The sequence below is a fragment of the Amblyomma maculatum genome, unplaced genomic scaffold (assembly GCF_055883805.1).
Source record: "Amblyomma maculatum isolate TAMU_Amacu unplaced genomic scaffold, ASM5588380v1 scaffold_20, whole genome shotgun sequence".
Taxonomy (NCBI): Eukaryota; Metazoa; Arthropoda; class Arachnida; order Ixodida; family Ixodidae; genus Amblyomma; species Amblyomma maculatum.
This window is the reverse complement of record NW_028146745.1, coordinates 4,305,672-4,594,029: the sequence shown is the minus strand read 5'-3', so window position 1 is coordinate 4,594,029 and position 288,358 is coordinate 4,305,672. Positions and strand designations below refer to the sequence as shown.

The 288,358-nt window shown below is 47.1% G+C and overlaps 1 protein-coding gene and 2 pseudogenes across 1 annotated transcript; 2 read left to right on the top strand and 1 right to left on the bottom strand.

Moving 5' to 3' along the window:
* Window positions 1–69,866: 69,866 nt before the first annotated feature.
* Window positions 69,867–216,688, bottom strand: LOC146171543 (uncharacterized). The gene is made up of 7 exons (XM_084586480.1): window positions 216,450–216,688; window positions 159,610–159,681; window positions 151,870–151,952; window positions 123,787–123,858; window positions 93,766–93,882; window positions 84,614–84,706; window positions 69,867–70,009 (listed from the first exon to the last, which is right to left on the bottom strand). Exons 2-7 carry the CDS (start codon window positions 159,677–159,679, stop codon window positions 69,911–69,913), a joined length of 534 nt encoding a protein of 177 aa, XP_084442606.1. The 5' UTR covers window positions 159,680–159,681; window positions 216,450–216,688; the 3' UTR covers window positions 69,867–69,910.
* Window positions 216,689–221,234: 4,546 nt separating this feature from the next.
* Window positions 221,235–221,866, top strand: LOC146171542 (uncharacterized; annotated as a pseudogene).
* A 23,113-nt stretch (window positions 221,867–244,979) lies between these two features.
* On the top strand, window positions 244,980–246,748 carry LOC146171541 (uncharacterized; annotated as a pseudogene).
* The last annotated feature ends 41,610 nt before the right edge of the window (window positions 246,749–288,358 follow it).

Here is a 288,358-nt window from a genome sequence, read left to right as displayed (position 1 = left end):
CACCAGTTTGACCGTCATCTACTTGGCAGGCAACACATCAACGTTGTGCACATAGCCTTTGTCGTGCATTTATGGCTGCGTCCAACTTTCAGAAACGAATGGTTGAAAGATAAGAAAATGATGCTATTAGATCTAGTTGAAGTATCTCGCTTTTGACATTGTTTTACAGTGAGCTCGATATGTCGAGTATTTGTTGCTCAGCATGCATGTTGTCATATAAAGATTTCTGCATAACGAAAGGAAGCAAGCACTTTCCTACTAATGTTGAAAATCTGCTTCAAGCCAAGACCAAAATTGTGAACTGTGAAAAAGTGTACCTGTCGCAAATAATCATGAACTAATCATTAGATGAAAGCTCTAACTTTGACCTCTTTCATATTGGAAGGGCCTACACAGTCTCAACGACTATTTTTTTAGAATGCAAGCATATACATGGCTACGTAGTTTGCATCTGTTCACGCACTGGCTCCATGTGCTTCTACAAGCTCGCACAAATACGTGACCAGCTCATCCTCATTCGATCTTGCACAGTGGCTTTGCGTGCTTCTGTGAGCTCGCTCATGGGCACATTCAATCTCACAAGAACTTGTACAATCTCATGCATTCCTGCACAGTGGCTCTACGTGCTCTCATAAATCCACGTTTAATCTCCCAAGAACTCACATATTCTTATACATTCTCATTCACTCTCACACTTTCTTGTACAGCTCACGTACAGTTTTTTCAGCAGGGAAGCACCTCATGTTGGCAGACATGTTGTCACAATCATCTCCACTTCAGCAAGGTGATCGTTTTGGTGGCCCGGATTACGTGAAGGAACACGCGATAGCGGTCTTGGGCTACATGGTCACGGACGTAACACTCCAAAAGCTGGCAGACGAAACTGCACGTGACGAGTACCCCTGGGAAGACATCAACAGGTTGTCAACCATTGAGAGGCTGCAATGGGAACTAAAGCCCTTTTCATCTGAGCTATCTGTGGCGAATGGTGTACTACTGAAAGGTACATAAGTATTCATACCAAAAACTATACACTGTGAATTTCCAGCAAGAATTCATGCGGAGCACCTGGGACTGGAAAATGCGAAGGGCACTCCGCATGTTTTTTTTTTTTTTTTTTGGCATGATCTCAGCAGTGATATAAATGTGGTTATGCAGCGGTGTCCCGCATATCGAACATTTTTTTACAAGCAACCGTAAGAACCTTTGCTTATGCGCCCTTGTCCCTGAGTAGGCATGGAATCGAGTTGGTGTGGATATTTGTTCTTTTGGTGGAACTTTGTACATCTTGGCAAATGATGCACTTTCAAACTTTCCAGAAGTAGAAATACTTCGGGACACCACAACAGAGAGCAGTACTTCGCCAGCGAAAGCTGCTGTTCCTTGGCCACATCGCAAGCAAGGACGGAGTTCGCCCAGACCCGCAGAAAACAGCTGCGATCGCGCAGTTTCCGCAGCCTGGTAAGAACACTGTGAGCCAATTTTTTGGGTTGTATGCCTAGTACCGGAGATTGGCGCTTTGAGCACAAATCGCCGGTTGGGCACAAGTACCTTCCTTAAGCAGCGGTGGCGTAGAGGTAAAAACATCCTCCTCGCTTGCCAAAGGAACGCGGTTCGAATTCCGGAAACACGCAATTCTCCAACGAATGAAAAAAAAAAATCCCGGGGGTTGATGGAGTTACGTAAATAGGTTCGGGTTGGGACCCCGTATGCTGAACACGTCCGGAAACGATTTACCTCACTAGAAGATGATTTGGGAACCCTGTTATACTAAATGGCCGTGGCCTCCTATGCATACTCGGATAAAACCCCTGTGCTCCTTCCAAAGCGGCTGCGGTCAGACCTGCGACACAGCGGAGGACACTATCTCTGGTTCCGGACAGGCGCCATTGGAAAGTGACCCAGGAAACGTTTAAAGTTAGAACGCTAGCTAGCGATACAAGTTTAGCAGTGCTCTATGAGGAACTATTGGATATGAAATGCCATTATCTTTCAATTTCCAAATGTCAGGTTTGAGGAAGCCTGATATGAAACTATTTCTCAATTTTTCCTTTAAAGGGGTCGTGTCAGCTAACATTTGAGCATTTAACTCATTATTGTATTTCTCTCTACGCACGTGAATATAAAATTGCCCTAAGTTTGAGCTCACTTGGTGCCATACATATTTTTAAATTGTTTTTTATTACCGCGAAAGCAGCTTGTTGGTCTGGCAACCATTGGCCGCTGGAATCAAAACGGCGTATCGTCATTACGTCGTTTGCTATTCGCGACGCCGGCTTCAATCGTGCATGCATGGCGTATGGACGGTGGTCGCTGAGAGTTTTTCCTTTAGCAAAAATATTTTATTGGCATATGCTCCTTTTTCTTTGAGAAGCCTTCACTAAAGCATGCGACCTTAGTGATCCTCGAAGAACTATGTTTCGGATGGAAAAACAGCGCAAAAGACAAGCACCAGAGCAAAGAAACACAAGACGAGGGCTGTGTTGTTTCTTTGCTCTGGTGCTTCCCTTTTGCGCTCTTTTTTCATCCAATATGCTCCACCAACTCGCCCGATTGGCTATTATGTTTCGGACTTCCCTCTATGGATTGTCAAGGAGGCCGAATTCAATGGGCTCGTGTTGTATTATTAACGCACACAATCAGAAGCATATTGTTGGTATGTTATGCGCGTTACATTGTTCTAGCAACAAGCCCCCCCCCCCCCCCCCCCCCGCATATAAAATGCGACATGTTCAATGTTTCCTTCCGCCATGTGCGCCGCGAGAAGAGGGTGAAGTTAGCGCTTGTGTCGCTGATTGAGGTTTTGTTCTGCTGCTTTTCGGTCTGAAAACTAAGAGGAGAACCCAAACAAGCATACGTTGACGCGAGAGCAGACCTTGCGACATTAAAGGAGCAGACCAAACATTTGAACACTGCGGCACCTGTTGAATACGGTTATATGAGCGTGTTAGTCAAACTCAATTCTTTTCGGCCGGTAAAACCTTCTTGCAATACAATGTTCAGTCTGCCGACAGCCAGAACAGCAAGCATGCGCCGCCGCTTAAATCGAATCATCGCAAAACCCAACGCGAGTCGAATTCGCTTTAATGCCCGCAACGAACAAGAGCTCCCGAGCCGTCGCTGTCTCCGTCTCGCTTCCCCTGCAGGCGCGCTCCCGACTGCGACCGACTCCGTAGCTTAACCTCGTGTTTTTCTAGTCCTTGTCCAGCAGATGACTCAGGAGTGCTTCAACCTAGAAACACCATTCAGTAATTAGTGTGTGAGCACTGAACAACCGCAGGAATATGCCAGTTCGTGGATTACTACTGCGCTCGCCGTGTGTTTTTCACATAGGTAGCTTTTGTATATAACTGGATGTATACTGCTTTTTCGTACGGCCTAAAATGCAAGCTGAGCTACCAATAGGTTCCCGCTGTTTCACATCATTTGCAAATTTATTTTTTACAAACTGTAACAGCCCTGTAAGAACGCCGAGGATGCTACGTCCGCTGCGCCTGTACCGGGTACTCACAAGCGACGATGACAGCTACCGTATGTCTTCGGTATTGCTCGGCTGACAGGTTCACACTGACGCTTCCTTCTCAATGTGTACAGGTTTTGGAATATCAGCAGTTGCTGATTGGGGGTTTATATTGCCAAAACTATACTTGATGGTCAAATACAACCGCTAAAGAGTCCGAAGGCGCTCTATGTAACCGCCGAAGTTGCAGCCCGGAACCCTGCGTACTCGCGCTAGGCGTACTAGCCGCGCAACGTGCCGTCCGTTCGGCGCCGACTGACATTTCTGGCCAAGTTCATTGCTGATGAGAAGTGGGAACGTATATAGTGTAGCTGCGTGGTTTCCTTTTTCTAACACAGTTAAGCTACAATCTATGCAGGCCGTTAACTCATGGCGTAAAGTTCTCGCTTGGCCATCGATCTGAACAAAGATCGGGCGACTGTCCGCTCTTTGTTGCGCTGATCAATTCCTTCGGCGTCGCGAGGCCGAAAATCTCGCACTACGATGTAGGCGACCGCTAGTCCTGCTAACATCGTCGCCGGTGTAATGCGACAAATCAGAGCGCCGATAATTAACTGTGACCATGCCTTAACTATGCCGAAGAAAACATACGTTACTCTAAGTCGTTTTTGTGCAGTAACATGTTCAACAAGTACTTCTGCATGAGTGGAGCATTGTGCCAATCGTCGACAAATGGACAAGAGACGTGTCCTTTGATACTGAAAAGTTTGCGCGCCGACACAAGGACAACCGACGGGTAACATGTGATGTTTCTCTTGTAAGCATTGTTTTGTTTTTGTTGATTCTTCCTATTTATTTGAGCTTGTGTCTTGAATAAACTTTAGTTGTGAGTTAGTAATCGTCCTTGTTTTCCTCACTTGTGCTTGTGTCTACACGCAAACTTCTCAATATACACGTCAACCGATACGCCCGTCTTCCTGCTCCCCTTTAAAACTGCATGCCGCCCTGCAGCCTGCATTGCAGACGCTCTGTCGTCTATTCTCTCGTGACATGACACAAGCATTTCAAACCGACCATCGCTCTTAAGGGGGAGTTTCCAAATTCCAATTTCTATCGCGCTTTGCAGTATGCGCATGCGCCGCACGCTAGGCGAGTACAATCATAAGCTTACATATTCACAGTTGTTAAACGACAATAGATCGAGCAACCGTCACCACCCCTTTAAGCATCAGAAGTTTGCTCACACTGCTTAACTATCATTAAACGTTTGTCGTAGTATTCTAGGAAACGTGGCGGTAAGTATATTAGATGCTTTTTATCTTGCAACTTGTACTAGTGTTTCTCGAAGAAATGAAGGCGGGAGATTAGGTAAACTGCCTCCACATATAAAAAGGGAAACGTTTACTACACATTGCCCAAATTTTGTGAAGCCAATGAGAATTCTGAGGTACTGATATTGTCCTGCAGTAATATTATAGTGACAGCCGTTTATAAAGCCGTCGGGCTCTGAATAGAGTTTTTGTATCTATCATGAATCGTATTCGACTTTGTTCAAATTAATAACATGGAAGCAGTAATAGTAGGTGACGTAAACAGTATCTCATCTCTAAACAACCTGCTACTAAACCCATCCTTGAGCTGTTGCTGTCATGGCCCGAAAACATGGTTGAATCGCTAGTCAGGATTACTGATGCTTCAGAAACATTCACTGGTGTATGTATGTGAAACTTTGGCAGTACGGTGCACTTTCTGGTGTTTTGACGGTTAGTCCCAGTACTGTAATGTTATGCCCATATATTGCCTGATCTCGCACCACAGTGAATAAAAGCATTAGAAACATCAAGAAAACACTTATCGAAGGATTGACGACGTCAACTTTGCAATATCGGCAGTCTAGATCTGAATGTTAATTGCAGTGTCGTCCTATAAGCTAATGATTCGTCCTATGCGTATGAAACAATTAAAAAAAATTGCTCAGTCGCTTTAATATGAGGCCTTTCCGTAGCGGGATACAAAGAAACATTAGACCAGCAGGGCGCCATGTATCTCAAAGGAACTTTATGACTGTCGTTAGGATCGTTGCTCCTAGCTGGGGTTCGCACGACTCCTTCAGCGGCCGACGACTGGAGTCGAGCGCCTGCAGGCTAGCGGCGGACGCACCTTTACAATCCCCGGTGCTGATTCGCATGGCACCGGTGCACTCAGGAGACGCCGTCGCATTGCGCGTGCCCGGATATGCCAGTCAGACACCCTGGCGCCTAAGCGACTGCCGGCGCCGTGGCGGTGCGCCCTCCTCTCCTCCCTCGGGCCGCGACAGATCCGCCCAAGGAGACCAGCGCGCTCGCTATTGGGGCTCTTGACCCACCGCCAGCAACTGCGCCCGGATTGGTCAGTTCAAATTACCAACGGCTTTCTGGCCCATAAAATAAGAACGTTGGTCGGTGGACGAGAGAGACTGTCGTGGAAGTCCACCGTGTGTTTTGCACCTCGGCCGGTGAGGACGTGGCGGCATCTCTTTGGACGGCGCTGTGCGAGGACAGTCGCTGTGGCCAGTAGGTTTCGGCCCCCGCGCCGATTTTGTTCTATCCAGTATCATGCCTGTAAATTAGTGAATAAAGACATTTCTTGCTCATCTCGTGTCGTGGACTCGGAGTCTTCACACACGAATTAGAATCGTGACCATGGCAGCCACAGTAACGGCGGTGTTTTCGCTCCGAAAAGGTCGGACGTCCTCTTGGCAGCGGATGGTCCAAGCGGCACCGGCTCCCCACATCAAACACTGGTGACAGCGGTAGTATTATAAAGCAGCTAGAGCACCCCCCCCCCCCATCTCCCTCCCTCCACTTCAAACAACTGGAGGCAGCGGTGGGATAGTTAGGTGTCGTGAATTCGGCCCCGTCGCCTAACACCGTATAGTACAAAAAATACCGATTTTTCTCAACATTCACCATAACAAAAAATGCAGATAAAATCAGAGGTTTTAAAATCATTAGAAGCAAGCTGAGGGCATTCGTAAAAAGTCTAGGCAACATCATCAGCCGGACTATAGCCACTACACGGCGGAGGGCTCTGTCATGTTTCTACAATTAAAACGGTTCTCTGCTAGGGGCCTAGGGGCATCCTCTAAACCCCTGCGACCTTCTTTACTTCATCCACTCACCTAATTTTCAGCCGCCCCCTGCAACGCTTTCCTTCCCTTGAAGTTCTATTCGATACTTTTAGACGCCATCGGTTACCCTCTCTTCGCAATACATGTCATGCCCATGGTCATTTATTCTTAATTTCTACTAGAATGTCAGAAACTTGAGTTACAATAATACAGTAAACCATTGAGATAGTTGTTCAGACATTCAATCCCACAAGATGGTTTCTTGTAGGAGCTAAGAGTGGCGACTGAAAATGAGGGTGGTATCACTTTCCAAAATACAGCCGGTGTGTCTGTCGATACTTTCAAGGAGTTGCTAGGAGCCTACGTAAAGTCAACCGTTACACCCAATCAAAGCATCAAGCAGGGTTTCGGTAACGGTACTCTACTATCGATTATATTCATACCATCAATCAGGTGATAGAAAAATGCTCGGAACATAACCAGCCCTTATACATAGCATTCATTGATTACGAAAAAGCATTTGACTCAGTTGAAACCTCGGCGGTGATGCAGGCATTGCGAAATCAGGCGGTAGACGAGCCGTATGTGAAAGTGCTGGAAGATATATATATAGTGGCTGTAGAGCAACCATAGTTCTGCTTAAAGAAAGTAACAAAATTCCCATAAAGAAAGGTGTTAGACAAGGAGACACAATCTCCCCAGTACTATTCACAGCTTGCTTAGAGGAAGTATTCAGAGACTTGGAATGGGAGCAGTTAGGGACAAGGGTAGATGGAGAATACCTCAGTAATCTGCGATTTGCTGATGACATTGCCTTGCTAAGCAACTCGGGAGATGAACTGCAAATAATTATTGATGACCTAGACAGGAAAAGTAGAAAGGTAGGCTTGAAAATCGATATGCAGAAGACTAAGGTAATGTTCAACATCCTCGGGAAGAAACAGCAGTTTACATTAGGTAGCGAAATACTGGAAGTAGTAGGCGAATATATCTATTTAGGACAGGTAAAAACCGCAGTTCCGGACCATGAAAAGGAAATAAGACGAATAAGATTGGGGTGGAGCCCATTTGGCAAGCACTCGCAGATTATGACTAGAAGCTTACCGGTATCCCTCAAGAGGAAAGTATACAAGAGTTGCATCTTACCTGTACTCACCTGTGGGGCCGAAACGTGGAGGCTAACCAAGAGAGTTCTACTTAATTTGAAAACAACCCAGAGGGCTATGAAACGAAAAATGGTGGGGGTAACATTAAGAGATAGGAAGCGTGCAGGATGGGTCAGAGAAATAACTCAAGTTACCAACATTCAAGTGGAAATTAAGAAGAAGAAATGGACATGGGCAGGACATGTAGTGCGAAGAGAGGATAACCGATGGTCGCTTAGGGTAACTAACTGGATTCCAAGGGAAGGCAAGCGTAGCAGGGGACGGCAGAAAGGTGGGCGGATGAGATTAAGAAGTTCGCACGGGTCAAGTGGATGGAGCTAGAACAGAACCGGGTTAAGTGGGGAAATATGGGAGAGGCCTTCGCCCTGCAGTGGGTATAGTCAGGCTGATGATGATGATGACTCCTAATGAAGGATTATTGTATGTCTTAAAGAATAGAGTTTGTATTGGTTCAGTTGTACGTCCCCTAGTGATGTGTTCCTCCCGTTCTGGAATATGATTAAGAAATAATTAACAGGCAAGCGTTTCGTAAAGGTACGTTACGTCGATTATTTTTGCTGCTGTGTGAAGGAAGTGAACAGACGAATTCAAAGACTTATCGCTGGAAGATTTTGAAAGAAGTTGTCCTGATCTCTGGTTTACTTGGGAACTGTCAGAGATAGTGATCTACGGTTCCTTGATTTGTGCCTCGAATTCTTGGCTAGAAATCTTTGTTGGAGTTATCAGCCCCGAGCTAAGAAGCAATTCCTGCCGTATATATCAAACTATTCAAAGACAGTGCAAAAAAGCACAGCGAATGCGGCTTTGGCTTCTGCTCTTATAAAATTGTGCCATCACTGTATGAAAGAGAGCTTCTTACACCAGAGTAAGATGCTTTTAGAAGCCAGATTTTTTATTGAACTTCTATGCAACCTAGCTGAAAGCTTGGTGGCGCAGAACAAGTGCAAAATGATAGGCAATGGGCATTTGATGCAGAGGAAGAAGAGATGTTTGGTGCCCTATGTCGATGGCTTTATTCACAAGTTGATGAACATTGGTAAAAGATGTGGCGTTCAGAATACTCCTACGGCTGCCAACAACACTAAATATGTGTGCGTGAGTGAATTGAAACGTCAATAAATTAGATTTATAACAGCGCACCGAACAAAATATTCTGAAGGCATCAAAGGGATAGCTTATCCGATTACCCTGTTCTGGAACTAACCTTGAAGTCAACGGCCTTGCGGAATACCGTATCGTCGGGATGATGCATAATGAAAGTATTAGACTCCGGCCAAAAAATGTATTCTATCGTCAATTTTTGTAAGGTGTCTTCTACTTTCATCATGGAACTAAATTTGCGTTACACTGTGAAGACTTACCTTGTGTAAGAAAGAAAGTTTCCATCAAACCTTGATAACATAGCAGTTTTGAGAAGGAATAAGACCTTCGTTCTAACAATCACCCTCCAAGCACATCGGCACAAACATGAAGCATTTGTACGACGCTTCTTGGCTCCTGCCCGAGAAGCCTACAAACGAGCCCCAATCCCCAAAATGTGTGACGTCTCAAGGACTATGAACAGCCGCCTACTATGCTTCCACTGAAGGGAGGCCGGCCACATTCTGCTCTAATGCCCATACAGACGCATCGGCCTGCGCAGCTTCGCCATCGACGCCCTACGACCCCGTCCCAGCGAACGAGCACAGAATGTCGGCGATTAACAGCGCTAGACAGAGTACGCGTTTTCAAGTCGTCTATCCCGATCTCCATCACCGTTCAGCGAACGGTTCCCGTCGCCGAGCTGCAGTTACGTGCGACGAAGGTCCCTTAGCCCCAGAAGGGAAACAAAAATCCTTTGAAGTGAGGTTGTTACATGGCGAAGCAACGGAGATCCTCAACCGCCGGCGACTACTGACGACACTGAAACATTTGCACGCTGTTACGTACGATAACGTCGACAACAACGTGACGAGGCGCTAAGCCAAAACTGCCACCCTCTGAAGCGACAATGGTGTATTCTAACTGCGACCGCAGTAGATTACGGACCCGAGAGCAGAAAAAAGGCCCACGCGCAATGCGAGGACATGAACAAGCGATCTTGATGCTGATGTGGATGGTCGCACAGTCACTGCCCGCAGCTGACTATTATATCAGCAGTGGAACGTTTGCCTGCCAGCTGAGGAAAGGGATGACCACTAGAGATAGCCCGCTTATTCGCACCGCCAGTGGTAAATTAATTCCTCCGTTGGGCGATGCACAGCAACAGTAAATATAAATGGACGTACTTAATCTGACGCTTACCCCAATTGCAACGAACGATTAATTACCTAGACAGGAGAAGAAGAAAGGTAGGCCTAAAGATTACTAGGAAACTAATGCCTGAGCAAGGAGCAGCAGCTTAAAATAGGTAGTGAAGCACTGGAAGTGGTAGTCGAATATCTCCACTTAGGACATACCCTGACCCGAAAGGAAAATAACCAGGAGAATGAGATTGCAGTATAACGCATTTAGAAAGTATTCGCATATTATGACTATCAACTTATCGGTATTGCTCATAAGGAATGTATAGGGCTTATGCACGTGACGTCATTGTAGCTTCACTGGCAACCATGGCACGCACAACGCAACGTCAGAGAGTGGCAAAGAAAGAGAGAGAGAGAGGGTCAACAGCGAATCATGACACGTCGTCGGTGAAATCCGAGCAGTGGTTTGACGGCGTTGCAAACGGCGTCTCAAGTCCGACAAATGAACGGCCCGCAGCAGGGAGGACACCGGTTGACCGGCACCGAAGCTTCGGAAACATCTTTTGTGTGCTTTTAGTTTCAAACCGCCCAACGTTATGGCGTCTCCACAATACAATGTTGCCATAATCTGCTGCCTGCTAAATATGATAGCTTATAGGGTCATATAAGATGCACATTACCGGTACACCCCTGTGCGGCTGGAACACGGAGGCTAACGAAACGCGCTCTACTTAGGTTTAGGACAAAGCAGACGGCTATGAAACGGAAAATGGTAGGCGTTACGTTCAGAGATAAGGAGCTGCAGAGTGGGTCTGGGAAATAATTGGAGTTACTGGCATTCCAGTGTAATCAAGAAGGCGGTATGGGCCGGATATGCGGTGCAAAGGGAGAATAATCGATGGTTTCTAACAGTCACCAACAAGATTCCAAGCAAAGGAAAGCTTAGCAGGGACGCGATAAAATTAGGTGGGTGGATGAGGTTAAGAAATTCGTAGCGGTCATGTGGACGCAGCTGTCTCAGCAGCGGGTTATTACGAGGAATATAGGACAGGCCTTCGCCTTCAGTGGTTATAATCCGGCTGAGCATGGTGAGGACCCTACGAGCTTCGTGATCCTGCAGCAGTGATGGTAGACGGGATTTTATGCATGGACGTTCTGAATGAACGTCGAGCGATTATGAATATAGCTGCTTTGTTTATTGCCCGTTTTGGGAAATTGAACTAGTTCTGCTATGTACTTGTCATATTGCCGCGTTCCTCTCGGGACCGAGGAAAACGAGGACGAAGCTGAGTTTAGTGTGTGCAACGGATTCGTTTAGCGTTCGCTCTATGCATCTTGGCCACAGGCGGGCAGGACAGAGGCCAGAACTCTGGCGACTGACCTCGGAGGCGGCGGCTGCAACTGCGGCGCACCGGTGGCAAATCCGTGGTGACTCTCGGTTGCCCTTGAGGGGTGGAACTCAGAAAAAAAGGGAAATCGCACTCCGCACCTCCACCAAAAAATATAACGAATACAAGGCAGCGAACATTGAACGGATCAGTTCCACACAAGAGGCTGTTACTGTCATTGAACAACACCTTAACGGCACAGGCCTAGTGGGCTCGCCCGCCAAATCCGACCGGTTCGTGCTCACACCATAACAACGGGAACGGAAACGCGCTCCCCCTCGGGAGTGCGATCACATAAAGATCGTGGCTGCATAGGGGCAGCGCATCCCCGAAGTTCCCAAGATCAGGGTTCTGGGCCTGCTACTAAACAAGAACGGCCGCAACGACGAGACCATCAACAAGATTACCACCAAGGCAATGGACGCTATCCGGCTCATACACAGAGCCTCGACACGACGGGCAGGCATGCGTGAAGACAGTCTTCTGCGCCTCGTCCAGTCGTTCGCGGTCAGTCACATCGCCTACGTTGTGGCCTACTCAACTGGTAGGCCCCTGACTGGACAAAGATAAACACGCTGATCAGACGGGTTTACAAGACGGCGCTCGAATTAATGGGGACCACGAGTACGGCTTTACTTCGGCAGCTCGCTGTCCATAACACCTTAGAAGCAATAGCCGAGGCGCCGCTTACTGCGCAAATGGAGCGCCTCTCTACCACCAAGACAGGCCGCAGTATACTGACGTCCCTGGGTTACAATCCCCGAGCTCCCAGTCGGCAATCGCGCGAGATCAGCGATGAGGCGTGGGCCCACATCCACGTGGACCCCATCCCAAAAAAATGCACCCCGAGTGCAACCAAGAACGGCGGCAGGCGCGGGCCAAAGCCTTCGTCGAGCAACACGCCCAGGACCCACACGAGCGGTTCGTGGACGCTGCGGAATACAAGCGAGAAGGATTCGTGGCAGTGGCCGCTGCGGCGGTTACCGGCATCAACACAACGGCAGCGAGCGTGCGGTGCACGGACGCCACAGAAGCCGAGGATGTTGCCATCGCTTTGGCGACCTCGGAGGCCGAGTGTCGCACCGTGCTCAGCGACTCGAGGAACGCTGTGCGCAACCTTGCCAAGGGGCGAGTGTACGCGCCGGTGGCCCCATTCATCAGTAAGCTCCAGCTCCAAGACCGCGGTAACACTATCCGCATCAAGTGTTTCCCAGCGCACGCGGGAGATTGTGCATCCTCACCGAATCACAACGAGACGGCCTATTCGGGGGCGCAAGCGCTCACCTTCCGCGCCCCCGAGAGGGAGCGTTCCGAATGGTGGTTCGAAACAAAAGACCGAATGACCAGTTACGAGGAAGTGACTAAATTTTACCGCCTAGCTCGACGGACAATGCCGCCGCCTCACCCGGCATTTAGTCGGAAGGAGGCGGTCATCCTAAGGCAAATGCAAACCGGGTCACTCCTAGCCCAGGCAGTGCTACACGTCCTCCACCCAGACATCTACACGAGTGGTATGTGCAGTGTATGTCAAGTGGGTCCGCCGGGCCAATGGCACATCATGTGCGACTGTGCCAGGTTCCCGACCGAAGCTGCATCCAGGACATACCCACCGGAACTTCAAAGTGCTGTTAAAGAACACAGACAAGGACATTCAACTATTGGGCGTCCAGCAGGTCTGGGGTGTGCTCGAAAAGCACAATCCTCACATCTCACCCCAAACGGGCCAAATGAGGTAGTGCGGAGTAGGGCTTAACCCCGGGTAGACGCTTGGCCAGCGTCACGACGCTTCAACCCGTCGTTTTCCGGCTCCCTAATAAAATTATACATACTACGATCAGCTGCTTCCTCTTTTTAAGAGAAAAGCTTCGCTAGGCTAGTCAACACCGGCTTTGGCGTGCGTGTGATCACTTTTAGCCACAGCTGCGCATGCGCGAACTCACCAAGTGACGTCATTAGGATAGGCGCAGGTGTTTGAAGAGAAAAGCTTCACTGCGAGGGTCAGTGGCAGGCTTCCCGTGTGCCGTATGCCGTGACGTCACAGCCAAGGCCAAATGGCAGCCCCCTCACCGAGCACTGCCGGCGTTGCCTAGCAACGCTTAAGAGGTGTGCGACTCCTCGTCATTAAAAAAATGAAAATCTGTACTATCCGGGAATCGAACAACCATCCCTTGAATCCCCAACCTAGGGCTTTACCGCTGTGCCACGTCGAGGTTTTTTTTTCTTTATTACATGGGTCGCGAAGCGCTGCTCATAATTCCGCTGGTGTACCGTGAGGGTAATAGCGGAATTCCGCGCGTGACAATACAGCGATTGGCGTGCAATTCGACAGTACCAAAGGATGAGACGTCACCCATCTGCTATCAGCTTTATAGCCAAGCGGGAACGAGTGCGTTCCAACGCCGCCGGGCGGCGCTTCTTACCTTCCGCGTGACAAATGCTGCGCCTTTTCTTTCTTTTAAACGAATTATAGAACGTCAGTGAGCTTAGACGCACTCGACATGGAAGCCAAGGAGAGTTTCTCGAAGAGAATCTTCTGCTGACGAATGGCGCAGAAGATTGGAGAAATTGACTTCTTCTCATCTCGAGGTAGTTACGGCGTTTCTCTACGCATATCAAGGCATAACAGCGCTAAGATATGTAATTTTTTTCCTTTACAATATACTGGGATTTTTGTTAGCTCATTGAACGTCGTCACGAATTGCCACTTTTAGAGGTGATCGAAGGATGGGGAGTGCTGCGAAATGTTTTGTTGGTTTAGTAGCTAAGGAGAAAGACAATATGTATTTGAAAACACTTCTTGCGGGGCTACAAGGTTGCAATTAAGGCATTCCTGAAGCTCGTTTGTTTGCAGTAAGACAATTAAATTGCTTTTGCCAAACTTGTTGCCTTCTCGGCTCTCATAGTTGCAAGAAAATGTAGTTGCGGAAATACAAAATTTCGGGATTTGTTTGCTGGTCACGTTTTCACAGGCTGTACACTGCCCTTAACCCATTGAAGCTCCGTTCTCTCACTCATCATGGACAAGACAGAGACCATAATTTGGCAGTGAAACTGCAGGGGCTTCTAAAAAGGCATTGGTGCAATAGCGCATTCTAAATCAAGGAGAGCCTCCGCTTGGTGTAGCGTTACAAGAAACCGGAAAACCCGAAGTCAAAATTTCAGGGTGCCGCACTTTCGACAGCGGAAGAGGAGACAAATCTAGAGTAGCCACCCTAGTCAAGAACAACATTGCGGCAATTGAGCATGACGCAAGTACACATGAAGTGGAGCCGTACTCGTGGAAATTCTCCCCGGCAAAAAGAATAGGGGAAGCATATTCGACCTGAACGCTTATAGCCCCCCTCGTCACAAAATGACACAGCTTGAGGCCACATTTGGGAAAGCGCTGAGGTCAGCAAAATCACTTCCTCTGCTCGTAGTTGGGTCATTAACGCAAATCATCACGAATGGGGCTACCCCAAAATCAATAGGAAAGGTAGAATGCTGTGGGAAGCAATTCAGAAGACAGGACTCTCGCTATTCACGGACTCGAATGAGCCAAGCACAACAGGCAACAGCATATGCTGTGACACATCACAGGTCCTAACACCAGGACACAGGACGAGCAAAACATCTTGGAATAACACGGGCGAAAACCTTGGCCGCTTTATAATAAAAATCCAAATGGATAGGAAACTAGGGGTGCCCATACATAATTCAAAACAAGCCACTGCAACTGACTGGGGCAAATTCAGGGATATCAGATCAACAGCAGACTTAGGCGAAATCGGAAACATAATAGAGTGGACATCACGCATTGTCTCACACGTCAAAGAGGCCACCGAAACAATAGAGGGAGATGACCTCCCATTTCGATTAGACAACAAACTTAGAAATACGTGGAACCGAAAAACAATTCTCGAGAATAAGCTAAAACATCAGAAATGGAACAGGAGCGTCTCTAAGAAAATAGCTAAACACAATACAAAAATAGAGAGCTACGCATTTAAACTAGCAGGGTAAATGTGCGTTTAAAAATGCGACGACCTAAACAAGAATATGAGCCATCCTAACACGTGACGGATGCTGCACCACCTCATAGACCCCACCAACAACAAAACCCCCGCCAAAATTGAGCAAATCAAGGCCTGATACAAATTTGATGGAACCGATGAAAAGCTTATCAACCGACTCATATATATATATATATATATATATATATATATATATATATATATAGGCCCCGCATTCCCGGCAGTGGATAAGAATAGCAGGGGGTGGAGAATCCGCTACTGGACGAACCCATTCTAGTAGCAGAGGTCAGAGCCGCGCTCTTTGACCTCAAACGAAACACAGCGCCTGGGCCAGAGATAACCTACGGAATGCTAAGGAACTTAGACGACAACTCTATAGTTCACATTGCAGCATATTTTAACAAAGTTTGGGAATCCGAGGACGTCCTTAAACACTAAAAACATGCCAACATAATTTTAATCCATAAAAAGGGCGAAATTCCGGGTATAGAAAACCTCAAGCCAATTTCACTGACCTCTTGTCTAGGCAGATTAATGGAGATACTAATTCAGACGCGACTAACTCGATCCGCGGAAAAAACAGCATCTGGCCCCGCAAGATGGTACGTTTCAGACCGCATCTTAGCGCTCAAGATACCATGCCAAGGCTCAAACACGATATAATAGACAAACAAAAGACCAAAGATAAAAAAGCAATATTGGGCATAGACTTAACCAAAGCTTTTGATAATGTCAGCCAGTCGGCCCTCCTTGACGGCCTGTCACATATTAGCTTTGGGAAGAGGACCCTTTGATTATGTCAAATCTTTTCTCAAACACAGAACAGCAATTCTACACATGCACAGCCTCAGCTCGGAAGAAATTAGATTAGGAAACCGGGCCACCCCACAATAGGCCATCTTATCCCCCTTCCTATTTAATCTAGTTATGAAAGACCTCCCGCACAAATTAGGAAGCATCGAAAGGCTACAAACGAGCGTTTACATAGACGACGTGAACGTTTGCCTCAATTAGGGTAGCGATGCGTCTATCGAGGAAAGGTTCTAGCGGGCAGCCGACATCATAAACCTCCATGCCAAAAGTAAGGGGCTGAGCTGCTCCCCGACGAAGTCGGAACTACTGATCATCAGGCCTCGGACGAGGACATCCAACGCATCTCCTCCCAGAATCTCGATAGCATTGGACAAGAAAGAAATTGCGCAAGTAGATGAGATCCGAATTCTGGGCATGCTCATAAGCAAAACAGGAAACAACCCCACGACTATAGCTAAGCTAGACGCGCATGAAAACCAAGTGAAAGGCATCATTAGGAGAATCTCGGCCAAAGGTAGAGGGCTAAAGGAGAACAAGTTGAGGCTGGTCCAGGCCTTCATCTTTAGTCGAGTCTGCTACTCAACCCCAATAATAAACATAAAAAAGCAGACAAAAACAAGTTAGACGCCATAATAAGAAAATCAATGAAACGACACTGTGAATCCCAATCTCGATCTCAACCGAGGCACTAGAGGGAATGGGGGTGCATAACATAACAGAACAGCAATTCTACACATGCACAGCCTCAGCTCAGAGTTAGCGAAAGCAAAGAGAACAGCGCAATTCCAACGCCTACGTCTAATTGAGACAGGTCAGCGGATTCTAAGCTGGGTAGGACTACAAAGGAACAGAGGCACTAAATACCAGAGGTTTCACATTGAGTCCAAAATTAAGAAAGCCCTCATTATCTCACCGGAACCTAAGAACAGGCATCCACAACACGACCAGGAAAGACGCCAGCACAGAGCCAAACACTTGGTACCAAAACTAAGCAGAATGCCACCTGAGACGGTAGCCTACACAGACACCGCTTTTGACGATGACGGGAACTCCGCCTCGGTATACTAGTCGACGGGTCCAGAATAGAGCAAGGCAAGATATGTACAAGCGTAGTAGACGCCAAGGCAGCGGAGGAAGCTGCGATCGCCCTAGCGTGCGTTAGTACGGACGCGAAGGTGATTATCAGTGGCAGCAAATCGGCAATAGGGAATTTCTGCAAAGGCAAAATATCATACCACGCGTTGAACATATTATCGAAAAGCAACATAGACCCAAGGATCACCCTAGCCTGGGCCAGCGGTCACACCATCATACCAGGAAACGAAGCGGCCAACGCCCTTGCCCGAATGCTCATTATTCGGGGGGGGGGGGGTGACGCCGCCTTCAACCTAACTTTAAGGTCGAGACGCTCACGACCTACAACGAAGTCATCGAGCACTACAAGTTAGGACGGCGGAAATATCCACCCCCAGATTGGTCCCTCACGTCCACAGAGGCAGTCACCTGGCGCCGCCTGCAAGCAAAAAACCACATGTCTCCCAGATGGGGATACCTCACGCAAACTAGAAATCCGGAGGCCCAATTCTGCAAATGCTGTAACGATATAGGAGCTCTAAAACATATCCTCTGCGAGTGCAGCCACTCTCCGGGCTACAATTTATTCAAGAACGCAGAAGCATGGGAAACTGCGCTTCATAGCGAAGACCCGGCGACGCAGGCCAACATTGTCCGTCTGGCAACCGAAGCGGCGAACCGCTTCGTTTACTAACCCCTGCCCCTTAGGGTGACATCGGGCTCCCTGGACGCCTTCGAGCGGCACCGGAACTCCGATGTCACCTCTTCTGGAGAATAAAAGATTTTACCACCAATGCCCATGCAAAGCCTAGTCATACGATTTCTACTACATTTTGCATACTTATTTACTAATGTAAATACCACTATTTGCAAAGTTTTGTAGCTTCACCTTTATTTTTCAGAAGTTGTGACACTGTACTTTAGGAAGTATGCTGGGCCCTTCCCATAGCAATGCGGAAGTTAGCGCGGTGCGTGAAATGTATTGAAGCAGCCATGCTTTATGCAAAGCGTAACATTGCACTTTCCGCAACACCATTTCGACCTTTTGTGACAGACTGTGCAGCGCAACTGATTTTCGACCTTCTTATGAATACGTCCATGCGGATCGAGAACAACAGCAGCCACAACTGAGGGTGGAGACCTCTTGATGAGTCGGTTAGGTACACCGGTGCGCAGGTAATGTCTCGCTATGATGCGGGTGAGACTAACTCAACCCGGGAATGTCCTACAAGTTGATAAATTATCCAGACGTTGACTACGGCCGTGACTATCATCTGGGTAAATAGGGGCCACCACCACTTTTTCCCTCCTATCCCAATCCTGTAGTTGTCCACAGTTAGATCGTGCAGATTCACACCTACCATGCCACTGATGTAGTTGCTGAAGAGGTTTGGTTGCGGCACCTTTACTCTTTTTTTCTCGGACGAGGACCATCGGTTTACAAAGCTTAGGGGTTCGATGGTGTCGTAGTTTGCTGCCATGGTCACTATACTGTTGTCTTTCCACTTCACGAAAAGAACCTCATTTTTGGGCATTATTCTCCCCGTTTCTTTCGCTGCATCTCCGTTTTCGATCTCAGATGGCATCCGTTCAGGCGATTCTCTCGAATAGTCCCAGTTGCTCGAAATCCTAGTTAGCATAAAGACACGAGAAGTTGTGATTGTAAACAAAATTGTCAATAAATGAAGAATTGTCACTGGGTGTTGCTACGACTTTGGGAAGAGAAAGGAGGACACGATATCCTAGTGTCATTGTGTGAGGTGTTGCAGACTTGCCACAGCATGTATGGAAAACATAACAGTACCCATCGGCACTACACAACATCCAGTTTTTGTAAACGAAGCCTATCGGCTTCCCTCTTATAAACTGTTTGCAGGAGTGATGCCCAAATTTTTTACGATTGATTCGTCTACAGGCAGGATTTGAAGGAAAATTCCCTGCTGTCTGTTCAGGAGCTCCATCAGCGGTCTCACCTTGAACATCCTGCCATTTGTGCCCTGAATCAAATAATTGTGTGCAAGGTAGAAAAAGTGCTTTATATCCATAAATCGCTGTCGGCTCATGCAGTTTGCAACACAGGAAGCCCCAGCATCCTCGTCGAGACACCAATATATACGCTGACTAGGGAGCTAGTGATAGCCACTAAGTAAGGGAATTCCAATGAATTTCTTGACGTCATATATGTTGATCAAAAAACCGTGTTCATTGTTTTCTTCGCATGTCTTCAGGTTTGCATCACAATGTGAGTGAGAATTTCTTTATCAAGTATTATGCTAAAAACTTACATTTGGAGATTTTACAAAAAACAATGGCTTTAGCTTCAACTTTCTCTCCTCAGCACCATTAGGTTTAGTAGCACAGGGGTACTCTGGCAGGCTCTTCTGCCAAGGTGGGCGCTGGACTTTTGCTTGTTTGGTTCCCGGCCTTGCATTGTCAGGAGATTCCCCACATCCATCATAATGTAACTCCAATGTGCCTACAAAGAAATATAAACAGTTACGTTCATGTAAAATTTAAATCAAGATAGGCACCAATGTCAGTAAGTATCTCTGTACTCAACCTAGACGTCGTTTACGACCGTATCTGTCGTACCGTTGTCGTCTCCCTCCTCCTCATCACTGCCCACGCTAGGGTCAGGGGGGGGGCGGGTTCAATAACGCCATCCACAGGCTCTTCCACATCCACAGCGACATCGGCCGCCGCCTCTAGAGCTTCAGACAACCGAAAAAACGGTCTTATTCCAAATAAAATACGTGGTTCCATCCCATGCAAAGTACAACACTATTTATCTACTCATTAAAACAAAACAAATCATTATAGCTGTTTCCCGCGCTTGGTAGCGATGCTTTCGTTCCTTATAAAGCTGAATCAGTATTATTTTCTTCAATATACAGTGCAAAACGGCAGACAAAAAGAAAGTGTAGTAATCACGATCGCCATCAGCTCGCGCGCCAACCCGAAGAGGTAGACGAAGTGGAGCCGGAGCCTTGTTGGCACTGCCCTGTTGATTAGAACGCTACCCCCGTCGCTTTGGTTTGCGGACGTTGCTTGCAGTCTTGGTACTCCTATAAACACCTTACACTTGGTGGAGGTTCGGTCGTCGCCCCAGTCCTCCTCGCAAATTTCACCCTGGAACTTCGGAACCGCACGCTACCGCCTTCGGTCACAACCATGCAGGACGCTCCCAGCCAACCATCGACGCCCATCCCTGCCACTCCTGCCACCATCTTCTGTCCCGGGGCACAACGCCCCCGTGACCCACCTTTCTTCAGTGGTACCGACGACCACGACGTTGACGACTGGCTGGCCTCTTTCGAGCGCGTCAGCACTTACAACCGCTGGGACGATTCCATCAAACTGAGCAACGTCCTCTTCTACCTCACGGACGTGGCGAATCTGTGGTTTCGAAACCACGAAGCCAATCTTCCGACGTGGCCTGTCTTCAAGAAGAACTTCGCGGATGTCTTCGGCCGTCCTGCGGTACGTAAACTCCGCGCCGAACAAAGCCTCCATGCACGGCTTCAACGTCCCGAAGAAACGTTTACTAGCTACATTGAGGACGTGGTTGACCTCTGCAAGCGGGTCAATCCGTCCATGCCCGAGCCCGAAAGAGTCACACATGTTCTAAAAGGTCTCACTGATGATGCGTACTATATGATGTCGGCCAGAGACCCTACTTCCGTATCCGACATTATAACACTGTGCCAGAGGTTTGACGAGCTACGAAAGCAACGCGCTTCTACGCGGCGGGCTGCCACACCTGCCGGCACTGCTGGCTTGGCACTGGCTACGCCGTCTGCGGAACAGTCTCAATTTATGCAGAATATCCAAGACTTCATCCGCGAAGAAGTTGCACGCCAGCTGTCCCTCCTCCACCCAGTTCAGCCGACCGTCTGCACTTCGCAATTAGCGCCGGCCAACGCGCCATCCATCACGCCGGCTATCCGCCAAGTTATCGAGGAGAAAGTCGCCGAAGCGCTGCCTTCTAGTGTTCCCATCGCTCCTGTGCAAGCACCACTCACTTACGCTCAAGTAACCGCTGGAACGCGCGGTCCGCTTCCAACATCGTCGTACCAGAACGGCCTTACATTTTATGCTCCACCTCGTTTCATGGTCCCTCAGTCTCAGATCCCTCGACCGCGACGCCGCATTACGAACCCATGGCGAACCGCCGACAATCGCCCAATTTGCTATGCTTGCGGGCTCCCGGGTCACGTTGCTCGCGTTTGCCGTCAGCGCCCGTTTCATCCTGAGAACACAGTCCGTCAGTACCACTACGATCCCGAGCCGCCCTTGAGCAACGTCTCTTCTGGATCGTCTCCACCTCGGGCTCAGTACTCGACATGCCGTTCGCCTTCGCCTCGCCGACGTTCCATTTCGCCAATGATCCGGCGACAGGGCCCTACGCAAGGGGAAAACTGAATGCCACAGTTCCGGAGGCAAGAACTGCGCGTTTGACGAACTCGTTAAGTCCTCCGCCTTCTCCCGCCAACGTCATTGAGGTGTTCGTAGAAGGTTTTCCGTTCTTGCGCTGGTGGATACAGGTGCTGCCGTTTCCGTAATTAATGATGCCCTTCGCCGCAAAATTCGCAAGGTCACGACGCCGCTTTCTGCCTTTTCGCTTCGTACGGCCAGTTCAGAGCGCATCACCCCTGTGGCAGCGTGCACGGTACGAGTTTGCATCAAAGACATTACGTATCTCATCCAGATGGTGGTGCTTTACGACTGCTGCCACGACATCATCCTCGGCTACGACTTTCTGTCAACTCACAGTGCTGTGATTGATTGTGCCCGTGCTGAAGTTGAGCTCTCCCCTGTGTGTAATGTTTCCCTGTGTGACCCGCCTGTGCGCCCTGCTAAACTCCTTGTAGCTGCAGACACCGACATTCCTCCCTTTTCTTCTGTTCTCGTTCCCCTTATTTCGACATCTGCCCTCCCTAGTCCTGTTCTCTTTACGCCCAAACACGCTTCCGCCCACCATAACCACCTCCTTCTTCCTTTCGCCGTTCTAACAATTTCTGATGGCAGCTGTGTCATCTATGCTTCCAACCCTTTTCCCTGCCCAACGGCTGTTCTTCGCGGGGAGTGCCTCGGCTACATTGAAGAGCTTGACCCTGATCGCACTTACATGTTCTCCGAACCTGAAGTTTTTCCTCACGTCGCTGCCCTGACGTCTTCTGCTGCTACGAGTGATGAGCTTCCTGTCGACGCCCTTCATCGAGCTATCGCGACCGACCTTACGTCCGCCCAACGGGACGAAATAGTCGCCCTCCTTCAGCGCTTCAGTGCATCTTTTGACGTGTCCCAGACTTCCTTGGGCCGCGCCTTGACCGTTTCTCATGCAATCGACACTGGTCCTCATGCTCCCCTGCGGCAGCGACCATATAGCGTGTCGCCCACTGAGCGCCGCGTCATTCGTGACAATGTCGCCGATATGCTTCAACGGGGCATCATACGACCATCTCATAGCCCTTGGGCCTCCCCCGTAGTGTTGGTGACGAAGAAAGATGGCACGATCCGCTTCTGTGTGGACTACCGGCGTCTGAATAAGATAACCCGCAAAGATGTTTACCCCCTACCACGAATTGACGACGCGCTAGATTGTTTGCAAGGAGCGGAGTTCTTTTCGTCGCTAGATTTGCGCTCTGGGTATTGGCAAGTACCGATGGCTTCCGCTGACCGCCCGAAAACAGCCTTCATCACTCCCGATGGATTGTATTAATTCAATGTGATGCCGTTCGGACTGTGCAACGCCCCCGCCACCTTCGAGAGAATGATGGATAACATTCTCAGTGGGCTCAAATGGGAAACGTGTCTTTGTTATCTAGATGACATTGTCGTTTTCTCGAAAGATTTCCCTTCCCACCTTTTGCGCCTTCAGCGTGTTCTTACGTACCTTACTGAAGCCGGCCTACAGCTAAACTTGAAGAAATGTCACTTTGCCGCTACCAAGCTCACAATACTTGGTCATGTCATATCAAAGGATGGCGTTCTGCCGGACACTACCAAACTTCGTGCCGTCGCAGACTTCCCCAAGCCCACAACCTTGAAAGAACTTCGAAGTTTTATCGGTCTATGTTCGTATTTCCGCCGTTTTATCCGCAACTTCGCCAGTATCATCGCCCCTTTAAGGCAACTTCTCGCCGCAGGCCCGAACCTCTCCTCTTGGTCACCAGCCTGTGATGCTGCGTTCAGTACACTACGCCGTCTACTGGTCTCTCCCCCTATACTCCGCCATTTTGACCCTTCCTGCTCGACCGAAATACACACTGATGCAAGCGGCGTAGGTCTGGGCGCTGTTCTTGCTCAACGGAAACCTGGATATTCCGAGTATGTCGTCGCGTACGCTAGTCGTACCCTCACGAAAGCGGAATCGAACTATTCTGTGACCGAAAAGGAGCGTCTGGCCATCATATGGGCCATTACCAAGTTTCGTCCTTATATTTACGGTCGCCCATTCTACGTTGTTACCGACCACCACGCGCTCTGTTGGCTATCCTCCCTCAGAGACCCCTCCGGCCGCCTCGCCCGCTGGGCGTTACGTCTTCAGGAGTACGATATCAATGTCATCTATCGATTTGGACGCAAGCACACCGACGCTGATGCCCTTTCCCGTTCACCGCTTCCTAACGACTCGACGGCTGGCTTCGTTTGTGCCTACGATATGTCGCCGCTCAACATTACCAACATGAAATCTGAGCAGCAGAAGGACCCATGGATATCCTCCCTCTTAACATTCCTGTCTACGCCCGCAGAGCTGTCTCCGTCACGTGCACTTCGTCGTCAGGCCCACCACTTCGCCACTCGTGAGGGACTTTTATACTGCCACAATTACCATCCTACAGGGCGAAAGTGGCTTCTCGTGATTCCGCGACATCTCCGTGCCGAAATCTGCGCCTCTTTCCACGCCGATCCCCAATGCGGCCATGCAGGTATCATGAAAACCTATTCTCGACTGCGTATTAGATATTACTGGCGCGGCACGTACCGCTTCATTCGTCAGTATATCCGATCCTGTACCGCCTGCCAACGTCGCAAGAATCCATCCCCTCAGCCAGCCGCTCCGTTGCAGCCATTGCCTTGCCCCAGCCGCCCTTTTGACCGTGTCGGTATCGATCTGTATGGCCCGCTTCCGACCACGTCGGCTAACAACCGTTGGGTCATCGTAGCCGTTGACCACCTAACCCGTTACGTGGAAACATCGGCCTTGCAGTCTGCCACCGCACGGGATGTTGCTTCGTTCATTCTGCATCGCCTCGTTCTTCGTCACGGCGCACCGAAAGAATTGATCAGTGACCGCGGACGTGCGTTTCTTTCCGACACTGTCGAAGCCCTCCTCAAACAGTGCCAGATAATTCACCGGAGCACCACAGCGTATCACCCCCAAACGAACGGCATGACTGAGCGATTTAATCGCACTCTTAGTGACATGCTAGCCATGTACGTTGATAGCGCTCACTCTAATTGGGACCAAGTGCTGCCTTTCGTAACGTACGCCTACAATACGGCTACGCAGACTACGACTGGGTTCTCTCCCTTCTTTCTTTTATATGGTCGTGAACCCACGTCCACCATGGATACTATCCTGCCCTACCAACCCGACGCTTCAGAGACCACTCTACTGTCTGAAGCGCACACATTTGCCGAAGAATGCCGACAATTGGCGCGCTCCTTCACAACGGAGAACCAGGCTCAACAAAAGCATAACCGGGACCCTACAAATCCAGCGCCTTCATGTCCCTCAGGTGCCCTCGTTTGGCTCTGGGTGCCTTCCTCTACACCCGGCCTCTCATCCAAACTCCTATCGCGCTATCATGAACCTTACCGCATTCTCGAACAATCTTCTCCCGTCAATTACGTAGTAGAGCCCTTGAACCCATCTCCAGATCATCGTCGCCGCGGCCGAGAAACTGTACATGTCGACCGCCTCAAGCCGTATTATGATCCTCCTACCCTTTCCTCACCATGAGTCGCCAGGATGGCTCCTTTTCCGCCGGGGGGTATTGTAGTAATCCCGATCGCCATCAGCTCGCGCGCCAACCCGAAGAGGTAGACGAAGTGGAGCCGGAGCCTTGTTGGCACTGCCCTGTTGATTAGAACGCTACCCCCGTCGCTTTGGTTTGCGGACGTTGCTTGCGCTCTTGGTGCTCCTATAAACACCTTACAAAAGAAACAGGTACTTACAACGAGCATTCCACGAGCGCGCGTTTTCTGAGATTATGACGACTAACAGAAATAAAGAATGTGTTCCTAGTCGATATAGCAGATTATGGGAATCTTGCTGCAACACCTGGCGTCAAAAGTGCGAACTCTCAAGATTAGAATAGTGGTACGGGAATTTTTGTGGTTGTGGTTTGTGGGTTTAATGTCCCAAAGCAACTCCGGCTATGAGAGATGCCGTAGTTGAGGACTCCGGAAATTTCGACCACCTGGGGTTCTTTAACCTGCACTGACATCGCACAGCACACGGGCGCCTTACTTTTCGCCTCCATCGAAAAGCAGCCGCCGAGGCCGGGATTCGATCCCGCGTTTTGTGGAACAGTAGTCGAGCGCCGTAACCACTGCGCCACTCCGGCGGGGCCGCTCAAAAAGCAAGTGTACTTTGTTGAAGACGCTGGACGCTAATGGGTGAAAGAGGTCCAGAGATATAGGCACATTACATTATAAAGTGATCGGTAACAGCAACTTCAAGGAGCGACAAATCAAATACCAAGAACCAACAAAATTTTGCACCCAACACACTCTTTTCGTTTTCTCATTTTATATGAGAGTCTGAGTTTTGGGACGCTAAAATCTTGTATGCTCGGCGGTGAGGGGACGTTACGCGCTCAAACGGTCAAGATATGGTGGTAACAACTTTTATTGCCACAAAATGAAATGAATTATTTCGAGCTGGGGCGAGTCTAGGGTGGCCTCCACTCGGGAGCGACCTTTTGAGCTCGCGTGACGAGGGCCAGTTGAGTGTTTGGGCTGGCCGACAGCTTGTCCCATTCCTCCGCTGAGGGAGCTGGCATAAGTGTCTTTGGAGGAGGAGGAAAAACATTTATTATATAAACTTCCTACCGTTTCTTCCTGAGTGAAGCCCTCAGTCCAGGGCTCCATGTGCCGCCTCAATCCTGCAGGCCCGTCAGAACAGCTGTCGCTGGTCTTGCGGGTTGTTGCGAAAAAAACGGTCTCAGAAAGAATACAAGTCAGTCCATAAGCCCATGGGCCACGGCAATCCTTTCGGCCCGCTCGATTAGCAGGCGTTGTTCGGCCAGCTCCGTGCGGGACAAGGCATCTTCCCAAGATGAGAGGGTGGGGTGAGATACAGGTGGAATGCCGCCGGGTGGCTTTGGGCAGGCCCAAACAGAATGGTATAGTGTAGGTCGGTGTTGTTGGCAGGTGGGACATTTATCTGGGTAGCGGGTGGGGAAGAACAAATGTTTGTGGTATAAATTTGTATACGTGTGAGTCTGCAGTTGTCGCCATGCCACAGCTTCGGCCTTGGTGAGTGTTGGGTGCGGCGGTGGCAGAGTTCTTCTTTGTGTACGGTAATATAGTGTAATGTGGGTGTAAGACTGTGGAACTGTGCTGGCGTCCTCTGTGTCTACTTCCCCCTCCTCTTCCGTCGACAGCGCCCGGAAGGTTGCTGCTCGGGCGAGCGCGTGCGCACTCTCGTTGCCAGGAAGGGAGGAGTGACTAGGAGTCCAAACAATTTTAACAATCGGAAAGGTATCATAGTTTATGGGTACCTTTCCGATTGTTAAAATTGTTAAAATTTGGAGGGGGATCGCTGGCGCATTCTAACAGTATGTGGTCTTGAGTGGCCTGCGTACCGTCACCGCAGTGCCGGCATGCAGGGTTGAATTCTCCGTTCGTAATTAACGATAATCGGTAGGGGCTAAGAATGGCCTTTGTTTGTAGGCGTCTGAGTGTCGTGGCTTGCGCCCGGTCGAGGTCGGGGTGAGGGGCGGGGTACGTGCATCTTAGCTCGCGACAAAAGTTTGTTATCTCCGCGTATGTGCGCGGCGCCTCGACAGGCGTGTCCGTTCGCGATAGATCTCCCGTCTGCCGGTTGGTTAAGCCTCGGGCTAGACGGTCGACGCCTTCGTTTCCGGAGTTACCCGCGTGAGCCGGAACCCATACGAGATTGATGTTGTGATTGAGAGATCGGTTGCGCAGAATTCGCGCGGCGAGTGCGCTTACAGAATTTTTGGCGAAATTTTGAACGGCGCTTTTTGAGTCGCTTAGAATAGTTTTGGTGCGGGGATCCGCGAGGGCCAGTGCGGTAGCTACTTCCTCTGCCTCGCATATGGAGCTAGCATGAAATGTTATGGCGTTAATGAAGGTTGATTTTGGAGTGGCCGTGCATGCCACGTTTGCTCCGTTTTTGACGTGTTGAGCTGCATCCACGTACACTGCTTGTGAAGCGTCCTCATACTGTTTCTCAAGGGCCTGTGCCCTTGTCTTCCTGCGGGTATCATGTCTGCTTGGTAGCAAGTTTTTGGCTATCGGTTTACCAACTAGTCTACTAGTAATGTCAGTCGATAAATGGGATGTTGGGCACACCTCCTCAGTGATGTGTATGTGGAGGTTGTCGAGAATTACGCGTCCCGCACGGCTGCGTGACAAGCGGGTCGCTTGTGCTGTCTTATGGGCTTCAATTCAGGTAGCGTGTTCAAAAATTCCCAACTGCAGTAGTCGATCTGAGTTAGCGTCTACTGGCAAGCCAAGTGCCTCTTTGTATGGTGTTCTAATTATGACAATAAGTGCATCTTCATCCCTACGACGCAGATGATTGTACGGGCAAGCGTATATGATTCTGCTTATCATGAAGGCTTGAATGATCATGCACAGGTCGGCTTCTCTCGTACTCCTGCGACGTGTGGCAATGCATCTTACCAGCCCACGTGTCTGGTGCGCCGTGACGCGTAGCCGGCGTATAGCATCTATGTTCTGCGTATTATTATGAATCCACATTCTGAGAACTGTGATCGTGGCTACCGGGGCTATCGGAGGGTGGTCAAGGTGTAACTGGATAGGTTCTTTAGAATTTAGTTCTGCCTGTGAAGCTTGTTTGTTCCTTATAACTAATAGTTCTGATTTAGCCGGTGAATAGGTAAGTTCGTTTTCCTGCACGTAAGACTGTGCCGTGTCGATAGCTCGTTGTAATGACTCTGTAATCTCTCCATCGGAGCCAGAATTGGTCCATATGGTGATGTCGTCGGCGTATATGGAATGATGTATGTGTGGGATATAATCTAACAGACGCGGGAGGCCGCTCATAGCGACGCTGAAGAGAAAAGGTGAAAGTACGGTGCCTTGCGGTGTTCCTTTCATCCCTAGTGTAATTTTGTCGCTAGTTTTGTCAACGAAATGGAGCGTAGCTGTACGCGCATTCAGAAAGGCAGCGATGTAGTCGTGTGTCCGTTTGCCTACGTTTAACTGTGAGAGGTGAGTGAGGATGGAAGCCTGTGACACATTGTCGAAGGCCTTACTCACATCGAGTTCCAGGATGGTTCGCGTGGCTCTTGTGCGATTTGTATCTAGAATGTCTTGTTGAATTTGCCACATGATGTCCTGAGTCGAAAGACCTGCTCGAAATCCAATCATGGACGGGGAAACGTGTCTTCGGCATCGGTGTGCATAAGAAGCCGTGTTCCATTACCTTTCCGAGACATGATGTTAGCGAGATTGGGCGGAGATTCCCCATCTCGAGTCTTTTGCCCGGTTTAGGTATGAAAATAATTTTAGCGTGCTTCCATTCCTCAGGGACGCTGCCCTCTGTCCAGTACCTGTTGAAGAGGTCCGTAAGAGCCTCTACTGACTGCTCCTCTAAATTGCGCAACATCGTATTGGTGATGCAATCTTCCCCCGGTGCCAAGGTGGTGTTAATTTGTTTAGGAGCAGCTATGATCTCTGCTACGGTAAAGACGCTATCCATGCGCGGATTATCCAATCCTGAATACCTATCTGGCATTGGTATATCCTGGGAGGTGTTAACGTATTTAACTTTTAATGTGGTCATGAGCTATTCGTCGGTGCCTTGGAAAGATTGTGAGATCCTATGTAGATTCTTGTGGGATTCGGCCTTAGTTCTCGTAGGATCCAGTAAATGTCTAAGCAAAAACCACGTGTTCTTGTTGCCCAGTTGCCCATTAAGGCGGTCGCAAGTGTGATACCACTGTTCTCAGCTAAGTTCCCACGAGTAAGCCTCGATTTCCTTTTCAAGCCGGGTGAGCCGAATGTTTAAACGTCGGTTTTGCTTATTTTTATGCAATCGAAGAAGGATACTTCCTTGTGCTTCAATTATGTGCACTAGCTTAGCGTCCGGGCTGGCACTGCTGCCCTCTTGGGTAACAGTTTTGGAAGTGTCTGCGGCGTCTTGCAACAGACGCTCCGTCCATTGTCTTAAATCTACTGTACCTTCCGCTGGCCTTTGCGAGCCGACATATCTATCACTTCATATCTATCACATATCTATCTAGCCGACATATCTATATATCACTTCCTGGCGACGCAAGGAAGTGAAGCCCACGATTTTCATTTTAGTGCTGCAGCACTACTACCCGAATTCCCGAAAGAACCCGATGTATAAAGCCAATTTGACATACGATCTTTCCGAAGGACTTCATGTGTCCACAGAAACAAGTGTAACAGACTCTACGCCTTTCTTTCCTGCGAACCATTCTAAAACGCCAGTGAACATTGATGCAAGCAACTGTACGCTGGTTGTGTTCGACAAGGGGCATGCGATCTAACGTGTGCAGCAGCAACGCCCAGGGTTTCATACAATGTAGATCCGTGTCTAATGCCATCGCTAATTGAAGTGTAGATTTCTTTCCGGCTCCACTGTTTATTTCGCAGCGAACAGATGTTAGCCGCGCCATCCTCCTTGGCACGCGCAGCGGGCTCTTCCAAATTAAATATCTGTTCTAAGGCTGCCCTGCTGCGCGGTGTTTTCATTCCTTTCCTCATACACACAATGCCTATAGTGTACGCACCCCTCGCATTCCTATAGGTTGGTGACCCGGACGTGGAACAGCTATGGAGAACGAAGCAAACGGTGCAATGATCTCTAATTGAGCGCTATTGTTGTAGCCTCACAAGACGAACGCATCCGACTTTCCGGGCTTCAACGTGACTAAGGACGCTATAAACATTCCAGTGCTCATGCTGCCATTTTGTTCGAAGAACCCAGCCGCGTGGTTTGCGCAAGTCGAAGCCTTTTTCGATCTCCGGCGCATAACATCGTAGCGGGTAATGTACCTACACGCCATCTCAGCAATTTCGCCGAAGGTAGCTGATGAACTGGACGAAGTGATGAGAGCTCCGCACCCGACCACACCCTACACAAGGCCACTGTGCTGACGCGCAAAATAGGGGTGGAGCGAAACCGCTTGCAACACCTTCTAAACGCAGAGAAACTGGCGATCGTCGCCCGTCCCACCTTTTACATCGGCGACAGTACTCGGACGCCGAGAGCCTACTGCTACATGAATTTTTCCTACAGCGTTTACCTCAGATGATAGTCGTAGTTTTGGCTGCTGCGGACGATATGCCTCTCGAAAAACTGGCAGAAATCGCAGACCATGTCAAAGACTATTCTGGCTTATTTTGTTATGGCCCTACTAAATTGCGAAGAGCTTATATGTATACTTGCATGTGCCGTTTCGTGCTTTCTTGTGGTTGTCCTGTAGAGGGGGGAGGCTTTGTAAACTGCTGTTTACGAGCAGCGTTTACCCACAACCTCCTCCATCAGCCCAACAGAAATCAAAAATATTATTAAGATCCGTGGTGTGTTCGACCACTGTGACAATGGAGCCAGAGACACGGCAGTCTCAGCTGGAGGAGAAAATTGGCCGCTTTGTGGACTTCTGGCAGGATTGCATAATTTCACACCTCGTCACTGTCGATTCGCTCGTGCTCTTCCACGCTCACGTTCCCAATCAGATTTAAGACAAATCTCCAAAGGCTATTGCTGGTACTCCACCAAGTTCGGTGCTGGTGGTAAATAATTTTTAATAAAAACGTTTAGAAGATTGTTGCGGTGGTTAGAGTCCTCAGCCCGGAACCCCATTGGTTTAGGCTGCTGTCCGCGCTCTTTCGGCAAGTTCTTTTTTTCTCCTCGCGTCCGAGCTAGTCAGAGCTGCCTCTCGCACCTCCTGCGTTGGCTGGTTACTAATAGTGAAAGCCTGATTTCTTTCGCAGGCCCACACTATATGGTACACGTGCGCCTTCTCCCCTCAGAGCGTGCAATGTTAATGAAATGACTCTAGATCTATTGCGTGTAATCTTCGCGGGTTGTTGAGAGAGTTGGTCTGTAGCCTGTGGAGGTGTACCTCCTCCCCTCCGTCCAGTGTCTTAGCCAGTGGAGGTATATACCCGGATGATAATGTTACGTGCTGAAGTATTTCAGTTTAGTTAGTAATCGGGTAGGAGGTTCCACGAGATCCGCACTGGGTGTCCGGTGGAGGAATGCTCGGACTGAGGCGTGTGTGCTCTCGTTCTCTGGGATGCTCTGATGACCTGGTACCAATATCAGTGTTTTTGTGTGGGTTGGTAGCAATGAGTGTGACTATCTTGCAGGATGTTAGCTACTAGCGGTGAAATTCTTCCCCTGAGGTAATTGCGATATGAGGTAGTGTGTGTCGCAGCTAGGGCAATCGCCACTTCTCGTGCAGCCAGTGTGTCTTGGCTAGGCAATACTAGTCCGTACACTGTTTGATTTTGGTGTACTGCCATGACGGCCGTGATTCCCTGCTCGGGACCCGCTGCATCGACATAGAACACACCCTAACATCTGTCGTAGTGCCTTTTTATAGCTTCCGCTCGTGTTGTCGCCTTGACTGGGAAAACAGGGGTTCATATTCATTGGCAATGGAGTTGCCTTGAATTGTCCTCTCCATGATGCTAGAAAGTCACTTTTGAGATCTTGCTGTCGGGGGCAATTGACGTTCAAATCGTTCAAGACTTCCCGGCTAATCTGTGTCGTGGAGAGCCGCACCACCTGTGCTGTGACACGTTCCTCTATCCGCTCGACTACCATGTTGTGGACACCCAGTCATAAAAGCCACTCCGTCGATCTCCTAAAAGGGAGGCCCAGAGCCTTCTTGCAGGCTGTTCAGATTATGACGTCGAGACTCTTGATGTCAAGCTTCTTGAGCCGGAGGTGGGGTGCTGCTAGACGATGCGGCTTATGACGAAAGCCTGTACCAGTAGGGAAACACCGTCTTCTCGCATCCCTGATTTCCGCGTCGTTATCCTGGGGGGTCATCCTGAGATAGCAGGTTAGTCCACACGCTAGTGCATAATTTCGAACTGTTGTTGCCTGTTTGTAGTTCTTCAATTATTCCCATATTTCCTGTGGTTATATCCAGATGGTTATCTCGTCAGCGTACAGGGCGTGTCGTATATCCTACATTTGATTTAGAAGGGTTGGGAGATATTGAAGTGCAGTGTGTAATCGAAGTGGAGATAATACCGCCCTTGCGGAGTGCCCTTCGTGGTCATCTTCCTTTGCGTGGTTCGCTTTGTATCGATGCATATGTTGGGGTTCTGTCTTTAAGGAATTGCAGATATACGAGTAGAATCGCTGGCCACAGTTCATGCTCTGGAGGTTGTTGAGGATATTGGAGGGCATGACGTGAACCTTCGTGTGCGGAAGTAGCTCGTTATTCTCTAGTTTGGTGGAGAGGCGTGCGTGGACTGCCTTTTTAACATGAGTTTGTCTGCGCAGGACGTGAGGGATATGGGATGCAGGTTTTCAGGGCTGACTTTTTTGCCGGGTTTGGGTGTTCACTTGTTGTTTTCTATTCTTGTGGAAATCTGCCGGTGCGCTAGCATTCGCCTATATAATCTATAAATTCCGACCGCGCCGCTGTGCCCAGGTTGGATAGAAGTCCGACCTCAATTTTGTCTTGTCCCGGGGCTGTACCTAGCCGCATATCTGCTAGTGCTGGTATGATTTCTTCTAAAGTGAAGTCTCTATATATAGATCTTTGTTCGGGTCCCCCATTAATTCTGATTGGAGTATTCTGCTTCTTTCGAAGTGCAGATATAGTGACGTTTGAGTTCATCCACGAGTTTGTTATCTATGCCTTGAAAGATGTGTAAGGCTAGATGTAAATTTCTATGTTGTTCACGCATTGTTTTCGAAGAATCAATTAAGCATTGGGAAGGTTCCACGTAGACATGGTATCTAGGTGACCTTTGAGGGATTTGCACCTTGTTAACCAATTGGTCTGAGCGAGGTGCTATGCGTATTAGAATTATGTTTTGCAATGTGCCTTTCTTTCACCGTTTTGAGACTACGTCTAGCTTCGCAAAGGTGTAGGATACGGTTATTAAAAGCTGGTGGTCTTCCGTTGCGGGATTATTTTTGTGAGCTTTTCTTCAATGTCGAGAACGAAGGCCGTCCACTTGATTTCTTCTGATGTAACTAGTTTGGTGCCCTTCCTCAATTTACCCCAGTCTGTCACTCTGGCTTGCCCTCGTGGTTTGCTGTGCTTGTTGCTTTAAAAGATGGTCTGCACACGTAGTGATCGTTTCCTAAGGTTTTTCCTGTATTAAGCCGCTCATAATTGGAGGCGTTGTGGACAAGCGTGAGGTCGGGGGAGATATTCCGCGTCATGTTCGTACCGACTCGCGTCGGTTGCAGCGGGTCTGTGAGTAAGGTAAGTGACATGTCAGCGATTGCGGGTGCTAGTTTCATTCCTTTCGCTTATTCCCTTGGATATCGCCATAAGGTGCTAGAAGAAGTAATGTTGCCGACTATAGTTAGGGGAGCTGTTCGAGCTTGTCTTAGTTGCTTGAGAAATATTGCGTTAAAAGCTACTCGGCCCTGTTTGGGGAACTATATTGAGTAAATAGGACCCCTTGCTTGTTTCTGTGCTGTGGTAACAACATTACAAATTTATATTCAACGTCGCTGTCTAGATCACAGTCTGCGGTGCTTGTTGTGCATGATGTATGGACCAGGACGCATTCCGAGGGATTTCTTCGATGTGTTGAGTATCCTCTGATCGTTGCCTACATATTCACTGCTTGCAAGGCTATTTGCAGCGTATGAGGGTAAAAGTCTATCTGTTGTTGTAAAGTTTCCCGGTCACGCTTATCTCCCCTGGAGTTCCATTGTAGGATTGTGAGTTAGGTGTACGGTTGTGGCACCATGTGAGGTTTAGAAAGTGTGTGTGATCATGTGGTGCACCTTTAGGTTATTGATGAAGTTGATCGCTTACTAGGCGCTTAATGCCCATTTTGCCCTGTAGGTTTGGGCCCTTGTGAGAAATATCCGAAAATTCCTGAATCTTGCGGTCAACCCTATTGCAAAAACCAGTGCCACTGGGTCACAGCGCCCCAGCGCCATACCTGATTATGGTCCCAGTATGATGCTGGAAACTGGGCGTACTGGGCCGCGGCATACTGGGACGGTCCACATTGTCGGCACTGTTCGCCCGGAGAAACAAAGGCGTGGGATAAAATTAAAAAGTAAAAAATAACGAAACAAGTTAGGTACGTAAAAAAACCTAAAAAATTAATAAAAAAGAAAAAAAGATGAGTGCACCAACCGCGCTTCGAACTCAGTCCCTAGGCACGTATCAATCACTAGCTCACCACGCTAACCAGAACTGGAGTTTTTTCAAATATTTCTGCATTTTATGTCATGACTCGCATTTATAAGGTTGGGACTTCATGTTTCGCCATCTACAGGCCATTGCTACCGCTCTAGCAATTACAACTTCTTGATCATTGGAGCTTGTTGTCTGCTCTCACGACTTGCAACTAATGTTCTGGGTGCCTATGCGCGCTATTTTGTGCACTGGAATCATTTTAACATGTGGAGTTTGACATCGCTGGCAAATTTACCAACGCCGGCTCTTCGGTGGTGCTCTGCTACCGTGGGCGTAATTTTTGCTCAACACGGAGCTTTGGTAGAGAACTTCAAGGAAAAAAGTGCGACCAAGCTTCAATACCGGCAAGCGCCGCAGCGATGACCCTTTATTTCGTATCTAAACCTTAATTGTATGTAAACATTTCGGCAAGCGTTGCGATGACCGAGGGCTCGGCTGCTTCATACACAGAGTAAGAAGGAGCAGAAAAGCTTGAGAAATACGCCAAATATTATGCATTACAAGCGGTGCATGTTGTTTCCTTCTCTCATGGGCCCATCGCTCGGTAAACTACTCTCTTCCTCGTTTTAGTTTTTCTTTCTGCTGTTTATACTGGGTCGTCGTGCAGGCTGCGCTCGCCTGCGATTGAGCCCGCATTGAACATTTTGGCAGTGATCATTGTGTTAGAGTGCCCTTACGATCAGCTCTGAAGTTGGTTATGCATGGTAGCCCACATTATTCAATCCAGCTTTAGTTGTGCGTCAATCGTCAGTGTGTCATAAGATAGAGGAGCGGCGGTCGAGGCCTCTCTGGAAACGCTCCGAAACGACCTATCGATACATAGAAACTCTAGAAAAAAAGATACTGTTTTTGTTTTCTTGCAAATGCGCAATGACTTCGCAGCAAAAAGCGCTTGCTTGAGCCATATTTTTCATATGCGCCCCGATGGTCGATTGCGAGTATGCTGTTGCCCTGTTGGCCCCTGAGGGATGCTACACCGGCTGACGCCGCAGGCCGCACCGGCTATACTGGGGCACTGGGACCAGTGCGGCTCCAGCGCACATACAGCATTCTCCCAGTGCATCGCGGATGCCAGCGACCCACCCGGAGTTAAAAGGCTAATCCCAGCGTTTTACTCCCATCGCACCAGTGCAACTAGTGTCTTCCCGTTACTGCTCCTGTGAATATCGCAGACCTCCAGCGTGCCCAGCAGATCCAGTGCAAAACCAGCGCGAAAATCTTACTGGTTTCGCATTGGAGATGCTTGGTTTTGCAATAGGGAATTCTTATCTCCTACGCTTGTATCCTGATTAGAATTGGTTCAAGTTTTTTGTATCATGGGCTTGATAACTGATTCTAGCATGCTTTTGATTGCCGTGTCGGTAATAATTTGTAATTTATTCTGCATGAGCTCTAGGACTGTGCTTTCCAACCGGGTGATGCGGTTCTGGGTTTGGGTGTTCTCTGTATACTGCGGCATGGCTGCCTGCGCTGGTGGTGCCTGCAGTGTTGGTGGCTGCTGGGGTGTACTTAACTGCTGGTCGTAGTATTTAGCTGCTGTGAGCACGGAGGGTGTACCTCTACTTTTTGCTCCCCCATTGGACATGACTGTTGCGTCGATGGAGGTAGAGGGATGTACAGTTCGGATTGGATGCGATGCGTAATCGCTCTTTTAGTTTGTTATTTTCGGAATGGAGTTTCTCAATTTCTGCTTTAAGTTGCTAAGCCAACGCTTCGGGGTGGGAGAGAGCTACATCTGCCCAGCTCACCCTGCCGTCGTTGCGCTGCTCCTTGTAATGCGACGCTGTTGTCTACTCGGCTGGACGATTGCCGGTGAGGTGTCACGCCTTTTCGGTAGTGCAAACTACTTTGCTTGATGACGTGAGCCGGGTAGTGCGGAGTTTCTGCGGTGGGACTGGGCTTATGGATCAGTCGGTACCCGCTGCAGATGGGCCCCTGCGGCTTAGTCGGTTGCGAAACGTTGTCCTGAACTGGTGGCTGACTAGCCCTGCTTTGGCCTTGCTTGGTTGTGATGTTCTGTACTTGCATTGATTCGATCCTATGGGATGTGGGCCTTCGCAGACAGTGCACTTGCATTGGCAGTCATGGGTTTCTTGAATATTTGCCTGACCACGCTACGGACATCGTGACTGCGCAGGGCAAGCGCAGACATCGGCCCAATATCCAAGTTTCCTGCTCAGTATACACGCTACGTTGTTTCCTTGTACAGGCGTACGGGAGGCGCCTCACTATAGTAAAAGACTTGCAACGGGACCTTCTTGGCTTCGAATGTGGCGGCCGCCATGTCGGAAGCCTAGTTTTCTCATGCTCACTACTGGTGCGTCTGGGGAGCGAAGCGCTTGCGTAATGTCTTCGTTGAATTACATCTTTGCAGGTGTCTGCAAATGGGCGGGGTTAGGAGTACACTGCATGTGCTGTGTCCCCTAGTTTATTTCTTGAACTGCGATAATCTTTCTCATTGTTTGGGCCTCTCAGACCCTGACGACGATGATGTTTTGTTCCCAAATGGGGCAAACGTTGAGCTCTGCTGAGATGTTGTTCATGCCTGCTGCCATGTGCAAAGCTCTTACAGCGTGTTGCTCCCCTTTTTTTCTGAGATTCAGCCTTACTTTAAGCTCAATTACGATGACTACATCTTGCTTGTCAAGAACCAGCTGCTGAGGAGTCTTCCAACGCTTGACTTGCGTGCGTCGCGTCTGCTGCAGCGGCGTGTGAGCTGCGGTGTTAAGTGACCATCTAGAGCTTCAATCTATGCCGTGCAGAGCAGTTTTTACGGTCTGATGCGCGTTCCCTCTCTTCTATCTTGCGTTGGATATTCGTTTCTGTAACCTTGTCGAAAACTGGCGTTTTTGCTTGCAGTATGGAGACGACACGCATCCACTCCGGGTCGTACCTAGTCAGGGTCATCATGATTCGTAGCAGTTTCCGTCCACGGAGCCGAGGCGGTCAGTGAAGTCGAGGCCTAACGGTTAGGCTTGGCTACTTGCGCGATCCGCTGGGACTTGAAATCCTAGTAGAATTTCAGAAAATGGACCCTCCTGAGTAACGGTGGTCTCGTTGTTCTTGAAGTGACTTGGAACGAGTCCTGATGGTTTTGAAGCACTTCGAAAATCCTTCAGGAAAGGATTGTAAATTAGGTGGAGCCGACGTGACGCATCCGATCTCCCGACTGCTCACAGCGCCCTTCGCTAGATTCTGCGCTACCGCTGCAAAAATGTCGTTGGCAGGAAAACGCGGCAACGAGTCACGAACGGCAGCACGTGACTCAACTGCTACGCCAGGCCGCCTCTTCTACGTCACAGACAAAATCGCAGGAGAGTAAACAGCAAGGACTGCCACCACTTAACAGCCAAAGAGCGAGACTTCCCAATGCTGGAGGAAGGAGTCACCGCCAACTCTACGCTACGCCGCTCGAGCTCCGGTACCAGGGACCGATCCAGCTCTGGAGGAAGGCGCTCCAGTTCGAGGACCTTGGCCGACTCCTCCACGGCTAGCAGCTCCGGGTGCTTTACACAGGACCCCAAGACGTCGTGGGGACCACCTGCACGAAGAAGCAGTCCGAGCGGAGATCAAAAAACGGTAAGCTTCACGGTTAGCAGTTCCCAGGTAAATAGGGAGGCAGACGAGAGAACTAAAAAACTAGAAAAAGAGAATCGAGAGCTCAAGAGCATGCTCAGCACGCGCACTGCAGAGATTCAAAATTTAAGAATGGAAAACAGTACCCCCCTCCTCCACCGAGGAACCAACAGGTACACCAAAAACAGTTACAAAAACAGATGCCCTCTCCCTTGCCTACAAAGGTCGTAGCCGCGCCCTGAGACGAGGGATAATGCAGAGAAGAAAATGATTACTGAAACAATCAGACCACCCCAGCAAAAAAGTAAAGGTGAAGAGACGGACCCGCTGTTGGCATTAGAAAAGAGACTGGACGCTAAATACGAAGCAAGATTTGAAAGAATCCAGACCCTCCCCACCCAATTAATGGATGCGGTAAATCAAATGCAGACGCAATTCACCGTGATGCAGAACGCCTTCACCGAGAGGCTAACTACATTAGAAAAGACGGTGACCCAAATGCAACAAAATGGACAGGCGCTGTAAAAATTAAGGCTCTCTGGTGTGGCAGTGGAACTTCCGCGGCTTCCAACGAAAGCGAGCGCTCTTCCAACAGCACTTAGAGCAGAGCGAAGAAAAATATTTAGCTATACCCAGCTGAAAAAGTTCATTGGTTCCAGTTGGAATTTCAGCTGGTTTTAACTGGAACCAAATAGAATTTGTGGGTTCCAATTGGCAACAGCTTGCCCAATTAGTTTTGCTAGCTGGCAAAATGTTCTCCTATTGGAATTCTTAATGGTAACAGAATATGGCAATGGATGTAGTTGGCATGCTTATCAATAGTTAGAAACTTAATTGGTTCCAATTAGAGGTCTAATGGGTTCCAGTAGGAAACTAGGCTGATTCCAACTGGGCATCCAACTGTATTAATTTACCGGTCCCTTTTTAATATTCCACTGGTTCCGAATGAAAATGAGGTGGTTTCTTATTGAAAACAAGGAAATAAGTTTAAAATGTCACACTTTCTTTCCTTTGGTCATCCAGCATGGATTTAAGCAGTTATAGAAAATTTAATTTATGTGCATGACCATGTTGCAGTGTACATAAAATGAATGCTATTTTTGGCATAGTTTAATCTGGGTGGCTCATAAAATAATGGCATTGCCACGAAAGTCAAAATTACTGATGTTATGTATAGTTACAGACATTTGCTTCTTTAAATATTCCTTTGAATACATGAAATATTTTTAACAAATTTTAAGTTCTAGTTTAGAAGAAAGTAAAATATTTTCAAGATTTCCATAGAACACAATTCATGCAACTATTGTGAACTGATGTTTCTTAATTAACTGCAGAATTGAAACCCTGCTAATAATAGAGTGAAAAACCTAACACACTTTATGGCAAAAGTACTGGTGAAAGATAAACAAACTCAGTGCTTTGGATGAGACCAGAACATGTGCACATATATAGGTGCATATCTACAGGCATATATACGATATATCCCACGGGCATGTATATTTTATATGTACGACATTCTGTCAGCTGCTGTCTGCTAGAGTAGCAGACGACGCGAGTTCCGATGATCGCCTACATCACTCAAAGCAAAGTGCAGCGAAAACAATTATTTGCAAAAAACTTAAAAATGATTTTAATAGCAGTAATTTTAAATATGTCACTTATCACTTGCTATATAATTTGGCTAATGCATGTTTTCCCCGCACAGTGAGCGACATCGCTGTCGTGCCTACGGCTTTAGCCTTCAGAAGCTAAAAATAGCCGTTCCGAAGTCTAGACTAGACGACTAGCGAGGGACAACATGGCGGTGACAATGGCAAGCAAGACGGCATGTTCGTGCAAACGCGCGTTTGCAAATGCTCTGTGCGGCTAGAATCCTGCGCTAATTATCTGTTACCATAATTTAAACGCAGCCGTCATTATGAATGATTTTTCGGCATTTCATATGACGCACTAAGTGGTATCACAACTTATGGCAAGACTCAAAAATGTGAAGCGACTTCTACAAGGCCTACGACATGCTACTCTTCGGTAAGTAAAAAGTTTCTTTTCTTGTGGTAATCCCGCCCTGTGTAAGTGTTCTAAGGTTGCATTGGAGTTCAGCTAAATTTTTAGAGCTTATTTAAGGCACTGACAAAGACCAACATTGACTGAAACGGGCCCGATGGCTACGATGACCGCTGCTGATCTCATTCTAGCGAACTGTCCAAGTGATGTGATAACATTTGTTCTCCGTGATTGATTTCCGTAGATTTGTATTAGCCTGTCGAACTACGTTTGGATTTACCTGCGGCCAGCAAAAAACTAACTTCATTATCCGATTGTTGCCGCCTCAGAACCGCCACTGCATATCCCGGTGACTTCACTGTGATGACGTGAAGCGCTGGTAGTTAGGTTTAAAACTAGAAAACTAGGCCAAAAATGTGTGAACAGGCAAAGACTGATGGCTGAATGATTCAGTCTATACCTATTGCGACTAGTTTTATCCATGATGCGATTGTGTGAGATGCCGAAGTCGGACGCAGTTTTTTTTTTAAACTTCCGTTAAGCTTGCCTTTACAAAGGGTGGCTATAGTTCGAGAGATTACTTAGCAGTGTAGTCGTTGGAGAAAAAAAAATATCTGCTTTCTAATAGGAAGGTTACTTTCGCCAGCAGTTTAGCTGGAAGTAGATTGTGCAGTACTGATACCTGACCTTTAATGCAAAACATTTTTTCATCACTTAGTTTGGCCTGATGCTGCATGGCAGAATCATTTTTGTGAATACTACTGTGTTAGCACATTGTAGCACATTTGAAAAGAATCCAAAAATTCTTGCGCATTTTTTTCATGCGTTGCAGTTAATTGCAGTAAGGGCAACTTGGGTTGGTGAGAGCTTTGCTGTTTTTGTTTTGTCGTCATCTTAAACTGCGCGCACTCTAACTTTGTGAAAGCTCTTAATCAGATATTTTTTTGCCAACTGGGTGATATGGCAGATTTGGGGACAAATCATGGTAACAGCCGTTCAAGGTATAAGAATGTGCTTTCAATTCGCTTAGCGCTGCCAGCTTTGGTCTGATCTGTGTAAGCTATGTCTTGGACTCTATCATGGCTCCTGTGACAACACTCGTAAAACCCTTGAAGGAAGAGGTCATTATCAACTTGCTTGTGGTGACTGCATGCTCTCATGCTATCCTTCCAGTAATCTGCATCATAATTTTGAAGGTATGCACTGTGCAGCAGTGGCATTTGGTTAGTTCATTCCATGCCCTTCAGTCTGTGTGGGACTTTTCTCAGAACCAACAAATGTAATCCTTGTGACTGTGCTGCAGTATCATCAAGATGCCTACTTTATTGTATGGTTACTGACTGCACTACCTTTTCACTGCCAAAACTACCATGAGTAGGCTGGCTTTCAGGACTCATTCATTTTTTTTTTTTTTTTGGGGGGGGGGGTGGTTACTATAACTACTGCAGGTGGGTGTGTGTCAGAAAGCAGCCAAGCCTCGTTCGCACATTTTACGTGCAACTTCACTGGTTACACCAGTAGTTACGAGGCATTGATCTAAGACCATGCACTCACACTGTAGGAATGGCTTTTTCGTTTTTGAATGGATGAAACATAGTGGGTGTATGTGGTCTTTGGTGCAATGTTCATATGCTCACTCAGCATGTACTTCACTCATCGTTCACTTGTTCTATTTGAAAGCACCATTCAAGGAAAATATTTAGAGACCACATGCTTGTACAACACTTCACTTGTCCCTGGGAGGATTCTCGCCACATGTTTTGTTTTTGCATTTGTATGTGGTCTTGCATTTTACTCGTTCGAGAGCAAAAACTTGCAGTCGATGACTTGTGCTTTCCAACTAAACTAAGCTTTGCTAAATGCAATTTTTTTTTCTACACGGCTACAGGAAGCGGCTATAGGACATGGGCATGCCACTGCAAATAGCCCGGGAGGCTGCCATGAAAGACGTGACGGGCCTCATCAACGAAAAGATTGCATATCTCAGAAGGCAAGCGAAAATGTAATTGAATAATTTTATGCCATTTTGTGTGTGACATTCAAAAAGCATCTAAGCTTGTTAGCTCTGTGATTACTTATGCTTGTCTTTATCACTTTAGGGAACAAGCTGCCAATGGAGCACCGCAGGGAGCAACCACACAAGCAGCTACGGCAGATGGCTATTGCTGAAGAATGCACAAAGGCACATTCAAGAATTTTTTTGAATTTGGAACTTTCACCATTCAGCTGCACTGTTTTATGGGTACCTAGTTTAAAAGGATCTTATTTGTTTCAAGTAGAGAAGCACTTTGCATTGCAAGTACATTAAAGTAATAAATGTGAAAGTGTGTTATTAAATAGAGCTTTGTTGTCTTCATTTCAAGTTATTCATGCAGATCTTGTTCTGGCCCACTCCAAACACAGAAATTAGTCCTGCAAGCATCAACATGCACCAAATGATGAGAGTATGGGTCTAGTATTAGTTCCCTAGTTAATACTCATTGGAGCAGGAACTTCCCAGTTATAGTGGGGCAGCATTGATTCCATTATGTTATAATGGGTACTAGCTGGAATCGCCCAGTTAAAACCTATTGGAGTTGTCCAGTTAGAACCAGCTGGAATCGCCCAATTATAACCAGCTGGAATCGTCCAATTGGAACCAGCTGGAATCGCCCAATTGGAACCAGCTGGAATTTACCAATGGGTGTCCGAAAACCTAACTGGTACCAATTGGAAAAATTCCAATAGGAACCAATGAACTTTTTCGGCTGGGTAGCCCTTCAGGAAACAGGAAAAGGTCTACCAAAATTATCGGGATATCAGGCGTTCCACGGTGACCGGGGAGAAAAATCCCGCGTCTCCACGCTAGTTAAAAGACAGCGGTAGTCGAGCATGAGGTCAACTCGAGAGACATCGAAGCTGTAAAAATAGAAACTATCACTGGTCGCAAGGAAGAGCCCAGTCTCTTCATCTTAAACGTGTACAGCACCCCCCAGCAGAAGAAGGCACGTTTATTGCGCTCTCTTCCGCAAAGCGATCAAAACAGCAGGAAAGGATCCTCTTATAATTCTATGAGACTTCAATGCCGCCCACCAAGAATGGGGCTAAAATAGACGCGACCTCAAGGGTAGGCAACTGTGGAAGGACATACATGAGCTCGGCCTCACCCTCCTGACGGACCCCAGCTGTCCGTCCAGGATGGGGAAACAGCGTCTGTGCAGACACCACCCTGGACCTTACCCTAGGAAAAAACACGGGAGACGCAGTCTCGAAAAACACAGCTCAAAATTTAGGCAGTGACCACTTTGTTCTGGCTCTCACCCTCAGCAAGGGCGTCAAAACGCGTCGCCTTAAAAAGCCCAAAATCACCGATTGGGACAGGTTTAGGCAAATCAGAGAAAACTGCGAATCGGGAGATGAAATCCAAAACAGAGCAATGGGCAGAGACGCTTATGAAACAAGTAGAGAAAGCAACAACGACCCTACGGGAGGACGATGCGCCGGTGACGGTTGACAGTAAACTCCTTTATATGTGGGAAGCGAAATGCGGCATGGAGAGGCGTCTCCGGTCGCAAAGATGGAACAGGAACCTTAGGCGAAGGATAGCAAGATATAACAAAGAGATGGAAGATTACGCCGTAAAATTTGCGAACAAAACTGGTGTAGTAGGTGTGACGAGATGGAAGGGAACATGAGCCTTGCTAATACGTGGAGCCTACTCAGACACCTACTTGATCCTGACAATTGGACAACTCAATCGGGCATAAGACTGACAAAGGCCAGACATGCGTTCGAGGGCACGGACGGGGAACTCAAGGCGAAACTAATTGACATGTACGTAGACGACACACAAACCTTACCTCTCCCGGATTACGAAGGACGCTTAAACGAGGCCATAGACGCGCAGATCACGGAGGCGGAGGCTCGCGTCACAGTATTAGGCCTAAAAACAAAATCGGCTCCCGGCCTAGACGGAATCACAAACAAGGTTCTCCGAAATTTGGACGATAATTACATCCGCACGCCCACCAAATACATGAGAATCGTATGGGACAGAGGCCGCCTCCCACAACAGTGGAAGACGGCAAACGTAATTTTGATACCGAAGCCAGGCAAACCACCTAAACTAGAGAACTTACGACCAATCTCTCTAACATCCTGTAAGTGAAATTGATGGAGAGTGTAGTCCAAATGTGACTAACGCGTTTCATGGAGCTTAACGACCTGTGGCCGCACGAAATGGTTGGATTCCGGCCCGGCCTGTGCGCACAGTACGTAATGCTCCGCTTGAGACACGGCATCATAAAAAGCAAAACCGGGAACGCGAGGGTGCTACTAGGTCTAGACCTGACAAAGGCGTTCGATAAAGTAAAACACGTGGCAATTCTTTCTGGCCTCCAAGAATTAGGGGTCGGAAAGAAAATGTACGACTACGCAAAAGACTTCCTGTCGGGTAGAACGATAACGATAAAGGTTCAGGACATTGAATCCTTCAACGTCAAACTAGGAAGCAGGGGTACGCCACAGGGTTCGGTGCTGTCCCCGTTCCTCTTTAATGTTGCCATGCAAAACCTCCCGGCAGAACTGTGGAAAGTGGAAAACTTGAAATTCAGCATGTACGTGGACGACGTCAACCTGTGGGCCACCCAGGGGAGTGACGCCAGCATCGAGGAGCGCTTGCAAGCGGCGGCGGACACCGTGTTTTCTTACGCGGCCGAAAGGGGCCTCACGTGCTCCTCTCATTAATCGGAAGTGTTTATCTACAACCCGAAGGCGCTCAGGTGCAAACGCCAGATAAACATCAGCGTAACAGTAGACGGCTAAACAGTGCCATAAGCCGACCAAATTAGGATCCTAGGGCTGTTTCTACAAGCAGATGGGTACAACGATACAACGGTAAAGACACTGAACGCGTACGCTACGCAAGTCACAGGTCTGTTCAGGAGAATCGCACTCAAGGGTCGGGGCGTTAAGGAACGGAGCCTCCTGAAACTAATGCAGGCTTGCATCGCTAGCCGCATATGTTACGCTACACCATTCCTAAACATCAGGTCAGACGAAAAGCAGAGAATAGACGCACTCATCAGACGATGCGCAAAGAGGGCTCTGGGACTACCCATCTCGACCTCGACTGAACGCCTCCTCGAAATGGGGGTGCACAACAATTGGACGGAACTAGCGGAGGCTGTGCGCATATTGAGCAGAACCACCACATGTCTCTTTCTAGTTGAGTGCATGTACCAAGTCTGGTCTGCCAGGTGCGCCGCTGCATTTTCGCGCAGTGTTCCGGGCCTTCATGAGGTTCTCGCACGAGTCCGCAGGGAGGTCTGGTTTCATCTAAGCCGTGAGCAGCGTCACCTCAGTGAGCAAGATTTCATAGACACGTGGAGCAGGCCACCGATTATTTGCGAGGTTTCTGGGCGTACCATAACAGTGTCAATATGAAGCCATTTAAAGTTACAGTTGTCCTTCAGGACATCCGAGGTCCAAAGAAGATCCAGTCTCCCTGTGTTCGGCCTGCTGTCACAGCGGGGACCTTAAACACAGTTGACAGAGTGTTCGGTGACTGCTGTGGGCGTGTCACCACACGACTGCCACCTTGCCAGGGTACGGCTGTCATCCCGAAACAAAAACCTCCGCCCCCCGGACATCCGGGAGGGGGGACGTGCCGAGGATGATGTATGAATGATGACGGCCAGATAGGTTATGTGAGACCTTGAGGTGCGGCGCCTTCTGGTGCCAAACTTCCTCCCATCTGGCAACGGCACGAGCGTGGGCGAAACAAAGATGTGTCATTGTAATCAAGTTAATATACGCATTGTACCTTTTCGTATGTTATTTGTATTTCCAGTCTTTTCTTTCACATTTTTTTTCGTGCTAATACGAGACAAGTCAATTTACATGTGGGTATCTTCCCTCCATGCACAATATTTGTAAAAAAAAACAAAAATACCTTCCCCCGCACGCCTGTAACTTTTCCACCACGGAGGTATTTAGAGAATAAATAAGCTTTGATACCGAATTAAGCTTAATTGTAAAACAACGACTGCTTTATTTAGTTTTTGAACTCTACAGTTATTCCTTCTTGCCATATGTAGCGCAAGCATTGTTTGCATTGAACGACGACGGAATCACGAAATTGGGGTTGTGAACAAAAACGGAGAAACGTTACAGACTTTTTCGCACTTGTGCAAAAAAAAAAAAAAATAATCCACAAATTCAAAAATTATGCTATCAATGCACTTGCATGGCGTCGAATCAAATGTTCTGCTGAGCTGCCGTTCTTGTATACTGACTGCTACACGAAGCTATTTTGATTTGCTATGAAATTCAGCGTGACAAAGCCCCACGCGGATATATTTCGCGTTTCAAGTTCTTGTGAAATATGGAAGCCGGCCCGCCGCCGTGCCGCGGGCGACTCTAGCTGGCTCTGCGATCATTTTTGCGACTGCAGTGATTTGAATATTCGCGGCTTGTTTAGCAAATAACTGGCGTACTCGTTTGCCGAATGAGTGTTGTAAGATAATCATAGAGCATTTACCAGTACCGCATGTGTGCGATATTCCATCAGTGATTAATGCGCCATGTTCATTGCAGTCCTACTTTTGATTATACACGTATGGAATCGTCTACTCTTGCAAAGCCCAAGACGTGTGTTGCGCTAGCTCTACGTATGTCAAATGGGTATATGAAAGAAATAGAGCCTTAAAGTATAGCCGCCGACGCATTGCGTCGTGAATTCCCGCCCGGGCGGCGGGCGTGTGCGCATTGAACCACACGTGGCGCGTCAGGGCCGGCGTCTTGGATTGCATCGCGCAGCGTGTAACCCGACAACCCCACCTGCAGAGCGCATCCACTCGGGCAAGTCGGCGCCGCTGTTGCTGGCGCCGTGCCTCCATGTTTTTCTTCCTTTGTTTGTGATGTTTTCAGTGCACCTAGCAAGCAGCGAACAGAGCGTCCATATTTCGCCGCGAGTGAGTGCCATCAGTGGACTGGAACAGAAATGCGCGGTGTGTCGTCAACGAGGGCGGACGCTTGAGAAAAAACAAATGTGCGAACGAGTGCGACGAAGAAAAGTGAAGCTGTAACCCAGTTATTTGTTTGAGCGTAACCTTAATATTATTCATACTGAGATTGTACGTGCAGTGTTTTCTCTCCATTTTTTTTTTCTAATACTTCACTTCTTAGAGCGACAACGAAGCAGGAAGCGTCGATACGATTTGCCATATGTGGGAACGTCCATGCATGTGCGGACCGACGTTTAATTTGCCGCTCAATAACCCAGCTTTAATTTAGATCACCATTGTTAAATCGTTTAAGCGAAAGTATGTGCGGCGATGCTCGCATTCGTACAGCTTAAACGACCTAGTGTATTTTTAAAGTGTATTTCGATGGAAGCGCGCTCGCCATAGTCGATGCAAGTCACGTACGAGCCTTAATAGGCCGATGTTTATCGCTCATTTTTTGCATCGCACTGCATGCGTGTCCTGCGGTAATCGTCTGTTTGAAGCCACTGTTGTTAAAACTATTACACTCGGGGGCAAAGAAATTTGTTAAAACTTTTGGAATTTTCTTCACCCAGAGCAGCAGGAATCGCCACGGGAGCAGCCATCAAAGAACCTAAACCATTGCCGAATAGAATACAAAAAATAGCGACCATTGCCTATGCACGATATATGACATGTTGTTTTGATTCTTTCTAATCTCCCAGTCGGCGTGGAGCTATTTATCGCCGCCGCCGCCCGGACGGACCAGCAAATGGTGCGGAACTTATTGATATTTGACGCCGTTGACCGATTGTCGATCTCATCCAAATTCGTCACAGTATACATTTGGATTGATTACAGTGCCAGCTTAAGTCAATGAAGATCGAGTGTAAAAGAACATGGTGTAATCCCAAGCAACTTCAACAATAGCTAGGTGGGATTAAAGCAATCACGACGGAAACCAGCACCGCGGAACTATACCTATTTAGACACAAGATTTCCGAAGTATTTAGAATTGTAAAGGTAACTTGAAAACATCGATTATAACAGCACAGTTAACGACTCCAAGTATTTAATGAGCCTGCCAACCGCAAAAGTACGCTAATGCGGTTTCCTACGGAATATTTTCATCCACATGCTAATTTGCATCTAATATTGACCAGTAGGTGAAATAGACTTGACAATGTTGACTAAAGTGTATGCCAATGCATCTGGCGGGACATGGTAACAGAACTGACAGTAGTGTCCAGCATATGCCATATATTAGCCAACGTCAGTGGAGGAAAGGCTAACGCTGTTCGATATAGCCATCCTTATGAAAGGGCAATGCCAATACCGTTGATATGTAAGGTATGCCAGTGTATATCTGACATTGGCGGCCCATTGTAACAGAGTTCACATTGCTGTCCAGCATATGTTGAATATTGGCCAACACCAGTGGACTGACGGCTAATGCTGTCCGTTATAGCCATCCTTATCTCATGGCAGCGCCAACACCGGTGATACGCCGGATATCCAGGCCCATCATTGCCATCCTCGTATAATGGTACCACCGATATTGTGAGGGCGTCGGATATGACGGGCCAATGTTGTTATCATTATAAATAGGTACGAACAATACTGGTTACCAATGAAATCCTCAGGGCCAGTGTTGGATGTGTTATAGAATGGCACAACCAATACCAGGCATAAGATGGCAGCGCTGGGCCTACGTAGGGCTGATCTCTGCCAACTCACTGACAATATTGACCCGGGCTCTTGTGCTGCCTGGGGTAAGGGGCCTCCTACATTAATGGAAAAATAAAGTTCATAACAACAATAACGTGGACAGTGCTTTTTGGTGGTCACAGGTGCCGATGGGAGCGTCATTCCTGCCTCGCGCTTTGATCGACAACGCTGTCCGAGGACTGTGTCTTTGTGGGCTAATAACACATCCATAATCGCGACTTACGACCAGAGTTCGCTCATCATCGAATATGGCCTGCGCAGAACATTTCGATAGAATTTCAACGCCAATCTCCGCTTCCGTCGACTTGTAGACCTATGACCAGCTTGTCCTTACAAACTATCCTCGCATGTGTGTCCTCCACTGTGCAAGCCACTTTGCTGACATCAGAGTTTGCCTCGATCCTCAAAGAATTTCCCGAACATACCAAACCCTGCAACCTGGAACTACCAGTGCAACACACTGTGACACAACACATTACTACCACGGGCACTCCGGTGTCCCGCAAGTCAAGAAGCTTTGTTGGAGAGGACCTCGCCACAGCTCGCAGGTTGTTTGACCAGACACTGCAGTTAGGTATCATTCGCCCTTCCTCAAGCAGCTGGTCATCCGCCCTACATATCGTGCTGAAGTGTGACTATGGAGACTGGCACCCGTGTGGAGACTATCGTGCGTTGAACGTCCGCACCATCCCCGACCGCGCTACCCGCTTCCTCACATTCACGACTTCGCCGCCACTCTTGCTGGAAGTACCAATATCAACCTCCTGAAGGCTGAAGACTTACCACCAAATTTTGGTTGTTCCTGCGGACATACTGAAGACAGACATCACCACACCTTTCGACCTTTTTTGAGTTTGTTCGCATTCCTTTCCTGTTACGGAATGCCGGCTAGGCTTTCCAATGCGTCACAAATGAAGTCAGCCGTGATCTATATTTCGTCGCTGCATATCTTGGTGACCTGCTAGTGGCTGTTTCGTCCCCGAGCTGCGCGCTGATCATATGCGGTTGCTGTTTTGACACTCAAGGAGCAAGGAGTGATCCTAAAAGCAGCATAATGGGTATTTAAAGTTGATTTTGTTGACAAAGAGAGAGCGACCCTTTAATGAAAAAGTGAGAATTTTGCAGGCATGCTACTCTGTGTAGCAGGAGGAGGAGAAATAAACTTTTATTGTGCCCGAAATAATTCGGTGGTGCATGCTTGCACCTGATGTGGTGGTTTCCTAGTTGCGGGACCCATATGTTTCATTAGCTTCTGGCCCCTGTACGTCGGTGCGAGCTGAATGGATAGGGCGGGGCTGGATAACAAGGTCTCCCATCGCTCAAGGGGTTGTGGATTAGGGGTGTTGGTGGTAAGGGGAGGAGGGAGGGGTCTTGAGTTTTTTGCATTCTGCCAAAACGTGGGGCAGGGTGCCTTTTTCTTTTTTGCAAAAAGGACAGCGCATATCGTGTAAGAAATATGGAACAATAATCGTGAGGAAGATAAAAGAAATGAAGGGGGAGATAAAATTCGGCTTTAAATACGTTGTAAGGTGGTTTGTGGAGTAATGGTATAAAATGAAATGATGAAATGCATACTCCGACAAATGTGCTTCTAGACAGCTTGTAAAATGCCTGAGGGTATCCTGCAAGGGGAATTTAGAGTTTGTCAAGGAGTCCAATGTCGTTCAAATACGTAAATAAAAAGTTCATAGCGAGTTAGTTGCCTAGGGTAGGCTAAGGGACCGAAACAGCGTTCGTTGTTAAATGCTCTGGGGAGAGCTTCTCCATTCTATGTTTATAGTACGAATGCTCCTCAGCATACGCATGACAATAAAGTAGGATATGTTTCACAGTTTCAATCGAGCCACAGTTGTCACAATGCGGACTGTTCATTTCACCGAAATGGAAGCGCAAGCCATTTGTATATGCACAGTTGAAGGAGAAGACGGTGGTGAAGAGTTTCTTGTTGACGAGTGAATTTCAGAGTGATCTTGGTCTTAAATGTGGGTCAATTGAATAAAGAAATCGGTAGTGATGTGTCGGCAAGCTCCTAAATCGATACTCTGTTTTTGGAGCAAAGTTTTTATCCAGCTGGGATGCATCAAATCTAGCAACGGCCCGAATGTATCGTTGATGTTGGTGGCCTCAACGAGCCGCTTCATCTGCGTTTCCATTGGCTTTAATGCCACAGTGAACTGGTATCCCTTGAAATGTTATTCAGTGGCCAAGAGAGGTTACTCTCAATTATAACACATAGTGTGATCGTACATGTGACAGTGACCGTCCACCCAGAAGAAGCGGGACTAATTTTTTCCTTTTAAAAGCCATAGCAACACTGTTTTCTGATGAAAGGCGAATACCGCGGGGAGTTAGGTACATTGAGATGTGCAGTAATGCTATCTGAGTTCGTTGTTGCGTTGTATAACCCGAATGTGATGCACTACAGATGAAGATATCTGCAAAATTTGTTATGCGTACTCCTCGTGGAAGGTTTCTTGTTATATGTATAAGAGCGATATTGAACAGGAGAGGGCTGAGCACAGCTTCCTGAGGTACGCCCCTCTTTACTGCATGAAAGAAAGTTGGACCAGGTGGGTGCTCATAAAGTTTTGCCGCTCTTTTAAATAGAGTCCAATCTAGTTGTAAAGCTTTCCACCGAGGCCAAGGCTGGCCAAGGCTGTGAGAATTGCATGCTGAAATAGAGTCAAAAGCAGCCTTGATGTCAAGGAAAACGACTGTCAGGATGTACCCAGTGTAAAGGCATTCTTCAAGTGATGAGACGAGTGCGATGACATTATCAGTCGCAGACCTATTCTGGAGAAACCCATTCATTGTTTAGCGATACTCAGTTCGGCTCTCGAGTAACCAGGTGACGCATTTGAAGATCATTCGCTCCATAAGCTTACCTTCGCCGCTCCGTAGGGCTATGGGTCGGAAGAATGCATAACTTGTTGGCTGTTTAGAAGGTTTAAAACGGGCACAGTTTTCGCCACCTTCCAATGCGTGAAGACCTCAGCAGACATCCAGGAAGAATTCTAATATTCCTGGCGTCGAAGGCGGGATTTGCGAGGCAGCTTTACGAATGATTCATAGGTCACCTCGTTATGACCCGGAGATGCCTCTCTATTTAATTCTACGATAGCTTTGAATTGCTCTTCAATTCTAAAGAGTTGGTCCATCACTGGCACTGCCGCCTGGGGGATGCCTGACAGACCATCTGTGGAGTCTGCGGAAGGCCTTGAAGCCGCGGACAGTAGTCTGCAGTTTTTTTCTGAGACTTCTTTAAAAGATTTTCGTTCATGCAGAGATAATACTGTGAATGGGTGAAGCTGTTGGAGGGGTGTGCACATACCGCGAACTATCCTCTAAATTTAGCTCCTAATTTGCGCAAACACAGCGTAGAACAAATGTCACGCCTTCTTTACCGGCTAAGCATATCCAGGTAGCATCGAGTTGTGACATAAGGCAGAGGAAAACATTTGCGGTTTAGAATGGTAGGCGATGGGGTGAAAAGTACATCGGTACTGCGGGAAAAAGCACCAGCGATGGGCACAAGACCGAAAGATCACGCAGCGAGATCAGGATCTTCGGCAACGACGATTTGGGAAAAGGAACGTCCGGCGAGGATTCGTCTAGCGCAAAAAAGCTCCTGTTCGGCACGAGCACAGTTGATCAACGCATTATGGCGCGACAAAAGATCCCAACCCAAGATAAGACCATGAGAGCAGGACGGCAAAAAGACGAACTCTATTGCGTATAAAACGTCTTGAATAATGACGCTAGCTGTGCACATCGCTATAGGCTCTACAGACTGGGCACTTGCTGTGCATAATGAGAATCCTGAAATATTCGCGCAATGAACGCCAAAGACTTACAGCCATGGTAGAAACAGCAGCGCCGGTGTCGACCAGAGCCAGTACTACAACGCCCTGAGCGGAAATTTCAGAAAGATTTGCGGGAGATTCGTGAGGCCTGTAACAGTTCGCTTAATGCTCAGTTCTCGCCTCAGGAACTGAGGCATTCAGTTTTCCTCTTGCGCAACATTGGGACGCCGTCGCAGAGGAGATAGGAAGTGGCGATGCGGAGAATTTGAGCAGTGAGCAGAATTGGTGGAGCCGTCATTTGCGACAGAACTTGCATATGATATTCGGCGGCTGCGTACTGATTTCGGGGCGGCAGAAAATCGTCGGGAGCGCGATTTCGGTAATACCTGGCAATATGGCCAGCAAATACACGGGAGAGAGAGAGAGAGCAGAACTTTTTATTTATTCCAGCGGATGAAGAGGCTCCGGCCCTCCGTCGCTTGGGATGAATGGCGAGTGCCCCGCCTTAGACGCAGGCCGGCAGACGTTGTTGGCCGGCGGCGTCCCAGGCGAGCTGGATGGCGGCTAGCTGGAGCCCAGGGTCCGAGCAGCGCAGCATGGTCTCCCAGAGTTGCGGCGTCAGATTTAGACCCTTCCCGGAAGAAAAGGGGCAGTCCCAGGGGATGTGTTCGAGGGTCCCTCTCGAGTCACAGTTTGCACAGAATTCAGATCTTTCTGCTGGGAGCATATGGCTCACCAGGAGCGGGTGTGGGAATGTCCCAGTCTGAACGCGACGCCAGGCGACGGCCTGCCTGAAATTTAGGGTAGGGGCTGGCGCAGCAGCCACCCGTCTACTGAGTCTATAATTCTGCAGAATTTCTGTGTAAGATTTGGCACACTCTATGCTCCCCGCTCCAAGCCCGCCCTCTCTGCCGCCGGCTCGGTGCTAGAGCCCTTGAGCCATGGCATGGGCGGATTCGTTGCCGGGAACGGCAGTGTGTGCTGGAGTCCAAATCAGCTGTAGAGTTCGCGAGATTGGTGATTGCTGTAATATTCGAATTGCCTGGGGAGCAATCAACCCACGACTGTAATTTCGTATGGCAGTTTTGCTATCGCAGATCACGAAACGCACCTTTGTCTTGGCGCAGGCTAGAGCTACAGCCACTTCCTCAGCTGTGTCAGGAGATCTAGTTTTCAGGGTGACCGTGGTGACCGGTCTACGTGACCCATTCGTTACCGCTGCAACCATAAAGAGGCTTGCCCCTCCGGCAGCATCTACGAAGGCTACTTCCTCCGGCGGCAAGCGGCTAAAATTCTTACTGAACACTTGAGCTCTTTTTTCCCGACGCTCCGTATGGTGTTCAGGATGCATGTTTTTTGGCGGCGGAGGTATCCATAGCCTGTCCCGTACAGCCATGTCTATTTCAGATTTTGTCTGAGCGCCTCCCCAAGTGTCGATTCCCAGTGTTTCTAGAATGGATCTGCCTGTGGCGGTTAGGCGGAGCCGTTCTACCTGTGAAATGCGCACCGCTTCCGCGATCTCATCCCATGTGTTATGGATGCCCAGTTGCAGGAGGCTAGCGGTGGAAGTACAGCGCGGAAGTCCAAGGGCTCTTTCAACACTTGTGTGGATGAGGCTCTCTAATTTCTGTTGTTCTGCTGCCTTAAGGGGTAAGTATGGCGTAGAATAGCTGCTTCGACTAATGATAAATGCCTGGATTATGCGCAGAAGGTTCTTTGCTTTAGTTCTCTGCCTTTACTCGAAACTCGGCGGATGAGGCTAACTGTTTGAGATGCATGCCGCTCAATCCTCTTAATAGTTTCTCCGTTGTAGCCATTATCTTGGAGAAGGAGACCTAGTATACGGATCTGCAATACCTGGGGAACTTGATGTCCTTGTACCGAAATCTGTATATCTACTTTACGCTCGTTCCGCAGGCACCGTGGATTGTAAATGAAGAGTTCTGATTTTTCCGGCGAGCATGTAAGTCCTCGTTCTGCTACAAACCGCACGATCGTGTCCACCGCCTCTTGTAGCGTGTGTTCAATTACGGCATCGCTACCCCGGCTGATCCATAGTGTAATGTCGTCAGCATAAATACTAAAATTTAAATGAGGGTAACGTCGTAGTTGTTCTGGTAATTTTGCCATTGCTACGTTGAAGAGAAAAGGCGTGAGTACCGAGCCCTGAGGAGTACCCCTACTGCCCAGATGGAAAAGTGATGCCACTGCGCCACCCCGCAGGAGTGGCGCAGTGGTTACGGCGCTCGACTACTGTTCCCAAGGACGCGGGATCGAATCCCGGCCTCGGCGGCCGCTTTTCGATGGAGGCGAAAAGCAAGGCGCCCGTGTGCTGTGCGATGTCAGTGCACGTTAAAGAACAACAGGTGGTCGAAATTTCCGTAGTCCTCCACTACAGCGTCTCTGCTAGCCTGAGTCGCTTTGGGACGTTAAACCCCAAAAACCAACCAACCAAAAGTGATGATGTGCTATCGCGGAGTTTACAGAAGTAACAGATGGTACGGTTATCACTCGTTCTCCAAGGAGTGCAGATATGCGGACGAGGTGGAACCAATGGCTGTGGATCATGGAAAAATTCCTGAGCAGGCCCTGGAGGCGTAGCGTACACCAAAGGGTAGCTAGGTGGCCTTGGTCGGGCAGCTACGGCAGCGTACGTATGTGGTGCGACAGGAGCTGTCGCGCCTGTCATTGGTGTATCGACAGAGACGTCGGCGTATGCGAGGGGCTCCACGGCCGGCGCGGTCTGAAGCATGGGATCTGCCAGAGGGACAGATGGAAGTGCCTCCGACTCCAGCGATGAGTTGTCGAAGGGGGGCCAGATTGCGGGACAGCTCGTAATTTGTGGGCAGGAGAGATATTTGGCGAGCAACTTCCTCCCGGATGAAGCCTTTGAGCTGCTGCAGCAGCGAGGAGGTCTTAGACGTAGCAGTGAGGCCAGAAAGTTACTCCCCAGGCGCCAATGACTGTCGAGTAAGGATGCGCTGTTTGCGCAACTCATATTAGCTCTGACAAAGGTTGACAACTTGAGCAACTGTAGTCAAATACTGGGTGCTTAACATTTGAAAGGCGTCAATATTCGATGCCCTTCAGGATGTGCTGTATCTTTTGTAGCTCGGACATCTGAGTGTTTACGCGACTGCACAGGTGGAGCACGTCTTCAATGTAACTGCTAAGTGTCTCGCCGAGCCGCTGTGATCGATCCTGCGGGCGTCGTTCATCGCGGAGCTTGCGTACAGCAGGACGACCAAACACGGTGGTAAGGTTCTCCTTGAACAAGTCTGAACTTGTGATATCGGCTTCGTGGTTACAATACCACAGGTTGGCAACTACGGTCAAATAAGAGATAACGTTCGTTAACTTTTTCGCGTCGTCCCGCTTATTGTACCAACTCATTCGCTCGTATGAAGCAACACAGTCGGCACAGTCGCTGTCGTCAGTCCCACTGAAGAGCGCAGGGTCTGGCTGGCGTAAGGACCCAGAGCAGACAACCGGCGGGGCATTGGGGCGGTTGGTGGGCGTTCGTCCTCGGCCATGCGAATTGCGGGTACCGTGTGGTTGCGAAGCTCCAGCGTGAGGCAAGGGTAACAAGCTGCACCTCCACTAAATGTAGGAGAAGGTTTATTTTACACGTCGAGGACGGCGTTGAGTTAAGCGAGGAAGCGGGGTGATTCAGACCGGCATGATGGTCTGCGCGACAGCAATTCCAGAGACTGCTTCCTCTTCGTCAACGTCCAGCTTAGCAGTCCATCTTCTTCACATGCATATTAGTTTTTAAGCCTACCTTTTTGCTTTTCCTATCTAGATCATCAATCACTCTTTGCAGTTCCTCCCTTGAGTTACTTAGCATGGCAATGCCATCAGCGAATCGCCGTTTATTAAGGTATTCTTCATGTATCCTTATCTCTAACAACCGCCGCTCTGTCGTGGCCGAAGAAAGACACTAACGCAAGCAGCCAGGAACGGCAGTGAAACTTTATTCACAGACGCCTCGGCTTACATAGCCCTTATATTAACTTGTCGTGTTTTGTCTTGTGATATATCACATTCTTCCGTTCTTAGCAAAAACAAATGTCATTTAATTTTTACTGTGCTTCTTCCTGTAATCTCCTGTAGTGTATCTGTCGGGTGGTTTTCGCACACGAGTGCTACGTCGGAGTAATGATGCTGGTGACTGGTTGCCTGTAGAATTAGTTACCTCTTTTGCTCATGATACCTATTTCGCTCATGAAACCTCCAATGTCCTCCGAATTGAATTGTGGGCATGGTCGGTAACAATTTCTTTGGGGAAGCCGTAGGCTGTGAACAATGTGTCTCGGCCGTTTTCATTGATCTCATGGCGAACACTTCAATCCACTGAGAGTTCGCGTCCATCAAGACTAGCAGATTTAGGCTGTCTTTTACAGCACAGTCAACGTGTATCTTATCCCAAACTTTTGTTGGATAGCACCAAGGTTGCAGATGCCCTGTCGACTTTTCTGGACGGGTACCTTGACAAACTTGACAATTTCGAACAGTGTCTTCTATATTTTTGTCGAGGGAAGGCCACCAGACGTATGCCCTCGCCGGCATCTTCATGCGAGTCATCCGGGGGTAGGATTCATGTAGCAACGAGACTATATGCGCCTGAAAGGTTTCTGGCATGATCACCCGATTGTTCCAAGTCAAGCATCCCTGTTCTAGAGACAGTTCATCTCTGCGTAAGAAAAACGGTCGCAGTTCTTCAGAGCAATGCTCTGGCCATGCCGAGAGAATGTAGCTTAAAACGCGTGTTAGTAGCTGGCCTCGCTTCTTTTCTCGAGCAACTTCTTTAGCTGTCAGCGGGGTTGCATCAAAAGCAGCCAAGCTCTCCGGCTCGTCGTTGCTTGAAGCATCCCACAGGCCTTTTTCAGTGGGCGTTCCAAGCTGGCTCCTTTGTGTTGGCCACTTATTTGTCCTTGCTCTAAGCATCCCACAGTCTATTTTCAGTGGCGTTCCAAGCTGGTTCCTTTGTTTTGCCCACTTGTATGTCGTTGCTAATATCTAGAATGCCTTGACTTGCCAACTTTCGAAGTTCCTCGGCGACTGCATCTTACGTAGCGAAAGGCATAGATCTCGCTTCGCAGAAAATAGGCTTGTAGTTGGGATCTATGGCTATTTTGGCTTCGAAAGTGCGGATCATTCCCGGTGTAGCATAAAAACTTCCGGAAAGTTCTCCCGGGACTTCACATCAGCGTTTTCTGCGACGCTGCTGACGGTTTTCCAGCCAAACTGCAACCTGTCAAGCCAATCCCGGCCTAGAAAGGTAGGCATCTCTTTGCCTTGGTCCTCTACTATATGGAGTGGAAGCTCAGTTGCGTATCCGTTATGCTCCACCTTTACCATTGCCTTTCCTCTCACCTTTACAGGCTCTCCTGTATAAGTTTTCAAAGCTGGTTTTGTTGGGTTAGTCTGCGAAAAGCATTACTTAAAAATACTTTCCGGCATCAATGTGACAGCTGCGCCTGTATCCAAAAGCATGGAGATGGGCTTTCCTTCAGACTGCACGAAAACTTTGTAACCGCGCGTTCTGTCCCCCATGGAGGTATGCGAATCCTCATATTCTTCGCCTGTCGCTTCCGTGTAGTTCACCGGACGGGTTTTCTTTCCTTGACACATCGATTGTAAATTCTCAATCTTCGCACATGCTCGGCATTTCACATTGCAATACAAAACATGTCAGAATAATGGCCTTTTCCGCCACGATAGCAAGTGGTTTTCCGGGCCTTTCCTTCATTGGTCCCTGACGGTCTGTCTTTTGTGGCCAGCGTTCCCCGAACCACATTTACGTCAGGCAAGCGTTCTGCTTGGAAATGTAGCTCCTTTGTTTTGAAGCAAGTTCTTTCTAGAACGCTATTTTTCACGCTTTTTCAAAGGTTAAGCCTTCCGTTGTGAGCAATTGCGCAATCCTGCCACAAGCCGATCCCTCAAGGCATCATTAAGGAACGCTTTATGCTCGCAGTTACACGCTAATGTTTAAGTTCTGTCACGAAGTCCGTAACACTTTCACCTTCTTGCTGCGTTCACTTGTTAAACTTGCAACGCTCGGCGATTACGGAATACTAAGAACTGTAGTGCTGTTCTAGTACCTTCTGTATTTCTGCGAAGGTCTTGTTAGTAGTACTGTCAGGAACTAAACTTTTCTTGATCTCCTCATATACCGCACTGCCTACTACGTTCAAGAACAACCTCAACCTCCCAGGTGATCAAAATTTTCACAGTCCTCCACTACGGAGTCTCTCATAGCCTCAGTCGCTTTGGGACGTTAAACCCCACAAACCAAACCAAACCAAACCAATATTTGTATCCGGTATGTCGTTAAGTGCCACAAAATTTTCAAAACTCTCAAAGTACGACTTGATATTGTAACTTCTTGGGTTTAACTCTGCCAGTCTTCCCAAACTTTGCGAAGCCCCTGGCATTGCCATAATGAAATGCTTGCCTTCTGTTCGAGGTTCGTTTGTACAGTCGTGAGCAGAAGTGGTATACAACACTCAGCCGGCGTCGGAGCTCTAGAAAACTGCATGCCAACTTTATCTAGCAACAGCTATCTATGATCAAGACGATATTGGTAGTGCCCCATTTTATCCACGTGCATGTGTCACTGCCGCTGTCCTTTACGCAGCCGCTAGATGGCATTTTGATGAAGTTTTTCCCAGCTCGGTCATTGGCTGAGTGTTGTATGCCGCTTCTGCTCACGACTGTATGTTCAGCTTCCGCCGCTCTGCGTTCCGCTTCAGCCGCGGTGTTGATGGTTACTTCGGAATCGTGGCATCCAATCCCGTCTTTGTCGCCAGTTGTTATGTCGTGGCTGAAAAAATACAAGAACGTAAGCAGACAGGAAGGGAAGTGAAACTTCATTCACGGACGCCTTGGTTTATATAGCCTTTCCGAAAAACTGCTTGATGTTTTGCTTGATTAAAGTTTAAGGTTGCCATGATTCTACTAGCGACTAACGTAATAAATAACTTATACGCAACCGACATGAAACTGATTGGTTTAATTTTGAAGTCTTTAGCGCCCCTTTTCTAATAAATTAGGGTAATTTTTCCGTTCTTCAATGGTTTTGGTACCAGCGATGACACCAGGCATTGCGTATATAGGATAAGCAGTTTTTCTAACACTATTTCACCCCGTCTTTCAACAAATCTGCAGTTACATGATATTCTTCAGCTGATGTCACCCTTTTTATGGTTTCTAAAGATTTTTTAAACTTGCCTGCGCCCATTTCATTGTCCTCTAGACTACTTCGACTACTATACAGATTAGTATAGATCCTCGGCTACTTTGCCTATCTTGTCCATATTCGTGATGACATTGCCCGCATTGTCCTTTAGCGTATACACCTGATTTTGTAGTGAGAATTACTTTGGCCACAGCTTCACCGTTAAGCCGGCTTACAAAAAGTGCTCTTACTGCGCATGCGCGAGAAGTCGATTGACGTCACTACGCGCGCCACCATTTCGCCAGCTTTGCACATGCGCGGCGCGAGCTACGATGCATGCGCAAGGAGGCAGCGTCGGCGTATAAGTGAACGGTGATACAACTGCGGAGTATCGTCGCTTGCCATGGCGAAGGAGAGTCGGACCGCTGCCGAGCGGCGCTGAAGACTGAGGATTCTCAACTCGTTCGATCCTGAGGTTGCGGCTTGGTGGCTGGCCGCCTAGAAAAGGAAGAACGAATGGCGCAAGGAAAAGCGAGGCGAAGACGCCCGAAAAGATAGATGAGCTCATGGCCAAGAGATAGCGTCGGGACGCCGAGCGGCGTGCCCTGACCACACTGGAAGACGATGCGGGGATGGAGGACGACATGAATTCTCGCCGTGTAACCGATCACGTGATTCAACGGAGTGAAACTGCGAGTGCGACTCAGACGTTAAAAGCGGACTTTACGAACAATGCGACTGCTCATTCTATTCGTGTTCCCGAAAGTGTATCAGCGACCCTGACATTTGAAGCGGATTTTGTGAACAATCCGTTTGGATACATGTGTAGTGTGTTTGAGAGACTGTGGCCCCAAATGAACTTGACACCGGTGAGTAATCCAATATATGAGACTGCGTTTGGAGACTCTGCCGATCGAAATACTGTACAGACAAAATTGAGACCAGTGCTTCAAAGATCATCAGACAGTCTTCGTCTGTGTCAAACAAAATGAATAAAAATGTGTATGCTCAATATGCCTCACTGCTAAACATGCATGACAACAACAAGCACAGCCGGGGAAACGTACCCCTCGTTACGTATATATTGGCATACTGAGCTAGGCCATCATTATTTTTTGTTATTGCTCAATTTTGCTTTCACTGCAGTAAGGCTACCCCCGCTCTTTACAGCCTGCTACATTTTCTCTGTTATACTTCCTGATATCGGCCACTTTGAGCTTATTGATTAGATTTTATATTTCTACAAGTTCTATCTGGTCTGTTTTTGGAAGTTTTCGTACTTTAGCGTTTCTTAATCAAATATTTCGTCTCCTGAGATACGTTGCTGGTATCATATCTAATTATCCTACCGCCGACTTCTACCGCCGACTTCGACATAAGGTTGCTCTATATTACCAGCTATATCCTTATTCACAAGGAAACCTACTCGATAGCACAGTACTCGCCCGTCCTTCAGTTCACAATATGCCTCATTCGGCCTCTCAATCTCAATAAGCCGTATGATATTTATTTCTACATTCGAGCTTTTCTTTCTAATGGTGAGGCCCGTTTCCGAGCATTGAACTTCACTTCTACACCCCACCGTCTCACCCGCGGAACCAACCCCGCAGGGTGCCATTCTTTCCCCCACCCTTTTTAATATCGCCATGGCTCCTCTCGCGGTTCAGTTATCGTCTATTCCCGATCTTCAGCACTTTTGTTTTAAGCCGACGACATCACACTGTGGTGCTCTCGCGGATCTACTGGTAACGTCCAAGACACCATTTAGCAGAGATTGGATATCATTTCGTGCTTTCTTGACCATGCAGGCCTTTTTCCCGCGCCCGAAAAGTCAGAACTCCTACGTTTGACTCACTCTGCTTATCAGCGAGATCATAACTCACTGATCTCCCTTACCTTTGGCGGCTCCCCAATCCCCAGCGTTTGTCAATGTCGCGTTCTTGGCATGCCTCTGCATTCATTAATAATTTAAACAGCGCGAACACGAAGACAAAGGACAAGAGTAAAGTGCTTAGGCATGGTTGTTAGTCGGCGCTTGTACTGTGGCTTTCTTTTTTTCTTGTCTTTTGTCTTCGTGTTCGCGCTTTTTAAATCAATAATGAATAATTACCAACTCGCCCAACAAAGTATCTTGGTATGCCTCTGCATGCGGCCAAAAATGTCCGGGCTCTCCATGCGGCTGTTGCAACCTGTTAGTCGGTCACACATTTACTTCACCGAGGTGTGAGACGGTCCTCCGGCCTGCGGGAAGCTCACGCCTGTCGACTGGATCACACGCTGGCTCTTAACAAATTTATTTACTATATACCATATCTTTCATTCACCCAGAGCCAGCTAGACACACTTGCAACGGCTCTCCATGGCCTTTCCTCTGTTTTGGAGGGCTGTTAGAACCTGTTAGAGAACCTGTTAGAGAATCTGAGCAGTGACCACTACATACTCAAAAAGCAAGTAACCTCAGACAGACTAAAGCGCTAGCTGGGATCGGCAAAAATCACGAATTGGAGCGCTTTTCGAGAGGCATCGACGGGAATCTCGCCGAGAACGGGATCCAATCGATAGAAGTGTGGGAAAACATGCTTATGAAAAAACAGCGCAAGTACACCAAAGAAATCGCGCGAACGACGCAGACACCCGAGGTAGACGCCAGGCTGCTCAAGCTGTGGGAAGCTAGACGCGGGCTCACTAAGAGATGGAAGAAACAAAAGTACAACAGAAAGCTAAAACTTAACATCGCAGAAGTCACAGCGAAGGCAGAGGAGTACACGGCGCAATTGGCAAGGAAAAATTGGCAACAATTCAGCGACTCCCTCAACGGAACTTTGAGCACAGAGAGGATGTGGCATACCCTCAAGTCTCTCATAGATCCAACCAAGACCAAGGCAGAAAACAACAAGGCCACCTACCGGGTAATCCACAAGATCGAGGGACCAGACTCAGAATTCCTGGAGAAAGCACGCGTTAAGTGCTTCGGGGACACAAATCCAGCGGCTTACGTAGAGCACTACCGGGGAAGAGAAAACGATACCCTGGACAGGCCCATCACGTGAGGAGAGGTCTACGCAGCGATTTGAAACACAACCAGAAGCACGGCCGCAGGTGCGGACAAGATCAATAACGCACTCACCCGCAACCAAAGTGATGACCGAGTCGCTGATATAACCGACTTTCTCAACAAACACTGCAAAGCGGAGACCGTCCCCGAGGAGTGGAAGCATGCGGAAGTAGTCATGATTTCTAAACCGGGCAAGAAACTACAAATTGAGAACCTCAGACCGATCTCGCTCACATCGTGCCTAGGGAAACTGTACGAACTAGTAATGACGCTAAGACTACAACAGTACATGGAGGACAACGAACTGTATCCCCACAGGATGTTCGGTTTCAGAGCAAAACTATCGACAGAGGATGTACTACTTCAAATCAAAGAAGAAGTACTCGGGAATCTCCCCAAGAGCGGAGAGAACATAATAATGGCATTGGACATCAAGGGGTTTTTTGACAATGTCAGTCACGAGGCTATCCTTAAGGGCATGAATGACCTGAACTGCGCGAGGAGAGTCTACGGCTACGTCAAAGCCTTCCTGTCAACCAGAACGGCAACAATTGGCCTGGGGGACCTCAGATCAGACAAATTCCTTACGCCAAACAAAGGAACACCTCAAGGATCGGTCATCTCTCCTATGCTCTTCAACATAGCCATGATTGACTTGGCAAAACAGTTGAAAGAAATCGACGGCATACACCATGCCATGTATGTCGACGACATCACCATCTGGATCAACACAGGCTCGCTCGGAGAGAAAGAAGAGAAATTACAAAAGGCAGCCACCTGCGTAGAGACCTAGGTGAGAGCAAGAGGGCTAGCATGCTCCACCGAGAAATCCGAGCTCTTAAGAGTTTGGTGATTAAGACACAACCGCACAGTCCCCACTAGCGACGACCTAAAGCTAAACGTCTACCTCGAGAGGACGTCGATACCAGAAAAAAACCCTCATCAGAATTTTGGGGATGTGGATACCGTCAAACCAACGCTGTACCCACACCCTCGCCCTACTCAAGGCATCCACTCTACAAGTGACCCGCATGATGACGCGCATCTTACGCAGATGTCATGGCATGCGAGAGGAGGACACACTCAAGCTGGTTAGAAGCCTGGTAGTCAGCCGAGTGACATACAGCCTCCCCTACTAAGACCCCATCAAGAGTGAGGTACAACAGGTGGACGGGATTCTACGCAAAGCCTACAAAACCGCACTTCACCTTCCTCACAGCCCTTCAACCGAAAAGCTCCTAGCCCTAGGACTACACAACACTTTCGATGAATTGAGAGAGGCACAACTAGAACCCCAAGTGCGCAGACAACAGCAGACCCCACCTGGCAGGGAGCTGCTTAAGAAACTGGGCCGCGCCGATAAAATTCAAGAGATACAGAGGACACAAACAATCCCGGACGAATACCCAGGAACATGGATCTCAACCTACACAAAGCACGCAGAGAGGCAAGGGCTGAATACCTACAAAAGACATTAGCACCCAGAGAAACGATGGTATACGTGGACGCAGCCACATACACCAGAAAAGCGGGGCAGCACAACAGCAATGTGGTAACAACAGTGATTGACTCGACGCTACGCGAGATCCCCAGCGCATCACTACAAGACTGTACAATAGTCGAGGTTGAAGAAGCGGCCGTTGCTATAGCGGCAGCGGAGGGCTATCGATCTAAACGGTCTCTAACAAACCCTACAGACTTACAAACAGCATGCCGCAACTATCTTCGCGGCTGAATCTGGCACAGAGCGCTCAGCATACTTCGCTCTAGGGGCCACATAACAAGACAACCAAACAAAAAACCAATCAAGCATACGCTAGTATGGACGCCGGCACACGCGGGAGTAACAGGGAACCAAGAGGCGGACAGGATAGCTCGAGAGTACACTTATTACCGAGCATCCAACGTAGGCGACCTCAAGGGGAACGAACCTGTACCCCAAGATTATTCGGCGATACTAAACCATTACAAGGGCTGCAGAAAGCGGTACCCACCACCACACAACTCCCTTAGCAGAGAGGACTCAGTCGCGTGGAGGCAGATACAATCGGGCTCGTATCCGAACCTACACGTACTCAACAAAATGTATCCCACACAGTACACTGACAAATGCCCTTGTGGCAAGAACCACCCACGCTGTACCATATAACGTGGGCATGCCAGAGGATAAGTATGGTACCCGTTATAAGAAACCCGAGTGCGGAGCAATGAGAGGGAGTGCTCTCCAGCGATCGCCGAGTCGACCAAGAAAGTCTGATTTGGCGAGCACAACTGGCAGCAGCATTCAGCGGAGCCCTGGACTAAGGGCACCCGACCTTTGTGTTAGAAGATGGACGACGTCATCTGAAAACCGTAGAAGACAAGCCAATCTAGAGCTAAATAAAGTTTTTCACTCACTCACACTCCATGGCCTTTATAAAGCTGCTCTTTGTCTTCCCATACCCACTTCCACCGATAACCTTTATGACACCGGGCTTTTTCAGTCTCCTTTCTCTTAACCGTGACCGACAGATAGCTCGCCTCTCCGGCACAGTTCATCGACGCTGGCTTCTCATCCATGCAAAGATTTCTCCCATCCAGTAAGCCCCTCTGCCAATTCCTTCCCCTCCGGAGGCCACTAACCTCTGTATACTTCTCTTCCAGCCGGTTCTGCATGCTGGCCGCCGACATGCTGCTGCCTCTCATCATAGTCCGCCCTTAAATACCCATAGAGGCGCTTCCATGGATGCCTCTTATGTGGTTCCTCGCGGGTGCGGAAGCCAGGTCCTCTTTCATCGTCGTCTATCTACCCCTGTCACACACACTAGTGGCCCCTTTCTCCACCCTCCGGATATTATCTCGCTTGAGGTCCTCTCCAACACTCATGCCATTAAAAGTTCCCATTCTCTCTCACCTGTGCCTCAGTATATTATATACATTGACGCCCAGGCTGCTATTAGTGCCATTCAATCTAAAACTCTAACACATCACCTGTTCAAGGAGCTCGAGGGTGCACTTGTTGCGCTACAGCCCTGCCCCTTCTTCCTCCTATGGATCCCTGAACACTCGGGGATTGGCGGCACTGAGCTGGCGAACCAGCTTGCCCGTGAACCTCGTAACCGGGCACCATTCATCCCCTGCCCAAGATCCGTGGAGGGCTTGTCGAGACTGTCCCTTCGCGCCATCATCAGCGAATATTTCAATACTGCTCGTATAGACCGCAAGCTCTACCCCGACCCTCATCCTAATCTTTCCGTTCGGGAGGCTCATGTCCTTCGGCAAACACAGTTGAATGCACTCATAACCCGTGCACGGCTATATCTCTACAAATTACGTCGTGATCCATCATACGCCAATTGCCCTTCCCCTTATGCCAATCTTTCACACTGCCTATTTTCATGTCCGGTTACATTGAAATCGGGATGCTTTCCCACCTTCTACCATACTATCTAAACCTTGGTTGACTAGCTTGGTGCTGAGGGTGAAAAGGTAGAGCGCCTGCTCGTCCAGCAGGCCATCGATCTATTAGGCGCCTAAGTGTAGCACCTCAATAAAGCTTTTTACTTTACTACAACTACTGCTATCTCTTTTGATACCTTCTAGTTCGTCTCAGCTCCGCACTGCCAAACTAGACTCACTAGCTACGGTTCTAGTGTTGAACGTTGCCAGGGCCAGTTTTCAATGGCGGCCTGACCGAAACCAGAAATTCTTAGCGCCCCCACTGCGTTACAGGTCTTAGCACCACCGTGGTGAGTTACTCCGCAGCCGCTGACGACTGGGGGCCAGGGTGGTATAGGACTAATCATGGGAGGTTGGCCAATTTCTGCTCCAGGTTGGCCAACCCCTGTTCTTGTGAGGGAGTGCGTTGTCGGAGGTGTTTACCGGCAACAGGTTGCACCCCAAACTTATTGATCTAATTCCACAGACACGTGGATTTTTTCTAATGTGTTGTAGAATTGCGCGGCACCGGGATTTGAACCACGGCCGTCTTGCATGCGACCCTGATCTTCTCCCTCTAACCCAACACTGCCTCTTTTGTGCGACTCTACTGCTTCGCAAGGATAGAGGACACGGAAGCTCAGAAGGTATCCGCTTTGTACGCAACGACCAGATACCGAGGAACGCGTTCCAGCTCTTGGTTTATTATGTTCAATATCACCTGAATGACGAGTAACAGATGACTCCGTAGCTGCTTCCTTCAAAATTAGTGAGTAATGGTGGCGGTAAAAGTTATTTGCATGTTTCAGTGATCTAGGACACATTTAAAACTTTGTTTATACGATTTTATTTTGGTCACACAGTCAATAACAATACCCACCAAAGCACGCAGGTGCGCAGCAGGGTAAGAACATCATACGCGCCCGTACAAGTCTTGTCTTGATTTTTGTAAATCGTCCTTGTGCCAAAGTATAGCGCAACTACCCGAAGATGAATAAAGTTATATGTACCGTTGTCGAAAGCAGACGGCGTAAAAGGCCAGTTTAGCAATAGGTACAAAGAAACACAGTGCATGGTAAAGTGAAGCTGCAGTAAATATCATCGCGTTAGTCACGTCTATACCAGTCTACTATGGCCGAAAATTAAGCTCAGCTCCAGATCATCACAAACGCACCGGATCACAACACAGTGTAATTCTTCATTCCTATTTAACAGAACGAGTTGCTTTTGAAGCCATAGTTAATTTATGCAACTGCACCTGCGTTATGATTTGTGTAAAATATCTGACTTTCGTTCACCAATCCAAAGTTTGTCACATATTGTGCCTTTAAATTAACTTTATTCTTAGATCTCCTGACTTCTGCGTGAAATAGTGTTTTCAGCAGTTGTTCTTATAATTATGTAAATTATAGTATGGACTGCAGGAAGCTGAGATTACGTATCAGAAAGACTTGCGCGAAGTACGACGACACCTATTTAAGCAGAGAAAGTGCAGATTACCGGAGATAGCGGAACATCTGAAAAGCTTTCAAGAGATTAGTCTGAGAGAGACTGCAATCCCCCAGACCCTAATGAACAATTCGAAAGTTCGTTTCAGCTTTCAAGAGAACTTTCCATATAGTAGATATGGATACTCGTGGCTTAGAATATGTGATGAAAGTGAACAGTGGAGATGCTAAAATGCATGAATAACCCTGACAGTTACTTCACGCAGGTGTTTGCGTTTCAACGTGCAGCAGGAAAGCTTTGTAGAACACTTTGGTACTTTCTTTTTCTGACATATGAGGTTTAAAAAGCATTGACTTTGTTATTCACAACAAAAACGCATTTCTCCGTTGCGAGCGTTCTCGGTGAAAGCGGGTAAATTGTGGGATCTTTCGTTATGAAAGCCACTTACCTAATCACACTATGATTGATATGGCGTTTGTCCAGACTCCGAAATTTATTTCCATCGCTTCTTGATTATTGGGATACGTGCTCAGGCGTGCAGGTCGAAATTTCCCTTTACGTACTGGAATACATGTACACCCTCCCACTTTCTTAACCTGAACGCACGAGCGCCCACCACCGAGTCGATAAGCGCCGTACGACGGAGCACGGCGGCGAAATGAGCGAGAATACGCGTGTGCGCGCAATGAGCACTCCGGTGCAGCTGTCCTCTGCCAGGCTGTTACGGGAACTGGATCCAACCCCACCTGCTTTTTTGTGCGTTACCTCATTTCCTTCTGTTTTCTGCATGCCGCTGGGAAAAGATTAGAAGAGGCCTCGTGGTACCGCCTGCTTTCCTGTATGAGAGATAGGTGTGAATTGATAATCACAGTAATTGATAAGCGGAGTAAGCGAAGTGAATTGATAAGCGAAAAACCTTCAATGTGCCGGAGGAAACTGCTTTGTGACCCATAGCAAAAAGAAACAAAATACTGATACGCATGTCAGCGGCCGTATATCGCATTGCATCCAGAGCTAGTGCTACCACCTGGCCGCTTATTTAAAACTTGATAAAAGCGTTCACAAAAGAAACAAGATGACGACGATAACGGTGCTCAAAACAAGCAGGGGTGCGGCCCGTTCCCACAACAGCCTGGCAGAGGATAGCTGCATCGGAGTGCTCATTGCGCGCACGCGCGTATTCTCACTCATTTCGCCGATGTGTTCCGTCTTACGGCACTTATCGACTTGGCGGTCGACGCGCGTGCGTTCAGGTTAAAAAAAACTGAGATGATATACTGTGAGAACATGCACTTGCGACTTAGTCCTTCACACAAATACCCATGTCAGCTCATGACACACCGAAATGAAGGGCAGAATAGGTTTATTAAAGTCTACTCTTCTCATTTCTGTTCTGCCTCATACATTTTACGTTCACTCTCTATTGATTTGATAACTTGCCATGATCCCCAAACGTGCTCGGTATAATGAGCGATCGACTACTATTCTTTACACAATGGCAGTTTTTGTCTTAGTTTTACTTCCTCCTTAACTGCGGTTCCTGAGTTTCCTTTTTGTGATAACCTGACCAAGCACGTGAGGTTATTGATACCTAAAAAGCAAAAACTGAAAGTACATCTGACGCAGAACAGCACTGATGGAATGAAAAGCCCTTCGGAATTGATGTAGAGTGCTAAATAAGGGGCGTCGTTTTGAGAACATGGGATATATTTTAACAAAGAGTAAGTGGAATACATAGTTCGTCCCGCCGAAATGAATTTGACGGCCATGTGCTGGCTTGGACTCGAATAGCGAAAGATGATTCTCAAAAGCAAAAAAAGGAAGAATGTTTATTTCAAATATATCCATCGGACTTTCTTCCTCTTGAGCTTCAGCATGCTGGTGGAGTCGTTACATCTTCAGTGCAGATTCTTTTTTCATTTTGCTCCTTGCACGTTCCTTCGACATAGTGCGTTCTATTTATTCTATGCTGAAATTTTAAAAGAATAAACGGAATGTAGATACATTTCGAACGGAATAAAGTGTCTCGGTTTGTTATGTGCACACGCACACTGAGGCCTAAAAGAAGCGCGTTTGAATATCTGCTTCTGCACCGTGGCAAGATGAGGCAGGTACAAAGGGGGTATGTCGTATAAAGCTCGGTCATGGCGTCGTTAATATCCTCCTGAAAACAGCATATGGTGTAACGTAATACATCGCTTAAGCTTTGGCCCATTTCAGCTTGCGAAAGCACAACGACCAATAATGGCGTTATAATTCCAATGATAGAAAACGGCTAGAATAACCAAACATTCTAGAAATAGAAAACATTGTTGGAGAATGATCCCATAAACATTCGTGTTTTATGCATAAACGATTATTGTCAAAACATCCTGCAATAACTTTAGAATTTAAGGCTGTAAGTGACATTTCGCTGATAGGTCGTAGTTGCCTGCCAAATACACCCCTTCATTGTTGCCATCTAACCAATTTTTTTATATAGCGATTGGAAAGAAGCCCGCGTGATGACGCCTTTAGAACACTTATTAGCTTCTTAGGCTCTTCACTTTGGGTATTTTGTTTTGTTCACATCCCTTCCATTCCAAGGGATTTACAAGGTTCAGTACATTATGCAGATTTGGAGAATGTTTGCCTATACTGAATCAGATTTTAAAAAAAATACTGTTTTAGAATTTGAAATTTAGACAAAAAGCTCTCTGGTGACACATCTAAATAAACTAAATTTGTTTTAACTTCCTTACCCCGATTTGATACGAATGAGTTCCGATTCAGACCAGGTATATTTTCTAGCGAATTTTCTACTGTACTGTAACCTACAGTGCAGTCAACGCATCAAAGGGCCTAAAAGGATGAAGAATGAAGAAACGGGCACATCGCGGTCCTTGCGCCTCTTGTTTTTGTCGTGCCGAACTTTCGGGGCTGTTCATTAAGCTATATCATGACTAACTCTCCCGCTCCAAGGTCTCTGTTCCACTTATCACCAGAAAGCATGTCACCCTTAAGAAATATACTGGTGTCGTATCTTCTTTATGCTGACAGCTAACAGCTAAGAGCTTACAGCCTTATATAATGTGATCACCTTGCCGCATACCTATCCACCAGGGCAATCATAAACGTTCGGTATTTATGGGCTAAAACTGTTTTGCCACAGAAGCAGCGTAGTTTTTAGACATAGTTTTCAGCAATGATAGGACTGCTGGAAATTTGGCATGCTAGAGCTACTGAAGTGGACACCCGTGTGTAGCTTTATGCGTTTGGCACTGGCTATTTTAGAGCATTGCACGCGGAAAGCAGCAACAAATCCACTTCTTCGTTCAATTTTCATATTATTGAACGTCTTCACACAATAACTGACTACCTGCGTAATTTAAGCTCTCACATAGTCCCTTTTACCTGTCGACCCTGTCATCAATGTAGCCACAGCAACATCACTATTTACGCAGATTACGGCTAGTGCCGCGCATGGCCAGGAAGAGCTCAGTGGAGTCTGAGTAATATTATATTAGACGAAAAACGAATTGTCATTTATACGAGAAAAAATTTATTGTTATATTTGCAGGAGTCAGGATTTCAAATCGAATGCAATGCCGCGCGGCAACGTGCGAAATGTATTGCCGAAATAAATATATCACCACGGTATTCTTGGCCAACCTTAATTAGCAGCATCATACTGATGTGCTTTTCTTTATACCACTACAACGGCATAAAACCGTTATTAAGCGGGATAAGTCAGCTGAACAAAACACTGATAATAAAGAATCGAGATTTACATCTTGTATCAGGGGATGTCTCACCACAGACTCCTCAAAAGAGGACACGCTTGAAAGAAATACAGCTTTATCTCAATTAATATTGTATTCGTAGATATCCAGCCTTATTTCACTTTCATTCACTATCTGAGGATACTTTGTCACATCGATGAATGCGTTATTTTGAAGTTATGCGGCACACAATCTGATATTGCTCGAGAAGCATTCAAGCGCCTATCTCACTCATCACTCATAGCGCGCGAATTTCTCAAGCAATGACTCTTTTAACATAATAATATCTTTTCAGGGAAGAGGTCTATTAGGTTGATTACGCAAAAATCCTTGTGGTGCTGCTGCTGCAGTCGGGATTGTCATGGCTCCATGGCACCCATAAACACGGCAGTGATTGGGACGGCCGGTAAATAGAATTCAATAAAATAAATCTTTTAGCACTGCAGTTTTCCCCTAGATCCTCACTTTGCCAGGTAGGACCCCAATACATATGCTATTAAATGTAGTTTTGTAAGCATATTAGATGAAACCTATTGAGCAAGTTGTATGTGCAACTTACTAGCGTCGATTTAAGATTCGTACAGATGCTACAATAACAATATTGAACAAAAAGAACTAGGGAGTGATCTGGCTGCGCTTACGCAGTGATTTGTGGTGATGGGCCTGTACGCGGTAAAGATGTGCGTTAAATAGAAATAGATGAAACCTTAGATGGACTGGGATTATGTCTCTATAGCATGCGTTCAGATTCAAGAGCTCTTGTCATTTAGTAAAGACAAGGTTAGAATACCGCAGGTCTTCTATGAACCAAACAACCAACACATAACAAGAAGTTATGGTAATAATTTTAGAAACATTTGCATCAACATTGCGACAAAAAAAAATGCTTTCGCATTTTCACAACTAAGCTATATAAGACGTCTACAGAATTTTTGTATACTTTTTTCTAAAGAATGTTGAATGAAAGAATAATTGAATGGTTGCGTGAACTTTTGTTTGGCAGCTGTGCCGATCTGATTCGATCACCGCCTGGACGTGCTCTGAATACTCGCAGTCGGTGCCTACAGCCTGGTGAAACGGCTGCCAGGACGCTGAATCCGAAATATTAGTCAACGCTTCCTGCCTCTGCACATCATACGCTTCGCTTCAGATCTACACTTTTTGATGCTGCTATAATGACTGCCACAGCAGCCCTGCATATATTTGGGTTGTTACGGCAGCTTGGTTCAGCGAACAATTTGACCTAATCCATAAATGGCAAAATTACTTTCAGAAAGGAAGTAAATACATTACTAATTATGCGGCAGGAAATATAAAAAACAACGTAAATCGAGATATTATTGCTCCAAAAAGTAATGAGAGTGAATTACAATTACTTCTGCAGAGTAATGCAATTACTTTCAAGTTACTTCATAGTTTTCATGCATGAAAGAACTAAGTAACCCTAGCAAACAAAACAGAAAACTTTGGGGAGCATTTTGCCAGCCTAAAGTGGACTAAAGGCAAAAGCCTTTAACACGCCACTTCGACTGCTAATGACTGCCAATTAGTCGGCGTTGCCCCTTTTTTTCTTCCTCCCTTGCTTTCATCCCAGGCGAAGCATTGCGGTGTCGTGTACAGTTTCGTCCGCACCTCTCGCCTTAGTCCCAGAATAAGCCTCGAGCCGTTCCTGAAGCAGTCGCAAATTGACCTTCCGCCGTTTGGTGTTGGGGGAATCCGTCTTCTTGCGTTTACCTGAACCACTTGGTGCAGAATCACTGGACCACTTTAGAGCTATCCAACTCACTCACTCGATTGCAACGACACATCTGACAAAGTAGCGCCGCCGCAGTGTGTGCTCGCTCTGCCTGCCTGTGCATGACAAGTCACTGTTGCTTTGCGCAACTAGACAAGCGCTTCGGCACCGCCACCTGACGCTGAGGAGCGAAGAGGGAGTGCGTAGTTTGCCTAGCAACTCGCTGTTGTCGTTCCTCTCCACTAGGATGGAGACTACTGTGTTGTTATTATGACGAGCGGTTCTTCTTCTTCCAGCCTTTTGATGTAAAGGACGGACGGTCACCGCGAGTACGAGATCTCAAAGGCTTTCGCCTTAAAAACTTGTTTCCAAAAGCGATGCACGTATTCTTACCTATTCGCACAAAATTAGGGCCCCGATAACTATTTCGTTCCTCTTTCCTACAGCGCGCTCACTGTCAGAAAGTCTACGACAACAAAACAAGAAAATCAAGAATGGACGAAAAGTTCCAACTTTCATTGCAATACTGCAGCGCGAAGGATGGGCCGTCATTGAACCTGGCATCGCTTCGGTGGTGGGCGACGGCTGTTGCGACGCGCCTCTTTCTCTATCCTTCTTCTTCTTTTTCTTTCTTCTCTATTTTGTCCGCGCGAGCCAGCGGAGGTGGCTCAGCTAGAGAGCCAGTAGCAGGCCCGTGCATTTTCTTTTCCTTCTTCCTACAGTCGCAACAACAGCGCTAATGACAGAAATTACCGGCGAATGCAGCGTCCTCTTGCCCAGCACTGTCTCTACGGTTTGAAGCCCCCGAGCAGGTTATTGATATCATCCATGGTCCCAGAAATTAACCTTGGCATCTTGCACTCAGTGATATTCACGCCGCAGACCTTCCGTCTGTCGCCGTGTCGCACTGTGCGACGATTGTAACCAATTGTCACTGTGCTCTTGTCGACGCAACAGAGAGTGCCACAGTGCGCTCCCGAATAATTTTCTACTCTGGATCTTCTGCACCATCTTCCCCTTCGGTGCCCTTTCATGCCCTGAATCTCTGTTCTTGGGGAATGACTGCTGCTATTCAAATGACACTCGAAGCAAATGATCCGGCTACGAAGGACACCGCAAGTCTACTCAGTTTTGCTTCTTTTTGTCGATCCGTTACAATGGCCCAGTCTTGCGGCGTGTCGTTCCTGCTTTCGCGGCCCCCGGCACGCCGTCTGTCGGACGAGCAGTAGTTGACTTTACCCAGGCAGCACAATGTGGGCTATCAAGTGGGAACCCCGGTGGCTCCGGTGTAGGCAATGCAGGATAGCCCTGGTGGGCTCGATCTGGGTGCTGTAATTGGGGCTGAAGTAGTCTTGTAGTGGGCTGCCGACAAAAGCCCACTTTGAACGGATGCAATCAGCCTTTGTGGGCCTGCCCACATTTTTCCCGCATTGCCAAATGTATACACAACGCCACCTCCCTCGGATGGTCCTACTGCAAAAAATTCGTGCAGCCGCGCTAGATGAACGTTTATTTTTTGTTTCAGTCACCTCTTCAGATATCATCATAGGACCAATGCGGATTAACAGCGATAAGCCGCACTTGGGCTTGCGCACACGATTCTCATAGTAATCCGACGCAGACAATTAGTCGGAAGCCCTAATCCAAGTTCTCCCGCTGAATATTTACGGACATAAATAAGCATTTATTTTATACATGTGCGCCCTCTCTAAACAGCTACAACATTAAATTTCACAATTCATATTATTAATATAGTCTAACTTACTTGTCGTTGCATCCTGTTCATGCGGTGAAGATGTATGTTTTGAACAGTAATATTGTACTGACAGTTATAGGATGTCCACGGCAACCACATAAGGAGCAACAATTAGCAATGAGTGTGTTTCAGTCTTTTAGACACAATTTGTATGACACAGCGATAACTAATGCAATGTATATTTCTTGGCGACTAAAAATGCTAACAACTGTTGTACAAATTACCTATAAAAATATTTAGGGCAGAGAATGCGTGTATAATTGTGTGCAGGCACTTCGGTGTGTTAAACCCCGCTACGGCCAATATAGGCCCCACAGCAGCAGTTATTCGGCAACCCCATTTGGGCTAGCGCTATTCCTCGCTACAAAAGCCCGCATTTACGTTGCGTCAGTAATTAACCTTAAGACATGTAACGTACATCTCTAGTTTCTACCCCCGCCAAGGCAAATGTTGAATCTGCAGCGCCTTTGCGTAGGCAGCCCCAACTGGCCTGGATATTGTTTTTGAACCTGGAGCCCACTTGCTATTGCACGTCCTTCAAATTCCTCACAAGGAACCGATATTTGGTATCATGTGTGCCGCCTGTCTTCCAGCCCCATTACGGCCGATGTGGGACTAAAGCGGTTTAGCTAAGGCTGCCTCACTCGGGCTCCATGATGGCTTGCCCAAACTGAGCTCCCATTCATATTCCACCTGCCCTCAAGTAATCTAAAGGAGCCGAGTGGTGCGGCACGTTGGCATGCCCGCTTTTTTGCCCCATTACGGCCGATGCAGGTCCCACAAAGGGTTAATGTGGGCGGCTTCAATTCGGATAAATAAGGGCTTTCCTGAAAAGAGCCCACATTTCGGTTCGATTTGCCCTCAAATATCCTAGAAGGGACCCTTGTGATCTGGATGCTGGAATGTGTTCTGCATTACCCCGAGCAACGCCGTTGTAGGACCCATGTAATAAGAGCAGGGGCAAACCCAAATAGGGCTTGCCCACTTTTGTCCCATTGAGGACCAATGCCAGTTTTATAATGGTTGCCCCAGCCCTACTTGCCTACATTAAACCTACTGGGGCTGCAGTCTGTGCTACTTGGATAGTAAGACCTATCTAGAAAAGAATTAATTCTCATGCGAAATTACTGCTGCAATGTAATTTAGAAAGTTATTAAATTATTAGACCTAAATGTAATACATTACACTGCAATTACCTTAAAAGTAAATAAATTACAGTAATTGTAATACGCAATTCAATTACTATAATGTATCACTTGGTCTGGGTGATTCAGGCAGTTGATATCGTTATAAGTCTGGAAATGTCTCTCAAAAATACGCTGCTGCATATCCCGGCGGATGAGTGACAATTTGTCAATGATGTTATTTCGATTATGGGTTACCTCTTGCTCCTGACAGCAACAGCATTGAAATGAATGCGTTGAAATAATGCAATATCAGTAGAAAATCGCCTCGAAAGCACCCGCGCAGCATAACGAACAGTTGAGCAACACAGCATGTAACAATGTTTTTCATTGTTGGAGTCGCTGATGAGATTGATGTCAGTGCACGCTAATGAGCCCCCCGTGGTCGCAATTTCCGGAGCCCTTCATTGCTGTGTCTCTCACTGGCTTAGTTGCTTTCGGACATTAAGTCGCATAAACAAAAGTAAGCTAAAATGAAATATTTCACTCGAAAAATTACTCTTGTCGAGAGCAACGTCCATTTGTTATCCCATAAAACCGACATGGTGCTGAGAGTCGTTGAGCGGCAAGGAAAAGAGATCACTAGCGTAAAAAAAGGCGCCGATCAAGTGACGGTAAGAAAAATCAAAGCCCTCTAATCACACAGTATAAGTTAAATTTTGGATGGGCACTGAATCAGACTGATCTCAAAGTTATACCAGCCAAAACTAAAACGAATTTGCTCGGCCAGCCAGCGCCCGTGCCCCAAGAGGTTAGTTCGGTTCTTCGCTTGTCAGTGCATCATCGCAGCGGACATAGAGCCTGGTATCACTCTGTGCTTTGCAAGGTGATCGTGCGGAGATGCTTGCCTGCATATCCGAAAGAAGCACAAGGACGCAAATTTGAATTCAGTTATCCGAAAAAGCTTGACCCTGCCGTTGGGCACACGTCTATAAAAAATTACGAAGTGGACATGCTAAAAAGATATTAGTCTTGTAGCACACTGGTGTCACTAATATTACTTATCAGACGCGACGAAGAAGGAGTCGTTTTCAAATCATTTAGGGAGAAATTAACGTATTTCCAATCCTATCCTAAATCATTCAAGAACTTCCCTGCAATCTCATAGAGAAGTCCTGAGTCTTGACCACCAGGACTCAATATCTGCTCTTGTCATTGTACGATGCATCATACATCCTAAAGGAGGAAATTGATAGAAATTTCATACAAAGCCTTAAAGTGTTTAATTTGAATGTTCGATCAGCTTGAAAGAGGTACACATATCTAGATATGTCCTTCCTTCCGGAGTATAAAAAAGAAGAACCGAACAGGGTACGCCTCAGGTCGCAGATGAGCCAATGTTTCGACAAGTGGACTTTTCTTCGTCTGGGTATAGCGATCATCACTGGCAGCGGTTTAAATACGCTTTTGCTTCCGAAGAAGAAAATCTGGGGAGGGGGAAAGTGGGTGAGAAAGAGTGGGGAGGAGAGGATGGGTGAGAAGGAAGTGGGTCATGAAGTAGAAAAAAAAATCTTGAGTATGTACTTCTCAGCCATGGAACCAGGGATTCTGTAGCCTGCAAAAGAAGTAAAAACGGCAGCACCAGGAAGAAACAAAAAAAAGGGACTACTATGCCGGTTAGGTGATTGGTCACCACTAAAGACGGTTTGGTGAAGATACACCTTACAAAGGGAGGCTATGGAAAGGGCCCTGATAAGGCATATATCTAGGGGGACAATTCTTAAAAGGAGGGGGTAGGGCGGGGAGTACATGGTCCCAGGATAATAACCGCATAGTAAAAAATAATAATAACCTTAAGTGTGTATCTCAACCTGGAACCGGAGATCCCGTGGCCTACAAAAGAAGTAAAAGCGGCAGTACCAGGAAAAAAAAAATTATAGTGCCGGGTAGATGATTAGTCACCACTTAGGAGGGTTTGGTGCAGATACACCTTACAAAGGAAGGGTTTGCGAAGGGCCCTGATAAGGCATATATCTAAGGAGGACAATTCTTAAAACTTTCTGCAAAGGGGGGGGGGATACAGTCACAGGATGTTCTTCCTTCCGAAGAACATATCAAGGACGAGGTCAAGAAAGCATTAGAAACTATGAAAAAGGGGGAAATCAGCTGGAGAAGATCAGATAACTACAGATTTGTTAAAGGACGGGGGGATATCGTCCTAGAAAAACTGGCCACCCTGTATACGCAGTACCTGGTGTCAACGACGGTAACGGAAGCATGGAAGATTGCAAACATTATCCTCATTCATAAGAAAGGGGACTCTAAGGACCTTAAACATTACAGACCGATCAGCTTACTGTCTGTTACGTGTAAGGTATTTACTAAGGTAATCGCTAATAGAACCAGGACAACCTTAGATTGCAATCAAGCAAAGGATCGAGCAGGTTTTCGGAAAAGGTACTCTACTATCGATCATACCATTAACCAAGCAATAGAAAAATGCTCGGAATATAACCAGCCCTTATACATAGAATTCATTGATTACGAAAAGGCATTTAACTCAGTTGAAACTTCGGCGGTGATGCAGGCATTGCGAAATCAGGCGGTAGACGAGCCGTATGTGAAAGTGCTGGAAGATATATATATAGTGGCTGTAGAGCAACCATAGTTCTGCTTAAAGAAAGTAACAAAATTCCCATAAAGAAAGGTGTTAGGCAAGGAGACACAATCTCCCCAGTACTATTCACAGCTTGCTTAGAGGAAGTATTCAGAGACTTGGAATGGGAGCAGTTAGGGACAAGGGTAGATGGAGAATACCTCAGTAATCTGCGATTTGCTGATGACATTGCCTTGCTAAGCAACTCGGGAGATGAACTGCAAATAATTATTGATGACCTAGACAGGAAAAGTAGAAAGGTAGGCTTGAAAATCGATATGCAGAAGACTAAGGTAATGTTCAACAGCCTCGGGAAGGAACAGCAGTTTACATTAGGTAGCGAAGCACTGGAAGTAGTAGGCGAATATGTCTACTTAGGACAGGTAGTAACAGCAGATCCGGACCATGAAAAAGAAATAACAAGAAGAATAAACTTGGGATGGAGCCCATTTGGCAAGCACTCGCAGATTATGACTAGCAGCTTACCAGTATCGCTTAAGAGGAAAGTATACAACAGTTGCATCTTACCTGTACTCACCTATGGGGCTGAAACGTGGAGGCTAACCAAGAGGGTTCTAATTAAGTTGAGGACAACTCAGAGTGCTATGGAAGAAAAAATGGTAGGGGTAACATTAAGAGATAGGAAGCGTCCAGAGCGGGTCACAGAAAAAACTCAAGTTACCGACATTCTAGTGGAAATAAAAAATAAAAAATTGGCATGGGCAGGGCATGTAGTGCGAAGAGAGGATAACCGATGGTCGCTTAGGGTAACAAACTGGATTCCACGGGAAGGAAAGCGTAGCAGGGGGCGGCAGAAAGTTAGGCCGGTGGATGAGGTTAAGAAGTTCGCAGGGGTTAAGTGGATGCAGTTAGCACAGAACCGGGTCAATTGGAGAAATATGGGAGAGGCCTTCGCCCTGCAGTGGGTATAATCAGGCTGATGTTGATGAGGATGATGATCTAGATATGTTCTTGTCCCTCCTTGATTTTAATTTTGACTTCATTTTGCTATACACGTGCATGTTGACAAAAAAAGTTTAACCTCCCCTCAATGTTTGTTACTAAAACTGCGTCATACGCTGTGATGGTGGCGAGTTTATGCCAGCCAAAAATTGCAACGTGCTGCTTAAGGAATTCCCCTCAAAAAGCAAAGTTGTTGAAGCAGCGAACATAAAACGAATACCCATATAATTTCAGTTGTATGTTGTCCAAAAAACAATAACCATACTTCCTTTTTTTTGGCCGTTTGGAGACGTGTTTTTACTACTGCTTTGCAAACAAGCTGAGTGCTGTATGGGGCATCGATTTGATCATTTACATCTCTTTTGACACCCATTTGCCAAGAGAAAGGGCTTTGTTTCATAAAAACTGTCTGGTTGAAAATGTTAATAAATCAACTACCCGAATGATGGCTATGCCATGTACTTGAAAGATTTTATTTATTTTTGCCCCAATATAAAATATGTTAAAGTTGGCACAATTGTGCGGGATGGGGGGGGGGGGGGGGGTTATCAGTGAACATTTCGGTATTGATATATCTGGCCCCTTTACGACATTTCAGAGCCATAGCTTGGATTTTCGAGAAATGTTACGTCATAATTTACATAACTTTCAGCGATGTTTTACAACACACCTTTGATAAATGATTTTTTGTATATTACGTCAGTTTAGCTTTTGAATACTCATATATTGTAAGAAGGATGTTTATTACAGGTTCTAGGACTCCCGAAGCAGGGCAGAAGCAGTCCGCATACAGGCAGGTCAAGAGCACACGCCAATAGCTTCTTCTATTTTTTTTGAAGTACGTCTTCAACTTTACAAGGGCCCCCGAGGAGACGCGGAGCCACACTGCCGACGTACGGCGTAATCAAGATAGTGGTAGTATTTCTTAAGGCGCTGGACGTGGACAGTCTCGCGGCCGTGTCGGTGGAGATCAAGTGAGTGCATCAGGGGTTCCACAGTGTAACTGACAGGAGAGAGGCGCTCCCGGACATGATACGGACCGTGATACTCGGACATAAATTTAAAGGATAGTCCGAGAGGGCGTGATGGAAATCAAAATCAGACAAGATTGCCAGTAAAGAATTGCGGTGTCGTATTAGAGTCACCGCGACAGGATTTCTTGTGGGGCTGGGTTTCAGTCGTAAGAGACCGGGCAATTTGGCGACACTCTCCTGCGCGTCAGGCAGCTTCAGAAGCATGTGTACACACAGATGCGTCTGGTTTGTACGGAATAATGGTATCTAGTGGAGCAGAAGGGTGACAGCCGTAAAGAAGATAGAATGGAGAGAAACCGGTATTTGACTGTGTAGCAGTATTGCACACGTGCGTCACAAGGAGGAGATCCCAACCAGAGTAGTCGGAAGGGACGTACCTAGAAAGCATGTTGCCAAGGGTATGGTTAAAGCGTTCGGCGAGTATGTTATTCTGCAGATGACCGGCGGTGGAGGTTCGATGAGTTATGTGGCACTTTCTGAGCAGAGCATTAACAGCGTCAAATAAAAAGACGCTTCCTCTGTCGTCACTGAGTAGTTCACAAGTTACGCCGTGGCGAACGACAAATTGTTGCAAATTGAATGAGGCTACGTCTAACGCTGTGGCATATGGAAGGGCTACGGCTTCCGCATATCACGTCACGTGTTCAACCGCGACCATGGCACAACGATGCCCAGCGGCAAAGTACAGGAGCGGTTCTACAAATCAATACCGACGCGTCAAAGGAAGGTGGTGGGCAACGGCTGCAACTCGCCAGCAGGGTACTAAGGAGGACACTGGCGACGTTAACAGGCGAAGCATGAGCGAGGATGAAGTTGTACGTAATTCTCCAACAGTATCGTAGGCGTAGCCGATGATACTTCTTGAACACTTCCGCAATGACAGTATTGTAGGCCAGAGTGGAAAGGGTCACATTGTTGCGGGAGTAGGTCTCGGGGAATGACTAGCAACCATATGCTGCCATCGGCGCTGTAGTTGCGGCGGTAAAAGAGGTTGTTACGAATGGCGAAGTTTGATGCTTGAGGCGAAGCGCACACGATGGATAAGCAGCCGATGGATCCGAGATGAGATCAATAAGAGAAGAGAACCAGGAGTCTCTCCGCTGCGCAGAAGGCATGCCACTGATGTGAAGTGACGTCGTGGAGTACCGCAAGTCGGCCATGCCGGTGAGTTAAAATATTATATTGTTCAGTTTTGTTTCATCGTCCCATTTATTGTAGAGGCTCCCCCGTTCGAAAGAACTGGGCGAATCTTTGACATCGTCGTCATCGGTCCCGCCGAACGTAGCCGGGTGCAGCTGGCGAAGAGAGCCGGCGCAGATGACAGCTGGACACGGTTGCAAGCCTTGATGTTGGGCTTCGTCTGGCATTGAACATATAGGGAGAGTGCGGCTACGGAACTCCAGGATAAACATTTCTACCCCCCCGCGATAAGACGAAGTGTAGGATGGAGGTTTATTACAGGTGCCGGCACTGGAAAAGCATGGTAGGCATACAGACTGTCAAGCACACGTACCGATAGCGATCTTCTTTTTTTCAAGTACATCTTCACCGTTCCAATCTTTCGACCAATTTCTGATGCCGATCTTCCTACGAACTTTTATTCACCCAAGACATTTAAGTGCTTGTGAATTACCCGTGTTTTATTTGGTAAAATAGGTAAAAAAAAGGTTGACGCTCAATCTTTGCTTTAAGAATAGACGCGAACAGTCTCTAACACTAACTTTCATCCCGGGTATACATTTATATTTTAAAGGAGAAATGCATTTAACGGCTGAGTTTTCCTCTCACTTTTGTCGTCACGGTTCCGTCCACCAAGGCAGATGGACATCTCGAAAACGAACGGTTACTATCAGGTGATTTTCAGAAATTCTAGTGTGTTGCCGTAATATTGTTACTTCAAAATAATGTCGCCTGAAGAAGTACTCACGGAGAATAGTCTTTTCAACTGACTACCCCCAATAATGACATTGAGAAGGTACAATTGTGTTAACCTCTAGCCTGGGATCTAGGATTGCCGCTACTGCGTATTGCCGGCCCCTTATTTGAGCAGTGGGGCAACCTGGCGCAGGTACCGCGCGCTCCACAAGCTTGTTTGTATCGCGTTTAGAACACCAGATGGCACCACATGCCGTTAACTCGCTGTCCTCCACAACAGAACACAAGCACACGCGTGACTGACACTAAGTTTCCTCGCAATCTGCACTTATTTTATGCTATCATAACATGAACCAGCACGTATGCATTCCTGTAGTGGAATAATGTATGCTCAGCATACATTAAACCGCCAATGTTTTGTTTTGGTCCTAGGGGAAATGATGGCTAAGCACCTAACTTCTTTCTGAACAACTGGCCTTTTTAAATGTGCACATGCTATTGGTTTGAGCCCCTATCACAAACTAGCCACCAGATTGATTCGAAGATTGGTGCTCAACGGAAAGGGAATTGGTATGGCTGAGAAGTATTTGTAGCTCTGCGTGTCGGTGTATGCTCAAGAAGTCACAGGAGCCCGTAAAAGGTACAAAGATGTAGAAATGAAACATGACGGACGTGGAAAGGGAACAGGATGAGTGTTCGTACTGTTCCATATCTACGTCCTTGCACATTTTATGCGCTCCGGTGACTTCCTGGTATAGCGCCACCTTGAACGCTGTACAAAGTACAGTTGCTTAACGATTTTACCACAAATTCACGTCAGTATTTTTTGCCACTTTGTCCTTTTCAATTTCGGTTGCGGCGAGGGCAATGACTTTTTTGGCCGCAAGAGCTTATACGCTTCGCGTAGTGGGTTCTGTATTATATTGTCCTTCTAAACAAAGTCCTCAATCTTCTATGCAATTCATAAGCTTTGTAACCATTAAAACAAAACAAGAAAAGATTCGAAGTAATAAGTATCGGGCTAATATTCTGTTATGAACCAAGCCAGTACTTAATACTTACAAGCCTTTTTTCTCATAAAGACAATTAACAAATTTCACAATTCTCAAAGCCCCATTGAAAATGATAACTTAATTTTTTAATTAATATTAGAGTTCCACAGAAATTTCGGGCACGGACAGAAAAAAAGACGAGACACGCTAAAAGGCGCTGAATTCGGCGCGTACCGATGATTGTAGTCTTTTTTTATTTGCTTTGCGTGTCCGCTATTGAATACTAATATGAATCAAGAACAACTGGGCCAAACTTCCGTCCCTTTTTAATTTCCTAACACAGAGACGCGCGTCTACTTGAGCAGCGGTGCAATGCTCAATCGGGAGGCCTGCTTCGTCTGACAAAGAAGTTGCAAGGAGCATCGTAATTCGCTCGCAAGGATGCCATCCTAATATGAGGCATTCGAGAAGTACGTGTCGGTTTAACACTTTAGCAGTATCAGCAGAAGTGGCTGAAAATCAGCCTTAAACGTGGTAATAAATGTGTGACATTGGTACGCAAGCATTTAAATCTGCGCGGGTCGCAAAGCCTAACATAGTTGTTGGTTTCTGCCAGATAAGACTTACTGAGCAATCAAGTAATTTTTAGTACCCCGTGCAAAGGCACTGTGTCTTACCTCACATTTTGTGCCAGGAGGAAAGAAGCCATATAAACCACCAGTTGTATTACAGAAGAAAACACATCCGAATGGAGGCTTATCTCCAGGTTTCTGAAAGCGACAATTACGAAAAAAAAAAATTGCTTAAATGGAATAACGAAGAGATTTGACATGTTTTTGTCGTGCAATAAACGAGTATATTTTGAAACTGTTTACGCGCAATTAGATTTGAATCCGCTCCGTGGTGTTTGTCTTTTCTGTCGTTCAATGTGTTAGCGGGGTGAAACCAATACCAATAGATTTGAATTCTGGAATTTATGAGCAACATAGAAGGTTAGAATGTGCCGCCGAAATTATCAAGTTGCATTACTCTATAGAGGCTGTAGAATGTAAGCGGCTATGTGTTCATTGTAGAGAGAGTACGAAAAACTGATGTGTTAAGGAAGCTATAAGTAACCTATTTTATTACATAACATTTCTGTTGAACTTAGTATTTATTCCGAACGTGAAAGAAGAGTGTTGTTTTATTGCGATAAGAATCTATATTTAGATATTCTTAGCATCTGTTGCGAATTTTCTCTCCTTCATTGATGTATAACTTTTTCGGCATATTTCATTATTTTATTTGTTCTTCAGTAGCCTAGCAAAAAATGAGTAAGTGCTCTCATAATGTTTACCTTTTATAAGGTTGCCGAAGAGAAACGATCTCTGGACAGCAAGGGTTCAGTATCCAATGAAGCCGATCGCCCAACACCCAGAACCCTTTTTGTCTTCGTATAAATTACTAAGACGCACGATTAAGTCTGTGCGATAGGATATAATTTTTATGGCGCGTTGATAAGTGGAATTATTATTTATGAAGTACTCTGGAACTTTTATGTCCACAATCACTGTTAATACATACTTTCTATAGCATGCAATATTCTGATGACAATCACGTAGTTGGTTTCTTATGTTGTCCCGCCTAAAAGAATATTTGTAATTCGTCAGTATCAAAGACCGAGATCGTGACACCCGAATGTTATCGTGACACCCGGCGTATTTACGTTAGGCAAAATAACTATGGACTCATTGTCAGAAATTTGGCGTCGACTAGCTGATTGCGTGAATGGCTAGGCGACAGAAAAATGGCGGTTCTATTCCTCGCGTTCACATGATTTTTCCTAATAATGATAGACAGTTTGTTACTCCTGTTTGTTACTCATGAGGTAAGAAATTCTGAGGTATTAAACTCCAGCGAGAAAAAGAGTGGTTTTGAATCCAGGTGTTTCTCGTGAGGAACGAGCACGGAAAATCGCAGCTGTCAACACAGCCAAGACACGGCTGGTTTTAATGGCACTATCTGGCGGTGTGCATTGCACGTTGTTGTCTTGATGATCTACCATCCCTATGCAATGAATAAAAACCAATGTTAGTGCATAGAAGATTACAATAAGAGTGGTCCTGCGTTCAAAATGGTCTTAAACCATCCTCCATTAGGCTTATAAATGTTTGTTGGTTCATACCCAAGATTTGGTCTAGAAGCCCTAATATGTGGATGGAAAAGACGGATTGACAGGCTTTCGCGCGGTACAACGTTGAATTGCGGAGCAAAATCGGCCGTAAATTTTTTTCAGCAGGGCATTATCGCCCTTTTTACATAGGTACCGTTAAAACTCTCTTGAAATACAGGACGTTTCTGGAACTGCGGCCATTGACCCTTACTTATCTGTATTTCAGAAGGTTTGTAGGTGCTATAGGTTTAATCTCTTACAAGTAACAGTTGCGTTTCGTATTTTAGTCAAATGCCGTCGTTTTTAGCGATGGAGTAAAAAGTACTAATGGTGATTGATGAAATGAAAATCCAAAATCAATGTTTCTTACGTACCGGGGCTGTTGCAAAAGCAATGAAGCTAGAATCATATTTGGAAAGAATAGGGGTACAGCAAAAAGAAACGACACTGCCGATCGAAGTGCAGTGAACAGAGTGAGTATTTCCTGGAATCCACGAGTAGAACTCGGCGTCTGGTAGAAATTGTATCTTCTTTTCTATCTCCCAGTTTCCCTTTATTGTTACAATATGCAATAGACATCCATTTACCAATTCGACCGCTTAATTATCGTCAACTGCATTTACGAAATAATGATGTAAAGATGACGCAGCTGTGTGCCAAGTGTGGTCTGGCTCCATGAAGCGTTTTTCGGAAAGGGTGCATTATTTAGGAAGAAAGGCGTTATATTTCTGTCTATTTAATATTATAATACCATCCCACTGGGGTGTTTGAACTTATTAGATCCGCTTGTTTTGGGAGTTCAAGAATGCAAGCCCTGGTTTAGCAGACAAGAAAAAAAATGCTTTTTGCAGTAGTGTGTTTGATATGATTTCAGCCCTTGTTTCTTTGCTCTGGAACACATATTGCAACCGCGCGTAGCGAGGGGCACAAAAAATGTGAAAGCAAAGGATAAAATGCTAAGCTCATTAAGAGCCAGTTGACGAATTTCATGTTGCCAACAAATAAATTTATTGCACAGCAGAACTTTAGGAACGGCAGGTAAAATTTGCCCGCTGACCATATCCTTCGGAAAATAGCCGTCTTCATTTAACATAGCACACGCATAATATTCAAGCATATAGGAGATTTTTATAACTGGTTCAATGTAAGGCTTGCATAGACCGATTTTCTTTTCAAAGGCGTATTGTAGGAAAGTGGTCATTCCACACCTTAAATACGTTTAAACGTAGTAAACTCTGTACTAATTTTCTTGACCCGGGTCTGGTGATTTGCACAACGTTAGCTGCAGATCTCAGCTGATGTGCGAAAGCACAGAAAATGCCTTTCATACCAAGTAGTGGACGAATAGCGTATTTTTGTGTTTTTGGTATAGTAGAGATTATGAATATAAAATGACAAGGTTAAATGTAACTTATCACAATGTTTCCTCAGTTCTTAAGCTCTCATAATCGCACAGATATTCCAACACCTATATGCCTTCTTCATAGGTGCTGTTCTGGGCTAATCGGCTGGAAGACGTTTCAGTAGCAGCAACCTACGAAGCCCTCTACTGCAGACAGCAGCGTACGTTTTTAAATAGCACTGCTTGCCGGTAAGGCACAAGTCATCTGCGGTACGCTCTTATGAGATCGTTTGGCGGACACAGAAAGTGCCTTTGTCCTCAATTTAAAGCCACAACCGTTTCTCCCCGCCAACACAATTGGAGGCTTGATAGCGATCAGGTGTTCGTCTTGAGCGATTACTTCGAAAAGAGGCTTCTTCAGGCGGGGCTGAAGTTGGTGCCATAGTCATATTCGAAGGCTGTGGTGCTGAGCGTTCGGCCTAAGGATACGATGATGGTTTTTCTGTAGAACTAGCATTCTATAAGGCGTTACACCCTCAAGGTATTCTAACCACTAACAATGCAGTGAGCAGAGGGATTTTTCTGAGGATGTTGATAGAGTTTCCTGCTGACTACCAGCAGTTGGAGCAAACTCGGCTTTTTTTGCGACTTCCTGGAGGATGGATTCCTCTGGGGCTGAAATCTACCTGTGTATCATGTGCTCGAAATGCGCAAAACAAAAATAATCACCGAATCGGACTACGGATCTAGAGTCGCTTACATTCTTGCCAGGACAGCTTCCTCCCGCGACAGTGTTTCCCCTCGCGTAGTGTTAAAAAAAATCACGAACATCAATTTGCAGGTCTGCTTCTAGGCCCTGGTTGAGATAAGCAGCGTTTCGGTCTTCGCGACTCCTCATGCCCTGCACAAAACTCAATTCCAAGAGTGAAAGCTTCACGCAGGGTTGCCGCGTCGGAAGCCCCTCAGCCGCTGTTATTCCCGTTATGGAGTTAGGGGCTTTCCTGTAACCAAGCAAGGTTTCATTAATACGCGAATGCAATTTATATATTGGTCTGTTAAGTCATGATGAAGCACGTGTTCGAGTAAAGAAATTTTTTCGTCTAAACTAGTTGTTATACTGTCCCATTTGACTAAGCATGGTATGATAGGATACGCGTGCGTCGAATTTCGTGAGAAGGGGTGATATCGGTGAACTCCTGCGCAGTGAATTCAGGTTCATTATCGCTGACCAGTTGTTAAGGGAAGTCATAACTCCAAATACCTCTTTCAGACAGTCGAATTGTTTTTAACGCCGTTGTGGTGCGGATGCATTTTGGTTCTATCCACTTTGAGTAAGTATAGTAGAAGGAATAAGCTAGAGCGATCCTTTACGGCATAGTCGACATGAACTTCTGTCAGATAAGACTTGAACTTGTCTAATCAAATAGATACAGTGCTCCTGCTGCCTTCGCGCGCATTGTCGTTTGACATACTTTATGACTTAGAGTGACTTCGACGTCTTTGTCGATAAACGGCCACCAAACAAAAGACCTAGCGAACATTTTCCTTTTCGCATTCCTGGGTGGTCTTGATGCAGCAGGGATAACACTACTTTCAGAGGATGGATCAAAATGATGACTCTCGCGTCATGTGGCACGGCCTTGCTGATATAATATTTCGTTTCGACGAATGAAAACTGACTGATTGTAATCATCGTAGGGCGCGGGCCAGGGAGACAAGATAACTGTACGACTTAGGGAAGAACATGGTCATTTTTAGTCGTACGAGTGGTCTGAATGGTAGTGAGAGACGTTGTATCAAAAATACAAGGCATATTTTAGTGTCTTTTTTATGCTAAATTGTACTGATACGCTGCTAAGGTGATAGCGCAACGCTGAATTCAGAGAAGGAACAGTTTTACCTGATGTTGAGATGCCCAAATTCTATTCGAGGTCAGCATGGAGCGTGAGTTTGTATCCGTGAAGTTCTGTAATGAACCTGCTTCGGCCAAAACTTATAGCCATAGCTTCCTTCTCGAGCGTAGTTGCGCTCCTTTGCGCTCAGTGTTCTGCAAGGAGCGACGATGGGTCTACGTATCTGAACGACCGGGTGTAACATGAAAAATTACGGCCATGAAATCGCAGGCCGAAGAGTCGCAGCTTAAAGCAATCGGCTTTCTCATGTCCTGAAAGTCAAAACGTTTACTGTCGATGAGGCACTGCTTGGATTCCACAAATTTTCTTTAGCTTGCGTCCTTTCACGCCAAACCCTTGCCTTCTTTGTGTAGGTCGTACGTTGAGGCAGCAATTCTACGCAAGTCTGTGAAAACATTTCCTTAGAAACTCAGCAGACGCAAGAACTCTCGCCATTCAGTCACGTTGGTTGACTGAGATGCTTAACGATGACGTTTATCTCTGTAGTTGTAAAAGTGCCATCTGCTGACACATTGCGTCGAATTAAATTACCGAACAACTAAATAAGTTCCCATTTCTGTTCATTTACGGTGATATGGTGTTCTTCCATGCACTGAAACCCCATTTCAACAATTCAACCTTCAGGCAATGACATAAGGTAATGGCTTGTTTTCAGAACAGGAATAATCGGGCCCTTTTAGTCGTCGCATGTTCTTTAACCATGCGCCGCCTTTTTAAGATCACCACTAGCGGCGCTAGCTAGTCGACTTTCGTGCCCGTTTTCAGTATCCTGGCTTGCTTCAACTTTTCAAACTCTTTTGATACTTTCTCGTTGATGTCAAACGTTACTGGCAGCGCTTTTGAGAACACTGGATTAGTCGTTTCCTCCAAAAATATTGAGCTTCGAAGCGTTTGATTAGGTACAGGCCGCTCTTTTAGAACCCAGGGATACTTATTATATAGAGATTATACCTCCCCGCTCCAATGGTCTATTCACGCAAAACAGTATATTGCTGTCCAGATTATCTTAAATTATTTTTGTTCAACCGGTCCCTGCCAATGAGAGCGGTCATCGATATTCAGTTTTCGTGCCCGTGAGTTACAGTCATTTCGAGGGAGAGCGCGCGCTCTATCCTACGGCCTTCTGAACCGCTAGCAAAGAGAGCGTTTCTTTGAGATACGCTCTGCGCCGCAGCAAGGGGCGCGACCATTTCACCATTCGCTCCGCGCCCACTGCTGGGCGGCGGGTGGTTTTCGCCTGGTTGCGCGCTGTCATCCGCTGATTTTGTTGCATGCGCAGCATCGAAATGAAAGAAACCTAATCAAATTGCTTCAGCTGCATGTCGCCAGTCTATTTCTCATGTGATTCAAGCCTTTATAACAAAATCTGCCCGTTAGAAGCATCAAAAAATAAATCCTTCAATAATTTCGATCACCTATAGTTTTCTTAATTGTGCCGTGCATTGCGCAGCGCACGGGCTCCTCGCCGCTATCGCTTCCACCGAGATATAGCCTCTGCATCCATAATCAAACCCGCGAGAAATCAAAAACGAAACTTTTCCACTTCGCGCTCTTAGATATCGCCCTGCAGAAGCGTCTAATGCGACTACTGCTACTAAATTCCCGTTTTATTTGACATTGATGAAAGTCATAATTTTTTATATCTAGTAATATGCATGCTGGCAATTGCTATTGGAACTGGCCTGATTTTCGTGGACACAAACTTTTTGCGTATTTTGTGAGTTACATAGCTCATCTGAAAACAGCTCGTGAGAATAGCACTAAGAAATAGCAATTAATAATTCAGGGAACAAAGTTCCGCTGCTATTGGCACACTTGTCCAGTTTAGAACTACAAATGAAACATAAGACGGTCATCCCTGTCGCGGATGTGTTTCTTTAGAAATTTTAGCTACAATAAAAGTCGTTATGCCCACTTCCAGACACTATCGGTAGGTGAAAAGCTCTCTAGCGCGGTCATGTACCCTGCGCCGCGATATTTGCCGCAGGCGAGCTGCTTTAGAAACTACATATCATTATAGTGACAGTTTCGATTCCACCAGATGCAATCCCCCCCCCCCCCCCCGCACTACGCCATCACAGAGGTTCTTAGTTGTAATAGCAGGCAAATCTCTAAAGCAACGGAATTATGATTTTCTCCTTCCTTAAATTTGCTTAAAAAAGCTCGCTTTTGGAGCAGAATGATTTTTGTTTAGCGCTCTCCTTGCTTCTGTAGAATATATATACATGTCCGATGTCCAGATCAATGGTTGCTGCGACAGTCGCGAGACTACACACTCTTTCAGCCGATTAAGATGCTCTGAACGTGACGCATATGCAATAATGAGAAATTTTCCCTCCATTGGACAGCCACATTTTCAACTGTGAGTGCATCTGCGCTCTTCATTTGGAGTTCCTAGAGCGCCAGGAATTATTTTAATGCCTTTTTTTACCTGGTTCATGAGAATGGCAGCGACTGAGATTTCGGGATATTATTCAAAATTTAGATTTTCTACGTCTCATGCTCGCCAAGCGCGTGCATTAGACCGAGTATATTTCTACCGGCACTTTGGTACCTTCAAAATGAACACTTCATGGTGTAAAAATATTGTGCTTTCTGAAAATTTAGGGGCAGAAACCTTTGATGCTAGCACATCCGGAGGCTTGTGCGAACATGAAGTCCTACTGATGGGAGCGCCAGGCGCGAAATTTATCTTCAGTTTATCCCTCATATATTGCAAAAAAATTAGACGCTGATTGCGCGGTCACTGTATAAATCATACAGATTGAAATGTGAGGATTTGCAGTTTGCAAGTTATGCGGGTGAGGCGGGAAGAGAGTGCGCGCTGTCCATGCGCGTGAACGGGGGTGGCAGACGCTGAGCGGTGCGGCTGGCGACCTTGTCGAGGTGCGGCGGGAGGTGGAAACAGACCCCATTGCGAAGGCCACAAGAAGAAGCGCGCTCTCCTACGGGAGCGGCAGCGGTTGAGGACATGCAATTTAGGGCCGAGAAGAATGCGTCTGTACGTAACAGGCGATGAGGGGCACGTTCTTCTCTTCCCAGTACGATTGCAAAAAGGTGGAGGTTATACATTCGGCCGGCCTCATGGTGCCGACTTAATCCATTTGCGTACTAGGAAATGCTGCACAGACACAAACCTGACTGGTAGGAATACTATCACACAGCAGGATTTCCTAAAACGCTGAGTCTTGAGGGTTTTGCATATACAGCATCCACCATCTCGCCGTCTTATGCCTCTCACGGGAAGAATCCGTTTTATGCTGTTCTGACGTTTGATTTATTTCGCAGCTCTCACTGTAATTTGCTAATCCTTTCGAGTCGAAAAATATAAAGGGTGAAGTTAAAACATCTGCTTTATAACACTATACTCGTATTAACTTACTGATCTCACTCAACATAGAAAATAAACCTAAAAAACAAGCTTGATTTGAAAACCCATCTGCTTTCCAAAATATATTTTTCTACCATACCCTATTAAACTGCTACGAACCGGAGCAGAATTAGTGCAGCTGCCGAAGCGGAGCTGGAAGTCAAAGGACGCGAACAGTAACCGGAACCAAGCCGCAAAAGGTGTGACACCCATTGTTCTACATAACGTGCATCGCTTGAAGATAAAAAAAGAAATTTTATGATTTCGTTCACGGAGGGAGGAAAGCGTGATCACAGACGTAAAAAATCGGGAATACCATGTCATAAAAGTTGTAAATGAGAGTTGCGCGTGAAAATAAGGAAATAGAAAACAGACAAGTTATTAGCAGCTGACACATATCTACAGTACACGTGTTTTAGGCGTTAAGGAATTGTGTGAATCTTAACAACAAGCCATTTAGGACTTTAGGTGAACCGCAGTCTTGTTCTTTTCACAAAAAAGCAAGACCCGCGATGATAACAAAAGGAATAGAAACCGTAAAGATCCCCTTTTGTGACTTTCTTTATTCGATATTATTTTTTTTCAAATATTTTGGCCAGACAGCTATTTCTGTATCGACGCAACCGAGCAGAAAAACCAAATACTTTAACTCTAAAACACGTGAAGTGTTCGCGAAAAATAAAAAAAGACTGGTAAACAATTCAAGCGACATGAACCAATAATAAGCAAATGTTACATCTACACATGCAAGCAGTTTTGTTCACTGACACAAACAATACGTAAACTGACATGATGTAGCCTAAGTTTTTGTTTATGTGACTCCGGTCACAAAACATGTTTGCAGAACAGAATTTTCTGATTGAGTTTACGCCCATCAGCTCTCCTTGTATTTCTTTTTACGGGAACAGAATTTAAAGGAATCAGCGGATAGAACCTCTTGGCGGTGAAAAATATTGCCAGTCCTGAGGAGGAGGCTGGAGCATAAACGCCTTTTGTATCGATGTTGGATGTGCTGACTGTAAAGGGCGAAAAAAAAAAAGAAACAGGCTTACAATGTTTGGAGCTTGTTCATCTGTGCAACCTTTGGTAATCACATTCAGTACGCACATACCATTTTTACATTTGCCAGACCGTGCACTTTCTTCGTTGTCTTCCCGTATTTCAGTCTTCTGCAAAATACGAGCAGTGATTCTACATTTGCTGGTAACCGTCAGCACAAATATGTTGCGGAAAGTAAAACTTCTCGTTCTCTTAAAAATTGTTTTTAAACATTAAGTCATCATCATCACAATCATTAGCCGGGTTATGCCCATTGCAAGAGGAAGGCCATTTCCGCATTACATTAATTAGCAGGTCCTGTGCCAGCTGCATCTACTTGACCCTTGCGAACTTAACGTAATCTGCCCACCATTCTGCCGTCCCTTGCTACACTTTCCTTCTTTTGGAATATAGTTTGTTACCATAAGAGACATCGGTTATCTTCTTGCACTACATGCCCTGGCCATGCCCATTTATTGTTGTTTATTTCAATTAGAGAATGTATTAACCAGAGTTATTTCCCTAACCCACTATACACGCTTCCTATGTCTCAAAAGCTACACCTACTATTTTCCGGCCCGTTGCTCTATGCGTTGTTCTCAACTTAAGTAGAGATCTTTTCGTTAGCCTCCACGTTTCAGCCCCATATGCTTGTAGATTTAAGATGCAACTGTTACCTGCTTTTATCTTGAGTAATACCGGTTCTAAGCTGCTAGTCATATTCTGCAGTACTTGTTAACTGCGCTTCATTTTAATCCTATTCTCCTAGTTATAGTCATTTCATGGTCCGTATTTAGGGTTACTACTTGCCCTAAGTAGACATATTCGCCTACCAATTCCAGGGCTTTGATACCTATATTGCAAACTGCGGTTCATTCTCGAGGCTTCTGCATGTTATTTCTTAGTTTTACCTTTCTGCTTTTCCTGTCTAGGCCATCTATAATTGTTTGCAATTCATCATTTGAGTTCCTTATCAAAGTAATGTCACCATAACATGAAGTAAAACATCCATTTCTTGTGCAGGAGAAAGGAAGGAGAAAATGAAAAACACTGGCAAGGAGCAATATATTCTGCATTTAACAAGGCTTTCTGAAACATTTGTAAGGCGATACTACACTGTAGCAGGCTAGCTGTATTGGCCTGTCTACGAATGCTAAAAAGTGCATCTCAATAAATGACCTTGTGTTTATCAGTCTTCCATATATACAACACGTGTGTGATATCTAAAACATGACAGTAAAATGTTGATGCGTTATAATCTTTGTTTGGAGCTTTTTTCGACTTGCAAGCGTCGAATAAAAAGCAATGAAAATTCTTGGAAGATGCATATTCATAAAAAGGATGATGGCATGAGCCCTCGCTAGGTGTCTGTTATTATTTCAGAATTTATGGCTCGATCAACATAGCTCTTAAGTGTCTGATGAATTGTTCGGGGCCAGAGACTGCACATTTCTCTAAATAGTGTACAGCGTCCATGAATAGAATTTTCTTCCTATCCTTATGTGAGGCCGCACTATAACAAGGAAAATATCATCGGTGAAAGTAAGACAAAGTTGACGACTGGGCAAGTTGGTATGGGTTCATTTTTAACCAGAAAAAGGGTGAGGCACAGGCAAGAAGAGGATATGACAAGGCTTGACTAACAACTGAATGTTTATTGAACGAAAGAAGACAACGAAGACTCGTTCTGAAAAGCAATCAGTTGTTAGTCAAGCCTTGTTGTTAAGTTGCTGGGCAGTTGTGGAGGAGGGGAGCACTCCAAAACAGCCGGCTCGCTTCTTCTGTTTGTCTTTTCTTTCTGGTTGTTAACTTTGTTGTCAGGGGTTTTTTATGAGTCCGCGTCCGGGCGCCCGTTGAACTTGAAATACGCGAGGAAAGGTTATTTGACCGGGAGTTCGGGGCTGAGACCTTGGAAGGTTTTGGTCGGACCGTGAGACAGAATAGGCATCTCGGCGCCAGACGCGAGGATTATGACTGTCGAGGAAAACAACCTGCGCCGCATCTGTCGCTCGTACCGCTTAAGGGGCCTGCAAATGTGCACGCTGCAGTGACCTTTGGCCTGTGCGACCGGAAGAGCATGCTGGTTGCTGTTGCAGCCGCGTGGGAAACCCAGGGTCGTCTTACGGGTAGCACACGTTGTTTCAGTTTCAAAGACAGATCCGTGCAAGTCAGGCGTGCCGGCGACGCGGAGACTGCGGAGAGCGAACCGCATCGTCGTTTAACCTGTCAGCTCAGACCAATAACGGGCGAAGGTTTATGACTTCCCTGCTCAGCGCATTACCGTTGGGACGGCACCGACGCAACCGTAAGCTGTGAAAACAAAACACGAAAACGGACGGTCGCTCGAGAGGCAAGCGCGCCGTTTACACACAAGCGGTGTCGTGTTTCTGGCTGCGCGGCGCGGGCCGGGGGTGCCGTTTCTAATGCGATGACTTCGTAGAATTCGAGCGGAAAGGCGCGCACCGCGCCGTCGAACTGTCAACTCTCGCGTGAACATAAATATCCCCGCGGCGCTCACGCCCAGCCGGCCAAGACGCGGGAGAACAGGAGGGCACATCCTGTGCTGTCGGTTGACGAAACATCGCCCCAGCAAACGGCGCCGGTGTTGATGAGGTGGTAGCAATAAATTCTCTTCTTTTTCCCGCTCTTCTTACGTCCAGCGGGGTCCGGACACTACCCTCGTATTTCTTGCTGCCCTGTGTGCCCTTGCACGTGTATGCATGGCTGTTGAAAGCGTAAGGGGCGTTCACGTGTCTTTACTAATTTGTTTTGCCTCGCCCTTGATTTTGAGAATCAGTGTGTCGTCTCCACAGGGGGAAAGGGCGAAGCCCTGGGTGCCCTCTCACGTGTATGCATTGCTGGTGAAAGTGAAAGTGGCGTTTACGTGTCTTTGCTAATTTGTTTGGTCCCGCCCCTGATTTTGAGAGTATCTGTGCGTCGTCTCCACAGGGGGAAATGGCGAACGATTGGTGGGAGGCACGCGGGGCTCGCGAAGGACCAATCTCGGAGATGCCGATGTTGCATTGGCTATTTAAAATGTGGCTTTGTCATTCTGATTGGCTCGAAGAAGCTCTTTTCCTCCGATTGGCCACGAAGTCGGTAACCAGGATGTTGAAAATGTATATTTAATACGGGTGTTTGGGGACAGACGGAGACAGACGGGTAGACAGACTGACTGCCGACTTACAACTGGCGGCAGGAAGTCGCGAACTGTGTTCGCAAAAGCGAAATGTGTTTTTGACCCGTTTAATAAAGTGCCCGTAGCGCTCGAAAAGTTGTCCCGTCCGTTTCCTGCAACGTGTCCCCGGATCAACGGACCATCTGGAACACCACATCATCTATACATATACAAGAGAAAGTTAACTCTTGTCCTGTCCACTTCTTCCCTGTGTCTCGACCTTTGCTGGTTAAAAGTGAAAGTAAGAGAAGAAATACTGTGTATTATAGGTGAAATCAGTTTTACTTGTGTATTCAATATAAAAATTGAAAGCACGCCTTGTATTTTGGTTCAAATACATAGCGGAAGTGACAACGCACCGATCACAGGAATTAATAGGATAAAAGGAGAACGCAGTGGCAGTAATTACTGCCCTGCTATAGGCCTTTACTGTTTGTCATCATATCGTCTCATTCGTTTCAGCATACAAATCTCAGTGATTTTCGGCACCTATTGCAGTCTTGATGTCATTTGTTTTATTTTTAGACATGAAATGAAGGGCCTAATGTGTCGTCTAAGTATAGGAATGTATTTCTAATGTTGAATAACAGGCCTCTTGATGGCGTCTAAGATATAACGATAGAAATTGGGTTTGCTTCCCACACAGCTGCTGGCATAAACAACCGATGCTACTGCTAATATCTCGTTGCGAAGGGCGTTATCCCAAACAGTAACAAATTGCGGGGAGTGGCATCGCCGCGAGCTTCAGCCGGACAGTTCCGGGGCACATGCAGAAGGTCGGTGCAGCGAATAAGTGTGGTGTGCGAAGGATCACAGTGAGGCTAGGGGCGTGGAATTAGAGCGCGGAGGCGGCAACTGATGGACTCAGTGTCGTGCTGCGCTGCTTTTCCCTCGGATTGCCTGTGCTTCACCTCTGGCGTCTTCCGCCCCCTTCTGGTCTTAACGCGACGCTTTGTAGATCGAGTGATCTTTGGCTTACGACTTCATAATGCCCTTTCTTGCTGTTTCTCCTACAGTCTGAGCCCTTCAACGACGTGCCATCAATGGTTCCGAGTCAACACGTACAAAGCTTCACCTGTGTTGCAGCCATCGCCGAAGGAACTCTCATTGTGTACAGACACTAATGTTATGGTGACAGCTCGGTTTTGTGCAGTGTTTGTTGTGTCGGATGACCAAATTTATCATTATTTTATGTGTATTGAACCATGCGTTCACTGACAATTCCTTAAAACAAGGTTTTGGTTTATTATGAAACAAAGTCTGGTGGTTGCTTATTTTAAATCTGTAGCCAATAGCCGGCCGCCTGCCTGCTAAAAATCGCGACACTCGTTCATAATGTTGCCCTTAAATGTTCACGTCTTTACGAAGCCCGAACCAAAGAGGCTGTATTTAATCAAATATTGCATTGGAAAATGGTCGCTTGCTTCATTATCATGCGACCCGCTACTGCGGTAGTGTGGGTAGGTCGCTCAAGGATGTAGGGTACAATCACGGCCGAGACACCGGCTTTTCGATAGGGGCGAAGAGCAAGGCACCCGGGTGCTGTGCAATGCCAAGTGGGCGTGAAGTAAACCTAGGGGGTCGACATTTCTGGAGTCCTCTATCACGGCGTCCCTTATACCCTGTGTCGCTTGGGGCACGGTCGGCCTCGAGGGAAAGAGCGTAATGGGAGCTTTTCTCATTGAGTTAAGCTCTCGGCCGCCGTAAGGGGCGCTACCTGCTCACTGTTCGCTCCATATCTGCCTCAGCGGCGGCTAGTGGCTTTTGCCTGGTTTCGCACTGTCGCACGAGGGTTCTGTTGTGAGTGCAGCCTCGAAATGAAAGAACACAGAAGGTAGATGCTGCAGCGGCATTTCGTCAGCGTACTACACACGTGACCGGACTTTTTAAGCAAAAAATATCATTGCTCAAAAAACGATCGACAAGCATATTACGTACATTGCGGCATGCTGGCTGCTTTTGATCATTTGAATCTGAATTTTTTCCAAGCCTGTATAAGAACACCAATAAAATTTGTATCAGTAATGACATCGTCGAAGCTTCTTGAAGGCTAACATGACAGCAACTCGCCTGCAAAGGCAAAGCCGTCTTTCAGCGCTAGATGCGAAACCAGCCATGTAGCACCGATGATGTGATGGAAGTTGCAGTTGCATAAGGCTTGCATGGCATAAAGTATTGATATAACAGTCAAAGTAAAGACTCTAAAGTTGACTTTTCAATTTTAGTATGATTTACAAATTAGCAACTGAGTTGTTGTATTCTAAAAATATTTTAATTTTGCAAAAAAATGTTTGAATGAAATCTTTACCTGATATTATGCTTATTATGAGAACCATCGAACAATACTTCTATATTCATGACATCACTTGTGCTGGAAGCGGTAAAGAGAGGCCAATAAAGGACGCAGGCGACGCTCAATTCCAGTGGCTAACAAATGAGTTAACCTGCTATATCGAAATCATCCAGTAAACTTTTAAAGCGTTAAAGGACACTTTCACGGAAGAAACATATCAAGCACTGCTATTCACCGCGATGTCTACTGTAAAAGTGGTAGAATATCGCCTATGGAAAGGCTCCGCCCTCATCAGGGAACTCAATAGTGGACTTATTGAGGCTCTTTTGGGGAAATTAAGACTAATGCGCAGAGGGAGCGACATGCTAGATGCGAGGGTCATAAGAGCGGCTCTTCACCACATTGTCAAGACGGCCGTTGCATTTGGTAGCAAAATCAGGGCATCTTGCGTCAATGCCGAAGAAATCATTCCTGCTCTGCCGTAATCAGTAATAGTATCTCTGTCATCCCATTACACACCGACCATATTTCGGTTTACCTTACGCCGCTGGATACATTGTTCAGTTGATCAGTGACTTCGGGTGTCACGCTGGCTCTATCGCTCTTGGAACTAGTGAAAGGAGCAGCCCCATCTACACTCTTCTACGAGGACAATATTCCAGTTGGACCGAATCATCCAAACCCAGAGTTTGTTGGCCTATTGAACAACGATTTTTTTAAGAACCTGTAGTGCACCTTTGCCACACAAATGTTCTCGAAGTACTTCAAATCCTGTTCAACAAACACTTCAGAATCAACCATGGCTGAGTTGTCCGGAATTGACGAAAGCCATGGTATAAGGTTCGCTTCTTTAATATTTGAAACATTTCTCAGAATCCTTCTTGTCAATTATGCCAAGAAAGTAGTAGAATGGAACGAGAGGCCAGCTCTTTATGTGCACGAGCCGTGTAGGAAGATTATGAGACACAATTTGCTAGCCGCAAATCGCGTTTTGTGGAATTGATGAATATGCAGTGCAATGTGTAATTTTGGAGGACAACTGTTTTATTGTTTGCCGCTCTTTTTAGTTATGCATAACTGTTTATGGTCATTTCGGTAATTAAAAATTGTTGTTTATCTATGTATTAAACAGACTACGTATATTATGCATGCGCGCTAGTCGTGAGACTAGATTGACATCTGCTGTCGTTCCACCGACTGTTTTATTTTGAACGAAGCTAGAACAGCACATTTACCAGTTTATTTGTTCTCTCGAACAACTGAAAAAAAAAGCAGAGGGAGACCATACCAGCAAATGCTTAAATATAAATAAAAAGGAGCAAAAGTTGAAAAAACAAAACAAAAAACAACAATGGCATGAAAATTATCAAAAGAACAACAAAAAACAAAGAGGGAAAATGGGAACCGAAATCCACTCCACTAGACAACTGATATTTTACCTATATGCGTAAATGTCTGTTCCTTACTCCTAATATGAAACACGCCACGAATTTTCGCCGGTGCCTGTTTTGCTCTAAACGAACACGGCAGCGGTTGACAGAATCTCCATCCATCAGTTTGCCACGCATAGCGTCAGGTCACGCTACATCTGCTTGCATCTTTGAAAGGCACACTTCATAGCATGGTACATTTATTTTTGTACAAAATATAGGAGTAAAAAGTGTTTAGGTAAGCGGACCTGAAACTTCATTAGACCGTGCTCGGTCGTACTGACGAAGACGCACGCGGGCGCGAGGATTATTGACTATTTATTCCTCATACACGATAAATATTAGACGCTGATTACAGTGTCTTCTCATAAGTCATGAGAGATGAAATGTAAGGACCTCAGAATAACAGCTTGAGGGGCAAGTTGGTGCTGCATAGTACCCAGAACTGCGGCGCAACAAATACAAACACGTGAATAGTAACACAACACAAGACCTGCCGGTTACAACTGAATCTGGCGGAGTGAACAGCGAGCGCTCGATCGTTTCCTTTGCTCGTGAACGGCGGACGCAGAGGCGCCGCAGTGGTCCGGTGGCTACAAAGCCGGGGCGCGGCGGGAGGTGGAAACACACCCCATTGATGAGGCCGTTAGAGGAGAGAAGCCCGCTGTCCTTTGAGACCGGCCGTGCTTTTAGACTTTAAGGCAAAAAAAACCCAAACCAATCCAAACATTCGCCTGCATTTACTTAATCGGTTCTTACGAGTGTAAGGCAAGAATATTCATCACAATTTTCAGGGACTACACTATGCGTCAGGAAGGTCACCATTGTGCCATTGTGTATTTTCCAGGAACATCTAGTACTTGAACTTTGCCGAATCACTCTCACACCCACAAGTAAAGCCACATTACCCGTTTGTCTGTTACATATTTCCCCAGAACGCGAAACGGCGAACTGGGGATAATATAGAGGGCGTGTGTTATTAAAGTCTACTGTTTGATTTCGTGAACTGTGAAGAATACGTAGGTGCGGTTTTAGGCAGCCGTGGCCTAGTGGTTAGAGCGCCCGTCTCGGCTGCAGGAGGTGGTTAGTTCGAAACCCACCGCCGGACACCCACCGGTAAAAATGGGTACAAGCGTCCCCCGGCCTGGCGCTCGGCTTTTCCAGGGGTATGCATTTGGGAGAAGCTCTGTAAACCCCGCTGCGCGCCCCTACTCCGCAGTGGGCCCAAACCCAGTTCAGTTTAGAACCTCGCAGCCTGCAAAGGTGGTTCTGTTTGTCTTGCAAAGGTACTTCCTTTGAGCCTCACCTGAAGTGCTCCCTTAGAGCCTCAGCTGCAGCAGTCCTAAAAACAACTAAACTAAACTAAACTAACTAACTAAAAACTAACAAGAGCTCGAATAGACATTTTGGGTGTTCTGTAACATCTGCTAATAACAAGTTAATAATTTTATCCTCTTGATTACTGGTAATTCCCATTTCGCAGGGTAGCATGGCCTTAAAGTGAAAATCGCAAATGATATACGGTTTTTTTTGGGGGGACTGCTGCAACTGAGGCTCTAAGGGAGCACTTCAGGTGAGGCTCAAAGGAAGTACCTTTGCAAGACAAACAGAACCACCTTTGCAGGCTGCGGGGTTCGAAACTGGGTTTGGGCCCACTGCGGAGGACGGGCGCACAGCGGGGTTTACGGAGCTTCTCCCAAACGCACACCCCTGGAAAAGCCGAGCGCCAGGCCGGGGATCGCTTGTACCCACTTTTACCGGTGGGTGTCCGGCGGCCGGTTTCGAACTAACCACCTCCCGCAGCTGAGACGGGCGCTCTAACCACTGTTGGAAAGGCACTGCTTTACTTCTCGCTAAGATTCACTAATCAACTGGGTTATTATTGATCAAATGAGATATTATAGCGTGCAATGAAAGCAAAAAATAGCAAAGTTTGGCCTAGTTTCTAAGTTTTCATAATAGGCAGCGTAGTTCGAAATACCCAACCTTGATAGTGCGCATTCAAAACCATCCTTTGTTAGGCTTTCCGAATTGGACAATCGCAAACTGGCGTCGCTCAAATCACGTTTGCACCAAACACAGGCGACTTATGTGCATTTAATGCTGCAGAAGTCAAAAAGATTTTCGTTGTGACGCAATGCTGCCCAGGTAAGCACCTTTGCAGACACCTAATGCCATAAATAAGACTACCAAGCGCTCTAATAGACATTTTGGGTGTTCTGTAACATCTGCAAATAACAAGTTAATAATTTTATCCTCTTGATTACTGGTAATCCCCATTTCGCAGGGGAGCATAGCCTTAAAGTGAAAATCGCAAATGATATACGGTTTCTTCTTTGCAAAATAGACCTTCGCGTATCACAGGGTTGCAAAGGGTTGTTCAATAAAAACTGAGACCGAGCCTACGGCGTTTTACCGTGTGATCGCTGCGCCATATCTCGGCATTTTCCTAAACATAGCGACTTCATTAATATCACACCATATGCCTCATCCCTTTGGCTCTAAAAAGTCGGCAGAAATATTTATTCACATAGGAGAGAGCAATCCATCACCTTTAAGTTTGCCTATTTTGTGAGCCATGTGGCCTTGCGTGAACGACGCTATGCTATCTTGTTTTATTTACGGCTTAACCAAATTACCATAGAAAAATATTGACGAGAAATGTGCACTTGTTGAGGATGTCGTATCTCGTGAAACTTGTCTTCGGTTGTGCATACTGAAATACGGCAGGGAACGCCCTCAATTGCACAGAAGTGATAACTTATCTGTCACGGGGGTTGCTGAGGAAACTATAAATACTACACATAATATAATAAAAACTGATGAACGCCGCACTATCATACAACATGCCAATAGCAGGCGATTCCTCTTATTGGCATGTTGTACCGAGGGAATTTTGCATGGATATCTTCAGATGTCAAGAATCTACGCACAGCGGTTATCTAAACCCCTTACGCGAATCCAGAAGCGAAATTGTGTAGACGTTTCTCCCGTTAGAAGTGGTGGGTAGGAGAGGAATGTGAACGGCGGCGGAAGAGCGGCTGCAGACGGGACCGGGTATACTGGTATGGTACAGAGAGGAAGTGTCGAAGCACTCAGTGGGTTGAAATGGAGACCCTCGATCATTGACGCTAAAGTGCAAATGTTGGTATACAAGCCAATGGTCATCACACTGTTTCGAACACAAAGGAACAGCTATGCAGTTCTTATGGGACCGATGGTAAAAGCAGATACTGCTGCATTGGTGTTTTGGAAATGCTGATGGTGCAACCAAATACCGGTAGTGCAAATTGCATCACCGCAATTCAAGTGTCCACGATGCGAATACTCTGGTCCAATTTTTTACTCGGTAAATAATTGCTACATTCCCTCACATAATTACAGTCCTGAAATGACCTCCTACGATTTGATGTGGTTCGTCAAAGAAAAAAGTAACAAAAGGGATGACCCTTTGACATGGCGCAGATCATAGTGAATGCTTTGGAGAAACAAGTGGAGAAAACAAGTGGAGAAGTGGAGAAAAAGGGGAGAAAACAAGTGGAGAAAAAGGGCTTCGCCCGTGTTTTCCAAGCATGGTAGAAATGGAGCGAAAAGTGCATTTCGATCAGCGAAGAGAAAATTAAAAATGATAAAAGTTCTGATGAGTGTTTGTCTGAAATTATTGGTATAGAGAATCAATCTCAGTGCTTATTGAGCAATCCATTTATAGAAGACTTTGCAGTAAAGAACTAAAAATTCCTCTATACGTCTCATTTTTTTGTGCCACTAATTATCTTACAAGTAGAGGCTAATAGAGTTTTGTGAAGAAAGCAGCCTGACCATAGCGAATACTCATTTTCAACAGCACAAGAGGCGCCTGTACACATGGACTTCACCGGACGGTCTGTACAGGAATCAGATTTATTATATTCTTTGCAGGCAGAGATGGGAGAAGCGCTACACAAGCAGTAAAACAAGGCTTGGCGTCGTTTGTGGCGCTGGTCATGAGCTTCTTTTTTGCCAAATTTAAGCTTCGATTGAGGAAAACGCAGAAAACTAGAAGGCGTTTTCAGGTATAATCTCGCTCAAATTTCATCCGAATACGCTGTGGAAGTGAGGAATCGATTTCAAGAATTAGATCTAGAAGACAGAGAGCCTGAAGAGATGTGGACTGATGTTCGTGATATAAGACAAGAAGTTGCTACTAAGGTAGTTCCAAAGCGAAAGAATTGCAAAAAAGCAAACTGGTTATCTGAAGAGGCTTTGCAAATAGCTGAGGAAAGCATGATGGCAAACGTTATGAGGGAAAGAGAAAGATACCAGGTTCTCAATGCGGATCTTCAGAAAGTAACTAGGAGAGATAAGAATGACTTCCTGAACATACAGTGCCCAGCAGTTGAGGACAACAGCCAATTGAGGAACACAACAGCTCTGTGTAAGACAATCAAAGATATCAAAGGAAGATTCTGTGCAAAGCTGCGTGTGATAAAGGACAAACGAGGCAGGGACCTCGCTGAAGCCTCAGAGATAAACAACGGGTGGCGGAATACACAAAAGAACTGTACAAGAAGGACCCGGATGTGCAAACGCAACATAAGAAGGTTGTGATTACTGATCTCGAGCCGGGCATCCGGAAGAGTGAAGCTGAATGGGCCTTAGCCACCCTTGCTAAGAACCAAGTTAGCGGAATAGATGGCATTTGAGCTGAGTTGCTTCAAAATCTCAACCATGAAGCTGTTCACATTCTGTATACATTATGACAGAATTTGGACAATCCTGCAGTGGCCACAGGATAGGAGGAGGTCAGTTTACAGCTTCATTCCAAAGAAAGGCAGTGTCAAATATTGTTCCAACTACCGCACGATCGCGCTTATGCTAGCTAGGTTATGTTGTAAATCTTCCAAGGTAGGCTGCAGCGGTATGTGGATCGGCAGCTTCCGGACGTGCAAGCTGGATTTCGCAAGGGCAGAGGAACTAGAGATCAAATTGTCAACCTTCGCTGGATCGTGGAAAACGTAAGAGTTCCAGAAACCTATCTACTTCTGCTTTATTGATTAAGCGAAAGCGTTTGACTGCGTAGATCACAGCAGATTGTGACAAGCTCTCCAAGAGATGGGAGTTCCAATTCACCACATCTGTCTCCTCAGGAACCTGTATGAAGGGTAAGAGGCCACAGTCAGAAATAAGCATGGTCTTACTGATTCGATTCCGATTGAGAAAGGAGTGAGACAAGGCTGCATACTGTCTCCCTGCCTATTTAACCTATATGCTGAGTGCATCATGAGGAAGGCCGATATGGACGATTCTTCAGCTGGAGTGAAGATTGTTGGAAAACGTATCAACAACCTCAGATATGCGGTTGGTACCACTTTAATAGCAGAAAGTGATGTGGAACTCAAGAGACTTCTGATGCGCGTTCAAGATGAGAGTGAGAAGTATGGGCTTAAACTGAACATTAAAAAGACAAAGATCCTGGCGTCCTGCCCTATCAAATCCTGGCCCATCAAGGGACAAGAAGAGGAAGCTGTGACATATTTCTCTTCTTGGGCTCCAAGATTACCCCGGAAGGGGACTGCAGCCATGAAATTAAGAGATGCCTGCTTCTGTGAAAGGTTAGCCTTGACCACCTAGTAAAGAGCAGAGACATTAGGCTCAACCAGGATCCGTATAACTCGTGCTATGGCCTTTCCAGTTGCGATGTATGGATGCGAGAGTTGTACTGTGAAGAAGGCTGACCGCCGAAGAATTGACACGTTTGAATTGTGGTGCTGGCGAAGACACTTAAGAGTTCCTTTGACGGCCAGAAGATCAAATCAGTCGATATTGTCGACCATAAACGCTGACTGCTCATTGGAGGGTCAAAGTCTAAAGTTAAAGCTCAGCTACTTTGGTCATCGGATGATAAAAGAGGAGCCGCTGGAGAAAGATTTGATGTTGGGAAAGGTTGAGGGTCACCGGGGAAGGGGTAGGCAGCGAACGCGGTGTTTAGATGGCATCCTCGAGGCGCTGCAGATGAAGTTATGTGATGTTAGGAAGATAGATGTTAGGAAGATAGTGAGCGTGGCGCCAGAAAGCGTGGCGTGGTGTGGTCCATAGGGTCACGAAGATTCGGACACGACTGAAGAACTGAACTGAACTGAATGATCTTGTGTATATGTTGGTCTTCATGGTACCTTTTTAGTTTTGCAGGTGTCCGATGTCATATTACAATATTGGCCATTGATCCCCAAAAATCAGACTCTAGTCATGAATCCTTTGTTAGCAGAAACTCAGTTCTACACCGTCGGATCACTGAGGATCTACTTAACCCTCAGTCTTTTCTGTTCGGTGAGTGTATTTTCCGCTTTTGTACAGGGGACAGTAGCTACATTCCTGAGTGATGGCGATTGACACCGGTGGCAGGTCACCTACTTAAAAAGAGAGTGGAATCCGGTACGTCTAAATAATACATCCCCATTCTTATTCCAAGACAGTTGTGAGCGCCGTATGTGTGTGCTTAAGCAGTGTTCAATGCCTGCATCGGTGCCGAACTTCGCACTACACTCCAAGCGTGTTAATATGTTACGTGGTGACAAGCGAGTAGACAGCAGAACATGGTGATAGGGTGAAGTATGATTTAATGGCTGGCCTAGCGCGAGGGCTTCGCTCGCGCCACTGCCGTTCTTCTTCTTCGTAACAATATGATTATAGTAGCGTGAGCACCTTTATCAGTCATTAAGTTCAGTAGTGTTGTCTCCACAGGAGGCAAAGGATGAGTTGGAACAAATTGCACAAGGTCTAGCATTACGTTTCCAGGAGCAGTGCACAGTTCCCTTGCACGCTTCCATTTCCTGCTTAGACTATGTTGAGATTGAAAGGTCAGAACTCCTATCTGTGATTTCTTCCATGTAAAATTCGGCTCCAGGTTGGGACGGGGTTATGGTAGGTGTGCTCAAAATTTTAGCAAATGATTTCACTCAGGATCTCCTTGATCTGGTTGATGAACTATTAGAATCTGTATGGCTGCCGCACGTCTGGAAAGTGGTGAAAATTATATTGCTCTTGAAAGACCCTGTTAAAGGATTTCATGTTGAAAACATTCGGCCGATAGCTTTGACTTCGAATCTAGTAATATTAAAAGAAAGAATTGTGCATGGCCGCCTCTCAAAGCATATCTCGGAGGTTAATGCTTTGAGTTCTTCCCAGATTGGTTTCCGCAATGGATGCTCAATATGGTCTGCACATGTAGATTTAAAAAGCAGGATTCGCCTTGCAATGTGCAACAAGGAAGTATCAGCGTTAGTGACGCTCAATATTGCTAAGGCCTATGACAGCATTGAACATTCCATTCTACTTAACAATTTGTCATTATTACGTCCTCCGTTCTACATTTATGCGCGGATCAGGGAATTTTTGAAAGGACGTGAATTCTTTAGCACTGATGGCTCATTAATCTCAGACACCTATGCACAGACAAGAGGGGTGCCTCAGGGCTCTGTGCTCTCCCCACTCCTTTTTTATATATTAATGTGCGATATTCCGGTTCATTCTGATGTCACTGTATATGTATATGCTGATGACATGGCATTCTTTGCCTCTGCAAAATATATTCATGGCCTATATCGTTCACTGCAGGCTTCCCTAAATGCATTTGAGGTCTGGTTGGATATTATTAAATTAGTTTTAAATGTTTCCAAAAGTAGTGTGCTAGTTTTTAAAGCCCTAAGCCCCTTATATGTTTCGTTAAACTACCGCTCGGATGTCATACCTCAAGTGGAATCTGTGCGGTATTTAGGCATTACGTATGATGCTAGTATGGATTGGAGGCTTCACATCAAGTCTAATGCTCAGAAAAGGGAGCGTACCCTTGGTAGGCTGATACGGATAAGTAACAGGAAATTTGGTATGCGTCGAGATACTATTCTACTTTTGTACCAAGCCTATGGTGTCCAAAATATAAGCTGCATCCTTTGCTGCTTTTAGAAAGACGGGCGCTGCGCCTCTTCCTAGGGCTTCCTCAGTCAGTCTCTACCACTGTTCTGTACTTGGAGGCCCTCATTCCGGACCTTAACTCCCGTTTCCCCCTTCTAACTGCCAGATCATTCTTGCGATCATTTGAGGCTACTCCCGGTGTGGCTATACCTATTTTTGTGTCAAAACCCGCCCTCGTTCTCACTCACCAGTGGCCAAGAGTCTGCAAACCCCAGGTTGTTTTCACGCAGAGCATTTTAGCGAACATTGGTGTGGACCTTGCTTCTATATGTCCTATTAGTTGCTCAACGTCCTTTGCGGATATAAATTATGATTCTATATTTCCATCTAACGTGAAGCACTTACCCTCAAGTCTAATATCAAGTCCCCTATGTAAACACCTTGCAAAGTTCCCTGATCACACTGTAATTGCCACTGATGCGTCTGTGATTGCGCACAAAGCAGCGATTGGAATATTTTCAGAGTCTCTTTCCTGGAGTTTTTCGGTGCGTGTCCCGGATTACACACCGATATTTCAAGCAGAGTTTATGACAATTGGGCTAGCACTACTAAGAGTTCCCTGCAATCATAAAAAATAATTTTTCTATCAGACTCTCTTTTTGTTTTGTTGTCACTAGAGTCAGCACGGGATGCTCTGTTCAGCCGCTCATTTCATACCGGGGTGGGTGAAAGAAATACGCTTCATCTGGATTCCCGGTCACAGCGGTATTTTCCAGAACGAAGAGGCAGATTTCCTGGCTAAATCAGCTCTTGATGCATCTGTTTCATGTACCATCCCTAATACCACCATTTTTGGAATGTCCCGTTTCCAGCGATATCAATACCTAGCCGCTTCATGCGATAATTCTTTGCTATCTACAGCCGAATACCAGCATCTGATATACTCATGGAAAGTGCGTTCATGTAAATCACGGCAGTGTGAGGTAACGATGACTCTCCTGAGATGCAGGATTCCTTGTCTAAATCTTTATTTATGTAGATGCGGGATCAGCACACAAACTTTGCGGACGCTTACGATGAAATTGAATATATTGATCACTTCCTTCTCGCTTGCCGAAGGTTTTCACAGCAGAGGAGGGTGCATTTAGGAACTCCAATTGCACGCTTGGGATTTACGTTGTCGGTCCCGCTTCTACTCTCCTTCGGTGCGAGTGCGAAATAATTTACGTTGCCTCAAATTTGTCAGTACTTACATAACTACATCACAGCTACGGACAGATTCCCTTGCTAATTGTATTCCAAATTTACAAAATTCAAAATTTTTTCTGTATATTTTTTCTTTCAAAAAATCTCGTGATCTTAAATCTTATGTTTTTGTTTAGTTGTCAATTATTTCAATACACTAATTCACTTTATGTAGGTCATTTCGCAGTCCACACTGAACCCTGGCCAATCCCCCTTCGTGGGTATGTGCCAAATATCAAAGAAGAAGAAGAAGTAGCGTGAGCAGCGCTTCGTATATTGTGACTCGAAGAGCGAGGAGCTAAGAACTCATGGAGAAGTGACGAGGGCAGCGGGGACGACGACGACGGGGATGGTGACCGCAACGCCGAGGGTAATGAGCACAATGACAGCACTGCCGCTAAAAAGAGTGCAGCCAACATATTGTGCCCGCTAAATCCTGCCGAGAGGAAAGACGGTGCGGTCTCGCGCCGTGCGTCTGTGTTCCTTGACGCGGTCGGAACATTCTGCGTATCCAAGGCAAGTGCACCATTGGGTGATGAGGCACCTTGCAAGACAGCGCTCGTTGTGTCGTCCTCTAATCTTGTGCTCCCGTCCTGTGTTCCGCGCTGTTATCCTCAAGAGAAGCCACCCCTCACAGGGATGCCTGCGTTATGCGCATTACTATTTCACTGCTTTCCTTAACTCGGGAAATAGTGTTGGCTGAGTTTTAAATACATCTTACGCTATCTACACCAGTGTAGAAAGGTGCAATACCTACAACGGTGTTTTTCTACGTTAGTGTAACTGGTGTAGGTTAAAATGACCATTGTATGTGCTTTGAGAGAATAAATGTACTATATGGGCCATGAAGAAAAAGTAGGATATGGTTAACCTATAGTTGAGGGCTATGAGAATGTTGACCACCTGCGATTCATTAAATAGCAAGGACATATTCTAGTACACCATCATATTGCAATTGGCCTCCATCAAACCGTGGCCATCGTGGTTGTGATTCAGCTCATCTCTACACTGTGATCTTTTTGTAGGTTGCTCCCTACGCTTATGTTTAGAGACCTTCGTTTTTGCAAATGAAAGAGGTGATGGAGGGGGCGCTGCAGTGATCTGCGCTCCCACTGTAGACAAAACGCACCGGAGCGAAACTGTGGCCAATCTTGTAGAGAGGGTGGTTTGCAAGCCTCAGTGGCAAAGACAAAAAGGGTACACTGAAAAACCTTCACGAGCATGGCATGTAGCGTCCGGACCCGCATGCCGTACCAGACTGAGAGTAGGTTCAAGGAGCACAAGTAAGCGGCTGCTTGCCTCCAGGGAAAATGAGTAACATTCATATCTATTTGCAGTTTGTCCCTAGCAAATTAATTGCTCGCGAAACGCGCCATGAATTACAAAGCTTCGAATGCTTGCAATTACTTTCACTCAGGTGAATAGACGGCTGTTTCTCCCTCGTAAACACCGCTCAAATCCCTTACGAAGCATTGCACTCTCATTGCAACATCATTGCACTCGGGGGATTCTTCACAACGAGAGGCAAACGAGCGTTGTTGCTAAGGCCGAAGCCCTCACTGGTGTCGAGAGGCTGTATGGTAAAGGGAGTTTAGCTAAGCCTTAAAACAGTATTATTGGCATTGCACCTTGGCACCGTACAGATTTTTTATCCTTGATTTATTGGTCTATACCACCATGCTGTGCGCGAAGGTTGTTTTGCTCTGTTGTGGGCAGCTGCGAGTGCTATTTACCGCAATTTCATTACGGGTATTCACTCCTTTAGCTTGCATTACAATGACAGGCTGCAGCAGCTGCAGTGTTTTCTTAGTTAGGGCGACTCAATTCGTCCTAGCCAGTCTGGCCGTGTTTCAGTAGAGGATAAACTCAGATTGCAACAGTGTGTTAATGTAAAGATCCTGTGAATCATGATCACATATGTCTATCGACGATGCCCAACCTCGAATTGACAATTAGCCACTATGAATAAAACCAAAACCACTCAGTGTAAAAAATGCAACTGCAATCGAGCAATTCAGTGGCTGTCAACGCACAGTGGCAACCTTGGTCACAAAATATAAATTAAATTCTTTTAAGTGAACACGGTGAAGCTTAACCACGCGACGAGTCTGCCCCGGAAAGGCGTTGGTCGCGAGTTTGATCCGCAGACAAAAGCAAATTTTTTTCTAAATACATAGCGTCTGGGAAAGCTGTATAGATTTCCTTTGTAGCCGTACACCGTATAGCTTTCCTTTGTAGCCGGATGCCTCCGCTTGGGTGGACATCAATGAGCAATTATTCCCCTGTTAGAAATCTACTCGCCTAGGGGGATTCCCTTATGTATTCGACCAACATCGTTCCTACTTCGAGTTAATAATCAATTCGCTCTCGCCCTACTGTCAGATCTCCTGACCGTTTTGATTACGTCAGTCGGTAGAGCGACTGCTCCGGAAATGTGGTGGTGCCGGGTACGATCCGCAGACCAGACCGAATTGTTTTGTAAGAACTTCTAAAAAAACTTTACAGCTTTCCTTTGTAGCTGTGCGCTGCGCTTGGGTAGATTACTCCCTTATTACTTAGGCACGCAATATTTTCGCTTAAACGAGGTCTCTCACAGTTGCGCCAGGGAGAGCTCAGAGTTCAGAAACAGCGTTAGATCTCCAGTCTTTGAACTAGCACACTTCTTCGTTCTCTCAGACCTCTGCGCATGTTCGCCATAGCCCCCCCTCCCCCCCCGTTCGAGAATCACCGGCCCGATGCTAAATTGAAGTGGGGGCAGAATATTACAGTCACTGTTGTCTGGCATGAAAAGGCTTCAGCCGGGCCACGTGGACCACTTCTGAACGCTTGGGATGTCGGGGTTCTGGTTCCCGATGAGGAGCAACTTCATAGTCCACATCACCAACGCCTCGAAAACCGCGGTGGAGACCGAAATAACGGCGCAAGAGTTTTCCACTTAGTCCGTGTCGTCGAATAGGGTACCAAACCCAGACAAGGTCACATGGAAGATAATCATCAGTGCGCCGCCGCAACTTGTAGCGTTCTGCATCTCGGCCTTGCTGCTGCTGAAGTCTCACTCGGGCAAGTTGGCGGGCCTCTTCGGCACGCAGTAGAAAAGCGACATCGTCACTTCGAATTACGTCTATATGAGGCAACATGGCGTCGAGCGCGGTCGTCACTTCTCGTCCATAAATTAGGCTGAATGGAGTCACTGTGGTCATTTCTTGAACGGCTGTATTATATGCAAATGTTACGTAAGGTGGTTGCACAAACTTCAATGGCGGTAACACAAGGAATAACAGCGGTTTCCGCGTAGCGGGTCAGGTAGTCAGTAGCTACTATAATGTACCTGTTCCCACTGGTAGAAGTAGGGAAAGGTCCAAGCAAGTCCATCCCCTATTAGCTGGAATGGTCTGAACGGTGGTGTATTGGGCTTTAAAAGACCGGCTGGCTTCAGAAGACGAGCCCTTCGACGCTGACAATCACGGCAAGTTTGAACATAATGTGTGACATGGTTTGAGAAACGAGGCCAATAATACCGTGTTCTAATTCTGGATAGCATCCGAGTGACTCCAAGGAGGCCGGATGGGGGTTCATCGTGACAGGCTTGAAAAATTTCGTCCCGTAACCTTGCTGGTACAACAAGTAGGTATTGGCGACTTGGCGATTTGATTTATTTGACGAGGAACGCCGTCAGATAAACACGGAGTGGACATAGTGCGACGAAACGATTTAGGAATCATGCTACCGGCATCTTGAACAAAGTCGGTTACCTGGCGAAGCTCGGGATGGTTGCGCTGACTATCGGCAAAGTTGGCTGTACTAATTGCCTTCAGAAATTCGTCGTCATCACCACTTGCGTCCGAAGCTGGTTGCAAAGGAGCACGAGATAATACGCGTCAAAATGCTTATGACCTGACTTGTAGATTACACTGATGTCATACTCTTAAAGTTGTAGGCTCCATCTTGCGAGACGTGCAGAAGGGTCTATGAGGGTTGTCAGCCAACAAAGCGCGTAATGGTCGGTCACCACTTTAAAGGGTCTGCCGTATAGGCATGGTCGGAACTGCGAAATAGACCACACTATGACGAGGCATTCCTTCTCAGTGGCAGAGTAGTTTGCCTCGGCCTTAGGCTAAGCCCAACAAGCGTAGGCGATAACACGCTGTTGACTGTGCTGCATCTGTGCTAGGACAGCGTCCAAACCGACAATGCTTGCCTCGGTGTGCAGTTCGATGTCTGCCGTTTCATCGAAATGTGCTGGAACTGGAAGAACTGCAGACGACGTTGAAGCTTTTGAAATGCTTGCATTTGCTGTTCTCCCCACGTGAACGGTGTGTCACTTGTTGCGCTGCAGCCCTGCTCCGTCTTCCTTCAATGGATCCCTGGACACTCGGGGATTGACGGCAATCAGCTGACGAACCAGCTCGCCCGTGAACTTCGTAACCGGGCACCGTTCATCCCTTGGCCAAGATCCTTGGAGGGCGGGTGGAGGTTGTGTCTTCGCGCCACCATCAGCGAATATTACAATGCTGCTCGCTTAGACCGCAAGCTCTACCCCGACCCTCATCCTAATATTTCCATTCGGGAGGCTCATATCCTTCGGCAAATACAGTTGAACACACTCATAACCACTGCACGGATTTATCTCTACACATTCCGTCGTGATCCATCATGCCCCAACTACCATTTCCCTTATGCCAACCTTTCACACTGCTTATTTTCATGTCCGGTTCCATTGCAATCGGGATTCTTTCCCACCTCCTCCCATGCTATCTGGACCTGGGTGGACTGGCTTGGTGCTGAGGGTGAAGAAGAACAGCGCCTGCTCGTCCAGAAGGCCATGGATGTATTAGGCGCCTAAGTGTTGCGCCCCAATAAAGTCTTTCACTACTACTACTACTCAGCCTTAGTAAGAAGTGTAATGAGGCGGCTATTTTGGAGAAGTTTTTCACGAAACGCCGGTAATATGCACATAATCCAAGAAAGCGTCGAACTTCTTTCTGGTCACGCGGTGTCGAAAAATTGGTTCTCGCAACAGTTTATTCCGAATCTGGCAGAACTCCCGCCTAGTTCACGACGTGGCCTAAAAACTTGAGCTCTTCGTAATTGAAATGACATTTTTCGGCTTTCAGAGTGAGGCCCGACGATTGGATGGCTTCTAGTACTGCGCCTAGGCGACGAAGGTGCTCCCCTAAATTCGGTGCAAATACAATTACGTCGTCCAAGTATTCAAAAAAAGTCGTCCGTTTCGGATCTGCAAGAACGCTGTCCATGAGTCGCTGAAAGGTTGCGGACGCGGAGCAAAGGCCGAAGGGCATAACTTGGAATTCATATAGACCGTCAGATGTAATAAAAGCCGTCTTTTTGCGGTCCCTCTCATCGACCTCTATCTGCCAGTATCCAGACTTGAGATATATGGAGGAAAAGTATTGTTACGATGAAATAGCAAAAGGGGTGTTTATTTACAGTGATATGGCAGTGGGATAAGGTGAAGCCTACTAGCCCCAGGCACCAACGCTTCGTCTTCTTCTTCTGCCTCACCATCACCATCCCTCATCGTCGTCATTAGCGTGACATTTCCCCCCTACTCAGACGAAGCCCTCTGGGCGTGTTCGTGAGTCGTGCGAGGCTGACACGGCTTCAAGCGGGCAACATGACACAGTTCGGTTTTGGCAGACCGGCGACCCGATGCTGTCAGGCGGGCTATCCCATAAGTTAAATCACTAAGGCGTTTGATAACCACATATGGGCCGTCATAATGGGCCAAGAGTTTTTGATGTAGGCCACGGCGCCGAATTGGACGCCATAGCCAGACTAAATCACCTACAGAGTACGTGACCCGCCGGTGACTGGAATCGTATCGCACTTTGGAACGTTCTTGTGAAGCACCAGACCGTAATCGGGCGATTCTCCGAGCTTCTTCGGCGAGACAGAGGGTCTCAGCCAGGCAGGGGTCTTCACGGCTTGTGAAGGGCAGGATAGTATCCAGAGAGTAGCGTGGCGGTCTGGCGTAAAGCAGAAAAAATGGACTGTACCCAGTCGTCTCATGCGTGGCGGTATTAAACGCATACGTGATGAAGGGCAGTATGGTGTCCCAGTTCTTATGCCCTGCGTCCACATACATGGCTAGCATGTTGATAAGCGTTCTGTTGACGCGCTCAGTCAAGCCATTTGTCTGGGGATGGTATGGCGTCGAGTGTCGGAAAGTTACGGCGCATAAACGCATGAGCTCTTCAACAACATCAGCAGTGAATTGTCGGCCCCGGTCAGTGATGACAATTCGTGGCGGCCCGTGTCGTAAGATGACTGAGTGCAGCAAGAAAAGCGACACCTGATGCGCCGTAGCAGATGGAAGAGCGGCGGTTTCACAGTAACGTGCGAGATAGTCCACGCAGATTACAATCCAGCGATTTCCATCCACGGACTTCGGAAACGGTCCTACGAGGTCAATGCCTACTTGATCAAACGGTGCTGTCGGGGTCTTCACAGGGTGCAGCAAGCCAGACGGAGTTGCAGTTGGACGTTTGTGGCGTTGACATTGCTTGCAACTGGCAACGTATTGTTCAACCGTCGAGCGCATTCTGGGCCAGTAAAATCTTTCTTGAGCACGGTGGAGTGTTCTAACCGATCCCAAATGCCCAGAAGTTGGATTATCATGCATAACACGCAATACGTCCGTGCACAACGTCTTGGGAACTACGAGTAGGTATCGCTGGCCGACAGGCGAATAACTCTTTTTCCATAGGAGGCCATCATGCACACAAAAACGGCTTGTAGGTACGTTGGCTTGGGCAAAGAGAGGCTGCAGACTGGTATCATTTTGCTGTTCCGTTTTGAAAACATTCGTGTCGGGGAACGCTGGCTCGAGGGTCGATATATAATTGTCGAAATCGTCGCTTTCAGGTCCAGTCGTGGCCATTGGCATCCTAGAAAGACAATCTGCGTCTGCATGACGCCTCCCGCTTTTGTAAACCACGGCAAAGTCATATTCCTGTAACCGGAGGGCCCAGCGTGCGAGGCGACCACATGGGTCTCGAAGGTTCCGCAACCAACAGAGTGAATGATGGTCAGTTACGATAGTAAACGAACGTCCGTACAAATATGAACGGAAACGCTGCACAGCGAAAACTACAGCTAGGCATTCCTGTTCGGTGACTGTGTAGTTTCGCTCCGGCTTGCTCAGGGTACGACTTGCGTACGCGATAACATGCTCTCGTTCATTGTGCCGTTGGACAAGGACTGCACCAAGACCGATTCCACTAGCGTCCGTGTGTACTTCTGTCATTGCAGTAGGATCGAAGTGACGTAAGATGGGTTTCGATATTAAAAGAAACTTCAGTTGACGGAATGACGCGTCGCAGTCTGGTGTCCAGTTAAAAGTAGAGTTTTTGTGGAGAAGGCACGTCAATGGGTAAGCAACGTCAGCAAAGCGATGTATAAAGCGTCTAAAATACGAGCACAACCCTAGAAAACTGCGCAACTCCTTCACTGTCTGCGGGGGTTTAAAAGACTCAACAGCGGCAGTTTTCTGGGGATCCGGCATTACACCATCCCCATTGACAAGGTGTCCTAGCACCAGCGCTTGGCGCTCTCCAAAGCGGCACTTTTTGGAGTTCAGAATTAGGGCGGCGTTGTGCAGGCAATTCAAGACACGTACTAGACGGTCATTGTGTTCTTGGAAGGATTTCCCAAATATCACGACATCGTCCAGATAGCAAAGACAAATGTCCCATTTTAAGCCGCGCAAAACTGTGTCCATAAAGCGTTCGAATGTAGCTGGCGCATTACACAGCCCGAATGGCATAACATTAAACTCATAAAGGCCATCTGGCGTTACGAAGGCTGTTTTTTTCTTATCTGCAGGGTCCATTGGAATTTGCCAGTAGCCAGATCTGAGATCAAGACAAGAAAAATAGGACGCACCAGAGAGGCAGTCGAGGGCATCGTCTATGCGAGGAAGAGGATAGACGTCCTTTTTCGTAACAGAATTTAAACGCCGATAATCGACGCAGAATCGCCACGAACCGTCTTTCTTGCGTACAAGAATAACAGGGGCAGCCCAGGGGCTAGATGACTCCTGTATCACCTTTTTCTGTAGCATGTCCTCCACTTGCTCATGAATGACTTTGCGCTCAGATGGGGACACGCGATATGGCTTTTGACGAATGGGACGAGCCGAACCAGTGTCGATGCTATGATGGGTCCGATGTGCAGGGCGAGAGGTTGGTCCATCTGTTTCAGAAAAGTCAAACATATGCGAAAAAGGTAGAAGAATATCCACAAGAGTACGGCGTTGAGGTGAGCTGAGATCGGCGCTGATCATGCGAGAGATTGAAGTTTCATCAGCAGGCAAAGGTACGGTGGCCCTCGTAGCATCTGTGACCAAAGCAACGACGTGGGGCGCATCGGGTCCACAAGAGGCAAGCTTCAATCCCGGTGGTAAAACTGCGGGCTCGGACGATGGGTTGATGGTCCATAACGAGGCACTACCATGATGCACGGATATCATACAGTGAGGGATAATTACATTTTTCTTCAGGCATGCTGAGTGAACTGGGTGCACCATGGCCTGGAATGAAACCTTCTCAAGAAGTGGAACGGACACGGGGACGAACATGGCAGACAAGGGTGGAACTACTGTGTCTTCGGTAATACTAAAAACTGTTTCTTCATCACGGCCACTTTCAAAAAGTGTCGGCAGATGCGAGCCATCAAAATGAACCTCTTGACTTCGGCAGTCCACGGTAGCGCCACAAAACTTCAAGAAGTCCATTCCTAAAATGATGTCATGCGTAGAGTGGGCTAAGACTACGAATTCGGCTTGAAAAATTGCACCACCCACAGACACTTGCGCACTACACACACCCAGTGGCCGCAACGCCTCTCCACTCACACCACAAAACGTTGAAGCACGGTCATATTCAAACATCACTTTGCGTCCCAACAAGCGCCTAAACTGATTACTCATCACAGACACAGTCGCACCCGTATCCACCAAAGCTAATGTATACACACCATCAATAAACACACGAATTTTGTTTTTGAGCATTATAGTTGGAGGGATGTTGGCACACAGCACATTTCCAGCGGCCTCACCCCCATTGGTCGCGCTGGTTAGTTTTCCTGCTGAGGATGCTGAGGCGACATGGGGCGCCGTCGTGGTGATGGAGAACGACGCGCACGGAAGGCGGGTGGTGGAGTAACACTTCTATCAGATGCAGGGGAGTGGTCGCGGATATTCTGGTTATGGATGTTGCGGTAATACCCACGCTGAGTATTTGATTGTTGAAAAACGGGATTGTATTGCCGATTGTTGGGTACTGTTGGAAGCGCCGGACGGTTATAGCGAGGTGGGAACCTACTGCGGCAGTATCTGGCGATGTGACCTTCGACGCCGCAGCGGTAGCATATCGGCGGAGAAGGTAGAAAATGCTGTTGCGAATAAGAGCAGGGAACAGCTGGGTGCGTCGTAGGTCTGTCTGAATGCTCATACTGCTCAGGAATCCTGGTAGATCGAATGGAAGATCTATGGGCACTTGAGGCGACGTCATACCTTGGGGCGTCAGGCACCGACGCATTCCGGTTGGCGAAATGCATAGGAGGATAGTCAATGGAAGCTGCAACTTCAGGAGCTTGTGGGAAAGGCTGAACGGTAATCGCTTGTGGTGGTGAAGCCGGCCGTCTAGATACCCTCTGGACAGAGACCTCAGCAGATTCGTGCAGGGGAAGTGGGTTGAGCCGCAGGAGTTCTTCCCGCACGATTTGCCGGATCGTCGACGGAAGATCTAGTTGGGCGTGGTCATCAAGGCTGGCCACGGTAGGCACGTTGGCCAGCCGCCCAAATTTTGGCACAATACGACGCGTTCTCAGAGCTTGAAAAGCGCGGATGTGTTTAATGACATCGGAGACGGTTTCAAGGCTGTCTTTGGCGATTAAAAAGTTGTATACGTCAGCCGCGATACCCTTCAAAATGTGGCCGACTCTATCTTCTTCGGGCATGTTGGAATTGACACATCTGCACAATCGGAGGATCTCTTCTGTATAAGTGGTACAAGTTTCATCCGGCAACTGAGCTCTTTGGGCAAGGGTCTGCTCAGCCCGTTTTTTGCTCGGTACAGAGTCACCAAAACGCTGTTTGATCTCGGTGGCAAACCGTTCCCAAGTTGTCAAATTGTCCTCGTTATTCTCGAACCATGTCATCGCCGTGTGAGTTAGAAAGAAGACGACATTTGTGAGCATGGTGATAGGGTCCCACCGGTTGTACCGACTAACTCGTTCATAATGAAGTAGCCACTTCTCAACGTCCTCACCTTCCTCTCCTGCAAACGGTCGTGGTTCCCGGTAAGGCTGGCAGGGAATAGAGCTGGAGGGGGCAGGCCTGTCACCAGCCTGGCTTGCAGCGTCGCGGCCGGCGCGGTTAGAATCGCTGTGGTCCATGATGTTTGGAAGCGGTGGCAGTCCAGCAAGGCGGCGACTACGTCGAAACTCCAGTGGTTCTTGCTGCGCCGTACTTGGGGATCGAACGGAGCACCTTCCACCAAGTTGTTACGATGAAATAGCAAAAGGGGTGTTTATTTACAGTGATATGGCAGTGGGATAAGGTGAAGCCTACTAGCCCCAGGCACCAACGCTTCGTCTTCTTCTTCTGCCTCACCATCACCATCCCTCATCGTCGTCATTAGCGTGACAGTATCTTGTGTTGCACATACGATCTTAGGCGTCATCTATTCCGGGCAAGGGATAAACATCTTTCTTCGTAACGTTGTTCAATCGAGGATAGTCTATGCAGGAACGGAGTGTGTCATCTTTTTTCTTTACAAGTACCATAGGTGCAGCCCAAGGGCTGCGGGAAGGTTGAATGACATAATTATCGAGCATTTCTTTGCATTGGACTCTGATGCAGTACGTTGTTTTGCGGAAACCCGATAAGGTGACTGGCGGAGTGGTCGAACAGCTTCGTCTTTAATGACGCGATGTTTTGCAAGGTGCGTTGGGCCAACGCGTGACGATCTGGCAAATGCATCAGAATAGCGACTGAGATGGTTGCGTAGTTTTTCTTGATACTTCGGAGGTAATGCCGGGTTTACGTCGTACTGCGGTTTAGTGTCATTGGATTCTATTGCTGAAGCGCTGGTTAAACTACGCGCAAAACTAGCGTCAGTTATGGCATCGAGATAGGCTACAGTTGACTCTGTTCAGATGTTGATTCATTGCTGCAGTTCATGAGAAGAACATCAACTTTGCCATTAAAAAAAAAACAGTTTCTGTTTATTGTCGACGATACATTCTGCATTTTGCATTGGGAGGGAACCCAAGGACACGATAATGTTAGAACGTGGGGGCACACTCACATTGTCATCAATAATCTGAAGCGCAGTAGAGAACATGCTCTTGGTTTCGATAGCATTCTCAATTGAAAATGTTACCGACTGATTCCTCAAATCGATAATTGCCCCGTTTTTTGTTAGAAAGTCGATGCCAAGGATGACATCACGGGAGCATTGGGCCAACACGATGAACGTCGCCAGAAAGGTTTGCCCTTGTACAGTGATCCTCGAGGTGAACACTTCCGTGGGCATATATAAATGTCCTTCAGCAGTGCGTATTAGTGGGCCATCCCATGCTGTTGTGACCTTTCTGAGAGCTGCTGCGAACTGTCCACTCAGAACTGAATAATCGGCACCAGTGTCGACGAGAGCAGTGACGTCTGTGCCATCGATGGAGATCTGTAGGTCAGCATTCTGGGGTGTCGTGCGGCAGCAGCTTCGAGGCGTCCCGTCTCGCCTTGGGTGCTCTGAAGGAGTGGTGATTCGGAGGTCGGCATCGTAGTTACTGACCTCGTCTGCCGACATATTTTCAAGCAGGAGCGTGTGGATCTTTTTGAACAACAGAAGGGCGGCAGCTCGCCTTTAACAGTACCTTTATGACCTACACCAGTAATCATTATCGTCATCATCAGCCTGTCAAACACCACTACAGAACGAAGGCCTCTCAGTCTTCCAATTAATCCGGTCCTGTGCTAGTTGCATCCACTTCACCCTTGCGAACCTCTTAACTTATTATACCCACCTAACTTTCTGCCGCTCCCTGCTACGCTTTCCTTCCCTTGGAATCCAGTTTGTTTGGCGTTTTGATGGAAGGTGTTTTGATAAAAGGTCTGAACTTTAAATGCTAAGATAAACAGTTTTATATGGCGGACACCAGCCTGAACAAAGTAGTTCGCTAATTGAGAAATGCGTTATTGTTCGCTAATTAGTTAAATCCGTTTTTTTTCTTTTTTAATGTTCATTTTGGGACCCGTTGGGACCCGTTCCCTCAGAGAGTAACTTCCGAGAGAAACATTTCTTTAAAAATGTAGTGCGAGTTAGAAGGCTCAGAATTGGCATCCTAATATGCGGATTCACTTATTAACATAGTAAACGACGTAGGTCGCTCCCCCTAGAGTCTGCATTCCTCTGCTAGCATCATCTCACCAGACGCAAACGCGGCGGTTCGTTGTCAATTTCCCAGCGCCTTGTTGATTGCGGCCGCGGTGACACCCATATGCCTCATGTTGCTAGTAGCTAACTCTATTTCTAATTCCTCACAATAAAGTTTTGGCTATGAAAGACTTTTAACCAGGGTTCGCAATCAGCTATCTCACTGTGACCTCTTTATGTCCTCTATTATTCTGTGTATATGCTGGCCGACTTGATTATGTCGCCGCGCGTCGCGGCTATACATCTGACCAGGCATGCTCGATGGTAAGCCAACTTCTCTTGCTCTTCATCGCCAGATCCTGATTGACATATTTCAGAAAGTTCCGCATTTTGAAATATTTCCGCAAAGATGACCATCCCAGCCGCTTTAGGCTGCGGGTAGAATCTTCGAGCGTTACCACCGGCTTCCGGCTCCCTCACCGAGCCATCGTCATCCCCTTCTGCAACACCCCTTCTGCAACGCCCGAAGAGGCGGCCTTATCCCTCTAAGTCTCTGTGAGCGCTCACAGACAGAAAAATAAGCCCCGCATATCTGGAGGAGATGCGGCAATAATGACCTGGTCCTATATTACTCATTTGGTATATAGTGCCCTACTAATTTGGTGAAGCCGTTCACGTGAATATTTTGCCTCACCTTGCGCAGATTGATGCGTTAGCGCAAGTCTCTATCAAGAGTTTTGCCCAAATTGTCTGTGAAAGTATTGTTCTGTCACGTGCCCATACACCATTCCGGTTGTGGCTGATGCAGCAACCTCTATGCCGGTTGGCCTTTGCGCTGAACGTGTGACAAATTACGACTACCGTACCATCGATATGCTTTTATTTTTCTGACACAGTGCTCTCAAAGTAATATCCTTTGCTCTGACTCTAGCTGACCACTGCTCTCATAAAGATTTCGCAAGAACTGCGCATCGCCTTCAATTGGGCTCACACTTTGTAGCGTACAGTTCGTCCGTCTCCCACTTGAAGCCCAAATCTCTTACACTGTTGCCAGTCCAATCAGTCGCTGATGCTGTTACTCCTGTTGCGTAACGGATAAAGAGGTCTGCAACTGCCTTCAGTAGACCATCAGTGAACAGTTTATACAGTGCAGGATGATTTTCAGTGGAACGTTGGCTTTTTGTACCCAGTTCCATGTCACATAAGACGTGAGCTCAACGCCCCTTATCGTTTTCCGTAAAAATGCCATGTAGGTCGCCTATTTGTTTAAGATAACTGGACATAGCTTGTATGTTCCACATACACGGTGTCTCGCCTTGTACATGAAAGTATCAACATGTGCGTGAACGAAGAGCACCTGCTGTTAAATAGTGAAGCGCATGTCACAATGTAGAGTTCATCTGTAAAACGTGATTTAATGCTTATTTACATTGTCCGGATATGCAGCACAATGACGGAAGTCAGATATAGATTATTGTCATTAGAGATTACAACGCAGGTAATGAAATATTTAAGTTCTTTCGGGATTTCATGATGTGTTCGTATAAAAGCTATACATATGAACTGTTATGCACAGAAATCAAAAAGCCAATACGTACCATGCATCTCGTGCCATCTTTTAGCTTCATGCCGGTCCTTCGTGGGCATAAGCAGCTCCTGTCCAATTTAACCTAGATTACAAACCGAGATGTAAATACACTGTGACTCATCGGTACCAACATCTTGTCCTCGCGAGAGAAGATTGTAAGATAAAAATTCGATAAAACTAAGGTTATTATTCCTTTCAGGATGATAAAATATCGACAGTAAGCAAAGCACATCCAGTTGTATTTAAAAATATCGGTTAAAATATTTCACAAATATGCAGCTCTGTTATATCTTCCCTTCAGATGTTGGAAGAAAGGCGGCAAAGTGAGAAAATTTTGACACCCAATAACGACAGATTGAAAGGAAAAAAAGTTTAAAGACATGATCAATGCGCTCCTCTAAAACTACATATGCGAGGTTTATTCTAAAATTCTGATATTTGTTGAATTGTCTTCTCTCTTTCAGCTTGCTATAATAACTGAAGATTAGATTGCCTTAGCGCTAAATGTTTTACGACAGAAGAAGTTTCTTCCATTTTATTTCACGGATTAAGAAAATAATAGAACGCCTGCTAGAGAATTGAACGAACAAATTGCTGAATGGACTGACACGCTTGTTACATAATTGCCTTAAATGCCCCGTTTTAGCGAGCAACTGGCATTAACGAGACTGAGTGAGAAAAACTATGTAGGTATGGCTATAGAAAGTCCAAGTAGACATATGACAGTACCGAGCATTGACTAGTCGAGGGGTTTATGTGATGTCACAACACCCCATGATATATAAAGCGCTCTCAACTCGGCCATCTCATGGGAAGTGTGAACTGAACCTTCGAAGGCTGTGATGTGAGGAGTAAGACATTTTATTCTTAGACTACGAAGGCAACTCCATACGATTCAGTTAAGGGGAACCTGAAGCGGGTTTTGGCATTTCGGCAAGAATCAATTGTTCTGATGAAAGGGATTCATAGGGAAAACGTGTGAAGGTGTTTCGCGCGAGCATATAAATGATGCCTAATCACCAATTAATCACCACTGCAGGAGTAAAAATGCTAATGATGATGTTACTGTTAAAAAATATAGAAGAAGCAGGGTGGACACCAAGGTCGCCTCTGACACTGCGTTTAATACCCGACTGTTCCCTCGCTGTCAGTGTGCCACATGCCGATCAATCTCTATCTCGCGCTAGTCGCAAACCTCGCCTTCGTCCTCTTCGTTCTGTTTGCAGGTTCCCGCCGAATCTACAACACGCTCCGCGCCCTGAGCTTAGATGGCTCGAAGCTGGAACAGTGTCACATCAATGATCTCTGATGACCACCATGATGAAGTCAACATTGACATGATATACTGCACGAAGGCCTGTTTCCAGCTTCCACCACAGGAGTACCAACAGTGCAGAGCAACGGGGGGCATGGTAGCACATTGTAGCCTACACTCGAGTTCAAGTTCTTCCGCACCTTTTGCTATACGCGCCGCAATAAAATACTTTGATTCGTCGTGTTCAGTGACCACGATACATCAATTACTTGCTTCCTGGAAGAGCCCACTATGTTGTGCGGCACCTCGCTGGCACCTGTGGCACCACTGTGGTGCCACAGCCTGTGGTACCACTTATGATGACTATCTGCGGTTGGTGGAAGGCGCCCAAGATGTCGTAAGAGCTGCAGACCCGAAATTCATGTTTCGCGCCGTGCTCCCCTTCACGCGTTTCCTCCCTTGGCAGGTTCACGCGTGCTCTGTCGTTCTCTTGGTGACTCCCTGTGTAGAGCTGTCTGTGCGAAGATGGAAACGCTGGCAAACCAGCAACAGTGCGCAGTGCTAGAAATGCACAGTTGTAGCTCGACGTTTTGACGGACATCTTCAACGGCAGCACTGCCACTCTCACGCACACAATCTGGCAGAACACAAAACTCTGACAAACACAAACTTCCATCGTGTTCTTTTTCTGCACGTTGGCCATGGTTTCTTTCTTTTTGCTTATGGTACTGTGGTCGGCACATTTTTATGCTGTTCGATAGTTCGTTTTTTTTCTATTGTTTGCTTCTGAATTGTTTTGTATTCATCTGATTCCTGGGCGTCTTTGTCCTGCATGTCCTCGAGGTCAGACCCGCGGTCTTTTTCTTTGTTCGGGAAGTCAGCTTCATAATCGTTTCCGAGGTCTTCCGCAAAGGTACAGTCTTGATATTTGAAGTGCACTGCTTCATCCGATTGCCGGACGTCTTTATCATAGATATTCTCGAAATCAGACTCGCGGTCTTTTCCTTTGTTCGGGAAGTCGTCTCACCGTCTCTTTCAAAGTTTTCTAGCATGAACGCAGTCAGTCACGTTCCACTGACTGAGCTCCCCGTCGGAAGCAGTGGCATCCTCATCACCTTCTTCACAGAGCAGAATATCGTCGCTTCTTTCTTCATCCTCAGGGCCTGCACTGCCTTGTGCCTCACATTTTCAACGGCGCCAACAAACCTTTTGGGTCGAAAATAGCGGTCAAGGCTTCTGATACAGCAAACACACAAAACACGAAGACTGCGAAGTATAAGTGTTATGAGTGTGCAGATCACCGGCTTGAGCTGGAAGTTATGCGAGAGAAGTGTAACTAGCTCACTCACAAGGTCGCTGAATTAATGAAAATTTTAAAGGTAAGAGAGCTATTGCAGTATGTGACGAAATGATGGACACCGGGAATGGAAAGGTCACATGAAGGGTACATCTTCACCACTGCCAAACGTCGTGGGGGTCGAGCAGCAACTGGCCGACATTATGAAGAAGGTCATCATTTGGAGAAACTCAAGGAAAGGGCGTACAACGGCCTTCGCTCAAGGTATACGACAGAAAATTGACCCAAGGTAGTCAGGTCCAAGCATAATGGTTAGAAACGCTATTGGAGATATAGAAACACTAGAAATATGGCAACAGAGCTGCCGCTGCTTCCGTAGGAAGCAGTGCGATCTAAAATGTCACACGCAAACGGTTCTCGTCAAGCCAAATATTATAGCCCTGATGAAAACTGGCTGCTCTCCTAGCCTTTCGGTGTATGTTGCCTATTCTAGTCAGGCAAGAGAAAGGGGGAACCCTGGCAGCCAATACGGTGGCGGCGATTCTACACCCGGCGTTAAACACTGATATCGAGAATGTGTTAACCGCGATCATACCGCACAAAGGAGGTAAGGAGAACGTATTCGTCCTGATGTGTACAGCCCGCCCAGGCAAAGGAATGCTGACTTTGAGCTACTAATCAAAGATGTACGAAGAGTAGCCAAGAATAACGATCTTGTCACGTTAGAAGACTTCAACGCTCCACACAAGAGCTGGGGGCACGTAGGAAAACCCACAAAGGGCAAGAACCTGGTACAAGCTGCTGCGCAACGGACATGGACCTCGTAACAAATTTTACGAAACTGACCAGACTGGGCAGCAGTGTCAGCAGGGATACGTCCCCAGACCTCTTTTTTGTAAAGAACACTGATGGCGTTTCATGGGAAAACATGAACGAGAGCCTTGGAAGTGATCCCTTCATCATTTTGATAACGTTGGCTTTATGCGAGGGTCAGATGAAAGTTAGAAAAATAATAACTAACTCGAATGCATTTAGAGAACATTGCGACAAGGAACCAATTAAAGCTATAAAGGCGCGGGACAAGGGATTCCACGCGGTGTATGAAAGAGCCGGAAAGGTTGTGAAAAAGATGAACACAGCCCCTAATGTGTTGAACATCTACTGCGGTTATGGGAAGCTTGAGGTATATGACTAAGAGGCGGAGGAGACAGGTGGGCAACAGGGAGCTCAAACTGAAGATTGTGGAGGTCACCGCTGAGGCAGAGCGGTATGCGCGAGAGCTCTGTAAACAAAACAGGGGACAGTTGTGCGACTCACTCAAACGAACCCTAGGGACGGCCAAGACTCAGACACTGCTGAGGAATCTCATCGAGTCGGCCAAGTCTAAGGCGAAAACAAGCATGACGCTTCACCGAATTGCCCACAAGTACCTCGGAGACGCTGAGTAGTTGCTGGACAAGATCCGAAAGCGGCACATGGGCGAGGTGGACATCCTCGGCTGCGCAGAAGTGTATTGAGGAATTGAAAATGAGAAACTCGACCATCCCATCACGAAGGACGAGGCGTACGCGGCGGCAAGAATGGCTGTCAAAAACACGGCGGCGAGTGCAGACAAGATTGGCGATGCCGAGTTAAGAAATCTAGCGGTGCATCCCGTAATGTTTGAATGAACACTGGGAGGCGGCGACAGTGCCAGAGGAGTGGCGGCATGCAGAAATCATCACCATTCCGAAGCCATGCAAACATCCATCTACGGCCTATTTCACTGACCTCATGCATAGGGAAACTGTATGAAATGATCCTTATGAGCAGGCTTCAGATCTATTTGGAAGATAAAGATCTCATGCCACACACAATGTTCATTTTCCGGCCATAGCTATCGACGCAAGACGTCCCTCTGCTCCTCAAAGAACAGTTAAATGCAATAAAAAGTTGCGCTAATAAGACACGGACGAAGGAAAGGTAGGACGCACAAACTGCGTTTGTGTGCATCCTACCTTTCCTTCGTCCGTGTCTTATTTGCGCAGCTTTTTATTGCATTGAACTATGAACCAACTAGCCCGAAAAATTTTACTCAAAGAAGAGGTTCTTAGAAATATGCCAAATCATGGACAGCACTTGATCATGGCTCTCGATCTCAAGGGGCATTCCACAATGTTAGGTATGAAGCCATACTATCGGGTCGGAGCAACCTACAGCGGGCGAAAGATTCATGTTTAAGTCAAGGCTTTCCTTACGAATAGGACCGTGACTATAGGGATCGGAGAATTGCAATTTGAAAAGATCCGAATGCCTAACAAGGGTACGCCTCACGGATCTGCAATCTCGCCTCTTCTCTTCAAAATCGCTATGGTTAGTTTGGTGGAGAAGTTGAATGCCATAGACAGCGTTCTGCACACAATGTACTACGATGACAACGATTTGGAAGACGGAGGGCTCGCTAGGTCTCATGAAGGAGGCTACAAGCAGCTGCCGACTGTGGCAATTGCTATGCAAGGGCTAGGGGACGTTCGTGTTCTCCCGAAAAATCTGTAATTCTCACAGTATAAAGGCCCCGACACGACAGTGAAGTTGAGCTCTCCGTTATGCTAGCAAGGCTTGCATACCAGAAGTGCACGTGCTGAGAGTGCTGGAAATGCGGATTCAGTCCAATCAGAGGTCGAACCACACTGTCAGATTGCTATCTGGATCTGCAGCCCAGCTAACGAGAGTGATTGAATGAATGACCTATAGAAGAAAGGGAATCAAAGGTGATGACACGCTCAAGTTATTGCGGGCGCTTGTGGTAAAATATCAACACCTGAGCCAGACGGAGAAAGACCAGATGGAAGCGATCCTCAGGAAGGCGTACAAGACAACTCTGGGGCTGCCAATAAGCACGGCAAACGCGAATTTAATGAACTTTGGCTTAACAAACACATACGAAGAGCACAGGAAAGCGCAGCTTGTGTCTCGAAAGATGAGGCCACAACTGCTACGGCGGTGGAGCTCTCTTCACTTTTGATGCTATCTGAAGAAAGGCCTTCTCGATGTCGGCAGTAAATGCAATTTCGTGGCGTCGAAAATTCAGAATAAGCTACAGCAGGTCGGAGTTTAGGTTCTTGCCGGTGGAGAGGGCACTGTTAACTGACATGCAGTCTTGTGCTTTCGAAGGTGCATCGAAATCTATGCAAACTTTGGTGGTAGAGCTCTCTGAACCAAAAACAGCACGATGAGGCATATAATACGCTCGAGACGAGGCGCTGTCGATTTCATCAGCTGGAACCCTTTCAGCAAAGCCTTTATCCAAGTAGTCGCGGATAGCTGCATCATGAACCACTATGTAGTCTACCCTTGCTAGGTCCCAGACGCCGCATCAACCTGGCCAGATGTTCTCTTGCTACAGCTTAGTTGCTGGCTAGCCCTTGATCAAGTGCTTTCCACTGGAGGTTTGCCTCCTATTGCCCATCGGTCAAAGTCAGAGAACGAGTGAAGTCTTCTCTCACGTGCTGCTCCTCGCTACCATGAAGACAGCTGATTGAGCAGATAGGATCTCCAGCTCCCAGAACGCTCGAAGTTCGTCTGTCAGGTTGGTGTCCATATCACAGACGTTGGTGCGCTGAATGGCTACGGTGGAATACGATACACCTGAAGCAGACAGTGGTATCGGCCCTTGCAAGGTCCAGTTGAAATCAGTCCTAAGGATGACCAAGGCCCCTTGCACTTTCCTTACTTTTTGCAAGCAGAATATTTCAATAATAATAAGCGCCTATACGAATTTCGATGCTTTGTGATAATTGGCGAGCTGGGGAGGCGGTGACATCCGCTAGTTTCTAATCAGCCACCTGACACATCTCAACAGCGTTTTCTGGAAGCAGCAGTTGGTCGGAGCAGATTTCTTTAATTTCGAGGGTTTCGATGCTGTGCTCATTCCGGTCGTATCGGCTTTGTAGCCGGAGGAGCTTGACTCGGCGTCGTTTTTTATTCATAGCGTCGGCCGAGCCTCCAAAAGTGTTATTGGCCACTCCTTCTTTGCTGATTACCTCAAGGTCAATATTTGCGAGAGCTTCTCGGTTACAAACGACCATTGACTGCCTCCGTTAAACAGGCAGCGAGCTAGGCATTTTCTTTCCGGCCCGTCGACCCACACCTGCGCCAGCTGCTGCATCACGGCGTTTTTGTTAGTAGCGGGTTCGCCCTCGGCGTTCGGTGCCAGTCGATCACATAGCAAAGTGATGTATCGTCGTCCGTACTTTGCGCAGCGTAGTGTCCAGTTTTTACATCCTTTCGTCATGTGCCCTCTTTCGAGCATCGGTAACACCTTTCTTCGTTTCGCAGATTTCTTTTCTTCTCATCTATTGATATCGAAGCATTGTAATCTGCCGATTCATGCCTCTCTGAAGCGCAAAAAGGGCATCTCTCTTTGCTCAAATTGGCACCCATTCGAAGGCTGACCACTGAGCCCTCGCCGTTGACGCTGTTGGGAAACCGTTCTCTGGCGCGGTCAGGTCGTGTTTCCTGAGAAGCATGCGTGCTTCCTCCCTGTACATTTTCCCTCCTCTCCACTTCCAGGTGAACTGATTGCAGAATGGCTTGGAGACTCGAGCTGTCGAGCACATCTTTGTCTGCATTGTGGACATTATATATAGTTCTGAACAGCCCATTCGGCCGGCAATACACGAAGCAAAACCGAGCACAGCATCGCACCATCATCATCATTATCAGCCTGACTATACCCACTGCACGGCGAAGGCCTCTCAAATATTTCTCCAATTAATCCGGTTCTGTGCTAGCTGCATTTACTTGACCCCTACGAACTTCTTAACCTCATCCGCACACCTAACTTTCTGCCGCCCCCTGCTACACTTTCCTTACCTTGGAATCCAGTTTGTTACCCTAAGCAAGCATCGGTTATCCTCTCTTCGCACTACATGTCCTGCCCATGCCCATTTCTTCTTCTTAATTTCCACTAGAATGTCAGTAACTTGAGTTGTTTCTCTGACCCACTCTGGACATTTCCTATATCTTAATGTTACCCCTACTAGTTTTCGTTCCATAGCCCTCTGAGTTGTCCTCAACTAAAGTAGAACCCTCTTGGTTAGCCTCCACCTTTCAGCCCCATACGTGAGTACAGGTTAGATTCAACTCTTGTATACTTTCTGCTTGAGCAATACCGGTAAGCTGCTAGTCATAATCTGTGAGTGCTTGCCAAATGCGCTCCATCCGAATCTTGTTCTTCTTATTTCTTTTTCATGGTCCGGATCTGCGGTTACTACCTGTTCTAAGTAGACATTTTAGCCCACTACTTCCACTGCCTTGCTACCTAACGTAAACTGATGTTCCTTCCTGAGACTGTTGAACATTGCCTTAGTCTTCTGCATATTGATTTTTAAGCCGGCCTTTCTACTTTTCCTGTCTAGGTCATCAATAATTATTTGCAGTTCATCCCCCGAGTTACTTAGCAAGGCAATGTCATCAGCAAATCGCAGTTTACTGAGGTATTCTCCATCTACCCTTATCTCTAACTGTTGCCATTCCCGACCTCTGAATACATCCTTTAAACTAGCTGTGAATAGTATTGGGGAGATCGTGTGTCCTTGCCTAAAACCTTTCTTTATGGGAATTTTGTTACTTTTTTTATGCAGAACTATGGTTGCTGTGCAGCCACTATATACATCTTCCAGCACTTTCACGTACGGCTCGTCTACCCCCTGAATTCGCAATGCCTGCATCTCCGCCGAGGTTTCAACTTAGTCAAATGCTTTTTAGTAATCAATGACTGCTATGTATCACGGCTGGTTATATTCCGAGCATTTTTCTATCACCTGGTTGATGGTACGGATATGATCGATAGTAGAGGACCGTTTCCGAAAACCTGCTTGATCCGTTGCTTGATTGCAGTCTAAGGTTGTCCTGGTTCTATTAGCGATCACCTTAGTAAATACCTTATACGTAACAGACAGTAAGCTGATTGGTCTGGAATTTTTAAGGTCCTTAGAGATCCCTTTCTTATGAATGAGGATAATATTTACATTCTTCCATGGTTCCGGTACCGTCGATGACACCAGGCCCTGCGTATACAGGGTGGCCAGCTTTTCTAGCACGATATCCCCCCCCGTCCTTTAACAAACCTGTAGTTTTCTGATCCTCACCTGCTGATTTCCCCTTTTCATAGTTTTTAATGCTTTCATCTTCATCTCGTGATTCGTCATTGGTGGAACGTCTGACTGTTTTTCCCTACCGCCAATCTCATTACGGTCCTGACTGCTTTGGCTACTGTAGAGATCTGTATCGAACTCCTCGGCTACTTCGACTATCTTGTTATATTCTTGATGACGTTGCCCGCCTTGTCCCTTATCTCAGACATCTGGTTTTTTGCCTATTCCCAATTCTTTTATTACCGCTTTAAGGCTTCCTCCGTTCTTTACAGCATGCTTAATGTTCTCCATGTTAAACTTGCTTATATCGGCCACCTTGCGCTTATTGATTAGCTTTGATATCTCGGCCAATTCTATCTGGTCTTTTGGACTGGAAGCTTACATACTGTGGCGTTTCTTAATCAAATCTTTCAACTCCTTGGACAGCTTACCGGCATCCTCTCTAACTATCCTACCGCCTAATCCTACAGCGCACTCAGTAATGATATCTCTTAAATTATTGTTCATTGATTCTAGGGTAATGTCGCCATCCTCGGTTAGAGCTGAATATCTCTTCTGTAGCGAGATCCTGAACTTTTCTGCCTTCCACCTCACCGCTAATTCGTTTATGGGTTCCTTTCTTACTAATCTGTTGCGTTCCTTCTTCAGATTTAGGCTAATTCGGGACCTCACCGTGCTGTGGGCACTGCATCGCACTTCCCCGATTATTTATACATCTTGCATAAAGGCGGGGGTTGAACACATTATGAAGTCAATTTTATTTTTAGTCTCCCCGTTAGGACTTTTCCATGTCCATTTCCGGTTCTTCTGTTTGATGAAGAAGGTATACATGATTCTTAAGTTAGTGCGCTCTGCAATATCAACTAGTAACTCCCCCCTGCTATTCCTGGAACCACGTCCATAGTCACCTACTGCCTGGTCACCTGTCGGCTTTCTCCCTAACTTTGCATTGAAGTCGCTCATTAATACAGTATACTGCGTCTTTACTTTTCGCATTGCCGATTCTACATCTTCGTAGAAGCTTTAAACTGCCTGGTCATCATAACTACATGTGGGTGCATAGTCCTGTACAACCTTCAGTTTATACCGCTTATTAAGTGTAATACGATGCCTGACACCCTCTCATTAATACTATAGAATTCATCTATATTGTCCGCTATATATTTAGTGACAAGGAAACCTACTCCTAGTTCTCGCCTCTCCGGCAAACCTCGAAGCACAGTACATGCCCATCCTTCAGCACAGTATATGCCTCATTCGGCCTCCTTACCTCACTAAGCCCTATGGCATTCCATTTCATACCCTCTAGTTCCTCTAACAGCACTGCTAAACTAGCTTCACTAGCTAGGGTTGTAGCGTTAAACGTTGCCAGGGAGAGTTTTCAATGGCGGCCTGTCCAGCGGAGCCAGAAATTCTTAGTACCCCCTACTGCGTCACAGGTCTGACCAACGCCATGATCAGTTGTTCCGCAGCCGCTGGTGACTGAGGGCCGGGGTTTTACGGAGCAATCATGAGAGGTTGCGGCCAATTACTGCACCTGCGTGAGAGGTTGCGGCCAACTCCTGTTCTTGTGAGGGAGTGCGTTGCCGGAGGTATCAGGTCGCGCCCCAAACCTGTTTATGCAGTTCCATCGACACGCAGAATTTTTTTTTATCCGATGGAGAATTGCTCGGCATCGGGATTTGAACCCCGGTCCCCTTGCATGCGAGGCAGATGTTCTACTGCTACGTCATCGCTGCATCGCATCGCACCATAGGTGTCAAATGTGACATCTAAAAGTTCAAGTTCTGCAATGTTTCGCTGCAAATGATTATGGAGGCGTCCCAGCGCGTTCACGTCGCTGAGAGCTCTCACCTGAGGGAGGTTTAACAGCTGCGTAAGGTGTTCATGCACGAGCACGTCCTGATGCCCGAAGCGCTCTTGGAGTGCCTTTACAGCGTAGTCGTATTCATCCGTCGCCTGGATTCCGGTAAAAGCTGCCGCCGCTTTCTCTGTCAATACTGTTTGCAGGTACGAGACCTGTTCTATGCTGGTCAAGCCGTTATTCTCGTGGATTGCTTGCCGGAATGGTTACCAGAACGGTTGCCAGTTGAGCTTGTTGGCGCTGAATTTCTGATGCTCCAATTTTTGATGCTCTAGCTTGAGCAACCTCAGTTGTCCCGAACGGGCCACAGCTGATCCGGTCGCAGTTTCTACTGTATTCAGTGTATTCAGTGCAGTTCAGCTGTTTCATGTCTTTCGAAACAATATCCAACTCATCTGATATTTCCGCGACGAGGTTTCGTTGCTGAGGGCCGAGGTCGTCAGCCGTCGTTAGTTCCGCACACTACCCGTTGAGTCGGTCGAATTCGCCGCACGTCACTTCTCTCTTTGGGGACGCTCTATTGCCGTCCTTCGTTGCAGTTGGAATCGCTAGCCTCTGATTGTCGTGGTTCTTCGCTTACTCCCGGGTTTCGGCGCCAAACAATGTTTCCTTTGCATTGGAGTTAGAGAGAACGTTTTAGGACAACAACATTAGTTTTATTGTCAAAACTGCGCTCACAGAGGCACTTGCCGAAGAGCGTCTCAAAGAATCACCGCACAGCTCTGGAGACGCTGAGTGTTTCTCTTCCTTGAAGCGCACGCGAAACAGAAACAGATTCACCAGTCTCACTGTTCCGGTAAAACAGCTCACTCAAACTCACCTTTAACTAAAGCTGAACTAAAATCATGGTTGTAAAGTTATAAGTTACTATAACAGAGAGGCTAGAAAGATAATCGAACGGTTTGAGACCAAGCTGGTAGAACGCTTAGAAGCTGTCTTATTCCAACGCATGGAGGGCATGCTAACACATGTAGTCAATGAATTCAGCAAAGGCCTCGACTCAACAGAAGAACAAACAACGCGACGCTTTCAGAATCTAGAGGAGCGTATTACTACCTCCGACAGACACCAGTACAGACGTGGAAAGACAAAAGCTCCGGATCATCACAGCCCACCTCTACTCCTGCTGCACAAGAACACCCCAATCCCACTCAAGATATACTCCATATTCCAACTGTACAGGATCATCCTCCTCCTATAGCAGGTTCCTTTATGCCTATAATCCATGATGGCGAAACCTAGCTCAATGATCTTCAAGTGTTTTCCTGCTAAGGTGGCTCCATCACTCCTCTGAAAATTATTTCCGTCCTTGTAAGCACCTGTCCTGTCTCCAGAGAAGTAGGTCTACTTACGAGGAAGCTCGAGACGTCCTTTCGGCGTCAGGTTGCGACACCTCCGGCGCATGCTACCTATGTATGATTGCAGCTCAGGTCGGCACGGAGGCTAGGCCTAGTGCTGCCGCTGCCACGCTGGCAGAGGTAGCTTCGCCGGAGTTGCTTGCTGCAACTCCTGCCCTGCGTCGACAGCTCAACCTGACCATCGGCCTCAGGTCCAGCTTGGTGCTCCAGGTTCTTCAGCACCAGCGCCCATTCAGCCTTCCCAAAATGCACAACAGCCCGTAAGTGAACTCTTCTCTGGGCGGAGCATGGCTGTGGCCACCCAGCTAACACGCCGAGATGGTCATCCAACAGTGCGACCTGAGGAGACGTGCTCTCCAATGAACTTATCGGCTCGACCATCCGTGTCAACGAGCACTTGTGCCCCTCAGAAGCGTCCTTCTGAAGATAATCAACCGAATTCGTCCTCAGCAGGTGGTGGCTATTAAGAAAAGCGCTCCTGTTTAACTACTGTCGAAAACCAGGTTGCACCTACACCGGGATCGTCATCTTACAAAGTGGCGATTAAATCTCTAGCCAACAAAAGCCTCACCGATATACCAAACAGGATCATCCAGGCCAATTTGGACGCGTGTCTCGGAACCAGAGGCTTTCGAGGCTTCACGACAAGGAAGAAGTCAAACACTATAGCTGTGTGGCTCCCGACACATACTGCGCTGGAACTTATCCAAACGCTTAGTTATATTTGAGTCACAAGTGAGATCTCAGTGCCTGTGCAAGTGTATCTAGTTGAAGGCTCCGACTTGCAGCGTTGCGTCGTTTACAACGTCGACATAAACGAATATCAAACCACCCTTCAACGTGAGCTGTACTGCCCAACGTACCGAGTCATACCGGCCCGACACATAGGAAAGGGGCGTTCCTGCATGATCACCTTGCAAGGCCCACCTACAGTTCTGGTGTCATCGATGGAATCGGAGGAACCATAGAAGGATAGAAATATGGTCTTAATTCGTACGGAAATCATTGATAAGAATTCATGAAAAACACGGTTCTAATTCATAGGCAAGGAGACATGATCTGCCCAGTACTATTTGCAGCTCGATTAGAGGAAGTATTTGAGAGATTTCGAATGAGAGAAATTAGGGATAAGGGTAAATGGAGGATTCTTCAGTAATCTGCGATTCGCTGATGACATTGCATTGCTAAGTACCTGACGGGATGAAGTGAAAAGAATGATTGAGGGCATAAAAAGCAGAAGAAAGAAAGGCTTGAAAATCTATATTCAGAAGACTAAGGTAAGGTTCAACAGCCTCAGAAAGGAAAAGCAGATTAGATTCGCCAGCAAAGCACTGGAAGGGGTAGGAGAATATATCTACTGAGGATCATTAAAAGGGAAATAACAAGGATATTGTGATTGGGCTGGAGCGCATTTGTTAAGCACTCGATGATTATGACTAGCAGCTTACCACTATCGCTTAAGAAGAAAGCATACAACAGTTGCATGTTACCTGTACTCGTCTATGGGAATGAAACATGGGGGTTAACAACAAGGGTTCTACGTAAGTTGAGGACAATGCACAGGGCTATGGAACGCAGAATGATAGCTGTAACATTACAAGATAGGAAGCGTGCAGAGTGGTTCAAAGAAATAGCTCAAGTTACTGACTTCCTAGTGAAACCAAGAAAACGGAACGGGCATGGGCAGGACTTGTAATGTGAAGAGAGGATAGGCGATGGTCGCTCAGTGTAATAAATTGGATTTTAAGTGTAGGAATGCGTAGCGGAGGGCGGCAGAACGTTAGGTGGGCGGATAAGGTTAAGAAGTTTGACAGAGACAAATGAGTACAGGTGGCCCAGGGCCGCGTTAGCTGGAGGAATATGGGAGAGTCCTTAGCGCTGCAGTGGGTATAGTTCTACTGATGCCGACGATAATGATGTACCCCTTTGTGGACCAGTATGTGCGCGCTTTCCCAGCCTGACAGTGCCGGAAGACACCACCTCGCTTTACGACCCCACCTCTGCAACCACTCCGGAGCCCTTTTCGCCCATTTGACCGTGTTGGGATCGATATTTAGGCTCCCCTTGCGATGACTCTAGCGGGGCATCGTAACGTAATCGTCGCCACGACACTCGCTATGCGGAAAGCTTGGCTCTACTGTCCGCCTCTACGACTGATGTTCCGGCTTTCGTCCTCCGGCCTCTCATACTTCGACACGGGGCTACCAAAGAACACCTGAGTGACTGCGGGCGAGACTGTTTCTGACATCGTCGAGGCAGTGCTTAATGAGTGCCGCGTTAGTCATCTTGCAGCCTCGGCTTATCACCTTCAGACCAATGGCCTTGATGAACGTTTTAATCGGGCCGTGGCTAATATGCTATGTATATTGATCGCCACCATTCTAGGTGGGACAAAATGCTCCCATTTTTTACTTATACCTGAGAATACTGCTACTCAAGCAAACAAGGCGTTCTTCCCCTTATTCGTATCAACAGACAATACCCTTCCTGTGCCATGGAAACATTTCCTGCCTACAACTCGGACGATTGCGAATTGACGCCCCATTCCTAGATTGTTAAGTACGCCGAAGAAAGTCGCCAGTTGTCACATGCATTGACTACAGAGAGACAATACCGACAGCAAGTCAACCGCGAATAATCCATCAGAGCTCCCTCCTGCCCACCAGACTTTCCAGTTTGACTCTGTGCACATACTGCAATCCTGTTCTAGCAACGAAACAATTGTGACTTTGGTGTTCCATGCATGAAAGTACTGAGCGATTTCGTAGATGGATTTGACTATTCTCAAACGTCGAAGCCATGCGAAGCTTTCCTAGCGCCCTTCCTTGCAACAATTACCCAGTTTCCTTAGTTTGGCGATCTACCGCAGGTGTTTCATCCCTTACTGAGCTCTTTTCATCAACCACCAACATTCGTTTATCTCCAGTATTGTGTCTAGAGCCGATACAGGAATATTTCAGGGAAAATAAGGGTCATCTGACAAATGCAGCCTTTTTTATGCATCCAGTACCCGAGGTTCCTTCTGCCATTATGCTAGGTGTTCTCGCGATCGCCGTCGACATAGTACTCCAGGGGTTCATCACAGGCGGCTTGCAGCTCTTCGTCATTTTCTCAGATGCTTATCAGATACAGAAAGAACGTTCAGTGCTTTAAGTATGAGGCACTTGCGTTTTTTCTTCAAAGGCTGGAATTTCAACCTTCCAATCTTTTATTCAATGTCATTGGTTTTCCAAGAAAGACTTGTGTCAGTCGTGAGATAGAGGCTCTACGTGGAGGCACAATACGTCAGACGAGCAAAGTATTCGAACGGACGCTTCTAGTCGCATAGAATCTAATGCAAAGTCAGGATTTTGGAATGGAGGTCGAACTTAGAAAAATTTTATGGTGGACATAGCTAAGTTAACCTATAAACAAGGCTATTGCACAAAACATTTTCTTTCTTAGAAAAGATGTTAATGATAAAGAGAGCATTCTATGTAAACCTCTGATTAAACCTGCTAATACACCATCTCTTGAAAGCAATTGTTTTTTCTTGAATGCAAAATATTCTGATCACAAGAAATAGACTATACACTAAAAGAGCTCCGGAATTTTTCTATGACTATATTATTGCAGCATCGTGCCACTCCGCGCCGATTTTAAAATCGCTGAATTCATTAGGTTAAAAATGTCATTTGAAGCTCGTATGTTTTATTTTTGCCGAGTGTACGAATTGTAGCTTTTAATCAGGTCCTTGCCCAGTGCCTTCACAAGTGCCCCGACTTTGTCCTTGTCTAAGGGCATTCTTTGACACATTTTTTTTTTGGAACCGAAGCCGATAGGGCTCACAAACATTTTCTTATCGTTTCGTTTGCTAATGTGCTTGACTTGGGGGTTCGCTACGTATTACCTAATAAATTATGCGGACGCTTAAGCCCCGTGTTTAAGAGTGGGCGCGATAGCGTAGGCTACAACACGACATAAGAAAGCCCCATTTCACCAAGACGTATGGGCGTGACTGCGTTGAACAGGAGTGTAGCGTGTCTATCTCGGCATTAATAGGAACTTTAAAGTTCACTCTTATTCCACCGTCCCACCTGAAGTGAGGAACACAGGTTGGCAGATCCTCCAAACTTTCTGACATTTGGTCATGTTAAATCGTACAAAACATCCAAGATTCAACGGTCAGCCGTTACAGATGGTGGCAACTTCCCGCGAAAGCAATGTTAGTGATTTTTCGGACGTAGGGAAGAAACCAACATCATCAGTGACGGCGACGCAAGATTTTCAGCGTAACGCCAATTAAGTCTATCGCGTGAACAAATTCCTTATTCCGGCATGGCTGGATGCCGCTTACGAAGGAAGAAATTCGAGAAAATTTCGTGATGAAAGAAAGCACCGAGCATTTTTTTTTCACAGAGAATTGCTTTCTACCAATTTTAGGTCATCGTTAAGACAACTGTTGACGTTTAACCAGCAGCCTAATGCTGTAATTTACCTGTATATAATAAAATATTTATATCCCCCCCACCTACAAAAATAATTCAGTTGCAACACTAAGGGTCGCCTAGGGGTATGGATACGAAACTGGGCTGGCGAGAAACGCTGCCGTGAAAGCCGCACCCCACACTCTCTCTTTTGGAGTGTGCCTCCACGAGTTATTGTTGGGGCTATGAGGTATTTTATAAGGTAGGTGGATAGCTGGTCACAATGTACTTTTTCCAATGGGTTGGCAGCACCTTTGGCGACCATGAGGAAGGGAATAGATGGGGATATTACGGGAGAGAATCTGAAGAAGGAACGCAACAGATTAGTAAGAAATAAAGCCATCAACGAATTAGCGATGAGAGGGAGGGCAGAAGAGTTCATGATCTCGCTACAAAATAGGTATTCAGCTCTAACTGCGGATGGTGACATTACCCTAGAGGCAAGGAACAATAATTTCAGAGATATCATTACTGAGTGCGCGATAGAAGTAGGTGGTAGGATAGTTAGAGAGGATACCGATAAGCTGTCTAAGGAAACGAAAGATTTGATTAAGAAACGCCAGAGTATGAAAGCTTCCAATCCAACAGACCAGATCGAATTGGCCGAGATATCAAAGCTAATCAATAAGCGCAAGGTGGCCGATAAAAGGAAGTATACCATGGAGAAAATTGAGCATGCTGTAAAGAACGGGGGAAGCCTTAAAGCGGTAAATAAGAAATTGGGCATAGGGAAAAACCAGATGTATGCGATAAGGGACAAGGAGGGCAACGTCATCACTAATATGGACAGGATAGTCAAAGTAGCCGAAGAGTTCTATACAGATCTCTACAATAGCCAAAGTAGTCAGGACCGTAATGAGATTGGCGGTAGGGAAAAACAGTCAGACGTTCCACCAGTGACGAAGGACGAGGTCAATAAAGCACTACAAACTATGAAAAGGGGGAAATCAGCTGGAGAGGATCAGATAACTACAGATTTGCTGAAGGACGGGGGGGATATCGTGCTAGAAATACTGGCCACCCTGTATACGCAGTGCCTGGTGTCATCGACGGTACCGGAACCATGGAAGAATGCAAACATTATCCTCATTCACAAGAAAGGGGACTCTAAGGACCTTAAAAGTTACAGACCAATCGGCTTACTGTCTGTTACGAATAAGGTATTTACTGAGGTAATTGCTAATAGAATCAGGACAACCTTAGACTGCAATCAAGCAAAGGATCAAGCAGGGTTTCGGAAACGGTACTCTACTATCGATCATATCCATACCATCAATCAGGTGATAGATAAATGCTCGGAATATAACCAGTCCTTATACATAGCATTCATTGATTACGAAAAAGCATTTCACTCAGTTGAAACCTCGGCGTTGATGCAGGCATTGCGAAATCAGGGGGTAGACGAGCCGTACGTGAAAGTGCTGGAAGATATATATAGTGGCAGGCATAAAGAAAGTAACAAAATTGCCATAAAGAAAGGTGTTAGGCAAGGAGACACAATTTCCCCAGTACTATTCACAGCTTGTCTAGAGGAAGTATTTAGAGATTTGGAATGGGAGCAGTTAGGGATAAGGGTAGATGGAGAATACCGCAGTAATCTGCGATTTGCTGATGACATTGCCTTGCTAAGCAACTCGGGGGATGAACTGCAAATAATGATTGATGACCTAGACAGAAAAAAGTAGAAAGGTGGGCTTGAAAATCAATATGCAGAAGACTAAGGTAATGTTCAACAGCCTCGGGAAGGAACAGCAGTTTACATTAGGTAGCGAAATACTGGAAGTAGTAGGCGAGTATGTCTACTTATTACAGGTAGTAACCGCTGATCCGGACCATGAAAAGGAAATAACAAGAAGAATAAGGTTGGGATGGAGCGCATTTGGCAAGCACTCGCAAATTATGACTAGCAGCTTACCGGTATCGCTCAAGAGGAAAGCATACAACAGTTGCATCTTGCCTGTACTCACCTATGGGGCTGAAACGTGGAGGCTAAACAAGAGAGTTCTACTTAAGTTGAGGACAACCCAGAGGGCTATGGAACGAAAAATGGTAGGGGTAACATTAAGAGATAGAAAGCGTGCAGAGTAGATCAGAGAAATAACTCAAGTTACTGACATTCTAGTGGAAATTAAGAAGAAGAAATGGACATGGGCATTACATGTAGTGCGAAGAGAGGATAACCGATGGTCGCTGAGGGTAACAAACTGGATTCCAAGGGAAGGAAAGCGTAGCAGGGGGCGACAGAAAGTTAGGTGGGCGGATGAGATTAAGAAGTTCGCAGGGGTCAAGTGGATGCAGTTAGCTCTGGACCGGGTTAAGTGGAGAAATATGGGAGAGGCCTTCGCCCTGCAGTGGGTATAATCAGGCTGCTGCTGCTGCTGCTGCTGCTGCTGCTGCTGCTGCTGCTGATGATGATGATGATGATGATTAGGAGAGAGACACCCAGTCTTCTTCCGACAGGAGTACCATGCCTTCTGTACATTTCGCATGATAAGCTGATCAAGGAATACAAATATTGTTGATTGTCACGTAGTCAGGGAAATGCCCAAGGCAGTAAATTAACCGACTGGTGCTGTACTTAAATAAACTGTTTGTTGGGCTGACGTGAACCCACAAAATAACTAAGCAACTCGATGGCGGCGACAACAACAGTGTGTGCGTTTGTCTTCGAATTATACATGCCGGTTTCATCCGGTAGTCCTCAATTTAAGATCGGCAAAGAAGCATCTAGATAAACGCGCAAAGGATAGTCATAACAATCTGGAATATTGTGGAAACGGACGCGAGTGGCGGGAATCATTCGATGCTTATCTCGGCACAACTTGCCTGACAAAGAAAATGATAAAGACGCGTCTCGCTCGCACTGAGCACGAACAAGGTCATTCCGTGTGTTGCAATTGCTGATAAGGGCACGCTTTGGAGGTAGTTGAAATAACAAATGAAGCTTTCAATAGAACTTATCAAACTTCTATCTGGGCTAGGTGTTTGCTTTGGAACAGGAAAACTACATTCAAAATCACACACGGAACAAAGAAAACAGCAGATAAGCGCTGCCTTTTTCTTCATGCCGTGTATATTTTTAATTCGATTGTTTTCTCTTTCCAAAGCTTTCAATGGTTCTCGGCAAAAAATCGTTAGATCGAATCCTTTACGCAAACTATCCTCCAGCTGGCCTAGCATACACATTATAAACGGGAAGAGGAATATACTCTCGGTGTTCACCGGCATCAGTTCGCACACCAAACTTGTTTATGTAATTCTATCCGCGGGCAGATTTTTTTTTTCATCAGTGAAGAACTGCGTGGAATTGCAATTCAAACCACAGTCCTTTTGCACGTGAGCAGGACCTGCTACCTCTACACCGCCGCTGCCTTATATCGTGATCGAAGTACTGAGACCTCGAAACTCAGACTTTCACGGATCCATCCAAAAACAATTCCCTTAGGCGTGGTCCGACAGCGAAATTGGGCGAGGCAGAGCATGACCAAATGATAGGGAACCGGTTCTGCAATCACTGCCTTCAGCAATTTATCCTAAACCTTCGAAACAACGTGCTCTCGGGAACTTCACAAATTTTAGAGGAACTGAGACGCAATTTTGTTACTGCTATTCACAACAAAGCCCTGAAAACAACCCCAATTTAATGCTGTCCTAGGCTGTCAAAAGGATGTCTTTCATAATAAATGCAAAAAAACTGACAAGCATCCGTCGATATGATCAATGAACATATTCATACGTGGCAAAATTAGTCCATAAAGGTATTCCAGGAATACACAGCACACATAACTCAAGCACAGCAGCATCGACCTTCTTCTAGCATCAACCGTTGCTACAACTTTTTCTTTTTCTGTGTCACTGTTGCTGATCGTTGTCTTCGTCAGTGTCCAGCGAAGCAGGGCACATATGTCACGTTACCTCCCCACCTCCTCTCACGAAAAGTACAGTCGCGGTGCGCATTAGGACGAACTACTGCAGGGGTAGAACGGCTTCATTCAGGCGACATGAACAGTCTCTGTGCGTGGCATAGAGGACTGTCGCGCGTAATTCCGTCTCCTCAACGGTTGGGTCCCGCAAATTTTTTCTCCTCACTGGTTACCTGTCAGCGGGTTAAACGGCGATAGTTACCGAAAGGTGTCTCTGAACGCAACCTAAAGGTAACATACACCCACTGAAGGCAGGAAATGATTATGGTGCAGGTAATTGATTAGTGTTACCATCGTCAAGCCATCACCTCGTGGCTCTGTTGGCTGGTTTTGCGCCTATTAAGAAATAAAAACACTACATTTTTACCTAAAGGGGAACACTCTCAGGAATGAGCTTTGTAGTTTAATGTAATGTTGCTTTAAAACAAAATAAATGAAAAAATAAAAAAGTTGCCATTACAGGATTCGAACAGATGATTTAGTCGCTTATTGCTGAGGTAAGTAGTGTCAATCCATTGCGCCATGGAAGCAACGGCTGCAGCGCGCTTTAAACCCGCAATTATTTCTTTTTACAATATTTCCGCTATCTGCCGCCAGGTGACCCTGCTCAGAGGACCTTACCGTTGAGGGAACGGAATCACGCCCCTCTGACCTGCGGTTGCTGTTGTCCTGTACTTAGGATCGGACGTGACAATGTTGTGACATATATGCTCTTCATCGCTGGGCATTGAAGAAGACAACGATCAGCAACAGTGACACAGAAGTTGAAAATGTGGTAGCAACGGTTGATGCTTGAAGAAGGTCGACACTGCTGTGCTTCTATGTTTTGTGTGCTGTGTCATCCTGGACTAACCCTCGTGGACTAACCTTGCCACGCATCATCTTGGTGGAGGTGACTAAAGATCTCCGTGTGCACACATAAATCTATTTAAGCAGCTGAAAGCTGGATTGGCACAGTGACCGCCACCTGCTTGGGATCAGAACGTGAACAACGGCCACTATGACCTTTGAGGCAGCTCCTACCACCGCAACAACATCGGCGCAGCCACTCATGCTCACAAAAATCCGCCACTCTCCCATCTTCCCGCGCCATCTTCAATGGCGAAGACAAGACAGATGTTGACGACTGGCTGGATGAATACGAGCGATGCAGCAGGAACAATCACTGGGACGTGGCCACCATGCTGGCCAATCTCATTTTCTATTTGGCGAGAACCGCTCGCGCGTGGTTCGAAAATCACGAGCACGAGCTGGTGATCTAGGAAATTTGCAAGCAAAGGCTTCACGACTTGTTCGGGAAGCCGATTGCACGAGCTGTCGCAGCCAAAACCAAACTTTCGTCTCGCGCCCAATCCACCACGGAGTCCTACCGTGCCTACATTCAAGAAGTGCTCGCGTTGTGTCGCACGGCGAACAGCTCCATGCTGGAAAGTGAAAAGGTAGGGCACCTCCTCAAGGGCATCGCAGATGACGCGTTCAATATCCTCTTCTGCGTGGATTTCTCTACCGTCGAGTCGGTGTTTCAAGTCTGCCAAAAATTCGAGCAGGCTAAACAACGACGCCTGGTACATCGCTTTGAGCGTCTTCCGAACAAAGAAGCTACATCTTCTTGTGATGATCTGACTCCTCTGCAATAGCCTTCTCAGTCCACAACCATGACTCGGATCGTCAAGCGAGAACTCGAGGCCTTAGCTCCTGCACCACTCCCATCTCCACTGCCCAACACGTGGCCACGATATTGGCTGTCGTCCGCCAGGAACTTGCCAACGTCGGTCTTTCCTCCAACACCGCACCGCCCTCGTCACCATCGCATCCTGTTCCTGTAGTGGCTGCTGCAACCACTAGCCAAACTCCTCCACGTCACTACGTTAATCGCAATCCTGCAGAGTGGGGCACCTCCGACGACAGGCCAATTTGTTTTATTTGCTGTTGAGCCGGCCACACTTCATGTTATAGCCGCAATCGTGCCTTCCGCACCCCTCGTTCTTATTACAACACTGACCGCCGGTACTACTACAGACCTCGACGCTTCCCTGCCCAACCTGAACAGCTCCGCCCCGCATATGATGGACCTCGACACTTCCCTCCTCACTCAGATGAACCTCACACCGAAACCGTCTCAAGTGTCCGTCACTCCAGCCGAACTCCATCTCACCGGCCTCATCGATCCCGTTCACCGGGGCTTCATCGTAGCTCCTCCCCATCATACGCCGGCACCTACTCAGGAAACTACCGAGTGCAGCGCCCCGGAGTGACGCTGCATTGTCGACCCGGACTGTCAACTCGGAACTGACCCTCGCACCCAGACGTAACCTCATTGACATTCTTGTGACAGAGTCTCAGTTTGTGTCCTTATTGACACTGGCGTCCACATTTCCGTCCTGAGTACCTCGCTCCGTCAACGCGTCAACAATGTCCTCACACCCGCTTCCTCATCTGCCGTTCATGTTGCTGATGACAACACAGCTAGTGTGATTGGTATGTGTATTGCGAGAATTAGCACTGCCGACCGCCATATCCCTGTGCAATTTACAGTCCTCACCAGTTGCCCTCACGACGTTATATTAGGAATCGACATTTTAACTGCACATTCCGCGCTCATTGACTGTTTTTCTGGACTTCTTCTTCTGGGCCTGCCACTCTGTCCTGACAAACAGACCTCTGATACTTCAACGCTCCGTCTCCACCCGTCTACATTTACTCGCCTGCCACCAGAGGCTGCAGTGTATCTGCTCACGTCGCCTTTCCCCTTCGTTCCTGATGGCGACTACGTTGTTTGCCGCATAACCGACATGACACTGCAGCGTAGAATCGCTCTACCTCATAACATCGTGCAGGTAGAAAATAACGCAGATATCCCTGTTTTTAACGTCGGCCGTTTTGTGCACGTTCTTCCTGATTGCATTACTCTCACCGAACTGACCCCACTCTCTGACGTCACAGTGGCCGCTCTTCTTCCTGACCCTATTGCTAAAGTATCGACACGACCTGCACCGTCCCCACCTCCGGAGGCCCGCATATCAGGAATGGTCGCACCTAACTTGCGCCCTGACCGTGCTACAGCACTTACGAGCCTTATGACTTCGTACAGCGATATTTTGGATTTTGGTTACCGCCCCTTAGGACAAACGTCCCTTGTTACACATCGCATCGATACCGGAGACGCCAGCCCAATTCACAGATCTTATCGAGTCACCATTTCTGAACGTCGCGCCATGCAAGATGAAGTGGACAAGATGTTAGCAAAAAAATTGGCAGAGGCTTAGCTTGGTTAAGCCCGGTATGTTGCGAAATGATCCTTAGCAGTAGGCGGCATCGTAGTCATGCGCACCGCCGTCTCTCATGGACGGCGCGGGTCGGTCGCCGCTTTATACAGTTGTATAACGTCACAACACCTGTGGCGCTACTTGCGGAGAGAGCTGGCGTTAGGCCGCCGTTCATGCACACCGCCGTCTCTCACGGACGGCGCGAGGTGGTCGCCCAGCTTTGAGGTGTGACGTCATAACACCTGTGGCGCTCCTGGCGGAGAGAGTAGGAGTTAGGCCGCCGTTCATGCGCCCCCGCCGTCTCTCAGGGACGGCGCGAATTGGTCGCCTAGCTTTGAGGCGTGACGTCACACAGAGGTCATGCAAAAGGTCATTTCATGTGCACCGCCGTCGCACCGCAAAGGCTTGAAAGTGAAAGTAGTATTGCTTTCGCAATAAAACATTATAGAGCCTTCGAGCAGTCCCTGGGCGTCGCCTGTCGTGCTTGTTAAAAAGAACAATACCTGGAGGTTCTGCGTTGATTACCGACCCCTGAACAAAATTACAAAGAAGGACATTTACCCACTCCCAAGGATAGATGATTCCTTCGACTGCTTGCACGGTGCCGGCTATTTCTCTTCCATTTATCTTCGTTCCGGTTATTGGCAGATCGCAGTCGACGAACGGGATCAAGTGAAGACCGCCTTCGTCACTCCCGGTGGCATGTATCAATTCAAGGTGATGCCTTTCGGCTTGTGTAATGCGCCCGCAACATTCGAGCGCACGATGCAATCTCTTGCGCGGCTTGAACTGAACGGCGTGCTTGTGTTACCTAGATGACGTCATTGTATTTTCCGCTACATTCGAGAGCCATCTTCATCGGCTTGATGCCATTCTTGGCGTCTTCCGAAGAGTTGGCCTTCAGCTGAACTCGAAGAAATGTAGCTTCGACCAACGCAGATTCAACGTGCTCAGTCACATGGTCGACGCCCGTGGCGTTCAACATGATCCGTACCAAAGACGTGCTGTAAGTGCATTTCCTACACCCCGTTGTACCAGTAACTTGCATAGTTTTCTTGGGCTTTGCTCCTATTTTCGGCGGTTTGTACCCAACTTTGCGTAGACGGCTCGTCCACTCACCAATCTTTTGAAGAACGACGCTCCATTTTGCTGGGACCAAGAAAAATTCCAAGCCTTTCCTGTGCTCATTGCAGCCCTCACCAATCCGCCTGTCCAGGCACACTTCAATCCCTCGGCACAAACGGAGGTACGCATCGACGCCAGTGGTCACAGCATTGGTGTCATACCCGCCCAGCAGCAGATGGGTCGCACTCGCGTCATTGCTTATGCCAGTCGCCACCTTTCTGCGGCTGAACGAAATTACTCTATTACAGAACGTGAGTGCTTAGCCCCCGTGTGGGCCATTACAAAGGTTCGCCCTTAGGTGTTTGGCCGCCCGTCCTCCAACATCCCCGACCACCATGCCTTATGCTGGGTTTCTACACTGAAGGACCCTACTGGTCGCCTAGGCCGTTGCGCCCTCCGGCTTCAGGAATACATTTTTTCTCTCGTCCACAAGTCTGGCCGGCTGCACGCTGACGACGACTGCCTGTCCCGCAACCCGGTAGATCCGCCACCTGCAAGCGAGTGTGACGATGACACATATGTGTTGTCCATCTCAGACCTTTCAAATATTCGCCATGAGCAGAGCTTAGATCCCAAGCTTTGCAGAATTATCAATCGCCTCAGCACTGATCACCTTGATACTTGCTCTGTTTGTGCTCCACAACGGCACCTTATGCCGACGGAACCTTATACCGACCAGATGGCGTCGAGCCTTTGCTCCTAGTCCCCGAACACCTGCGTACCACCGTTCTTCAACAGCTGCACGATGCACCCAAAGCGGGTCAACTTGGCGTATCTCGTACATGCGACAGCGTCCGCCGCTTCCTTTGGCCAGGCCTCTATCGCTCTGTTCGTCGTTACGTGGCTTCTTGTGACCGGTGTCAGCGACAGAAGAAGTCCTCGGTTATGCCTGCTGGATCCCTGCAGCCGATCGACATCCCAGTAGACCCGTTTTTTCGAGTCGGCCTTGATCTCCTCGGGCCTTTCCCACTTTCTGCGTCAGGGAATAAATGGATTGTGGTGGCCACGGATTGGTGGCTACGCGCTAAGCTGTCACCCGAGCGATACCCACCACCTGTGCAACTGACGTGGCTGCATTTCTTCTCCACGACGTCATCCTGCTCCATGCCGATCCACGCCAGCTGCTCACTGACCGTGGCCGTTGCTTTCTTGCTCGAGTAGTCGACGAAATTTTTCGATACTGCTCCATTAGGCACTATTTTACCCCCGTTTATAATCCACAAACGAACGGCCGCACTGAGCACCTCAACTGCACGTTCGCGGACATGCTGTTAATGTATGTCTCGGATGATCACCGTCACTGAGATATTACTTCGCCGTTTGTAACGTTTGCGTACAATTCCTCTCGTCACGACACAATAGGCTACTACCCTTTTATCTTCTATACGGCCGCGACCTTCCCCTTCCGTTTGACAGCGTACTGCCTCCCACCGCTAACGCCAGTTCCTACGTTCGCGACGCCATTACCCGAGCTGACGCCGCCTGTGTTATTGCTCGCCGCCGACTGGCTTCCTCCCAAAATTCTCAAAAACGGCGCCATGATCCTCGCCACCGGTTTGTCCACTACTCTCCAGGCTCCCTCGTATTCCTCTGGGCTCCCGCTCGTAATGTTAGGCTGTGTGAGAAGCTCTTGCCACGCTACGCAGGACCCTACCGTGTTTTACGGCCAGTCACTCCTGTGACACCCGAGATCGCCCCTTTACATCCGCCGCAACAGTCGCGTGATTCCGTTCCCTCAACGGTATGAATGGATGGATGGAATATAGGAGCACCCCCTTTGAAACGGGGTGGTAGCAGTAGCTATCATGCTAATTTTTCTCCCTATATTCTAATTATTGATTTAGAATGGTTAACTAAACCATCATTCTATTAATTAAATTTTTGTTCCTACATTACTAACCTTATGTCACTTCTCTGCTTTTAAGCCACCAATCTTCCAGTCGTTTTTTGCTAGTTTCCACCGCCGGTGTATTCACCCGGCCACTGGTATCTCTAAAGCCCAGAGCTTCAGGAACAGTGATTGCGCCTCCACCAACTTCCGGATGGATACCATTACATTCGAGTATAATATGGTCAATTGTTTCACTGGAATTACCACATACAGCACATGCGTCATCTACATTGGTAAATTTATTTTGTAGCTGCGTGTTCTAAGGCACCCTGATCTAGCTTCAAAAAGTAGGGCACTGCCTCTTGAGTTATCAAAGAAATCTTCCTTCCTAATCTGCATTTTCCACTTCGGTATAATTCCACACTCTGTTTCTTTTCCATCGAATTTATCCAATATTTACCTTCTGTGTTTTCCACCTGTTGCTTAATGCTCTTTATTTCTCCGTCCTTGTTACTAGCATACTTACAGTTAGTTTCCTAGTTCTTTTCCTCCATTGCGAGTCGATGCTTTTTAGGTACAGGTATTTAAATACTTTAGCTGCCCATCTGTTACAGTCCTATTTACTCAGGGTAGAGTCCTCTTAGCAGCGTCACCTGGCGGCGGATAGCGGAAATATTGTAAAAAGAAATAATTGCGGGTTTAAAGCGCGCTGCAGCTGTCGATTCCATGGCGCAATGGATTGACACTACTTACCTCAGCAAAAAACGATTAAATCATCTTTTCGAATCTTGTAATAGCAACTTTTTATTTTTTCGTTTATTTTGTTTGAAAGCAACAATACATTAAACTACCAATTACGCGTCAGAGGGGCAGAAGCAGCAACCAGCGCTACAGCGGGGAGCCCCAGAAACGCTACAAACACAGCCTTCACCAGCGTCTTCCTTTTTTTCTGAAAACGCTCGCACTTCCTTTTCTTCGGTTACAATATTGAAGGTATTGTTCAGACGTACAAGATTCGAAATAATTGCGTTCGTTTACAACTGCTTTGATAGAAAAACGCTCTTGTCGATTATTTGTGGAGATGTACTGGAAAACGTTTCACGAGATGAGGACATGACGTGTCAAATATTGTTTTGCAGCTCGTTAAGAGGCGTTTTGATTAGCAGTATTGTCGTTTTCTCCGCATAAATAAAAATTGAAATGCCGCTTGCGGTAATTCAGGTGGGCCGGAATTGTAGGCGACATTTTAGCGGCTACATGTAAGAATTATTAACGCATTTTACATGGTTTCGCGCGCCTATTTATGTTCAACAGCCGACAGGATGCAGTCAGATGCAAAATTCCCAGGGTATTTGAGAGCTGCTATAGAGAAAGCAAGGAGCTGAGCCCTTATTCTTCGGAGTAGTGAAGAGCACTGTCGCTATGTGTTTTTATTTTCTTCCAAATATTCTCTATGTAGTAAACCTAAACATTTTCTGTGAGGCAGAAAAATGCACATTTTAAAGGTCATCTATAGTGGTCCTTACAAATTGTAACTCATCAAGGGCTATTCAGTGGGACGTCATACTTACATTTTCTTTTGTTGCTTCGAGTTTTTCACAGTTCGACGACCGAGGCTCGATATAGTCCCTTGGAGCTATTTGCATGCCAAAACCTACATATAGGAGAAAAAAATTGTGTCACTTAAGCTTCACATAAGAAATGATGCGAGAGAACCTTCACACCACATTTTCGTTTCACTTTTTATTTATTTGCGTTGAAGAACAGGCATATATCTTGCCAAAGAGTTGAAGAGTTTCAACATACAAGAGTTCGCATGTAGTGCGAAGAGAGGACAACCCACGGCTCTGAGAGTAAAACATTGTTACAATTTACAGGGTGCTACAATTTACTAAAATTTACAACTTGTTTAGGGGTGTGATACCATAATCGTTCGCATAAATCACCCACAGGGCAGACCGGTGGCGGCTCTTGGCCACTACATTGGCGACGCGCTTTTTCCTATTCGAGAGGTACGAATTTCAATCCCCGATGCCACTGGGTACCCACCGCTTTTCACTGGGTACAAGATTCCTATCGGTCTGATGTTTAGCTCTTCTGGGGTGAAATGGTTGAGAATAGGGCCACTGACAAAAACCGCAAGAACCATATTATGGGACTTATGGTTGTCCGATGGCGAATCGAATCACTGGCCCCTCGGTGCAAATTCATCAATAATAAAAACGCAATAATAGTTGCACTGATAGGCTAGTGCTTCCTTCCGCCATCCGAAAAACTACACTTCGCCTACAACCTACAACCGCCTTGTGCGACAAGAGCCCATGTGTGACTATTTTTTTGTAGGTGATCCCTTTTCCAAGCATTTCACTCCAGAAGAGCCAAGCCCCAGGCCGAGGGAATCTTGTACCCATTGAAAAGTGATGGGTCCTCGGCTCACCACAGATCGTACTTAGTATCTCCTGAAAGCAAGGCTCAAACGTGTCTTGCATAGCCAGGTGTACGTCTGCCGCTAGCACTAAGTCCGGGCAGCGGGGCAGCTGGAACGAATAGCAGCACGGGTGAGCCCGCACCCGTGAGCCCCTGTGCACAAGTAGAGGAGACGTAAGGCGAGTAGGCTGAAAGGGGGCCGGTCCACCTGGTGACATTAATTTATCTCGACAAAATGACACCAGTTTTTCCGATGATAAATGTTTTGAATTTTGGTTGGTCTCTGGGAGGGGTTGCGTCCTTCTGTAACCGAACGGAGTGCAGCCTTTGACGATGACGTTTTGAAGATTAATGCTGGGAGCACTTGCGGGCTCCTGTAATCCAGTCAATTGTAGGCACCGCTGGTGGATGCTCAAGTGGGAGACTAAGATCTCGGAGATTGGCCCCCTCTGAAGAAGTCTAACTCGCTAGAGCTGGTTACACTCCTGGGCTTGCAGACACCTTCGGTGGGGCCCACCGATGACTGCAGCTTTTACCGATGATTTTCCTGTCAAGAAACAGGACTAGGAATAACATTGGGATCCCCTGATTCTCTGTCGAACAAGGAAGGAAGCTGCTTCACTTGGAGATGATTGCTCTAATTTTTTGAAAAATTAGAAGGGGTTCACCCGCCGGTGCAGACCAGGGATGGGCTGAATCTGCTGTCTCTATTCATGGGCGCTGCAGGGCAATCCCCGCTGACTTATGTTATCAGGGGTAGGGGCAGCCCTTTGTAACCCCGCCTGCGAGGATGCGTGGGGAGACTGTCTTCTTTCGTCCTCCGGCAAACCAGGGCCATCGTGGAAAACGTTGAGTCCTACGGGCGTCTCCGTACTGGTGTAAGCACCCGCTGTACCCCTGTTAATAGTACCGCCGTGTGACCATAGGGGTGGGCGATGACGCTTCCACTCGCGCTCCCTGTACGTAGGTGGCAAGTCCAGGATCTAGCAACTGGGCCAGCATCAAATCCAATACCCTTAAGAAAAACGAGTAAAATCAGACTCTCGATTCGAGCGTGGCATGATGAGAGTAACCGAAATCGGGGACGCTATGGCATCTGGCAGGTCGTGGAAGTGCACTACGGGTGTTGTGACCCCGCCGGCCCGAGCGTGTAGTTAAACAAACACACGACCATCCCGGTGACTGCAGTAAACAGGTACGCCACGCGCAGGTGGGAGAGCTGTCAGAATTATTAAACGGCTCGACGATGTCCCCAAGTAAATGAGTACATCAGTTGTCCCCGGCATGGGTTCCCGTCATTTGTAGGAATTAACGCCTAGGAAAGGGCTTGACCACTAGATTTCATGAAAGCCCGGCAAATGCAGTTTGACCAGTTGTAATCCTTAAAAGCTGTGATCCATGAAGGGATCACTGCCTTGTCGTGGCGGAGGGGCTTGCGAAACTAGATGAAGTCGTCAACTCTGCTGTATTGGGCCACCCGAGATAGACAGGTCACGGCAGAGAGTTCTGAAAAAAGTGATTCACTGGAGAAGGTAATGGCAACCCACTCCAGTATTTCCTGCCAAGAAAACCCTATGGCCAGTCACAATACCATTAATGATATGGCGCCGAAAGATTAGCCCCCCCTGTTGGAAGGCGTCCCACATGTTACTGGGGATGAACAAAGGGCGATTCCTAGTAGCTCCAGGACGAATGAAGCGGCTGGGCTAAAGCCAAAAGGACGCTCAGTTGTGGATGTGTCGGGAAGCGACCGGAAAGTCCGATGTTGCAAGGAGATATATCAAATAGCAACATGGAATGTAAGATCTATGACGCAAGGTAAACTAGATATCGTCAAGCGAGAAATGGACAGATTGAACATTGATATCTTGGGTATCAGCGAGCTCAAGTGGACCGGAATAGGCGAATTTAACTCCGGCGACCATTATGTCTTTTATTGTGGGCACGAATCCAAGAGAAGGAATGGGGTCGCTCTCATAGTAAACAGAAGAATGGGCAAAGCAGTGCTAGGGTAGAACCCCAAAAACGACCGAATGATTTCACTTCGGATCCAAGGTCACCCTTTCAACATAACAGTTATCCAAGTCTATGCACCGACCACTACTGCTGAAGAAGCTGATGTTGAGAGACTTTATGCGGACCTACAATGCCTTTTAGACCGCACCCCATCATCAGAAGTCGTTATTCTCATAGGAGACTGGAATGCTAAGGTCGGGAGTGAAGAAATATCCGTAATTATAGGCAAGTTCGGTCTTGGCGAGCCAAATGAAGCTGGGCAGCGGCTAGTAGAGTTTTGTTGTCAAGAAAACAACATCACCATAGCGAATACTCATTTTCAACAGCACAAGAGGCGCCTGTACACATGGACTTCACCGGACGGTCTGTACAGGAATCAGGTCGATTATATTCTTCGCCGGCAGAGATGGAGAAGCGCTATACAAGCAGTAAAAACAAGGCCTGGGGCCGATTGTGGCACCGATCATCAGCTTCTTGTTGCCAAAATTACGCTTCCATTGAGGAAAACGCAGAAAATTAGAAGGCCTTTCAGGTATGATCTGGATCAAATTCCATTAGAATGTGCTGTGGAAGTGAGGAGTCGATTTCAAGAATTAGACCTAGAAGACAGAGAGCCCGAAGACATGTGGACTGATGTTCGTAAAATAATACACGAAGTTGCTACTAAGGTAGTTCGAAAGCAAAAGAAATGCAAGAAAGCAAACTGGTTATCTGGAGAGAATTTGCAAATAGCTGAGGAAACGAGGATGGCAAAAGTTATGGGGGAAAGAGAAAGATACAAGGTTCTCAATGCGGATTTTCAGAAAATAGCAAGGAGAGATAAGAATGCTTTCCTGACCATACAGTGCCAAGCAGTTGAGGACAACAGCCAATTAAGGAACACAAGAGCTCCGTATAAGACAATCAAAGATATCAAAAGAAGCTTCTGTGCTAAGCTGGGCGTGATAAAGGACGAACGAGGCAAGGACCTCACTGAAGCCTCAGAGATAAAAAAGAGGTTGCAGGAATACCCAGAAGAACTGTACAAGAAGGACCCGAATGTGCAAACATAACATAACAAGGTTGTGATTACTGATCTCGAGCCGGGCACTCTGAAGAGTGAAGTTGAATGGGCCTTAGCCAGCCTTGCTGAGAACAAAGCTAGCGGAATTGATGGCATTCCAGCTGAGTTTCTTCAAAACCTCAACCATGACGCTGTTAACATTCTGCATACATCATGTCAGAAGATTTGAACAACCCTGCAGTGGCCACAGGATTAGAGGAGGTCAGTTTACATCCCCATTCCAAAGAAATGCAGTGCCAAAGATTGTTCCAACTACCGCACGATCGCGCTTATTTCGCGTCCTAGCAAGGTGATGTTGAAAATCCTCCAAGGTAAGCTACAGGAGTATGTGGATCGGGAGCTTCCGGACGTGCAAGCTGGGTTTCGCATGGGTAGAGGAACTAGAGACCAAATTACCAACCTTCGCTGGATCATGGAAAAAGCAAGAGAGTTCCAGAAACCCATCTACTTCTGCTTTATTGATTAAGCGAAAGCTTTTGACTGCGTAGATAACAGCAGATTGTGGCAAGCTCTCCAAGAGATGGGAGTTTCAATTCACGTCATCTATCTCCTCGGGAACCTGTTGAAGGGCAAGAGGCCACAGTCAGAACTGGGCATGGTCTTACTGACTGGTTCCCGATCGAGAAAGGAGTGAGGCAAGGCTGCATACTGTCGCCCTGCCTATTTAACCTATATGCAGAGTGCATCATGAGGAAGGCCGATATGGACGAGTCTTCAGCTGGAGTGAAGATTGCTGGAAAACGTATCAACAACCTTAGATATGCGGATGATACCACTTTAATGGCAGAAAGTGAAGTGGAACTCAAGAGATTTCTGATGCGCGTACAAGAAAAGAGTGAGAAGTTTGGGCTTAAACTGAACATTAAAAAGACAAAGATCATGGCGTCTTGCCCTATCAAGTCCTGGACCATCAATGGATAAGAAGTGGAAGCTGTGACAGATTTTCTGTTTTTGGGCTCCAAGATTACCTCGTAATGAGACTGTAGCCATGAAATTAGGAGACGCCTGCTTCTGGGAAAGAGAGCAATGGTTAGCCTTGACCGCCTCGAAAAGAGCAGAGACATTAGTCTGCTGACCAAAATCCGTATAACTCGTGCTATGGTCTTTCCAGTTGTGATGTATGGATGCGAGAGTTGGACTGTGAAAAAGGCCGACCGCCGACGAATTGACGCAACGCATTTGAATTGTGGTGCTGGCGAAGACTCTTGAGAATTCCTTGGACTGCCAGAAGATCAAATCAGTCGATATTGTCGACCATAAACCCTGACTGCTCATTGGAGGGTCCAATTCTAAAGTTATCGCTCAGCTACTTTGGTCATCTGATGAGAAGAGAGGAATCGCTGGAGAAAGATTTGATGTTGGGAAAGGTTGAGGGTCGCCGGAGAAGGGATAGGCAGCGAACGCGATGGTTAGATGGCATCCTCTAGACACTGCAGATGAAGCTATGTGATGTTAGGAAGATAGCGAGAGACCGGAAAGCGTGGCGGGACATGGTCGAAAGGGTCACGAAGAGTCGGACACGACTGAACGACTGAACTGAACTGAATCCTTGAATTGCGCCGATGGGCAGTGATTCGTTCTGCCATCTGACAACCACAAGTCCGCCTTGTGGGAAAGAACCCCATTATGTGGCCCGTTTGGCCCATGGCAACTTTGTCAAGTTTTTCCCGAAAGAAAAGCCGAGCCCCAGTCCAGATGAAATTTTGTACCCATTATAATCCAGGCCGTACCCGGTAGCATCGGGAATCGAACCTGGTGCCATTTTTCCCATTCGCAGTGATTTCAGTCTCATCTGTCTCCACCATACCCTCCTTTTCCGCTTTCCTCATCACGCTATCGCTTAGCCTCCTCTTCCTTCCCTTTTAGTTTCATGCTGCCACTGTACCTACTGTACCCTTTACCCTTTAGTCCTCCTCACGTTATCGCAATCGCCATACTTTCATTCTCCGCTATGTTCCTCGTTTCAACTGCCGGTTACACGTATTGGCACAGCCAATGCAGCTCGAGCCATGAACGGAAATTTAAGATCAGGGCTCTAAAATAGACAGGGCGGTCCTCCATGGAGCTCCTTATATGTCTGGATTGTAAATAGAACTGAGAGTTGAAGGATTAGGCGATGCCTGTCGTAGACAACGTAAATCGCGATACAGGCGCTTTTAGTTGGGCGTGCGTAGCAAATGCGCGTACCTATAACTCGCTGCGGCGCGTGGGCTGCAAACAACGCGAACACGACACCTTCAGTTGACCGTGCCGCACCCTCCGCCATAAGCGGTAGTGCAGCGGGGCGCCACCTAGTGAGAATAAGTCAAAGCACGTGCGCACTGGTTTGAAAAAAAAAAAAAGACACTTTCAGCTGTACTTGCTGATGAGAAGAATAGTTGCACTAGCAATAATTTTATTACGATGATAAAAACTAGACAAAGTGAAGAAAATGAAAGCCACAAGCCAAAGCGACAAGAAGGGTAAGAAGAAATGTCATTGCTATGACGACTATATAAACAGCTTAGAGATAGACATAGCAGCCTCAAATTCGCTAAGTTATCTAGAACACCAGGAATATTTGTAGCTAATACCTTGTCGTGTGGGCGAGATGGGTGTAACAGAAGACAACTGCACCATTTAGTGCGAGCTATCGCGTCAGAGAAAAGAGCGACGAGATGCATACGTTCCGAAGCAGGTGGACAGCGCGCCGCTATGTTGTCAACGCGTCCCGGAACGCACACAGCAATGGGCGTACGCCGCGATTTGATGCGTACGTGCGCCCGCAAGACAGACCGCGTTGCGTACGAATCTGCGCATGCGCATTCGTTACCCGAATCGTCGCTGCGTACGCATCGCCACTGCGTGACGCTACTAAAAGTGTCTAATTTTTCCGCCGTTTCCTTAAAAGGAAGCAGCACTCTGGAAATATGCATGGCTAGTATGAAAGTAAGTGGGCAAGCCCAATGTATTCTGAAAGTAGTTTAGCGAGGAAAGCATCTATATACAGCCTGTGTAGCTTTTGTACATAAATATAAATATAAAACATTACCAATGGTCATCCTATACCTTAGTAACTGAAGATATGCAGTAAAGCGAGGATGTCCATATCCCCGTATTGCCGTTAAAGGACCAGTTGCACTCTACTCTTTGTGTAGAACTGCAAAACCGCTTACTAATTCCTGAAGCAGACACCGTACTGAATTCGTGGCAACGAAGTTTTACTTCTAAATTACGCATATTTGAGTTGAACGTATTACACACCTTCCCAAGCATGATGTGTGCGATATACTAGAATTTTGGTGTTTCGACTAGTTAGGAGTACAATAAACTAAACAAAATAAACGGAATTTCTTAGGATCTCTGCGCTAGGCCAATAATTGAATATGTGTGATAATCAATATTGTTTGGTTGATGCTTAAATTACTGTTGAGGTTTATATGTCACCTCCCAGCATCTGTTACGTATGTTTCTACTTTATATATAGCACGTACAGTCGTGAGCAAAAATAGTATCCAACACTCAGGCAGTGACAGAGCTCGGGAAAACGGCGTCGAAATGCCGTCTAGCTAGAGCGTAAGGGACAGCGACACCGACACATGCACAGCCACTATTGTCTCGATCTTAGATAGCTGTTGCTAGATAAAGTTGGGATGCTGTTTTCTCTGCCTCTGGCTGAGTGTTGTATACCACATTTCCTCACGACTGTACCTGGCGGTAATATCTCAGGGCAAAATAATAATTGCGTGTGGTATCGTTTCTGATATCATATTATAAAACAGCTTTATAAGGTTGCTGGAAAACAAACTGTGATTGCTAGCCTCACCCAGTGCGAGGAACATCAATAGCAGTGCAGGAGCTTTACCCAAAGTTATTGACGTTGAGTAGGTAGGCATGTCTGAAAAAAAAAAAGTTGGCAACATAAATAAACTATACAGTTATATCTGAGCACTGACATGAGTTGGCATTTAAAAGCATCCCTTTGTTCCGTATAGTATATCTTTGGTTCGTTGCTGTGCGGGATAGTTGATGGGCATATATTGTTTTAAAGAAAACTTAACAAAAAGTGACAGATACCTTCAGGGAGGAGGAGGGGGCATATCTTTATTTGATCTCCGACCGAGTTTAAGGCGACGGGGCCTAGTCATCAACATGGGAACGTCGAGATCTTGTCGCTTTGCCGCCATTAGGAACTGCTGGGCGACCTAGAGTTAGTCGTTGAGGCTGGAGCTGCGCAGAGCGGCATACCACCTCGACTAGAGGGTTTCAGCATTAACGCCTTTCAGTTGTGCTTTGCACTTCCAGAGAATGTGGTTAAGTGTTGCTATGTTTGGTTTGCAGCCCTTGCATGTGTTGGTGTCGTATATTTAGGGGTAAATCCTGTTGTACTGCAGCTGGCTCGGGTATGTGTGTAATTGCCTCCACGCGACTGCCTGAGCTCTGCATAGTTTGCTGCTAGGCGGAGGGAATGTCCGGCGGGCCAGGTATAAGGCTTTGGTTAAGTCTAAAGTTCATCATCCTCTCTCTCCCCCTTCTTTGCTTTCCCTTTCTCCGGCACCGTAAGCGAGACCCCGTTCTACGGAGTGAGAGACTTCGTTGAGATTGGTGATATGCGGAGATACGTTGTCCATATATGCTGGGAACCAAACTAGTTCGACCTTGTTGTCCGGTGAGAGTTTGAAGTCCTTGATTATTCGGCAGGCTTCCACAGATATTCTCCCCTGGGCGTAATTCTTTATTGCCGTGCGCGAGTTGCTGACAACGATCCCGCAATCGGGATCAGATATGGCTAATGTAAAAGTAAATTCTTCGGTCACTTCAGCGTGTCAGGACTCTATGCTGGCGGAGTGGACAGGCGTTCCGGCAGTATCGACAACCAAGACAGCCTGTAGTCGATCGTCTTGATACTCGGCGTCCACGAAGTGCGCTTCCTCTGTTTGTTCGTAGTTCGGCACCAGGGCCGCTGCTCTGGCCTGCCTTCTGCCTTGATTATACGCCGGGTGTACGTTTCTGAGAACTTGTGCGACTCGCATGCCGTCCCTAACGTTTCGCGGGATTACTTCTTTCTCCCCGTATTGAGGTTGGTAGCCAATGCGAGGCCGCTCGAGTATGTGTCGTCCAGCTGCGGTGGTCGTCAGTCTTACTAGCTGCGCTTCTGCGAGTTTTGTGCAAAGTGTTGTGGATTCCTAATTGTAGCAGAAGCTTGGTGCTAGTCGAATCTGGCATTCCAAGCGCGGTCCTATATATACTCCCTATAATTACGTCTATTTTGTTCTTCTCCGCCTTTCACCAATTGTGAAAGGCAGTCACGTAGGTTATATGGCATATGTAAAAGAATTGCTTGAGTCGTATCAGGCTTTCCTCCGTCATGCCACTTCTCCTATTGGTGATTCTCTTTAGTACCCTCATTGAATTTTCAGTCTTGTATATAAGCTTACTGACTGGATTTTATAATCATGCCTACAACTTTCATTTTTTTCACGATGGGGATGGTTCCGCCGTCACTCGTGTTTAACCTGATTTCTTCATAATCTGTCTTCTTTGATCCGCTAGGTGGTCGTCCCTTCTGCGTGGGACGGTACAGCAGGAGCTCTGACTTCTGGGCAAACAGAGGAGCCTCGTATTACTCAGGTATTTTTCTACGACGTCTATCGGTTCCTTCAGCGAAGATTCGAAATGGCCGTCGCTTCCACGGTTGCCCCAGATCGTGATACATCGTACTTCAATAATAAGTCTTGGTAATTTACACACTATCGGCATTTAGAAATCAAAATATCTGAAAGGAACAAAGTAAATCGACTGCAGTGCGTCTAAGTATATGTTGTTTACTTTTTGGCTCTGTGATATATGTGCTAAAAGGTAGCTCAGTCCCACTAATACTGTAGAGCATTTGTTCAGTTAACATTTAATGGTATATATATATATATATATATATATATATATAATGGTATATATATATAATGGTATATATATATATATATATATATATATATATATATATATATATATATATATATATATATATATATATATATATATATATATATATATATATATAAAATTTGTTTAAGTTTGCACTCCTGATGAAGGCCAGCTTCTGGTCGAAACGTCGAGTCCAATAAAATGTTTCTTTAAATAAAGCCTACAATTCGCTCTATAATTTTATAAAGGGCCAAGTACGTTAAATGTTCTCGCATCCATAAATATTCCTACCTGGTGTTCGCGAGATTCTTAGGTGGCGTCTGAAATAAAAAGATGCCGAAGTCTGCTCGCGCGCTCTGTGCAAAGCGCTGACTGCTGGTACAGCTTCTACCTGTCTTTTTAAGCACGTCTAGCCCTATTGTCCGCGACATATTTTGGTATCGGTCCTGCTTATCGATCCCAGTACATGTCCCGCACACCTCCGCCACCCTGGACTGAACTCCTGTGCCAGTCGACATACCTGTGCACCGTGCTACCTGGAGGAATCAAGGCCTGCCCCCTGAGCACGGGCCGTTGAAGTTCAGCACAGCAACCGCCCCTCGACCTGCCACTTTACTACACTTTGCAGAAGCCATACAGCCTCAGCCCTTCCACAGCAGTAAAACCGAAGACGTTCAAGCCTGGCTCGTCCAGTTTGCACAGGTCGCGTCATTCAATGAATGGGACGATGGCGCCAAGCTTAGGCACTTCTTCTTCAGCCTGGAAGGTGGCTCTCGCACGTGGTACGAGTACCGAAAAGCCGCCATAGCGCGAGTTCTGCCGACGAGTCCTTGAGACCTATACCAACGCGGATCGGCGAGAACGCGCAGAAAGGGCCTTACAGTCTCGTATGCAGATGCTGAATGAGATTGTAAGCTCATATGTGGAGGACATGACCCGGCTTTTCCGATGATCAAACACGCCCATGCCCGAAGACAAAAAGGTGCGCCACCTCAGGCGCGGAGTTAAAGAACAACTATTTGCTGGTCTCGTGCGTAATCCACCGAGCACGGTTACCGGGTTTCTTGGGGAAGCTGGCAAAATGGAGCGGATGCTCCAGCTCGGTCTACCACCTACGATAGACCGGTACTCACCGCTTCGGTTGAGGAGCCGCTATCGGCCTTCGGGTCCACCCAGAATCTTTGGGACATCATCCGCTCTGTTTTACGCAAAGAGATTCAGATGGTTTTCGTTGCTCCCCAGTCGATCGTCGGCTCTATTGCTGCCATTTGCCGCGAAAAGCTTCAAGCATTGAGGCCTTCGGTACCATCTTATGATCCGCCACAATTTCCCGCGGAGTACCATCGTCCAATGTATGCAGATATGTTGTGACGCCCTGCGCCTACTACGACGCCATACAGCCGCCCGATCAAGGCCCACTCTATTCTGCACAAACTGAGCCGTACATCGACAACCAACGACCACCCCAGCGGAAGGCTGACCAGTGGCGCGCCTAAATCACCAGCGCCTTTGCTTCCATTGCGGGAAACCATTTCATCTGTATCGCCAGTGCCCCTATCGGGACCTGGGACTGCACGGATTTTCCATCAACATGCGTCGCCCTCCACTCGACCAACGACCTCGTGAGATTGAGGACTACTTATCTCACCAGCGCATGGCGAAACTTCCCAACGACAGTCACGCTCTCCGTCTCCACGTCGATCATCGTCGCAGCCCAGCTCCTCTTGGATGTCGCAGCGACGGTCACCTAGTCAGCGTCGGGAAAACTAAAGACAGCGACGTTTGGGGGCGAGGCCGCTTGCAATCGACGCGACGAAGACCCCCCAACAACCCGACCTGTGAGCGACCACGACTTGATGGCCCCGACGACAGTTCGTACACATGAAGATAGATTCTCGTTGGATATACCTGTGGTCCTTGACGGCTATATGGTTAGCGCACTGGTAGACACTGGCGCTGAGTTTTCGATTTTAGGTGGGAGTCCAGCAGCGCATCTTAAAAAAAAGTAATGACGCCATGAGCTGGTACGCAGATTCGCACCGCTGGCGGACATGTCGTGAGTCCGAGCGGTCAGAGCACGGCGAGAGTCCAAATTCGCAACTCTACGTTTGTTGTCAGCGCCTCGTAATACCTGACTGCTCCCGCGACTGTATCCTTGGTGTACATTTTCTCCGGGGGGTGGATCCATTATCGATCTCTGGGAGTGTACCGTGACATTTTCGACGGAGAAAGCTGCTGATGCTTACACCGAGAATCACCAGCACCCCCGCGCCGCCCTTCAAATTGCCGCTGAAAGCGTTTCTATTCCGACACGTTCCACTGTTTTTGTGACTGTTACCTGCGACGAATTACGTGAAGGGACGGTGGTAGCTGAGGGAAATCCGCCCCTTTTACTCACCCACGGCATCACCTCGGCGCGGAGTCTCATCCACCTCCGTAACGGCCGATCTGAGCTCCTGGTGACTAACTTCACGAATGAACCCCGTCATCTTTTCCGCGCTACTGCAATCGCATGCGCCGACTGCTTAGCGGACGTCTCTCAATGTTCTATGTTCGGTGCAGTTGAAAATGTGTACCCATCCCTAGACCGTCTTGATATTCGTACAGATCTCTCGAAAACACCGCAACGCGAACTCCGTTCTCTCCTCCTAGAATACAGCGCATGTTTCGCGATCTCATCGAAAATTCGACAGACGTCTCTTGTGAAGCACCGCATAATTACGCCCTATACGCCAGCAGCCGTACCGCATCTCAACGACGTAACGTGAAGCGATTCAGACACAGGTTCAGGAGATGCTTTGTGATGGTGTCATCCAACCCTCCAACAGCCCATGGTCGTCCCCTGTAGTGCTGGTAACGAAAAAGGATGGCACCCTTCGCTTCTGTGTTGATTATAGAAAATTGAACGACATCACTAAAAAAGACGTTTATCCGCTGCCCCGTATCGACTACTCGCTCGACAGACTACGTTGCCCCAGTACTTCTCCTCAATCGACCTGAAGACCGGGTACTAGCAGATTGAGGTCGATGAGCGGGACCGCGAAAAAACGGCTTTTGTCACCCCAGATGGTCTGTATGAGTTTAAAGTGCTGCCGTTTGGCCTGTGTTCAGCGCGGGCTACTTTTCAGCGCATGATGGACACGGTCCTCGCTGGCCTCAAATGGCAAATTAGTTTACTTTACCTCGATGATGTCGTCGTGTTCACTGAAACATTTGCCGAACAACTTCAAAGCCTGCGCAATGTTAGACGCCCTTCGATCAGCTGACTTAACACTCAAGCCAGGGAAATGTAACTTTGGCTACAAAGAGTTGAAGTTTTTCGGTAATCTCGTGAGCGCCGTTGGCGTGAGGCCAGACCCAGAGAAGACTTCTGCTGTTGCCTGAGTCTCTGGGTGTACTACCGCCACTTCATCGCCAATTTTTCTAAGGTTGCCGCCCCCCTGACTCGTCTTGCGCGATGATACACAGTTCGTGTGGGGCGCCGAGCAACAAGAGGTTTTTGCGGAGCTGCGCAGACGACTGGAAACCAACTCTGTTCTTGCCCACTTTCATGAAGACGCTGACACTCCACATTGACGCCAGCAATATCGGCCTCGGCGCTGTACTCGTTCAACACCAATCAGGCATTGAAAAGGTCATCGCGTATGCCAGCCGCACGCTCTCCCGCGACGAGACAAATTATTCCACTACGGTAAAGGAATGCCTTGCGGTTGTGTGGGCAACCATGAAATTCAGGCCTTACCTATACGGCCGCCATTTTAAAGTGGTCACCGACCATCATTCTTTGTGCTGGCTGGCCAACCTCGGCGACCCATCGGGGCGCCTAGCACGATGGAACCTTCGCCACCAAGAATTTTACTACACCATTGTGTATAAATCTGGCCAGAAGCACGAAGATGCTGACGAGCTGTCGTGCACACCCGTCAGTTTAGTCGATGAGAGCACGGACGACGAGAGCGGTTTTCTTGGCCTGGTGAGTGCTTGAGACCTAATGACCGGACAGCGAGCTGACCCGGACCTTGAACTTGTCGTTGATCACCTGGAGGGTCGAGCTGCAGATATCCTTCGCCAAGTTGCTCGGAACCTGTCTTCGTTCTGTCTCCGGTATGGCGTTCTATTCAAGGAAAACTCCAGCACTGTTGACCGAGCGTACCTCCTCGTTGTGCCGACCGACCTGCATGCCGATATCCTTTCTTGCTAGTCAGGATGAGCCCACCTCTGGCCACTTGGGCTTTACACGTACATTCGCCCAAGTTCGTCAAGCCTATTATTGGCTTAAACTTGCTGACGCCGTTCACCGATACGTCAGAGGCAGTCGTGGGTGCCAACGTCGAAAGGCGCCGCCTCTCAAGCCAGCAGGTTTGCTCCAACCTATTGCGCCTCCCCGGGCGCTGTTTGATCAAATCGACAAAGACCTTCTCGGCCCATTTCCGCTGACATCGGTTGGTAACAAATGGATTATAGCCGCGAGCGACTATCTCACACGGCATGCGGAAACCAGGCAGGGGAAGCGCGGCACGTCATCTCAGAGCTCCCAGTTTTTTACGCAGCAAATCGTGTTGCGCCACGGCGTACCGTCCCGTCATCAGCGATCGAGGCACGGCGTTTAAGGCACAACTTATGCACGACGTATTTGAGCTCAGTCGCACGAGCCATCGCTAAACTACAACTACTGCCTATCATCCACAGATGAATGGCCTCACGGAAAGGCTCAATAAAACTATCGCCGACATGATTGCAATGTACACAGACTCCCAGCGCGAGACCTGGAACAAGATTCTACCGTACGTCACATATGCCTACAACACTGCCATCCAAAGAGGCGACGCGTTTTGCGCCATTTCGCCTGCTCTACGGACGTGACGTTCAGACGATAAATGCCGTGCTTCCATGCTGCGCTGATGATTATCTTCTCACGCCAGACGCCGAACGGTTTGCTCAGCGCGTCGAGGAAGTACGACAACTTGCCCGCATTCACATTCAGCAACAGAGGGGGCAAGAATACGCGTCGCTGCAACCGCCGTCATCGACACGTTACATACTAACCTAGAGAGCACGTTGGGGGGGGGGGGGGGGGGGACACCAATGCGCCTGCCCGGCTTGTCTGAAAAAATAGCGTCGCGTGATTTTCGACCTTACGAAGTTCTGTGTCGTGTCACGGAAGTGACATACAAAGTTCCTCCAGCGGGTACTGTGCAGCACTCGCATCGGCAACCACATTCCGAAGTGGTGCACGTTGTCCACATGAAGCTGTATTTCACGCGGTAATGCGCAGTGTACTATGCACTTGTTTCGTTGTCGTGTAGAACACCTTACCCCACTTCCTTTTTCTATTTGGTTTCTTTGCTGATCCTTTTGTTTTCTCTAGCAACCCCCATCGCACGCGCTCAGCCTCTGCTTTTGTTTTTTTAGGAGGGGGAGTAATGCCACCTGGTGTTGCCGAGATTCTTTGGTGGCGTCTGTGCGAAAAAGACGCTGAAGCCTGCTTGCGCGCTCTGCGCGTAACGCTGACGGCTGGTACAGCTGCTCCAGGTCTCTTTAGGCACGTCTAGCCCTATTGTTCGTGACAATATATATATATATATATATATATATATATATATATATATATATATATATATATATATATATATATATATATATATATATATATATATATATATATATATATATATATATATATATATATTGTGTGTGTCTTAGGACATTGCTTGCTCGCATTATGACGGACCGATCTTATCTTCCCATGTGAGAGTGAGTGCAGCTTAGCCGCTCATCGTGCATTCCAGAGTGCTCTCTTGGAAGTTCTAGTCCAAATTCTGTTTTTTATGCGTATATATGTCTAGCTAAAATTGATACAGACGCAAGCCGCATACATCATGAGCGAAAGTGTTGAAAAAATGTTATACATGAACAAACCATTCTACCTGTGCCAAAAACGGAGAAGTTTGATCATTACGGTCAATGATATGTTAGTGGGAAGTACTATCGTCATCACCTACTGTGCCTACTATGCATCGCTAGCCTTAGTCTGAAATCTATATATAAAAACATACCTTCCCATGGCGACCTGTGGGTATTATATGACGTTTGAAAACCTTCGGTGGTTGCAAACTGAATGACACAGCGACGGCCATTTACCTGGTATCCTCAGAGAGCCGCGTAGTACTCATCCTGTTCCTTCGCTTTGAGGACTAAGCTTTGTTCCTTGTGTGCTAATTCTGTCATCAATACAAGCCCAGTGGCGTGTTCCTACTCCCGCTCCATAAGTCACTCTTGGCGTGATGAATCTATTTGCTTTTGCCTTACAGAGAGATGTCACTTCCTTTATTCTATCCTAGCTCTGACAAACCGGAGAGGCAACAATCCTTTCTGAGGAAGCTTGCGAAACTCGTCTGCTTAGCTATTGTTGCGCCCAACCCCTCCCGTACATACCATCAGATTCTGCAACACTCCCAAAGAGGTTTTAATTCTCAGTGCTCGCTACCACGCTCTGATAAATACCAGATGTGCTTTTTCAATTCATTATCATCAGCAACAAGACAAAGATTAGCTTCTCTGTGCAATGCAGTACAAAGGCCACTCAGACTGATCATATATCCACCCTATCTTCTCCACGCCAAGCTATCTTAGAAAAGTTCTCGATCTCATCTAGTGTTTCAGTAGACTCGAGTGTACACCTACGATATTCTCCTCGACATAAAATGTGCCTATTTTCACTACTTTATTAGCGACTACCTTTTCTTCTTAGCGAATGCACTAGTTCTTTGTTGGATCCTATGGTTTAATTAGGAAATTGTTGTCTTTGTTTACGGACCAACCCTTCAACGTTCCCTGGCGTTTTCATATATAGCCCGTTAGATCTTGCTCCATATTTTCTTAGGCCTCTGCTGAATTGAAGGTTTTGCCATAAATGTAGAAAATAAATGATTCACCCTACTGTCTGGGGAATATTGAACGTTAACATTTATGATGGGAGTACGTCTGAGATATATCATCCGCCTCATTTTTTGTGCCCTGATATTTGATATGCGAGGTTAGATATCCCTTATGATTGGCATCATTTTCCGCCTGTAATTCTTAGCTCCTTACAGCGTACTACTTTTCTATTCCGAAACTCTTAAGGTGTACATGACTTTTAAGATTATAAGTCATTATTTCATCTGAATGTTTACATTATGAACCATGCATTGCATGTCATTTCTTCTTTTTGTTAGCAACAGAATATCACGAACACATCGGCAGCTATAAGTTTGTCTCTATTGTCTCTTTTCCCCAATTATTTACAATCCAGCAAGTAATAAGAAATATGCAAACTAAACTAGGTAACAAATAGCTGATGAGTGCCGTTGGAAATCTTTTGTCAGGTTATCCTGCCATGTTTCTTCATCGCTATCGCTTTCCGCTCAATTATGGTGGTCAATGTTTTTCTGTGTCAAACAGCTCTGAATATGGCGTTTTTATATATCCCTTTTGCGCAGTTCAGGAACGGCTACAAATGTTGCTATTATAATATTTGCTTTCTGTGGGCAAGGAGGCCGGAATTGAAAAAGCTTACTATTCCTTACCTATTTCTTCAAAACTATCGCGGTAATGGCATTGAAGTGAAAGACATGCCTGCTATGAATCAGGCCCGCGGACTCTTTGGACTGACCGCTGCTGCTTTGGTCCTCTGTTAATTATGAATGCGGTGGCACATGATTACCCTCGCATGTTCAGATGAGAAATATAGGTAAACAGAACATAGGACTTGTAAGTCTATTTACTTACAGTGCACCCACTAGTGAACGACAAAAATAAAACCTTTGCGTATTCATGAATATCCCACCATGGTGCTGAAACTGTACATGACTTGGAATACCAAAACTTGAATGGCATTTTACCCTCCTCAAGATCCGGCTGCCGACTGGCATACTAAGGTGGTGGTCTGAAATGAGTTAGGGAGTACGATGCTAATGCTGAGAAGTTTTGTCACAGATGACGAGGAACCAATAAACTTTGAGCTTGGCTGTTTTTATAACAGAGACAGCCCTCAAAAGAGCTAGCTTAGTTCACCGAAGAGCTATAAGGAATCAAGAGGTATAAGTCTGAGTACACAAATATACAGATAGGTGAGACGCATTCTCTTGTGTAGTGGATACACATTCCAAGTTTTGAGGGTTCACCAATAATGCGAAATCAAACTGAATGGCTCTGACAAACACGGCAAAGTTCAACAAACATTAAATAAATATTTAGCCGTAATCCGCGATTTCTTTTTCTTTAATATAGATCTTTTTTTAAGGTAACGAGAATGTTTCGCATCGTAGTAATCACAACGGTTGAGAACGTCAAACACATGCCAATCATGCTAAATGGAAATATAGCAACCTGATTGCATTGCAGCATTAGTTGTCAGCTGCTAGCAATAGTCATATTATTTTGATAATTCGGAATACTAGTGCGACTTTAACGCTATGACTGCAAGAAACTGACAATGTTTTTCACGTAATTCTATATTTCCGTGAAATCGCGTAACTCTGCTGCCTGGCTTGCACTGTCCCACCCAGATTAGAACACCATGGAAAAGCTCGCGTCTGCTTGTGTCAAGCCGATGAAAACAGGTGGGGCGCTCTAGCGGCATTACTGGTGAAAATCTATTTTGCTAATTCATGGCGAGGCTGATAATCTAGAACCACCGACAACACATGCAGCGTAGCGCACAGCTGCGCGCTCTATTATAGTAATAAACAAGACTAAAAGCAGCGCGGACAAATTAGGAAACGTCTTGGAGTGGGTGCTTGGTAACCAGACTGTCTTCGCGTTATCGAAGCACTTACAGACCGATGAAATGGCTGATGCTACCATGTGCGTGAGAGTACAAAATAGCCCAGTGGACGGCACGGTTGGACGAAGATCGACATATACGAAGATAGACATATATTGGTCGCCATCTTCCCGCTCACTGCACGTTCATAGGTGTCCGCAAAGGTTTTGTGAGCACAAGGTCGGTGCAATTTGCAACGCCAAAGACGTAGATGAAAGAGGTTTGACCGAGGAGTTCGATACTTTCGTCGCGTTTCATGAGCGCATCAACCCAAATTCCAGCCTGAGAGAAGTTGCCTGTTTATAAGGAGTGAGTGTATAATAAAGCAAGCACGACATGTATCCTCAAAAGTAATGCTTTGCACGAATCGCCGGGGAAGGGGTCTGTTCATTTTTTTCTAGGGTAATGTCGCCATCCTCGGTAAGAGCTGAATATCTATATTGCAGTGAGATCCTGAATTATTCTGCCCTCCCCCTCACCTCTAATTCGTTGATGGGTTTCTTCCTTACAACTCTGTTGCGTTCCTTCTTCAGATTTAGGCTGATTCGGGACCTCACCATACTGTGGTCACTGCATCGCACTTTCCCGATTACCTCTACATCTGGCGCAATGGCGGGTGTTGAACACATTATGAAGTCAATTTCATTTTTACGCCTGTATTCAGAAATGCGCCTCGACTCGACGCTCCACCTCCACTCCTTGGAGCGGAAAATATAGCCGCTCCTCCACTCCAGGGCCGATTAAGATTCATGAACGCCCCTCGGCGTTTCCTCCGACAAGTTCTCTTCGAGAATACCTCCTCCACTCGAAGCCGTGCAAGTGGCGTATGGGAACTAGATTAAGGTGAACTGTTGGCCTAAATACTGCGTGCTGAAGTGTGTAACATGCACAGTTTTTCCTGCCAAGTCTTTCAAACAACATTCGCAAGCGACCTCGACGTTAACAGCGCAGTGGACTTGTTTTATGAGCTGAATGAAAATGGCGGTTGTTAACATTGGCCGGAAATGCTTTTGCATCTGACAACAGTCGCTGTTGGTGACGTAAAGGTTACGCAGAACATGACGTAGGCTTCGAGAAATGGTGTGAATACTTCGGTTTATTTTTCTGTGTGTGTGAGATCTACTCTCGGCCTTTGCCGCATTGCCATTTTTGTTATTGCCAGGCTTTGACAGACTTTTTTTTATTGCCGGGCTGTGACAGACATCAAAATATATTGCAGGAAAAAAAAGTAAAATCCGCAAACTCCTACGAGTATGGCTCCTTCATAGGGCTCAGACGGCTCGGGGGCGAGCGGTGAAAACACGCGTACTGCTTCGCAGTGCGTTGCAGCTCATGTACACTGAATTCGACTCTCCCGAAGCAAATGCCGCGTTCGGTTTTCAAACCAGTTGCGAGCCCTAATTGAAAACATTCTTGAAAAGCCATGCCCTTCGTCGGCCGCGAATATTCCTCCGTAGGACGGGCACACCAACGAGCTCCCTCGACAGCCCCGCGCGTCCGAAGACGTACTACGTAGTACGTATCCTCGGGTGACGGCCAGGCCATGCGCCGGGTACAGCACAGATGTTCGCACACTCCCACCGCGCCTACGGTGCCTCCCAGCTAACTGCATGCAATATGCTTTTCCCCTCACAAATTCGCCGCTGTCTGCGGAAGCGCGCAGGGCGAACCACGGAGAGTTGCGCCGCTGCTGTTCGACTCTCGAGTCCGGCCGCGGGCGAGCTCACCATTTACGTTCAAATTGCGCCTCAACTCTGCACTGGGTGGGCTCCGAAAAGTTGTCCATTTATCCGGTGACGACTTGAGATGTGCCCGCGCTACACAAGCGTAATGCGATGATGCGACGATTAAGACAGCACAGACGTTGGTGGCGGATCACGGTTATCCACGGCGCTTATCTATGTTAGGCTTGAGTGGCAGGGACGGACGGAGGCTAGCCATGGCTGCATTCGTAAAACGATAGCGTGCCAGAAGTCTCGGATCACTGTCACTCTCAGCTGATGCTTTCGAGAAAGGTTCGGTACATCCTCGTCGCATCTTCATTCGTGAAAAGTTTGGTATACCGGTAGAACGAATTCCACACTGCGGGCGAGCGATGCAATGTCGGCCATGTTCACAAGCGGAGTGGCGGTCGAGGAGCGGCCAAGGTAGCGTCGTCGCAGACTCGAAATTCTCGAGAACACTCAAGTTTTTTCTGCCGCTAGAGGAGAGATTCGAGGGGAGATTGCTTTTTGAAACGAAAAACAGGCCTCGAGGGCCGCTTGGAGTAGCAGTTCGAGTGAAGGCGTGCTTGTGAATACGGCGGTTAGTCCCCCCGTTAGGACTTTTCCATGTCCATTTCCGGTTCTTCCGTTTGCTGAAGAAGGTATTCATGATTCTTAAGTAATTGCGCTCTGCAAACTCAACTAGGAACTCCCCCTGCTATTCCTAGAACCTACTGCCTGGTCTCCTGCCTGCTTTATCCCTACCTTGGCATTGAAGTCGCCCATTAGTACAGTATACTGCATCTTTACTTTTCGCGTTGCCGATTCTACATCTTCGTAGAAGCTTCGAACTGCCTGGTCATCATAACTATATGTAGGTGCATAGGACTGTACAATTGCAGCGGTGGTGTAGGGTTAGAACATCCATCTCGCATGCAAGGGGATCGGGGTTCAAATCCCGGTGCCGCGCACTTCTCCACCGGATTTAAAAAAAAAATCCGCTTGTCGATGGAATTGCATAAGCAGGTTTGGGGTGCGACCTGATGCTGGTGACACCTCCGGCAACGCACTCCCTCACCAGAACAGGAGTTGGCCACCCTGGTGCAGTAATTGACCGCAACCTCTTATGATAAGCTCTATAAAACCCCGGCCCTCAGTCACCAGCGGCTGCGGAACAACTGACCACGGCGGCGGTCAGACCTGTGGCGCAGCAGAGGGCTCTAAGAACTTCTGGCTCCGCTGGACAGGCCGCCATTGGAAACTCACCCTGGCAACTTTTAACGTTAGAACCCTATCTAGTGAAGCTAGTTTAGCAGTGCTGTTAGAGGAACTAGAGGGTATGAAATGGGATGTCATAAGGCTTAGTGAGGTTAGGAGGCCGAATGAGGCATATACTCTATTGAAGGATGGGCTATTGAGGCCTATGTTCTGTGTTATCGAGGCTTACCAGAGAGGCAACAACTAGGAGTGGGTTTCCTTTTCAATAAGTATATAGCGGGTAATATAGATGAATTAAATAGTATTATTGAGAGGGTGGCAGTCATCGTAATTAGGCTTAATAAGCGGTATAAACTGAAGGTTGTACAGGCCTATGCACCTACATGTCTTGTGTTTTTGCTATCTTAAATCTGCAAGGATGCCTTTAACAGTCTATGAACTCTATTAGGCTGCAATGTAAAGCGACGGCAGTGACACGTATGAATGCGTTATAGTGCAAATAGACAGAACAAACGGATTGTTACATGGAGCAGCCATGACCTCGAGGAAGATTGAGCAACTTTCTATATGCACTAGCAGCGCCCGTGTCCTGCTGTTGTGATCAAACAGACTTATTATCTACAGATACCGCCACAGTCATCTTACTCATGTCATTGTGAGATAGAATGACCAACTCGCGAAAATTATAATCGAATGTCTAGTGTGTCTCAGCACCTTTAACCAGCCTCGCCGGGGTGGCGCAGTGGTTACGGCGGTCGACTACTGTGCCCAAGGAAGCGGGATCGAATCCTGGCCCCGGCGGCTGCGTTTCGATGGCGGCTAAGCGGAGTTGCGTCCGTGTGCTGTGCGATGTCAATGCACATTAAAGAACACCAGGTGGTCGAAATTTCTGGAGACCTCCATTACGGCGTCTCTCAAAGCCTGAGTCGCTGTGAGAGACGCCCACAAATCAAACCAAGCAGCGTCTTTAAACATGATAAAGCCATGAACACATAACTATTTCGGGACACATTTAGCCCCTTACGTCGTTATTTGCTTGCGGCAGCTGTTTTGGCCCCAAAAATTTGTCTACGTTTTGAAAGAAACATTTTAAAAAAGTAAACAAACTGAGGCTGAAGCTTCAAACGTTTTGCTTTGGCATTTTAAGACCGCGTAGGGCGGAAACGGTATCGTTTATGCCACTAGTGTAGCCAGCAGCCGTCAGCATCGACGCAGGCGCGTTATTTTTTCTTGTCAAGAGTTGGTAGGCTGATTGTTGTCAGTATTTCTGATGCATTGCTTCTACAGAGTTTTGTTATGTCATTTCAATATGATTAATTTACCGAGGATTACCACGAACCGCATTGCTATTCTTGGTCGTTGAAAGGCATACACAGCGTTGCGTACACGAGTGTTTCACCTTATCCTTCGAATTGCGAAGAAAAAGTGAAACCTTTTTGGCGTATAGCATTTTGCCACTCTACTTGATTTAGTGAGGGCAAATGTCTGCCTTATGGTTACAGATACCGATTGATCATCGATTCATTATCTTGGCAAAACTGAAAGTTGAAAATGATTTCTCTTTAACAAATCATTCACACTAATCTTGGGAAATTTGCACAATATTGCTAGTCATTCAATCACGTCTTTGAGGTTTGTCCACAATAACGGCGTAATAAGAAAGGTCTCGTTTTCATTGCAGTACCACATTAAAACCACTAATCTGATGCCATTCAACGAATGGCTTTACTGCACGCGACAGGCGGTTGAAGACTAAAACATGAGTGACATCAATAAATATCAGTATATGCTATAAAAATTAGGCAGTCTTGATTGAAATGTAGTACTCTGCTGAGGAAACATATTAAATTCACCTTCCTTTACGAATATTGTGGCCGTGAGAGATTGCAAAGGTTGCAAGAGCGGCTCTAAATATAAAGCATGGTAACAACGCAAAGCTCTACTCTGGGTACTAACACTGTACTGCAGGGAATCAGTGTATGCAGACTCCGTCTGCTGCCCAGAAGATATGATGCACCGTTCTCCGATAGCAACATTCACTGGAAATTGAGTGCTAAAGAAACCGGCATGACATGCGAGTTCCCAAGTTGCCTCACATTGCGACACCTCACTCTTTCCTTGCCTCACTTTCGTACTTAACAATCCCTTCTGGCTAGGCTGAGTTCTCTGCCTGGAGTAGAAGCTTTACTCTGTGTTATTGTTTCCTCCCAGTAGGAATTTAATATATGTTTTATTGCAAGCTGGTTGCCAGGTTATTAGCAGGTTATCGCAAATTACGTAGCCCTTGGTGTGTCTGTGTGTATATGCGTAGACGCCAGCATGTTTACCGGCAGGCTATTATGATGCGTGACAGGTCGGACTGCTGGACCACCTATAGGAGGACGATTTCCTATTCATCCAAAGACGAGATAAAAGCTACCATTATCTTCTAATAGCACCTTGCAATTATGAATAATAACGTAACCCCATCGGATTTTTATGGAAGTGTGAGTACTCTGGATGGGCAGAGACAAAATTTGAAAATCAAGGTGTTGCCGCGCAAAGGAAGGTCAGACCAGTAATATCGACATGGTGCCAACAGTAACCACAAGTAATATGAAGTTGCCTCACAAAGGAAGGCCTTGTAAATAAAGCTGTACGGGCGATGTCTTGGCTATGGGAGGCATCAGCGTAATGATGTTTTGCCAAATGTCAGTGATCCCGAACTCTAGGACCTGATCATAATGTTTTCTCAAAGTGGCTAGTTAATATACGCCAGCTACACAAGCTATGAACTATACACTTGAAAACTTCAACACGTTTTCTTGTGATTATTCATGCAGTCTCAAAAGTGCACTTCTGACTTTTATGTAGGACATTTTTTAAGTTGCGTTGGTTTTGACTAAGTTACGGAGACAGTTTGCCTAGCATACCTGAGCGAGACTAAACGCTTTGCTCAGAATCATTGCAGTCCCGTTAATGTTGATGTGAGCGACGATCAATTCCGCATGGTTTGAGTGACGACGAAATCTCTTTGCGAATAGTTTGGTTTTTTGGCGACAAATGCAGGTTAGCTACCGCCGATCGTTACATGTTTGTTTTCCTCAATGATCGCTCCTCTTTTTCTCAATAAACGTTTAGAAGTGTTTTATGTGATCATGCATTTAGGTGCATATTTTATATTCGTGCATATGTTCGTGCTGTCGGCGGTTATCAGAGTACTTTGAGAGCAGGAACTTTAATTTTTTGACTGCTCAAAAATTGATACGGCTGTGGAAACTGTAAGTGCAAACGGCTGAAGTACTTTTAACGACAGTGGGCTGCTGCAGTGACTCAGTGGTTAGAGCGCTCGACTGCTGAACCAAAGAAAACAGGTTCAGTTTACAACGCTCTATATCCATTTCGATGGATGTGGAAAGCAAGGCACGCGTGTACTGTGCCATTTCAGGGTAAGGTAAAAAGCCTCAGATGGTCGTAGGTTGTACAGCTTCGCTTTACAGCATCCCTCGTACTCCGAGTTGTTCTAGATGTTAAACCCTATGACGTAAGCTTGAATGTTTTTTGTATGGCAGGGAAGAAAGAGCGTAAGATCTGTAGATTTCGTTGATTTTGATTTGAAGTGCATGTGGTGTATGGTGGACATCTGGCAGTGGGCTACACAAGAGCCCACTGCCAGAGGTCCGAGCAGCAGCACTTGCACAGAGAGCCCATTTGTCTCTTCAGTAAACATGCCCAGTGTGTCCCCAATAAGGTACCGTACTAAAATAAGCTACTGTGATTGCATGCTGATAGCAAAGTTGACGGAGTGCGAAAAAGCTATGAAGAAACAGATGTGGTCAAGTGGTGTTGGCGTCAAGTCGGGTAATTCTTAGTTCTTCTTCCAGGAAAGTCCTAGGCATCATAAACTGTATGCTTTCGGCTCTAGATAGTCGCAAATTTAGTAACAGCGGCCACGAAAAATGAACCCTGCTTCTGACTGTGCGATCTGGTTAGGTTCGAAACCATTCGCAAATGTCATACGGTGAGAGGCATAAGGTGGCAGACGGTACTTGTTCAAGCGTAACTGCAAATTGCAAGGAGGCGGCCAATAACTAAGCACGCCTGTTGCTGCTTCCGTTGCTGCTTCACGGAAAGCAACCACTTCAGCAACTTCCGCATCATGGGGTCACACGTGGTCAAGGCCACGTAAAGGACGCTCCATCTGGATGTCACGATACTTTTTCAAGAGCATCATGGGATGGGAACTACATGGGATGCGTACGACTTTCTAAGAATGTGAAATTGAAATGTTTTTGTTCGTTCTTTTCATGAGTAGGAACCACGCCATTATCGCGCAGCACTACCTGCATCAGCCGCCGATGACGACAAGGATGTGCAACAGAATTACCATCTCGAATCTTTTCAACATACTACTCAGCTCAATATCAGTTAATCACGACGTTCGCACTTACATATAAGCAGATGATATTGAATTTTTTTGCAACTGCATCGGATACTCAATCCCTTTATTTCTGCTTGCAAACGTACATAAACTCTAAGAATTGGTTGTGTGGCTTTCATCTCACATTTAATGGGAACAAAAGCGTGGTCCTTGTATTCAATATAAAAGATCCTGTAAGTCTGTCTGTAATGTATCAGCAACAAGTAGTACCTCAGGTTAAATCATTAAAGTGTTTAGAGGCCACTTATGATAATAAGCTTTCATGGCAGCTTCATATTACCCAATATTGCTACGAAAAGGGCTCAGGCCGTAGGCATGTTGCGCGGAATTAGTCGTCCCCGGTCTGGAAGGCGGAGAGATGTGCTTTTAATGGTCTATGTTATGTATAAGGGGCCGATTTTAGAGTTCGGTTCAGTCTTGTTTTCTGGTTCAGCAGCTAATAACATTCGGCCGCTTGTTCTCTTGGAGCGAAAAGCGCTTCGGTTGTGTCTTGGACTTCCAAAACTGGTTGCCAACAATGTGCTCTACCTTGAAGCCCGGACTCCTCCTTTCATATGTAGATTACAAATTCTAACTGTTCAGACGTACCTGAGGATATATGAATCAGAGTGTCACCGATCTATGTCTATTTTGTGCTGTCAACCGACCTCCTTCTTTTGTGTTAATTGGCCTAAATTTCACATCCCGCAGGTAGTTATGGTCAAAAATTTGTTGACCCTTTAAATGTTTCCCTTTCTAGTATTCTATTGAAATTATCTTTGACGACATATTCCTGAATAATGCAAAACATTTATCCTCAGTTATTCTAAACGGATTATTAGAAGATCATTTGAGAAGTCTTTCTGCTAGTTTAGTAATAGCTACTGAGGTATCTCAATGTAATGAAAAGGCAGGTGTGGGTATATATTGTCAGAATTTAGACTAGTCTTTTTCTGTCCGGCTTCCGGACTTCAGCCCAATTTTTGAAGCGGAGTTTCTGGCGGTGGTAATCACTTTACGGAAATAAGACTCCTCTTTTCTTCAGGTGGCTGTAATTTCCGACTCTCTGTCCTTGTGTTCATCCCACTTTTCAACATATTGTCACGGTCAAACAGCCAGAAGGTTAGAAGGTGGGTTTATTCACAGTGACGCGGCACTGGAACGCGGTAAGCCTGGAGGGAGAGAAGACGAAGAAGGCCGGGGGCACAAGCGTGGCTAAGGACAGCTAAAACGTCGGTAATCCGGTCTGGCCGCATGACGGCGCCACAAGAGTGATTAGTAACGCGGAATTAATTCCCCTATTTGAAAGGCGCCGTCCTCGGCGCTAATCGTTGGCGATCCGAGCAACAAGGAACATGGGTAGTATCGGATAGCTGGAGCGAACAAGCAGCTAACGAACATTGGAGGGCTTCATTCGTGCAACGTGAACCACTTCGGACGTTGGCCGTCGAGTGGAACGGACAGTTCGCTGGGGAAGAACTTCATAGTTCACTTTGCTGAGTTGGCGGACTACCTCATACGGGCCAAAGTATCGCCGAAGCAGCTTTTCAGACCGCCCTCTTACACGGAAACGCGTTCTCCGAGCTTGCAACTCGCATTTCTGTGCGTAAGTTATACCCGTGAGCGTCTTTTTTTTTGCTGGCGCCGAATACGCTGTCGAACAAGTTGTCGGGCGGCCTCGACATGCTGACGAAATCATCTCCACCCATGACTGCAGAATTAACACTATCAGGAAGCAGCATTGCGTCCAGCATAGTTATTGCTTCGCGGCCGTGGACTAAATGAAACGGAGGGAAGTGCATCGTTTCTTGCGGCGCAGTATTACACGCGAAGGTGACATAGGGAAGTATGGCGCCCCAGTTTCGATGGTCCTCGTCGATATACATTGAAATCATATCGGCGATTGTCTTATTAAGCCGTTCAGTGAGTCCATTTGTTTGCGGGTGATAAGCGGCTGTTCTTCGATGGCTTGTGCCACTGAGTCGCATAACTTCCTGTGTAAGCGCCAAGGTGAAAGCCGTTCCCCTGTCAGTTATTATGACTGCGGGGGCACAGTGACGAAGTACAATGCTCTGCATAAAAAAGGTCGCAATTTCCGCAGCGGTTCTGCGGGAAATAGCTTTCGTTTTACAGTATCCGCTAAGATAGTCGATGGCGACCACAATGTACCGATTACCGAGCGAAAACTCCGGAAACGGGCCAAGTAAATCATGCCGACTTGTTGGAATGAGACTTGGGGCTGATCAATAGGTTGTAGCAGTCCGGCCGGCTTAGTCGGCGGCGTCTTTCGACGTTTGCACTCCCGGCACGTTTTGACGTACAATACTTCTGGCGTATGCGTGCCAACGTTCGGAAAAACCCAGGGGACCAGAAGAAGAGTGATCGTGGGACGCCTGCAGAACTTCGTCGCGAATAGCCTTAGGTATGACGAGAAGGTAAATAGCTTTCGTCGGCCCGTAGCTCTTCTTGTACAGGATCCCGTCTCGTTAACAGCAAGAAGATTCGCGGCGGAGTCGGATTGTTTCCTTCTAGATGCTCAATGAAATGCCGTAGTCCAAGGTCGTCTCTTTGTTGCTGAGCCAAAGTGTCCGCGGAGATAGCTCCTAGGAAAAGAGAATCGTCGTCGAACTCAGTGCTGTTATGCTGAAGAGGCGCGTGGGACAAACAGTCTGCATCACTGTGCTTCTTGCCCGATTTATAGACGATCGTAACATCGAATTCCTGAAGTCGAAGGCTCCAACGCGCTAGCCGCCCTGGAGGCTCTTTGAGGCTCGCCAACCAACAGAGTGAGTGGTGATCGCTCACTACTCGGAAAGGCCGGCCATACAAGTAGGGGCGAAATTCACTTTCGGTAGTGGAGTAGTTCATCTCAGACCGGGACAAGGTGCGGCTTGCATATGTGATTACGCCTTCCACACCATCCTGCCATTGTACAAGGACTGCTCCAAGGCCGGCGTTACTTGCGTCTGTGTGCAGTTCTGTATCGGCTTGTTCGTCGAAGTGACCAAGTATAGGTGCCCTTAGTAGATGAGTTCGTAGTTTCTCAAAAGACCGTTGTTGCTCTTAACCCCTGCAGAACGGTTCGTTCTCTTTTGTGAGGTGAGTTAGGGGCTCAGCTATCCGCGAGAAGTTCTTCACAAAACCCCGATTGTAGGCACAAAGACCCAGAAAACGACGCACGCTTCGCTTGTTGATTGGAATGCGGATAGCAGCTACGGCGGCTGTCTTGTCAGGGTCTGGGCTAACGCCCTTGGCACTCACAATGTAGCCCCGAAACTTCAGCTCTTGGAAAGCGAAATGGCACTTTTCTGGCTTAAGAGACAGACCGGCTGAACGAATGGCTTTGAAAACGGCGCTCAGGCGCCTTAGGTGTACCTCAGAAGTGTCGGAAACAATGACAATGTCATCCAGGTACACCAGGCAAGACTGCCACTTCAGGTCGGAAAGCACAGTGTCCATCATTCGATGGAATGTCGCAGGAGCCGAGCATAAGCGGACGGGGTAATAAAGGTGGTCTTCTCCTGGTCGCGTTCGTCCACCACTATCTGCCAATAATTACTGCCTAAATCAAGCGATGAGAAGTATTTGGCGTGGCGCAGACAGTCTAGGGAGTCATCAATGCGCGGTAGAGGATAAACGTCTTTTTTGGTAACCTTGTTTAAACGGCGGTAATCAACACAGAACCGCAGGGTCCCGTCTTTCTTCGCCACGAGGACAACAGGCGACGCCCATGGGCTCGTCGACGGCTGGATCACGTCGTCCTGGAGCGTGGCCTGGACTTGTCGGTGAATTGGATCCCTCTCCTTTGGAGAGATCCGATAAGGCCACTGACATAATTGTATCTGGTTGTCGTCGACTATAATTCGATTCTTTGTGAGCGCTGTCTGTCTAGCCCTGGAAGTCGTTGCAAAACAATCCCGAAAAACGTCGATAATGCTCTCTAGGCAGCGTTTCTGATTAGGCAGCAGGTCCGGGTTGATGTCGGTTTTAACTGGAGTATTCGACGTTTCTAATGAGTTTGTGATTTCTGAAAACGCGTACTGCTCTGCGCATTCCGGGATTTCTTCAAAAGACGCAATTGTTGTTTTGCTGGCCAAACATTGCGGTTTTCAACCGAAGTTCGTCACCAAAAGCTCGTTTCGGCTGTCCTTCAGTTGAATAAGTCTTCTAGCTACACACACTTGCCGACATAGAAGCAGCAACATGTTGGCTTCGGCGATGCCACGAGTTCCGGTGCTGCTATCGCACTCTATAGTCACATACATGCTGGATCTTGACGGTATCACAACGCGATCGTCACAGATTCGCAGCTTCGGTATGTGTTGCTGGGGTTCGGCATCAAGAGTGCGGTGGGCGGCAAACGACACGATTAGGTCTTTAAAGTCGATCACAGCACCATACCCACGAAGGAAATCTAAACCGAGTATCAGGTCTTTAGAGCACTCCGAGAGCACAGTGAAGCAGCCGGGGAAAGTTACGCCTCGGATCTGTATTCGCGAGGTACAGACACCAATCGGTGTCACCACATGGCGGCCAGCTGTCCGGATCTGCGACTCAGTCCAAGGCGTCAAAACCTTGCTGAGGGTCGTGGTTAGCCGGCTGCTCGTTAACGAAAAATCAGCGCAAGTATCAACGAGTTCATTTACGTTACGGTTGTCGGCGGTTACTATAATTTCGGCGAAAACCAACTTTTCGCAGCTTCTCGGTAGGCTCGTCGGGTCGAGTCGCCGTCGGTCGGCGCGTCGCGGTAAATCGTCGGGTGGAGACTATTGACTGTGTACAGCTGCGGTAGCCTTATCCCCGCAGGACGCCGTCTTTAATTTTCCCGCCGTGGGGACGTGCCTCTGAACTGCCCAGAGGTCGACGGTCGATTGGGAGAAGAGAACCTTCTTGGAGACAGAGATTGGGACTGGCGTCGTTGTGGAGTCGGGGTCTGCACGTTAGCTGCCAAGTAGTGCTCGATCTTCTATGGTTGCTCACTGTAGCGCGGTCGAGGTGCGTCGGGAGAAAAACCCTTAAGATCCATCTGGCGGTAGGGGCAGTCGCGCCGAAAGTGGCCGAGTTCCCTGCCCTGGTAGCACATTGGCCGGTTGTTTCGCGTTCGCCAGACGTGCGCCTTACGGATGGCGGGCCTGAATTCCTGCTGTTGGACGGGCAGAGCTGGGACTTGGTACTGCACAGGAGGTAAAGTAGCAACAGGAGGGATGGCTTGTGGCACAGGCGCTGGTTTTCGTAATACCTCGCTGTAAGTCATTATGTAGGGCTCTGGTTGCGGGGCTACTGGAGGTGGCTGCACCACTCGGCGGATCTCATCCCGTACCCCGTCTGCTACTGCAGCGACGCCTGCCGGGGGAGCCTCAAAGCGTAGTTTCTGGAGCTCTTCATGCACAATGTTCCGCACGAACTCTCGAAGTTCCTCAGCGGGCAGCGACGTGGGCGGGTAGTGATGGGTGGTTGCTACAGATTAAGTCGGCCGTACTGCGCGCTCCGCTCTAGCAAGGAGCGCTCCATACCCGTTGCCTCTCGTAAGTTCCGCCACAGTTGTCGGAGAGTGGCGGACAAGTCCGGCAAACAACTGCTCCTTTACACCCCGCGTTAGGTGGCGCACCTTCTTGGCTTCGGGCATAGTTGGTTCAGCCCGATTAAAGAGTAGCGTCATGTCTTCAATAAACATGGCAACACTGTCATTTGGCTGCTGCGTTCTTGAGTGCAGGGCAACTTCGGCTTTTTTGCCTCTCGTCGGTACGAAATGTCGCCAACAACGCTCGGCGAAAAGCTTCCCAGGTTGTAAAAGAAGTTTTGTGATTCTCGTACCACGCTTTGGCTGAATACAGCAACGCGAAGTAGACGTTTTGCAGCCTGCGCTCACCGTCCCACTGGTTGAAGCCCGCCACACGGTCGAAATTAGCCAACCAGTCTTCAACGTCCGCGAGCCTATCACCATGGAACGAAGGTGATGACCGAGTTGTGTGTAGGACAAATGGCAGTACCGCTGCAACCTGCTGAGGAGGATGGCTACCCGATTTAGAAGTGATGACTCTTGGAGGTGGTTTTCTCACACCACTGAACTCAGGCTGTAGGCCTCGCAGACGACGACTCGCCTTGTGGACAGGTGTATCCACGCGCTCGAAACTGGCTCCAAAGGTGCCTTTGAAGTCTGCATACATGGGGCGATACCCGGCGGCTCCACCAAATGTCACCGTCAAACAGCCAGAAAGTCAGAAGGTGGGTTTATTCACAGTGACGCGGCACTGGAACGCGGCAAGGCTGGAGGGAGCTTGAGAGAGAGAGAAGACGAAGACGGCCGGGGACACTAGCGTGGCTAAGGCCAGCTAAAACGTCGGTATGGTATGGGTACCAGGTCACAGCAATGTGATTTTAAATGAATATGCTGATAGTTTGGCAAAAGAGTCCCTCATTGGCCCCCTATTATCTATTCTTCCGGCGACAGCGTACATCACCGCAGCGAGGTTTCAGAAATACGTTCTATTAAATATGAAAAATAGACATCTTTTAATATCTGATGACTACCTGCACATAAAATATTCTTGGAATAGAACATTATGTCATTCCCGGCAACTTGAGATTTCTCTAACAAGGCTGCGATGCCGTATTCTACCTTTAAATTTCTATCTTTTCAGGTCTGGTTTGGCCCTTTGTCCATTCTGCGAATTTTGCGGTGAACAGGAATCATTAGATCACTTTTTATTTTTTTGCCGCCGCTTCCCTACGTTGGGCAGACAGAGCAGGCAGTTTACGTAGCCCGATAATATTATCATTTGTCGCCACCATTCTTCGACACAGTCACCGGTCTGTTTTCACCGCCGTGCAAAATTTTTTACTGGAATGAAATCGTTTGCTTTGCTAAATATATAAACATCACTTGTTCTATAATTGCAGTGTCAATCTCCCATGTGTGTTACCACTTTTCCTTTTATAGTTTATTTATTTCCCTTTTTGTTTCCTTTCCTCTTCCCCACAAATCACTTTTCTTTTTTTGTCATGCAAGTATACTTCAAAAAGTTTCTTTGCTACCCAACTCTTGGCCGATCGTCCCCTGCGGGTACGTGCCATATGATACTTGGTCAACGACCACAACCGGTGTCGTCTAAGTTCTGGTTGCTCAAAACTTCACAAGATGCCCTACCACTTCACTCTGTAAATATGCAATAGTCTCAATCGCGCCGGCCTAATACGCTTACAGCTTGGTGCCACGAATGAGTTACTTCGGACGTCCGCTTCAACGGCCGCCCGTGGCATGGTCAACGCCGGCGACAACCCCCTCGCCATGTCCGGTGACTCTCCTCCAGCGCAGCCTCCGCGCGGTCCTTTCGCCTTCTCCACTTCTCGAATGCCGATCCTCAGCTCTGATTTTCCCAGGTGAACAGACAATTCACTGTTGCTCGCATCACCTTTCAGGCGGTAAAGGTTTATCCCGTCATCACGTCGTAGCGTTTTTGTCCTGTAAAATTTCCACCGAAGTCGGAGATTCTCTCTTAAGACCATTCGGTTTAGACCTGTTTAGACCGTTGGCTACGAACTTAAAGCGCGGCTCCAGTAGCTTTAGGGCGACCTGGCTGCTACCTTCGACCAAGATTCTCTGCGTAGCTATTCCTACTACGCTGCCCACATTCCCCTCCAACTTCCTATAACCCTATCCTAATTCCTGTTTCCCATTACCCTACAACCCATCCCTTCCGCTACTTCCCAGGATAGATACGTGGGGTCTCCCCGGGCCCGCTTCCTCGGATGTGGGTCGCTTTAGTAGCACCTCCCCCTTTTAGTTAATAACTTCCAACCAAAAACTTTTGTCTCATTGACCTATTCATTTATTTTTCGAATTGCGGAACTTTCTCTCCCCGCGATACATTAGTGGTGCGGGCGGAGTCTGACTTTGGACTCCATCTTACCTTATGTACTTGCCGCCTTTGCTTCGCATGACGCTCGTTCCTACCCATGGCAAGTCTTTCTGGGAGATCGCCGAGCGTGCGGACTCCGTCATGGACCTGTATATTCCGTGGTTTATTGCAGCGTTGTCTCGTAACCACTCACTTCACTATCTGTTTTGAATGGGCCTGCATAGATTCTGCGATATCCTTTCAGAGACCACACACTTGCCCGACCAAGGCGCCGACCACACTCCATCTCGTGTGCGACTGTCGTCACGTCGCTAAATGTCCCCTGGCCTGCATTGGACTAGGACGGCGTTCAAGCTGATGAGTGCTAGTATCAACATACCTTCGGCGAAGGTGTGCATCGAGGTAGTCCCACTAGTGGCTTTCAGGGAACTTCTCCGGGCACAACTGTAATCAGCTAGTAGTGTCGGTATGGAGACCAGCCGCTTATAATTTATTCGTGACAACTCAGGCCTCTATTTTTCTCATCGCGACCGGGGCAAATGTGAGTATCTTCCCCAGAAGCCTCACAACATCACCCTCTTGCGATTCTGACCGTTTGCTTCAGGTCGCAAACTTCACGCACATTGCTACGAATGGAGAGTACGCTGTCGAACTATACCTGAGCCTTCGATCAGTATTATGATGGATTTCCGTGTCGCGGACGTGCTCTACCCGATCCTCACCGGTGATGTTCTCTGCCATTACGCATGTTGTGGAACATGCACAGGAAGTGTCTCATGGACGCCACCTCGAAGCTCTCGCTTCAGGGCTTCTACCTTCCAGAACTACCTGCGGCGACACCCTTCCCAAGCCAGTCAGCCCATGGGATCCTCCTAGATGACTGCCCTTCTCTTCTCTGTGCTTCCAACTTTCTGGCAGCCGAGCACCAGGTAACGCATCACATCTCGACTACTGGCCCAATAACAGATACCAGACCCCACCATCTTACTACCAACCATTCCCAGGTCGCTTGCAAGGAGTTCGAGCACGTGCTAGAGCTAGCAATCCATCATCATCAGCCGGACTGCACCCACTGCAGTTCGAAGGCGTCACCCATATTCCTCCTACTAATCCGGTTCTGTGCTAGTCGTCCACTTGACCCCTGCGGACCTCTTAACCGCGTCTGCCCAATAACTGTCCTCCACCCCCTGCTAAGCTTTGCTTCCCTTGTAATCCAATCTGTTACCCTAGAGACCATCGGGTATCCTTTATTCGCACTACATTCCTTGCCCATGTTCGTTTTTTGATTTCCACTAGGATCTCATTATATCGAGTTATTTCTCTGATCCACTCTGCACACTCCCTGTCTCTCAATGTTACACCTGCCTTATTTTGTTTTATAGCCCTCTTCGTCGTCCTCAACTTATATAATTGTACTGTTTTCGTTAGCTTCCACGTTTCAGCCCCTTAGGTGAGGTCGAGTAAGTTGCAACTGTTGAATAATTTCCTCTGGAGTGATACAGGTAAGCTGCTGGTCATACTCTGTGAGGATGTATCAAATGCGCTCAATTCCATCCTTATTCTCCAAGTTGCTTCCCTTTCATGGCCCGGATCAGCGGATTCTACCTGTCCTAAGTAGACATATTCGCTACTACTTCCAATGCTGGTCTGCTCATTGATAACTGCTGTTCTTTGCCAAGGCTTTTTAATATTACCTCTTGTCTTCCTGTTAACTTTTAAACCCACCTTTCTGCTTTTCCCGTCTCTGTCTTCAATCACTATTTCCAGTTCGCAGGCTCAGTTTCTTAGCAAGGCAATGTCATTAGCAAATCGCAGATTGCCAATGTATTCTCCACTAACTCATATTTCTTGGTAATGCACTTTGATGTTTCTGATTACTGCCTCTAAGCAAGCTGGGAAGAGTACTCCAGAATGATCGATGAATGTTATGTACAAGGGAGTGTTATATATAAGCATTTTTCTATCTCCTCGCTGACAGTTTGAATATGAGCGATGCAAGAGTATCCTTTCTGAAAACCAGCTTGATCCTTTAGTTTATTGAACGCTAAGAATGGCCTGATTCGATGATTCTAGTAGCTATTCATTAGTAATTGCTTTGTACGCAATGGATAGCAATCTGGTTAGACTGCAATTTATAAGTCCTTATCTTCCTCTTTCTCATCAATTAAAACCTTATTAGCGTTCTTCTGATTCCAGTAGCGTCGATGTTGCAGTCCTGACCACCGCGGTGGTCAGCCGCTCCGCAGCAGCTGGGAGACTTAGGTCCAGGAGTTTATTGGAGCGTTCATGAGCGGTTGCGCCCAATTGCAACGCTAGGGTGACCAAATCCTGCTCTGGTAATGGAGTGTACGTGTTTGGCGGAGGTGTCGCATATCTAACCTTTTTGTGGATTTCCATCGACACGCGGCTTGCGTTTTTTTTTTTTTGATCCGGTGGATAATTGTGCTGCACTGGAATTCAGAACATGGTCATCTTGCACGCAACGCCAATATATACGACCTCTATGACACCACTGCAACTTCTACTTTTTATTATATGTTTTTTGCTTTTATTACCGCTTTTTAACCAAGAGACAGTGGTCTCACCACTGCACTCGCAAGAAGCGCAATAAATTGGGGGAGGGCGTATGAAAAATCAGTCAGAGGGTGAAAGAGGCGAACAGCGCAGGATTGTTTTGTACAGTCGGATTACCTTATCGCTCACATTGATCAAGGTGGTAGACGTGCGAAACCAGATATGAACATTTACGTTCCAGGTTTGGTCGAATAGTTGGGATGTAACCAGTTCATGAGGTGGACTTCCTGACTAAAATGAAAGTATTAAAACGAAAAATTACCTGCATTTAGAAATAGAGAAAAAAAACAAAAAAATATAAGAACAAAGAAGAGTAAGAAAGGGAATAAATGAAACGAAGGAAGAAGTGCGTAAAGCCGGTAAGCAAGCCAAAGGTCTGTTTAATAACATTGAAATCAGCCACATGAACACTCTAATGCGTTTCCACACCGGCTGGAATAGCACCACGCCTACATACAATGTGTCCAGTGCAGTTATGTGCGCCGTCTAATCTTTTGCCATCTTCGGCGTCACCATCCTTCTAGGCTTAGAGTTTTCACTTTGCATTTCTCAAGTCGTGGCGAAACGAGGCCGTATGCTTGCTTTTTGTCATGGGTGTCAAAACCCTACGCCATAGAGGCCTTCCGATCTTCATACACAGCCCTCGTCCTCCAGCGCTGAAAGTTTGCGCTTTCATATTAAATCCGCATGAAAATAACCGCACAGAGGTGCTTGAAAGCGTGAAAATGCGAACCTCGCATGTTGCTTTATTAGATGAACGCGTGCGTGTAGCGCGGTATTTTATTGCCATGTATAGCCAATGGGCGTCGTTAAACACATCATTATTTCAATCACTAATTTTGGTTGTGCTATACGCTATCTGCCAGGATGGCGAGTGATGACGCTAGGGCCTGCTTTATTACGTCGGTCACCAATGGCGTCTTTGGAGTTGACCTGCAAGCCGTAATTCCTATTTGTCATTAACAGGGCACATGGTACTAGAACATGTGTCCGATGCCACTGTCTTTCATGCTTGTTTGTCGGATAGATTTGACTGTTTACTACGGCGACACTGTGAAAGTCGAATAAGCGTTTTGCCTCTTTCTGATATGATTTGCTTACCATCGACATTTAGACATTCGCAAACGAGTGCTGTTGAGCCAGGTTTGCCGAAGATTCTTTACTGTTTCAAAGCACTAGCATCGCCGCATGCTATTGTCACGTGGTATAAAGTGTCGTCAACGTTATAATGTACTTTTGTTTCTGCCTGCTGCCGTCGGAACGCGGCATAACCACTTTGCTTGCAACGTGTAGAACGATGAGGAGGTTTTGATTTCTCTGCGTCGTCCCGCTTGGTGTCTACTGGATTAGGCTTTGTCACATTATTTTTAATGCTAGATAGACCAAGGTATACCTCGAGGATTATCAGCCACACTCGACAGCTTCTACCTTATTCGAGATTGACATTCTTGCCTCCGTGGTAATGAAACTGTCAATAAAAGAATGAGCTGCTGGCCCAGACAAAGACAAGTCGCCTGGTCGAAACTTTGGCTTGGCTTAGGAACTAAGACTGCCCTTCTACTCTTGTTCAGTGCTCTTTCATGGTGGGCAGCCATTTTCGTCCTCCATCTGTACCCAGTTTAGAAAAGCGTTATTTAAATCTGCGAATTCGAAAAAAAGACACAGCACGAAGGGCAGTATTCCTGTAGGATTAACCTTTTTTGGGGAGTTTGGAGCTTAGAGAGTACACGCCTTCATCATGCATCGACTTCTTAAATGTACTGCATCAGATTTAACATATAATTTGTACTCCCAAGCTATAGTAGTATATATCATTGCACAGTATTATACTCTGTGCAATACTCTGTGACATTTCTCCTAATATTGTTAATGTATCATAGCTATTTAATATTATTTATTGCATATTTACTACATCTCTATTGCTATACTTTATGTGAATATTATATACGATTATTAGTATAATAATAACACTTCGTAACTAATTTTGTCTAAATTCCACTTCATGTGTTATGTGTTTGTTCATTTGTCCTTTTGTGCATAAAGCTTGCGTGTGCAGCAAACACCACATTATTGCTCCTGCGCACATAAATATTGATTTATTGATTTATTATTATTCTTAAAACAGAAATAAAAGCTCCTAATGCTTGCCTAGACATGGTTTCAAATAATGGCAATCAGCCAAACTGCGAGACTAGTTCGTCACGCAGAGGGGGTGCAATCGCTGTTTTTTCACGCGACACGTTCAACATATCTAGAATTGGTATATCAATGGTACATGCCGAATCTTGAGCTTTGAAGTCGGGCTCCAAGCTAACGCTACTAAAAGTGGTGACAATTTAACGGCCGCCATGGGGCAGTATCAGTCGTTTGCTTCTAGAACTGGAAGCAATCTTGCTGGTGAACAGCACAGTGTTAGTTCTGCATTGCTGGGGATCTGAACAGAGACGCATTATATTCGACAAAAATGTTGTGGCTGATAACCTTGCCGTTCTTTCAGCTTTTTGCTTAGAGAATGTTATCAACGTGTCTTCTCGCGAAGAGGTGGCGGTAGGTAGATTAGTGCAGTCTTGTATAGATCATATCGATATCCGTGCTCTTAAGAGCTATGTCTCCTCAGCAGGCATCCGTCAGCGGCTGGCCGATCACTGAGTGGGCTGGGCCATGCCGCAGCGATAGGGTTCGGTCATATTCATCGCCTGTTTGCCGTGCAGATCACCCTTGCACTGGCTTGCTTTTCGTCCGCCCACGCCCTGACCGGAGCTGGCCAATTGGGAATTTACCGCACTAGTCCGTTGGACTCAACCGCATTCCCGCCGGATTCTTCGACAGCAAGTGGTTCGGCGACACCTTTGCACAGCTTCCCTGCAGTGTGTTTTGCGGAGCATACGGTCTGAGCAGCTAACGGCCCTCTTGGCACGCAGGCCGAGAGATCGTCAACGTTGCACGTCGGTTCTGCTCTTCAGTGGGCTCGGCCGCGCCGCAGAGATGGGCTTTGCTTATATTCACCTCCTTTTTGCCGTACAGGTAGCGAAAACTGGCTTTCAATATACACCCCCCCCCCCCCCTTTCAACACTCGGTATCCTGCGCTGTCGGCTTTGTCAAACCCACGCTATTGTTTATCCATTGCGTATGATTGCGCTGAAGTTCTTTTCTTATTGTTAGTTTTGTCAGGTGATGTCAAACTGAATCCTGGGCCTATATTTAGTTCTGCATCCAATGCTGATGACGTGTCTGCACTCGACGAAATAAGACAGGTCAGTTATCTCTACTGAACGAAATCAAAGCAATCCATAACAAGTTGTCAGATAATGACAAAGCATTTGAAAAAATCCGGAACCATCTTTTACAAACTGAAAAGGAATGCTTCCTAATTCATTCAAGGAGGAAAGAAAAAATTTGATGTTGTTAAAATGGTCGCAAATAAAAACGTTCAAAATCTTTCTCAACTGTAATCGCTAACGGATGCGTACGAGGACAACGCCTGCAATAGAAACCTTCTCTTCTATGGCATAGCTGATAACCCTGACAAAACTTGGAATGATGCCTATAGAGTTCGGTGATTGAACTCTGTAAAACAAAGATTAACACTGAACTGCTGGAGCCAGTTGACTTGAACGCGATCATAGAACTGGCTCATATAGCACTCGAAAACCAAGGCCAATCATCGTAAATTTTGCACATTATAAAGTTAGAGAGTGTGTTTTGTCAAATGCGGGTAAACTGAAAGATACAGGACTTTGTATTTCATCTGACCTTTCACCAAACACTTGGCTCGCTAGCAAAAAACTTGCTTCACTTGCCAGACCCATCGGCGAGCAATACAAACTCCGACAAAACAGGTGAGAAGGAGTAAAACAAACTATGTTTATGATCACGCCACTGAGCAAGTCATCGAGCGTCCTTCGTAGCTACAACCTAAGCCTAAAGCACCCCTAGCTCAGCCGAAGGAGAAGCCGCAAAAGTGTCTTCTCTTAACTTTGTACACTAATGTAAGAAGTATTTTGTCGAAGATTGACTCCCTTTGTAACCTTGTTTTCACCACCGAGAGCAATGTCATCATTTTAACTGAAATGGTTAAATCCAACCATCCCAACTCCAGAACTTCAGATTGCTTTAACCAACTTCGACATATTTCTTTGCTATCGTGAAGAAAAACGAGCTGGAGGGGTGTTAATAGCAACTGCCCGTGATCTACATTGCTTTAAATTGATGTGTCTTCTTAATACTTTTCGTTGGTACTAAAATGTCCCACCTGCCTTTAATTCTAGGATCATGTTACCGCCCCCCCCTCCCCCCAACGCCGATTCAAGTTGTAGCTTACATTTTCACGATGGTCTTTGTATTTTGATACATTATTTTCCTAACACACCATTTTAACTTTCCAGTGATAGCATTGTCCGATATGGCAGTAACATGTGTCTGTTAACATGTGCCTTACATTTAGCTTATCGCAGCTAATCTCCACCCCTAAAAGAAAGATAATCGGTCCATCCGTCTCATTGATCTCTTGTTCACCATACATTCTGATAACCCTTCTGCATTAACGTTCTTACCCGCGCTTAGTGATCATGCCGCGATTCAAGCTACTTATCACTCATAAATTACATATCCGAGAAAAGAAAAAAACCAATTAACTCTCTACGATCGAGGTGATTATGCCGCGTTCAATGAACACTTACCGAATTTAGTGCCTCCCTTCTTGATACCTGGCTGAATTTTAAATCTTAAATGCAGCAACTAATCAAAGCCCATATCACTGCTATAATCGTAACTGAGCGGCCGCCCTCACCCTGTTTAAATAACGCACCAAAACAACTCAACAATAAATAAAAACGAGTTCACCGTATCGCGAAACAAACTAAAATTCGCATGCATGGGAAAAGTAGCGCTGCATAGAAAGAATGTTCATGTCTCAAGATGCCAAAACTAAGAAATCATTCTATTCAACCTGACTTCCTAATATGCTGCGTAATAACGCCCGTCAATTTTGGAAGGTTATCAATCCATGCCACAAGAAATCGATAAAAATACTGGTCAGTAACGACGCTCCAAATCCTGACATCGAAGTTGCTGCGGCTCGTAATTCAATATTTTGTTCAGTTTTTACCGAAGAACCGGATGCTAACCTATTTTCTTTACTTTCATTACCCTGTGATTCTTGCAATAACGTTCGAACCTCGTGGTATGTGCAAATTAATTAAAGTCTTGAAACTAACTTCATCTGCTATAATTGACGAAATATGCGCAAACATACTTAAAAACACCAGACATTACCAGTGTCCTTTTGTCGCACATCTTTCAAAAGTGCTTGTCGCCTGGAGTGGTGCCTTTGGATCGGAAAACAGGTAAGATCATGCCAGTCCCTAAAAGAGGATCTTCGACATGTTGCCTTTACTACCGCCATATTTCTACTATAAGCGCATGTTCTAAATTATAGAGCATGTCCTCGTTTCCGAAACAGTCCGGTTTCTTATCTCTAACAAATTCCTTCATCCTAGTCAGCATGGATTTCTTAAGTACCCTGTGACTCAACTCGCACTTTTCACCAACGACTTCAGCTCCCAACCTAACTGTTTGTTTTCAAGGAACTTTATTGACAAAACCAAATATAATGTAAACACTGTTTGGACCGATAGCTCAGCAGGCTATTGGCCGGTCCAAATACAAATATTACTCTCAGGTTCAGCCACAGAGGATCAAGGATTGAAAGGAACAATAATGATATAAACACAACATTACTGCTACATTTGCATACATCTGCAATAATACAAAACAAAGTGCAAGTAAAATAAAATACCCAAATAATTATGAGTACCAAATAAAATTGTAAGCATAATAGTACTACCATGAGGAAAAGGAGCATAAGAAAGAATATGGTTCCAAAGTACACTAAAGTTCAAGCGAAGAATAGGATACTCACAAAAACTGTCGCGCACACCTAATACCATGTGTGCAAAATTAAATATCAGAGTAAAGCATGTTTCAAAAACTAGGCAACAAATGTGAATTTCACTACGAAAGCAATTCAGGCAGAATTTGATTAGGCTGGTAATACTGTTTAGATGTCAATTTAAAATATCTGGTGGCTTTTACCTCGATCGGCAGTTCATTCCATACTTTACCACCATTGCACTCCATCAGTCACTCACCATATACATTTCTACACATGGGGAGGTTAAAAAACAGTTAGTTGCCTGTCCAGTATTACGCGAAGGCTGGACAAGTAGGCTTAATGGAAGGGGGGAGTTATTGCTGATTATATAATTGATCACAAGCGCAACTTTAGAGTTCCGCAAGGTTAGGTACGATATTATATTTCTGGCGTCAGAAATGGTACTGTGGTTTGATCAAAATTACTAGTTGTTATTGCAATTAACGTACCTATAAATTCGCTGTTTTTAGACTTCAAAAAAGCCTTTGATAAAGTTCCCCATAACAGAACTTTCTAGCTTTCATGGCTAAGCATTAACCACCTAGTCTTTAATTGGTTACTTAGTTTTTTGACAGCTCGCCATCAGTTTGTTGTACAAATAACTGCTCCTCCCCTTTGTCTCCTGTGGCTTCGGGTGTACCGCATGGTTCCAATTTGGGTCCCCTTTTCTTCCTAATTTATACCAATGGCCTGCTTAATGATATGTCTTCACACATATATGCCTATTTAGCAGATGATTGTGTTGTTTGACCCAATAACAATAATTCTGTCGTTCACATTCTACAACGCGACTTACAAGCAGTTGAAAAGACATGTAAAACCTGGTTAATGCACTTAAATGATGACAAAATCTCCTATTTCTCTCCATCGCCGCCATTCTTATATATCCCTCACACATTCTTTTCGTAACTATTTAATATATTGTCACCGACAACAGGGCTAGACGTGACAGACGACGGGACGAAGCTGTACCAGCAGGCAGAGTTCGGCGCACAGCACGCGAGTCAACTTCAGTGTCCTCTTCTTCCAGGCGCAGCAAGAACATGGGGACACCAGGTGGCATTACTCCCCCTCTTAAAAAAAGAAATAAGGGACGGAGCGCGAGGTAATGTGTCCTGCGCGACAACGAAACAAGCGCATAGCGCATTACCGCGTGAAATAGGGCTTCATGCGGACGACGTGCACGACCTCGGAGCGTGGTTGCCGACGCGAGGGCTGCACAGTACCCACTGGAAGAACTTTGTATGTTACTTCCGTGACTCAACGCAGAAATCCGTAAGGTCCGAAGTAACGGGAAATCAATTTATCACACCAGCCGGGCCGACGCACCGGGGTCCACACCCAAACTTTCTCTCCGGGATGGTAGGCGACGTGTCGATGACGGAGGTTGTAGCGGCGCGCATCCGTGCCCTACTGTTGCTGAATGTGAATGCGGGCAAGTTGACGTGCTTCCTCAGCGCGCTGAGCAAACTTTTCGGCATCTGGCATGAGTGGATGATCATCTGTGCAGCTCGGAAGCATAGCATCCAACATCGTCTGAACGTCACGTCCGTAGACTAGGCGAAATGGTGTAAAACGCGTCGTCTCTTGGGTGGCCGTGTTGTAGGCATATGTGATGTAGGGGAGAATTTCATCCCAGTTTTTGTGCTGCGAGTCTATGTACATTGCGATCATGTCGGCGATGGTTTTGTTGAGTCTCTCCATGAGGCCATTCGTCTGCGGGTGATATGCAGTAGTTTTTCGATGACTGGTATGACTAAGCTCGAGCACGTCGTGCATGAGCTGTGCCGTAAACGCGGTGCCCCGATCGGTTACGACTAGGGATGGTGCGCCATGACGCAACACGATTTGCTGAATAAAGAATTGAGCGATCGCAATTGATGTGCCCCGCTGCACTGCCTTGGTTTCCGCATAACGTGTGAGATAGTCGGTCGCGACTATAATCCATTTGTTACCCATCGATGACAGCGGAAATGGGCCCAGTAGGTCGATGCCGACTTGGTCAAACGGCGTCCGAGGTGGAATAATAGGTTGGAGTAAACCCGCGGGTTTGAGAGGAGGTACCTTTCGACGTTGACACTCGCGGCAGCCCCTGAAGTAGCGATGGACGGTGTCAGAAAGTTTAGGCCAATAATAGGCTTGACGAACTCGAGCGAGTGTGCGTGCAAAGCCCAAGTGGCCGGAGGTGGGTTAATCGTGGCACGCCAAAAGGATATCGTCGCGAAGGTCGGCCGGCACGACAAGGAGGTGCGCTCGATCAACAGTGCTGGAGTTTTTCTTGAATAAAACGCCATTCCGAAGACAGAATGCAGACAGGTACCTTCCAACCTGGCGGGGGACGTCAGCCGCGCGACCCTCCAGATGGTCAATGACAGGTCGAAGGTCTGGGTCAGCTCGCTGTCGGGTCATTATGTCTGAGGCATTCAGTAGTCCAAGAAAACCTCTGTCATCCGCGACGTTATCGACAAATCCGACGGGTGCCCGTGAGAGCGCGTCAGCATCTCCGTGCTTCTGACCAGATTTGTACACAATGAAGTAATCACATTCTTGACGGCGAAGGCACCATCGTGCTAGGCGCCCCGATGGATCACGGAGATTGGCCAGCCAGCACAAAGAATGGTGGTCAGTAACGACCTTAAACGCGCGGCCATAGAGGTAAGGCCTAAATTTCATAGTTGCCCACACAACTGCGAGGCATTCCTTTTCCGTAGTGGAATAATTTGTTTCAGCGCGGGAGAGCGCGCGGCTGGCATACGCAATGACCCTTTCCACACCAGCTTGGTGTTGAACGAGTACAGCGCCAAGGCCGATGTTGCTGGCGTCGGTGTGGATTTCGGTGGCAGCGTCTTCATCAAAGTGCGCAAGAACAGCGGTAGTTTGCAGTCGTCTGCGTAGCTCCGCAAAAGCCTCCTGTTGCTCGGCGGCCCACACGAACTGTGTATCATCCCGCGTGAGGCGGGTGAGGGGTACGGCTATCTTGGAAAAATCGGCGATGAAGCGGCGGTAGTACGCACACAAACCCAGGAAACGGTTTAAACTCCTCTTTGTGGTAGGAACGGGAAATTTTGCGACACCGGCAGTTTTGTCGGGGTCTGGCCTAACGCCTGCGGCACTCACAAGATGACCAAGAAACTTCAACTCTTTGTAGCCAAAGTGGCACTTCTCGGGCTTGAGCGTCAAGTCAGCTGACCCAAGGGCATCTAATACTGCTCGAAAGCGTTCGAGGTGTTCTCCAAAGGTTTCAGAGAACACGACACGTCGTCGAGATAAACTAAACAGATTTGCCATTTCAGGCCGGCGAGAACGGTGTCCATCATGCGCTAAAATGTAGCCGGCGCTGAACATAGGCCGAATGGCAGCACTTTAAACTCATACAGTCCATCTGGGGTAACAAAAGCTGTTTTTTCGCGGTCCCGCTCATCGACCTCATTCTGCCAGTACCCGCTCTTCAAGTCAATGGAGGAGAAGTACTGGGCGCGACGAAGCTTGTCGAGCGAATCGTCGATACGGGGCAGCGGGTAGACGTCTCTTTTTGCGATGTCGTTCAACTTTCGATAATCAACACAGAAGCATAGGGTGCCATCCTTTTTTTTCCCAGGCACGACAGGGGACGACCACGGTCTGTTGGAGGGTTGCATGACACCATCACGAAGCATCTCCTGAACCTGTGTGTGAATCGCTTCACGTTCCGTCGTTGAGATGAGGTACGGCTGCTGGCGTATAGGGCGGGCATCGTCGGGAGTAATTATACGGTGCTTCACAAGAGGCGTCTGCCGAATTTTCGATGATGTCGCGAAACAAGCACTGTACTTTAGAAGGAGAGAACGTAGGTCGTGCTGCTGTGTTTCCGAGAGATCTGCACTAATATCCAGACGATCAAGGGGTGGGTGCACATTTTCAACTTCTCCGAACGTAAAACATTCAGAAACGTCCGCTAAGGCGTCGGCGAATGCGATTGCGCTAGCGCGGAAAAGATGGCGGGGCTCGTTCGTGAAGTTAGTCACCAGGAGCTCAGATCGGCCGTTACGGAGATGGATGAGACTCCGCGCCGAGGTGATGCCGTGGGTGAGCAAAAGGGACTGGTTGCCCTCAGCGACCGCCGTTCCGTCACGCAGTTCATCGCAGTTAACAGTCACAAAAACACTGGAACGTGGCGGAATAGAAACGCTCTCGGCGGAAATTCGAAGAGGGGCGTGGCTTTGCCGGTCTGCGGTGTCAGTATCATCAGCTTTCTCGGTAGAAAAGGTCACGGTACGCTTCCGGAGATCGATAATGGCCCCATACTCCCGAAGAAAATCGACACCAAAGATACAGTCGCGGGAGCAGTCAGGTATTACAAGGCAGCTGCAACAAACGTGGAGTTGCGATTTCGGACTCTCGCCGTGCACTGACCGCTCGGAGCTACGACATGCCCGCCAGCGGTTCGAATCTTCATGCCAGGCCATGGCGTCATCACTTTTTTTAGAAGCGCCGCTAGCTTCCCGCTTAAAATCGAAAAATGAGCACCAGTGTCTACCAAGGCGCTAACCTTATAGCCGTCGAGGACCACGGGTATATCCAGCGAGAGTCTCTCTTCACGTGTACGAACTGTCGTCGGGGCCGTCAAGTCGCGGTCGCTCACAGGTGGCGTTGTCGGGGGGTCTTCGTCGCGTCGACTTGAAGCGGCCTCACCCCCTGAGGCCGCTGTCTTTAGTTTTCCCGGCTCGGACTAGAAGGCCGACGCTGCGCCATCCAGGAGGAGCTGGGCTGCGAGGATAGTCGGCGTAGAGACGGAGATCGTGACTGTCGTATAGAAGTTGGCGCCATGCGCTGCTGGGCTACGTAGTCCTCAATATCCCGGGGTCGTTGACCTAAAGGAGGGCTACGCATGTCGATGGGGAAACCCTCCAGTCCCAGTTGTCGATATGGGCACTGTCGATACAGGTGGTAAGGTTCTCCGCAGCGGAAGCACAGGCGTTGCCGATTTGGGGCACGCCACAGGAATGCCTTTCGGTGGGGTGGTCGGCGGTTGTCGATGTATGGCTCGGGGTCGGCTGAATACAGCGAGTCTTGGTCGGGTGGCGGTAATTGTGTGGAATCAGTTGGCGGACGTAGCAAGATGTCCGCATAGGTTGGCCGACAGGACACGGTGGAAAAGGATGGCGGGTTAGCAGAAGGTACCGAAGGCCGAGATGCTTGTTGAAGCTCTTCTCGGACAATACTAGCGATAGAGCCAACCGTTGGCTGGGGAGCACCGAAGTGCGTCTGGAGCTCTTCACGCAAAATGGAGCGGATGATGTCGCGAAGAAGATCCGGACTAGCCCCGAAGGCCGAATGCGGCTCCGTGAGCGAAGCGGCGAGTACCGGCCTGTCGTAGGTCGTAGACCGCTGCTGGAGCATCCTTTCCATCGTGACTGCCTCCGAAAGAAACTCGGCAACTGTGCTCGGCGGATTGCGTACGAGCCCAGCGAACAGTTGTTCCTTAACGCCGTGCATGAGATGGCGTACCTTTTTCTCTTCAGGCATGGCCAGGTCAGATCGTCGGAACAGCCTAGTCATGTCCTCCACGTACATGGTTATGGTCTCGTTCGGCATCTGTATGCGAGAGCGTAAAGCCCTTTCCGCTCGTTCTCGGCGATCCGGGCTGGTGTAGGTGTCCAGGATGCAGCGGCAGAACTCGCGTCACGATGTTAGGGCGCCTTCGCGATTCTCGTACCAAGTACGAGCGCCATCTTCCAGGCTAAAGAAGACGTTCCTGAGCTTTGCGGCGTCGTCCCAGTGATTAAATGCGGCGACGCGTTCAAACTGGGTGAACCAGTCTTCGATGTCTTCCGTCTGACAGCCGTGGAAAGTCTTAGGCAGTCTTGGGTTCTGGAAAGTGTAATACGTTGGAGTTTGCATGACAGGTCGAGGGGCGGCTGCAGTGGTGAATTCCAACGGCCCGTGCTCAAGTGGTAGGCCTAGGTTCCTCCGGCTAGCGCAGTGAACAGGCGTGTCAATTGGCACATGACCTGAATCCTGGGTATGCGGAGGAGTGCGGGACATATACTGGGATCGATACCCTGCGCCGACACCAAAATATGTCACGGACAACAGGGCTAGACGTGACAGACGACGGGACGAAGCTGTACCAGCAGGCAGAGTTCGGCGCACAGCACGCGAGTCAACTTCAGTGTCCTCTTCTTCCAGGCGCAACAAGAACTTGGGGACACTAGGTGGCAATATTCTGTGTCATCTTATAAATATCTCGGACTTATCTTTACACGCAATTTTTCATGGTCCTTCCTCATAACGAAAATTGCTAACGAAGCCAACCGTACCCTTGTATTTTGCCGGCGAAATTTGTACTTTGCCTGCCTTTTATTGAAGGCCACTGCTTATAAATCTCTTATCAGGTCCAAAGTGGAACATACATGCTCCGTTTGGGACCCTGAACCGACAGATCTTTCTAACACCCTTGCATTAACTAAAGCCATGCACCCCAGTTTATCCTTCATAATTATTATTCCTATTCCAGTGTAACAGCCCTAAAAACCAATGCGAATCTTCCTAAACTAGAACAGGTACAATAGCTAGACGCACTCTTTATCACAAGCTTTATCACTTTCTTATTGCTAACAACGTCATATCAGCTTCCCACCGTCACTCATCCCGCACCGGTCATTCAAAGTCGGTATGCATGCGCACACTTGATGGCATCTTCTTTCGTTTTTTTTTTACACTTATAGCGAAGGGCTGGAATGATCTTCCTGAAGAAGTTGTGCACCATTCTAGTTCGATCAATTTCAAGACAGTGTCGAAAGTCTCCTTTTTTGAAGCCGCCCATTCCTCATGTAAAACCCCTACACAGGGTCATTTGAGGTATGAATGAATGAATGAATGAATGAAATAATTATTAATAAATTACTTTACTCTTTGCCGGTTTTTTTATCGCAATACTAGAAATGTTTTATGTCGCTTATTTTCGGGTCCAGCTCAAACTAGCTTACAAATTTCTGTTGTTGATCAAAGTCAATTAGATAAATTGGCGTGCTCTTTCTACATGTAATGTCCCTGACTTAGTCAATGCTTTGTGCTGCCAGCAACTGCAAATGCTTTTGAAGAAGATGTATACGGGTCATTAGTGAAAAACAAAAATGGAATATTACATTGTTGAATGCCGATGTCCATCAAGCAATTTCACAGAGACTGGTAATGAAAGCGCTGTAAAGGCTCCACAAAAAATCTGGAGTTGGGCATAGACTACCGGGGTACAATAAATAGACTTGTAGCGTGTGTGCGTTTCGCTAGAAAGCAGTACTACCGTGAACAATTTAAACCAGCTGCCAGAAACTCTGCCAACAAGCGCTCACTGATTAATCATTTCAGAGGCGTTAATAAAAACTTGTGAACCGTCGTTGAGATTTTTTTCGCGCAATCCCAAGACACGGCTGAATTATGCAAAAAAAAAAAAAGACACTTCGCACGTGCATCTGAAGCTCATTGACCCTTGCCGCATGAGAAATGTTCTTTGACAAATACCATATGGGACAAATACCATATGTGACCGTACTTTCTTTTTACCCAGACTGTCGGCAACACATCTCGCGTGTTATTTCAGTTTTAAACTTAGCGAACCTCCTATAGTTGACGGTATTTCATTGTCCTGATTAAAATAAATTTCGGAGGTTTGAGCTCGTCCTTTTCGCCATCCTTAGAGACCGCTGCAATACCGAGTGGGTTAAAAAGCGCAACTGTGAGATGTCGGCTGAAGCATGGCAAGAGAGAAAACTGAGAATTATAGATCTATGTGAATTTTACCCGTACTTTCGCAAATAATGGATGTTTTGGTAGAAGCAAGACATCGTTTGTCAAAAAACATTTCCGTTATATATAACTGTCAGTTTGCCCGGTTTTACTGAAGGTCATGGTAGACTTTCTTTTTCAAAGAATTCTTGAAAGAATTGCATGCGGCTTTTGATCGCAATTTATTCGCTGCTGCCTGTTTTAGATAATTCAAAGGCTTTGAAAACATTGAACCACATAATGTTGTCGTGCAACCTGTATCTGCTTTTATTTAGGGGGCCATTCCATGAACGTTAGGAAAATTATGGACATTATTATTCGAAAGTGGTGGCTTTGGTTATCATTACATGCATTAGAAGCAGACAAATTTTGAAGTACAAATGGCGTCCATTTTTTCACCATTGCTTTTCAATTTATTAATGAGAAATCATTAATAAGCTATATACGCAGGGTCTTATATCCAGAGCGTGTGCCAAGGGTTGTGGCATTTTCAGAAGAGTTAGAATCAAACGTATAGTTGTGATAGAGAGCGTAGGACATTTACGTGGGCGGATGAGATTAAGAAGTTCGTCGGGGTGATGTGAATGCAGCTAGCACCGGAACGGGCTAATTGGAGAAATATGGTATAGGACTTCGCCCTGCAGTGGGCATACTCCGGCTAATGACGATATATGGTTGTGATCGATAGAGTATGATGTGAGGACTGTGCATAATACAATTATTTCAATAATATGATTAGTAAATAATTAAAGCCAAAAATGTAAAAATGAAATCAACAGACGTGAAAATAGCTATACGACTAATGTGAACTTCCAAGGGATGTGACATCACCACCGGAAGTCGATGTGTTTGTTTTATTTATTTATCAATACTGCAATCCCCTCAGGGAATTTTAGCAGGGTGGGACACAGCACATATACGAAGCGTACAATAGTAACGGAGGTTACAAAAATAATGAGAACCTCCAAATCAATACAAATCAGATCAAACGAGCTCGAAATTGGCGCTGAGTAATTTTTTTTTTAAACAATGCTTGAAACAAACGCCGACAGTAATGATTTCAACAATTGGTCATCAGTAAGGCGATTTCGTTCTTCGACAGTTCGTGGAAAGAAAGAATACCTAAAACAGCTGTTACATGCAGTAAATGGGGTTATTGTACGACTATGTCTCTGCCTAGTAGCACAACCAGAAGAAAAAATTTGTATTTCCGTGACATCTATGTTATAGTGTCCGTTAATAAGCTGAAAGAGGGATTGAAGGCGTGACACCCGGTTTCTCTGCGTTAATAGTAGCAAGTTTGCTTTTGTTAAGAGCTCTGTTACGGAAATAGGTCAAAAACTATTACAAGTGAAGCGAGCGGCTCTTCCTTACATCATTTCTATCTTTTTAATGTTAGCTTTAGTATAAGGGTCCCAAATGACACATGCATAGCCTAGTACTGGCAAAATTATGGTTTATTAAGCGAGTAAGCGGACAACAGGAGTATAAAGTTTTAAAGCTCTCTTCAGAAGAACAACTTGTAATTAGCAATTGCTACTACATATTCAAAGTGCTTAGTTCAGTTGATGTTATTGGGGATCCAGAGTCCGAGATACTTGTACTGTGTTACTTCAGAAAGATTTGTATTATTAGCCCCGTAAGGAAACTTTAGTTTATGAGTTTTGTGTACAATGGACATGAAAACAGTTTTCTCAAAATTATCTCCATCTGCCATTCTTCACACCATTCTACAATTTCTTGAAAAGCATTGCTTAAGAAATTCTGCTCAGTTGTGTCCTCTTTTTATTAGTGCAATACACAGTTATCAGCATAAAGCTTAACCTTAGCCGGAACCACTTTAATAACATCATTAATAAATAAAAAGAACAGAAGCGGTCCAAAAACTGAGCCCTTGCGAACGCCAGAGTTTATTGAAAGTCTTTCGAAGTAATAGTCATCAAAAAGAACAAATTGTTATCTTTGTTCAACGTATGCTGTAAGACAATTCATCAGCCGCGAACTTTTCAGTATCTTGCCCAATTTGTCAAGGAGTTTTTTGTGCGAAACCTTATCGAAAGCTTTTGATTATTCCATAAAAATTGCATCTATTTGTTTCCCCTTGTTAATGGCTTTCACGAAATCATGCACTATTAGAACTAATTGTGTAGTTGTAGAGAATCCTTTCCTGAAGCCCTGTTCATGGTCTGTTAATTTAGTATATTTACCCAAGAATTCTATGATATGATAGTGTATTATATGTTCCAAAAGTTTACCTACCATGGATGTTAAAGAAATTGTACTATAGTTTTGAACGCAGTGCTTTTTCCTGTCTTACGCAGCGGCTTCACTCTGGCAGTTCTCCAGTCTCTCGGATCTTGTCCCTTGCACAACGATCAAGTGAAGAGTATTTAAACTGTAGTCGAGCATTTTGGGTACATAAATAATATAGTGAGAATGGAGCAGACGAAGGGCGCTTCAGTGCGGTGACTTTGCGTAATAAAGGGTATATAACTAGAATTTGGATATTTGAAAGGGAAGATAAATACGAAGGGTATGTGTTTCCCCAAGAGGAGCTACTATACTGAATGTGAGTGTTAATGAACGTGTAATAGACAAATAAATACGTAGGGATATCAAAATGCGGATAAAGTTTAATTAGAACTCTAACGCCATAAGCCGTTTCTTGCGAAATGGAAGTGATGTGAGTATGAGATGCTCATCAAGTTCTACTCCTAAAAGCACACATGGTAAGAAGCAATGAACTATTATTAATTATTCTTTTCAAGATTGTTTTACTTAGCAAATGCACAAATCCGTTTTCTCTATTACGTGCATGAAGAATGAGCTTACTTTTAACCTTAACAAGAACGAGATTTTTTCATTTACTCGTGAAGGGCATAGCCTTCTTTATCCATGTTTTGTCGATTCTATGATGTTCACCCCTTTCATAGATCACTACCTTGTCGTGGCGGAGGGGCTTGCGAAACTCGATGAAGGCGTGAGCTCTGCTGTGTAGGGCTACCCAAGATAGACAGGTCACGGCAGAGAGTTCTGACAAAATGTGATTCACTGGAGAAGGTAATGGCAGCCCACTCCAGTATTTCCTGCCAAGAAAACCCTATGGCCAGTCACAATACCATTAATGATATGGCGCCGGAAGATGAGCTCCCCAGGTTGGAAGGCGTCGCACATGTTACTTGGTATGAACAAAGGCCGATTCCTAGTAGCTCCAGGACGAATGAAGCGGCGGGGATAAAGCCAAAAGGACGCTCAGTTGTGGATGTGTCGGGAAGCGACCGGAAAGTCCGATGTTGAAAGGAGATATATCACATAGCAACATGGAATGTAAGATCTATGACGCAAGGTAAACTGGATATCGTCAAGCGAAAAATGGACAGATTGAACATTGATATCTTGGGTATCAGCGAGCTCATGTGGACCGGAATGGGCGAATTTATCTCCGGCGACCATTATGTCTTTTATTGTGGGCACGAATCCAAGAGAAGGAATGGGGTCGCTCTCATAGTAAACAGAAGAATGGGCAAAGCAGTGCTAGGGTACAACCCCATAAACGACCGAATGATTTCACTTCGGATCCAAGGTCCCCCTTCCAACATAACAGTTATCCAACTCTATGCACCAACCACTACTGCTGAAGAAGCTGACGTTGAGAGATTTTATGCGGACCTACAATGCCTTTTAGACCGCACCCCATCATCACAGGTCGTTTTTCTCATAGGAGACTGTAATGCTAAGGTCGACAGTGAAGAAATATCAGAAATATCCGGCATTATAGGCAAGTTTGGTCTTGGCGAGCCAAGTGAAGCTGGGCAGAGGCTAGTAGAGTTTTGTTGTCAAGAAAACAACTTCACCATAGCGAATACTAATTTTCAACAGCACAAGAGGCGCCTGTACACATGGACTTCACCGGACGGTCTGTACAGGAATCAGGTGGATTATATTCTTTGCCGGCAGAGATGGAGAAGCGCTATAGAAGCAGTAAAAACAAGGCCTGGGGCCGATTGGGGCACCGATCATCAGCATCTTGTTGCAAAAATTAAGCTTCGATTGAGGAAAACGCAGAAAACTAGAAGGCCTTTCAGGTATGATCTGGATCAAATTCCATTAGAATATGCTGTGGAAGTGAGGAATCGATTTCAAGAATTAAATCTAGAAGACAGAAAGCCCGAAGAAATGTGGACTGATGTTCGTGAAATAATACAAGAAGTTGCTACTAAGGTAGTTCCAAAGCAAAAGAAATGCAAGAAAGCAAATTGGTTATGTGAAGAGGCTTTGCAAATAGCTGAGGAAAGGAGGGTGGCAAACGTTAAGAGGGAAAGAGAAAGATACAAGGTTCTCAATGCGAATTTTCAGAAAATAGCAAGGAGAGATAAGAATGCCTTCCTGAACATACAGTGCCAAGCAGTTGAGGACAACAGCCAATTATGGAACACAAGAGCTCTGTATAAGACAATCAAAGATATCAAAGGAAGATTCTGTGCTAAGCTGGGCGTGATAAAGGACAAACGAGGCAAGGACCTCGCTTAAGCCTCAGAGATAAAGAACAGGTGGCAGGAATACACAGATCTGTACAAGAACGACCCAAATGTGCGAACCCAACATATGACGGCTGTGATTATTGATCTCGAGCCGGGCATCCTCAAGAGTGAAGTTGAATGGGCCTTAGCCGGCCTTGCTAAGAACAAAGCTAGCGGAATTGATGGTATTCCAGCTGAGTTGCTTCAAAACCTCAACCACGACGCTGTTAACACACTGCATACATTATGTCAAAAGATTAGGACAACCCTGCAGTGGCCACAGGATTGGAGGAGGTCAGTTTACACCCCATTCCAAAGAAAGGCAGTGCCAAAGATTGTTCCAACTACCGCACGATCGCGCTTATTTCGCATGCTAGCAAGGTGATGTTAAAAATCCTGCAAGGTAGGCTGCAGCAGTATGTGGATCGGGAGCTTCCGGACGTGCAAGCTGGGTTTCGCTAGGGCAGAGGAACTAGAGACCAAATTGCCAACCTTCGCTGGATCATGGAAAAAGCAAGAGAGTTCCAGAAACCCATTTACTTCTGCTTTATTGATTATGCGAAAGCGTTTGACTGCGTAGATCACAGCAGATTGTGGCAAGCTCTCCAAGAGATGGGAGTTCCAATTCACCTCATCTGTCTCCTCAGGAACCTTTATGAAGGGCAAGAGGCCACAGTCAGAACTGGGCATGGTCTTACTGATTGGTTTCCGATTGAGAAAGGGGTGAGGCAAGGCTGCATACTGTCGCCATGCCCATTTAACCTATATGCAGAGTGCATCATGAGGAAGGCCGGTCTGGACGAGTCTTCAGCTGGAGTGAAGATTGCTGGAAAACGTATCAACAACCTTAGATATGCGGATGATACCACTTTAATGGCAGAAAGTGAAGTGGAACTCAAGAGACTTTTGATGCGCGTACAAGAAGAGAGTGGGAAGTTTGGGCTCAAACTGAACATTAAAAAGACAAAGGTCATGGCGTCTTGCCCTATCAAGTCCTGGAGCATCAATGGACAAGAAGTGGAAGCTGTGACAGATTTTCTGTTCTTGGGCTCCAAGATTACCTCGGAAGGAGACTGCAGCGATGAAATTAGGAGACGCCTGCTTCTGGGAAAGAGAGCAATGGTTAACCTTGACCGCCTAGTAAAGAGCAGAGACATTAGTCTGCCGACCAAGATCCGTATAACTCGTGCTATGGTCTTTCCAGTTGGGATGTATGGATGCGAGAGTTGGACTGTGAAAAAGGCGGACCGCTGAAGAATTGACGCGTTTGATTGTGGTTCTGGCGAAGACTCTTGAGAGTTTCTTGGACTGCCAGAAGATCAAATCAGTCGATATTGTCGACCTAAACACTGACTGCTCATTGGAGGGTCAAATTCTAAAGTTAAAGCTCAGCTACTTTGGTCATCTGAGAAGAGAGGAGTCGCTGGAGAAAGATTTGATGTTGGGAAAGGTTGAGGGTCGCCGGAGAAGGGGTAGGCAGCGAACTCGATGGTTAGATGGCATCCTCGAGGCACTGCAGATGAAGTTATGTGATGTTAGGAAGATAGTGAGAGACCGGAATGCGTGGCGTGATATGGTCCATAGGGTCACGAAGAGTCGGTCACGACTGAACTGAATGATGTTCTCCAGGGTTGATGAAACTAAGGATCTAGTCGTACTTTTTTACTGTACAATCATCTTCTCGCATTCCAAATGCTTTGCTCTGCGAGCTATGCGCACACTCGAATTCGTCTGCAGGCTCTCCAGATAGATCCGTATCCCACTTTCTTTCTTAAAGCTTAACTTGTCCACACGTTTGCCGCTTTTGCAATATGCGGCTGTTGTTTGGAACGGTATCTGTACATCGAACTGTGACAAACTCGATCGTGTACGGCAAACGTTTGTAAGCATAGTTAAACATCGTTTCTTCTGAACAAATTTCTGCTGAGCTGCACACGATGTAACTCGCCGCATATTCCCTTTCGTAACTGCCATTATGTCTAGGCAGATATCATTTTCTTGTACAAACTCCTTCATGACCACATTGTGTGCTCTCAATAAGACGTGTCAGTATCAATAAAAACTACAACGCCCTCACAAAACCACTGTTCGATCAATTAGATCTTATGCCTGCCATTACCTTTCAGACATCCATAGATAATTTACGCAGTCTTAACGCTATATAAATATAACAGATTTCCTAGAGACCTGGCGTCATCAGAAATACAGAGCAATATATACAGCACACGATAGTGCCATGCATCCGAGCAAATTACGGTTGAGTTAAGGTAATATGCTATTTACCGACGACTCGTAGCGCAGAATGTCTGCAATATTTCATATTGTGAATGGTTATGGTATGGGAATAAGCACCTTCGTACAGATGCCGCAATTTTGCTGTGCATGCCGCACAGCGGAAGACCGCAAACGTATCTAATCATTGTGTCATCGCCTGCTTTGGCTTGCACAGCCAAACTTGAGGTGTGCATCACAAAATGGCGACCGTAAAGTGACTTGAATACTTTATATAAGTTATCCTTGTTTTCGTTTCGCTCTTTTCTTTAAACTGAAGCCTTCTTGGGTTTTTGTCTCTTATAGCATAATAATTACGGCTGTTTCCCCTTATGAGCCTAAAAGAGGCACAAAAAGCTCTACATCTTTGCATAGTTAATGTTGTAATAAAATTCTTGCTGTAGGTATTAATTTCATTGCCAAGTAGATGCTAATTGCTTGAACCAAACGGCAATTTTTTTCTTCAAATTTTACAGACTCAATTGTACTGTATGAATACGCAAACAGAACTGGCGCAATTCAATATTGATGATGCGTTTTTCTGGCGTGTTCAAAACCCTCCCAATAAGGTCGTGCGTCGGGCATGATGATAATCAGAGGGCTACCAACAAAAGAAGATAAAAGATATCTTTAGAGCCCACATGTACAAAAATCAATCCAACGTAAGAACTGGAGCTGAAAAAAGCTTTGCAGAACTTCACACCTCGATCTAAAGGCTAGGTCAGATCCTTACTTGCCATGCATAGAGAAGCATCCAACTGGACTACGCTGCCTGTAGTAGTTGTTGATTTGATATTTGACTGAACTTTGTTACTACAACTTTGAACTTTAGGGAATTTGAATAAAAGTGAAGAAATCATACGCGGACAAAAACTCTTTAACGGTAACAAAAACACTGGATATATTCATCAAAGTTTACACGCGTCTTTCTCCGACGAAGGGTGCGTTCCACACTGTCTCGTCCCCTCTTCTCTCTCTCGGCCAGTCGTTCCCAGCAGCACACGCACCCCGCACGTGCGTACAGCCTCCCCGTCGCCGGCCCAGGCCCCTCCTTCTCCTCAGCGGGGTGCCACGCCGACCAGTCTGCCACATATGCTTCGGCGCCTTTTCTTGATGCACGATAACCAAGTCGTCTACTGTGATCGCACTCGCAGGGCTGGAAGGGGACAAGTGGACCGAGCGTAACTGAAGCAGATACTCCTTCAGCCATCGCTTCCAAAACGAGTCCATGACCGTTTGTCGGTATTTACACCTTCGACCTAAGTCGGTTGCACTGGCCGAAGGAACGGAGGCTGCTTTCGCTTCGGGCAAGGCGATCAACCGTTTCCCAGTGAGCAGATGGGAAGACGTGAGAACCGATGTTTCTTCTGGTGCTGAGGAGACGTAGGCTAGTGGCCGAGAATTAATCGTAGCCTCGACGTCTGCAAGCACTACGCGCTTCGACGCAGCTCCGCTAGTTAATGAGCTGATCACACTGGCCAGGGATATTGCCATCTTGTCAGCTGCGTTCCATTTCATTCCCAGGATCTTCTGTTCACCGCTCGAAGATGTAGTTTCGTCGTCCCCAAACGCCGCGCGGACTGCATCGGAATTCGAGGACCATTTCCTTAAGCGTATGCCTGCGTCGCTCATTATGTCGATGGCTTCAGTGGCCATTTTCAACGCCTCGTTTACTGTAGCCGCCCCCGTCACCAGATCGTCCACGTAAAAGGAGTCCTTCATGAGGCTCGCCGTTTTCGAAACTTCCTTTGTCGTGCATTCAAGGTGGTGGAGGAGGGTAGCGGTCAGCAAATACGGGCTGGCTGTCGTACCGAACGGTACCCGAGTCATTCACCATTCTTCGATATCCGGCAATGCTGACGGGTCAAGCGGCGGGCTACTGTACCAGAAGAACCGCAGGGCGTCTCTATCCTCAGGCCGCACGCTTCTCTGCAGAAATGCTTTCTCGATGTTTGCTACGAGAGCGACCTTGTGCAGGCGGAACCGCAAGAGAATCTGCACCAAATCACTGACGAGGTTAGGTCCTTTTTCCAAGTGGTCGTTGAGTGACCGTTTCCCCGGAGCGTGTGATGATGCGTCGAACACGACACGCAGCTTCGTCGTAGTTGCCTCCCTACGTACGACTGGCTGATGTGGCATGTAATAAACTTTCCCAGACACTACTTCTTCGGTCACCCGCTCCGCATGCCCTGCCTCGAGATAACTCTTGATGGCGTCGTCGTATTGCTGAGCGAGTTCTGGATTGCGGCATAGTCGCTTTGTCAGGTTGTCGAGTCGCCGAATTGCCATATTTTTGTTGTCGTTGAGTTCGTTGGATGCGTCTTTCCATGGCAAGGCAACTTCATAGCGCTGACCTTTCTTTTCCAACTTTACCTTGCTCAGTGTTCTTTCGTCGTGTGTTTCTGGGGAATCTTTTATACCGACGGCGTCTAGTTCCCAGAAATTCTGCAGCGTAGTGTGGACCTGGTCTGCAGTTTCCAAGCCTATTCTTAGTATCCAAACATTGTTTGCGATTGCGAGGCTTGAAGTCACACTGAACGGTCCCTGAATCGTCCAACAAAACTTTGTATTCACCGCTGCTAATACTTCATTTTCGTTGCATCTTTGCACCTCTCCAGTTTCAAATTTCCAAAGGTGGTCAGCTCCAATTAGTAATCCAATACCTGGCACTGAAGACATGCCCGGATGGATCGGTCTGTCTGCGAGCAGTCCTCTTCGAACTTCCATCTTTTGCACAAAACTGTTATCTGCGGGTACCTGCCTGACGTCCCTGCATATGAAGGGCACCTCAATAGCCTCTATTGCTATTTCATGATCTCCGTATTGGCTCCGAAGGCGAAGTTCTACCAGCCGGAAGCTTTGGACTTGCGCGGCCGCAGCCCCAAAGGTGTTTAGGCGGAAGTCGGCCTTTCCTAAAACCTTCAAATCGAGTGTTTTTGAGATATCTGCTCGAATGAACGTTTTTTTACTTCCACCGTCCATTACGCCCCGGATGTAGCCGTATTTGGTGCTCCCCAACGCATAGGCACGGAAAGTCTGCAGTGCCGTCTCTTGCGTTTCTTCTGTTTTGGCGTCTGCATGCACATTAGTGGCGGTGATCTCTGTTGGTACGTCAGTTTTGATCGCTGCCCAACTGCGGTTACACATTGAGGTAGCGTGCCTTTTCTCGCAATTCCCGCATTTTATCTTTCGTCTGCAGTCGTTTGCTCGGTGTCCCCACCTTGTACATCGAAAGCACCTTTTCGTCCTGGCAAGTTTTTCGATTTTTTCTTTGTTCGTCAGTGCAGCCGTACAGATCTCTGTGTCGTGCCGGTTCGAATCGCAGAATGCGCATTTTTCTGTCTTCTCTGATTGTGCATAAAGAACAGCGGCACTCGGAGTCGGCTGCCTGGCGCGTTTGCCGAGGTTTTCCTTGTAAGAAGGCTTCTCAAAGGCGGGACCTTGCCTACATCGCTCTCGACACTCTGTTTCTACTAGCAGAAAATGTAGTACCTCCTCTAGCCTTCTCTCTGATCTGTCTGCTGCCTGCGTTGAGGCGGAGAACTGCTGCGCTGGTGACGCGGGACTACTATCGGGCGGCGACAATACATCTGTCTTGGTCGCTCTGCTTACCAGGTGGTGAAACTCCACCACCATGTCTCGCGGCAGCGCCGTTAGGATAATATCGCAAAGCATTGCGCAGTAAGCATGCTTGGTCACTCCGAGAGCAGTTAACCCGCAAATGTGGGCTTGAACATGATCGTAGAGCCGGCGGAGTCCTCTGACATCTCCTGATGACGACACGGGTGGTAGCGTCCTTAATTCGGCAAGGTGTTCTTGTTCGATTAGCCCCTTGTCTCCGAAACGGCGCTGCAGTATCTGTATAGCGTCTTCATAGCAGGCCTCAGTCGCTTGTAACCCTTTAACTGCCGACGCGGCAGGCCCAGTGAGGAGGCTCTTTAAGTAATGAAATTTCTCCGCTTTGGACAGGGCCTGATTATCATGCACCGCTTCGCGGAAACATTCCCAAAACGACTGCCAGTTGGCAAGCTCACCATTGAAAGACTGGAGCTGCAGCTTCGGAAGCCTGATTGCAGTGCGTCTGGCCGTCGGCACGGACGTTTGCGTCGATTTGGCGTTCTGTTCAGACGTAGTCTGTTGTGAAGCTGCGATTCGAGCCCTCAGTTGGCCGATGAGGTTTATGGCCCGGTCGTCGTATTCGACGCTTTCTGTAAACTCGGTCTCGAACGCTTCCTCCGGTAGATAGTTCTCCAACTCGTCGTTGATCTTCCGCAGCTCATCATTGCTGACTTCCAGTCTGTGAAGCAGAGCTGTCAACTGTTGGGCGTTGGCTGTCGGCAGTGCTGTTGTGGCCTCGTTGATGATAATCGTGTTCTGCCCTCGTCGACTTCCCCTCTTCGCTGTGAGCTTTTACATTTTGGTCCGTCGCGGTCTTTTCAGATTTCGCCACTAACTTCTCATCCCGGGTTTCGGCACCATGTAGTAGTTGTTGATTTGATATTTGACTGAACTTTGTTACTACAATTTTTAACTTTAGGGGATTCGAATAAAAGTGAAGAAATCACACGCGGACAAAAGCTCTTTAACGGTAACAAAAACACTGGATATATTCATCAATGTTTACACGAGTCTTTCTCCGACGAAGGGTGCGTTCCACACTGTCTCGTCCCCTCTTCTCTCTCTCGGCCAGTCGTTCCCAGCAGCACTCGCACCCCGCACGTGCGCACAGCCTCCCCGTTGCCGGCCCAGGCCCCTCCTTCTCCTCAGCGGGGTGCCACGCCGACCCTTGTTCCCAATCGCGCGTTCCCCGGTCGTTCCGGGAAAGTGGACCATGCCTATACCTAGGAACGCGCTGACTTTTGCTGGCTGCTCTTTCGGAGGCAAGAGCTCGGTATTTCTTCTCTTTCTTTATAAATTCTTTACACTGCCTTTTCATTGTTTATGTGAGATCGATAAAGGGACTCGATAAAGCAATGGGTTATGATTTCCTTTGGCCCTTTAAATCAATTAACCAAATGACACTCATACGGGGCTCGCACTTCCTTAATCAGATGAACACAGCCTCGGGCCATTATTTGCCAAACACTATAGAAACCAAAACATATGCCAAAAATGATTTCTAGATGAAGAGCACCTAAGCACTCTTATCCCCCACGACACGACCGCCGCCCCGCTCCTGCTTTGATTCACCGACGCACCGGAAAAGCCTGATTAATGCAGCGCCACAGGAAGAGAGGCGGGCAAGGCCTATAAAATGAAACAAGCGTTTTCGGTATCCTTGTCTTGGCTGACGAAGAACTGTCCGATGAACTGTCGTTTTCACCCATATCATCACAAGCTTGATGGGGGGATGCTTTGTTAAGCTTCAATAAGGGCGTGCACCTGAAAGATTTTTAGAGTCTTAGCGGCGATAATTGCCGTGCTATTTTTAACGAGCTGCTGAAAGCAACAGGAAAGGGACACTATTGCCCACCTGGGTGTGGTCGGCGTTTTTACGTGTGAAGAGTGACATTGCTCGACGGCACATTACTAGGTCACAAACCTCTCTCGCTCGCTGCCCTTATAAAAAATAGACATATCTAAACATCGCCAGAGTATCCTAGGCTCGCAAACGACCTTTCTTGTCTCTATTCTCTCGCAGGCGTGAATTAATAATGAAGCTTATACGGACTCATCTCCTCAAGAACCAACAGCCTTGCCTAAAGATGTAAAAAGATAATGAGACGCCGCTGCTTTCTGGCCTTATGGAAGCCTCCCTAAAAGGAGACGATTCGCCCACCTTGCAATTTTGTACGGTCAAAGAACTAGGTGGATAGTGTCTGGCGTGTGGTATATAACAGTTTACAGGATTCATAGGATTATAAAATTTATAGTGAATGAAATATGCTCACACCTTTCTGTCACGCATGTTCATTTATAGTTGAAATCAAAAGCATATGTTGAAGACAAATAACAGCTTCATCAAGCCGATGTATGGTGTCGGGGTGGTCGTGCCTACTTGGTGCCGCATGGTCACGAGTTTCATTTTCATTTTTGTTCTTTTAATGCGAAAACATTTTTAGGCTTATGGTGAATACCATGGGTCTGCGAGATGGGTTCGCGAGAATATATCAGCGAAACATTGCAATAGATTCTGACATGAACATCATTTCCTCCGTAAAGATGTCGTAATAGGTTCTGATGACGAATCTGAAGAGAAGAAATTATAGAGAGTTCACACACACGCAAGATAGAGGAAGAAGAGAAGAGGTATACAGATGATGAGGAAGAAAACAAGGAGGAAAGGCTTTCATCATTAAGCTCTTAAGCGAACCTAAATACAATAGTGTAATTTTTATGCCAATAATTTAGGGTATATTGTGTAGTTATTACTATGTGCATGTGCACAGCATCCGTTAACTCGAAAACCTGGCTTAAGAGCTTCCCGGTACAAAAAAAGTTGCTTTCTTTTCAAGGGGAAACTCGTCGATGGGTAGTAAAAACAATGCCCTTTTATTTATCCTGTGCGCAGCACTAAAATGCATTGATTATTTAAAAAAAAAGACAGTTACGCTTTCTACTGCGTAGAATCGGCGTATCTTGAAGCAAGGCCGCTTACACAGCGTTCAGCACACGTGAACTGCTTAGAGACATCTGAAGTTGTCCCCGATTTTTACGCAGATGGCAGGGCTATTGACGGACTTGATTAAAAGTGTACTGTGCTACCTAAGCTTGTACACGCAGTGATCTGATCTCCAAATTCTAATCCCAAAATATGGTTATGGGGTTTAACAACCTAAAGGGACTCAGACTATGGGAACTACGCAGTAATTCCTACCGCCTGAAGTTATTTAACATGCACTGTTGTTGGGCAGGAGCGTCTTGCTTTTCTCAAGCGGCCGCCGCTGCAGGGATTCGATCCTGCAGCCTTGGGTGCAGCAGTCGAGCGCCCTAACTGCACTACAGCGGCGGGGTTCAAAATTGGTAGAAGAAATAAAAAAAAAAATTCTACAGCATTTTAGGGTGGCTGTAATGAATATGCAGCAGTTAAATGGCGTTCTCCACAGTACAATGTAAGCCTTAGAAGGTGTTGTCTTCCATCGTTTCCTACCCTACACGCAGACCCGCACTCATTGTAGAGATGACAGTATACGTTTTTATCAACAAACTTTCGTCGATGCCACTCATATATCAAAGCAAAATGTGGTTCTTCTGAGATGACCTCTGTCAATTTCATGCCTAGCATTGCGGCATGTTCCAGTCTATAATTTTTGCTCTTATCTGATCACATTTTCTGGCTATGTACTATACTATATTAAAACCTGTTTAACGTGGCTCGATACACTTTTCGAGGCCGGACTTTTAGTGTAAAATGTTTTAAAAGCATTCCATTATTTACTTTGTTTGCATGCAACGTCACAATGAATACCTGCAGAGCATATGCCTTAAACGGGCAAGTAAAATACTTTAGCCTGAACGCATTTTCAGTAAAGATCTTAGAGGTGATCTGAATGGGCGGTAAAAAGGCAATACGTGAAAAGAAATATGAGAGAATGTCATGATTTTCATTTTATTTATAGAGCATGGCTTTTTAAGTTTCTAAATAATGAGTCTATGGACCGAGTAATATTGCTCTATCATTTCTATGCGTATCTAAATAAGAAATATTCACTAAGACGTCGTCAAACACAGTCATGGGTTTCAATGATGTTACTTACCTCAATACGCCAGTATGCGGCGAGCTCGGAAGTACGGTTAGCTAGATCGGCTTCGTCGTTCTGGATGTAAAATTATACAGGCGCAGAATAAGTTGTCTAAAATTCCCCTCCTTTGCACGACAAAGGTCGCTGATGACCGAAATGAGCTTGAAAAGTCAGCAGAAAACAGAAAGGTCCGTGCTTGATTAATGAGGGTACACTACTTTTTGTGCATTTCAAGAGACAAATGTGGTAGCCAAAGTTCATACCGTTTGAATTGTTTTAGAAAACGCCGCAATCTGTTTGAAACGCTTTGTAGAAAACCAAGGGAAAAATTTACCACCCGTTTAGCAGATCGCAAGCAAAGAGCGAGAATATACATAGTATAATGTATGACATTACAATCAGCACGTAGAGGTGGTAAAAGCCAAGGCCGTAGGCAACTAACGAGTTGCCGGCCATGGCAAAGCACTGCAATGAACTCTACACTTTTGATTTCAGTCACAAAATCGCTGGGCAAGCTTGCGCTAGCGACCACAGGGCTCCTGACTGATGGTTTTTGAACTATGCGATAGTTGTAATCTTAGTGGCGCTGAATACAAAATAAGCTCAGAAATATCAAATAAACTATAAAACTCAATTACATGCAATGTTCTTGACGAGGGCTCGGGATAAGCAGTCTGCGTCGGAATGGTTGCGGCTAGACTTACAGGCTACAGAAATGTCAAATTCTTGAAGCCAAAGGCGTCAGCAGGCAAGGCGGCAGGAGAGGATTTCATACTGGCTAGACAGCAGCGCATGTTGATCGCTTACTACGTCGATAGCTAGACCTTATAGGCATGGTCGGAATCTTAAAATGGCCCACATGATCACTAAGTGCGCCTGCTCTGCCGTTGAGTAATAGGCTTAGGTTTTTTTGAGAGGGACTTGCTGTCGTACGCGATACCTTTCTTGCGGGTATGAATTTCAGTCTCAGCGCTTTCCTCAAAGTGACCTAGGCAAAGAGGGGGCTGTAAACGGCGCTCAAGTTCGTTGAAGGCTTCTGATTGCGGTGCGTTCTATAAAAAGGTACGTAAGCTGTATAACTTGTTCAGCGATGCGCGAAAAGTTCCTGAGAAAGCGGCGGTAGAAAGCACATAGCCCAAATAATCGTCGCACAGGTGTTGTGTTGGTAGGCACTGAAAAGTGTGCGATCGCAGTGGTTTTCTGCTTGTCTGGATGAACTCCTTTCGTTTTTTTCGTATGCCCCAGAAACAAGCGAAGTGACACGTCGTAGGCGAAGTGACGCTTCTCTTCTTTCAGCATTGACTATGTCGAGTGCTGTTCGAATCCTTAGGTGGCCGTCAAATTTCGAAGAGAAGGCAGTGACGTCGCGTAAGTATACCAGACAAACTTTCCGCTTTTGGCAAGCCGATACCGGATCCGTTACTCAGGAAAATGTGGCGTGAGGGAAGGATAGTTCGAATGACATTACTTTGAACGCGAGGAGGTCGTCGGGTGTGAAGAACGACGTCTTCTCGCGGTATCTTTTGACGACCTAAATTTGCTAGTACTCGCTCTTGAAGAAAATGGACGAGGATACATACTGCTGCAGACACGGTCTATAGTGTTGCCAACGCGAGGTAGCGGCTAGCAATCTTTCGCGACGTTGCTCAAGCGGTGGTAATTAACACAGAAGCGAATTATTCCGTTTTCTTCAATAACAATAATGGTGCCGCGCAGGAGCCCTTAAAGACTGGATAACGTTATTGTGAAGTATTCCTTCAACTACATCTCTTAAGGACTGGCGCTCTCGCACAGATGCGCGGTGGGGACTGTCGAATAGGTGTGGCATGTTAGTCCGCGATAATACGGCGTTTGGCCAACATTGTCGCAGATTCGAAAATCACTCGCTGTAGCTTTCAAGAATGTGAATTCAGTCTTGTCTATGCCTAGGTATTGCTGGGTTGATGGGAACGGAGGTTGCCAGACACGGTTCGGTGCGTCGTGAGCGGGTTGCCTGGGGAGGGCGAAGACATCTCTGATGTCCGCTAGGTCTTCCAGAAAAGCGTTCATCGTCCCTTTAGATGCTGTATTCTTCGCTCTTGAGCTTGTCCATGTCGGAACTGCGCTGCGCCACTTGTAATTCCTGGTCCCAACTCCAGAAGAAACTAGCGTTTCTTTCGATGACACTTTCAGTGCTTTTGATTTCCTTGGTAGCTTCGGAGACGACAATCCTTGACCGGGCCGATATGCTCAGCATTTCTTCGGGGGCGTTTAGCGCAGCGTAATTTACCGAAAATGCCACACAAGGCATAGCTTTATCCATAGAAAGCTGGGTCAGCTTCGAGCGAAGGTCGATGATCGCCTTATGTTCATTCAGAATGTACCCGCACAAAATCACGTCGTCCTAACAGAGCTCTAGGACCACGAGGCTCGCAGGTTAATGACGTCCATTTATGGTCACCTGCAGTGCATCACTCTAATGAATTAATGTGGTTACCAGCAGCTGTGCGAATCAGCGGGCTGTCTCCGGCGGTCGTTGCCTCCTTGAGCTGGGCTGCAAGCGGTCCAATGATGACTGAGTAGTCGGCTCCTGTGTCTACGAAGGCGGTAACGTCGACAGCAACTTAGAGATCGCATGTTTGTGTAGTCGTATTGCATGTTGGCCTCTTTCGATATCGGCTTCGTCATGCACCGAAGTCGTGTCTGGCGCACGCGGTTGTGATTTGGCTGGGCGGCAGTGTCATTTTGCCATCTGGGCGCATGATCATCGAAGGCGTCTTCGTCAGGGGCGTCGACATAAAAGTGGCGTCTTCGTCACTTGTCACCCTCGCCGCCAAGCGGTGATTGTACTCAGGCATTAGATAATCGGTACCTATCAGCATCTTTTGTTTAGACCAAGTACAGGCTGTCCAGACAATCTAGAGCGGTGAAACTGTCTCGATAGCATAAGATTTGAATGATGCTTGATGGCTATCAAAGTGCCTCTAGTCTTCCTGTAATGTCATGTCATGACACACACACACAGAAACATAAATAAATACACATTGTAAAAGAGAACCAGCAGGGACATGACCCTTTTCAGCATGCCCATCTCTATTCTCTCTTCATCGTCTTCTGCTGCGCTCCTGCACTCTTCACTTGGTTGTCGCCTAGGTACATCACACTCCGCTACGACTGCGGTCCTTCACTGTAGCACCTCCACGTCGCTGCCGTCGCATCTTTTGCGCATGGCGTCTTTTTTTCGGGCTGTCCTCCTGCGGAGGTATGATACAGTCCAGCCCACTTATATCAGCCGCAGATATAACGAACGCTCGCTTAGTACGAACGAGGGCGGTGCTACCGTCAAAATATATATTGGGGAAATGGCACAGTGTCTCACACAGAAGGAACTGTTGTGGCCACAACACTCGGTTAGAGCGAACGCGAAGCTGTCGGGACCCCGTAGCTGACCAAGCCGGCGGTGTTTGGCGCGGTTTCGCTCGACTGCGAACCCGCGAAGGCGAATTTTGCGCACTTTGTGTTCCTCTGACACGACGCAAACACAGAGCGCACAAAGCGTCCCCCGGCGCTCCCTTTGCGGGTAAAATAAAGTACAAAAAGAAAAGGCGCACGTTGAAAACTAAAAACGAAGAAGCGCGTGCGCGCGGTGACGAAAGAGAAAGTGGCGCCGCCCGTGTCGCTGTGATGCATCCACATGAGCTGCGTCAGCCAATCCGGAAAGTCAGGCGCCTGCTCTACTGGATCAAACCGGTTCTCCATTTGTTGCTCCTTTGCCACCCCGCGCTGAGGGCATTGCGCCGTCGATTCTTTCTGTGCGATGGCACTGCGTTGACATCGTTGCCGCATCCGTGCCTTTCCCAGATCGGGGAGTGGAAGGCTGCCTCAACGAGCGAGCCCAAGGGCTTGACTTGCGCCTGGTGCGATGGAGGACTATACGCCGACCTCTTCAGGTGCTAAAAGGAAAGCTGCCGACATCGCAACGAAGATGGTCATTGTTAATGAACTTGCTCAAGGTGCAAAAAACTGCGAACTGGTCAAGTAGTACGGACTGTCGAAATCGACCGTTTCAACCATTGCTAAGAGCAAGGAAAAGATTCTTGGTGCTACCGTGAATGCCGACCCGAAGACTAGAAAGCGCCTTCGGAAGGCGACCTACGCGGACGTTGAGGACGCACTGCTGAAGTGGTTCGCTGACGCCCGGTCTCGCAACGTTCCGATCAGTGGACCGCTGATGCTCTCCAAGGCTAATGACTTCGCCTTCCTTTTGGACTTCCCGATATCAGCCCAGGCAATGGATGGCTCCAACGGTTTAGGGCTCACCACGGAATTGCTTTCAAGGCGGTCGTCGGCGAGGCCGCGTCTGTGAACAACGAGGACCTCGATGAGTGGCTTTCCGACAACCTCCCATCAACAACGAGCTATGCTCCGCGGGACGTTTACAATGCCGACGAGACTGCGTTGTTTTATCAGATGTTGCCATCTAAAACGCGTGTTTTGAAAGGCGACAAGTGCGCAGGAGGGAAGAACAGCGAGTTGCGCATAACTGTTCTTGTGTGGTCAATATGGACGGCAGTGACCGGCGGCTGCCTCTTGTCATTGACAAGTCACGTAAGCCGCGATACTTTGGAAGCTACGTGCCCGTACGCTACAGGAACAATACAAAAGCCTGGCTGAGTCGTGACTTATTTGCCGAGTGGCTTGTCGAGTTCGACCGCGACATGGCACAAAAAAACAGGAAGGTCCTGCTCGTGCTGGATAACTGTGCGGCGCACCATGTGCAGCCTTCCTTGAGAGTGGTGACAGGGCTCTTCTTGCTTTCCAATGCAACCTGCAAAATTCAGCCGCTGGACATTGGCATCATTCATGCGTTCAAGGTGTGCTACCGGCGGCGCGTCATCCAACGATTGTTGATCGCGATTGATGCTGCCATGCAAGTTCGAATCTGCTTGCTTGCCGCCGTTGAGATGTTGAAAGCGGTGTGTATGGAACTCACCGCGGAGTGCATAGCATATTGCTTCTGCAAGGCGGGGTTTATAGGCCCAGGCACCGAAGACACCATAGATCACCCACCGGAAGGCCGGTCGCACGAGGACTTGTGGCAACGAATCATTGACACGCAGCTGACCGGACATGACGTTGCCTGGGACGATTTCGTTTCTGCTGATGACGACGCCAACATTGCGGAGCCATGCACTGACGAAGCTATTGTGCGTGAAGTGCGAGCCCTTCCTGACTGCCGAGAGACCGACGAGGACGATGAAGAGGATGCTGCACTACCGCCAGTTGCTATGACCGCTTCAACCGCGATCGGTTAAATCGCGTCGCTTAAAGAACTCGTGTGCAGCAGAGGCCTTGACGATGAACATATTACCGCGCTGGAAAGATTAGAAACGGCAGTGATGTGATCAGCTTTGAATAAGCAGACATGCATCACGGACGCTTTTCGAAAATAAAGTAAACTTTCGTCTCGCTTGCTCTTTTTGCACTTATTAGAGGTGATCCACTTACTACGAACTTTGGATACAGCGAACAAATGCCACGTGAAGATCAAGATCGTTATAAGTGGGCTGGACTGTATTTGCATCCATAACCTTTGCAAATTGTCTGGTTCAATGTGTGAAGCATTGCTCGTTGTTCTTTGGGCGGGATGCTTTGCGCAGTGGTAACTTGGGCGTTCCGCCAAGACCTTGTTTAGAGTAGTCATGCTTCTGAAAGTTTCTCCAATGCCAGTTACATGCTGTTGGTTAGTTATTATTTAGCGTTTTCCAATGGTTCGCCCTGACCTAGAACTACTGTTGTAAGGCATCCATAGTGGTTACAGAAATGGACGAAGCTGCACCGCAATGGTTGTTGCTGCTGCCACCAATTCCACCGGAAGCACCGTGCCGTGAAGAGCGTCCTTGCGTATGCTGGCAGGTATGGGCTCGTTCCTTCCCGACAAACGCGTGACGTTTCTGTGCATGTCAAGCGCACATACATTGGCAGCTGTGAGGCCTTTTACTCTTGGAATCAGTTCTTACCAACTTCCTGCCCTTTTCGAATGCGCCGAAGTTTGCGGGAGTGCTGTGGTGCGGTGCGGTGGGCGCAAATGTCCTCGCCAGTGTCGGTGCGATGAAGCCGTAGCTGCCGGTCATGTTAAACCACTTCACTGTTTCACTCGTCCGCTCTCGGAAAGCAGAAGCTTTCGTTGGGTGCTGCACCGCGTCCTGTTGGCGTTACATGCGGTTAGCCTCACTTTTAAGAGCCTCACGGCACGAGCGGAGCAGCACGTCATCATTGTGAATTGATAGAGCCCCGACCTCGGGCATGAGGCAGTCCACAGCCAAGATGAGTTCAGCAGGAAAGTCCGCAAACACCGGCACGCCCACCAGCACCTTGCTGTCAGCCTCAGTGCGGAGGCAGAGATTAACTGTACCAACGGGAGCGGCGCTTTTTCCAAAGCCTTTGCAGTGGAGATGAGGTACATTTACTCAGAGGGACCGGTGCATGACGTTGGAGCAATGCCGTCTGCTGAACGGTGTCAACCTGTGCGATCAAGTCCCCGATGACGCAGATATGCACTGGCAGAAAAGGAAAGGGATGGTTCTAGAAATCTATGCATGGGCTGTCAGCATACTGGGATGCTGCGGATGTCCTGGCGGCAGCAAGAACCTCGCGACGGCTGGCGGTGTCATGCAAGGCTGCCGCCCGATGAACCAAGATGCACAGGCTGTCAGAGCCCAGCGTGGTCATAATGAATGCGTGGGTGGTATAGTGAAGTCCATCGACGACGTACAGCTTAGCAGGGGACGCGGGCCATTCGATATTGATACGCGGCAGAAGGTTAGTTCAGGACAACACCTCAGCTGATGGCAGACATAAGTGTTCTGGCAAGCACCAATCGTTGATTCAGCATCATCGTCTCTTTGTTGTCCATCGTGGTCCTCGTAAATGGCATATACGTAACGTTACCTCGTCACGAAAAGCACAGTTCCCGTGCATACTGAGTCGGGAAACTACCGCTGGAGTGGAACGGCTATATGCGAGCGACATAAACGATTACGGAACGTAACATATCGAACTGTAGTGTGGTTACTCAGGGGTGATCTGGTATGTCACGGAAGTGTCTGGCCATAAAACATGGTAGAGGCCTGTGTAGCGCGTCAAGAGCTCGTCACAGAGCCCAACTCTACGAGCAGGAGTCCAGAGCAAGACGAAAGAATCCGAATAGTATTGGACATCCTAATAACAAGAATCATGGCGCGTTTTGGGGAGTTTTGGGAGAAAGCCAGTCCGCGGCGAGCAATAATACGGGCGGCGTTAGGTCACAATATGGCGTCACGAACATAGGAGGTTGCATTGGCGGCGGGAGGCAGTACGCTGTCAAACGGAAGAGAAGGGTAACGGCCGAACGGAAGATAGAACAGCAATTAGCCCATTGTATCATGACGGGAAGAATTATGCGCAAAGGTTACAAACGGTGAAGTAATATCCCAGTCAAGGTGATAAGCCGATACATACATTGACAGCATGTCCGTTAGTGTGCAATTGAGGCGTTCGGTGGGGCCATTCGTTTGTGGGTGGTAAGCGGTGGTGAAGTAGTACTTAATGAAGCAGTATCGGAGAAATTTTTCGACTACTCGAGCAAGAAAACAACGGCCATGGTCAGTGAGCAGCTATCGTGGAGCACCATGGAGCAGGATAACGTCGCGGAGGAGACACGCAGCTACGGCAGTTGCACAGCTGGTGGGTATCGCTCGTGTATGGTGTAGCGCTCAGTATAGTCCGTTGCCACCGCAGTATATTTCCCGAAGCAGACAGAAGGAAAGGCACGAGGAGATCAAATCCAACTCTGGAAAAGGGGTTCATTAGGATGTCGATCGGCTCTAAGGATCCAGAAGGGACAACCGAGGGCATCTGCCGCCGCTGATGCCTCTCACAAGGAGCCACGCAACGACGAACAGAGCGGCAGAGGCCTGGCCAAAAGAAGCGTCTGTAAACGCTGTCGTGCGTACGAGATACACCAAGCTGACCCGCAGTGGGCGCGTCGTGGAGCTGCTGAGCAGGTGGTCGGGGACCACGAACAGAAGCTAAGCGCCATCTGGTGGCATATTCCGCTGATATAAAGTGCCGTCGTGGAGCACAAAAAAGCAAGTGTAACGTCTGGATGATCAGGGCTGAGGTAGTTGATTATGCCGCAAAGCTTGAGTCTAAGCGCTGCTCATAACATATGTTTAAAAGGTGAGAGATGGACAATACACGGGTGTAATCGTCACACGCGCTTTCAGGAGGCGGCTCTACCGGTTTGCGGGACAGGCAATCGGCATCAGTGTGTAGCCGGCCGGACTTGTGGGCGACAGAAAAAGAGTGTTCCGGAAGACGCAGCTCCAAACTCCTGAGATGACCAGTAGGGTTCTACAGCGTAGAAAGCTAACATAAGGCGTGGTGGTCGATGATGAAGAATGCAGGGTTACTAAACAAGTAAGGGCTAAACTTTTTATTGGCCCTTATGAGGGCTAAGCCCTCACGTTTTCAGATCGGATAATTCTGCTCAGCCGCTGAAAGGAGGCGACGGACATACACAATGACGCGAGTGCGGCCCGTCTGCTGTTGGGCGACCATGGCACCAATATCTTTACCACTGGCACGGCCGCTCGATGGAAGCGCACTAGGTGTGGCCTGCTACGTCGCCCGAAACCGGCAGGAGGCGCCTACTTCCAGCCGCACCGCCGTGGCGCCCCGTTCGGGGACAGCCGCGCGCGGAGAGATGCGCCTGGCTACGCTTTGAGGGAGGCGTCAGCGTGGTAGAAGCCTTTTATTTTAAGGATATAACAGCTCCACTTCGCACAATTTGGCAGCAAGAATTAGCATATACTGTCATGTCTAGTGTGACCATGTCAGCACTCGAAAAACATATAGTGACGGTGGTTCAAGGCCACTCAATTGGAGAGCTCGCATTTTGGAGCATTGCATCTTTTCATGCCCTGTCGCCCTCCAATCTCCTCACTTTCCACACTCTCCTCCCCCAACGTGGCGGACTTGGTTAGCCTCTGACCAGCTGCAAGATCAGTTGGTCTTGGTGACCCTAGCCCAGGACATTCTTAACGCTTAATATAATGCGTTAAATAAAGTTGTTTCCTCCTTCTCCTCCTCCGTGATGTTGCATTCGGGTCCAGCTGTTCGTCACAATAAAATGTGACCCGGCTGTGAACAATTCGAGGCTGTTCAGCGGCCATGGTAGCCTAATGCATAGCCACTTAATTACATAGTCGCGAATTCCGTGTGTCATTTTCATACCATTTACTCATTCCCGCGTGCAGCTTTTGTACACAAATTGATGTGAACCTGTTCTAAGCTGCCAGCGCTATCCAATAAAAAAATGTCCTACTATGAGTAACCTCTGTGAAAATGCGACATGCAACCAACCTTTCTATCTCATTGTGACCAATTTTACGGTGGAAATATGAAGACGTTTATTAGGTTAAATCTAGATGATAACCTGGGATCTTCGACTCAGTTGGAGACCTTAAACTGTGTACGCCAGAACGCTATCCGTCATGGCTTCCCGCATTTTGCATGATCGGACAAAGTAAGCGCGCTTGATAAAGCCGGTCTGCCTCAAGGTGCTACGTATATGCGCCGAAAGTTTTTATTACTCTTTTTATTGGCAGCTCGCAAACCCATACAATTTTGCTGGTTCGTAATTATCAATGGAAGAACGCGCATCGAGTGTTGCTGTTGTGAAACTCTTAGATTTGATCACAAGAATGTTCACGCGTCAGAGTGGAACTGCCACCGAGATTCAGCGAGCAGCCGAGGACGCTTATTTAATGGCCACACAAAAAAAGGAAGAAAATTACCAATTGCAGACGGAAAACCTTTCTTGAGAGAAGTTTATCCCATAGCCATAAACATCGCTCCACTGTTGACATTTCCAGCCCAGCTCGCTATCAGTGGGGGCAGCAACTTAACGATATCTTGCATTGCATGGGCATGATAATTGTTTTTATAGATTAGCTGCAGGTACTGTGTACAGTGAGAAAACAATGATGAAACCAAACGTTTACACAGCTTGCTACTTCGCCGGACCTCTTCAGACTTCATCATCCTGTTACTGAAGGTGCTTGTAAGCTAACAAAGCTTGAATACTTCCTTTGCGGGGTACATCAAGCCTCCATTGTCCTTGATTTTTATTAACCTGTAATTGGTCCAGTTGACTCATATTTCATGCAACAGGCTCTTGCTCGACTGACATGTCGCCTCAAAACCATTACTAAATATCGCATAAATTAAGCAACAACCTGGTAGTGATAAACAAAACTTGGGGTTCTTAAGTCTCCTTGAGGAGCATCGTTAGAGTGCCCGCAGTTTGCTACCTGCTTATTCACCGAATCCTGTAATTACTGCCTCTGTCGCATATCATTATAATGCAGCTTTAAGCCACCGCATTATATGAAATAGCACCCTACACATAGCTTTATAAAGCCCCTGTTTACAGAAGCCGTACGAACGTGCCCTATAGGAGTATAGTGTGCCTGACTTGGGATCTAAGGGTCCTGCTTTCAATAATTCCCATTTTACCCTTACATCTTATTGACTACTCTGGTTTGGGAGCTCCTGCCACATTGAACATGTCATGTGTTCTCATTACGCCAAAGGTGTCTGGCCATATCACCAAATTAAGTGCCTCTTACCAGAGAGGTGTTTTTCCGACTTGCCACCAACAGAGCGGGCGCCGGATTTTCTTGGAACGTGGCTTTTCATTTTATCGCACCGGCTCAAACAGTCTCAACAGTATAAACAAATGTTGTATGCGCAGGCTCCATTACTTGCAAGGCCACGCAGACTAGCGCAGCAAAATGTAGAACAAATTGCATGCTTATATAAAAAAAAAACCTTCGTAGCTTTTTCTTATATGTTCTCACAACATAACCTGCGAGAAATACTTCTGGTGCTTGTTCATCTGCTTCACAACACATCGTTAAAAATCCTAGTTCACTGTCGAGCGCCCTGATAACTAAATAGATTAAACAACGTGACGGGAACACAGGAAAAGAGGACGATACAACTAGCGTGGTTGTGCCGTTTTCTGCTGTGTTCCCGTCACGTTGTTTGCACGGTTAACCTATAATTAATTACCAACAAGTCCAATCTGCTGTCCCTTGTAGAAACTTCAATGCCAGCTGATAGGGCATTATGGTTCAGCATCTGGATTTTTTAACCTCTGCGCCGCTTTCATTTCAGAGGAAGCGAGTGCATTTCCACTCCTCGCTGCTGTCTTTGCCTGAAGCGAGCTCAGCGGATAAAATTAGAGGGTCTCTTAGATGTGTCTTAAGCGGAGGACGGCGAAAGCCTACTCTTCTCCTATCATTTGCCTCTCATCGTTTGCCACAGTTAGTCATTTCAAGTCGTCGTTTGATATATTGTTCGTTTCTCAGTCATGATGAGTCTGCCTGCGTAGTCATTGTAGCCCTTATTACACATAACTAACCAGGTTACTCATTTAGAAACAACAGTGGTCATTACATGTCGTCGTTTCATATATTGGTCACTTTGTAGTCATTAACAGTAATATTGAGTCATGCCTAGCTATTATAGTCATTACCACACGTCGCTAAGCACTTTACTCATTTCTAATCGATTGCGGTCATTAAATGTCGTAGTTTGATATACTGGTATTTAAAAATCATTTTAGTCATTATTAACCATTATTAGTCATTAGCATAAGTCATTACCTAAATCAATGTCCATTTATAACTTTTATTGATTACCTACCTCCATCAATCATTTTCATTCTTAATCTCCCTCCTTGCACGTCCGCTTTGCGACTGGCACACCAGTGCACAGATCCGACGCACAGATAACAGACACCGCTTCTGCGCATAGATGTTCGCTCCATGAGTCTAGAACGGCTTTGCCTCAAAAAACAAACGGATCCATTCTCAACGTTAACGTGCTTGCACACGCGCACACCAAAACGTTTGCGTTTACCACGCAGACGCGAGGCGAACGCGCCCAGAAAGGAAGCAAACCGCACGCTCCGAGCCGGCGACCCCGGCGTCGACGTTTCCCCGAACAGTGGCGCCCTCAGCAGAAATAGCGGGCGCAACTCTAAACTCCCCAAGGACGCGCTTGCCCATTGAGAGCGGCGCGACGCAGTTGGCCGCACCCAGTGCGCTTTCATCGAGCGGTCGTGCCACTGGCATCGTTGCGTACCTCCGTTGGTGTCAGGACGGGCGGGTTGGTGAAGGCTGCAATGAATGCAAAAAAAGGCTTGAGATTGTTCTTGGCCCCAGCAAAATGGAACGTTGTTCTTGAGAAGAGTGAGTGGACGTGCCGTCTCTGCAAAGGTGGGAGCAAATCGCCGAAAATACGAGCTAAGGCTAAGAAAACAACGAACGTCACTGGTACAGCGAGGTGTAGGAAATGCACTTCCAGAGCCAATTTTAGCAGGGTTGGGTTGAACGCCGCGGGCGTTTACCAAGTGTCCCAGTACCTTGAGTTCACGTCGGCCGAAGCTACACTTCTTTCAATTCAGCTGAAGGCAAGCTCTTCCGAAGACGCCAAGAATGGTTTCAAGGCGGTGAAGATGGCTCCCGAAGGTAGAAGAAAAGACAGTGACGTTATCGAGATAATATAAGCACGTCGGCTATTCGAAACCGCGTAGAAGAGAGTCCATCATACCCTCGAATGTAGCGTGTTCATTACACAGGTCAAAAGGCATCACCTTGAATTTGCACAGGCCATCGGGAATGATGAAGGTGGTCTTCTCTCGGTACCGTTCGTCGACCGCAATCTGCCAGTAACCGGAACGAAGATCAGTCGAAGAAAAACACGCTGGCTCCGTGCAAGCAGCCGAGGGCATAATCAAACCTGGAGAGTGGGTAAACGCCCTTCTTTGTAACTTTGTTGAGGTGTCGGTAATCAACGCAAACCTTCAGGTATTCTCCTTTTGAACAAGCACGACAGGTTACTCCCAGAGACTTCTCGAAGGCTCTATATTGTTTCTTGCCAGACCCTGTCCACTTCATCTTGTAGGACGCGACATTCAGAAATGGCGACTCGGTAAGTTATTCTGTGAATTGGGCTGGCGACTCTAGTATCGATGCGATGAGTAACGAGGGAGGTTTCTCCCAATTGTCGGTTACCGAAATAGAAAATATCACTGTCGGAAGTCAGATGGCTCGTTAGTTCTTGAGCACGATCAGGACAGAAGTCAGAAGTTACCATTTTTGATATGGGGGCCTCCGTAGGCGGGGACGGTGCAAGTCGTGTCGATACTCCAACAGTAGGGTAAGGTAAATGTGTAGACAAATTAAATTCAAACAGTGGGGTCAGTTCGGCGAGAGAAATGCTCTCAAGAAGAACTTGTACAAAAAAGCTGAAGTTCAGGACCGGAATATAAATGTGGTTATTCGCTACGTGCACGATATTGTAAGAGAGAGCTATGGTATGCTGAAGTCACGTCGGTTAAATGGTAAACAAGGTCCTCGCCATCAGGAATGGAGGGAAAAGGCGATATGAGCGTATACATAGCGGCTTCAGGTGGCAGGCGAGTAAATGCAAGCGGAGTGAAGACGGAGCGTTGAAGTTTATTGAGTTTTTTCGTCAGGACAGAGCAGCAGGTCTGGCAGAACAGTCACTAAGAGCAGAGTGTGCGGTAAAATTTCGAGGCCTAATATAATGTCTTTAGGGCAACTGGAGAGGACTGTAAATAACACGTATGTAGTGGCCGGCTAAGCTTATTCGTGCAGTACACATACAAATCACAGTTGCTGTGCTGCCATCCTCAACACGAACAGTTGGTGAGGTGGCGAGCATTAAGACGTTCTTCAGGGGTGGGCTGAGTGAAGAACTTAGGACAAACTGGGACTCCATCCAAAAAATATCAATGCGTTTGCATCTAGGTGTGCGGGTCAGTACCGAGTTGGAATTTCGAGTCGGTAGTGCAGCGTCACTCCCGGACGCTGCATTCGCTTGTTTCACCGAGTAGGTGCCGGCGTATGATGGATATGAGCTGCGACGAGGTACCGTTGAACGTGATCGACGAGCTTGGGGAGATGAATATCGGCTGGAGCGACGAGCAGTTGGGACGATTTCGGTGCGACGCGTATCCGGTTGAGGAGGAAAGTGTCCAGGTCCATCACAGGTGAGGCAGGGCTTCCCAGCGTTGTAATAGGAGCGAGGGGTGGGGAAGTTCATGACAATAACGGGAAGTGTGGCCGCCTGGACAGCAAATGAATCAGATTGGCCTGCGTCCGATGTGCGCCACTCTGCTGGATTGTGATGAATGTAGTAACATGGGAAGGCTGCGCTGGCGGCTGCAGCAGCCTCTTAAGGAACAGGGTCCGATTGTGGCGGGGGTGGCACGGGGCTTGAGGTGAGGTCGACGTTTGCACGTTTCTGGCGGACAAAGGCCTGTATCATTGCCCCGGTGTCGGGCAGTGAAGACGGGAGTTAGGGCGTCGAGTTCTCTCCGGATTATCCTAGTCACGGTCATGGGTTGGGAGGGCTGGTTCAGAGGGGCTAGGTCATCGCAGGATGATGCAGCCGCCATGCACGAGACGTCTTTGTTTAGCCTTCTCGAATCTTCTGTCGCGTTGAAGCACCGAGTCAACGGCAGTTCAGTCCGTGCAGAATATAATGTTGAATGCATCATCCGTAATACCCTTGAGGAAATGCCCTACCCTGTCTCTTTCCGGCATGGAGCCGTTGACCTTGCGACACAACGCAAGCAAGGTAGGCAAGTGAGGACTCCGTGGTGGATTGGGCACGAGAAGAAAGTTCTGTTTTTGCAGCCAGACCCTGCCCAGTGGGCTACCCGAACAAGTGCTGAAACTTCTGCTTGCTGATATCCCAGGTAACGAACTCTTGTTCGTGACTTTGGAACCATGTTCGAGATGTTCCCGTCAAGTAGGAGATGATGTTAGCAAGCATGATGGTTACGACCCAGTGGATATTTATGCCGCAGCGCGCAAGCTCATCTAACCAATCGTCAGCGTCTGGGTTGTCGTCGCCTTTAAAGATGGGAGGGTGGCAAATTTTCGTGCGTACTACTGGCTGAGGCGATGTTCCTGCGGGGGTAGGGGCTGCCTCGGAGGTCATCGTGGCTGTTGTTGACGTCGTTGCGGTCCCAGGTAGGTGGCAGCCGCTGCGCAAATCAAGCTTTTGGCAGTGTAAATTAGTTATTCAGTGCTCACGAGGATCTTGATTCACCTCCACCAATATGATACATGGCAGAAGGTTAGTTCATGAGAACACAGCAGCTGATGACAGACGTAAGTGTTCTGACAAGCACCAACCATTGCTTCAGCTTCGTCGTCTATCACTCTGTCGTCCATCCCGTCCTCTTGAATGGTATAGACGTAACAATATTGCAGGCATGAAGACGGATCTTTTCGTATATATATAGGACAAAGTCATCATCTGGAGACAGGCGTCGCGATCTCATCGCCGTGAACTGAACGTCGTGCGCGCTGGCCAGGGGTGTAAAGGTGACAAGGAGGGCAGCGGTCCAGGCCAACCAAGTGATTTAGCGGGAGCCTTCATACCGGTATCACGCGGGGGCGGCACCATGGAGATGGTCTTCCACGACGTTGAGCGCTTTGGCGGGAGACCCGGCGGAACACCGTTCAGCAGCGCCAAGTTGAATCCACGGTTCGGTGTCATAAAAAAAACACGGAACTCCACAAGCGGTACCAATCGTACTGGGTGCTCAGAGGACATTGAGGCGCGGTCGAGCGCTGCAGTGGACGAGCCGGATAAGTCCCGAAGAGTGGAGAGGGCTTCGGGAAAGAGGGCCAGGGCCTAATCCATAGAGGAAGCGTGGACGCCGTTTTCGGACTGGATAGAAGTCTGTCACCGAGTGAAGCCGGTCGCGTGACTGCCCGGCCGCTTCGAAGAAGGAGCGGTCGGTGAGGTCCGGATCTGGCCTGAGGTTTGTCAACTACACTATTGTAAAGGAGAACAAGAAGTGACACGACGGTTCCTTGGAACGCCCTTTTTTATTCTGTCTCCATCGTCTTCTCCAGCTCCACTCCTGCACTGTTCAGTCCGTCGTCAGCTAGGTACATCACAAAATATATGTCATATGTCATGTCGATATAGAGAATAAGCATTTCGTTCGGTGAAACTTTACTGCTGTCTCTATCAGGGTGAAGCCAGGTGTAAGGTATTATTGAAATATGGGTACTGCCATAAATGAAAGAACGTATCTTGACACGTTTCGGAAGCAAGCTGCGAACACTGGCGAAAGTTAATTATAAATATGTTGTCAAAGGACTCTGTGCAGCAATAGTTCGAGTAGCGGGGTCTGATTTCGGAGCTAGCTAGCTGAATGAAACGGCAGAGCCTTTTCCTTTGTTGCAAATGTATGTCTTGCCAGCCAAGAGCATTGTATTCACAGATAGCCTAAAATGTTTATTTTCAGCTTTAGCCTATTTTACGTGTGACAAGTGTGGCAGCAAAAAAAGCCTAACGTTTTAGTTTGTGAGCAGCAGATAAGGTTTTCTGCTTGCCCTTAACCTGAGCCAATTTGGAAATTATTGGTCAATTCTTGTCATAAGAAAGCTCGCCTATAAGAGGCATTAGCTTGAATTGCAATCCTTTAATTGGGATATTCAGGTATCTAGTGGAAACCTCTGAGGATTCTGACGATAGCCGGTCGTCATTAGCGTAATCTATGAGGCGGAAGAAAAGTAAGATTTACTGTATAGATCTATTCTCGGCTTGGTCTCCCCTCAAATGAATAGACTAGCTGTTCTGTTTTGTCGAACCTAACATCATTCCCTGAAACACTAACAGGATCAATGCTGCGAAAAGTGAGGGCGCTTCAAGGGGAGGTGCCCTGCCCATTAGGCACTGAATTTCATTGTCAGCAGCTATTTGTTTTGACTACCCTAAAATTAGCCAATATTTTCGCTTACTCTAACTCTAGTCTTTTGATAGCACCAAAAACAGACATGAGGGTACTGTTCTCAGGACCACGGGTCTCTGTAATGTCCCCACAAAGAAGTAGCAGGTCTAGCAATGATGGACGGGGGATTGGTAGTGCCATCAAATTATAGAGAACAGCCACAACAACAGAAACAGTAGGTAATTGGCCGCCACATGACGACGTTCTACTGAGCAAAACATCGTTACCAATAAATAATTACGGCTTTTATACGAGTGCAATGGTTCAGATAACTAACCTGGAAAATCAGGATGGGTGAGTGACACATTCTTTCAGGGGTGTCATACACTGTCGATGCATGTGAAAGCGGGCGGTTACATGCCACGATGATTATGATGATAGTAGATGCTGTCGTTGAGTTCCTGCCGGTGTTGCTAGCTGTAATTTTTGTTGTAGCCCAAAACTGACCACGAGATGTATGGCTTCTTTGAGCACGAAGTCTGCTCTTTGGAGAGCTACAAAATAGTGAGATCTGGAAAAACAGGATTATACACCTAGCAGGAACAGATTTATTATCAATTGGGACGTTGCTGGTACCAAACAAGACCATAGGGCATTATATGAAACTCGAGGATTCCATGTGGTTCGATGAACGCAGTTGTCTGGTAACCTCGTCCATCGACTCGAATTCATCACTGCAGCTCTTCAGGCACGCCGACGAGAAGTTTGTGGCATAACCGCGGTTGATTCAGAGTGTCGTTGATGGGTTGAGGGGGTAGATATCACATTTCACTGATTGTTCAAGCATTTATAAGGGGTAGTAAAGGACCAGTGCCCCCAGGAAGTCTATGATGTCTAGACAATGTCACTGCGAAGCATGTCACCTACTTGTCATCGAATGGTTTTCCTTCTTGCGACAATGCGGCATAGAGGCGTTTGTGGAAACGCCGAGCGTGTCCTTCGCTGCTGTAATGATGGCAAAACGCACACGTTGTGATATGAAGAAGGGTTAAGTCTGGCTTTCAATCTTCAGGGTAATACGTGTTTGAGGTTGAAGGTAAGCTGATGGCCTTTGTGGAGAGCTTTTTCTGCATGTTGTCTGGGGGTGGTAAAGGCGTCCCGACGTGTCTTTGTAAGATGTTGAGTTTATTCGTTAAAATTTGGTACCAGCACCTAAATCGGCTTGTCGATTCCTGAACAGGCGATCGGTGTCGAATGTAGAACCCTTGGTGAAAGAGCATCTGGGAATTGTGACATCGCTTACGGCGGTATGATGTTTCCGGTTATTATGTGAACTATGGCGCTTGATTCACGTGGTAAGCTTAATTGCTCATATACAAAGTGTAGAACAATGTGATACACCGCAGACGCAGCAGAAATACAGTTCGTTTGCAACAAAAGCTTGTTCAGCTTTAATTGCATGTTGGCGACTAGGTGCGCTCGGTACTCAGGTCTATGCTACATAATGCGCAGCTCGATAACTGCTGCATTAGAACGAAGCTGGTCGGATAATCATTCCGATTTACTGTACCTCCTTCGGCACATTGCCAAGATGGCGTAATAGGTTGAATTTAAGCGGGGCGGTGGCACGCATATTTCAAGCGATCGTTAGTGTGTGAAGCTGATTGGCGAGCGTGTAGTAACGACTAGGAGGTCAGCGCCTATACGCACACCATGGTCGTAACGTTATTTATTTTTAGAATACTGCAGACCCTAAATTAGGTGCACGCCGGAGTGGCAAAATATTAAAGATAACTCGGCTAATTACATTGCAGAAAACGTATCAGTAATAGGACGTAGTAAAGAACAAGGAAACGCAACTCAGCAGCTAGCAATAAGCCGTTTTTTCAATGGAATCGATGCCATTTACAACCTTAGGTGGGATTTCATTCCATTGAGGTATTGTGTGAGGAAAATCGAGTATTTGAAGGCGTTAATCCTAGTGCTGCACGGTACGTCTTAGTGATTCCTTATGATAATTTCGTTTTAGTCGCATTATGATCAGATTAAGAAATAAATTGGGGCTCATGAAGACTGTTATTTTTGAGAAAAGAAAAAGGAATTTCGATCTTTGAACTTTCTTTCACACTTGCAATGTCTGTATGTTGTGTTGTATCATTAGAGTAGTTAGAGATTCAGCAGAACGATATTTACTAAAGATGGATTGTACAGGGTTTCACCCGAACAAGTCCACTTCCTCGATGTTATGTTTTGTGTAAGAGTATGAGAAGGTACATGAGTATTCAAGTTTGGGTCTGGTGATGGATGTAGAAACAAAATGATTTGCACCCTCCTAATCAATGCCTAAGGAGGCAAAGTTTCCAAAAGGATGACGCACATATTGTTGGAACGAAGATAGGCAGAAGGGCGAGAGGAGCCCTCGCTCTTTGCCAACCAATAATCATCTTTCAACCTATCGCCATGTTGCGGCGTCCTCTGATTTGTCACCTCTTAACAATATTGTTACCCTGAAGGCCTTCGTACAAAACGGGACGTACGAGACGTCAGGGGAACCGTGTAAGCGGTCAGTCGTCTCTGGCTCTGCGCGCGCACCACACCACTTTTGTCTTCTTTACTATCGCAGCTCTTCATCTCTTTTGCGGCATGTTCCATTCCCCCTGCGCAGCCGAAGCCCGCCACGCGAGATACTAGACCTCACGAGGGTGGCAGGGCTTCAAGCGTGCAACGTGCGATAGTTCTGTATTTTTTAGATAAAGACCCGTCGCAGTGAGGCGCGCAACCTCGAAGGCCACATCCCTGATGCGAGTAATAATAACGTATGGTTCGTCGTAATGTGCCAACTGTTTCTGATGAAGGCCGCGGCGTCGTAGCGGTCGCCAAAGCCAGACATCACCCGGAGCGTAGTTACCATGCAGACGGCGCTCGTCGCAGCGTTCTTTGAAGCGCTCGTGCGAGAGAATGGTCCGCTGGTGCGCCATTAGCCGAACTTCTGCTGCGAGGTATCGGGTCTCGGCAATGCAGGGTTCGTCAACTAGTCAAAACGGCAATGTGATGTCCAGGGTACAGCGTGGTGGCCGGTCGTACAAAAGAAAGAAATGGCTATAGCCCATCGTTTTACGAGTCGCTCTAATAAAATATGAACCAAAAGTCAAAACTGTGTCAAAGTTCTTGGGATCCTCGTCTACGTACATTGAAAGCATATTCGTCAACGCCCTGTTTATGCGCTATGTCATGCTGTTCATTTACTGATGATAGGGTGTGGAGTGGTAAAAATTTGTTGCACATAGACCCAGGAGCTCCTCGATGACATTCGCTGTGAACCGATGGCCCCGATCACTTATTATAACCCGCGGTGATCCATGGCGTAAGATAACTGAGCGGAGCAGAAAAATCTAAACTTGAGTAGCTGTAGTGGATGCAATAGTCGTGGTGACGCCGAAGTTAGTAAGATAATTGACGCAAACTACAATCCAGCAGTTTCCAAAGCAAGACTTTCACAATGGACTCAGTATGTCGGTGCCGACCTGCTTAAATGCAATGCTGGAAGGTGGCACCGGGTGCAACAGCCCAGGGGGGGGGGGGGAACTACAGGTTAATTGTGGCGTGAACGTTGTGCGCAATTGGCCACATATTTGCCAATGGGGTTGATCTCATTCTCGGCAAATAAAAGTGTTCGTGGGCGCGGCGAAACGGCCGAGTCGAACCTAGATGGCCAAACGTGGGATCCTCTGCAGTACATGCAAATCAGACGAATAGAAGCTTTGGAGAACTACAAGTAGTAAACGTAGGCCCGCTGATGAACAGTTCTTCGTCCACAGGATACCATCAAGTACAAAAAAGAACGGCCGGTATCTCGACTGGTCTCGAGGATTTGTACAAGGGCGTGAGGCCCAGATCCATTTTTGTTCGGATTTCAACACTTGAAGGTCCGGAAACTGAAACTGCAACATGTAATCGTCGAAGTTGTCGGCGTCGCTCTCAGTTGTGGCTAGGGGAATCCGTGGTAGAAAGTCTGCGAAGACGTGGCGCCGGCCGCTCTTATACACCACCTCGAAGGTGCGCACCTTAAGGCGAAGGGTCCATCACGAGAGATGACCATTGGGATTGCGAAAGTTGACAAGCCAGCATAGAGAGAGGTGGTCAGTTACAATGCTGAATGGGCGGCCGAATATGTGTAAGCAAAAGCACTGCATGCCGAAGACAACTGCTAGACATTCCTGTTCAGTGACCATGTAATGCAGCTCTAACTTGATTAAAGTACGGCTGGCGTATGCAATAACATGTTCTTGCTCATTGCAGTGCTGAACCAAAATAGCCCAAATGCCAACACTACTCGCATCCTTATGGTCATCTGTCCGCGCAGGAGGGTCGAAGTGACATAGAATAGGGCGTGATGTCAAGAGAAACTTGTGTTGACGAAAGGGGGCCTCACATTCGGATCTCCATTCGAAAGAAGCGCTTTTGTATAACAGCCTCGTCAGTGGTGTGGCGATATCAGCAGAGCGGTGTATACAAGTGCGGGAATAAGAAAATAACTACAAAAAGCTGCGAAGGTCTTTGCTAGTCCGGGGTGGCTTAAACGTTTCGACAGCTACCATTTCCTGGGGATAAGGTTGCGCTCCATGTTCGCCCTCAAGATGTCTGAGTACCACTGCCTGACGCTCGCCAAACCGCCACTAATTGCAATTGACAATAAGACCGGCGTTACGCACAGTTCAAGACACCCATTAGGCGTTCGTTGTGTTCACTGAAAGTCTTCCGAAATAACTACACCATCTAGGCAACACATGCAGATGTCCCACTTTAAACCACGGAGCACCGTGACCATAAAACTTTGAAAGATTGCAGACGTGTTGCAAAGTCCCACGGGCATAACATTGAATTCAAAATGTTCGTCAGGTATGAAAAATAGGTTTTTTTCTGATCAAGTTGCCCAGGAATCAGCCAGTATCCGGATTTGATATCGACGCAAAAAAAAATGAGAGGCGGCAGAACGGCGATCTATGGTGCCATCTATGCGAGGGAGCGAATACACGTCTTTCTTTGTGATGACTTTCAGATTTCGGTGATTTGCGCGCAGCTCTGCCACGTACCGTCTGTCATGCGCATCAGAATTACAGGAGCCGCCCAACGACTGCAAGACTCCTGAATGACCCCCCTTGTTGAGAATTTCCCGGACTTCTTCATTGATGACCTTGCGCTCGTATGCTGATACGCGATAAGTCTTCTGGAGGAGCGATCTGGAAGAGCCAGTGTCGATCATGTGACGAATGTGAGAATCCGTAATAGAAGCTGATCCAGAGGGCTTGGCGAAGTCAGAAATTAGCAGCGGCTTAGCTTGGGGGTAAACCTGGAGTTGCGCTAGAGTAATCTGCTTGGCTACACTTCGGCTTGCATTGAAGGTAAAGACATGGCTTTTGCACATAGTAGTTTATTCTGATTTCAGCTTTTTGTGTCATGTGGCATAAAAACTTCACGTATGACCATCCCTTGCTTCTCATCGTTGACTATTCTCATTCGGGTGTAGACGACGTCTAGTGGTATGACACCATCTCTGCGTCGAACTCCGTAGGCCCACCGCCGTCCCAACGTTCGAACGAACCTTCTGTCCTAGCAACTTGCTACTTTCATTCGCTTCTACCAACTACTGAGTTATCTTTCTTCTTTTTCTTTTTTGTATTATTCTTCTCACTGACAAGCATGACCATGCAAAGCGAAATGGCGAGACTGTGGCCAATGTAGCTCTTGCTACAAAACAGATGAGTATTGGAGCAGGAGGTCCACGAGGGCTTGGCGTTGAGTACAACTGAGACTTGTGTTCACCATGCGCACAACTGTCGATTCTGGTGACGAAGGCGTAACGAGGGGTAGAAGCGGCTTGGACTGATGCCACAGCGGAGGACATATCTCTGCAGGGCGCATCCTCCAATCCAGCTGCAGAACAGCAGGCGTTGGAAAGACATTGATTGCCCAAGACCAGACATGTCCGTTGACCACATAAATCAAACAATGAGGCACGAGTAAATTCTTCTTAACACACGATACATAAATAGGCTTTACTAGAGCTTCGAAGGTGTCATCACTGTGGGGGATGGCTGAACAGGGACGCACACCGCAGCTCATGACGATACTACTGTCTTTGGGGACGCTAAATACAGTTTCCTCATCGCACGAACTTTATAAGAGATTAGGTACAAGTGTCTGCTCGAAATAAACTGCCCCACTCCACATTCAACGGTAGCGCCATACATTTTCAGGAAACCAAAGCGTAAAATCTCGCCATGAATAGAACGTGCAGTAACAATAAATTCCGCTTGAAACACTGATCGTCTCAGTTCGACTTCTACACTACAAACTAGCAAAGTCTGCAATGATTCACCACTTACTCCACACAATCTATACATTGGGCACGCGGAAGCATTAATTTGTGACTTAGCAGTATAAATCATAAACTCACTACTGAACCAGTTGCAGCAGCATCTACAAGAGCCAATGCGGCTACGTCATCCACAGACATGTTAATTTTGTTTTTGAGCATTAAGACAGGCGGAGGTACGTTGGTACGCAGAAGACGTTCAGTGACCTCACCTCCATCGCTCGCTCTGACTAGGTTTCCGAATGCGGTAATGAGCGCCGGCATGGAGACGGAGACCTGCGTGTACGGAACGCTGGAGGATAAGTCACGTTGCGATCCGATGCTGGAGAAGGGGTACTCATGCTGGCTGGAAGGGGTTCGAGGCAGGGGATGGGTGCAAAGGTGGACGGTGGAGAAGATACTGGTGCTGGTAGTCTGGCTCTGCAGTATAAGTAGTGGTACCATAGTGAGGTGAGCATCGATACTGCTTCTCGTAGCCTGGCTCTGCAGCATAGATGGTGGTATCGTAGCCAGGTAATCGGCGACAATTGCAAATCTGTGAGATGTAAACAGGCTTTCCAAATCGATAGCACACCAAGGCCAGACAGACAGATGTCCGCCTCGGGAAGACATCACCGCAGCCAGGACCAATATGGAAGGCATTAGATGTCACGTCCTCCTCGAAGATGACTGGTGGCGGATCGGTAGAGCGCACACATGCTTCGTGGTGCGATTGTGGAGTATGAGAAGCTAGGCAGTATCGGAACTGCTGGCTCACCTGGTACCTATCAGACGGGCTGATGCTCAGACCGCGGATACGTAGATGGCTGTTAAATGGGGTAGAAGGTTAGACCTTGCCAGCGGTTGAGCGCGTCTCGCACACTCTGACGAATAATAACGACAAGGTCACTAGTGGATGTGGAGTCAATGGCTGCCACCCTAGGGACAGTAGCCAAGCGACCAAACTTGGGAATGATTCCGCGCATCTTGCGGCAATGCAAACGTGCGGCAATGCTCTATCATGTTCGATACCGATTCCAGGTATTCTTTACTTATCAGGTAGGTGTAGATATCCTTGGCGAAGCCTCTGAGCAAATGGCTGACCTTGTCCTCATCGGGCATGTGAGGTAAGTTTTTAAAGAATCAGGATAACCTCGATGTATTGGGTGCAGGTCTCTCCAAGGAGCTCTGCTAGGTGAGGCAGGCTCTGTTCTCTACACTTTTTGCAGCGGTATTACCGAAGCACTTGCTGAGCTTTTCTACAAAATGTGTCCAAGACTTGAACGAGTCTTCGTCGTTCTGGTAATACGTAAGAGCCGTGTCTGTGAGCCCGAACATGTATCGGCTAGCGCATTCATAGTGCGCCAGCCATTCGTTCATATCCTCACCTGCAGCGCCCGCGAAGGATAGGGGCTCGCGGTAAAGCGGTCAGAAAGTGCTCTATGCTCATCTAGGCACGGCGTCTCTGTCCAGGGACATCTCAGGACTACAAGGTGGCAAACCGGCAAGGCTTCGACTGCGGCGAGGTCCGTGTGGTAGAGCCGTTACTGATGAGGTCGGGCATACCCAAGAAGCCTCCATAAAATTGTTAAGCTGAAGACTTGCGTTTAAAAGGGGACGTACGGGACATCAAGGGCAGAGTGTCAGCTATCGGTGTCTCTGGCTCTGCGCGCGAACCACATCACTTCGTATTCTTTCCTATCGCAGAGCCTTTCAGCTTCTTTGAGGCCCGTTACAACATGTTAGTTAAATGCTTAAGACAGCTAAGATTAGTGGTTATAGCCGCATCTAGGTATTTGTATCCGCAAAGTTCCTCAGGAAATATAGGAGATGCTTTCGCCCTGCAGTGGGTATAGTCAGACTGATGATGATGATACTTCCTCAAGCGGATTATTTGGGAGCGCATATGAAAATGTCTGGTTATTTTGTTTATCGGCCACTTTCATAAACATTTTGTATTTGCTAAGTTTGATCTCCGATCAACTGCAGCGTGAGAAAGAGAGGAAACCTTTATTCCACGTAGGAATTCGGAGCGCGCAGGCCCCGCATGACCCCACTGAAGTTGAAGTGTTTATGTCCCTCAGGATCATAACACTGGCAGCTAAGCCAGTGGCGATGGTCTTCACGACCGGGTCCTCTGAATGCAGCAGGGTCTCCCAGTTCTCCCAGGTCTTCAGTTGCCCCGCAGGACAGGGTCCGCCGGGTAGAGGGAAAGGATGTGGAGGGAAACGACAAAGGGTTCTGGGCAAAGGGTACAAGCACGAGTGTGGACGGAGGTATGGTGGTGGGAAAGGGTAAGGGGTGAAGGAAGAGTGCGTGTTTACAGGCTGCGCCATAGCGTTGCGTATTTATTGTCTAGGGAGGGGTGGGGTGGGGAGTAGAGCTGGCGCGAGGCTCTGTAGGCCTGCGTCAGCTCGATGATCGAGTGCATGAGTTCCTTCGTAAATTCGGATTAGAGGCCACCTGAGCTCGGTGTAATGAACCTCGAGCTAAAAGGTTGGCAGTATTGTTTCAGGGATTCCTGGAGTGCGGAGGCACCCATGCCAGCCACAAATGGCGGGGCGGGGGTCCAGTACGCTAAAAGTATGGACATGAGCTCTGCCTCGTACAAAATTTAGAATTGCTGTTTCTGAATCGGTTCAAATGTACTGGGCTTCCGTGCAGGTATGGCTAATGCAATGGCAGCTTCCTCTGCAGCTTCTGGGGAGGTGTCTGGGGGAGAGGTATTGTGATGAGAGGGGAAGAGGAGAAATCCACCACGGCTGCGGTCGCTTCATCACCCGTGCATGCAGCGTCCACCCATACGGCATCCGACTCACCGCCATAATATCTGTGGAGCTTTTTTGCATGGGCTCTACGGCGATGATCATGTTAGGATGGATGCATATTTTTCGGGAGTGGCTTGATAAGTAGTCCTCGGTGGATGTGTCGAGGGATGGAGAGAAGAGTTAGGTCGTTAGCCGGTATCCTTATTCCAAGGGAGTCTAGGATATACCGTCCAGTGGATGTTTGTGTCAGTCTGATGTATTTGGGCCTGTCGGTGAGCCTCTACGCGCTCCTCAATTGTGTTCTGTAGAACCAGGCCAAGCAATCTGTCTGTGGTGTGTTGTGGGGAAGGTGAAGTGCGACTTTGTATGCCTTGTGGATCAAGGCATCCAAAAGTATTTATGTCATGTTTGGACAGTTGTAGATAAAGAGTAGTGTAAAGCACGCGGCTGAAGACGAGGGTATGGTTGAGGCGACAAAGGACGCGCTTCTTCATGCCCCTATGGTGGCCCGAAATTCTGCGCATGAGGTGCGATATCGCACCTGCACGCTGCCTGGGTTTCGTTAGGGCGGTGATGTTTTTACCATTGCTCTGGATGCGTGGGCCCAATACGGGGAGGGTCCCGTTCAGTTCAATAGAAACAGGGGAGTAGAGGGAATGGCAGTTCTTGGGGCGGATGAGCAGCAGTTCGGACTTATCTGTGGAGTAAGAAAGTCCGATCCTCATTGCGTAATTTTCGGTCTGGGTGGCTCCTTCCTCTAAGTTGTCTTCTATACCGCCATAACTGTCGTGTGTGGTCCACACGTGATGTCGTTGGCATAGAGGGTGTGTTTCAGATGTGGGGTATCTGACAGTTTTAGGGCGAGGAGGATTAGGCTGACGTTAAGCAAAAAAGGGGGAGAGGATGGACCCTTGCGGGGTGCCGAAACTTTGAAGCGTGTAGGAGGAGGAAGAAAGAGGGTTGAAGTGTACCTCAACCATGCGGCCAAGGAAGAATGCTCGAATATAAGTGTACTTTCGCGCTGTGACATTCAATATGGATAGGGCAGTCATGATCGCCTGATGTTCGATCGCCTGACTTCTGTCTCCGTGAACTCTGTGTCCAGTATTGAACTGGGCTGTCCTGAGTATGGGGGTAGAGGTGGGGGGGCTTCCGGAGAGGTGTATGTGTTTTGAACTGTGGTCTAGGAGGGTGTCAGAATCTTCAATATGTTTGTGTATGAGGCGTGTCACAGGGTGTTGACCTGGTGCGTTTAGTGTCCATGAGGTGTCGGAGAAGTTGCCATGTGTGTCTGGTGCAAAGTTTACTGGCGATACTATCACATACTTTTCCCCAATTGGATCTGCACAGCTCCTGAGAATACTGCCGCGAAACCTTCAATACTGTATTTGTTTTTTTAACAGCCGCCGGCATACGGGCTTATCACTCTGACTCTGGATCGCGTATAAGTTCTGTATTCTTTTTTGTTAAAGCTCGATGTCGCGAGTCTCACCTTTATCAGTTCCGTTGTAGCGCAAGACACACCGAGATCTGTCTGAATATTCCGGCCGTTCGTGTGTCTTTCTACTATGTTCTAGCTTTGTGCTGGTAGCAGTTTGCGATGTTAACTAGATTGTTCTGAGCAGCCTTTAAATTGAGCGTTGACGAGTGTGACGAGCATTCTTTGTTCGACGATCGACGAGCACGTTTTTTGCTATCGCCGCCGCCCAGTTGCTTAGTTGTTTTGCGGGCGCGTCAGCCCAATAAGGAGTTAATTTCAGTACCATCAAGCCTGTGTCTTCGTTTGGTGTCAACGGCCTTGCCACCACTACGTGACATCTGGTGGAAGTGCTGCCCTTGATCCTTCAAGCGAAGACTTCAGCCTTCTTCCTGTCGCCCTGGAAGACCAGCCTACAGATCACCGAGCCAGCCGCCGACTCCAAGGCCTACAACCCGAAAACGGTCTGCTGCCTGACCCTGTTCGACTCCGGAAGGCATCAACTTTCGAAACGGCTCAGTCAACAGCACCAGTCGTCTTCGGGTAGGCCAGGGAGCCCCCATCTTCCAAGGATTGCCCACTGAAGATGCAGAAGACTCGATGGACCTTTTCAACCATGTGGCAAAATTCAATGGCTGGAACGATGCCGCGAAACTCCGACAAGTTTTGTTCTTCAAGGACATGCTCGAGTTTGGTTCGCAAATCATGAGGAAGCTATGAATGTTAAGGAGATTTTCAAGGAAGCCTTTTTGACTGCCTTTGCAAGTTCTGCTGAAAGGAAAGAGTTCAGGCCGTCCTCCAATCAAGAGTTCAACTCCCTAATGAGGCAGTCCTGGCGTACGTTGAGGAGATGAAGCGCCTCTTTTGCTGCGCCGACCCTAACATGACCGAAGGTAAGAGAGTCCAATTTTTAATGCGAGGCGCTACAGAATCGCTTTTTGCAGGTCTTGTCCGAAATCCGCCAAAAACCGTGGAGGGATTGGAAACAAAAGCATCTACCATTGAGAAGACGTTAGACACCCAGATGCGCCACTACGAGCTACCATTTCAGCCGGACTACCCGCCTCGGTGGCAGCCACTCAGCACCGAGATGGAGGAAACGACCGTTCTGGCAACGATCTCCGACTCTCCAATGACCGTTCAAGTTCAAGGCGACGAAATTTCACCCGAGAAATTCCACAGCGGCCATGGATGGACGCTCGCGGGGGAACGCATGTCAAGACTCCATCAACGAGACCTCGACGCGAAGCTCGCCGGCACCGAAAACCAAGTAAGCAAGAAAGCGAAAGGAAATAAGAACGTTAGAGCCTCGGCCATCAAGGCAGCGAGAATGCCAGCCATGCCGCTGGAGGAAAACAAGATCGTAATCAGACCGCGAGGGGGACTCGACATCACCAAGGTCGGCACTACGGCCGTCGCTGCGGCTATTCTCGCCGCGGCCAAGATCACGAACGAAGAGAACGCATCGGACACGATCTGTCCGAACGCGCAACAAAATATAATGGTAATCAGCACGTTCAAGGAAGAAAACGCCGTCCGCTACGCAAGAATTCAAGCTATACATTCAAGATAAGACCTTCGAAGTCAGCGCGTACCGCACGGCGCCGTACGACACTGCGAAGGGCATCATCCGAGGCATCCATCCCTGTCGATGAGAAAGCCGAAGATCTCGACAGCAACATTGTAATCGACAGAAACCCACTCGCCATAGGCGCCAAAATAATCGGCAACACGACCACGATCATAGTAGTCTTCGGAGGACCCAAGGTACCGAACTTTGTCCGATATGGTGTCACGCTCATACCGTGCCACCTGTACAGAAAGCAAATTGACGTCTGCCAACAGTGTGGTCGGGTCGGGCATCGCAAGGTCGTGTGCCCGACGCCAACCAACCGGATCTTCGGGGGCTGCGGCCAAGCGAACTCAAAAGAAGACCACAAATGTACACCCAAATGCAAACTTTGCGGCGGCGCTCACCCGACCGCCGACAGAGAATGTAAAGCCAGATACAAGGTTCCCTACGTCGTGTTCGCAAGCGTCAGTGGGAGCGCCAAAAGGTCAGCCATCAGCTGCCGTAGGAGAGCGATTTCGCACCACTTGACAAGCCAGCTGCCCATAAGTCAAGACCGCTATCGAGAGACCGCGCGCAGTCTAGAAATAGCAGCTGCAGGAGCCAGAGCAGAGACGCGCGAAAAACGAAAACCCAAGGATCACCGTCACGTGAGAGAGTCGGTTGGGGCAACGCCGCACGAGGTATCATGAAGACCAATCCGAGCTACAACGCCAAGACAGAAGATAACGCTTCAACCAAGGAACGAGAGATCAACGAGTCTCTAAAAAAGGAGAACGCGACCCTGCGAGCCACCATCAACAACCTCACCAAGGAAATCGCTGAGATCCGCAACGCCCACGCAACGTCGAACAGCAACGATCCAGCCCGAGCGGCAACAACAAGGCCGAAGAAACTACGGCCGACGCAGACAAGGAGCCGGCAACGAAGAAGAGGGCCGTCGAATCACGCAAGACCAAGAACAACATGAGCAACTGCAGCACCAACAGCAGCAACAACGACGTCGAGGCCAAACTCAACAGCCTCGAGGATATGATCAAATCGGTGAAGCAAGCCATCGAAGCCTTCCAAACGGAGAACGTCAATAGACTCAACAATCTGGAAAGAAGCGTGCAGTTATTACTAAGCAACCCAACGTTCGCGCCAGTACAACATCAAGTCAACCAAGCGCAGCAACCCGGTGAATTCCGAATAGGACAATCATGGCCTCCAACTCCACAGGCATAACAGTGTGGCAGTGGAACTGCCGCGGCTTCGTCAAGAAGAAGGCAGTCGTCCAGCAGTACATCGAGCACGCGGCTCGCAAGCCCGACGTGCTCCTCCTACAATAAACACTATTGGACAAGCCGTCCCTCCCCGGCTACGGGGTGCACGCGGGCCCGCCCGACGGCAGAGGCCTGTACACCCTGGTCAGGAAGGGACTCACCTTCGTCGAACACCGGCTAAGCAATGTCAGGATTGAACACACGCTCGCCGAACTCATACCGACCAAGCAAAGAAAAAACAGCATCTTCATTTTGAACATCTACAGTAACCCATCGCGGAGACTCCAGAGGTTCAAAGCCATTCTGATCAAGGCAAGCACGACGGCCGGCCAGAGCACGCTGATCGCATGCGGCGACTTTAATGCGATAGATCCGGCGTGGGGCTACGTCAAGAGCAATGCGAAAGGCAGAAACCTATCCCATGACGCGGCGGAACTCGACTATACCCTCATAACAGACCCCGCTTACCCAACGAGAATTCGCAACTCCGTGTCCCGAGATACCAGCCCCGACCTCACGTTCGTCAAAAACAACGAACCGATCACGATCACATGGAGCAACACGGGGGTGGAGCTCGGTAGCGACCACATGATATTGGAAATCGTCCTACCGGAGCAGAGCAGTACCAAAGTCAGGAAACATACGTGGATCGATTGGTCCGGTTTCAGAGATAACAGAAATCGTGAAGCGGAAGAGACCGAAATCGACGACATCGACGCGTGGACCAACAAGATCCTCCAAGATGTTCGAAACTCAACCAAAGACATAGTAACAGACCTCGAAACGAACAGAATGAATAGCCGACTGGCCCACCTTATTGAGGGCATGCAGTCCATTCTCAACAGATGGAAACAACACCACCTTAATCGTAGGATACGAAAGAAAGTCGCAGAACTCAACAGAGCGATCAAGGACCACTGTCGCACGCTATGTGCGCAACAGTGGAACGAGATATGCAACGCTGCCGACGGCCAGATGCACAACGGGAAAACATAGAATTTTCTGAAGCATCTGCTCGACGAAACCAAGACTAAGTCACACCAAAGGGACCGACTGGCGAAGCTCATCCATCGAGAAGTCACTAAACACGGCGCCGATAAGGTGACGAAACGCATCAGCGACAGATACCTGCCGACTACGCCCACGGAGTGCCATGGGCCGTACGGGCGGCTGTCCAACGCCCGTCTCGACAGAGATATAGACGTAAAATTTCGCACGGCACTGCAGGACCTCAACAGCAGGTTGGCGGCCGGGCTGGACCGCATCACCAACAAGGCGTTTAAGAACCTCGACGATAAATCCATAGAAAGCCTCACGAGCTATTACAACAAATGCTGTAAAACGGGAACGCTGCCGACGCAGTGGAAGAAGGCCAAGATCATCCTAATCCCCAAGCCGGACAAGCCGGGCAAGCCATCCGACATGGATAACCTCCGACCCATATCGCTCACATCTTGCGTGGGCAAGGTGTTGGAGCACGTCCTGCTCAACAGGTGGCAAGAATACCGCGAGAAAGAAGATTTCTACCCGGAAACGATCATTCGCTTCGGGCAGCATCTAAGTACCCAAGACGCCATGATACAACTCAAGCACCAGATCATTGACGGCAACACTGGCGACAACAAAGCAGTACTGGGACTCCACCTGTAGGGCGCCTTCGACAAGGTGAAGCACTCAGTGATCTTTTCCCAAGTCTCGAAACTCAACATGGGAGAGAGATCATACAATTACATCAAAGACTTCCTCATGGACAGAACGGCCGAGCTCAGAGCGGGGGACCCCCAAGAACAGGAGAAGAAGCTGGGAAGCACAGGCACACCTCAGGGATCGGTCATCTCGCCTGTGCTTTTCAATCTCGTGATGATAGGAGTGGCCGAAGCTCAGGAACATCAAGAAAGTCCGACATACGATATACGCGGACGACATAACGCTGTGGGTGGAAGGGGGCAGCGATGCCCACATCGAATCCACCCTACAGGCGGCCGTTGATGCGATCGAAGACCAACTCGACGGAACGGGGCTCAGATGCTCGCCGAGCAAGTCGGAGCTCCTCGTCTACCCGCCCGTCAAGCACCGCAAAACCAATAGCAATCCAAGAGAGTACGAGGCAATCAAAGTCAAGACTAGAGAGGGAAACGGGATCCCAAGAGTCAACAAGATCAGAGTGTTGGAGGATGGCGATCGAGACGAACGGCAGAAACGGCGAGACCGTCACCCGGCTCATTGCGAAAGCGGCGAACGCCACGAGACTACTCAAACGAGTCACGAACAAGAAGAGTGGAATGAGGGAAGAGAGCCTGATCAGACTGATCCACTCGTTCGTCATATGTCACGTAGCGTACGTGGCGACCTAGCACAAGTGGAACAAGAGCGAGAGAAACTAGATAGATATACTCATCCGCAGAGCCTACAAGACGGCACTGGGACTGTTCGAAACAACGGGCACCAAACGCCTCCTACAGCTAGGGGTGCACAACACGCTGGAAGAGATAGCGGAGGCCCAACATGCCGCACAGCTCGAAAAGCTGTCTACGACCAAGGCCGGCCGGAAAATCCTGGATAACCTGGGAATTGAATATCAAGGCAGGGAGCAGACGCAGCTCCCCGTCCCCGATGAGATCAGGCGCAACATCAGAGTGGACTCGGTACCGAAGAGCATGCACCCGGAGTGTAACAAAGGGAGGAGAGCAGTGAGAGCCAAGGCGCTGATAGACCAGCACGCGGCCGACACACACGCACGCTACGTTGACGCGGCTGAGTATGTCAAGATACACGGGTTCACGACGGTCGTCATCGACGCGACCGGCACCGTTCGCATGACCGCCAGCACGAGATCCACCAAGGCAGAGCAAGCGGAGGAGGTGGCCATCGCCCTGTCCATCGCCGACCGCGACTGCCACACAGTGTTATGCGACTCGAGGCAGCCGGTGAGAAATTACACCAAAGGCAGGATAGCGAAAGAAGCTGTGCGCATACTGCAGGCAACCAAAAACGACGATGGCAGCAGACAAGTGAGAATCAAGTGGTTCCCGGGGCACGCGGCCGAGGCGTCAGACCGCAAAGCCAACCACAACCAGACGGCACACGCCGAGGCGCGCGCGCTAACGGACCGCGCCTCGGTCGACTGGCCGCTGTGGTTCAGCACCAAAGACCGAATGACTGACTACAACGAAATAACCAAGATGTTCCGCCTAGCTCGCAGAACTCTTCCACCCCCTTGCTCGGGGCTCAGTCAAGAGCAAGCCGATTTAGTCAGACAGCTACAGACGGGCTCACTCCCCAGTCCGTCGGTGATGCATAGAATGTATCGACAGACAAATGCAGTCTGCCGAACGGAGACGGCCGGCTTCGCATACATGCTGTGGAATTGTACCAAGTACTAGGAATAAGCTAAGTCTGGGAGGATGCCGCCGCGACTGGAAGCAGCCGCAGGGAGTGACAATCAAGAGGAGAAACTCTGGGCCGTCCAGCAGGTCATCAAGGCGCTGGCCCGGCAGGGAACCAGCGAGCCGGCCACGGCGAGCGGGGACCCAGGCCGCGCGGCCGGTGCCCAGAGGACGACGTAGGCTCCGTCCGGAGCGCGAGCGCGTGTTCTACTGCAGGCCTCGAATAAACGTTTTACCAATCCAATCAAGTCCCCAGCGCATCTGCAAGCGGAGAGAATTCGGGACCTCAACCTGGAGATCGTGCGAGAGGAGCTCCGCCGATTGATGACATCATCGCAACAACCCCAGGTGGCGACGCTCGCTGACGTCGTCCGTGAAGAAGTCCAGCAGGCGCTTGGCGTCCCTCGTGCTATGGCTGCGACTGTTCCAGCACAAGAGGCAACAGCAATAAACTATGCTTCTGCATTACGTCGCCCTGCGTCACGACGTGATGACTTTCCAAGCCCAAGCCGCTACCGTCCTCTTCTTGAAAACCGCCCCTTAGCCCCCGCCCGCCAAGCCTACCAACGCCCCCGAGCCCCAGGAAGTGCGTCGCCCAGAGGACAGCAAACAACCGGCCATTATGCTTCCACAGCGGTGACGCCGGCCACATTCTGCGCCACTGCCCGTACCGACGGACCGGTCTCCGCGGTCTTGCAGTCAATGCTCCACGACCACGCCCAGGTGAACGACCGCACGAAATCGACAGCTATATGCGTAGCAGTGAGATTTCGCCACCAAGCCGTCGGTGCAGGTCTCCATCGCCGTACAGGACCCGCTTTGCGTCGCCAGGCCGTAACTACGATGAGAGTGTGCGCGGAAGGTCTCCAAGCCCGTGCAGGAGAAACTAAATAGAGCAACCTTTGTAGGTGAGGTTGCTCAACGGCGAAAAGACGAACATCCTGTGCAGCCGACGACCCCTAACGATGACAAAGCCATTTCACCGCCGCTCCACACGACGACATCGACAACACAACCAGAGTGCAAGGCGACACCGCCGCCCAGCAAAGTAACAAAGGTATGCCCCGGCTATGATTTGAAGAAACGACGGAGCCTAGATCGAACACCAAGGCCCACGTGCAATGCGAGGACGCGAACAAGTGACGTTGAAGTTGATGTCGACGGTCGCAGAGTCAGTGCCCTAGTAGTCGCAGGATCTGACTATTCAGTCATCAGTGGACCGTTAGCCTCCCATCTTAGGAAGGTTAACAACCGCTTGCGATGGCCCGCCGATTCGCACCGAAGATGGCAACCTTATTACTCCATCGGGACGATGTACAGTAAGAATAACTGTAAATGGGCATACTTACCCCACCAGCTTTTTGATCTTGCAGCAGTGCTCCCGCGACGGGATTTTAGGCATGAACTTCCTAAATGAATATAGGGCTATCATCGACCTGCGATCCAAGCTCAACACACTCTTTGCAGACAAAGCCATTCCTGCTATGACAACGTCTACGCAACACATCGCTCTAAATGTCCTTGATGGAGAATTGACCGTGCCGCCCCGATCAAGCGTGGCAGTCTGCGTAGGTCGCGCAAACATCGAAACCGCTAAAGGCATCGTTGAAAGAAATATCCAATTGCTCTTAGAACGAGGTGACGACATCGCAAGAGGCATCGCGAAATTCCCGAGAGATCAAGCTCAGGTGCTGGTAACAAACGTCACCGAAGAATACCGGCATCTACACAAGGGCACGACGAACAATTTTCTCGACGAATTAGCGGACCTCAAAGATGTATTCGCCCTCCATGACCAAACGCTGGAAGACGCACCGGACCAATTTCGTTAGCCCACATTTGACATCAACCCGGCATTGACCTACAGCAGGAAAGACCAGATTCTCAGTCTTCTTCAAAGCTACGGGGAGTTCTTCTCATCATCATCGAAGGTACGACAAACACCACTGGCCAAGCACCGCATTTAACGGATGAACACGCCCGACCTCTGCGCCAAAGCCCCTATCGTGTATCGCCGCGAAAACGCCAGGCCATACGCAATCAAGTTGAGGAAATGCTACGTGATGACGTAATCAAGCCAGTTGTTTGGGTGAAAAAGAAAGACAGCACACTTCGCTGCTGCGTTAATTACCACCGCATGAATAGCATAACTAAGAAGGATGTCTACCCGCTTCCCCGCATTGACGACACTCTCGACCGGTTTTGCAATGCAAGGTACTTATCATCGATGGACCTCAAGAGCGGATATTGGCAAATTGAGGTCGATGAAAGAGATCGCGAGAAGACCGCAATAATCGCACTGGACGTTCTTTTTGAGTTCAAGGTGATGCCATTTGGCCTCTGCTCCGCACCAGCCACATTTCAACGAGTAATGGACACAGTCCTGGCAGTCTTGAAGAGGCAAAATTGTTTGGTATATTTGAACGACGTTGTTGTCTTCTCGTCAAACTATGAAGATCACCTTAAACGACTGCAGTCAGTGCTGGAAGCCATCAAGTCATTGGGACTAATGCTAAAAGCAGAGAAGTGTCACTTCGCCTACAAAGAACTGCGGTGCCTAGGTCACATCGTTAGCAATGATGGTATTCGCCCAGACCCATAGAAAACAGCTGCAATCGAAGAATTCCCAACGCCTGTCGACAAGAAAGCTGTGCGCCGATTCCTTGGCCTCTGCGCTTATTATCGACAATTTATCAGAATCGTTTCGCGCATCGTCGAACCGTTGACGCTGCTTACAAAGGCTGACGTTCCTTTTAAATGGGAAGCGCCGCTAGGAGAAGCCTTTGACGACCTCAAGCACCGCCTGCAGTGTCCTCCTGTGCATGGCCACTTTAATGACAACGCCGAAGCCGAGTTCACACCGACGCGAGCAGTGTGGGCCTAGGAGTAGTTCTTGTCCAGAAGAGTGCCGGTTAGGAGAAAGTAATCGCCCACGCTAGCAGGTCCCTCACAAAAGCCGAAGCCATTACTCGACGACCGAGAAGGAGTGCCTCGCGATCATCTGGGCCACTTCTAAGTTTCGTCCATACCTATACGGCCGACCATTGAAGGTGGTAAGCGACCACTACGCGCTCTGCTGGCTGGCTAATTTGAAAAAGACCTCCGGCCGCCTTGCCATATGGAGCCTACGACTTCAAGAATTCGACTTGACTGTAGTCTATAAGTCGGGCGGGAAGCATTCCCACGCAAACTGCTTATCACGCGCTACCGTCGACGCTCCTCCGAAGGACAATGACGACGACGCCTTTTTGGGACCGGTAAGCGCCAGCAGCTTCGCAGAACAGCGATCAGCCGATTACTTAGAAGGAAAGACTGCTTCTCCTCCTGGTGCGTTCAGGCGACATTTATCTTCGTTCGCGTTAAGTAATGGCCTCCTCATGAAGACGAACTTCGCACCCAATAGGAATGCGCAACTTCCTGTAGTGCCTAAACACCTCCGGTAGGAAATTGTGCTAGCGTTGCATGATGAGCCCACAGCAGGCCATCTCCGATTTGCACGCACGTTGCGTCGAATCCAGAAGGACTACTGGCCGCGACTGCCTGCCGAAGTTGCCCACTACGTGAAGACATGTGAGTGCCAACGACGCAACACGCCGCTTATCAGAACAGCACGACTACTAAACCCGATTCCGCCCCCAGACCTCCTCTTTCAACAAATTGGAATGGATCTCCTCGGCCCCTTTCCAGCTTCGTCTATGGGTAACAAGAGGACCATCGTGGCCACAGACTGCCTTACCCGTTACGCCGACGCAGAAGCACTACCAAATGATACTGCGGCAGAAGTCGCCAAACTTTTTGTCCAACTAATTCTTTTGCGACACGGTGCCCCAGTTGTGCTCATTATGGACAGGGGAACGGCGTTTACGGCAGAGTTAACGCAAGCCATCCTGGAATACAGTCATACAAGTCATCGACGAACACCTGCGTACCATCCCCAGACCAATGGCCTTATGGAGCGCCTGCACAAAACGATCGCGCGCATGATCGCCGTGTACGTCGACGCTGAACACAAGACCTGGGACGCCATCTTGCCGTATGTGATCTTCGTGTATAGCACGGCAGTCCAGGAGACGACCAGAGCGACCTCGTTCAAGCTTGTGTACGGCAGCGAGCCCATGACGACGCTCGACGCAATTCTGCCGCACGTAACCAACGAGGACAACCTTGACGTCGCTGCCTGCCTGCAGCGTGCAGAGGAAGCCGGACGACTCGTACGGATGCGTATTAAAGACAAATAGCCCACCGACAGCCGACGATACAATTTACGACGATGCCACGCAGAGTACAATCCAGGAGACCAAGTGTTGGTTTGGACACCAATTCGCCGTCACAGACGAAGTGAAAAGTTGTTGCGTCGATACTTCGGACCGTACAAAATCATTCGCCGCGTCGGACCGCTGGACTATAAGTCATTCCTGACGGAACGTCAGCATCACCACGGCGATGCGAACGTCCAGAAATTGTACATGTTGAAGAATGTTTAATGCTTATGTTTAATGCGCGGTAAAGAATCTGTGGTGTTTAAACTTTGCATTGTTTATGTTTAAGTTGCTTTGTTTTGGAACATCGAGTCGCTGTTTTTTTTAAGGGGGGAGTAATGCCGCGAGCTTATCATGAGAGGTATACTGTACTAATTGGCGACTTCAATGCCAAGGCAGGGAAAAAGCAGGCTGGAGACCAGGCAGTAGGACTAGCAGGGGGGAGCTACTAGTTGAGTTTGCAGAGCGCAATAACTTACGAGTCCTTAGTATCTTCTTTAGCAAACGAAAGAACCGGAAATGGACATGGAAAAGCCATGACGGGTAGACTAAAAATGAAATCGACTTCATAATGTGTTCAACCCCCGCCATTATGCAAGATGTAGAGGCAATCGGGAAAGCGCGATGCAGTGACCACAGGATGGTGAGGTCCCGAATTAACCTAAATCTGAAGAAGGAACGCAGCAGATTAGTAAGAAAGAAATCCATTAACGAATTAGCGGTGAGGGGGAGGGCAAATGAGTTCAGGATTGGGCTACAGAATAGGTATTCAGCTCCAACCGAGGATGGCGACATTACCCTGGAAGCAATGAACAATTATTTGAGAGATATCACTACTGAGTGCGCGGTAGAAGTAGGCGGTAGGATAATTAGAGAGGATACCGGCAAGCTGTCTAAGGAGACGAAATATTTGATTAAGAAACGCCAGAGTATGAAAGCTTCCAATCCAACAGACCAGATCGATCGGCCGAGATATCAAAGCTAATCAATAAGCGCAAGGTGGCCGATATAAGGAAGTATAATATGGAGAAAATTGAGCATGCTGTAAAGAACGGGGGAAGCCTTAAACGGTAAAGAAGAAATTGGGCATAGGCAAAACCCAGATCTATGCGATAAGGGACAAAGCGGGCAACGTCATCACGAATATGGACAAGGTAGTCAAAGTAGCCGAGGAGTTCTATACAGATCTCTACAGCAGCCAAAGTAGTCAGGACCGTAATGAGACTGGCGGTAGGGAAAAACAGTCAGGCGTTCCACAAGTGATGAAGGACGAGGTCAAGAAAGCACTAGAAACTATGGAAAGGGGTATTTCAGCTGGAGAGGATCAGATAACTACAGATTTGCTGAAGGATGGGGGGGTATTATGCTAGAAAAACTGGCCACCCTGTGTACGCAGTGCCTGGTGTCATCGATAGTACCGGAACCATGGAAAAATGCAAACATTATCCTCATTCGTAAGAAAGGGGACTCTAAGGACCTCAAAAATTACAGACCAATCAGCTTACTGTCTGTTACGTATAATGTATTTACTAAGGTAATCGCTAATAGAATCAGGACAACCTTAGACTGCAATCAAGCAAAGGATCAAGCAGGTTTTCGGAAACGGTACTCTACTATCGATCATATCTATACCATCAATCAGGTGATAGGAAATGCTCGGAATATAAGCTGCCCTTATACATAGAATTGATTGATTACGAAAGAGCATTTGACTCAGTTGAAACCTCGGTGGTGATGCAGGCATTGGAAATCAGGGGGTAGACGAGCCGTACGTGAAAGTGCTGGAAGATATATATAGTGGCTGCACAGCAACCATAGTTCTGCATAAAGAAGGTAACAAAATTCCCATAAAGAAAGGTGTTGGGCGGGAAGACATAATCTCCCGAGTTCTATTCATAGCTTGCTTAGAGGAAGTATTCAGAGACTTGGAATGGGAGCATGTATGGATACGGGTAGATGGAGAATACCTCAGTAATCTGCGATTTGCTGATGACATTGTCTTGCTAAGCAACTCGGGGGACGAACTGCAAATAATGATTGATGATCTAGACAGGAAAAGTAGGAAGGGAGGCTTGAAAATCAATATCCAGAATACTAAGGTAATGTTCAACAGCCTCGGGAAGGAACAGCAGTTTACATTAGGTAGCGAAGTACTGGAAGTAGTAGGCGATTATGTCTACTTAGGACAAGTAGTAACCGCAGATCCGGACCATGAAATGGACATAAAAAGAAGAATAAAATTAAGATGGAGCGCATTTGGTAAGCACTCACACATTATGACTAGCAGCTTACCGGTATCGCTCAAGAGGAAAGTATACAACTGTTGCATCTTACCTGTACTCACCTATGGGGCTGAAACGTGGAGGCTAACCAAGAGAGTTCTACTTAAGTTGATGACAACCCAGGGGGCTATGGAACAAAAATGGTAGGGGTAACATTAAGAGATAGGAAGCGTGCAGAGTGGTTCGGAGAAATAATTCAAATTACAGACATTCTAGTGCAAATTAAGAAGACGAAATGGACATGGGCAGGACAAGTAGCGCAAATAGAGGATAACCGAAGGTCGCTTAGGGTAACAAACTGGATTCCAGGGGAAGGAAAGCGTAGCAGGGGGCGGCAGAAAGTTAGGTGGGCGGATCAGATTAAGAAGTTCGCAGGGGTCAAGTGGATGCAGCTCGCACAGAATCTGGTTAAGTGGAGAAATATGAGAGAGGCCGTCGCCCTACAGTGGGCATAGTCAGGCTGATGATGATGATGAATGCTTCGAAACCTTCAAAACTGTATTTGTTGTTTTTTTAGCAGCCGCCGGCATACGTCCTTATCATTCTGATTCTGGATCGCGTACCAGTTCTGTATGCTATGTTTGTTAACGCTTGATGTCGCGAGTCGCACCTTTATCAATTCCGCTGTTGCCCATGACTCACCGAGATCTGTCTCGAAGATTCCGACCACTCGTGTGTATTTCTACTATGTTCCAGCTTGCGCTGGTAGCAGTTTGCGACGTTATCTTGATTGTTCTGAGCAGCCGTTAAATTGAGCGTTGACGGGTGGGACGAGCATTTTTTGTTCGAGGATCGACGAGCTCGTTTTTTTGCTATCGACGCCGCCGAGTTGCTTAGTCCTTTTGCGGGCGCAAGTCAGCGCAATAAAGATTTAATTTCAGTACCATCAAGCCTGTGCCCTCTTTTGGTGTCAACGGCCTTGTCACCACTACGGGAGAATATTGTTCTATTTGTGTTTGAAGCGCGGCCGAGTAAATGTTCTAAAGGTTAGAGTCAAAAACGACTTGGTTGTTATGCTATCTGATTTCATGAAATAAAACGCAATAATCGACAAAAAGCTTAATTTTGACTGATTTACTAATTAAATCCACAATTTTATTAATGTAGAGCAAAACAATAATGGTCCCAAAACACTTTCTTTCGGCACACCAGAAGCGACCCGAAGGCAGTTTGAACTGTAGGCATCTGACGAGCTTGGCGCGGTTAGACTGGTAAGTTGCAATCCAGTTTATTATCAAAAAAGGAAGCCGGATATTTTTACCCGTAGGTATTATTTATAATGTGAAACGCGAAAAGTAAAGTTCCTCTGCACCTATGTGTTTGAACTTTCAGCAAAACAATGATATACCGATGTTAATTCAGGGATGGTTGAAAAGTCCTGTCTAAATCTATGAATCTGAGACGATAGAAGGTCAATGTCGTTTAGAAGGGAAGTTATATAAGTGGCTGCAATGTGTTCGATAAGTTTACAACAACATGCAAGCAATATCTGACGAAACACCGAAAAAGATGAGTCTCTATTATTTTTAATATTGACAAAATCCGCGCGTCTCTCTAATCCGCGGGAACACTGTCAGTTGACAGGCTCACAGATAACATTATGACAAGAAAGTGTCACTAAAATCGCGAAAGAACGTATTTGGAACTAGGAAAGATTTGGACCAGGAGACACATTTGTTTTCAGGTTCAAAATCATGAACGCACACATGTAGAAGATACTATATGGGATGACATTATATAGCCGGTTGACATACGATGGAGTTTGATTATGTAAAGAGACTGCGGAATTATCTATTCAACAGTTCAGCAATGCTTGTTTTATCGTTGATAAAAGCACCATTGTGCAGAATTTGGTCGATAGGTTTGTTTTTCTTGCACAAGTTTTTCCAAACCTTCTTTGAACCATTCTAAATAAACAAAGTAGCGTGTGCCCTTTTGGGCCCATGCTATCTAACTTCATTCAGTATGGTACAGAGAAGTAATAACGTAACTGCGTTTTGATTGATTCACAGCTTGTCCTAGATCACATTGCGCAGCTTTAATAGCGTATCGGAAGGCAAGCGTTGGTTTTAACAGCTTTAGGTTTCGTTTTAGGTGCAAGATTCTACGCGTAATTCAGGGATTATTTTGCGTGTTTGGTTTGTTGGGTGTACAAGTTTCTAGACAGTACGTCTAGATTTCTTTAAATTTATTTCATTGCACACACATGTGGATAGAGAGGCTTTTTATTTTTGACCAAGCGCTTGTGGCTGTTGCCTCGCGGCTGCTCTGCTTCCTCCATAAGCGTTCACTTCATACCTTGTTGGAGATGCCAAGACCTGTGACCGCTTCTTATGCCCAGTTTCTCCCTTCGTTAATTTTCTTTTACATTGCCGTGTGTATAATTTTTTTTTCGCCTATACATGTTAAATGTGCTCCGGTTCGTTCTTGCTACATATTTGTGAAAAGCAGAGCTGTTTAATGTCGCCAGTGTACGGAGTACAGTAACGGCGGGAAACCATCGCCATTGTAGGACTCCGTGAACGTCGTCATCTGAGACCGTGAGTACATATCCTTGCAGCATGCATTTGCCACATACGTAGTTCTGCATAATCTCCTAACAATAGTAAATACTCTGTCTCCGTATCCTGTTCGAAATAACTGCTCAAAGCATGACTTTCAAGGACTGGGCGAATGTTCGTCAGGGTTACACGCAAGGGAGTGCGTGGACATAATTTTTGGGTTGCGATATGGGCAACAACATTTGCGCTGAAAACTAATAGCCGTGCGTAACAGGTGTGCGTGCCAACAGAGCGCGACCGAACGCCCAAGGCAGCTTTTTGCGCAAATTGTCTTGAGTGCGCGGTGCGTCCCAATCAATTAGTAACAGGATACTACGCGCCGACTGTATACATATATTTCGGACAGCGCCTTTGCTGCTCGCAGAACCCATGCTTGCTCAGGCTTTGTACTGTTGAGAGTGTATACAGGGCGGTTTGTTGTTTTCACGTGCACACACGTTGTCTAGAAACCTGTCCGTGCGGTCGGTTCAAAAGAATTTTACAATGGGGCGGACATTATGTGCATGATACCGCTTTATGATTAGGCGATAATTTGGTTACAATAAATTCCCATTCCTATTGGGACAATTATGTTTAATTGAAAGCCGAAAATAGCGCAGGTGAGCTCCGTTTTAAAATTTTCGTAATCGACCCCCCTCTCTCCCCTCCTCTCCAAGCAAGCGTCTTCACGTGCTGTACCGGACCGGTTTCGCCACCGCGGGCAGCCGCGCTTCGGAGGAGGAAGCAAATAACAAAACAAGCAAAAAGGCGCACACACCGCGTGTGCTCTGGGTCCATGTAAATACTGCAAAGTAAAGAACGCGTACTCGCACTGACGGCCGATATGGGGCGACCATACCGTCCGAGATAGATTGCTCACGAAGCGCTCGGTTATGACGTGCACTTTCTGGTGAAATTAGGCAGGACGTCAGGTCCGCCGGTTTGGCAATTACAACTCTTTGTGCTTCACATGCCGTATATATTACGTGCCCGTCATAGCCACCGAAGAAATTTTTAAACCTTAGCGGAGTCTGCAGAACAATGAAATCCTGTTATAAACTATTTGCATCCTTTGTGAATACTAAACATCGATTGAAGTATTCTACTATCTAATACATCATTTGGACGTAGAAAACACCAGCTGAAATCAGATATGAACGGTACTTTTATGAACAATATGCATAAATAGGCGGTTGAATAGCTACAGTAATGGCGTGTTTTGTCCGAAGTTTTTACGACTAACTGCATTAAATATTGCTCATATTGCTCCGAGTTTAGTTCTGGAATTGGAAACCTTATCCAAAGACCTGACTGGCAGTTGTTTACAGCTGCTGATGAAAAGTTAGGTCATCATCCAATTATTGCAGGCATATTTTGCATTTATGCACCTGTGTTTCTTGGAAGCAAAACTTAATTTCGTGTCCTCTTCCTAGGGATGTTGGACTTCTTGCAAGAGCCATTGTTTAGTCGCTTTCAGGCAAGGTACAGAAGGGTGAAATGCGCATGCATCTATAGGACAGCCTGTCTTTACGTTAACAGCTGCAAATAACATGCCACTGCTCCTTGGTTCCTTGGATGTGGAATTGTCAATGGGGGCATCTCAGATGCCGATCAATTGCCGTAATATTTGTAGCAACCACTGCGCTTGAAAAGAACGTAACGCTGCTTTATTGTAGCTGCTGCATGGACCTTATAATTGGCCTTAAATTTATTGCCTATACATATAGACCACTGGATCTCTCGCTGCTGCTTTGTTCAGTAACTGTCATTCATTGGTTCAATTCCTATATGTCAACCACTTTGTTGTTGCTTTAAGTCCTCTTCCTAGGGATGTTGGACTTCTTGCAACAGCCATTGTTTAGTCGCTTTCAGGCAAGGTACAAAAGGGTGAAATGCGCATGCATTTATAGGACAGCCTGTCTTTACGTTAACAGCTGCAAATAACATGCCACTGCTCCTTGGTTCCTTGGATGTGGAATTGTCAATGGGGGTATATCAGATGCCGATCAATTGCCGTAATATTTGTAGCAACCACTGCGCTTGAAAAGAACGTAACGCTGCTTTATTGTAGCTGCTGCATGGACCTTATAATTGGCCTTCAATTTATTGCCTATACATATAGACCACTGGATCTCTCGCTGCTGCTTTGTTCAGTAACTGTCATTCATTGGTTCAATTCCTATATGTAAACCACTTTGTTGTTGCTTTAAGTGTGATAATTTCATTTTATGGCCAAGTCTTTTTTTATCGCTTGTGAATGATTTCTCCTAAACTTACATGCTTTTTTTCTTTTAGAGGCACATCTGAGGTGGTGTTTACCTAGAAATTGATCGATTGAGTTGAATCACTTGTGATCTGTGTGCAGTAGACATCTGTCCTGAGTTTGAAATGGGAATTAATGAAGAGGATAATCGCTTGAAACGCCTATCTTAAAAGGCACAGAAGCGAAATTCAGATTAGGATGAGTTCTTGATTTCTTCTCAGTTATCCTATTTCGCCCACTAGGTGATGTGGCTATAGACGGAGCATCTTAGCATAATTTTGTGGTATACTCACTGGAAATTGTGTAGACACGAATTTTTACTCGCGCTTTTCTTTGAGTGACGCGCGCATTGAAATGAAATGAGGCATCCACGCAATGCATTATATGCAGGGTTGACCTTGTTAGTAGAGTTCTTATATGATTATGGAATAATTTGTCAAATGCATTAAAAAGCTGAAAATAAAATCTGATTACTGTTTAAGCGAAATAATATACACGCCGCATATCATGGCTTTAATTTGCCTATAATTAGTAACAGCTCTTTTTCAAATTGCACTCTACTATAGTGTGAGTGGGTTATCTCGAACTTCTATTTAACTGCTGATCAATTTGTAAGCGCATTTCTTTTGTTATGTTTCAGCTACATATAACGAATGACCATTATGAGACTATGGGGCTTTAGTTTAGTATAGAATAGGGCGTGAAAAACTAATATATTCGATGATATGTGTATTCACCGCATTGCCTCAACCAGCCTTTTTAAAGAGACGAAATGAAAATAAATATAGATGTGCTCGGATAAGAATGGTAACCGAGGTCCAACGGCCAAATATTTTGAATTAAAGTTTTATATTAAATGAACTAATGTCTCGACAAAAAGGAATGACCTTAAGCTTTACGAGATGCGCGCAGTGTTCACGGAAACAAGAAAGATCGTATGACACTAAAGTTGGAAAATGCCGTTGTCAACTTTTCAAAACGTTGCAAGTTTCGAGACTTGCTGTTTGTGCACTAAAATTGTGTCCTCCATTGTTTCCTACTCATCACGTCTAAGTAAGTTTTATCTTAAAAGAACTATTAAAAGCTTGTTTTGTTTATGCAGTTGATTTAGTAAATACTTGAAAACTTTTGTTCAGGAGCTACGCGCTACAAAAATGTTAATTTTCAACCTTACATACTGGCATGCTGCATTGCACTGTTTACACTAAAACGTTTCTTTTTATTGCGCAGATTATATTGTATAATTTAAGGCCGAATTTCGAGCTCTAGACCCCTAGGCGTGTTCCCCATAACGCCGCCAAAACACGTGCGGCAAAGAAATTTGCTTATGATACTATACTTAAAGTATACGTTAAAAATATCGTCTTCAAGAATATAATATTGGTAAATATTGCCAAAATCGAGAAATGGAATCAAATTCAAAAAATGGGTTGAATGCTACGGCATCTGGCAATACAAAAGAAGGCAGGATAGAGAAAACGCCTAGGCTTCACTTGCGTTCTGCAATAAAATAGCCAGAAATAACGGATATATATGGACTCATAATACTAATGTACATAGCATTGATTCCCGAAATTTCGATAAAAGTTGAAGTTTTGATAGATTCTTAAATTCGAATTAAAGCTTTCTATAGTTTGCTATTTTTGAATTTTGGCCCATTTCAATATATGCAGGAAAAACATACAAATATAGAGTTCCAAACTTATCTAGGAATAAAGAATGGAACCTGGATAATATAGAGAAATAGTTTCAATGCCTACGTTTTATTGAATCGTGCCAGACTGCAATGCTGAATTAGGCAATATTCAGGTCCAGCACTCAGCTTTATACTTATTAGTATATGTTTAAACATTATAATGCAACACCTTTCTAGTCCGAGATATTTCAACATACTGAGGATTCTTGAAACAGATTTGAAAAGAATCGATGGTAATTTTTTTATTTAGAATCAAATTGGCCCTTTTTTTGCTGTTTTCGAATTTTGTCCGATTTTCAAACGTTATGGAGAACGCACCTAGTGCTTCGTAAACGCGTCATGCCAGTGTCTAAGGCTAAATCGATATTTCAGCAGCGTGTTACTCCGCAAACAAATTTTCAGATTTTTACTAAATTAGCAACATCAATACAGAAGCGTCCTGAAGCTGCCATTCCATATACTGCTGCAGCCTACCTTGGAGGATTTTCAACTTCACCTTGCTAGCATGCAAAATAAGCTGGATCGTGCGGTAGTTGGAACAATTTTTGGCACTGCCGTTTTTTGGATTGGGGAAGTAAGCTTACCTCCTCTAATCCTGTGGCAACTGGAGGATTGTCCAAATTTGCTGAAATAATTAAAAAAAACGTTACCAGCGTGATGGTTGAGGTTTTCAAGCAATTCAGCAGGAATGTCATCAATTCCACTAGCTCTGGTTTTAGTAAGTCTGGCAAAAGCCCATTCAACTTCGCTCTTGAGATCAGTAATCCCAACCGTCTTATGTTGGGTTTGAAACTCCAGGTCCTTCTTGTACAGTTATTCTGTGCAATCCTGCCACGTCTTTATCCATAAGGCTTCAGTGAGGTCCCTGCTTCGTTTGTTCTTTATAACGCCCAGCATAGCACAGAAGCTTCCTTTGATATTTTTGATTGTCTTATACAGAGCTCTTAGTTTCCTCAATTGGCTGTTGTCCTCAACTGCTTTGCACAGTATGTTCAGGAAGGCATTCTTATCTCCCCTTGCTATTTTCTGAAAATCCGCATTGAGAACCTTGTATCTTTATCTTTACCCCATAACCTTTGGCATCCTCCTTTCCTCAGCAATTTGCAAAGCCTCCTCAGATAACCAATTTGCTTTCTTGCATTTCTTTTGCTTTGGAACTACCTTAGTAGCAACTTCTTGTATTATACCACGAACACCAGTCATATCTCTTCAGGCTCTCTGTCGTCTAGATATAATTCTTGAAATCGATTCCTCACTTCCACGGCATATTCTGATGGAATTTGATTCAGGTCATACCTGAAAGGCCTTCTAGTTTTCTTCGTTTTCCTCAATCGAAGCCTAAATGTGGCAACAAGAAGCTATTGATCGGTGCCACAACCGGCCCCAAGCCTTTTTTTTTTAGTGACCCCTTGTATAACGCTTCTCCATCTCTACTGGCAAAGGATATAATCAATCTAATTCCTGTACAGACCATCCGGTGAAGTCCATGTGTACAGGAGCCTGTTGTGCTGTTGAAAATGAGTATTCGCTATGACCAGGCTGTTTTCTTGACAAATCTCTACTAACCCCTTTCCAGCTTCATTTGACTCGCCAAGACCGAATTTGCCTGTAATTTCGGATACTTCTTCACTGCCCACCTTAGTATTCTAGTCTCCTATGAGAAAAAGGACGTCTGATGATGGAGTGCGGGCTGAAAGGCATTACAGGTCAGCATAAAATCTCTCAAAATCAGCTTCTTGAGCAGTAGTGATTGATGCAAAGACTTGGATAACTGTTATGTTGAAAGGGTACCTTGGATCGGAAGTGAAATTTTGCGGCCATTTTTGGGGTTGTACCCTAGCACTACTTTGCCCATTCTTCTGTTTACTATGAGAGCGACCCCATTCCTTCTCCTGGATTCGTGCCCACAATAAAAGACATAATGGGCGCCGGAATGAAATTCTCCCATTCAGGTCCACTTGAGCTCGCTAATACCCAAGATATCAATGTTCAATCTGTCTATTTCTCGCTTGACGACATCCAGTTTACCTTGCGTCATAGACCTTACATTCCATGTTGCTATGTGATAAATCTTGTTGCAACATCGGACTTTCCGGTTGCTTTCCGCCACGTCCAAAACTGAGCGCCCTTCTGGCTTTACCCCAGCCTCTTCATTCGTCCTGGAGCTTTTCTATTTTTTTTTATTTGCAAGTACTGTTAGCCCTTCCGGGCTGTTACAGTGTGGGCAATGTACATTTAAGCGGCACAACAAATTTCCAACTCTTTCTCAAACGTTTCTAAAGAACAAGTTTTTTCAAATATGCTTCTCGACAAGGTTGTTCCATTCAATGATTGTTTTAGGCAGACACGAAAGTTTAAATGCATCAACTCTTGGCACATACGACATCACTGCAAAGGAATGATTAGTGCGAGATGACAGCCTCCCGGGCGGCCGCAAGTACAAGCCGGAATCCAAATTGAGTCTATTGTTATAAAATTGATAAAGGAACTTGAGCCTAACAATTTTTCTACGAATAGCCAAGGTTTGTAGCTCAGCAAGTGAAATAAGCTCGGCTGCGGACTGTGTTCTTCGATAGCGAGAAAACACGAACCTCACTGCTAATCTCTGAATCCGTTCAAGATTATCTATGAGATATTTCTGGTTTGGATCCCAAATTATGCTCGCGTATTCCAGACTTGGCCTTACCAATGATTTATAAGCTTTTTGTTTGACAGCCGGTGGGGCATCTCTTAACTTTCGCCGTAGGAATCCAAGCTTTCGCTGGGCTGCTCCACAAATATTCTGTGGATGATAACTCCAGTTCAAATCATGAGAAATCGTAACACTTAAATATTTTAATCTATTGGAACGTTTTATTTCAATGTTAATAATTATATACGGAAACACTAATGGGGTTTTCTTGTTCGACACAATCATAGTAATTGACTTTTCAAAATTGATTTCCATGTCCCACTAAACACACCATTCATACACAACCTTTAAAGAGTCATTCAAAAGGACTTGGTCTTGCAGGCTTTTTATGCGACAGAATAATACGATGTTATCAGCAAATAAACGAGCTTCAACGAGTGGGTGTATGTCATTTACAATGTCATTTATGTACAACAAAAATAATATGGGACCAAGAACGGACCCTTGCGGTACACCGAATGACACTGCTGATGTTGATGAGTAAATATTATCAATAACCACAAACTGTTCGCTGTTCAACAAGTAAGCCTGAATCCAACTGATAATTTGCACGTCGATACCAAACTCTTTCAGTCGATATTGTCGACCATAAACCCTGACTGCTCATTGGAGGGTCAAATTCTAAAGTTAAAGCTCAGCTACTTTTGTGATCTGATGAGAAGAGAGGAGTCACTGGAGAAAGATTTGATGTTGGGAAAGGTTGAGGGTCGCCGGAGAAGGGGTAGGCAGCGAACGCGATGGTTAGATGGCATCCTCGAGGCACTGCAGATGAAGTTATGTGATGTTAGGAAGATAGTGAGAGACCGGGAAGCTTGGCGTGACAAGGTCCATAGGGTCACGAAGAGTCGGACACGTCTGAACGACTGAACTGAACTGAACATGAACCGAACTCTAGCAGCTTGTGCAAAAGTTTGTGGGAATTCAAAATTTCCCTCGCCCGCTCGACGCGGCGAACACCCGCTATCTCTCTCGGGGAGCCCTCATCTATCCTCTTCTGGCCTCCTTCCTCCGGTGCTGTGGCGGAGAGCGTGGGGCTGAGAGAACGGCCCCTCCTTCCCCCTCCCCTCTCATCTTGGCGGACAGCTGCTTCTCCTAAGCTTCAACCAAAGAGACGACGCCGCGACGCCGTAGCGCGCGGATCCTGCTATGACACCGAGGAAGAACATTGGGCGTTCCCAATAAAGAACTTGGCCCGCTGGCTATGTTTGCCTCGGTGTGACGTTGTTCACGGCCATCGCTGTGGTCAGAGCTAGCGGTGTGGCCTCCGTTCTCAGAGCGGAGCCGCAGCCCCGTAGAGAATCCCCACAAAGTGGCGCCCAACGTGGGGCCCCACTGGCAGTCCAGTTGGGGAGGCTAGCTCACGAAGAATGGTGGAATTCCACGCAGTAATTCGTCCGAAGTCGGCTGGGCGATCCTGGCCGGTATGAGAAGCCTAGCCCAATGGCAGGGGCTTCCAACCGCTATAGCGATACGCCTCAAGTTAAATCGCAGGTGTGGTCCGCCGAACGAGTCATTCTCAAGGAGATCCTGAGATACTCGTCAAACTACTGCCAGCTGCCTACGCTACCTCCCTCACACCCGCTCGGGAAAGCCGGCCCGTTAGTCCAGCTCACGATAGGTGCCCATTTGCCTACCTCCGCCCAGAACCGCCGATGCGGTAAGTCCGTTTTGCCCATTGGCTCAAAACCGCGCTGTCTGTACAGCGGAGAATGCAGGTGAGAGCGCTGCCGAAGCGCTCCGAGCACAGGTTCAAAGCTCACCGGCTCAGGAGAGTCGAGAGCAAAGTTTACTGGAGCGGCGTCGCATGGATATGCGGTGAAGTCACTAGCATTCGGCAGGTCCGTTCACGAGGAGCCAAAAGCCGTTCAGAAAGGGAGCGTGAACTATGCGAGCGTGAACCTGTGCGATGTCACTACGAGCCGTAGTACATCAAATTTGCGGAAGGAGGTCGCAGCGAGGAGCATCCTATTGCGGAAACCTCCAAAGCACGTGCATCTCGTAAGAGTGGGGACACCCATTTGAGCTTGCGTTCAGCAGTTAAGAGCTTTCAGGGGTTAGTAGGAAGGCTCATATTTTTTTATTTTGTCGTAAGAGGGTCGCTAGTCTTATTGAAGAGACAAAACCCCGCGACGATGCAGGCCAAATTGCGCTGTGAAGCCACTTGTTAGTTAACTCTAGTGTAGCTGGTATTGCTACGAGTGAGTTGGAGACTTCCTGCTGATCTATGATTAAGCTCTACACACGTGCTAGGCAGTGACGCCTCAGATGACGGGAGAAAAGCCGTTATTCGCAAAAGAGCGAGCGCCGATATCGGAATATAGAGCCGCTCTAGGGTGAATATGCGCAATCGATAACTACCGGAATGTGCACTGGCACGCCATTTCCTTAGCTCTGCGCATGAACGCAAAGGTCGAGACCAATGTCGACGACTACGCAATGTGATTGCGCGAGATTGTGGCCAATGCCAATGGGAAGGCGAACCGCAGCCGTGGTAAGAACATTACAAGTCCGATGGCTAGTTATGCTTACGCACTCAGCGACGTGAACGCGAGATCGCGACGAGTCGAGCGCCCAGATGGGTGGGACCGTTAGAGGTTGCTGAGATTTTTTCGCGGCTGCAAGCTGAAAGGCCCGAGGGCGGGCGGAATCGACGGACCCATGCCAACAGTACTTTCTTTGAAAGTAACTGTAGAAGCGGACCCTGCATGCGTATAACAGCGCGCCGGCAAGTGATCCCGAGAACGGTCTCTACGGGCACCGCTGCAAAACCCGAATCCAACGCAGTCGCTGCTACAACGGGAAAAATGCCGCGCAAGTGCATCCACTCAAGAAGCGGCTCTGTAGCACCCACAGCCAGCGAAATCGCTGAAGGATTATTAAATGCTGCGCATGTGAGATCACGCGTACAGCTACTCTGTGGGCATCGCTACATCACCCTCCGTCAGCGCGATCGCTGAAAGAAGGGGGAGTGCTCTGAGTGTGGGGGTCACGCACGCAGAGCAGCGCCGGCGGCATCGGCTGCCTGTGCAGCTTGAGCTGACGACGGATAAACGTCAGAAGCGCGAGTTCGCGCGAGCGGATATAAGGGAAGGCAGTCCTTTCCGCGATGATACAGTGCGGAAGGTAGGCGCACTCTATCATCGCACTATAATGTCAATCGCAAGGGCACGAGCGCTCTCGTGTGAAGTTATCTGGCACCTGTCGATACACAAGCCGGCAGTTTTCCTGTACGCGAAGCCTGCGCTGAGCACGTTCAGAGGGACCTAGCCCGCCGACTGGCCTCATTTATGGCACCGGCACTGCGGGCGCATGGGCCACGCTGTCTACATACAGGCGGCGGGGAGCGGCGAAGGTGATGTTTAGTCTACCAGCACAATGGCTGCGCAGGCATACAGTGGTCCCCGAAAAACAGCTCGAATTCGAGCTTGTTCATGGAGCAGCTCGCATCCGAGCTCGACTTAGAGAAGAACCCGGCCCGTGTAGATATGCAGACCGGAGTGGTTCCTGTACGCGGAGGGACGGAGCCTGCTGCCCTGATTTGCGACTTGCGGGGTGTCGGCGCGGTCGTAGGCGATCAGCGCACTGCGGGCGTGCAGGCGGCACGCGACTGGATAGCGGGTCAGCGGACTTCGCCGCCTTTTCATCCCCTTGACGGCAGCGGCAGGGATTTGTGCGGCCTGCGGAGCCAGCCTGACGCGGGGGCGGCCGTTCCTGCTTCGGCCGCCTGTCCTGCGGCATGGACCTGCTGAGGGATCAGCCGTGCAGCTTCAAAGGGGAAAACGGCTCCCAGGTAGAGGTCACGATTAAGGGAGGAAGGGTGTGGGAATTCAACATTTCCCTCGCCAACATGACGCGGCGAACACCCTCTCTCTCTCTCTCTCTCTCTCTCGGGGAGCCCTCATCTTTCTCCTTCTGGCCTCCTTCCTCCGGTGCTGTGGCGGAGACCGCGGGGGTGAGAGAACGGCCCCTCCTTCTCCCTCCCCTCTCTTCTTGGCGGACAGCAGCTTCACCTAAGCTTCACCCGGGGAGACGACGCCGCGACGCCGTAGCGCGCGGATGCTCCTATGACTCCGAGGAAACCCACACCCCCCATTGGGCGTTCCCAATAAACAACTTGGCCCGCTGGCTATGTTTTCCTCGGTGTGTCATTCTTCACGGCCACGGCTGTGGTCAGAGCTAGCGGTGTGGCCTCAGTTATCAGAGCGGAGCCGCAGCCCAGTAGAGAATCCCCACAAGTTTCGTATGACACACTGTGTCAAATGCTTTCCACAGGTCCACTGTAATCACATCAATTTGTTTTCTCGAGTTTATGGCTGTCGCAAAAGCATGAGTAATTTCAAAAAGGAACCGCCCTTTGTTCATCCCCAGTAGCATGTGGGACGCCTTAGAGCCCGGGCGGTCATCTTCCGGCGCCCTATCAATAATGGTATTGTAACTGGCCATAGGGTTTTCTTGATAGGAAATACTGGAGTAGGTTGCCATTACCTTCTCCAGTGAATCGCATTTTGTCAGAACTCTTTCCGTGACCTGCCTATCTCGGGTGGCCCTGCACAGCAGAGCTCAAGACTTCAACGAGTTTGGCAAGCCCCTCCGCCACGACAAGGCAGTGATCCATGAAGTGGATCAGATGGTTAATAAACCTCGATTAAAAAATAAGCAGCACAGATCTAAAAAGACGCTCTCGTGGTCATAAAGATGCGCTAACGCAAAAGCTTGAATACTGTGCTTCACCAGGACTGCAACATAGCCACCTCTTGATTGCCTATCGCAGTGGCATACGCTATACGTAGCAGCATCATCGATTCCGTCTCCCAGTCACGTTTGTGTGACAACTACAATATGCGGATTATAATCTAAGGTGGCTTCTAGTTGATCGCTTTTATTTGCTATGCTACAGGCATACAGTTCAGAAGGCTCCGATTCTCATGGCTGGGCGGCTGGTGTCACTTTCTTCCTGAACTCGACAGATGACAGGGCTGGCGACTAAACTGGCGACTGGACAGTTGCACTCCTGCACATGTGGCACTGTCCCACGCGTAAAATGCCCTTTCCACATTCAGTTTATTGTTTATCCGGGCGCCCTTCTTTACTTGCATATTTGATCTTTGGAACTAGCCAAAAGAAGCTTTTTCTTGGGGAGTGTCTCGCGATAATAGTTGTTCTGAGCCGATATATTTGTTCCTTTAAATTTGAATGCGTTTTAAATAATTTCCGGCTTTTCAATGTCGTTCTGCAAGCTTATGACCGGTCCTGCTTCGCTGGTTTCCCAATTCAATGAATTCTTCCGATTGACCGGCATATGATGCTAAGCTTTTCAGTAAACTTACAGACAATTTTTTTTTAGTGCCGCCAGAGGTTTTTCGGGTCTTCAGATAAGCCAAAAACTGTCAAATTTGCTCGCCTAATTCGGTTCTTCAAACCACGGACTTTCGCTAAAATTTTATTTAGTGTTTAGTCAATTTTTGCTACTCGTGCGGCACGAATTTCTTCGTCAGCACACTTGGAGTTGATGTCAGATACGTCTTTCCACATTTGCCTGTATTCTGATCGAAGGTCTGCCACATCATCTGTTAGCTTATTCTGGCTAGCCAACAGTTGTTTTAGTAGTTCATTGGTATTGGAGTCCGTATTCCGGTCGGAATTTAGGTTAACAACTCCGCACCGGATGAGCGTGCGCACAAAAAAATACTTCACAAGCAATAAAAATGCGCTGACGTGAACACGGCAGAAGCACAGACATGGACAGTCCCTCTTACGTTATTATCATCAGTCTGACTTTACCCACTGCAGGGTGAACTCCTCTCCCATATTCCTCCAATTACCCCGGTCCTGTGCTAGCTGCATCCCTTTGAGCGCTGCGAACTAAACCTAATCCGCCCCCCCCCCCTAACTGCCTGGCGCCCCCTGCTACGCTTTCCCTCCCTTGGAATCCAGTGTTTTACCCTAAGCGACCAACGGTTATTCTCTCTTTGCGATACATATGTCCTGCCGCTGCCCATTTCTTCTTGATTTCAACTGGAATGTCAGTAACTTGAGCTATTTCTCTTACCCACTCTGCACGCTTCCCACCTCTTAACGTTACCCCTACCATGTTTCGTTCCATAGCCCTCTGCGTTGCTCTAAACTTAATCAGAATCCTCTTCGTTAGCCTCCGCGTTTCAGCGCCGTATGTGAGTACAGGTAAGAGGCAACTGTTGTATACGTTCTACATGAGCGATACCAGTAGGCTGCTAGTCAAAATCTGCGAGTGCTTTCCAGATGCGCTCCATCCCAAACTTTTCCACCTTGTTATTTCCTTTTCGTGGTCCGGATCTGCGGTTACTACCTGTCCTAAGTAGATATATTCGCCTACTACTTCCAGTACTTCGCTACCTAATGTAAACTGCTGTTCCTTCCCGAGGCTGTTGAACATTAGCTTAGTCTTCTGCATATTGATTTTCAAGCCTGCCTTGCTGTTTCCTTTTTAGGTCCATCTAGATGCTCCAGCGCACGACATAGACACTGTCTTTCCTCACTGTATATGGGGCACTCACATAGAATGTGGCCTATAGCCTCATCGCATTCATTGACTGAAATTAGGATTTTAGGCCTCTGTCCACGGCGGTCATCTGCGGTGAAGGCCTCCCAGGCACTGCTCCGCTTTATGAAGAGCACAGGCCTAATAAATAGACTATGATTTTGCTGTTACGTGATATGACTGTGACGTGATGTGATGTGACAGTACTAACTTCACCCATCCCTCTTTCACAACTTTTATATCCACCCGCCCCTTTCACCCAGTGCAGGGTAGCAAACCGGTTTCTTTTACGGGTTAACCTTCCTGCCTTTCCTCCTCATCTTCCTTCTCCTCCTGTTTAGCTAGGTCATCAATCATTCTGTGCAGTTCGGCTCCTGAGTTACTTAGCAAACCACTGTCATCAGCAAATCGCAGATTGCATAGATATTCTCCATCTACCCTTATTACTAACTGCTCCCATTCAAAGCGTCCGAATACTTCCTCTAAGCAAGCTGTGAAAAATGCTGGAGAGATCGTGTCTCCTTGCCTAACATATTTTTATCGGAATATTGTTGCTTTCTGCATGCAGAACTATGTTTTTTAACGATATTTATTGCCTCAGGGCATAAGTAGGGTATGAGTTGTAGAATGAGCTAATGATTACATGAATGAGAAAAGGTGGCTGATTTTATGAAGTCCAAGAGCGAGCGAAGATGTGTTCTCTGTGACCAAGCGAGATACGAGGCAGGATTGCTTGATGAAAGGCCAGCTATTGTCAAGTTCCGGATTCGTGTTGGTTTAAGAGCTGGGTAGACCCACAGCAAATGGTGAATGCCGGCTTCAACATTTTCGTCTTTACATATCGGACACCTTAGCGGGGCTATAAGTATAGGAAGTGAGACCGCGTCCGAGTGACAGCTGGTGTGAGGGAAACCCCGACCCGGATCCTCCTAAGCGCAACCTCTTCTCCACGGGTGCGACCGCGGGGTAGGGATATCGCACACGGAGGGACAAGAGTACGTGTGCGGCGCTGGAGGTGTTCCTTTCTTATTAAAAGGAGGCTAGCGTCGTCCACATCAAGGAGCCGTGGTAATGATGAGTCTTGGGTGACAAAGGCGCGTCGCAAAATCTGCTTGACTTTGGGAAGGTAGAAGGTCCTGTGGGACCCGCTCAATAAGAACTGAATGCGGGTTGCGCGCCGCAAGCTGGTGAGTATCTTGACATATATTTGGGCAACGGATTACACATTGGAGCAAACGTACCGCTTAAGTGTGTCAGTGCGGATGATAACTTGTGCCGTAGGGAGCTTAGTAATGATGGCCACGGAGGAGAACGCCTCCTGAACTGTCACGAGCGCAGCGCAGAAATATCTAGGCTGTTCCGAAAATTTAAACGTAGAGGTTTGATTCAGGCTAGGTCTCCACGGACAGTAAATTGCTGTTTTTGCTTCACAGCCTTGTATGCTTGCATCCACGTACACTAGAATGGATCCTTGAGGCAGGTGCGCATCTTGTGCTTCAAATCTCTGGCGACGGGACGATGCTGAGTTGATAGACGTTTGTCTGCACCTATGTGTTGGCTTGTTGTCGTCTAACTGCACGAACTTCTAGGGAGAGAGAACAGGCACAGGTGCCTGATGAATAATATGTGGAGTTGCATACGCCATGAGTGCTTGCATGGAATGTGATCAGGAGGCTTTAAGTCTACGTGCATCACGGCGCTGCTGCACCAGCTCATCGATGATGTTGAGCTGCGCATTCTGCTGCAATGCTACGAGCGGAGTGATTCGTGGAAGGCAAATAATGGTTCTCATAGCTTCTCGGTTCACGGCTTCAGGACGATCCCATTATGCTCTTGTAAGATCTTGAAAATAGGCTTGATAAACAATACGTGGCTGCAGCACCGCCCTCACCAACTGGCGGGCAAAAAAAGAGCCAGCGCCACTCGTTTTAGGAGCAGTTCTTCTAATCAAAGCCATAGTCGGAATAGCTTGCTTTTTTTGCCTGAGAAAGACAAGCAGTCGCTGACCCTGATTGGTGAATCGTTAAGCACAGAATTTGTACTTTCGAACCTTCCTGTAGTGGGGTGCCTGATAGACAGAGACGAATTGAATTTCCAGTAAGTTTACGGCTTGCCAAGTGGTTAGCGACACACGTGTATGTAGGTTTACACAGGAAAAGCTGAAGGCCAATTAAAGAAGCGTAGTTAGAGGTAGTGTCTAAAGCTGATTGATGGGCAGCCTCCTGAGTGAGCAGATCATACTGTGGTGTCATCAACGTATTGCCAAACCTTGACTTCAGCGATGTCATGTAAACGTCATGGCAGTGGGATGAAAGCAATATTAAAAAATGTCGGTAACAATACTAATCCCTGTGGCACGCCATGTATTGAAACTAATGAATCAACTGCGCCACCATTGAGGCGTATTGCAAATGTCCTTCCGTTCAAAAATGATGCGACGCAGCTACGTAGTCTCAAAGGGAGGTGGAGCATGTCAATGGCGTTCAGGATTCCAGCATGACCGATGTTGTCGTATGATTTTTCAACGTTCATTGCCAATATGATGCGCACATTGCGGCTGCGGATGTCAGAACTGCTGTTGCCACTGCCGACAACCCGTCCTCTGTACCTACGTATGGACCAAATCCAATTTGAGCAGGGATGATAAAAACCGTGCTGTTCCAGCCACCAAGAAAGTCGTGCAGCCAGAATTTTCTCTGCAAGCTTGTACAGCGATGACGTTAAGGAGATTGATCGAAAATTGGCGAGGTCAGTTGGGGGCTTCCCTGGTTTGGGAATAGGGATAACGACCGCGGATTGTCAGCTCTCCGGTACGACACCATGAAACCATACATTGCCTATAGCGTCTAGTTGTTGCTATTGCTATAGTGTCTAGTAGGGAGTGCAACGGCACTCAAGTTCTTGCAAATCTCATACATACCTCATGGTTGTTGTGCAGTAAATATATATCTTTCAGTACTTTCACGTACGGCTCGTCTAAACCCTGATTTCGCAATGCCTGCATGACCGCCGAGTTTTCTACTGAGTAAAAGGCTTTTTTTTCGTAATTAATAAATGATTGTATGAGGGCTGGTTATATTTTAAACGTTGTTTTATTACCTGGTTGAGGGTTGGTATAGGAACGATAGTAGAGTTCCCTTTCCGAAACCCTGCTTGAAGTTTAGCTTGATTGTAGTCTAAGGTTGTCCTGATTCTATTAACGATTACCTTAGTAAGCACATTATACGTAACAGACAGTAAGCTGATTGGCCTGTGATTTTTCTGGACCTTAGAGTCCCTTTTCTCATAAATTAAAATGTTTGCGTTCTTTCATGGTTCCGGTATCGTCGATGTACTGCGTATACAAGGCGGTCAGTTTTCTTAGCACGATATCCCCTCCATCCATCAAGAAATCTGCAGTCACCTGTATCTCTCCAGCTGCTTTCCCCCTTTTGATAGTTTTGAATGCTTTCTTAGCCTCGTCTTTCGTCATTGGTTGACTGTTTTTCACCACTTCCAATCTCCATACTGCCCGACTTCTTCGGCTACTGTAAACATCAGTACATAACTCCTCCACTACTTTGACTGCCTTCTCCATATTTGGGATGACATTGCCCGCCTTGCCCCTTAGCGCATACATCTGATTTTTGCCTGTGCCCAAATTCTCCTTCACCGCTGTAAGGCTTCCCCCAATCTTTACAACATCCACAATTTTCTCCATGTTGTACGTTCTTATATTGGCCACTGAGCTTATTGATTACCTTTGATATCTCTGCCAATTTTTTCTGGCATGATGGATTGGAAGCTTGCATACTTTTGGGTTTCTTAATCACATACTTCATCCCCTTTACAGCTTACCGGTATCCTAACTATCTTACCGCCTACTTGTACAGCGCGCTCAGCAATGATATCCATGAAATTATTGTTGATTGCTTCTAGGCTAACGTCTTCATCCTCGGTTAGAGCTGAATATCTATTCTGTAGTGAGATCCTGAACTCTTCTGCGCTCCCCTCTCCTCTAATTCTTTGAATAACTTGTTTCTTACTGATCTTTTTCGGTCCCTCTTCAGATTTAGACTAACTGGAGACCTTACCATCCTAAGGTCACTGCATCGCACGTTCCCGATTACCTCTACATCCAGTATAATGGCGGGGTTAGAAAAGAGAATGAAGACGATTCCATTTTTAGTCTCCCCGTTAGGATTTTTCCAGGTCCATTTCCGGTTATTCCGTGGGCTGAAGAAAGTATTCATGATTCGTAAGCTATTGCGTTCTGGCTCTGCAAACTAAACTAGTAACGCTCCCCTGCTATTCTTAGGACTACTTCCGTAGTCACCCACTGCCTGTTCTCTTACCAGCTTTTTTCCTACATTGGCATTGAAGTCACCCAGTATACAGCTTCTTTGCTTTCCGCATTGACGATTCTAAATCTTCGTACAAGCTTTGAACTGCTTGGTCATCGTCACTACGACTACATGCAGGCACGTCTGTATTACTTTTAGTTTATAGCGCTTATTAAGCTTAATTACGATGCCTGTCACCCTCTCATTAAAGATAATCAATTCATCTATATTTCCAGCTATATACTTATTGACAAGGAAACCTACTAGTTGGCGCCTCTCCAGTAAACCTCGATAACACAGCACGTCTTTAAGTGCAGCATATGTCACATTCCATCTGCTAACCTCACTCAATGCTATGACATCCCATTTCATACCCTCTAGTTCCTCTAACAGCACTGCTAAGCTAGCTTCATTACCTTGGGATCTAGCGCTAAACTTGCAAGGGTCAGTTTCAACTCTTAATTGAACTTTAATAGGCACTGTCCTGCATGAAGCAGAAAGCTCATATTAGGCCACATATTAGGTTTGGGCCGCCTTGTCCACTGAACTTGATGGCTCTTAGATCTTCTTTTAAAGGCGAGCTTGATGACGTCACGCCACTGGTAGACGGCGCTGAACTTGTGTTCTCACGATGCGCAGGGCGTTGCGAAATGGACAAAGCCACCAAGGATGAATAATTCTTTGGGCCAATTTGCTGCGATGGCGTTCTGGCAAAGCGAGCTAGAAAAACGCGTGAGCAGAGGAAGCGCCGTTTAGGCTTTATGCTTATGACTGCGCAGCCATGCCCGCTCCTACCGACATCCGCATACCTGCCGACATCCTATTGAAGATTGTTCGCGTTCTCGCATTACATGTTTCCACCAAGACGATGGGTTGTTCGTGTACTCGCATTGCACGTTGACCTCAGGCATGATCTCGATTTTCGTATGCGCTGAAGCCAGCTTTGAGAAAGGCCATTGCCATTTCCCTGGGCGGTTGCGGCCGTTTGAAGTCTCGTCTCGTCATTTTTCTGCCTTACTTTCCCTTCCCACGTGTAGCATATCCTACAGGAAATCGAGTATTTATTCTCCCTGCATTTGTGGTCTACTATTTCTCTCTTGCGGGTCTCGTGATCGATGATCTAGACTTCGTGTGCATGCTGATGTAATGGTTGCGGTGTTTTCGCACGGCGCCGCCAAGCGAGCAGAGTTGCTTCATCGTAGGCGGGAAGCATACCTCTAATACTTCGTCACCTTCCACTACGGATGCTAGGGGACCTTTTGTTCTTGGCAGGGGGAGGGGGGGGGCAATTTGCCGGGCGCAAATCGGAGCAGAATCAGCGCAGGCGTTTATTGATTTACTGATCTCGCCTAATGGGGCGCTGTTGTGGGGCGCCCATGACAACCTGCGCGTGCCAATTGGTCTGTACAGGCGTAGAATAATGTGGTCGGCCTCTGTCTCTTTGCTATAGCGTTTCTAGGTGCCGCAATTCTTCGGGCTTGAACGTCACTCGTAGGCTGATCGATTAGGATCTAAACATAGCTTTCCGGAAAACGGGTTCATGTTGAAGAGGTCCTGGCATGTCGAGCCCATGCTTAGGACTGAGTACTTCCGTACATTAGAAGTGGATCTAGCTGCCGCTGCAGTTGACGATGAGAGGAGCCAAATGCACTCTAGAAGTACTTCGATGATGCCACCTGTGGTCATGCTACCTGAGGATGCCGTAACGATGCTATGAGCCTTCGGCCCTCTTCCTGAACAATCGCGCGGATAATTTATCACATGTTATGCCAACTTGTAGGTTGGACGCTGTGGTGGTTTGCGAAACATACTTAAAGCAGTTAGGTTTACAGGTGTGTCTGAGTCACTATAGTGTTCTCATTTGGTGCTACCCATTTGCTGAATTCTACAATTATATCTACAGGCAAAGACGATCCGCAAGCGGTTGCACTTTCGCGCTGCAAATTTGCAAGCGCAATCTTTTTCGCTCAGTTACGGCGGAGTTGACTAGTCGAAAGAGGCGCTTCGTCTCTTCGACATAAGCGAGGATGGGGTTGTCCAGAAGTTGAAATATAGACAGGAAGAAAGACTCAGCTCTTTCTCACAACACTCCTGAAAACCCTCAAAGTTCCTTCTTGAATACGATAAAATCCTTCAAAGGGGCCTCATGTTTTTCATGCTGCGTCTTGCAAGAGCTGCAATCTGTAAAGCAAATTGCATTCGATTTTACAATGACATTAAAAGCCTAGAATATTACGGCACCATCTCAGGTGTCAAGCCGGGCTACCACGTGTATTAATAAAGCAGTCCTCGGAAGAGATGAGGTGACAGGGCTGTACATAAATGAAAAGCAATGTCATTACGCTGGCCAGTTTCGATGACATATGGCACATAGACAGGATTTAGCACCTCTCCCAGATATTACGCCGTGTTGAAGGCGCTGCAGGCAGTGGACTAATAAACTAGTGGGTCTCTAAAATGAATTAATATTTGACTAGATACGCCCACACGCACTCTCGGAAGCTAGCGTGCACGGCAGCTTGCTGAAAAATGTAGAGATAAAAATGGCAAGAAAATGTACAAGATTCTAAAAAAAATATGGGGACACTTATTTGTGACTATCACCCGAGGTTACTGTGGGCGCGTATTATAATTAAACAAAACGACCAGCCATGTGTCCGCGGCTCGAACATTAGAATGCAGGTTTAATGGCATGCCGGGAACCAAGGGTTGGACGACTTCACTGAGTGATAGCGTTGGTCGGTCCAGGGACAGCCAAATTTGTTTTCTCGCATTCCAGCTTCCATGTATGCTTATCGGGTTCTCTGGAATTACACACTGAAAAGATAGGGGCCATCCTGGAGACTCGCAGCCTCAATGCGGCCCTAATCATGTCTTCATGTGGCTGAGGTAAATCATATTACTGGTGTTAATCAGAGAGGTTGTCACGGGGTCGACAACATGGTTCAGCAAGGAGATCTGTGAAATATTGTGATAAGGGTCATGGTATGTATCGAAAAGTTTTTGCCATTGAAGTGAAAGAAGGATGAGGATGGCATGAGACGAAGCGTAATCACGGCGCTCTTCCTGTCGATTGGGATCATAAGACTCGAAAAAACTGGCAGATTGAGGGCATTCATGGCAGAATTCGTAGTTTTGGAGGCAGGAGTGCCAACTGGTCTGTCAGGATAACTTTGAAGAATTGTGTCAGGTTGGCTTTCACGGTTCGCGTCTAAAAAGGATAAAACGCGAAAATTCAGTGGATACAAAAAGTTAGAATTTTGCGTGTACGTGACGAATGGCAGTATGATGTTTCAGCTTGAATAGGCAGTGCTAATATATATATTGCGTATATTTTCTAGAGCCCAAGGCTGAACCATTCATCTTGCACGTTCATTTGAGGATGGTAGATATTGCTTGCTCGCTGAACAATGCTGCATCCTTCATATAGCGCCTTGATTATGTCTGATAGGAAAGCGGAACCGTTCTTCAGAACCTCACGATTAGCGCCATGGTAAAGAACAAGCTGTCGGATAATACAATATAGAATGAAAAGCTTAGGTGCCAATTTGAAAATGGCATTGGGAGAATGTGACAGCATTATTGCCTCAATGACTTGTTTGCTAAGTATCTATTACTAATTACCTCATCACTAATATTATTTTGACTAATTATACAAATTTAGACTAATTAATGCATCTATTTGCTAACGTAGAATGACGGGCTAGTTGGTCTTGATAACGCCATCTCCTAATCGTCCTGTCTGTAATTTTGCGCTGAGAAAATATCCACTCTACTTAATGTATTTATTATTTGTAATAACTGCAATTATTCACATTTTTATTATCGTTATTATTTTATTTTATCATTAATTACTGATAATGATCACATCCCAGCTGACGACACAATCTTATGACGTTTCCAAACGGGTTATGCGGGCATAAGGCATTCACCTAATAAGCTCTGGCTGAAGCCGCTGCCGGAACGACAGTTTCAGCATAACGTATAAGGTAACCGATCGTGGCAAGTATTGGCGTGAAGTAAAAGACGGTAAAGGCCAATATAGGCCAATACTTACGCGATACAATGGACGGGCAGTGCAAGACAGGGGTTGTGCTGGGCCAGAGAATCGCTTCTTGGAGGTCTCATGGCGCTGTCGGTGAAAGCATGAGGTAATATACTGCCGTGAAATCTGTACATTTCACTTCATTAGAACAGTAGTAGCGTTCTCGAAGCCGAGTATTTGTTTTTCAAACGTCTATAAGCCTCGTGGGGGTCGTGGTATAAATGCGCATAGGCTTCAGAACATAAGTGGTGATAAATGACGAACGACTATCTGCTAGCGGCGGCCATATACTCACCGAGGTAAAGAAAAGTCATTTTAGAGTCAAATAGCGGACTTGACACTGAAATGAGAGGGAGTGCGAGAGGACAGAAGGGCAACAAAGAACTAAAATCGAAAGTCTTACATTTTTACGTTTGGTGGGCCTAATGATGACAGCACGGGGTAAGTGATGGGCAGAATCGTAGCGTGAAAGTGTAGCGGAGACCGAAAGAGGGTGACAGCATCGGAGAGCTCGCACCTGGAGGTTGTATGTCGTACTCTTGAAGGGGTAACGCTGACAGGCCAAGGAAACCAGATGAAACTTTCAATGTCGAGAGGCAGCATAAAGCGTTACGATTCGTGGCAACATCGAATAGATGACGTACATGTCGAGCAAAAATTGGGTTTGGTCGACAAAATGGCCAAGCATTCGTTTTTTGTGATGAAGCAATTGACTTCAGTTTTGGAGAGATGGCTGTTCATATAGATTATATACTTATTCAGGGAATTCAGGCTTCCGTTAGAGAGAGACCCTATCGGCACCAATGATGAATTTTAGCGCAAATTTTGGAGCCATTGTATAGATAGTAGAAAGTTATTTTCCCCATGTGGCTTCTAGATGATGACGCAGCTGTAAATCAGAAGGAGTTGAAATGTTTAGTTTAAATTAAAAATGCGCATTTTTGTTCTTTCAATGTAATATAATTTCTCACAGTAAATATTGCACCGCCAGACATGTGATAAATATATCACAATGGGGTAGCCATATCCACACCAATGTGGTAAGCGATTTTCATTTTAAAACTTTTGTGGACTATAGTGCATGTGATGCCGCTTGTGGCACGTTCAGTTAAGTTTTTAGGTGCGGTGTTCGCGCCCATAGACAAAACATCTAGGAGATTTTAAAAGGCTGGACTACACTGTCAATCCGGAACAGCACGTGGTCTGGCCCAGTGCCGTTTATTAATGTCCTCTTCTGCTTTTGGATCCAAACGACACTAAATGACAACGCGGAAAGACTCCAAGTCAGACTGCAAGTGTCGCCAGTGGTTTGTTTAGGGTGCCGGGTTTTCTGGGACAGTATACGGTGGGGTTCCTACCTCGGGTGCAGCACTAGGCACTCATTTGGTGTTCTTGTCAATATGTTGGTTTAAGGTGGCTCATGGCTAGTCTAAGATTCAGTACGCGACCACTGCATGTCAGTCAGAATGAAGGCGGCAGTTTTCCTGGCACAGCGAATGACGCAAAGTGGTATGTCGTAGGCTGAGGTAGAGGCGCCCGATTGGCGCCGCGATGAAGGAAAACGCGCGTGCTTGTTACGAGATCTCGTATTCGTACATAATAATGCGGTAGAAAGGACATGTTGATTGGGTAGTAGATTCTTTAAGTAGTACACCATACGTTGAAAGTACTTTTTTGGCTGGGCTAGTAGATCTTCTGGTGAGAAAAAACCGTCTGAGAAACGCAGGGTAGCCCGGTATGCAATGTCAGCTGTAGAGCAGTGGTTGTCGGCAAGGAGGACCTCCCTCAAACCGGGATACAAGCGGCAAGGTGTCAGCCCAGTTGGTGAAGTTGAGCCTGGTAGCTAGGGCAACCAGCAGGGGGCAGTACAGGCGTTGCGAAGTTTACCCAGAGTAGCAGAGTATAAATATCTGTGATATCTGTGGATATGGGCAAACAAAAGATTGGCATACATTGGAAAGCATGAGCAATCACTTGAGGCCAAAGGGCGGGATAATGAAGCATAGGGCATTGTGGGTATACAACAAGTATGAGCTTTTGAGGGTTATTTGGAAAGCAATTATGGTGTAAAGAAATAAAACAGTGCAAGGAACGGGACGAAACACGAAGGAACGGAGACAAAGACACATGTGTCTTTGTCTCCCTTCCTTCGTGTTGCGTCCCGTTCCTTGCGCTGTTTTATTTCATTATGCCGTACCAACTAGCCCGGCATCTTGCACTTCTGAATTATGGTGCCCGGACTTACTTTCGGAAATGCAGTTTTGTGCCTAAATTCAGAGGTACAGTCAACATTACCAATAAATCAGAGATCCGTTGGACGATTAGCACTAGGTGCCCACGGCAAAACCACAAATGAAGCGGGACAGGGAGATATGGGCTGGGCATCTTTCGAAGTACGGGAAGCTCAGAGTAAAATATTATATAAGGAACGCCTGAGGAAATTGGACAGTAACAGATGGGCAGCTAAAGTATTTAAATACCTGTACTTAAAAAGCATTGACTCACAATGGAGGAAAATAACTAAGAAACTAACTAGTAGGTATGCTAGTCACAAGGACGGAGAAATAAAGAGCATTAAGCAACAGTTAAAAAACACAGAAGGTAAAAATTGGATAAATTCGATGGAAACGAAACAGAGTGTGGAATTATACCGAAAGCGGAAAATGCAGATCAGGAAGGAAGATTTCTTTGATAACGCAAGAGGCAGTGCCCTACGTTTTGAAGCTAGATCAGGGTGCCTTAGAACACGCAGCTACAAAAAGAAATTTATAATGAAGATGACGCATGTGCTAAATGTGGTAACTCCAGTGAAACAATTGACCATATTAAACTCGAATGTAATGGTATCCATCCGGAAGTTGATGCAGGCGCAGTAACTGTTCCTGAAGCACTGGAGGTTAGAGATACCAGTGGCCGGGTAAATAAACCGGCGGTGGAAACTAGCACAAAACGACTGGAAGATTGGTGGCTTAAAAGCAGAGAAGTGACATAATGTTAGTAATGTAGAAATAAAAATTTATTAAATAGAATGACGGTTTAGTTAACCACTCTGAATCAATAAATAAGATATAGGTAGAAAAATAAGCATGATAGCTACTGCTACCACCCCGTTTCAAAGGGGAGGCTTCTATATTCCATCCATCCATCCGTCTAGTATGACTGGCGCATGACCGGTGTGCAGGCGTGCGGTAATACTATTGTATGTCTTCGAGAATTCGGTCGAGGGAAGAAAACTAGGCCGTTTCGAACTTTCATCCCTGTTCTGTCGCCAAGTCATGAAAACGACCAAAGCGAGGCGTCCAAAATAGAGGCCCTGGTAACAGTGCAGCCGGCATGGCAGCCTCTGCCCAGTGAGCAAAACAGTCCACTATAATCAGGATATAGCAATAACTCTGAGACATTCATATAGGTCCCTGATGTTTTGATGGACGCGGTATATTGGCGGTCAGGGGAAGAAATAAATATTGAGACGGCTTTACAAGGCGTGAGACTTTTGTAGCGAAACAGGGGCGATATGACCGCGTCTACGTGCGTACATCAATTATTAGCAAAGCGGGATGGCGTTCATTTGGAAGGCGCTGAGTAGCCTGAATTCCCGGATGCCGTGTGGACTGAGTGGGATGCATCATGTCAGGATGCCAGAAGAATAGAGGGGCGAGGTGCTCGTGCATAAGTGTCGTAAGTGCCCAACCAAGGATGGGTTAGAAGCTGCAGCAGAGAGACTAGGGTTGTATTTAAAAGCCATACGCTCCCTGTCATCTTGCTGTGCAGAAAAGAACGCGGCCTAATCGACGACGGATGGCGCATAATCTGCCGCAGGGATGTCACATAAGAGTTTCGGCGGCACTGTTTTCTGCCTTCTTCAAGTTGCGAATGTGCGCCGTGAAGGCAGAAATCTGGGCGACGTTCGTTTGAATCGTACCTAGACAAGGTGTCGAGAGAAACGCACCAGTGGTTTTTTATTCAGTCAGCACGTCAAACTTGCACCCTTCCAGGAAAGGTCGGAGGGGCTACATTGCAGCGTAGAACGGCCGTAACTCTGCCATTGTCTCTAAAACAGGTATCAGCTTGTTACACCTTCTGCTAGTAAAGCACCTATGACTGCCACTCAGAGTCCTTGTACTGCAGGAACAGCAATCCGATGGCCATGTTGAAGGCATCCACCCTGACCCGTGTTGAAGGGTTGCGACAACAATAAATTAGAGAGACGCCTTGTGAGGTAGCATGCCTGGCAGCAGAAAACGTGACCTGATTCCGCATGACGAGGATATGGCCCTCGATGTAACGATAGTTGCCAGAAGGTCGGTAAGCGAACGGAGCAGTGGAGGCATTGCGGTGGGAAGCACTAGATAAGGTTTACATGGCTCATGAATTGGCGGCGTATGCTATGCTCGGGAGAATTCTTTACTAGCTTCACGCGGGAAGTAAAAGTGGGAATGCCAAGAGCCCGGTGAAATTATTTTCACTGGCTTGCCGGTCCTGAATATCCGAAAGAAGATGGGAAATGGCGGGCAAGGCGCTTTCCTCCTGCATCACTTCCTGTTGTCTTTCCTCGCAAACCTATGTAGCTTATTTATGAACATAAATTAGCATTGTCTTAATTTTGAATGTACATATCCATTCTTGCAAAGACAACGAAATATATTCCCTTTACTTCAACTGTAATATTTAGGACAGCCTGAAGGCTGTCTAGGTATGCGGGGAAGAGGCTAATGTTTTTGAGTATTCTTTACGTGGCACAGGATACCGTTGCATAAATGGATAGAACTGCTTATGGCAGGATGTATGTGTCTTTGGGCATCTACCTTCTGCCATTTTGAGTTTCCACAGCTTACCGGCGCTGCTCACTGTATAATATTTGAGAAATAGAATTGCTTTCTCCACCTTTACATACATCATTTATCGCTAAGAAAACTAATGAGTTGTCTCATAGGTAAGTGATATGAATATCAATGATGAGAAAATGTCTTAAGCAGGAAAAGGTGCTTACCTTGCTCTAAAATGACAGTGCTCAAGCAGCCTGAGGCTTTAAGTTGGCGAGAGCTGATGCCGAGATGAACGTTAGAGTAGCAAATTGGTTTCCTGTTCTGATGAATTTCTCTTACCTAATATCAGATCCTGGGTTCCATAAAATAAATTCATAAATTGCTCATTTTGGTGTTCCCATCTATTTTTCTCGTATTCTTGAAACTTTCAAAAAAGCAGGATCATTAGCACTGCCTTGGATGAAGGGTGAATATTTTCCACTAAACGATTCGTTGACCTTGTTGTTAAAATTTCTGCGCTCTTTCAGGTTACTTGGAGTAAAGGAGTATCGGCAGTTCGGGTCATTCAAACCCTATTTGCCCTCAAAGTAAGCCTAGCGCAATGAGAAACTTTTTATTTCTCTTATTATTCCGAATGAAGCAACACTGGACCCGTGGCAGTATAAACATTTTTCCTGCTTTTTATAATATATATTGTTACGAGGATATATACATCTTCGTAACAATATTAATGACATAAATGTTCACACCTTGTTTTGCACAAGGATATTTGCCGACGATTGTACTATGTAGAGTAAAATTAGGTTCAGACACTGATTGTACCGTAATTAAGAGTGACCTAAGCATAATACATGAATGGAGTCGGAAGTGTTGCATGAGTTTAAACCTTAGGTAGACAGTTTGAATGTGTTTTCTAGAAGAAAATTCAACGAAACCTTCCGTACAAAACACAGCACGACTATAAGACATGCCACAGAATACAAGTGTAAGGGTGTATTTTATATTCCTTTATCTTAGCCTCGACACAATGTTGATATTGTCTCTAAAGGCTGTCAGCGACTCGGCTTTTTGAGGCGTAACATGCGAGACATGCGGGACTCTCCTACTTTAAAAGACAAAGTCAAACTTGAAAAAGTGCACTCAGACGAAAGAAACATTGAAATGAGAAGAGATGGAGCATCACTGTATGATGTTTTGCATAAAGCTACTTCATGCCATATATTATTCACTTAATGCTATTTCCCATAAAACACATCTCTTTCCCCCTCATTACATATCAATACGTGGGGACCACTAACAAAACATTCAGGAATATAAATGCAACACTAGCATTCCAAGAAGCGTGTTTCCAAAAACGGTTCGAGAGTGGAATCGCTTTCCTGCCGCTGTTGTACGGCTTTCTTCCAGAGACGCATTTTATTCGTATTTAGAAAATATTAAAGCTATTTGACTGTTTCTTATTTTAGGCTATTCTAGGTCTAATCTCGGAGTAGATCGTTGTCACTTGCTGACGTCAAGCCATCCATGTTCTTATCTGCTTGTTTTTGTCTTCTTTCATGCATCATGTTTGTGATTAGATTTTATGCTGCTATATTTCAGTGTTTTTCTTCATTTTGGTTTGTATTGACGAGTGCTTGCGTTAATAAATTTCTGGTACGTGTGTTAATGTCCTTGTTACTTGTTTATTTCTATGCATGCTTCAACATGCAATATACTCCCTGCAATTTCTAAAGCGTAGAGGGTTATCCTTCGCCGCTCACTGCATTGCCTTACTAAGGTGCTGTGGGTAATAAATAAATAAACGCCTAACAGTTTATTACATACGCCGTAGCGTATTACATGCAAACACAAATTGCACTGATTATGGTCGAGCAGCATAGCAGTCTGCCTACAGGGCGCATTTCCAAGTAGTAGTGCAGAAAGAAATCCGGGAGAGGAAAAACTTTCGATGTTTGTCTCCTACATGCGCTATGTGTCGAAAGCTGCTCGCGAGACAAATTTTTTTTGTGTGTGGAGAAAGTAATCGCTTCTGCGAATGCTAAGAAATGTACATGTGGCAGTGGTTTTATTTTTTTTTTACTCTGAAAAAAAGGAATGCAGTGCGTCGTCAGCGAGAGTTATGATCTTACAAAATATTTAAAGGTCTGAGGATGACATTTCCCAACCTTAATACCAACAGAAACCACTTGGACCCTCTCTAGAATTAAGTCACATATTTTTGAATGCGGCATTTAGGGTCTTGGTTGGAGGCATTGCTCTGTGCTCGAACTCTATCCGCTTTTGCTTAGTTGTAGCCGCAGCGTAAAGCAGTGTTAGGAGCTAGGGTTGAAAGGGCATAGATTATTGCATACTCGCTTTTGCCAACCTGCTGATTCATGACGTCAAACCAGCATGAAAAATGAACGACGATAAAAGGATGTAGCATCTTTGAAAGAATATTAGAATAGAAATACATTTATTCGTCGCAAAGAAAATCTAATTTTACGCAGATTAGATAGGACAGGACTTGCGCTAGTTGCAAGTCCTGTGGTTGCAAGTGGTTGCAAGTAGCGCAAGTCCATTGCTATCTTGTCTGTGTGTCATCTCTGTTGCGCGTAAATTTTTGAAAGCTATGCACCAACCTGCCCCGCTAAGTGTTTTACTAATTTTACAAGCTAAAGAGTCATGACCGAGTCTGCATTCACACTAAACAATTTCTCACCCTTAAGGGTAGAAAAAAGGGTGCGCCGCCTATTTGCACACCATAGCGCACCCTTAAAACACCCTATTTGGCAGTATCTCACCTTTAAGGGTGTGAAAAAGGTAGCGCTACAAAATGCACCTTATTTCTGCCGATGAGCCCTAGGTTAAGGGTGCAGAATGGGGTATTTACGAAAAGGGTGCAAACGACGGGCGCTGAAAGAGTGCG

Excerpts from the sequence above, each read along its gene's own strand:
- LOC146171543 (XM_084586480.1), bottom strand. The coding sequence starts at position 159,679 with ATGCCTACCTACTCAACGTCAATAACTTTGGGTAAAGCTCCTGCACTG. Across the intron at positions 123,859-151,869 it reads TCGAAGCAACAAAAGAAAAT|GTTAAATTGGACAGGAGCTG; the intron begins GTAAGTATGACG and ends TTTGTAATCTAG. Across the intron at positions 93,883-123,786 it reads AAGATGGCACGAGATGCATG|AAGACTGAAATACGGGAAGA; the intron begins GTACGTATTGGC and ends CGTATTTTGCAG.